This window comes from Betta splendens, chromosome 22, assembly GCF_900634795.4.
Source record: "Betta splendens chromosome 22, fBetSpl5.4, whole genome shotgun sequence".
Classification (NCBI taxonomy): Eukaryota; Metazoa; Chordata; class Actinopteri; order Anabantiformes; family Osphronemidae; genus Betta; species Betta splendens.
The window spans coordinates 7,037,441-7,284,930 of NC_040900.2; the positions used below are offsets into that span (position 1 = coordinate 7,037,441).

General features: G+C 49.9%; 13 protein-coding genes and 1 long non-coding RNA gene across 39 annotated transcripts in view; 8 read left to right on the top strand and 6 right to left on the bottom strand.

Moving 5' to 3' along the window:
• The window catches only part of msl2a (MSL complex subunit 2a), a 5,143-nt gene extending 2,261 nt beyond the window's left edge, over positions 1-2,882 (top strand). For both annotated transcript variants that reach the window (XM_029138800.3, XM_055505391.1), the window contains exons 2-3: positions 1-750; positions 909-2,882. The exon at positions 1-750 is cut by the window's left edge and continues 656 nt beyond it. In XM_029138800.3, the coding sequence (XP_028994633.1) occupies positions 1-750; positions 909-1,211 (1,053 nt within the window). In that variant the 3' untranslated portion in view covers positions 1,212-2,882. The remainder of the gene's footprint in view (positions 751-908) is intronic.
• Positions 2,883-3,060: 178 nt separating this feature from the next.
• On the bottom strand, positions 3,061-6,503 carry LOC114848365 (tumor necrosis factor ligand superfamily member 10-like). Its single transcript, XM_029138803.3, has 6 exons — positions 6,220-6,503; positions 4,729-4,872; positions 4,551-4,596; positions 4,341-4,457; positions 3,989-4,242; positions 3,061-3,903 (listed from the first exon to the last, which is right to left on the bottom strand). The coding sequence occupies exons 1-6, from the start codon at positions 6,331-6,333 to the stop codon at positions 3,694-3,696; spliced, it is 885 nt and encodes a 294-aa protein (XP_028994636.1). The 5' UTR covers positions 6,334-6,503; the 3' UTR covers positions 3,061-3,693.
• Positions 6,504-8,977: 2,474 nt separating this feature from the next.
• LOC114848743 (neutral cholesterol ester hydrolase 1-like) lies at positions 8,978-12,072 on the bottom strand. The gene is made up of 5 exons (XM_029139498.1): positions 11,872-12,072; positions 10,496-10,751; positions 10,343-10,406; positions 10,075-10,246; positions 8,978-10,000 (listed from the first exon to the last, which is right to left on the bottom strand). Exons 1-5 carry the CDS (start codon positions 12,010-12,012, stop codon positions 9,380-9,382), a joined length of 1,254 nt encoding a protein of 417 aa, XP_028995331.1. The 5' UTR covers positions 12,013-12,072; the 3' UTR covers positions 8,978-9,379.
• Positions 12,073-13,768: 1,696 nt separating this feature from the next.
• Positions 13,769-31,940, bottom strand: LOC114848742 (neutral cholesterol ester hydrolase 1-like). Of its 5 annotated transcripts, none has more exons than XM_029139497.3 (5): positions 31,728-31,940; positions 23,264-23,519; positions 20,878-20,947; positions 14,814-14,985; positions 13,769-14,739 (listed from the first exon to the last, which is right to left on the bottom strand). In XM_029139497.3, the coding sequence occupies exons 1-5, from the start codon at positions 31,866-31,868 to the stop codon at positions 14,119-14,121; spliced, it is 1,260 nt and encodes a 419-aa protein (XP_028995330.1). In that variant the 5' UTR covers positions 31,869-31,940; the 3' UTR covers positions 13,769-14,118. The 5 variants fall into 5 exon arrangements, with proteins under 5 accessions (XP_028995330.1, XP_055361367.1, XP_055361369.1 ...); XM_055505392.1 differs by lacking the exon at positions 31,728-31,940 and adding an exon at positions 21,339-21,482 and having other exon boundaries at positions 23,264-23,392; XM_055505394.1 differs by lacking the exon at positions 31,728-31,940 and adding an exon at positions 21,339-21,422 and having other exon boundaries at positions 23,264-23,389.
• Positions 24,686-31,582, bottom strand: LOC129603555 (uncharacterized). The gene is made up of 2 exons (XR_008693526.1): positions 28,363-31,582; positions 24,686-28,224 (listed from the first exon to the last, which is right to left on the bottom strand). It is a non-coding gene; the product is annotated as an uncharacterized LOC129603555 (long non-coding RNA).
• Positions 31,941-37,146: 5,206 nt separating the features above from the next.
• On the top strand, positions 37,147-71,283 carry ppp2r3a (protein phosphatase 2, regulatory subunit B'', alpha). The gene is given in 14 exon segments (XM_041069202.2): positions 37,147-37,408; positions 54,300-57,568; positions 66,552-66,606; positions 66,609-66,838; positions 66,915-67,018; positions 67,105-67,207; positions 67,299-67,373; positions 67,461-67,704; positions 67,795-67,843; positions 67,933-68,022; positions 68,108-68,283; positions 68,368-68,486; positions 68,677-68,783; positions 68,900-71,283. Coding segments are annotated over 13 exon segments (4,038 nt in total). The 5' UTR covers positions 37,147-37,408; positions 54,300-54,979; the 3' UTR covers positions 68,997-71,283.
• A 4,405-nt stretch (positions 71,284-75,688) lies between these two features.
• On the top strand, positions 75,689-129,497 carry fndc3ba (fibronectin type III domain containing 3Ba). Of its 4 annotated transcripts, none has more exons than XM_029140226.3 (27): positions 75,689-75,823; positions 90,846-90,991; positions 92,669-92,744; positions 103,412-103,488; positions 105,373-105,598; positions 105,687-105,852; positions 105,982-106,112; positions 113,250-113,308; positions 114,748-114,896; positions 114,976-115,035; positions 115,116-115,254; positions 115,401-115,454; positions 115,588-115,712; positions 115,877-116,051; positions 116,153-116,239; positions 117,131-117,266; positions 117,355-117,426; positions 117,556-117,674; positions 117,814-117,919; positions 118,337-118,509; positions 118,852-118,965; positions 119,044-119,193; positions 119,363-119,643; positions 120,903-121,121; positions 124,406-124,572; positions 124,666-124,793; positions 125,288-129,497. In XM_029140226.3, exons 2-27 carry the CDS (start codon positions 90,875-90,877, stop codon positions 125,603-125,605), a joined length of 3,624 nt encoding a protein of 1,207 aa, XP_028996059.1. In that variant the 5' UTR covers positions 75,689-75,823; positions 90,846-90,874; the 3' UTR covers positions 125,606-129,497. The 4 variants fall into 4 exon arrangements, with proteins under 4 accessions (XP_028996059.1, XP_055361805.1, XP_028996060.1 ...); XM_055505830.1 differs by having other exon boundaries at positions 90,846-90,990; positions 92,650-92,744; XM_029140227.3 differs by lacking the exons at positions 75,689-75,823; positions 90,846-90,991 and adding an exon at positions 91,028-92,379.
• Positions 129,498-129,985: 488 nt separating this feature from the next.
• Positions 129,986-133,363, bottom strand: ghsra (growth hormone secretagogue receptor a). The gene is made up of 2 exons (XM_029139939.2): positions 131,543-133,363; positions 129,986-131,368 (listed from the first exon to the last, which is right to left on the bottom strand). Exons 1-2 carry the CDS (start codon positions 132,378-132,380, stop codon positions 131,055-131,057), a joined length of 1,152 nt encoding a protein of 383 aa, XP_028995772.1. The 5' UTR covers positions 132,381-133,363; the 3' UTR covers positions 129,986-131,054.
• Positions 133,364-135,087: 1,724 nt separating this feature from the next.
• pld1a (phospholipase D1a) lies at positions 135,088-149,902 on the top strand. Of its 2 annotated transcripts, XM_029139936.3 has the most exons (25): positions 135,088-135,263; positions 140,403-140,639; positions 140,795-140,964; positions 141,069-141,211; positions 141,304-141,415; positions 141,642-141,707; positions 142,019-142,077; positions 142,159-142,251; positions 142,834-142,986; positions 143,101-143,250; positions 143,522-143,605; positions 144,347-144,428; positions 144,587-144,697; positions 144,775-144,960; positions 145,091-145,304; positions 145,384-145,512; positions 145,647-145,765; positions 146,020-146,133; positions 146,235-146,345; positions 146,433-146,521; positions 146,636-146,799; positions 146,876-147,010; positions 147,487-147,640; positions 147,739-147,856; positions 148,012-149,902. In XM_029139936.3, exons 2-25 carry the CDS (start codon positions 140,435-140,437, stop codon positions 148,234-148,236), a joined length of 3,186 nt encoding a protein of 1,061 aa, XP_028995769.1. In that variant the 5' UTR covers positions 135,088-135,263; positions 140,403-140,434; the 3' UTR covers positions 148,237-149,902. The 2 variants fall into 2 exon arrangements, with proteins under 2 accessions (XP_028995769.1, XP_028995770.1); XM_029139937.3 differs by lacking the exon at positions 141,642-141,707.
• Positions 149,903-151,328: 1,426 nt separating this feature from the next.
• tnika (TRAF2 and NCK interacting kinase a) lies at positions 151,329-188,129 on the top strand. 13 transcript variants are annotated; one of them, XM_029139922.3, is made up of 36 exons: positions 151,337-151,700; positions 158,242-158,307; positions 167,609-167,665; positions 168,660-168,785; positions 169,604-169,714; positions 170,620-170,710; positions 171,130-171,260; positions 171,341-171,395; positions 171,911-171,989; positions 172,074-172,249; positions 172,562-172,628; positions 172,720-172,918; positions 173,248-173,364; positions 174,006-174,092; positions 174,863-175,060; positions 175,255-175,791; positions 177,974-178,138; positions 178,515-178,787; positions 179,125-179,228; positions 179,330-179,445; positions 179,768-179,871; positions 180,015-180,038; positions 180,829-180,897; positions 181,005-181,111; positions 181,338-181,440; positions 181,529-181,678; positions 181,755-181,854; positions 181,941-182,111; positions 182,198-182,341; positions 182,415-182,549; positions 182,637-182,737; positions 182,830-182,979; positions 183,502-183,519; positions 184,339-184,498; positions 185,390-185,529; positions 185,805-188,129. In XM_029139922.3, exons 1-36 carry the CDS (start codon positions 151,644-151,646, stop codon positions 185,886-185,888), a joined length of 4,572 nt encoding a protein of 1,523 aa, XP_028995755.1. In that variant the 5' UTR covers positions 151,337-151,643; the 3' UTR covers positions 185,889-188,129. The 13 variants fall into 13 exon arrangements, 12 of the variants coding, with proteins under 12 accessions (XP_028995755.1, XP_055361801.1, XP_055361800.1 ...); XM_055505826.1 differs by lacking the exon at positions 183,502-183,519 and having other exon boundaries at positions 184,345-184,498; XM_055505825.1 differs by lacking the exon at positions 183,502-183,519 and having other exon boundaries at positions 151,338-151,700.
• A 146-nt stretch (positions 188,130-188,275) lies between these two features.
• slc2a2 (solute carrier family 2 member 2) lies at positions 188,276-193,069 on the top strand. Its single transcript, XM_029139938.3, has 12 exons — positions 188,276-188,553; positions 189,456-189,551; positions 189,915-190,120; positions 190,217-190,341; positions 190,455-190,570; positions 190,977-191,139; positions 191,224-191,330; positions 191,422-191,502; positions 191,578-191,682; positions 191,770-191,871; positions 191,948-192,151; positions 192,237-193,069. The coding sequence occupies exons 1-12, from the start codon at positions 188,539-188,541 to the stop codon at positions 192,438-192,440; spliced, it is 1,524 nt and encodes a 507-aa protein (XP_028995771.1). The 5' UTR covers positions 188,276-188,538; the 3' UTR covers positions 192,441-193,069.
• A 223-nt stretch (positions 193,070-193,292) lies between these two features.
• Positions 193,293-198,681, top strand: LOC114848613 (eukaryotic translation initiation factor 5A-1-like). Of its 2 annotated transcripts, none has more exons than XM_029139260.3 (5): positions 193,293-193,442; positions 194,213-194,402; positions 194,491-194,595; positions 194,872-195,003; positions 195,145-198,681. In XM_029139260.3, the coding sequence occupies exons 2-5, from the start codon at positions 194,241-194,243 to the stop codon at positions 195,205-195,207; spliced, it is 462 nt and encodes a 153-aa protein (XP_028995093.1). In that variant the 5' UTR covers positions 193,293-193,442; positions 194,213-194,240; the 3' UTR covers positions 195,208-198,681. The 2 variants fall into 2 exon arrangements, with proteins under 2 accessions (XP_028995093.1, XP_028995094.1); XM_029139261.3 differs by having other exon boundaries at positions 193,372-193,504.
• Positions 198,682-211,260: 12,579 nt separating this feature from the next.
• Positions 211,261-224,761, top strand: slc7a14a (solute carrier family 7 member 14a). Of its 4 annotated transcripts, none has more exons than XM_029138697.3 (10): positions 211,261-211,413; positions 216,880-217,390; positions 217,509-217,745; positions 217,865-218,082; positions 218,166-218,312; positions 219,198-219,406; positions 219,474-219,621; positions 219,690-220,185; positions 220,260-220,496; positions 220,567-224,761. In XM_029138697.3, exons 2-10 carry the CDS (start codon positions 217,084-217,086, stop codon positions 220,863-220,865), a joined length of 2,298 nt encoding a protein of 765 aa, XP_028994530.1. In that variant the 5' UTR covers positions 211,261-211,413; positions 216,880-217,083; the 3' UTR covers positions 220,866-224,761. The 4 variants fall into 4 exon arrangements, with proteins under 4 accessions (XP_028994530.1, XP_028994533.1, XP_028994532.1 ...); XM_029138700.3 differs by lacking the exon at positions 211,261-211,413 and adding an exon at positions 211,551-211,699; XM_029138699.3 differs by lacking the exon at positions 211,261-211,413 and adding an exon at positions 211,560-211,837.
• Positions 224,762-225,714: 953 nt separating this feature from the next.
• Positions 225,715-230,127, bottom strand: cldn11a (claudin 11a). The gene is made up of 3 exons (XM_029138701.3): positions 227,973-230,127; positions 227,727-227,891; positions 225,715-226,971 (listed from the first exon to the last, which is right to left on the bottom strand). The coding sequence occupies exons 1-3, from the start codon at positions 228,196-228,198 to the stop codon at positions 226,712-226,714; spliced, it is 651 nt and encodes a 216-aa protein (XP_028994534.1). The 5' UTR covers positions 228,199-230,127; the 3' UTR covers positions 225,715-226,711.
• Between the last annotated feature and the right edge of the window lie 17,363 nt (positions 230,128-247,490).

The following is a 247,490-nucleotide window of genomic DNA, read 5'->3' on the forward strand; positions in this document are numbered from 1 at the left end:
GTGTTGCTTCTCAGTGTGGAGGAGGTGTTACAGACTTTGGATCCTCTTCGGCCTGTCCGAGATTCTCTTCAAACACAACCAGACAGAATGCACACTCACACACACACAGGCACGAACAGAGCACATGGTCAAATGTTCATTCAGCTAGATGCAGCTCACAACTACACACAACGTCAAACAGACAGGACTAACATGCTGGCAAGTCATGGTGTTCACATACACACATCTTCTTTCGATCCTCCCCCAACTTCCAAGCCCCCACCTGTTCGACTTTATCGCAAACGATCTCGTTCAGAGAGTGACAGAGAAAAGGTGAAACCTCTCCCTATTTCCTCCATCCTGCAGAGCTCATCCACTCCCTCGAACACTCCAAACACCCCTCATGCACTGCACACACAGCCGCCAGCACCTTCTCTAAATGCACCAACACACACATATTCATCTCTCCACAATGGGGTACCTCCCAAACCCAGCCGCCCTTCACCCAACCACAGTAAAGGTGCCCGGAAGCACCTTGAGTCGGGCCCTAAGAAGCCACATACCAAGGCCCGCAGTGGTGGAGGGTCCAAGACTAAGGACAGAAGTCGAGAACAGCGGTTGTTGCCAGGCTGTGTGATTCCTCCACCACCCATCAGGCCTCCCTATAAGAAACCAGTGGAGAAGAAGGGCTGCAAGTGTGGCAGGGCCACTCAGAATCCGTCTGTGCTGACCTGCAGGGGGCAACGTTGTCCTTGTTACTCAAACCGCAAGGTGAGATTGCTTTAGTCTATTTGTTCAGTTATGGTTATGCCAATAAGATATCTTAAGAAAGGTCACAGCAAGAAAAGCAGACCTGTCCTTAAAAACTCAAGAAGATACTTCAAGGGAAGTAAAAGTAAAGTGTCCTCTCTGTTTTCATTCTTTTTCAGGCATGCTTGGATTGTATCTGTCGTGGTTGCCAGAACTCCTATATGGCCAATGGTGAGAAGAAGCTTGAGGCCTTTGCTGTGCCCGAGAAAGCCTTGGAGCAGACACGCCTCACGCTCGGCATCAATCTCACCAGCATCACAGCGGCTGCGGCCCTTCGCAACCCAACAACCACCAGCATCCGCACTAACACACTCCTCAATGTTGCCACAGCAACAGGGACCCCTGTGACCACAGCCTTTCTGTCCCCCAGCCCTCCAAAAGAGCCCAACTATGAGGACAGCCTGGAGCTTTTGATTGGATGAAATGCTGGGACTCTAAGAACAGACAGCTTGGTGCTGATTGAATGTGACGGCTGATCGTTGTGTCTGTCAGATTAACCCGTGCCTCCTCTGAGGGGGGAGGCCGTCCAAAGGCAGCTATAGGTCTGTCCTGTCCTGTAACCTGCTCTTATTCTGTGTTGGAAAATGCTGAGTAGTAAGACTAGCATGGGTGTGCCAAAGCCTTGTGTATTGTGCCTGTGTGCCAGTGTGTATTGTTGCCTGTGTGTAGTTAAACACTTATACTCGGTTCCACAGCTATTCTGTACTCCGGAGGTGCTTTTTGTTTATAGACCACAGACATGTAGGAGGCAATAGGAACTCATAACAGATTTTGTGTTTTGTTAGCGTGTACGCACAATTATAGATTGAAGTATGTGATATTTGTTGCGTAATGACAACAAAGATGGCACCATCATATCTGTCACTCGTCATAGCGTTTTGTGTATTTAAGTATTACTCCATGTATGTTTAAGAACGTCCTAATTCATATCAGGAAGGCCCTTACTAATCTTTAACCCCGTATGTGCTCAAAACTTAATCGTTAATGATTGTCGTGACTAATCAGTGGAGAACTTTTTTTTTCACACAAAACTGTATGCCTCTTCTTTGTTCGTTTTTAAACTCACTCAACCCAAGTACTGTCGGCTGTTAACGAATTTGTCTTAACGAACTTGACTGATGCAGGCATTGTACAGGCAGCAAGATAATGTCAAAGCACTTGGCTGGATCCCCAGTATCTCTGTATGTGAGCGTGTGTGTGTGTGTGTGTGTGAGCGTGTTGTGCGCGCATGTGTGTACGTGTGCCTACTGAGATTGACGGTAATGTCAGTGGGGAGGTGGATGGTGGGTTGTAAGCACTTAGTCCTATTGATTGGCCAAGTCACAACTAAAACCATTTCTTGGTTACCATAGCAATAGGAGCGCCAACAAGGAGCCTCCCAGCTCTCGTGCACACACAGTTGTTTACAGTATTGCATTTACGAACTATAACTGACTGTCTTCTCTTCTGTAATAATGCACCGTTACATTTTGATTATTGAATTGTACATCACTGTGTGTTTAGATAAACTAAAGCCATAGTTTGTCATTATCAAGACAAATTATCCACTTTCTGTGCATTTTGTCCCACAGTTCCATTGTTCTGACTGATTAGAGACCAACTCAGAGACTATTTTTGATACCAAGTGTTCAAGATTTGGTACCATTGTCTTTTGTGTGTGTGTGTGTGTGTGTTTTGGTTGAAGCACCTTGAAGCTCTCCTATAACCCACAAAGTCGTGTTTTGTCTCCGTTTGTGTTTACTGTCTCAGCTGTAACCACGTGTTTCTCAGCCCAGTCATGGCGACCAAAAAGAGACTGAAGGAGAGAGAGGACTCAGGCAGACCAAACAAACCTTGGTTCTCTACTCGTAGACCAGGAAGTAGCAGATGGAGTATAGTATGATCAGCAATCATGACCTATCTTCCTGTGTGTGTATGTTTCAAACTGTTTTTTTGGGCATTACTTGAACCCTGATTAGTTTTTGGTATTGGTTTTTTTTTTATGTAAAAGCTCTTGTTTGAGGATTGACTCTTATTATTGCTGAAACATTCACTGCCATAATATGGAAACATCTAATACAACATGAATTAAATAATAGTTTTTTACTTTTTCAGTTTTGTGTCTTTTTGTGTAAGTGTTTTTTTAAGATTGTAGTTCAACTATTTATTTCTTATTGTTAGCTAAGTGTGTGATCTTAAGTTGTGAGCTAATATTTGCCACCAACCAGCAGATTTTACCTAGTAACACCAAATAACTTAGGGCATGAACTTTTTAAATCAGAGTTAAAGACACATCTTTTAGGATTGTTTATCTGGAAATCTACAAGAAATTGTGATTCAGCTGCAGGAACCTTTATGAACAAAATCATCATAAAAATCACAAAACAAATTTAATACTCGCTCATTTTAAAGCCACACATTGTTCAAGATATTGCACAAAGAAGGTGTTTGTAAACAAAAGTTATTGATTTGCATTTGTAATTTTAAGGCATCTTTTTTACTACACATTTGTAATCAAAGACAGGTGAAGTGTCATGTCTCCAACACGACTGTCTGCTGACAAATACGTCTCTTTGACCTGCAGGCGAAACAAGTCACAGCTCGTGACACAGGACGTCCGCGTGCGGCAGCACACTCAGCAGGGGTCCGGCTGCTCCCTGTCTGTCGGGCTGCGTGTTCTGTTTGCACACCACAGATTCATTGCACTGTAGCCTGTGCTGGAGTCAGCACGCCACACAGCGTGGCTGCTCTCCACCGAGTCCACAGTCTGCTGCTGCAGCTCGGTCGGGTTACAGCCCACACGGCGCCTGCGGAAGTCCCCCGCTCTCCCAGCGGTCGGTCCTTCCCCGGTCCCGTCCAGGTGCTCGTCCCACCAAGCAAACCCGCGACACGTGGGCTAACTCCGGTTGCCAGGTCGTCACCTCCTTATCCCACCAGGAAGGCCCCAAAGTAGCTCGCCCTCCCATCCATCTCCATGGCGCTGGCATTGCTAACGGCGACGAAGAGGCGATCGGCGGGCTGGAGAAACGCGGTACCCGCCTGGTGCAAAGAGAAGAGGCCCGGCTCCTGACCCCGGGGCCAGCACACAGTCCTGGAGGACTTCATCAGGAGGATGGGCACCGGGTAGGAACTCATCTGTGCACCAATCAAGAACAGGATTTCATTTATAAAACGCTGGATCTTTCTGGCAACACCAGCCTCCTTAACTAGCTTACTGTACCTTCTTATAGATATACTGGACAAGCTCTGCTCCGTCCTCCTCCCTCGCATCCCCCATGTGGCCCTTTGCCTCCCCCTCTGTCTCCGCGGCTGAAGGGAGCCTGAAATAGGTCTGAGCGTAGATGTAGTAGAGGCCCGCTCTGGGCACCAGCAGCTCTCCTCCCTTCAGCTCCATGTTCTGCAGGAACGACAGCCCCTTCTGGCCCTCCCACGACCGGACCCGCTCCCCCATGTGGCCCCTGCTGCTGCGTGAACCTGCACATGTGCAAACAGGGATCCACACACGCACGTCACCGCCATGCAGGATCTATTGGCTGAGGATTAGGAGAACTTGACTAGTTCGTTAGTCACACCTTCAGCTGTGGGGGGGTCTGTGGACGAGACCACGCCTGTCACGTGGGCTGCGACTTTGGGGAGCGGGACCACCCGCGCCCCGTCGCTCGCCACAGGCAGCGCTCCTGTAGGTTCGTCTGTCAAAACACGGAACCAGCACATTTTAGTGGGAAAAGTCATACTTCATCCCATTAGCGGTTACTGGCGATGAGTGAAGGCATTGTTCCTACTTTTCATAGCGGAGGAGATCTCGTTCTGGAATTTGTCAGCCATGTTCTGGAAGGGAAACACGCACAGAGACAGAGAAATGATGTCTGAGTAAATGTTTTTTCCCACACACACACACACACACATACACACACACACACACACACACACGTCACTGGCGTGTTTAAACAGCATCAACACCTTCTCTATGAGGTAGTGGAGCTGCTGCGTGACCTGCCAACAGGGATCGCTCCTCCTGTCCTCCGCTGCCGAAGCGTCCGAGTCCAAATGCGGATTTGCATTGATCAGGCAGGACACGCTGCTGCCAGAGAAGCTCTCCTGCATCTGAAAACAGCAACATGCGAGGCCTGCGTGTTTATTACCAGTCGGTTAGAGTCAAGCAAATCACAGGAAATGATCATGACAATTCTGGTCCTTATAATGAAAACAAAACTCATTATATCATAATAACATTCTCTGGTTTACACACACTTGAATGCATTCGACAGGTGTTTATGAGGCGGGCGTTAACCGTGACTCTCAGCCAATCAGAGCGCAGGAAGTTGTTTTTCAGGCCTAACATTTAACATATAAAGTGTGAAACATGCTTTAGGACGTCCCAGCCTCTTTGCTCTAACTATTCTCTCTTCCTCTCATTGTTTTCTGTTATCTACTCGCCCTCCATTCTCCTCACGCATTGTCCACAGTCAGAAGAAATGCTCGCATGATTCTGTTGAACCATAACGCCTCAAAGACATCTGAAATATAGAAGAACTCCTCATTCAGGAACAACAACGGAAAATAATATAGGTAGAGCTTCTTAATACAGTGAGGTAGACATTGTGTTAGGTTCATTCAGGTTGTGTTGTGTATTTTGAGCATCCACCACTGGCCACCACAATGGATGAACTACTGGAGCACATGTGTAAACTGTGAGCCTCCAGGTGGCAGTGCACCAAGAGATTACTAAACTCCAAGGTGGAGGTCAGACATTTGTTCTTTGCTAAGTTTATGTCTAATGAATTGAGGAGGACCGGTCCGTATTTTAAGATTCACTCTTCTTGTCAACAAAAGGAGGCACATCTGGGCTCAAAGCACGAGCGATCCGGGTACGTGTGGTGGCACCATCTCAATATCACAGATGTTGGAGACCAATAAACGGCCATCGGGGCAATGACGACTTCCTGGAACGTCTGTGAATATTCCAGCAGGATTAATTCTAAAGAGGCGCGGACTGCGTGCGCGTCAGAGGCCTCGGCGGAAGCCAGATGTGTCCCAGGCAGCGCGTAGTTCATCACGAAGAGCCCGCTGCTGGACACAGCGAGCAGTAAGCGCTCAACCGAACGGACTCGGGCTCACGCGTCGGACCCGCGCGCACAGCCGCGCGCACAGTTTGCGGAACAGCGAGACGCGCACTTAAAAGGAAACGCGAGGGAGTAGAAAAGCACGCGTCCTTCACCGTTCGGTCCACTTCACACCCCAGGAAAGTCACGAGACCCTTTTTATTATACACTGATAACACTGGGTTTGTCAAGTACTTTCTCCTCAGTTACACCGATTTAAGAATAATCCCCCAACGCCTCACTCCCTTTCAAAATAAACGTCAGGAGCGTTTCCAATTGTATATAAGGCCTTGGTTAGTTTGCGCACTCACCGTTTGTTAAATGAAACCCGGACCAGCGCCGTTCTTACCGTGTTCAGGGCTTTGTTGAAGTACATGAAGCTGACAGCGACCGCGATGGTCTGGACGAGGATCGCTCCGAGTATAATGAGGCCCAGACACTGCAGAGACACAGACATGGCCATTATCGGCGCGTCCCGGAGAGAAGAGGAGGAAGAGGACAAGTCCGATCAGGCTCTGCTGCATTTCTGCTCCGGAGGGAAACGCGGCAGCTTGGAGGTGGAGCACGGAGGAGGCACGGACGATTACGGCAGCCTCAAGATGTCACTGTTATTAAAAAAAAAAGTTCAGGGAGATTTACTGCTGCATAGGCAACTTCGGGACGCGTTCACGTGCACTTCCAAACGTGGGAACTTTTCCGGGACTTGTTGATCTACCGCTAATGCGCAGGAAATAGTTTCCTGAGGAAATGGGATCATTTGAGTGTTTTAAATTAACTTTTAATTTAGTTATCTGCGATACTGCTATGGTTTAGCAGTATTAAAACCACTATACTATAATACTGCACAGTTAGGTCAAAGTCATTTTTATCAGGAGAATCAATTTAGTTACTCATTTACTCTAAATACTAATGAAACTTTTAATAATGAAGTTGTATATCTAACAGACCGAGACCACTTTTATGCTCTGTCTCTGCCACAGCAAGCCTGATCTTTCCAGTTCCCCCCATTTTACATGTAAAATCTTTATGAGGAGCAGACTTCAGTGGTTTTTGTTGTTTACTTCTTTTTTGAGTTCAAAGTAGTTTAAAGGCCAATTTCCCATCATTAGCTATCGTTTGTTTTGGGTTCTGGTTAGTTTTTTTTTTATCCAGTCTCCACATATGGCGCAGCTGAGAATGTTAATTGAATGAATCAGGCAGAGGAAATAGTTTGTGATAAAATAAGTGGGGCAGATTATTAGAGCGTTCGGCCTCTTTAGTCTGAAGAGCCACTGCCTTGTAATGAGTACCTGAAGGCAGCAGCAGCCCAGTATGAGCGTTTGGATACCGGCCTCTGAAAGAAAGATGAAAAGCTGTTTTCCACCTCTTTCCTGCCATTGTGAAGTGGTTTGAGAGAAAGTTAGCCCATAGCTGGCAAGTGACCCACCATTGTTGGAGCAGCAGCATGGTTCTATGCAGCGTTCGGCCCAAGGGAGTCGTTCGGTTTGCCGTCCTCGACCTCGGGTGATTCCTTCAGGTTCCTGTGCTTTCATGGCCTCACCTTTGACCTCTGTTCTATTGTGGTGAAGGCGTTCACGGCCGCTGGGACGTGGCTTACCCTCCCAGGAACCACAAGCTGCTGTAGCGCGTGGAACACCACAGTCACGCACATGCACCGTCGCAGCAGGTGCGCGGTGCCAGGTTCACCTGAAGCCAGGCGAGAACAACATCAGAGGAAGAGACGTATTTATTTCACTTCCTTCTCTGGCCCCGCGCACAATGTGAAGCGATTAGAGGTTCCCAGGCTTGTCAGGCAGGCGCTGAGTGATAACTAAAGGCCGCGTGGCCTCGGGCGGGAAAGATGACACCCTGAGAGACATACCTGTCTACGGTCCCATGGCAAACAGTCACAGAGAGAGAGCAGGAGAGAATGTTTGCTGGAATGCAGTGTCGCGATCAAACCCACCTGCCTAAACCCAGTTTTCATCCTCAGCCTCTTCCCTATGAGGCCGCATCAGCCCGTGACCTTTAACCTTTGTCAGACGTGTCTATGTGCACTATGCTGCAACAGGCTCTGACTTGACTACTTGAGAGATGCTCATTCGCTTTGTCGACAGAGCTGACTGAGAAGACGATGTTTTGAAGCAACCTGGAGCGATTATTGACTTGTGAGCAGAGCATGTAGGGATGAACGTAAACCTGAACACGGAGCAGGAGAGCAGATTCTCTGCAGAAAGGCAGTTTCCCCTTAAGTGAAGACCCAGAAGACATGTAAAAGGCGGATCACAGTCTTTCCACCCTCTTTTGCCCTCCGCTCCTTTTTTCTCCTCCCCCTGAGGCTTCTCCTTCCAACATTCCACTGAGTTAAGTCATGGAACCTCCCTAAATTCCCATCGGCGCGCTTCACCTTGCTTATTGGGCTGAAAAGCGCTACAGCAGCACAATGCCCATGTCAGCGGAAGGGATTTTCCCTGATGGGAAGCAACAGGATGAGAATAGAAGAGGTGATGTTTATCCAAGGTATTATATATAAAAACCAATTGTTTATTACATGTTTATTATGTTTTCATGTAAAAATATCTTTCTGAAGACGCATCAGTGGGACCACTAGAGGGTACCGCTGCCTAGCGTTTGCTGGTGCTGCTGTAGTGAACCAGTGTAACACATTTTTTGTTGTTTGTATTTAGGTTCAATACATTTTTATACAAATAAAACTACACAGAAGGTTGACTTGATGTGTTTTAATGACTTTCTTTATTTGCGGAACATGAAGAAGTGTCCAATGGAATGAATTTCAATTTGAAAAAAGGGATTTGGTGAATCATTTATTCATTCCTGCGGGAGTGCTGGTGGTTCTCTTAGACGTTAGAACGATCTTCTCTCTCAGCGGACTGTAAACTACATGTGGTGGTTTGTGTATACAGTGGGGCAAACAGGTATTTAGTTAGCATGTTCCCCTGCTTAAAATGATGACAGAGGTCTGTAATTTCCATCATAGGTTCATTTCAACCATTAGAGACAGAATGTGGAAAAAAATCTTGAAAATCGTATTTTTAAAGAATTAGTTTATAGATTCCTGCGTAAAATAAGTATTTAGTCACCTACAAACAAGCAAGGCAATACGCTTGATGTGGGGGACATCATGCTTTGGAGCTGTTTTTCTGCAAAGGGGACAGGACGACTGATCTGTGTGTCATTTGACCGCTGTCATTGTGAACACAGATTAAAGTACAAAGTAATGAGTTGAACTTTTGTTATTGACCAAATACGTATTTTATGCAGGAATCTATAAATGAACTCTTTAAGAATCCTACAATGTGATTTCCTGGATTTTTTTCTCACAGTTGAAATGAATCTATGATGAAAATCATTCATCAAATCAATGGCTAAGTAACCCTCCCTCCCCCCACTGTATGTGCAGGTACATGAGGGCCCTGAGCTCAGATCTAGAGGTCTAGAGTTCAAATAGCAACATACAGTGCATTTGTAATTGTATTGAGACACATACACACACACGTTCTAATTCACTCTTACAGGTTGTTGTGCAGCCAGTTGAAGTAGCCTCGGACCGCCCTCCTCCCTACATCAAAGTCATTGGGCCACTTGATGAGGCCGAAACACCCGTGAAAGCCGTCCTCATAGTGGTCGTTGGTGACCGCGACCCCCGCGTCCTGCAGGCGCCGCGCGTACATCAGCCCATCGTCCTTCAACACGTCGTACTCGCACGTGATGACGTACGCACGAGGGCACTTCGCCAGAACCTCCGGTCCCGCCAGCAGCGGCGCCGCCCGCACGTCCAGCAGACCCGGCCTCTCCTTCACCAGCCCCCGCAAACCCTTTCCCACAACCAGAGGCTCATAGTTCTTCCTGTGCTTTGGGGGGAGGAGGGAGGTCCAGTCCACTCTGGACCTCAGCTCTGGGGTGATGAGCGACTGCTCCAAAGAGCTGTGGTTGTTGGCCAGAAACTGGGGCATCAGAGAGAGGTCAATGCCGAGGTACTGGAGCCAAAACTGAACCATGAGAGGCCGGTAGAGGACCGGTACGTCCTTGTTCTGTAAGTACGAAGGCGTGTTGAAGTCCAGAGCCTGGAGCACCGGGTAGATCAAAGCCTGGACGCTGAACTTCACACTCGCGTCGTCGTCTGTGGAAATCTGCCGAATCAGAGTCACACATGAGGCCTCGTCCCTTCACGCTCCCACTGGGGCGGCCTCTCTATGCACCGTACCTCCTGAGCCACAGCAGCCGCCAGGTTTCCGCCGGCACTGTCTCCCGACACGGCCACGCGCTCCGGGTCGATGGCGTACTTGGCCAGAACCTCTCGGGTCAAGAAGTGTTTGGCAGCGGCGAGGCATTCTAGATACGGCACCGGGAAAAGCACCTCTGGATACAGACGGTAACTACAAAGACAAGAAGGTTGTCAGGTTACTTGTATGTCGTCTATGGCCCTGAGGAACTGTCTGAAACCCAGTTAACCCAAGTAGAGAAGCACTTACTCAACGGAGACAACCACAGCATTGAGCTCATCAGAAATCATGCGGGTGATCCGATCATACATCTCTGAGGAAGACAGCGAGAGATTTATATCTGCAGTTTCATTTCTGTCTCAGTGCTCCTTTTATCCATTCTGACCCAAAGTCCGTACTTACTAGCGCTGCCAAAGGCCCAGCCCCCTCCGTGGAAGTACATCACCCCTCTCCTCAGATGGCCCTCCCCTCCAGCCGGGGGCTCGTAAACGCGGACGGGGATGCCGGCAAAAGTGACGTCGCTGACTTTGACTCCTGGCACGGCGCCTCCGCCCGACTCAGAACTGAGCAGCCTGGACACCATGCCCACAAAGCCCTCGGCGTACGGTAGGAGAGGGTTGATGTAGTAGTCCAGGCCCAGACGGTTCTTCAAAGAGGTCTGAAGCCAGAGGAGGAAGAATGTCATGACTGGATACAAACACGAGGTGCGGTGAGATCTTCAGTCTGAACCCTCTCACTCAGTCACCTCTGCTTGTTTGCAGTGCTTCTGCCCCCTCACCCAAAACCCATTCAGACTGTTCCACCAGTCATCTTGCCACATCCAGACACACGTAGGCCTCAAGTTTCCCAAGTCTTTAGTGTCAGCAGATCAGGACATTTGTATGGAGTCAAATAAGTGGAGTCACATTAGATTTGTGGGTGCATAAAACAATCTGTGCGTGCTTAACCAGATTTGTACTTGTACACTTAGTGGGGCTATACCGTGCTTACACTTATAAATTGGGGCATTAATATTGTGCACAAATCGTGGCTAAATTTACAAGTAAAATAACGTGACCTTAATTTGCCTCCACACTGACTTTCTGACTTTTCTTTTAGTAAAGAAAGAGTCTTGTTTGCACAGGCGAGGTGTGTTACTGCGTCAGGGGTCAAAGGTCGCCTTTAATCACTCCCGCCATTATGCAACTGTTTGCATAGTAGCAACAGGAAGAGCATTAACGAGTCTGCAATTCAGATAAATCACAGCATTTGTTTGTTCATTTCCTCACAAGCCACAAAGTTGTCATAAACGCTGCATCACTTTGTGATCTACCTTGTACTCGTGCATGTGGGTCAGCGCTTTACAATCAAAATGAAGCCTGGCAGGTTTGTTGAGGTGTATGTTTGTGTGTGTAGGGTAATAGTTATAAAGGCACATTTGAAAGACACCAAACAGTGAATTACACAGTGTGAGGACTGTGTTGTGCATTTTGGCCTCGATCGCTTCAACAGTTTCACTATCTCTAAGAAATGGTGAGTTACTTGTCGGTAGGATCTTTTAGTAACTCACACACTATTGCAGTTTCTAAAGTGGAACAAAGGGTGATGCGTTCAATTTCCTCATGCTTTTACAGACACTCCCTGGATATTGTGCAAAGTGGCAGCCTGTATTAGAAAGTTAATATTACAGGATTTCTAACCTAAATCTGAATAAACAATCAATGCACTGTTGTGCGACCTGCAGACTGCTGGTGTCCTTTCCTCTGGTCTACATGATCTGCCCATTCTTCACGTCTTACCACTTGCATGATTGTCCTAAATCCTGCGTCCGCCAACATCAACTTCCACGGCTCCTTGATGCCATCAGGCATCGGGACGTACACGTAGTAGGCGACCCCCACCGCCAGAAACACCGCGACCACCGCTGGCAGCAGCCTCATGCTGGACGTCACACCTTCACTGTGTGCACAGGACTGACGACTCACGAAACTTCCGCGAGACAGAGAAGCATGGAGTGAAACGCGTCCTTGCAGCTCTTCAAAATAAAACCACCCTTTACAGCACTTTACTCTGAAAACGCACAAAACGGAAAATAAATCCGTAAATGCTTAACGTCACAACTGTACAGAATAATACAACAATTGCATAGTATTTTAAAGATGATTCTTGTTCAGCACTAAACCCAGTGAAGTACTTTTTTAGAAACTTGACAAGTTATTTTGAAAGAAGAAAGACATGGGTAGATGTGGGTAATGTAGTTTTATTGTTGAAAGCGCCATTAGCTGTTTTATTTAAACATGGCCGCTAGAGGGTAGCACACTAAAGGCAGGACACATTTCATATTTTTTATTTGAATTATTTTGATTTTAATAGATAAATATTTTAACTTAAACTTAACTTAAAAAAAAGAATGTATCAAATTTATTTTTGCCCTATTTGGATACATGTTAAATTAAGTCAAGGGTGTTTTGTTTCATAATAGTAATAACATTGAAAATAATGATACCAGTTAGTGTTGAACTACAGCTACAGCTGCATTTTTGATGTCCACACGTGAACTGAACCCCAAAGGCTGCATTTAGGTTCGTGGTGTGTCTGTTTGTTGGACCACAGTCAGCAGCCTGGTACCCACCAGTGCAGACAGTGTCTCAGCCTCATCGTCTCACTATGTCTTTGTTCTATTTATCGCCCCGTTTCCTCCCATGGTTTGACTCTTAAATGGCCACAGTCTGTCCCTGGTGGGCTTGTGTGAGAGTGTAAACAAACATCCCACCTGAAGAAGATCTGTTCTCTGCACTGGGACCACTGCAACCAGTCCATGTCAGATTAGACTCTTGGATTACCAGAATGATCATATTCTAGGCAGCAGCCCTTGTATGTCACTGGTTGCTACTAGCAGGACCCAAATGCACAGTGCAGAGACGATGTAAAGTTTTATTCAAGTTCTTGGTCTAAAACAGGCAGAGGTCGGTAATCACAGATTGAGGCACATGGCATAAAGTAAAGCTAGAATAAACTATGACAGAACTGAATGCAAGAACAAAGTACAAAATTAATTAATTAAAATTGTTATTAGAAACAAAACAAGACTAAGGTACTGAATCTGTGACAGAATACCTGGGGCAGCCACGACAAGCTGAAGAACAATAGCTGTTGTGGGATGTGGAATCTGAGCTGGACGAGGGAATGACGCAAACTGAAGTCCAGTAGTCAAGGCTATGGGGCCCAAAGGTGGATCTACAGCTGAGGAGTTGGGACAAGGGGCCATTGCAGCGGCGGAATGAAGGGCCGTGGCTGGAGCAGGGTCAATAGAAGAACAACGGGAAGAGTTCAGTTCAGGAAACAATGCAGGGAGTCCCAGTGCCTCACCTCAACCAGCGGTCCTTTGGCAAATCATCAAAATTACCAGGAACCAGAGGAGAGGTGCCAGCAGGGACAGACGAGTGCTTCCTGGTTTCCTTTGTACCTGCCCTGAGACAGGGCGGAGCCAGGCTGGGAGGGGGGCGTGGCTAGCCCGCTGAAGCAAAACTACTCTGTCCGCCATTGTTTTTCCTCGCATACGCTTACAGCACTAATACTCAATAGTGGAGTACTGGTGCTTCAATACTGAACAAATGATTAAGTGGTTGTAGCTGGTGAAACACATGACAGTAAGTAAAACTGGAATGAACTATATATACTATATGCAAACAGCCATCTTCTGTTATCACCTGTTTTTATTGCTGCTCCGCATTTTCCAGTCCACAGAAACATAATGAGATACCGTCAATTTATTTCAAAGCGATATCATGTGAAGATTGTTCATCGCTAGTTCAACTTGTGACGTGGACGTGAATCATTTATTCATCCTTGTGTGAGTGCTTGTGGTTCTGTTAGATGTTGACCCATCTTCTCTGTCAGCGGTCAGAGAAACTAACTACTGTACAAGGTGTATATGTGCAGGTGCATGAGGGCCCTGTGCTCAGATTCCTTCATAAGGTCTAGAGTTCACATAGCAACGTACAGTGCATTTGTTTTGAGACACACACAAACGTTCACAATCACTCTTACAAGTTGTTGTGCAGCCAGTTGAGGTAGCCTCGGACCGCCCTCCTCCCCACATCAAAGTCCATGGGCCACGTGATAAAGCCCAAACACCCGTGAAAGCCGTCCTCATAGTGGTCGTTGGTGACCGCGACCCCCGCGTCCTGCAGGCGCCGCGTGTACATCAGCCCATCGTCCTTCAACACGTCATACTCGCACGTGATGACGTACGCACGAGGGCACTTCGCCAGAACCTCCGGTCCCGCCAGCAGCGGCGCCGCCCGCACGTCCAGCAGACCCGGCCTCTCCTTCACCAGCCCCCGCAAACCCTTTTCCACAACCAGAGGCTCATAGTTCTTCCTGTGCTTTGGGGGGAGGAGGGAGGTCCAGTCCACTCTGGACCTCAGCTCTGGGGTGATGAGCGACTGCTCCAAAGAGCTGTGGTTGTTGGCCAGAAACTGGGGCATCAGAGAGAGGTCAATGCCGAGGTACTGGAGCCAAAGCCGAACCATGAGAGGCCGGTAGAGGACCGGTACGTCCTTGTTCTGTAAGTACGAAGGCGTGTTGAAGTCCAGAGCCTGGAGCACCGGGTAGATCAAAGCCTGGACGCTGAACTTCACACTTGCGTCGTCGTCTGTGGAAATCTGCAGAATCAGAGTCACACATGAGGCCTCGTCCCTTCACGCTCCCACTGGGGCGGCCTCTCTATGCACCGTACCTCCTGAGCCACAGCAGCCGCCAGGTTTCCGCCGGCACTGTCTCCCGACACGGCCACGCGCTCCGGGTCGATGGCGTACTTGGCCAGAACCTCTCGGGTCAAAAAGTGTTTGGCAGCGGCGAGGCATTCTAGATACGGCACTGGGAAAAGCACCTCTGGATACAGACGGTAACTACAAAGACAAGAAGGTTGTCAGGTTACTTGTATGTCATCTATGGCCCTGAGGAACTGTCTGAAACCCAGTTACAGTCAGGACCATAAATATTTGGACAGAGACACAATTCTTCTAATTTTGTTTCTGTACATTACCACAGTGAATTTTAAATGAAACAACTCAGATGCCATTGAAGTGGAGACTCTCAGCTTTAATTCCATGGGTTGAACAAAAAGATTGCATAAAAATGTGAAAAACTAAAGCATTTATTAAACACAATCCCTTCATTTCATGGGCTCGTAAGTAATTGGACAATTGACTTCCATGCTATTGCATGGGCAGGTGTGGACAATTCCCTTGTTATGTCATTATGAGTGAAGCAGATAAAAGGCCTGGAGTTGATTAGAGGACTCGTGTTTACATTTTGAAGATTTTGCTGTGAACAGACAACATGCGGTCAAAGGAGCTCTCCATGCAGGTGAAACGAGCCATCATTAAGCTGAGAAAACAGAAAAAAAACATGCGAGAAATTGCTACAGTATTAGGAGTGGCAAAATCAACAGTGTGGTACATCCTGAGAAAGAAAGAAAGCACTGGTGAACTTAGCAACGCAAAAAGACCTGGACGTCCACGGAAGACAACAGTGGTGGATGATCGCAGAATCATTTCCATGGTGAAGAGGAACCCATTCACAACAGCCAACCAAGTGAACAACACTCTCCAGGAGGTAGGCGTATCAATATCCAAGTCTACCATAAAGAGAAGACTGCATGAAAGTAAATACAGAGGGTACACTGCAAGGTGCAAGCCACTCATAAGCCGCAAGAATAGGAAGGCCAGATTGGACTTTGCTAGAAAGCATCTAAAAAAGCCAGCACAGTTCTGGAAAAACATTCTTTGGACAGATAAAACCAAAATCAACCTCTACCAGAATGATGGCAAGAGAAAAGTATGGAGAAGGCGTGGAGAAGCTCATGATCCAAAGCACACTACATCATCAGTAAAACACTGTGGAGGCAGTGTGATGGCCTGGGCGTGCATGGCTGCTAGTGGCACTGGGACACTAGTGTTTATTGATGACGTGACACAGGACAGAAGCAGCCGAATGAATTCTGAGGTGTTCAGAGACATACTGTCTGCGCAGATCCAGGTGAATGCAGTCAAACTGATTGGGCGGCGTTTCATAATACAGATGGACAACGACCCAAAACATTTTTATGTTTATTAAAGCAAAGAAGTGGAATATGCTTGAATGGCCAAGTCAGTCACCTGATCTTAACCCAATTGAGCATGCATTTTGTCATGTTCACGCCATGTCCTGTTGTCACACTACTTCCTGTTTTGTTTTGTTAACTTCCTGTTAACCCAGTCGTCACTCTCCGGTTCCCAGTATCCACACCTGTTACCAATCAGTAATCAGCACCAGTATATAGCCCCACCGTTCACAGACTCATGTTGCCAGATTGTCGAGTTTCACGAGTTTCATTAGTGTCCCGAGTTTCTTGAGGGTTCCGAGTTTCTCGAGTTTCATGAGTGTCCTTAGTTTCGTGAGTTTCCTCGTTCTAGTGTTTCGTGTTCCGTGACCCTCGCGTTTTGTTCCTGTTTTTCTTTGAACCGTGTACCTATGCCTGATCCTCGGTTGTACCGCCATCTGTTACCGAACCTGGACTAACTACTTACCGTGAGTTTTGCCTTATCCCTGCCTGTACTCTTGCCGAACCTGCCCATGCAACGAACCCTTTTGTGTATGACCTGGACCGTCTGACTCTGCCTTGGAAAATAAACCTCTGTTTGATCATAATCCTGCCTCCGTGCTGTGCATGTGGGTCCGCCGCCTGCTTCGAGTCCTGACAGAACAATCTGGCCAAACTTGGACCCAGCCAGCACTCAGCCTCCGGTCAGGTCAGTGACTGTTTTTTCTTGTTTTTTTTACGGCGAATATTATTCACCCGAGGGAGCATGGAGTTTACCTGCGCCGAGTTACCTAGCGACCTCCAAGTTTATTTTAAAATCCTCGCGGAGGATTACCGACGAGCGCGCAACCCGGAAAACCAGCGCAGCGCCGTGGAGGTGGCGATATTGACTTTGGAGGACGATGACAGCGTGTTAGAGCGCCCCAGTGTTCGTCGCCTCTACGAGCGGCTGTGCGCAAGGTTCGAAGAGCTAAGCGACGCGCTCCGCACCACGCCAGCGCCGGTCGCACCGCCGATGGTTTCGGTTTCCTCCTCCCAGCCCCGTCGGGCCGTCGTGTCTGCACCAACCTGCCCAGCTCCATGTTTGTTCCGCTGGGAGGATTTCCTGCACTCATGCGGTCCCCCGTCTCCAGTCCAGTCGCGAGCTGCTCAGTCTCCGGTCAAGACGCGAGCTGTTCAGTCTCCAGCTCAGTCGTGTTTTGCCCAGTCTCCAGCTCAGTCGTGTTTTGCCCAGTCTCCAGCTCAGTCGTGTTTTGCCCAGTCTCCAGCTCAGTCGTGTTTTGCCCAGTCTCCAGCTCAGTCGTGTTTTGCCCAGTCTCCAGCTCAGTCGTGTTTTGCCCAGTCTCCAGTTCAGCCGTGTTTTGCCCAGTCCCCAGTTCAGCCATGCTCCGCTCAGGCTCCAGTCGCCGTTCAGCCTCGCCACGCTCATGCTCTAGTGCAGCCCTGTCATGCTCAGGTTCCAGCCCCAGTCCAGTCGAGCCCAGTCCAGGTTTCAGCCCAGTCGAGCCCAGTCCAGGTTTCAGCCCAGTCGAGCCCAGTCCAGGTTTCAGCCCAGTCGAGCCCAGTCCAGGTTTCAGCCCAGTCGAGCCCAATCCAGGTTTCAGCCCAGTCGAGCCCAGTCCAGGTTTCAGCCCAGTCGAGCCCAGTCCAGTCGAGCCCAGTCCAGTCGAGCCCAGTCCAGTCGAGCCCAGTCCAGCCGAGCCCAGTCCAGGTCCCAGCCCAGCCGAGCCCAGTCCAGATCCCAGTTCAGTTGAGTCACGTTCAGGCCCCCGTTCAGTCCGGTCACGCTCAGGTCCAGTCGAGTCTAGCCCATGTTCCAGTCCAGTCACGCTCAGTCCTTGTCCCAGTCAGAGGGCACCGTCCGTCTGACGACTGTTAGTTCCACCCAATCAGGCCCGACGTCTCCTCCGTCGAGCTCGGCAGCTGTAAGCAGTCATGCCGGCTCCGGAGGGGACGCCGTCCCAGTTCCTGTCGACCCGTTAGGGGTCGTTCCTGTCCTCGTCGGCTCCAGTACGGACGCCATTTCAGTCCCTGCCAGCTCCTGTGAGGAGCCTGAGGGCAGCGCCACCGGCTCCTGTGGGGAGCCTGAGAGCAGCGCCGCCGGCTCTAGTAAGGACGCCGTTCCTGTTCCTGTTCCAGTCCCTGTCGGCCATGTTGCGGCCGTTCCAGTCCCTGTCGGCCATGTTGCGGCCGTTCCTGTTCCTGTCGGCCAGGTTGAGGCCGTTCCAGTTCCTGTCGGCCAGGTTGAGGCCGTTCCAGTTCCTGTCGGCCAGGTTGAGGCCGTTCCTGTCGGCCAAGTAGAGGTCGTTCCTGTCGGCCAAGTAGAGGTCGTTCCTGTCGGCCAAGTAGAGGTCGTTCCTGTCGGCCAAGTAGAGGTTGTTCCTGTCCCTGTCGGCCAAGTAGTGGTCATTCCTGTCCCTGTCAGCCATGTTGAGGCCGTTCCTGTCCCTGTCGGCCATGTTGCGGCCGTTCCAGTTCCTGTCTCAGTCCCTGTCTCAGTCCCTGTCGGCCATGTAGAGGTCGTTCCAGTTCCTGTCCCAGTCCCTGTCGGCCATGTTGCGGCCGTTCCAGTTCCTGTCCCAGTCCCTGACGGCCCTGTAGCGGCCGTTCCCGTTCCTGTCGGCCATGTGGCGGCCGTTCCTGTACCTGGTCCTGTTCCCGTCGGCCCTGTAGCGGCCGTTCCTGTCCCTGGTCCTGTTCCCGTCGGCCCTGTAGCGGCCGTTCCCGTTCCTGGTCCTGTTCCCGTCGGCCCTATAGCGGCCGTTCCCGTTCCTGTCGGCCCGAGAGAGGTCGTTCCAGTCCCTGTCACCCTCGGAGCCGCAGCGCCCGCCGGCCTTCAGGAGGAGGCGGCGCCTGCTGCAGCTCCTGCGCACCTCCAGGAGGAGGTCGCGCCAGCTGCAGTTCCGGCGCACCTCCAGGAGGAGGTCGCGCCAGCTGCAGTTCCTGCGCACCTCCAGGAGGAGGTCATCCAGGAGGGGGTTGCGCCCGTCGCAGTCCTGGCGGACCTCCAGGAGGGGGTCGCGCTCGTCATAGTTCCTGCCGACCTCCAGGAGGGGGTCGTTCCCGTCGCAGCTCCCGCCGCACCTGCATCGGTTCCTGGCGGCCCGGCTCCGGCCGCACCTGCATCGGTTCCTGGCGGCCCGGCTCCGGCCGCACCTGCATCGGTTCCTGGCGGCCCGGCTCCGGCCGCATCTGCATCGGTTCCTGGTGGTCCGGCGCCGACCACGTCTCAACGTCTGTTCTCGCCTCGGCAGCTGGACTGGTGGCCTCGCCCTCGGCTCTTCCTGCTGCTTGGATGGCGCTGCCTCCTGCGGCGCCGTCCGCCTCGACTCCTTAACCTCCTGGATCAGCGTCCACCAGGAGGACATCGCCGTTCGGGGGGGTTCCCGTGGACGCTGGCCCAGCCCAAGGGCACTGGGTGTGCCCCTCTGCCCCAGCGGTGGCTGGGCAGGATCTCGCAGCGTCTCCACCCGCCTTAAGAGGGAGCGGCGAGACGTCTTTGTTGTTTTTCCTGTTCGTGGACTTCTGTCTTGTCGTGTAAACTCTTGTTTTGACCCTCCTCCGGTCCTCCCTCCACCCACCCTGCTCGTGTGCCTTGTGGGGTAGGGGTTCGGTCCCTCCTCCTGGGACCACCCTCCGCCCGCCCTGGTTTGGGGGGGGGCTTCCGTGGGCGCCGTGGAAGGCGCCATAGGGGGGGGGGTACTGTCATGTTCACGCCATGTCCTGTTGTCACACTACTTCCTGTTTTGTTTTGTTAACTTCCTGTTAACCCAGTCGTCACTCTCCGGTTCCCAGTATCCACACCTGTTACCAATCAGTAATCAGCACCAGTATATAGCCCCACCGTTCACAGACTCATGTTGCCAGATTGTCGAGTTTCACGAGTTTCATTAGTGTCCCGAGTTTCTTGAGGGTTCCGAGTTTCCCGAGTTTCATGAGTGTCCTGAGTTTCGTGAGTTTCCTCGTTCTAGTGTTTCGTGTTCCGTGACCCTCGCATTTTGTTCCTGTTTTTCTTTGAACCGTGTACCTATGCCTGATCCTCGGTTGTACCGCCATCTGTTACCGAACCTGGACTAACTACTTACCGTGAGTTTTGCCTTATCCCTGCCTGTACTCTTGCCGAACCTGCCCATGCAACGAACCCTTTTGTGTATGACCTGGACCGTCTGACTCTGCCTTGGAAAATAAACCTCTGTTTGATCATAATCCTGCCTCCGTGCTGTGCATGTGGGTCCGCCGCCTGCTTCGAGTCCTGACACATTTCACTTGTTGAAGACTAAACTGCAGACAGAAAGGCCCAAAAACAAACAGCAACTGAAAGCCGCTGCAGTAAAGGCCTGGCAGAGCATTCAGAAGGAGAAAACCCAGCATCTCGTGATGTCCATGAGTTCAAGACTTCAGGCTGTCATTGCCAACAAAGGGTTTTCAACCAAATATTAGTAATGACCATTTTATTTTCAGTTATTTCATTTGTCCAATTACTTACGAGCCCATGAAATGAAGGGATTGTGTTTAATAAATGCTTTAGTTTTTCACAGTTTTATGCAATCTTTTTGTTCAACCCATGGAATTAAAGCTGAAAGTCTGTACTTCAATGGTATCTGAGTTGTTTCATTTAAAATTCACTGTGGTAATGTACAGAAAGAAAATTAGAAGAAATTTGTCTCTGTCCAAATATTTATGGTCCTGACTGTAACCCAAGTAGAGAAGCACTTACTCAACGGAGACAACCACAGCATTGAGCTCATCAGAAATCATGCGGGTGATCACATCGTGCATCCCCATCTCTGAGAAAGAGAAGGATTGAGTAAAAGTCAAATCAATGAGACTACAAGTACCTTCATGTTAAATCTTGCCTGCATTTATATCTGCATTTTCTTTTCCGTCTCAGTGCTCCTTTTATTAATTCTGATCAGCAGGTAAATGAACCCACTCATCGTTTTAACCATACCCTCCATCTTGTCCTGACATATGGGGTTGAAATTGATAATTTAATAGTTCCCTTTGTTATCTGACCATTTCTTATTAACTTTTGAATTTACCATAATTGACCTTACAGCAGCTGGAAAGAAATCTTACTATAGCAGATGCTTATCTGACAACGCTGTTGCCAGATTCAAGTAGATGATCCCATCATCTTCCTTATTATCTTGTAGCTACACAAAGCAGAACAGTCACCTTAATCCTTATGAACAGGTTGACTGTCTTGTAGATGATGCTGCAGCTTCTCTACGTACAATGGTAGACACAGTGGCTCCTCCTCTGAAGAAGGCAGTGAATCAGAGGAGGTTAGCTCCATGGTATAATTTAGAGATCCGCAGCCTAAAGCACAAGACCCGAAAAGTAGAAAGGCAGTGGCATTCCAAAAAATAAATGTAAACTGCATAGCATGGAAGGACAGTCTAATAATATCTAAAAAGCACTTTGTGCTGTTAGAAAAACATATTATTCCTTCTTAATTGAGGAAAACCAAAACAACGGGTTTCTTTTCAGCACTGTAGCCAGGCTGACTAAGAGTCATAGCTGTGTTGAGTCTACTATCCCCTTAAATCTCAGCAGCAATGACTTTATGAACTACTTTACTAATAAAATTATTAGTATTATAGAAGACATTCAGCAGCAACTTCCTCAAAATGACAGAACTGTCTTTAACTAACACATGAATTTTCATCGTTATGCAGATGATACTCAGCTATATATGTCTTTGGAACCAAATGAAACAATTCAAGTAGTCAAAATTCAAAGCTGTTTAAAAAACATCAAATCCTGGATGTGCCAAAACTTCCTTCAACTAAATTCAGATAAAACTAAAATTCTTATTATTGGGCCTAATAATCAGAGGGAGACACTATTGAGTCAGATAGCCACCCTGAATGGCATAACATTAGCTTCAGATTCTACTATAAGGAACCTTGGTTTAATCTTTGACCAGGATCTCTCTTTTACATAATACATTAAACAAATCTCCAGAACCGCCTACTTTCACCTACTTTCAGAAATATAGCTAAAATCAGAAGCATCCTCTCTCAGAGCGATGCAGAGAAACTGATCCATGCATTTGTTACCTCTAGGCTGGACTACTATAACTCCTTACTCATAGGATGTCCTAACAGCTCTTTAAAAAGCCTACAGCTAATCCAAAATGCTGCAGCTAGAGTTCTGACAGGACTTAGAAAGAGAGATCACATTTCTCCTACATTAGCTTCTCTGCACTGGCTGCCTGTAAAATGTAGGATAGAATGTAGGACTAAATTACTATTACTAACTACTCACCTACAAAGTACTTAATGATAAAGCTCCTTCTTATCTTAAAGACCTCATAGTTCCTTATGCTCCGAGCAGAACACTTCGTTCTCAGGGCGCTGGGCTACTTGTGGTTCCTAGAGTCTTTAAATGTGGAACGGGAGGCAGAGCTTTTAGCTACCAAGCTCCTCTCCTCTGGAACCAGCTCCCTCTTCAGGTTTGAGAAGCTGACACACTCTCCACCTTTAAGATCAGGCTTAAAACCTGAACCTAAAAAACTATAAAGCTTATAGTTAGAGATGGTTCAGGTCACTGCCAATGATTGTTAGTCACAGGAACCATCTCTTAGTTAAGCTGCAATAGACATAGACTGCTGGGGACTTCATTTATACACTGAGCTCCTCCTCTGTCCAATTACCTCCAATCATTGTTTTATGTTCAACTAACCTTGTCTCTTTCTCTCCAGTGGTTGTGCTTCTCCCCCATTCTCTCTCTCTCTCCTCCACTCTGTCCTCACCTACAGGTATCATCGGACTCAGACTCTGCCTGTGCTGTTGTTGCTTGTTGTTGTTGCTGTGCTTTTCTCTCTCTCTCCCCTCACCCCAACCGGTCGAGGCAGATGCCCGCCCACATCCAGCCTGGTTCTGCTGGAGGTTTCTTCCTCATTACAGAGGGAGTTTTTCCACTCGACTGTTGCTGTCAAAGTAAAGGCTTGCTGTATAAGGGATGTGTTGGGTTTAGTTGTGTAAGGTCTTAAACCTTACCGTGTAAAGTGCCTTGAGATAGCCTTGTTGTGATTTGGTGCTATATAAATAAAATTTAATTGAAACTTGAAAATTGAATCTCAAGTCCGTACTTACTAGCGCTGCCAAAGGCCCAGCCCCCTCCGTGGAAGTACATCACCCCTCTCCTCAGATGGCCCTCCCCTCCAGCCGGGGGCTCGTAAACGCGGACGGGGATGCCGGCAAAAGTGACGTCGCTGACTTTGACTCCTGGCACGGCGCCTCCGCCCGACTCAGAACTGAGCAGCCTGGACACCATGCCCACAAAGCCCTCGGCGTACGGTAGGAGAGGGTTGATGTAGTAGTCCAGGCCCAGACGGTTCTTCAAAGAGGTCTGAAGCCAGAGGAGGCAGAATGTCATGACTGGATACAAACACGAGGTGCGGTGAGATCTTCAGTCTGAACCCTCTCACTCAGTCACCTCTGCTTGTTTGCAGTGCTTCTGCCCCCTCACCCAAAACCCATTCAGACTGTTCCACCAGTCATCTTGCCACATCCAGACACACGTAGGCCTCAAGTTGCCCAAGTACTTACTGTCAGCAGATCAGGACATTTGTATGGAGTCAAATAAGTGGAGTCACATTAGATTTGTGGGTGCATAAAACAATCTGTGTGTGCCTAACCAGATTTGTACTTGTACACTTAGTGTACATCCAGACACACGTAGGCCTCAGGTTGCCCAAGTACTTAGTGTCAGTAGATTTTTACCAGCATTCTAATCACTGATGAAGACAGTTTTTATGCACTTACACCCAGAGACAGTGGCTCTCAGACTTATGTGTGTGACTTTCTTAAACACTGCTTTAATAAGTAAAGAAAGAGCCTTGTTTGCACATGCAAGGCGTGTTACTGCATTAGGGGTCAAAGGTCGTCTTTAATCACTCCCGCCATTATGCAGCTGTTTGCACAGCAGGGAGAGCGTTTAATAGTCTGTAATTCACATCAATCAAAGCATTTATTTGTTTTTAGTGAAGTTCATTTCCAAGTTCATGAGTCACAAAGTTGTCATAAAAGCTGCATCAATTCTAGACTAAACTGCATTCAAGGCAAGTTTCAAATCCCATGATGTAAATGGAGTTTGAAAATTCCTCCCCTTGTGTGTTTACCTACTATTTGTCCATGTGGGTCAGCGCTTTACAATCAAAATGAAGCCTGACAGGTTTGTGGAGGTGTATGTTTGTGTGTGTAGGGTAATAATTTTAAAGGCACATTTGAAAGACGAACAGTCGAACAGTAAATTACACAGTGTGAGGACTGTGTTGTGCATTTTGGCCTTGATCTCTTCCACAGTTTCACTATCTCTAAAAAATGGTTAGTTGCTTGTTGGTCTATTTTTTTGACAGTGTGGCAATAAGTAACTAATACACTGCTGCTCACTCAGTTTCTAAAGTGGAACAAAGGGTGATGCGTTCAATTTCCTCATGCTTTTACAGACACTCCCTGGATATTGTGCAAAGTGGTGTGGTGGAAATTTTCCATAAAGAAGTAGATGAGAGAGAGTTGTCCTTTTGTGCGATTTATTGAAATAATAAAGAAAATAAAAATAATGGGGAAAGCAAATAAAAAGCATGGATGTTGATCGTGCACATCAACAAACCAAAAACCAGCTGGGGAGATCAGTGCACACACCACGAAGGTGTGATGCAAAGAGCCCACGATCCTCAAGTTGCTTCTGCCTTTTAGCTTCTCTGTCCGACTAGGGTGGAATGTCTGTCTAACCCAATCAAATTACATGCACCATCTCCTCCCTGTCGCAGTGTGTGTGAAGATGTTTACATTCTCACACCTGCATTGCTGACGTCCAACTATCTGTGAGAAAGGAGCACCAAGTCTCAACAGACAGAGACACAACTCCCTGACCTTGGGTTTGGGAGCTAGAGTTGAGAGTCTATCAGGCAGAGACAACCATTGAACAATCTAGGTGAAATGTCAAATGCATACAGTAAGACAAAACATAAGATATTAATTGCAGAACATAAGTCATAACTCGTATAATAACTGCATAGAAATAAGGAAGAGACATAGAAATAAGGAAGAGACAATTTTTGCCATAACACTCCCCCCTTTTGATTACACATTAATCAACCACTAAGAAGAAAAATTGTCAACATCACATTCTGTAATAATAAAAGATCCTTGCAAATGAAACAATAAGGGTATTAACTCATCAAGATTCAAAATACACCTTCACATAAAATGCAAGTAACTTAGGGACAAAAGGTTGGGAGCTGTTTTTGGTGGGTAGTTATACAAGAATAACTTCTGTATTGGCATGTGAAGAAAATAAGCTCATAATCATATTTGTATCAGATTATATTTTGTGATCAAATAGCCTAAGACCATTGTCAAAGTCATTACGTGAATTAGAGTTGGGGTTTTTGAACATAGTGCATTGTGTCATTTGATACAAGAGTGTTGCTGTGGTCGCACGCATGATGAGACCTCTAACCAGTGGGATAATGCAAAAACCAAAAAAAGAATCACAGCCATCTCAGTGATAAAGGAAACAGCTGCGGACATGAGATTTCCATTTTCCAGACATTTCGTCTAGCCAATTCCAAGGGAAAGAATCTATACCAGAGTTAGCTGAGATTCTGAAGGCCGTGTAGCGCCTTCGCCACAATACCATTAGAATCAGTGTTATTCAGGATGTAAGTACAATATGCGTTTCCAAACATAACACAACCGCCTTTTTTCTCTGCTAACAACGTGTCTACGGCCATTCAATTGTAATGTAATAAAGATAATTAATGTATGATAGCCATAGGTTTCCGGTGGGGTTCTGTATCATATAATCTTAAGATAGATTTCATGCTTTCGGATCTTTAATTGTACATTTGCGTCTAGAGCGAATAGGAGATTCAGGGATTTAACCAGAATGATGATGCGTTTTGTCTCATAACCTCTGTCATCTGTAGATGAAGGATAAAAACTAATTGTAGCAGTGAATAAGTGATTGTGAGCAAATTAAACACCAAATCAACTTTAGGATATTTAAACTCAGTGTTGTGAATTATGTGAAATTTTCTCATTCAAAAGTAGTGTGTAAAGTTACATAGAAACATCATGTGATAAAGACAACAATCCATGTAACATAAAATGAAGTTTAACAAAACAAGGTTACAATTGATGTCTTGTAACAATCTGCTTCTTCCTGTTGAACAGTAGCGTTAGATTGTTTCCAACCTGTGTGTTGAAGTATTGATTGCTCGTTGGGGTTCTTCAGGTTGTGATCAGCTGATCACAGAGACACTTGGGATTCGTTATCACCGCCAGGTTTCCTCCCAATGTCGTCTGAGGCACTGTCACTCCCGTGATGTGAAGAGTCTACACGTCGTCCAGCGTTGGCAACTCAAGGCTGCTCGTGTGTGTGTTTTCTCAGGAGCGTGTGTGTAGATGTATGGTCTGATAGTGTGATTCACCGGTGCAGCTTCAGGCGGCGCTTGGCTCACACCTTTAGCTGAACGGTCAACGCAGCCTCGCCTCAGTGCGTGTGTGAGCACAGCGAGGGTCGTCCTTCTCAGTTCTTTTCGTCAGTGGTGGATTTCTCGTGTGGTGTAGATGTAGATGGAGGGTCGTCTGTTGGATCCGGGACCTTCCTGGATGGAGTTGATCCAAGTCGCTCTTTCTGCGATATTCACAGCCGTGTGGGTCGTCAGAAGGACCTGGAAGGGGCTTCGCCACCGTTTGGAGTTCCAGTGCTTCCTCCTGAACTCCTTAACGATCACCCGTGCCCTGGTTGGATGGTGTAGTGGTCCTGTCGCCTGTTTTCACCTGTTGGGAAATCTGAATTGTGGGGAAAAAGTGTTTGGGCGGCACGGCGTGTCATCAGGCCCAAACCAGACTCCATGGCTACAGGTGGAACCATTCGTCAGCCAGAGTCTGCGTTCCTGTGAGGTAGAAAATGTTTAAAGCACAGGGAGATAGGAAGGAAAGGATAGAGAGAGTTGGAGAGAGGAAACAAGGATGAGGAGAGGAAACGAGGATCAGGAGAGGGAGGGGTTCTCGTCCTTCGCAGCAGCGTCTGCAGCTGCATGTCGGCAGAAACAAAGTCGTCACTGATGATGTAAAAACAGCATTAGCTGTAGGCAGCAGGACAGCGTCCAGCAAAGCAGAACCTAATCATGATGTGAGATAGGTTTGCAATTAGACTTCAAAAAAGCTTCCTATGCTTCCACAGAGCGTCTGTGGAGTCCGTGTAGATGGTAACAGACTCTCCTTCTGTTAGTTTACTAGCTTCAGTCAATGTGATCAACTCTGCAGCCTGAGCAGAGTAGTGTCTTAGCAAAGAGCCAGACTTCAAGACGGCCTCTTGATAGTAACGTTCAGCATGTTGAGCAAGGTGGTGTTGCATCTAAGCCATCTGGCTGTAGAAAGATGTGATCTATTCCAAAAGAATCAAAGACAGTATGAGGACAAAAGAACAGAAGTCGTACAACCTGATTTCTCATCCACTGTTTGAGTGAAAGGTCGCGTAGGGTCAGATCAGGAAGACCCAAAGTAGGAGCCTGAAGAGCAAGCATGAGGTCAGTGAACGTTGTTCAGCCTCAGACGTCCACGTGAGACAAGAAGTGGACGATGAAGATGTCTGCATCAGAACCCTGAGTGGGGCCTCAAAGACAGTAAAGTTAGGACTGAAGGTCCTACAATAAGAACAAAGACCTAGAAAAAACATCAGCTGTTTTTACGTGCACGGTTTAGGCAGGTTTCAAATTGCTTTAACTCTGTTGGGTGAGATGGATTTGCCATCAGCTGTAATTACAATGACCCAGAAAAATAACCTTTGTCTGAACAAACTGTAATTTAGACAGGCTCTCTTTGTGGCCTGTAGCATCCAATGTTTCAGTAGCTTAGTGGTGTCTGCAGTAACGCCATCTATGGCTCCTTTAAGAGGGTGTTGTTGTTTACATGGTCTGTGGTCAGATTTAGGTGTGATGACCACTGGTTCACATCCTCTGATCAAACCTACATCATGTCTGTGTGTGAGCCACAGGGAAGCAGGGCTTCCTGTAAGGCTGAGTGTTGGGTCAGAGCGTCCTCTGAAAAATGAAAATAAAAACATGTAGTGTGTCATTAGAATGTGGAGGTTCACTGCTTGTTGTGCATGACAGGCAGAATAAAAAAAAGTTTTGTTTTTTTTTTTTTTTTAAAGTATGCAAAGTAGGTGAATACGTCACATGGGGTCAGAAGTCGTTCACCAGTCTCCACCCCGTTGACATCTGTTCACGAAAGGACCCACGTCCTGCATCTGTCTCCATCATGTTTTCACAGAGGGACGTGTGGAGCTGTAGAATAAACATCAAAAATCTTTTTGTTCGTTAGTAAAAGAAATCGCAAGCGCAGACCTGTGTTCATCCCAAAAGAGGGAAGTTGAGGTCAGTTTGTGTGTGTGTGAAATCATAAACAAGCTGTGATGCAGCCTGTGTGAGGGCCTCAGTTACAGCCCCCCCTCAGCAGCCAATGATAAGAGCACAGCTGAGCTGAAGTTAACACCAACAAAAGAGGGATTATTTAGAATGTCTGTAGATGTAACCTGCACTCCGTCTGGAGTGGAAATCAATCAAATATCTAAACTACATGAGATCTCTTCCTAAAAATTTAACTGGGCACAAGTTTGAAAGCAAAAATGAATGTTACGGTGTCTTGCTGTCAGATGTTGCACAAGACAGTGAAAGAATAGGTTTTTCTTTAATAGTCTGGTACGTACAGTAATTATTATTACTTCTCTCTAATAGTCGTCTTCCCTTTAATAGTCATTAATGGTCTGTTTCAGTCGGTTTCAGTCTTCCTATGGTCTGGTTTTGTTTTTTCTACAGTCTGTTTTGTTTTCCTATAGTCTGGCCAGACAAACCTATATTGTGCACAAGTATTTTTAGAAACATGGAGGATTTTATTACTGAATTTGTTGCAAATTGAAATAGTTTAAACCCATCAGACTGTAAAGTCATGCAGCAGTTGTCATTTAGCTGTTTGTCATATTTTTAAAATCACTCTGTGGGATTTTTTTTTTGAGCAAAAAGCGATTCTTCATTGCAAGCAGATAAGCATGAACATGAATTTGAGCGTGTATCAGCTGTAAGCGTGTTTCTTCATTGCGTGTATGAATGTGTGTGTGTGTTTGCGGTACCGTCTTGTACGTCACGTGAAAAGGAACCGTCACCTTCCTCCTTCCCCAACCATCAGTCTGATGTGAGCGCCAGTGGGTGAAGCCTTTCAATGGGACAGTTGTTCCTCGATGACAGACCTTTCCTGGATCCTCGCATGCAGCTCTATTGGGCCGATCACGTCTGAAGCCTCTCCTGTTGTTTCAACCAGTGTCTGTGTCAGAGCACGTCTTCTCTGCTGTTGCTCTGTCCTTGTTTTCCTTTGCTGATTGTCATAAGCAGGTGTCTGTCAGACACACACGCTTGTAAGACAGTTTCCTCTGAAGCTTCAGACACAGTCCTTTCATGCTGGTGCAGGGTCTGTAGTAGCTGGTTCATCTGATGAGCCCAGAACGTGATGGCTGCAGACGTTGTGGGAGTCTGTGAGGCGTCCATGCTGTGGTCTGTGTCCTCCAGCTGCTGTGGTGTCAGAGCTTCCACCCCGTTCTGGTTGTTGGTCGGCGCTTCTTCTCCTTCGGTTCTTCTGCTGATGGTGGGAAAGGAGTCCAGATCCGGATTTACCCTCAACGCGCTCGGTTCTGCATTAGAATAGAGAGCAGAAACAGTGGGAGCATTTGATCTTGACATGATGTGTGTGTGGTGTGCGTGTGGTGTGGCAGAGTGCAAACAATTCTTCCCCAGAGTTGTTATCTCCTTTTTTTTTTTTTTTTTTTTTTCTGTTACTCTCATCACTCTTTTGTTTCTTTTAGGGCTTTAGTTTTGATGTTTTGCTCTTTCAAATCTTTTAAAGGTGCATATGTCTTTTACACTACGTAATTCTCCTTTTGAACCCATAACCAGTTTCCCACTAATGGAAACATGAAACGCACTAATAACCATATTTACTTTTTACTTTTAATTACTTTTACTTTTGTAATGCTGCAGTCTGGTGGTGGAGACTTAGATCGCCCCGAACCCATCTTTCAGAGTCCCGGCGGTTTTCTGCCTTAGATTTTTATGTGTTCCGGCCGGAACCTTTTTTCGAAATTTCTCTTCCACGGACGTCTCCGTAGAAAGGGAACCGCTCAGATCAGCGACAGGGTTCTCGGAAGTGGTCCCTCACCGTCAGGCCCCTCTAAGACCCGGGTCCCTCGTATCTCAAAACCACTTCCCCCTGCAAACGCGCTCCGTCTTACAGAAGCCGTCTTTTATTTCCTTGTCCACACCCTTTGGACTGCGCTCAGATCTGCACACTGGTCTGTATCCTCAGTACAGACAAAACAAGCTCGGTCCCACGAGCCAACCCTTAGCAACCACCGTCTCGACCACCAGGGCAGACTTTGACCTAATTAACTTTTACCCGAATATTAAAATTTTTTAATTAAAAAAAATTGTTTGGTCCTAATTATTATATTTTAGATGTTTTTCAGCCACATAGTCGTTTTAGAAATATTATTATCTCTAGTCCTAGTTATGTTTTCTTTTATGTTTTTTCCCAAATTAAAAGGAATCTCTCTCACCGAGCCGAACCAAATTAGGATTTGAGTTTGAATCTGAGTTCGTGGATCTCGTCAGAGGCGATCCAGACGGGTGAGCAGTCCTCCCAGCTCTGAATGTCTGTAGAGGTTCGGAGGCTGAGCGACCCTAGTCCTCAGGACTATCGTCCCTGGTCACACCGTCCAGACGACCTGCTGCGGGATCCTGTTCGTGACGCCAATTTCTGTGGTGGAAATTTTCCATAAAGAAGTAGATGAGAGAGAGTTGTCCTTTTGTGCGATTTATTGAAATAATAAAGAAAATAAAAATAATGGGGAAAGCAAATAAAAAGCATGGATGTTGATCGTGCACATCAACAAACCAAAAACCAGCTGGGGAGATCAGTGCACACACCACGAAGGTGTGATGCAAAGAGCCCACGATCCTCAAGTTGCTTCTGCCTTTTAGCTTCTCTGTCCGACTAGGGTGGAATGTCTGTCTAACCCAATCAAATTACATGCACCATCTCCTCCCTGTCGCAGTGTGTGTGAAGATGTTTACATTCTCACACCTGCATTGCTGACGTCCAACTATCTGTGAGAAAGGAGCACCAAGTCTCAACAGACAGAGACACAACTCCCCGACCTTGGGTTTGGGAGCTAGAGTTGAGAGTCTATCAGGCAGAGACAACCATTGAACAATCTAGGTGAAATGTCAAATGCATACAGTAAGACAAAACATAAGATATTAATTGCAGAACATAAGTCATAACTCGTATAATAACTGCATAGAAATAAGGAAGAGACATAGAAATAAGGAAGAGACAATTTTTGCCATAACAGTGGCAGCCTGTATTAGAAAGTTAATATTACAGGATTTTTAACCTAAATCTGAATAAACAATCAATGCACTGTTGTGCGACCTGCAGACTGCTGGTGTCCTTTCCTCTGGTCTACATGATCTGCCCATTCTTCACGTCTTACCACTTGCATGATTGTCCTAAATCCTGCGTCCGCCAACATCAACTTCCACGGCTCCTTGATGCCATCAGGCATCGGGACGTACACGTAGTAGGCGACCCCCACCGCCAGAAACACCGCGACCACCGCTGGCAGCAGCCTCATGCTGGACGTCACACCTTCACTGTGTGCACAGGACTGACGACGGGGCCGCGGCTGCAGCTCACGAAACTTCCGCGAGACAGAGAAGCATGGAGTGAAACGAGTCCTTGCAGCTCTTCAAAATAAAACCACCCTTTACAGCACTTTACTCTGAAAACGCGCTAAACGGAAAATAAATCCGTAAATGCTTAACGTCAAAACTGTATAGAATTTTTATTTTAGGATTCAACGCAAAACCCAGTGACATGTTTGTCAAGCTTTTACTTTGAATGCGGGAGACGTCAGCTAATGAAAGTGTGGGAAATGTAGTTTTATTGTTAAAAGCGACGTTAACTGTATTATCTAAATATGGCCGCTAGAGGGCAGCACACTTAAGGCACGACATGATCTCATTTAGCGTCATCACTGAAATTATGCGAGATTTCCATTACTTGATCATTATTTTATTTCAGATCCCACTCTAGCCTTTAATTATAAGTCTGTTTGAAATGGTCTTCTTATTTAAATGATTTTGCTGACTGATTCTAAAAATTGCCCTATTTGGATAAATGTCAAATTAGGTCAAGGATGTTTTGTTTCCTAATAGTAATAATAATTTAAAAAATAATGATGCAGGGTAGTGTTGAACTACAGCTTCAGCTGCACTCTGGATGGAGGCTGCACTCAGGCCCGTGTTGTGTCTGCTTGTTGGACCACAGTCAGCAACCTGGCAACCACCGGTGCAGACATGAGTCTCAGCGTCACCGTCTCACTATCTCCCTGTGCTATTTATCGCCCCGTTTCCTCCCGTGGTTTGACTCTTAAATGGCCACGGTCTGTCCCTCGTGGGCCTGGGTGAGAGTGTAAACAAACATCCCAGCGGATGAAGATCTGTCTTCTGCCCTGGGACATTTTTTCCAAAGCACTGCAACCAGACCATGTCAGATTAGACTCTTGGATTACCAGCATGATCATATCATATGCAGCACCACCTGTATAGGCTGAAACATACATACTTAACCTAGTATAGATGCTCAACATAAGAACCATGTTGCTGAGGATTCTCTCAAGGTTTTTGATATTTTCATTACAAATACTGCACTTTTTGCAGCCATCTTGAAACCCAAGTCAGACTCAGATGACTCCTAAACTCCCTCTGAATGAAGGCGTCAGCAGAAAGTTTAAATTGTAAACGTTAATGTGATATATGTTCCTTCCAGTGTGTGTGTGTGTGTGTGTGTGTGTGTGTGTGTGTTAAGGACTATGCATTAAAATTCCCCTCTTCCTGCCCCCCTCCCTCCTGTGTGTTGGTCTGGTGTCTCCCTCCAGTCTGTGGTATGGAGGGCAGTCAGAGGGCCCCTCTCTTGTGTCGCTGACTGGAATTACATTTAATGGTCATTTAACATGGCTAAATGCATGAGGCAGACGCGGAGGTTGAAGCAGCCCGGCGTCATTACGAAGCCGGTTTCCCCTCAAAACATCTGCATGTCGCATTTTACAGGAATTATCCAGGACTTGCTGCAAATAGAAGTTGGAAATTAGATAATCTGAGGTCATTAGCACGAGTGAAAAGGAGATGTGCAGGTATTTTTATCGACTGCCTCTGTTGCAAGCACAGCTACAGTTACTGAACCAGACCAGGATGCTTAAATTCACACTGAAAACTGGACCTAAACACGTCACTTAGGCAATTTACACAAGTATGATGAGGATGAAGAATATGTAAAAGGTTTGGTTTCGTCTAGAGAGGGAGACACATCAGCCGGGACGCTCATGGACTGGTTGATGGTTCAGGTAAAGCTCCAAACAAGCGCAAAGTGACATTTTCCCCTCAGACCAAGCAAACAGCAGTTCAAGTTGACCACAGCCGCCGTTGTCTGAGAGAAGGAAACTAACCAGCTTCATGTCAAGCCAACAGGAAGTGAGTCTTTGATACTAAAAAAAGATCGTGACGCTTGGAATGTTCCCTCCTCTCACGAAGCGGCGCTGCAATGTAATTAAGTTGAAATTTAAGGGACTTTACCTCCGCTTTCAACGCGAAAGGGAGTTTATTTCTAGTTGCTTGAACCTTTACTTTACAAACTGAAAGAAGAGCTCTATTTTGGATGATGCTTTTTATAAACGTTACAGTCAAACACCTCATGTTTGTGGTATTCATACAGTGACAGTAATGTATTGTTATTGGCCGGCTGCGTTACAGACTATTTCTGAGATCTGACACAACAGCCTGTTGTTATGGAGCCCTCTGAGCGAGGTGTCACTCCAGCGAGGGGGCGTTTTGCTGTGGCTGCCGGGACACGCTGGCCTATTTAACGAGATGCCGTCGATCCATTTCAAAGCGACATTTAGTCGTGTGAAGTTCGTTCACCGCTGGTTCATCTGCAGCGCGGCCACAAACTGACGCAATCGCTCTTTCGCCATAAGCTGATGCTTCGGAAATGAGGGCGGGAGGCGGAACTGAAAAATGACGACGCCCCTTGGTCTAAATTTCCACCTTGTGGTCAGATACTAGCTGCTGAGAATCATCTATTGATAATGAATCAAAAAGTAAAGCGTCGCGGTGTCAAGTGGATTGAGTCACGGGGCAAAGGTCAGCTTTGGTTTCCAAAGAGGTGGAAAAAGGCGTCATACGGTGTGTCGTCCAACCGAGCAACTCTTTACAGCACCGACTCACTGCCGGCTCACAGCTAGTCAGACCCGGGTTCTGCCGGTCCCCTGCAGAACCTGGACCTCAGCAGGGCGGTGCAGCCGACAGCCCACGGTTTGGAGAAGGCTGCAGGGTGGCAGCCGGCCCGGGGCAGGGCGGGGTCAAAGGTCAGCGACGGATAGGGACCCATGTGTACGGCCGCATGCCTCAGCGCTGACCTTTGACCTCTGGCCGCGGCGCCACGACAAGGCCGCACTGTTCTAGCGGGGAGATGCGTTTCGCTGCACATTTAACCCAGTGAGCAGTGAGTCTTTGATGGAAGTCAACCACGAACAACCACGAGAGGCCAATGCACACGAGGCGGCGTCGATCAACACGATTTGAATCCCCCCCCTTCCTCTCCAGCGCCCCATCCCACGGGTCTCTTTCGGATCTAAATGGGATCCTGATGTCCCCCCCCCCCCCCTCGTTTAACAGAACCGAAGCTGTAAAACGCGGTTTCACACTCCTCCTCAGCTGCCGCACAGCGACGATGACAACGGGCAGCTGCTGCGGTGGCGATGCAGCGGAGATAAACGGCCACGCAGCCCGACGCGCCGCGTGGGGGGGGGGGCGCCGCCGACCTTCACGCCTGGCTGTTGGTGCTGCTCATCCGCTGCGAGACAGATCCAGGCCTGACGGCTCGTCTGTGACCTCGCTGTCCTTGGGACGCTGTATTTCTGGCATCTGTTGCTTTCAGCAGAGGCTCAGCTCCAGGTGCCCTGTTTGTAAGTCAGGCCTGCATGCGTGTGTGTGTGTGTGTGTGTGTGTGTGTGTGTGTGTGTGTGTGTGTGTGTGTGTGTGTGTGTGTGTGTGTGTGTGTGTGTGTGTGTGTGTGTGTGTGTGTGTGTGTGCGTGTGTGTGTGTGTGTGTGGGGCCGCTGCGTGATGCTCCCTGTTCCTTTTTGTCAGCCTCTGTCAACACCTTGCTCCCTTCTTATCCCGCAGCCTCGTCTCCTGCATCTCTTTTCCAGCCCAACGCTGCAGCTTCACAGGGACTCGTCTTTTCACACAGTTTACTGGCTTGTAGTGATGTGTTCCCAGGCATGGCAGTAAAATTAGATTCTAATTAAAATTGTGCATGGCTCCCGGCTGCAATCAGGAACTTCTTACGTAAGTAGCCCAAACTGTTAAGGCGACGTCTTGCTCTTCCTCTAACTGACTATAGCTGAGTGTTAGTGTTTATTTGTGGCTGAGACAAGGTGCAGTCTAGCCTGCGTGCAGACACACTCTCTGATGGGATGCACAGACACACACACGCGCAAACAATGTGTCACGCGATGTCGACCTTGTGATACTTGACGTCGTTACAGGAGGCAACATCCTGCTGGATTTTCGCTTTGGTTCCGTGTATGTGTGAAAAGCCAGGTGGGTTTGAATCCACCGCACATCGTTCATCGCCGGGTCTCGCGCTCACCGATCGCCACGGTAACGGTCACACCACTAGCAGCGTATTCCGTTGCAGCGCTTCCTGGGGTGAAACCCACGATTTCCAGTTTATGACAGAGCGGCGCCGGCGTCCTCTCCACCGATCCAGATGTGGATGGAGGGGGACGCAGACCATGTGGAAGGAGCAGAGGCCGAGCATCAACGGGGGAGGGGTCTTGTCGCTGCAGGGCTAATTTCCACGCGACACACTTTAAGCAGCCTTCCACTGAGCTTCAACATCAGCCCCCAATTACCGAACAACTCCTCTTTTCTAAGTTAGCAAGTCAGACCGCATCATAATCTGCAGCGCTTTAGTTACCTGGTCTCCATAGAAACCTTGGAGCCTTATTTCACCAAGTGTGTGTTTAAACTATTCCCACTGTCTGTACATCATAATTAAGTGATTACTGAAGGAGGTGCAGGGCATCAGTCTCACACTTAAGACCATTACAGCCACTGACCAGTGCTCTATTGTTTAGCATAGAGGAAGGCTGAGCAAAGGCCATTTCCTGAACTTTAATTAATAACACAACCAAAATGGCAGAAATACGCTGGAGAATGAATAGAAGAGGCTCTAATAAAGGCATGCTGCCCTCAACCCCCGTCAAATGGGCCCCTAGGGATCCACTACACTGTCAAGGTCTAATAGACTATCAACGGGTCAGTCTGGATAATCGCTGCATGTGCTGACATAACATGAAACAACGCCTCGTGTTTAAACACACACACACACACACACACACACACACACACACACACACACACACACACACACACACACAACAGATGAATGCGTTTGTTCCCACCTCTGGTTCCGACGGAACCGAGCCGGCTCCTCCGCCTGTCACTCCGCCCGAGCGCCCGCCCCGCCGCTCTGTTAACGGGAACTCCCCCTAAGTTCCCCGGTTCTCCTCTCTGCGCTCATTCCCTGCGCGAGCTGCCTCTGCGTCTCCGTCACACACACGCACGCGCACACACACACACGCACTCTCTCACTCTCACACACGCTGTCACACGCACGTCGGAGCAGCCGTCCGCGCCTTCGCCGAGCAGCGGCCGCTCGGCTTCGCAGTCTGCGGCGAGCGTCGTCGTGACAGAGTTTGGAAGCGGCTGAAGGAGGAAGCGGTGGAAGGAGGAGGAGGAGGAGGAGGAGGAAGAGGAGGGAGAAAAAGAGGTAGGAGATGGTCACAAACGAGCGCTCCCCCGTCGCTCCGCTCGGAAACTTTCGCGTCTCCGGCGCCGCTTCGTGCGTCGCGGGGACGTCGCGCGCTCCGCTCGTGTTCGCGAGAAGCAGGGCGCGTTTGTTGAAGTGTTGCCGTTTGCGCGCTCGGATTTGTGCGCGCGTGGACGCGTGCGTGGACGCGTGCTCCTCTCTCCCGCTCTGGAGACTGGACGTGCGGATGGTAGCGGGTCGTTGAGGAGGGAAACCTGTCCACGGCGAAGACACTGATGTGAGTGGAAGCTATCGTGGTTGTTGTCATTTTAAAAGGCAGCTGTTGAATTACGACAAGGGATAATGAATCTAATCTCATTTAACTCGATTTAAATACAGTCACTTCGGGGCTCAGTTTGCATCCTAAGAACAGAAGCTGGATGTAAAGTTGAATAAGCTCTTGTTTATTTGGTCAATGCACCAATGAAATTAGAGAGAGGTTTTTTTCCTAAAATGCACAAAAAAATACAGCAAATGTCAGAAAATCTAAACGGACACCAGCCTTTGTGTGTGTGCATGGGTGCTCTCCTGTCAGATCCTATGAGCTGGGGCTCAGTCACAGGGTCTCCCCTCTGGAATTCTCCTAGAATAGATGTGACACACACACACACACACACATGCATAGACACACACTTTGAGCGAGTCTCGTGTCGGCTCGGCGTCTTTTCTCTCGTTAATGACCTCAGCGCTTGGATTGGCTGCGTGATGGATGCGTCCGTAACATGATGGATGCTCCGATGCGAGTGTGTGTGTGTGTGTGTGTGTGTGTGTGTGTTTGCATGGGACGGAGCGAGAGGATCTCGTCTCCTGTAACTTGAGCTTGGCCGGACACGCTGACTCTTGGAAGGCCACAGAGGCGCTGCGTGAACTGTGGGGAATGTGGAAGTTTGTGCGCGTGTGTGTGTGTGTGTGTGTGTGTGTGTGTGTGTGTGTGTGTGTGTGTGTGAGACAATTAATGAGCGACTTGGAACAACTACCGCGAAATGCTTCAAACTCCTTCTTCTGTTAAAATAAGCCCATTCAAGTGAACAGAGGAAGTATTTGTTCTTTAAATTTCCCAAATCCCACACGTGGCTTTGACCCAGCAGTTGAAAGCAATCAACAAGTGGCTTCTGGTCTTTCACACTTGCACTCGTTAACATGTAAAACAATTAGCTGGGGCATTAATTCAATTAAACCTCAGTCACGGATGCAGAAGAGAGCTTTGAAGTAGCTTTGGGGCCCCGGACGTCAACTCTGTGTCCAAACACGTTCATTAGCTTCAAGCCACAAGGGAAAGCCATTGAATTCACACTGTTCACAGTGCAGTTCGCATCTTTCCGCCGCCACTGCCAGCTGTAGATGAGCTTTTCCTCCCATCATGGGATTTCAACACGTTTGAGCCCGAGCCGTCGCTCCCGACGCCAGGCTTGTGACGGCGGATCAGCAGCTGCCGTCCTCTCCTATCATTATCCATTATGAGCGGATCGCTAATATCGGTCCTCGGTTTAAATGCATCCTTTTTGTTTTCTCCGTCCGCTGCTGCTCGACTGAACGCCCTGTGGGCGTCTGCGTTCGTTCCTGGAAGAGCTTCAGCGAGAGCAGTGGTTTCTCACAGTCCCTCGCAGATGTGCGTCTTTTCACAGGTGCTCGCTGTTCCCAAACCTGGTGTGTGTGTGTGTGTGTGTGTGTGTGTGGTGTGTGTGTGTGTGCGTGTGCGTGTGTGACATTAATCTGGGTTTGATCCATTTCTCACATAAGTGCATGAGGGCAGAGTCTCGTTGGAGGAACCTGGGTGCTGATGTAATGGAGATATGGCTGTGGCTGCGGTTCAGGCCAGACAGATGTAGGTCGGATCTGTGGAGCTGAGTCACAGATCACACTCAAACGTCCTGGTCATTACTTCGCACGTCACCTCTATTCGTATCTGTTTTTGTCTCTCGTTGCCAAAGCAAGCGCAACAAGTAGCGGATTATTTTTAGGTTTTAGCTTCCACGTGAGAACGTCCGATCAGACGTAGGAGGTAGAAGTTGTTGGGGATGTTTTACGTGCCCTGGAGGAGGTTCCGCTCCCTGTTGCTGAGTGTCGGGACTCCTCCCCGAGTCAAGGCACCCAGCGATTTGTGCAACACAAAGAGAAGCCAGACCCAACCCACAATTTGAATTAAGTCCCGTTTTCGCAGCACTTTCACGTGTAATTATGACTTACGTCACGCCCAACACCACTGTGTGTGTGTGTGTGTGTGTGTGTGTGTGTGTGTGTGTGTGTGTGTGTGTGTGTGTGTGTGTGCGTGCGTGTGCGCGTGTCTGGCTGCACGTGAGGGTGCGCCGTGGCTTTAAAGCGTGCACCGTGTGCCGGCCTGTCCTGGTGGAGAGCTGCTGGTTACTCAGCAGCACAAGGCGCCATTGTGCGACGGTCTTCACACACTCGCAGCGACAGTCATTCACATTTCCCAGCAGCATATGCATGAGTGTGTGAGCGAGTGTGAGTGTGTGTGTGTGGGTGGGCGGTCGTCTCGTATTCCATGCGCCTGCTAAAAATGAAGACGTGACGGGGAAAGTGTGAGTGCGCTGGTGAGAAGCGTGCGTGTGTCTGGCTCCTGCAGCCGCGCTCTGTGTTCTCTCCTATTTGAGGGTGATTAAGAGGAAGAGATGCTGCAGCACAAGCACTTCACCTGTTGTTGTCATGCTGTGGTTTGTGGCGAACCATTGGAGCGGGTTAATGTGACAGGAGACAGATTTTATGGTTTTAGCCTGGAGCTCAACAAGCGGGACCAGTTCGAAGGTTTCTGCCTATAGTTAATGGAAAACTGACTCAACAGAAGGAAGATACAGACAGTGCCTATCAATTATTATGCATCTGAGGTGTGAGTTGGAAAACTTACATTGTTGTAGTTCAGGTCAGAATCTGAAAGGCAAATAAACAAAGTGCCAGTGTTGGAGAAGTGACCCAGCCCACGATGTGGTGATTCATCCGCGGGTGTGTTCTAAGCACCTTTAACCGCTGAGAGATGCACCCTGGGAAAAAACAGAGGGAGAGGGCGGCGAGCACGGATACTGTGATTCACAAATCTCCCATCAGCCCCTGCTGCTCATTGACTAACCCCATTGTGGCCGATCGGCCGAACGCCGAGCGCTCCTCGTGCGCGCGCTGAGGAATGTGCGTGTGTTTGTGTGCAGCGAGTTAATCGCCGTCCATTGAGGGCCCGATTGTGTTGCGTTGTCAACACTGGCTGTCTTTGTCCGCGCCGCGCACACACACACACACGCACATGTGAGCGCGTAGCAGGCGTCGCTCCAGCGGCCGAGACAGAAAGGAAGAAGGAGCTGAGTAACAACACCATTCATAGTCATAGCGCTGGGATTCCTCCCGCTTCCAGACGTGAACGGCTCCGAGGCTAAAAATAATTTATTGCTCCTTTTACTCCTGCTCTTTTCATTAATTCTCCCCTCTGTAGTTCTCTTTTTCGGAGCCTGTGTTTAATAGCGTTGCTGTTTATAGAGCAATTGTGTGGTTGCGGCTCCTCGATGTGTAAATGTGCGCGAGCGACGGGGCGATGGCGATGGTGCGATGGAGCCTGAGGAGCGTGGAGGGACCGGCGGCGAAACGCACGGGGGGGGGGGGGGGGGGGAGTGGTGGGGGGGATGTTGGAAAGACAGATCCAGCGAAAGTATTTGATCCAACTTTGGGAATTTGCTTTTCCACGGAAATGCCTCGGGTGCAGCATGGGAAACGGACGGGGGGGGGGCTATTTCAGGCCTCGCTCCCGTTCGTCATGCCAGCCGGCATCCAGCGCAGGGTCGGGGGAGGAGGGGGAGAAACGGAGGGCAGCCGTCTCCCCTGGGGGGGAGGAAATGACCCCGTTGCACCTCTCTGCATCCCCCCCCCCTCAGTTTAATCTAAAGCCATTCAAGAAGCTTTATTGGCCAGATAAGATCGCTGTGACAGTGCCAAGGCTTAAGCACATCCCTCTCCCTCCCTCCCTCCCTCCCTCCGTCAGGCGAAGGAGCAAGTAGGCTGGTGGTGAGAGAGGAATGACAGCCTTTATCTCGGTCAGTAAACACAGGCCCAGGGAGTCCCTGCGTTGTTTATGCTGCGTCCTCCACTCCCCGCCGCCCTGAACGCACCGTAACACAATCCCCGTGTGCACAGACTCACAGCCCACGCGCTGAGACACTGGTAGACACACACACACACACACACACACACACACACACACACACACACACACACACACACACACACACACACACACACACAGAAGCTGCGGTTGGTCAAAGCAGTGACGTGTGCCTGGTTGCTGGACTGGTCAGATCCCGTTCCTTCTGCCTGCCAGTCTGACCACTGTGTGTCTGTGTGTGTCTGTGTGAGTCTATGTGTGTCTGTGTGAGTCTGTGTAAGTCTGTGCCTGCTGCACAGCACCGTGTAGCTCAGCACAGCTCACAAACCCATAAAAGAGAGATACCTCCGGCCAGAGTGGATCTGCCCATCGTTGTAGGGCTGCTGTTGTTCTACTAGGTAAAACATATATATATATATATATATATATATATATATATATATATATATGGCTGCACAGGAGCAGGCCCTGAGCACCAGAGCCATAGAGGCCCAGATCTACCACACCAGACAAGACCCAAGGTGTAGACTGTGCAAAGAGGCCCCAGAGACGGTCCAGCACATAACTGCAGGGTGTAAGATGCTGGCAGGCAAAGCATACATGGAACGCCATAACCAAGTGGCTGGCATAGTATACAGGAACATCTGCGCGGAGTATGGACTGGAAACCCCAAGATCAAAGTGGGAAACACCTCCCAAGGTGGTAGAGAACGAGCCAGCCAAGATCCTGTGGGACTTCCAGATCCAGACTGACAGAATGGTAATGGCGAACCAACCAGACATTGTGGTGGTGGACAAAGAACAGAGGAAAGCCGTAGTGGTGGATGTGGCAATACCAAGCGATGGCAACATCAGGAAAAAGGAACATGAGAAACTAGAGAAATACCAAGGGCTCAGAGAAGAACTGGAGAAGGCTTGGAAGGTGAAGGCCACAGTGGTGCCTGTGGTGATCGGAGCACTAGGGGCAGTGACCCCCAAACTGGAGGAGTGGCTACGACAGATCCCTGGAAAAACATCCGAAATCTCAGTCCAGAAAAGTGCAGTCCTAGGAACAGCAAGGATGCTGCGCAGAACCCTCAAGCTCCCTGGCCTCTGGTAGAGGACCCGAGCTTGGAAAGTGGATGAGACCACCCGCGGAGGGTGAGAATAGAGTGTATATACACTCTATTCTATATGATGATTCTACTCTAATGATGAGATACTACTCATCTCATCATTTTCTACTCAAGTAACCCTAGTCAGAGGGGCTACATATATATATATATATATATATATATATATAAAATAGATGTATTGAAAAAAGTCTTGATGTATGTATAATATTTCAGAGCGGCCTCTGCTAGTTCTCCTTCAGCTCCTCTCGTCATCCCGACCTCATCCACGCCGTCCCTTCGCCTCTGCACAGGCCCGTTACAGGCTCGTACTCTAGATTGACTGTGTTTGCAGCACTGAGAAGTATATAACCTCGCATCAGCCCAGTGTGTCTGCTTTATGAGGCAGCCTGTGGTGATGCGAGGCGAAGGGGAGCGCTTGCGTAACACAAGCGCACGCTACGATTTCTAATTTCAAGAGAGTGGTTTGTTTCTGTGGCCTGAGGTTCCAGGGAAGAGGCCTGACGTCGGTGCAGGGGCTGCCGTTCTCCGAGAGGCTGCGGAGGTAAACCGGTCAGGTTGCCCTTGAGCAACGCGTTAAACTTGAGCGACTCCTGACGCCGCCGGCTGCGGGACGGTTCCTTCGCTTTGATCACGGACAGGAGACAGACAAATTTCCGTCTGAGCGCGTGTGTGTGTGTGGTATCTTTTAATGTCCCCTCGCTTCCTATGATTGTCAGAGCTACATCCTTGCGGTTGCCATGGTTACAGACAGTGCTGCGAGACCGACGTACGCAGACCCCAGACAGATGAGGGCGAGCTCCTGGTAGTTAGAGCCGCGTCGTGCTGGGAGTTGAGACCTTAAGGAATCCTCACGCAAGGACCTCTCTCCCTCTTTGTCTCCCCTCCCGACGTGACGGACACACGACACGCCGTCTGCGAGGCTGCAGTTTGCTGACGTCTCACCAATCGAGCGAAACACTTTCCAACATTTAAGCGGATTTAAGTTCCATCGCACAAGAGCCCAGAAACGTCTGGAAATGTTGCGTGGTGGAGTCTTGGTGCCGTCACGTGCGCGATGTGTCTGGCTGCATGTGCATCAGTACGAGCATTGGAATTTGATACGAGCATCAGTACGAGCATTGGAATGTTGCTAGTAGATTAATGACTATTGACACGAGTGAGATGACGGAGTGAGTTTTCACATTGAAGCTTGTTTGTAAGCTTCAGCCAAGCTGTTGGGAAGAAGGCATTTTAGCTTTTTCCAGGCTTTTTTCTGAGTTTACTCCACATTCCCTTGACAGTTGGCTGGAAAAAATAACTCGTCCCACCGCTCCTCTGCACTACGGAGCCTGAGCCTGTAAAAGGTTTGGCTTCAGCTGACCTTTGACATTTAGCTGACTGTCGTCTTTGCCCCTCGTCTTCCTTCATCTTTCTTCCCGTATCTTCTTCCTCTGACGTCTCATCTGTCCAGGTACAGGCCCCTAGGAGACGTGAGTCACCGCCTTTGATCCAGTGTGTGTGTGTGTGTGTGTGTGTGTGTGTGTGTGTGTGTGTGTGTGTGTGTGTGTGTGTGTGTGTGTGTGTGTGTGCGTGCGTGCGTGCGTGTGTGTGTGCGTGCGTGCGTGTGTGAGAGCCGTGCGTTGGAGAGATGACATCTGATAGTCTGATGCTGGCGCTCTCGTCCTTCGTCGCTGCTGGTGCCGTGTTGTGCGGCTGCACATCACCTGCACGATCGCTCTGTGGAGGCCTCTCTTCTTCTTCCCTTTCACTTTTGGTGCCTTTCTTTTTCCAGGGTACATGATTGGGATCTCTTGTGTGTTACCATTACTTCACAGTTAAGAATCATTCCAACATCAAGTCCGTGGTCCCTGTTTTGCCTCAAAATGCTTCGATAAAATACTATTTTTCTGTTTATTTATTTCTCTTTTCGTTTCCTCTTGCCGTGACTCACAGATGTTAGGTTGGGTGCTTTTCTCAGCTCATAGATGTGACAGTGACACGGACGTTTGATGTCTGAAGGTGATTCATGAGCTTCTGTCATCCTCCCCTATGGACTGCAGCCTCCTGCCTCCTACACTTGACACTACAACATATTTCATTGCGCCACAGAACAAGACTTTGTCCTGTTTAACCTAGCTCCGCTCAGCCCTACATGACAACGCAGTAAAAATAGATCCTCCAGATAAGTTTAGAAGTTACACACGTGTAGAATGACAAGACACAAGGTTAAAATTACAATAGAAATAATAATCCACTGTTTGGCTGTGGAGTTCCCAGCGTGCGCGTTTGATTGCATCCTGATTAGAGGCCGTGTGTTTTAAAGCATTCATCCCGTCAACCTTCAGCTTCATGTTGACTACAGTGATGTGGCCCGTCTGCATAATTACACTGCAATTGTGTCATGGTAACGTGGTGATTATGCAGTGATTTACTGGTGTATTTGTAGCAACATTGTGCAGGGAGCGACGCGAGCGAGCGCCGGGCTGCTGCCTGGGAACCCGAGTGTCCTCCAGCGTGTGTGTGTGTGTGTGTGGGGGGGGGCTGGGACCACATCATCCACAGGTGAAGGGTCGGACTCAAACACAACAGCTGTGTGTGTTTTTTCCACTCTTGTTTATATTCCCATGACCTACGCGCACAATTACATGAAGCGCACCCGAACACGCCGCAGCTCCTCCTCTTCCTCATCTCTGCTTGCGTCGTGGATAGAAGTCCTCGAAGAGGCTAAATAACATCCCAGGTCCAGTGTTCAACGCCGACACTGTGGCTTTGCTCCAATGGAGACAAGGAGGCGAGGTTAATGGAGGACAGAGTTGAGTGATAAGACTCCCCGAGGCGAAGCGGGCCGTTCAGAGCCATAGACACGGTGGCAGTGAGGCTGAATTAAAGCTATGCAGGTTACTTTACCCTCAGGCATCAGGAATTATATATAGTCTGTACATCTCATGATGCCAGCGTCGGCCTCCTCCCAGCGTATTAATCACGCGCTAAAGGGCTGTCAGGATGCGTTCTCGTGTGTCACACCGTCCCTTTTAAAGTTCTCTGTCTTTGTTTTTGCCTGTCCAGTAATCTAAAATATGCCTTTTAGTCCTCGCGAAGGGAGATGGTGATGGATGTGAAGGTGAGGAGGTACGAGCAGAAGCCGTTTAGCTGCTCTTTAAACGGGCAGGAGGTGAAAAGACGGCCGGTTCTCCTTCGTTCTGTCCTCGCGTCACTCTTTCAAGTCAGACTATCGCTTCTGCTAAAACCCAGAGCTCTAATCCCAAACAGTGCAGTGTCAGTAGGAAAGAGAGCGCCGAGATGATTGGACGCGTTTAAAGGCTCGGCTGAACGACTGATGCTTTTGAAATGAGCAAGTATTTCCCGAAAGACGATGCAGTTTGTGGACTTAACTTGGCACAAAGGCCGGTAGCTCTCTTTAAAATAGCTGCTTGCAGCGAGAATGAGGCTGTTTGGGAAGCTGCTCTTTAGCCGCGGATCGAGCGACGGGGGCGGGGCGAGGGTCGAAGCCAGGTTCCCAGAGGTTTCCTGGCTTCAAAGGCCAGAGGAGTCGCACTGCCGCCGCCGCTGCAGCCAGATTCACAGAGAGTAGTGTCTGTGTGAATGTGAGCCGTGGGAGATCACATCTCAACAGTGATATGAAGATGACTTCACAATCGAATAAGCAGTTTTAAATCAGTTCCTTGTTATGTGCGATCTGTTGTGCGTTTTATCTGCTGATGCTGTTTGCTTCACATGAAGTAAAACTGCTGAGACTGAGGCCTATTGTCAGCAACAACTCACATCCTTCACTGCGAAGCATTTAACTGTTCGATTCACTGTTTATCCATCAATAGTATTAAATAGTTTGTAACGTGTCTTTTGGGGGGGTGTTTTTGCAACACCTTGCTTAAGCGTAGTGTGTGTGTGTGTGTGTGTGTGTGTGTGTGTGTGTGTGTGTGTGTGTGTGTGTGTGTGTGTGTGTGTGTGTGTGTGTGTGAGGACTTGGCACTACACCGACTGCATGACTGTGCGTCTGCCGGCATCTCGGTCGATTCATGTTGTGTGGAAACACACACGCACCTTCACTTTTCTAGTATTTACTGGCAAGTAGCGGGAGGAGAAACGACACCCACATGCCTGCTTGATGTGCACAACTTCCCGGCTACACACACACACACACACACACACACACACACGTTTTCAAGTTTTGAGGTATGAGTCGATGACATGTGGGAGAAGCTAGTTTTTCTTAAATGTAATGTCCAGGCGTGAGACGTTTAGGGTCATATGTAGTGTGAGGCATTCAGGGACAAAAAGTGTAGTTTAAAACAACTTCTAGCATATAATCCTATAGTTTGTTACGTGGCTTTGTTCCTCTTCATCGCAGACTTTGGTGCAAACTTGACGCAGGTTTGCTAACTAACAAAAGCAGCTCAGACTTTGCTTAGTTACACTTTTCCCTGTGTTTCCATTGCATATATAGAAAAAACCCTCCAGGCTTTCAGCTCCTGATCGTACAGGTCCTTTTACTCATGATCCAATAATACTATAATCGACGTGGCTTCTGGCGGGCGGGGTGGCGGCGCGTGACCCGCTGGGGTGCCGCTCAGCGTGTTAGCAGCGTTAGCTTCTAAACGCGGCGCCCGCGTGACGTCGAATGTGTATGGTGAGCCACCCGTCGTCTTCATCGTCTTCATCCTCGCAGCCTTCCGGTAACAGAAACGTGTGTGCATGTTTGTGGCCCGAGGGCAGATATGCAGGATGGTGTCGGACCGGCAAGACTGAGCGGGTCGTGGAGACGTTCCCCGTGTGCGCGCGCAATAAAAGCGGAGACAGTGATCCGCTCCTCAGCGCTGTGTTGAGTCCTGGGTTGACGTTATTGGACTCTAATAAGTCAGACTGAAGTCAGCCCATGTGGTAAATCCATCTCATTGTGCTGCCATATTACAAACAGATGTGCTGCACACATGTGGACGCATGTAAATGCAACCTGCAGATGTGTTGAAAAGCCTAAAAAAACCACACCGGGCCTCTGATTTTCATCTAATGTTAAGTTAGAATCCTCATCACTGTATGTGTTGGTGACGCTCACCTGGAACTCGACTGATTCTTGGTAACTTGCGCCAGTTGCGCTGACTCAACTCACGTGTGCAATCTCCTCCGACCGCCATGTGCCGCAACGCGGACCCGCTTCCTGTTAGGAAAGTCTCGGCCTTAAACCCAAGCTTAGCTGCAGCGCCGCAACCGCCGGCTCGGCTAAACCCACCGAAACCAAAGAACCCGAAGAACCCAGACAGCCGGATTTAAAACCCAGATAAAAGGAGTAGGAGAGGGGGAAATGTCGAATGGGGCGATCGATGGACGTGCAGGCGTGAACCTGATCTCATCTCGATGAGGTGACGCTGGGAGCCTTAAACGCGCAGCCGGTCATTTGACCATGAGCGCCTGGGGTCACATGTACAAACATAACTCTAAGAATAGATGCACTTAACACTGGGGAGGAGAATAACCCAGTAACAGAGGCAGCGCAGAGTCGGACAGAGCAGGAGGCGAAGGCAGAATCAGAGGTTGAGCTTCTTCTTTTTCTGCTAATACACGACTCTAATTATTTCTAAAATTAGCCATGAGTCACATTAACTGTTCACTATACATTAAAACTTCACGACTGTCTCGACTTGTGCAACCACAAGTTTAATAAAGGCGCGAGAGCAGAGTTGAGGGAGAGGTGAGCCGAGGCCCGTTTTATGGCCTTGTTTGTGTCGCTGGCTGTAAAATATCCTCCTAACGGGTTTAAAGTGATGGCTCAGAACTAATCCAGCTGAAACTCCACTTGACAATAAATAGTCTTGATTCCACCTAAGGATCGAAGCAGTTCGATGACCTCGGCTCTGGCTCTGATGCTGAAGGAGCTGAAAACCGAAACCCATCACAGGCCACTTTTTGAGTGGTTCTCATGCAGCTGTAATACAAGCAGAACTCCTAGTCCGGGTCCTGGAGGTACAGCAGCTCAAAACCACTAGCCGAACTATAAATTAAAGGACTGTTAGGACAATTTAGATCTAATTTGTCGTACTGAAACGCATCATGGAACTCCTGATTAGAGGCCCGGTCTGGCCTGTGGCGGCCGTTCACGCTTAACTATTGCGGCTCCATCATGTGATCGTCGGCTCACATTATACCACCAGACCCCATCATATTTAATGACGGTAAAAGGTCGATCCACGACTTCGCCAAAGCCGCCGTTCGCAGGCCATTCGGACCGCGTGTCCGGCTGCCGCGGATCCCGCTCGCGTGATTGGCCGCCTCCATGTTGTGCGGCAGAAGAGGTACGAAGCATGCGAGGAAGGCGGCGACACAAAGTCCGCATTTAGATGTGGTTCTGTGTGTGTGTGTGTGTGTGTGTGTGTGTGTGTGTGTGTGTGTGTGTGTGTGTGTGTGTGTGTGTGTGTGTGTGTGTGTGTGTGTGTGTGAGTGAGATAACGACGGGTGAGTCAGTGCTGGGCCGGAACACGACGGCTCCTCTTCCCTCGTCTCTCCCTCCCTCTGACGACTGGGGTTTGCGGTTAGAAACCCTAATCTGCTCCTCATGTGACCCTCTGACGGACAGGCACAGCAGTCGGCTCGCTCTTACGCACCGTCCGCGGCCCTCGCGCTCGTCTGGCTCCGGCTCCCCAGTCTAAACATGCTCTTATATGGATTTCTGTTCGAATGGGGACATATCCAGTCTTTCCCTCCTAATACACACAGGCAGGTTCCGCTCGAAGACGCCCGACGTGATGTGATTCTGCATTTACTGATGGATGATGGGACTTCATTTCCCTGAAGGCCATAGTGACACACACGGCACACTGTTATATTTAATCCTCCGTAGGTGCGTGTGGAGAGTAACAAGTAAATGTGAGTGAAGAAAAGAATGTGAAACTACCCATAATCCCTTGCCTCTGTCCTCCCAGCAGGCCGCTCATTTGGTTCGCAGCTTTGATCTGAGCCCTTGTCTCTCTCCAACGGGTCAATAACAGTGGGAACGTGATTGGAAATAATGATGCGTCAGAGTGGGTTTTGGTGTCGGTCATGATGATGCCTGCTCCATCTCCGTCTGTGTGTGTGTGTGTGTGTGTGTGTGTGTGTGTGTGTGTGTGTGTGTGTGTGTGTGTGTGTGTGTGTGTGTGTGTGTGTGTGTGTGTGTGTGTGTGTGTGTGTGTGGTGCACTTGGCCTTCTCTTTGAATAATGTTTGTTAGTGAAGCAGCACCGTGGAATGTCTGCGAAAAGGGCTTTCTGTAACGAGTTCCTCAGCTCCGACCAGCAGTGGATGTGAGGCTTGGCCTGGTTCTGGGACCGCGTCGCCTCGTTTCCTCTCCCTTCCTGGGTTTTCAGTCTTGTCTGGTGCTTCTGTGTTCGTCCCACCACAGCTGGTGTCAAACAAGGCCTCCGATACGACGAGATAAAAATCACATTAGGTCAGGGAGGCGAAGTCCAGCCCGTACGCGAACGCTGCCGTTGTGCTGCTTTGCCTATATGTCTTTATTAGGGTCGAGCCGGGTTAACAGGAACCATCAGGGCTGAAGTGCATCAAGGAGTTTCTTGGTATAAAAGCGCTGGAAGCTGAACTGTGAACAGCAGCCAGCCGTCAAAACATCAGAAGCAGAGATGTTTTGAGTGTTTCTCGGATGGAGCTTGCAGGAATGAAACACAGGCCGACTTCACAGTGGGTGATATGCAAACGTTCATATAATGTAGGATACTTAGTTTTAGACAAACAAGTCCCATTTATTTATTTAGTTAGAAAAAATTCTGTCCATCACTTTTCTTGTCTTAATCCATTTTTGCAGAAGGCTTGCAGAGGCTGCAGTAATGTATTCATGAAGTAGATGTACCGAACGCTGGATCCGGGCCCAATAGATGCAGAGATTTCTTTTGACCCGTGCATCAGTTTGTTGATTTCTGTCCACACTGCTCCACACAGAACTTTTTCAGCTGTTCTGCTGTCTGGTTTCTTGCTGGCAGTGGCTGGTGTGTGCTGCTCGCCTTCGGGTCTGGGTTGTAGGTGGCTGAATCAAGGTCAGCTGTCTCAGTGCATTACATTAGATGTATTTGTGTTCACGTACGGTGCCAGTGGTGTGTGTGTGTGTGTGTGTGTGTGTCTGTGTGTTAGCAGAGCGCAGCCAAAAGCATGACATCACCTAAAATGTGCTCTTTAAATTAGCAGCAAGCCAAAGCAGAGACTGGCTTCCAGTCAGCGCGAAGGCAAGAGGGCCGAGCAGGTGTGTGTGTGCGTGTGTGTGTGTACTCAGACAGACTTACACTCCATTGTGTTTGCAGTGCAGCGGTGTCAGAAGCTGTGTGCAGAATGTGCTGCTGTGCAAAGTGTGTGTCTGCAGGTTTTTGGCAGTTCTTGAGCTCACGCCAGCTTTTCTTATCACGGCTTTGCTGCAGGGCTGCACATCTACATGGTGCACGTTCTCCTGCCCTTTGCATCAGAACGGCGCGATCTGGGCACGCACGCGTGTCGGCCGGGTGTTTTTCAACCAGGAGACCTTTAAGGACAAGAACATATGTGAGTCACTGATTTCCCTCATCTGCACAGAAACACAACAACATCCTCTTCGCTGCTCTCAGCTCCTTCCCTCCGGGGATGCATTGTGTTAGCATGTGTTTGTGTGTGTTCCTTGGGGTTCTTGTTCCTGATGACCTGCTGAGCTATTCACACAGCCTGGTCTCCCTGGGGTCCAGCTGCACCGCTATAGAGCAGTCTGCTGCCATTTTAGCCCGTACAGTAGGAGCGTGTGGTCGTTTGGGGGGGTCGTCTGCTTTACATTTCACACATTATTCAGCCTCGGCCATAACAGTAATGTGTATAGCTGTTATACAAATAGAAATCAATCCTCTTTGTGTTCACTGCTTCCTCTCTGTGTTTACAGTAGAAATGCTTTCACGGCTGGTTCTTCTGGGTCTGGACCCGGGTGCATGCGCGTTGGTGCTGTTCACCAAATGCTGGGACCGGTGCTATTATTCAGGGTGTGCTGCTTTCATCATAAACAGCTGTGTGTGTGTGTGTGTGTGTGTGTGTGTGTGTGTGTGTGTGTGTGTGTGTGTGTGTGTGTGTGTGTGTGTGTGTGTGTCTCCGGAGCACAGTGATTTGTGCTCTGAGCAGCCTGGCTTTCGTCCAGACGTGAGGACAGAACCCACGGGCCTCTGCCAGACGCACACATGCGCTCGTCCCCGCACACATTCAGTCCTGCAGTTATTACAGCGTCTCACCACCTACTGTGAATAAAGGTGAGTTCAGGCGTTTCTGTTACGCTCGTATCTGTAATCGGGTAGGAGATCGCCTCTAATTCTCCTCCTCTGTGTCTTTTGGCTCGTGGACAAACGTCTGGTTTGCAGAGCTGCTCCTCACTTGACTCTGTGTGAGACCAGCTGTTTTTTTTTTTTGCAGCCCAGACCCCCTAAAACCCCAGCTCTAAGAAGACTAATGGCCTTGTGCATCTGGCACTGTCAGCTCACAGCACGGCTGCATTTTACATGTCACATTTAAATGCCGTGTGCTTTGTGGTATTCTTGCTTCATTAGACGTTGGAGGGGGTTGCGAGGAAAGATGGAGGCTCCGAAATGAAAACGGTGCTGCTGCATGTGCCGGTTTTAGTCCTTTTAGCCTTTCAGAACTGAGTATTTCCTTTTTTCCCCACCTGCATCTTCTTATTCTTAGTCCCCGACTCTCTCTCCAGCTGACGCTGGTAGAATATGAGGATTATTAAAGAGTGGCCCACGCTTTGACACGGACGGAGCTGTTTACCACAGTTACTGTCTGTGTCGGCGCCGCCGGCCTCCTGCCAGCGAGGCGCTTGATTGACGCGCGGCGAGAAGATCAATGCGCGGCGTGCGAACGGCGTGTCTGCGCTGAAACATGCTCTCAGAAGTCACAATAAATGATTCACGCGGGGATTAAAGGGGAGAAGTGGGTCAGGACCGCATGGAGATCATTGGACACAGGGAAAGTGATGGAAGAGATGACGGAAAATTATTCACAAGTCGACAATTAATGACAGTTCTCTTCTGCTGAACTGTGGGTTTTTGACTGTGTGTTCCTCTGAAGTCCACTAATCCCTCCTCAGTAGCAGCTGGGTTCTCATAGGAGACGCTGAGCTGCTTGTCCGTGTCTGAGGCCCGTTCCCCGGCTCTGATCCGGCTCACTCTGTTGTTGTGCGAGCGGGCCTGCTCGGGCCTGTCGTCTCTCCCCGAGGCGATGTTTGGACTTCCAAAACTGACTGAGTGCCCGCCAGCACACGCGCGCCGGGCGAAGCCGCCACAACGGTGCTCGAGCCTCTCCCGTGCACGTCCGCAGACGCACATGCAGGGACACGCTGGTGTTGCAGGAGCCTCCCACCGACAGTGCAAGGGGGAGAATGGGAGCGAAGCGTGAAAGGAGGGACCCAGCGAGGTGGAGAGGAGGACGGTTATCACGCGTAACCTCTGTTCCCTTCCCTTTCCCAGCTCCTGCTTGTCGGCGACAGCTGACGGCTGATCTCTCCACGCGACCTCAGGAAGATCTCAGCACAGAAACTATATCCAGAAAAAGCCAGTCACTGCTTTGGCTCTAGATCCTGGAAAAACACCATAGAACATGTGCATTTTGACTAATGGACCGTCTCTTCTCTTATCTGTCAGGAAGGCAGTGTGTGTGTGTGTGTGTGTGTGTGTGTGTGTGTGTGTGTGTGTGTGTGTGTGTGTGTGTGTGTGCGTTATAAACACCGGTGGAGTTTGTTTGCATGCTCAATATCACTTTGGGAAGCTGGCGTTTACTAAGACATACACACAGATGTTAAGTGTGTGTACAGCAGGGCGGGAGGGTTGTGAGTCAACCGTCGTGTGTGTGTGTGTGTGTGTGTGTGTGTGTGTGTGTGTGTGTGTGTGTGTGTGTGTGTGTGTGTGTGTGTGTGTGTGTGTGTGTGTGCATGCACATAAGTACATGTCTAACTTTCAAGTGGAGCCAGAGAGTGCAGTGTGACGCCCAGGGGGCTGAGCCTGCAGCATCCAGTTGTTGTGTGTGTGTTTTTGTAGAGTGAAAGGAAGGAGAGCGAGGCGGGACGGAGACACGACACGGACGCCTGTTTTTTCCATACGGTGTCTAGTTGTTTTTCCAGGTGCCACAGATCCCCCACACCCGGTGCCACTCACTCTCCCCCACCCACTAATCATCCTCCCCCCTCCTCTGTTGCTCTCTTTCCCATTATTTAGTAAGAAACTCCTATTCATAAAAATATCGTATATATCATATAAATATACCGTACATATCAGAAGAGCATAGCATGATGCATTCTTCACGTTTTACACAGCTTTAAATCATTCCTGTCTCCGCTGGAGGTTCACTGCGTTTTGAGCCTTCTGGCGACGTACTGCTTGACTTTTACAGGACTGACAGGCTTCTTTCAACCTGACAGCTAAAAGCTGCTCAGTTAGTGGTTCGCTATGAAAGTCGCATTTTTGCAGGCCTGTTTGTCTGATCTCTAGCACTCAGACTCAGCACTTCCTAATAACTGACCCAGTGATGCGAGGTGGCACTGTAACGTCTGTCTCCGGCAGCGTGGGTCTGGCTTTTTCCTGCGTGCGGTATGTGTTTGTGCTTGTCTGCTCCAGTCGATCGGTTTGTTTTCTCAAGGGACTTGAGGCTGAATGAAATAAAGCGGAGTGAAGCCGACCAACACACCTTTATTACCTTTCCATGGGAGATGTGAAAGCAGCCGGTGGCCTTTCTCCCTCTGCCACACCTGTCATTTCTTTTTTTTGCCGAACCCTTCAAGCTTTTAATGTCTTCCTTCCTCTTTTTCAGGGTTTATCTGCTGGAGTTTGTCCATATATTCACATTTATGAGTGTTCTTGATAACAACCTTACTGATTTTCTTTGTCTTCCACTGTTTCCCCCCCCCCCCCATCCTCCCCTCTCTGCTGACTCGCAGGCGGCGTCCTCCTGTTACGAACGCACACGACACATGGCCGACACTGGGAGACGGAGGAGGAGAGAGAGACTCCAGGAGTGACACCGATCCAGACACTGACTCACAGAGGGGAAGGAGGCAGCTGGCCATCTGGGCTTGGTCCCCCGCTATTCCGCAGCTGTGTTGGAGCACTTTTCAGCGTCGTCGGGACTTTGCAAACCACAGAGTGAGATAAGGGGTTCCTTCCGACGCCTGATTGCCCAGGGGATGAGCCCAGGCTGGGGCGATGTTAAGGCCTCGCTGGCCTCGGATCAAGCCCTCGGGGCTGCTTCCGTGGAGGGATGGGTGATACCCCAGCTGGATCCTCTGCTGTCACCATTCTCCAGGGCTATCATTAGTGGCTAATGAGCTGCTGCTAGGGAGGAAGTGGAAAAGGTGCCTGTGGAGAAAGGAGGAACCTTCCAGCTGTTATTGAGAGGCCCAGACTTCTCCGACAAGGAATTCTTTACTCTTTAAAGCTCCATTGGGTGCACGCACGGAAAGATACCAATTTTGGAAGTTTATGTTGCTTAATTTTTGCTACTTGTCATTCTGGAGGTAAAAGACATCATATTTCATTAGGATTTGTTTTCAACTCAATGTTTTTTTTTCCCCGTTTGATATTATATTACCTTCCTGGGCCCTGAAGCACGCTGGACGTCATGGCAGCAGCCTATCGCGTGGTGGTGAGCAGCGTGAGCTGCTACAACAGCGTGGTGGTGGACCGGCGCTCCCACTCCCACGCGGTGCACTACTGCTCCGGGCCATGTGGGGCGCTGTCCCAGGGACTGGACTGTACTGTTGCGCACCGCGGCACCTGCTCCGAGCTGCTGGTCGCCCCCGACCCGGCGTACGCCGACGCCAACGGTTCACCCGTGCACTCCCGTAGCACGGCCACTCAGCAGCTTCCCGGCCATGGGAAAATGATCATCTCTGTGGATGCGGCCTATAACGGTGGCCTGGAGAGGGCCGGCAGCAGTGGTAATTTGTCTCTGGGGGAAGACAGTCCCACGTGGCGCAGTAAAAAGACCCCAAGTTGCGGCGGGTCGACTGGGAACCTGAGCTCGTCTGGCTCTCTGAAGGACATTACCGAGGAGGCCATAAATCTGGCCAGTGGGAAGCTGAAAGAGTTCTCCTTCGATAAGCTCCGCATCTCCTCTACCAGCCACGTCACCTTCCGGAAGGGTCGCAAGGTCCGCCCCGACTCCTTCAGCCGTCGCTCCACTGACCTGGAGATCATTTACGGCAACTTCAGCTCCAGCGTCGCCGCTAACGGAGCGACTCATGGCGGGACGAGCGGCGCGGCTAACGGCGCGGCGACGCCTAATGACGAGAACACGCCGCCGTTTCTGCTCGGCAAAGGCATGGGGCTGGAGGAGGCGAAGCACAAGTCCAACTCCAGCAGCTTGTCAACCATCACCAAAGTGAGCACCGGCTCCGCAAGCAGCCTGTCGAGTGTCGGGTCACTAGACCAAAGTCTAAACACAGTGGCCTCCTTGTACCGCAGCACCCTGGGAGAAGAGAACCTGATAGCCCGTCTTCTAGAGAAGACTCGGGCCGAGGGCGCCGGGGGTGCAGGTGGGGAGGACATCCGTGCCTGCCTTGATATCCTGCTTAAATGTTCGGAAGACCTTAAGAAATGCACCGACATTATCAAGCAGTGCATCAGACGCAAAGCTGGCGGCGAACCGGAGGACGGGGGAGCAAGTCCCGACAGCATGTATCGGGCGGTGATGTCCCGGCTCAGCTCGTATCTGAAGAGGCTGCCGCTGGAGCTGGAGGGCATCGGAGGTTTGGGTGGGACCTCAGCTGGGAGTGGGCACAGTGACCTGGCTGAGCTGGTGAACACCCTTCACTCCATCCAGCAAGGACCCTACTCTCCAATATTTGGCAATGAGCAGCCTCCACGCTACGAGGATGTGGTGCAATCGCCTCCCATCCCAAAGACTGTCCCCACCTCCACTTCATCGTCCGCCTCGTTCACTTTGAAAGTGGACTCTACCCACACCAAACCAGTCCACAGCTCCACAACCAGTGCTCTTACCAATGGGTTACAGCATCCGCACCCTTCTTCAGCTCAGCACACGCTCTCGCCCCCGTCTGCCACATGCTCTTTGTCCAGTTCCCCCTCCTCCCCTCTGCGCACCTCACCGGTCTCCCCTCACGCACACACTCCTCCAGCGTCCCCCATGGAGGCCCTCTACATCGAGGAGGAGGAAGCAGATGTAAGCAAGATACCGGATCTGATCTCACAGCAGACGCCGCACACTCACGCAAGAGGAGTGAACTCTATTCATAACAAAAACGGGACTGACTTCAGTCAGCACATGCATCTATCCCAGTCACACACAGTCCATAACTCTTCAAATAGTTGGCCCTCCTCTTCCTCACTGACCGTCACGGCCCCCAAAGCTGCGTCTCACAGGAATGACGATATTGACAAGCTGCTGATGGACTTGGAAAACCTCTCCCACAGTATGAGCCACCCCAGAAACGCCGAACCTCCTCTTCCAGCTAAGACCAGAAAGAGAGACGGGGGCCAGATGATGGCCTCCACTGGTGCCCTTGCTCAACCCAAAATGACTCCGCTGCAAGTCCAGCAGCCGGCCGGACACTTGGCCACAAACGGCCCCAGCTCCAGACCCGCCTCGAGCAGCGCTCCTCCTCATGGAGAGGGCAGAGAAGCTGTGGTAGGAGAGGAGGAGGACGGGGCCTTGCTGCTGAGGATCCTGGAGAGCATTGAAAGCTTTGCCCAGGAGCTGGTGGATTCTGGAGCCGGGAGCACAGGGAGCGCGGAAAGGAACAGTGGGAAAGAGAGGGAGGTGATGAGACTCCTGCAAGATACGCTGGCTACTACCGCCAGGGCTGACGAGTCTACGGAGAGCACACACGCACCTGATCCCGCTGCTCCATCCACGCCCCCACAAGCAGTCCCAGCTATTCCATCAAAGCACCCCCTGGAAAAAGCACCGTCACCTGAAGATGTCTGCAGTTCTGCACCTGAACTTGCACCGAAGCCCACAGTCGAAGCCCCCAAACCGCCGCCTACACTCGTCCCCGAGGCCACGACTGAGGCCGCGGATGACGAAGTCGGAGAAATCCTCGCTGGCGACGTCCCTGCTCCAGCTGGCGTGCATTCCTCCTCGCAGTCAGTGAACGCACCGGCTGCCGTGGCCACGAAGGACGCTGCCGTCGCCGGTGGTGACCTCGGCTCAGGCCTCCTCATCCAGCAGACCCCAGAGGTGATCAGAGTAAGTCAAAGACTAGTTTTTCAACTAATAATATACACGGTTTACAGCTGTGCATCGCTGATTTGATCTGACACGGACAGTTATTACATTTAAAGATCATACAATAATATGATTTATTTACAGATCTGTTGTGTACAGATTCAGGTGAACCCTAACTTAAATCTGTCACACCGCCTCATTCTTAAGGCTTTAGCTCGATAGTTAGTGCAGTAATCACAGGTGTATTATAAGCTGTTATGACAGTAACAGAGTAAATAACTAGCAAGTGTCAAATGATCAACACAAATAGGCGGCAGTAAAAGCTGAGAAGTCTAAGTGAACAGTGCAGCAGTGTGAGACAGACAGGCTAAATGACTAATGGAAAGCCTGAGAGTCAGCCTCTATTGCGCTCAGCCTTTGCATGGATCATTGCTGTGACACATCGGGGCCGATGCCGCTGCAAATTGATGGGCCGCGATGAGTCGTCTCCATTAGCCGTGATGCCGTTTCTCGTTTTGGAGCTTGAATAATGGGAGTCATGGAACAGGACAGCTCACTGTGTCGGGGAGCGGCTCTTTGTTCGGTGTGTGTGTGTGTGTGTGTGTGTGTGTGTGTGTGTGTGTGTGTGTGTGTGTGTGTGTGCGCTGACCCTCCTTTCCTCCTTGGGGGACATTTAAAAGTAATTTAGGGGTGTGTTCCGGAGGGAGGGGGGGGGGGTCACCTCGGCCCGTCTGTGATGTGGGTATTTACCAGCACGCTGTGGCTTGAGGTAATTATGCGTGACAGACAAAAACACATTAGCATCAAACACCCAGTGTCAGATCGTTACCGTTGTCAGTTTCTCCTCTCTGCGTTTCATTAGTTCGTTCCACCAGTTTCCTTATTTTTATTTTTTTTGCTTTTCACTCCGTCTCCTCACTCTCCACTCCTCTTCTGCGGCTTTGAGTGCTGTGTTTATTTACCGAGCTGCGTAACCTTATGCCCTGCTGATATGTAGGGCACCTATTTATGAGGTTACCATGGTAGCTGCCACAGTCAGAACAGAACCGGCAGCGCGCGCGCGCACACACACACACACACACACACACACACACACACACACACACACACACACACACACACACACACACCGTTACTCATGCCTCCTCTGTCCGCCGTCCTTTTGTTTCAGCTTTGTTTGTCGGCCTCTTCGTAATGTGCGGCGCCTGTTCTTCTGTGTGTGTGCCCGCGGTCAGGAAGCCGGCCGGTGTTGACCACCGCCTCGCTGACCTGTGATTGGCTGTCGCGTTATTTCGGGAGCGCGGCCCCAACAGTTGTTGCTGTGTGGCCGGCGAGAGGAACAGCAGGGGGTGGAGGTGGAGGAGGAGGGGGGGTGTGAGTTGGCACACCAAGTGTTAATGGTATCGTTAGCCTCCGCCCCTGGCACAGCTAAGTGTGAGGGAGGCCTAAATCTGTCCACCCCTCTTGTACTATGGCATCCTGCTAACAGACACACTGTCGCCACAGCGTAAATGAGCCTGCACACGCGTGTGCGCGGGTGTGGGAGGGGCCCGTCTGCGTGCATCCAGGCTCCGCCTCCAACGTGCACCGGCGCGTGTTCACGCACCCTCCCGCGTTCACCTGCGCGCGCAGGAGCGTGCGTGGCCGTTTGAAAGCCGACCCGGTGCCACCGTGGGTCACGGCTCAGTGTGGGAATAGCTCCCCGACACTCTACACCAACTCCGGCGCCGGCGTTTATGCTAATGTTCCTCAGCGCCGCCACCTCCTCCTGCGGCGGCTACGCATTAAACTGCCAGTCACGCTGCAAACGAGTCGAGCCCCCGTCGCACAAGTGGCACCGACCCACACATCTCCGCTCAGACGGGAGGTTCTGCCAAGCCCATTAGGACGACACGGAACCCATCCCTATCCGTGTACGTGTTTACTGTTGTTCCTGCAGCTGACGGACTAATGCAGGGCTGTCTGCAGCTGTCGGGGCAGAGCCATTAATCTGCACAGATACGAACGTAAATCATCAGGCAGCAACAGTGAAACTCGGAGCGGACTATGGTTTGGTGAAACATGAGATAATCGCATGTGACGTTGACCAGCATGCTTTAAAGATGCAGAGTGGTGGCGGGAGGGATGGCGTGTCATGGGTTTGGCCTCAGGAAGCTGATGCGGAGGAGGTAGAGCTTTACTTTTGCGTTGGCGGGTTCTGAAAAATGAAAGTTAATTAAATCTGCTTTCTGTTCTACTTCGTATGAGATCGGGCTCTTATTGCAGAATTCTTCCAGAAACACAGGTAATTGAAACTGATTACAAGGGTTTATTCCTGCTGTTGTGTTACATAGTAGCACATTGACAAAGTCACATCTAAAAGCAGTTCAGGGTTCAAGTGCCCTTCAGTTCATCAGTTGAGTTGAGTTGTTGAAAGTTCCCCTTCTTGGACCCAGATTGTGGTTTCCAGCCAGTTGAGAGACCTGAACCGGTGACCTTCCCCCGAAAAGCGCTGTGTTTTTGCACAGGAAGGACACGAGCAGCGATAAAGAAAAACACATGCAGATGGAACGGAACGGAGACAAAAGACAGGAGAGCAGAATTAATGAACGGCGGGGGATGCAGTTACCCGAGGAGTTGGCTGTAGATGAGCGAGGACTTGGCAGGGAGTTAGAGAAGAAGTGAGATGACACTGGTGTGTGTGTGTGGGGGGGGGGGGGGGGGGGGGTGCAGCGTACAGTTGTTGACTCTAGGTTGGACCAGGATGACATCACCTCTGCTGCAGGAAATAAGGTCACAGCGGGAACCTCGGCCAAGCGCGGAAAGACCCCCCGTTTCAACCCAGGTGCACGAGCGCACGGATGAATGCAACCATTCACGCACACGCACGCACACACACACACACACGCACACACACACACACACACGCGGACAATACACTCCCAGACAGTGTTGCTGTGTGTGAGGGGAGTTTTCCGATACACTTCATACCCAAGGTTAGTGCGGACAATGGGATATTCACACCCGCGCACACACAGACAGTGGTCTTTGTGTAGCTGTGAGGATGAGACTGATACATGACCCAGACCTTCACCATCACACAGCACAGCTCCTTAAAGTTAAAATGGAGACGCAACCATAAAAAGAAATGAGCACACACACTCAGATGGACTTCATTAATTTCACTGCTTTACTTAGTGTAGACTTATCTGCACACACATTTATACTCACTCACAGCACTTTTAAGCAAGTGACATCATAATTCAACACTCCCAGTGAATGCTGGGACGCCTTCCAGCTCCTCTCACAGACACACACACACACACACACACACACACACACACACACACACACACACACACACACACACACACACACACACACACACACACACGACTACTTGTGTGCATACTGTTTTTCTGGGAGTTCAGCTTTTTATCTGAGGATCTCACACTCGGGGGGGTGGGGGTGGGGGGGGGGGGGTGAGTAAGTTTCTGGGCCTCCCTCTGTGTCGCCACGGCAACCAGCACAACATGTGTGTGAGTGGGAGGTACGTGGTGGGACTCCCCTTCCCCTGCATATTACAGGGGCTCCCCTGCAGAACCCTGTTTTTGAGTGTTTGTGTAGGTGTGGCTGACTCGGTGTCACCCCTGCTCTCACCCGTCTCTCCACTCCACTGTCCAAGCGTCCTCTTCATTTGAAAAGTCAGCGTACGCCCAACTCCACCCACGCCGCACCAGAGAATAGATTCAGGAGGAAGAAAAAGGACATTTTCACGTACAAATGAAGTCTAATCTGCAAATTTTGACCCTGTTTTTCTCATTTTTCTAGACATATTTGCATTTGGTAACAGTTTTTCATGGTGTTTGGAGCAGGAGTCTCCTCCTTGGTGATCTATAGGCATCTGGTTCTTGTCACACGAGCCACTCAATCTCTCAGACAATGATTCATGAAGCTCGAAAGAAGTAAAACGAGTGAGATCTAAGCCGACGAGGCCCAATGAGCACGTTCTGTTGAGTCCTGTTGTGTGTGAGCCGTGAGGGTGGGTAACCGGCGGAGAGCGAGGACCCTCTAGTGAGTCTCAGACCCCGCTGAGCTGTACCACCCAGTCCTGGCTCAGATGTGAACTGAAGAGGATCTCTAGCTCCATCTACAGGTCAACCTGAACCTGGCATCATGTACGTTTTCACATTTATGATGCTAATTTTAGTCAGTTTCAACATAGAGGAACAACTTGCGTCGGAATAATGACTCAAATGCTTGCGCAACACGATGCAGCATTAATCATTTTTTAGAGTTTTTATAGTCTGCCGTGCCCCAAAATGGGCGATCCTTGTGTCTTTACTCCTCTGTCTAAATAAAGAGCTGGGCTCTGCCACCGGCTGTGGGAGGTCTCTGAGTGACCACCAGTGACAGCTCCAGGCTGAAGCCCATCACTGCAGCCGATTAGCTCACTCACTCTGAATCCCAAGATAGTCCCAAGAAGGTAATGGAGACCTTTCCCCCCATCCCCACATGTATGAGAATAAAAAGCCTGGCTGCTTGTTATTAAACATTAGCTGACTGGCTCCTGTCCGTGCTCAGGGCAATGGCTCCTGCCACTTCTTATGGGCTGAAATAATATAGTTTCAAACTCAACTTTATGTGCATTAAAAAGGTTCTGGAGTGGATGCACACGTGGATCGTTTCCATCCTCGTCGTTCCCCCCGTCTTTGCTGGTGCCCGTATCTCGCTCTGTTGCTTTGGCTTGTTGATAAGTAAGTGATAGCACCAGTGATTGTGTGTCCTTGTCCACTTCGGGGGAAGATAAAAGCCTGCTAGCGACTAAATGTTAACCTAAAACACAGTTGCAGATGTATACAGCCATTATACTAGATGTAAAAGACCCAAGGAACCCAGGATCTGTGGCATTGAAGGAACATCTGCACCTTTCAGTACAGACACACACTTTTCAGCTTGTCTCAAAGTCTTTTCTGGCCAAATAGAACAAACATGTTTTTGCCTTAGGTCTGGGTTGTACTGGCTTTAGTGCTAGTCATGTTTGTATTTGTACTGTACCTGCCCAACATTTGTCAGCATTAACATGCATAACATTGGAATTTGGTTCAAAAACATCGCTAAGAACCACTGGCATGGCTGTGAGAATGCGTCCAGTCCAGTATTTTAAGGAAAACCACAGCAACCGAGAACAGCCTCTGCTTCCAGTCAGACGGCAACAGCAGCTGTGTTTTTAACTGTTCCCATGTTGTCCTCTGATTCCGGTGCGACTTAGACTGTGGCCAGCAGTGATTCATGTCATCTACCACAGAAGCAGCACTTGAGCTCGCTTCGTTGGTGTGTGTGTGTGCGTGTGTGTGTGTGTGTGTGTGTGTGTGTGTGTGTGTGTGTGTGTGTGTGTCTTTCTCAAGAGGAAGTGAGAATGGGAATAACGAATAGACCAGCGATGTGAACTGCGTTTCCTGTTGTTGGCACGGTAACCTTGGAAGCATTCCACCCGCCATTCAATCCAGGGAAAGGGTTATCGCCATGGAGATGGCGTTTGGCAGGCCTGGTCCAAAGCGAGTGTGTATATAATCACAACAACGGGGAGGGGGAGTGGCCTGTTTTGTGTGATGTCATGTTTATAGTTCACTTATGAAAAATAACACCACACAATGTCCAGCAATTTGTAGTTGCTGGAATGATACACAAGCTAAAAATGTTACAAAGGACATTCTAGAAATCTAGATCTATTTTCCAATTAATAGTCACCCCTTTTTCAAACAAAAAACTAGCCAGTTACATGGTCTGTGTGTGTTGTCGTGTGTGCACCCATGTCTTATCTGTGTGTGAAGTCTGCCCAGTGCCTGACGCAGAACAAACATGAACCGGGTTTCTATAAATATGCAGATAATTTTACACACGACAGACAGTCAATTTGACAGAGCAGGTGTGTGTGTGTGTGTGTGTGTGTGTGTGTGTGTGTGTGTGTGTGTGTGTGTGTGTGTGTGTGTGTGTGTGTGTGTGTGTCTTTAGGAAGTTGTTATGTTCACACTATTCAAGTTGAACCACTGGAAGAAGCTGTTCCTTAACCGGACGCTCACCCAGCACCGGCCTCAATGCGCCTCTTTAGCAGCATGCGTGCACGTCCAGCCCGAGATAACAGTTGTTGCTTTAGCAGCTGACTCCTCTGCCTCCGTCCCGCCGGACTTCCTTCCATCACTGCATGTGTTTGATCAAGGATGTGACAACTTCTTACTCAACTGTTCCAGTAGCGACGGGGCTGGATGTGGTCCATGTAGTGAGAGTACAGCACATATAGACACACACACACACACACACACACACACACACACACACACACACACACACACACACACACACACACACACACACACACACACACACACACACACACAAACACACACCTGTTGCACAGAAGTCACAGAAACGGGTTCAGATCATGTCCAGGACCGAGCAGAGGCATGCTGAGGGCAGCGTTACCCCCTGTCAGTCAGTCAGGCAGGAAAAGAGCACACAGCTGCCCAGTGGCGTCTCCCGTTCCCCCACCACGTACGCGTTTACATGCACACACGTGTCCCTGCATAGAGATGTGTGCATTGCTCTGGTGGATGCGGTGGTGGAATAAGCACAAATGAAATAACACAGACACAGATTGCAACTACTGTTGATAGACGCGATGCGCACCACTTTCCGAGGTGAGAAGCGTCCAGGAGGAAAACAGTGTGTGTGTGTGTGTGTGTGTGTGTGTGTGTGTGTGTGTGTGTGTGTGTGTGTGTGTGTGTGTGTGCGTGCGTGCGTGCGTGCGTGCGTGCGTGCGTGTGTGTGTGTGTGTGTGATCGGTATGTGACCTTGGCTTCAGTACAGAGTCCGCTTGTTCCAGAGAATTCAGTGCAGCGTAGAAGGAGCTGACTGGAGTCGCCCTAAAGTCCAAGGTGACTCATTTATTTTGCTGGAAATTTCCCCACACTCCTCCTGCACATCTGGAACCTAAGTGTACAAGACCTACAGTAGTGCGTTATTTATCTCTGACTTATGAGACAGTAGGACTAGGTCTATGACAGAAACTAGTCAGGTTGGGTCCCGGCCTTACTCCTTAACCCTGGTGTGACACTAGAGGGCACTGGACCCCCCCTTGTGCACAATCTGTGCTGACAGAGCCGACGCTAGCAGCACAAGCACTGATACGTACGCTAACGCATGCGTCAGCAGTTCCACGGCAGCGGTTTGGTGCAGCGCCGGTTGGCTGGTTAAAAATAAGTCATGCCTGTGTTCGTCCCGAAGGGTCCAGCCTCGGATTGGTGCTGAGGAGGTTGGTTTGGACCGCATCAAGTCCTGTGTCTACCTGCAGGGCTGGAGAGCTAGCTGCTTAAACCACTTGCCAAATTAAAGGATTTCCAGATTTCACAGTCGATAACGATGATTCTCATGGTGAAGCTGAGTTCCCCTTCATGTGTACGTGCGCTGTTAAAATGTTCAAGTCGCACTAATGTGGAATTAGCGTGTTAGGCCATCGGGATGACTCCATGTCAACACGTAGAACAACAGGTGCTTCACTCTCGCTGATTCGTCACTTGATCCCACATTACCCTCACAGAAATACAGTGAACGGACCGACTTGAAGTCAAGCACTGGGCCAAGCTTCCTTTTTATTTGATGTAATCGCTGGTGCTTTGAGTTTTAGCCTCCCACTTTAGCAAACGCAGCAACTGCGTAGAAAACGCCACGCGCTGACATGCGACATGGCTGGGACCCCTCCCCTCCCTCCCCCCACCCGGTCCCCACTCCTGCCCCCCCAACCTACAGCCCAGGACAGCCGGTTCGCTGCGTGTGCGATGCCAGAACCCGGCGTGGCTCATGTTTCTCAGTGCAGTTTGTCAGAGCCCAGCTCGGAGCGGCAGGCACCAGTGGGACTGCACCAAACACATAGGTCCAGGGCTGACGGGGACGCGCCAGCGGGCTTGGAGCTCGGAGGGGAAGCCGCCGCTTTGGGCCCGCACGGCCCGGTTCTGCCAGCTGGCCTTCACGGGATCTAAGGACTTAAGGATACAGTGCATTCTGAAAAGGGGAGACTTTGTCAGAGTCTGCTCTGTTTTTGGGTGCCGTTGCTCCCGTGGCCATGCCTCTGCACTGCTGAGGTCTTTTGGGTCAGTCCTACCGGTCCACCTGCAGCCGCCGTGTCCGTAGCCACACCGGAGGCCGTGTCTGGTGGGGGGTTGCGATTCTCGGGGGCCCCCCCCATGATGATCAAGGAGACATCCTTACGCCGGGACCCTGACCTGAGGGGGGAGTTGGCCTTTCTGGCCAGGGGGTGTGACTTCGTCCTCCCCTCGCGTTTCAAGAAGAGACTCAAGTCTTTCCAGCAGCAACAGGTCAGTGAGTGCAACGGGCCCGAAACACAGGGTCCAGCTTTAGAGTCGCGACAAAACAGCGATTCCGGTCACATTTTGTGAATGTGAATGCGCTCACACTGAGCGGCGTGCCGGTGGCGACGCGCTATTCTGAGGCGGATACCAGCAGAGTATTAATAGGGCGGGATGTGTAGGAATAGAGTGATAGAATGAGCGATGTGGAGGAGGGCGGGAGGGGAGGAGGTTCACAGCTGTCCTGCTCAATACGCGCATTCTGGAGGCCCCTGGAGACGACGCACGCCGGGCACCAAGGGCAGATCGCACACGCATGACGTCACCGCTGCACCTGACTGACACGCAGCGCTTTAAGTCGGCCGGTGACTCATGGGAACTTTCCATTCTATCCATTTCGAGTACAGTCTTTCGAGTGTTGCTCTACAAGGCAAAGCTGAGCGTGCCTCGCTTCTGGGAACAGCACTCTCCGAGTGATCTAATCCTTACCGTAAATGTCGGGTCCACCAGAGCAGCTCGGCTCTAATTTTAATTCTACAATATGTCAGTTTTTAACCGGAAGCTGTTACAAAGGGGTCAGAACATCAAATGCCCTCCAAGCTCCACCCCCTCTGTCTCGCTAATGCATCACCACACCTGACTTCCTCTCCTCCCTCCTTCAGGTCCAGTCCAAACCAGACAAGAAACCTGGCACACCTCCTCCGGCCCCTGCCCCAGACATAGCCCCCCGCCCACCCCGGCATCGCCCTCCCCCAGCCCTCCCCCAGCGCCGGCGATCGTCACCCCTCCTCCCCCTGCTATCAACATTCCCCGGTTCTACTACCCCCGCGGGCTGCCCGCCCTGGGCCCGGCCGGCGGCCACGATGCGGCCATCGCCGCCGTCGAGGCGGCCTTCGCTGAGTTCGAGGAGGAGAAGGCGGACATCTACGAAATGGGCAAAATCGCAAAGGTACACGCCGAGAGGACGGTAGCCGGGCGCTTGCCGGTTCTTCTCAGGGGGCTGATGTTGGGTTTTTTGTCTTCAGGCGTGCGGTTGTCCGCTTTACTGGAAGTCCCCCATGTTCCACGCAGCAGGCGGCGACAGGACGGGCTTCGTGTCCGTGCACTCCTTCGTCGCAACCTGGAGGAAGTGAGACCGGCTCCATGTTCATCGAGTTCATCCAATTGTTTCAATATTCCTACATCATCATCTTCTCCCTCCTCCGTCTCCTACAGGTTGCTGCATAGTTGCCATGACGACGCCTCCAGGTTCATTTACCTGCTGGCCAAACCAGGCTGTAACTTCCTGGAGCAGGAGGACTTCATTCCTCTGCTGCAGGTTCGTATCTCGTCAGCAGTATCACCGTTTCAGCGTTTTCTGCAGATCGACCTAAAGCCTGTTTTCCTGATCCTATGTCCTGTTTGATCAGGACATAGTGGATACTCACCCCGGGCTCACTTTCCTGAAGGATGCGCCTGAATTCCATTCCCGCTACATAACAACGGTACCACTAGCTATCACTAACTCAGAGGAGATCAGTACAAATAGTGTGTCTCAACCACGTGACCTGACGCATCCCCTTCGACCCCAGGTGATCCAGCGGGTGTTCTACGTGGTGAACCGTTCATGGACCGGTCGCGTCACCATGATGGAGCTGCGGAGGAGCAACTTCCTGCAGACGCTGGCGCTCCTGGAGGAGGAGGACGACATCAACCAGATCACAGACTACTTCTCCTACGAGCATTTCTACGTCATCTACTGCAAGTTCTGGGAGCTGGACACGGACCATGACTTGTACATTGATCCCAAAGACTTGGCGAGATACAACGACCACGGTAAAGACTTGTGCTGCACGACCACTTCCATTTGTTTTTAAGCAATTGACCAAAATTCCATTTGCTTATTTTTAAATTTTTTCTTTTTAGCGTCATCAAACCGAATAATCGATAGACTGTTTTCAGGGGCTGTTACACGGTGAGTGGAACCATATGAACACATACTGTGTGTGTGTGTGTGTGTGTGGGGGGGGTGATAGTAATAGTAGTAATATGGCTTTTTTCCAGGGGTAACGCTGTGCAGAGAGAAGGCAGGATGAGCTACGCTGAGTTTGTCTGGTTCCTCATATCTGAGGAGGATAAGAAGAATCCCACCAGGTAATCTGGGTTGTGACTAAGCAGATGTTTGTGGGCATGATGTCCACGTAGCCATTTGTATAATGTGTGTAACTTGTTTCTCCAGTATTGAGTACTGGTTCCGGTGCATGGACGTGGACGGCGACGGCGTCCTGTCCATGTTTGAGCTGGAGTACTTCTATGAAGAGCAGTGTGAGCGGATGGAGAGGATGGGCATCGAACCCCTGCCCTTCCAGGACCTGCTCTGCCAGATGCTTGACCTGGTAAAACCTGACAGCTCAGGTTGGTTCCACTGCAAGCTCACCTTGGCGCTGCAGCGCTTTCATTCTCTCCCACTGACACGCTCCGCGCTTTTCTATTCTCCAGGTAAAATAACCCTGAGCGATCTGAAGCGCTGCCGGATGGCTCACATATTCTTTGACACCTTCTTCAACCTGGAAAAATACCTGGACCATGAACAGAGAGACCCGTTTGCTGTGCAAAAGGTCTGGATATGTTGTGTTTAGAACATTTTCTTGTTCTGTTTTTAAAACTAGGAGCTGGTTCCCATTTTCACTGTAATCATGAGTAAATATAGAAATCATTTGGAAATGTATTAGAAATTCAATTCAATTCTTAACACCCCTTCTCTTCCAAATGTCCCATGCATTGACATTCTTCCGTGTATTGTTGCAGGACATTGATAGTGAAGGTCCAGAGCCGTCTGACTGGGATAAATACGCCTCAGAGGAGTATGAGATACTGGTGGCAGAGGAGACTGCAAATGAGCAGCTACACGAGGGGTATGACACACACACACACACACACACACACACACACACACACACACACACACACGCACACTCTGTGCCTTGTCTGTGATGCTTTATTATTGCTGTGTGTGTGTGTTTGTCCTCAGGTCGTTTGACGATGACTATGAATCGGAGGAGCTTCAAGTCCCTGGAGAAATTGGGAATAAGATAGACAAACTAGTAATATCAGACCTGTCAGCGTAAAGTCTCAGTCTGGAATTCCTGGACCTCTTTTTTCTGGAAAAAATGTGACAGGAATCATGCAGGAAGAGTTTCGCCTCGGATGGTTTTGCTCTGAGAATGATGGATTTTGGGCTTCTGGCATGTCGTGACCAAGGAGTCTTCCCAGAACGGACTCGTCAGTTTGGTGTCGGTCAAACTCTGGTGCGTAACAGTGGCATCTGCTCCCATGCAGATAACAACGAGGATCCCTCCACGTTTTCACCCCCCATGTGTGAATAAAAGGATGGAGGCTGAGGCGCTCAGCCGGTCTCTGGAGGTGATAACCAAGTTTCATTGTGAATCAGTTAATGACAATCCTGCCTGAAGACAATCAGTTGTGTTTTGTTTCTGGGTTAATGGCAGAATGTGACACTCGAGCACCACAGTCGCTATACTTTACTATACTATTCAGACAGTTGAATCTAATCCTTTAACGTGATAAGTGGTTACAACAGCACCTCCCTGTGGCCGGTTTGTGCTACTGCACGTGGTGCAGTCATGATCGGCCAAGAGAGACAGATCAGTTCTCTGCACCGTTTGAGCTGCTCTATTCTTAGTGATGACATTATCAGGCCTCCACCTCTGGACCCCCCATCGCATCGTCCCCCAACCTGACTACATGGACTGTCAGGCTCCAGCCGTTCGCCTCAGCGAGGTCGGAGCGAGGACGCTGAGAATGGAGCTCGGCGACACACACATCAAACTCTCTGGTAGAGTTGACCGCACATTTCCATCCATAACGTTTATATAAAATTAATTTTATACCAGAAGAACTGTCCTTTTATGTCTAGAGGCCGTCTGCTTTGGAATACTATGACGTCCATGTAACACACAAACCCAACACGCCACTGAGGATGCAGAAAACACGCTTTCACGCTCAAGTGGTGTTTTTGATGAACGTGAACTTTCTATCGAACAACGAATTTTAACTTTAATATTTATGTATAATCCAGAATAACAGCGCATCTACTGCCAAGAAATGATTCTGCTGATATTCTTTCAAGTCGTTTTTCCATGTCTTGAGCCTCACAAATCAAATTCCATTCGCACCCGCATAGTACTGATACAGTATGGAGGCAGCAACTTAACTGAATTACCAGGATTTTGTTTGTTCATTTGTGTGCACTGACCCTTTAAACGAATTACTTTCTATGCTGCGCTCATTTCAACAAGTGTGTGTGTGTGCGTGTGTGTGTACTCTGTCCTTATTATAATAGCCAGAAGCCTCTGTTTGCTTGCGAATTGCTCATAGAGCAGCGTGTTTTAGGAGCATCTGTTCCAGGCTGTTTACCTGTCTTAGGCGTTGCCATGGCGATGGTGTTGCCGGGGCTCAGTGAGCGTACTCACTTGCGTTACTCCTTCACGAGAAAGGGGGAAGCCTTTTGTGCGTTTCTCTTAAATCCATCACGCCCTTCGCTGACACACACACACACACACACACACACACACACACACACACACTGCTCTGCTGATGTTAATGACAGGGAGTAAGCGCGATGGAGGATGCCGTGAGGCCTGATCCACACACTCTGCTCCACAGCCTTTCTAACTGTGCCTGACGGTGTATGAAACTTCATTATTATGACAGTAACAATATTAACAAGCCGCTATACAGTCAATGTAACGGCTCAGGTGTTGATGTATTTGATGCTCTGTATTGCTGTGCCACTGTGTGGCTTGGGATGGGGGGTAAATTATGTTCGCTCTGTGTCTGTTTGTGTGTTCGACGCGCGGTGGCGCCCGTCAGCAGCACAGAGGAAACTCTCTGAAGGACTGATCTGAAGCTCCGTCCACCTGACAATCACAGACTCAATCGAGACGCATCCCAAACAGAAACGTTGTGATTCTACCGAGACAGTATTTCAGAAGATGTGGACGACGGGATGCGTCAGATTCTAAACTTTCTGGCTCTATGCAAAGCGTTGTGGTGCTCGCACATGCAGCAGCGAAGGAGAGAAGCCATTCAGGACCTTTAATTTGAAAACATATCTCTTCTGTGGGAGGTAAAGAACCTTTATTTTGATGTGCTTCCTCTGTGCAGAGTAGGCTGAGATGTAATACAGATGAATTATAATGTTTATGTTATTGGCATCTTCCTTCCTTCCTTCCTTCCTTCCTTCCTTCCTTCCTTCCTTCCTTCCTTCCTTCCTTCCTTCCTTCCTTCCTTCCTTCCTTCCTTCCTCCCTTTGCTTCCTTTTCTGTTTTTCTATGTGTTGCTTTTGTATGAAGTTTAAAAATCTAAATAAAGATGTTTTAAGACCAATTGTTACCCATGATTACCTCTTATCCACTGTCCTCATGTAACCTCTCTCTCTCTCACACACACACACACACACACACACACACACACACACACACACACACACACACACACACACACACACACACACACACACACACACACACACACACACATTCCCTCCTTGTGTACACACACTGTGCACTGTACAGTTTCTGACCTTTTCACCTCTGATTTGTTTTGTTCGACGTTGCGCTGCTTTATTTTTACCTGAACCCGTGTTTTTTGAACACTTCAGCGCATGCAGGCAGCTAAAGATCCCAGAGTGCGCTTCTTTGTAGGTGCAGGAAATGTTTGGATGCTACGTCCGTTTGCGGTGGGTTCTCGGCCTGCGACTGGCAAACATGACGTACTCTGAATCAGTGCGTCTGACGTCACTGTTGTCATGACAAACACGGCCAAAGCAGGAAGTCTCTGGTGACTGTCCCACAGTGACTGTACAGAACACACACACTGATCCCTTGAGTGCTGGACCGGTTCCTGTGCTATTAATCCAGCTGCCAGTCTGGCTGTGTTCTACCCAAGCAGGAGCAGAATGGGACCATCTGGCAGCACCAACATCATCACTGTTATCATCAACTTCCTTTATGTTATCGTTTTCCTCCTAAACCTCTTCATTTTTATGGAATCTGTTCCACTGTAGCACGTTTTCCTCCACTAGATTAGCTGTAAAGCTTGTGATCGTGCGTGGGTCAGATTGGCCGAGGAGCAGGATGCTTCTGCCGGGGGTTTGTTGGTCAATGCAGTGTTTGTGTTGAGCATGATGTAATGGTTGGCACGCTGTGACGTTCTGCAGGAGCAGTTTGCCTCCCATGGAAGGTCAGAGGTCGCCGCTCTTTGTGTGCAACGACACCCGGCTTGTTTTCCCCCCAAATGTCAGGGATGAAGCAATTAGCCGTCCCGACGCCCGACGGTGGCGTGGCCCACGTCAAGTGACCGGTTTCCTGCGACGAGGAACACGTGACACGCGGGGCTTCAGATAAGGCCGGCCGCCGGAAAAAAACAGCGGAAACGACTGGAACCAGTTCATCTTATCGTGCAGAGGAGGAGGAGACAGAACGAGGTCTCGACTCAGGCGCAGTGTCGCTTTCTCCAGACCGAACCTGGTTCCAGACATACCAGCGATACCAGAGACATGAGCTTTGCATAAAAGCGCCTGGAAAAGTCCTAAAAGGAGAGGGGAAGCAACTGGAAACAATTTATCTTATCACAGAGAGACGGAGATACGCTTGGGCACAGAGGGATTTCAAATGCGCTGTTTGTTCCAGACACGGATACTAGATATGGAAAAAAAACGAAATATCCATCGAATCAAACCAAATATTTACAATCACTATGTGGAGGATTTTTAACAATACTGTGTATCCATCACTAGATCGCCTAGATTGAAACATAACATGACACCTGTAAATGTTTCAGTGACAGATATAGGATTTATTATATGTATATGTGGAAGGTGACGTCTCACTATGATGTAATCGTGCATATTGTTGTCCATATTGTATTGGAAAGTGCTCGTGTGTCACTCCTGACACATGTAAGCCTCTGTTTGCATGAGATGCTTGGACACACACACACACACACACACACACACACACACACACACACACACACACACACACACACACACACCAGGTGTGAGGTTTTTGATCATCCGGGACCAGAAAGCGTGATGGAAGTGGATGAGGGGTCAACAGAGAGACAAAGGCAGCGAGGCAGTCGAGGAGAGGGCAGGCCTGCTCTTGTTGGGGCACGGGGAGCCTTGGGTTGACTCCTTTGAACTCGCGACGAGCCAAATTCCATCCTCACCTCCGCGGGAGGACGCGCCTCGCGCTCCAACGCACCTAGAGTCCGCGCGCCAGGCGCCCGTTATCATCCGCCGCCGCGTAGACGCAACACAGACACGCTGCGCATATGAGAGCAGAGCGGGGGCATCATGAACATCTGGGGAGCCGCGCTGCAGGGCTGGCGGCGCGCCGACGAGCCTCGCCCGCTCTCCTCTCTCTTACTTTCCTTCGCCTGTGAGATTGCACGGCGCGGACTGTCATACGGCCGGGCACATTCCTCGCTCTTCAAAGAGGCCCGGCGCTTTATTACAGGGGAGCGGGGGAGCAGCTGGGTCGGCGGCAAACATCTGGAGGCCTGGCCTTGACATATGGGGGGGTGATGGCTGCACGGCTGATCCGGGATCTGCTCCCGCTGCCCCCGAGTCACATCTATATACTGTTAGTGCAACTCTTCCTCCTTTGAGGCTGCAGCCCTCGTTGCACAATCCGCTGCTCACTTGTCAGACTGCTCCGAGGCCCCTCCCTGCTTCATCTGCTTCTATTTATCCTCATCTAATCCCGATACGTCTCGCGCAGAGGAGATCAATAAGCAGCATTAGTGTTAATGCAAGAATATGCCATCACGCTATTAATTAAACCCAAGAAGGAGCGAAAATCTCTACAGGGTTCACATTAACAGAAGATTTGCTTGCAGCTGTTATTTGCTTGTAGAGAACGGGGCTTTTCTTACTGTTGCTGCGTTTTCCTGCGTTCTGGGAGAACCCAGCTGCACGTTCATATGCTGCACGCGTGATTTGTGCTGACGGAACAGAACGGCTCACGCAGCGCCTCTGCTCCCAATTCTCTTTGGGTTTCTTCGCTTGGAGTTTGGTTCGTTTTCTTAATAAGAGGGAGAGCTGGGAGTTGGGCCTCCGCATGCTATAATTAAGCCAGAACTCAGAAACACGGCCATGCGGAAGAACAAACTGTACGTTTTTTTTATCCGTGAGCGTCTCGGAGAAGCGCGTTGTACAGTACACAGCCTGCGTGGCTGGATTATTCCTATTATTATGGATTTATGTAAGAAAATAGAATACATCATTTGTGTGGTTTGCTTCTTGAAGATGATCAGCGTTCATTGAGTTGAATTGGATTCCTCTCATTGTACCGTCCTTTGTTTCACAGTCTCAGAATTTCACCAGTGGTTGTTTTCTTAGCACAGTTGCAGGAATGTGTGTGTGTGCGTGCGCATGCACGCGTGTGTTTGTGTGTGTGTGTGTGTGTGTGTGAGCAAAGAGAAATCCAGAACTCAGGGGCAATGAGTGTATAAGTCCCCTCGCTTGGAAATACAGCGAGGCAAGAGGTCGCTCAACGTTGGAGACAAACACGCGCTGACGGGAAGCGCGTTATTACTGCAGCAGCTTGTTTTCGGTACCTTGAAGCCGTGTTAATGTGTAAAACCATCTGATAAACGCCACGCGTGGCTTTGTCACGTCTACAGAGGGATTCCTCGCATTTTTTAATGCCTGTTACCTGAATGTGAGAGCTTCAGCCCTGGAGCTGACTGACTGACTGACTGACTGACTGACTGACTGACTGACTGACTGACTGACTGACTGACTGACTGACTGACTGACTGACTGACTGACTGACTGACTGACTGACTGACAGGAGCCACCAGGAGCCACCCGTGACGTCACTGACTTGCTGTCGTGGGTAAAGAATCACTTGTGTGTGTTAAACGTGCATAGTTGAAATGACACCGTCCTCGTGTGAAGCCGTCGCAGGTGCAGTGCTCTGATCCACACATGCGTTTGGACGCATTATTATCTTCATGTCAAGCACCAACCTGCCCAAATAATCTCCTCTGCAGATTAAACCATTCTGCAAATACAGAGCCAGCTGTAGATACAAGACTCCCTTTGTCTATTTATACTGCATATTTATTTAAAACATATGTACGCAGATGGCTTTCTTTATTTTAAGCACTGGTGCCAGACCTGTAACCCTTGGACGTCAGCTGATGGACGCCGGGTTTCAGTGTCGCCACCAGAGGGACTTTGGCCTGAGTTGCTTTGGAGGCACTAGGAAAGATTTAAGCCACCTGACTCCGTTCCTCTGCAATGTCATTTATTGTGATTTCATAAAATGATTTTTCTGGCCTTGGCACCATTGTTCTTCATGAGCATCTGCATGAGCAGTGCGAGCTGGGTGACACGGGTTTGAAGACCTGAACATGCTCTGTGTCAAACCAGCCTGAACTCGACTCGTCTCGCTTTTATTTGCAAAAGAGTTCAGTCACCTTTGTGGGCTGAGACAAAAAGAGACAAAACAACAGAAATTTAATAAATAAATAAATTGTATTTCTTTTTTTGTGTGTATGTTAATAATAATTAACAAAAAATAATTAATACTGCTCCAAACCCATCTAGTATAAATAACTGTCCTTAATAATACTACGTTATATAAACATAAATGTTGGCAACCAGTGAAAAGTGAGTCCTACCGCCTAACTCAAATAACGGAGCGACTCGTATGTCAGCTGTGCTTTTTCCTTGCGCAGCAGCGTTCATTACGGTAAAGAGGCGGGCTCTGGCCTCCATGTGCGTTGCGTTTTGATTGACATGGCGGAGTCTTCCCAGTACGCGTCGCGCCGTTCCAGCGGACAGGCAAGACCCGACCCTGGGAATTAAAAAAAAAAACCCGCAGCGCCGTCTGTTTGAAGATTATTTTATTGCAGCGAGGTGAGTTCTTTAACGCTTCTCTCGCGCCGCGAAGCGGCCCGCGCGGGACGGGAGACGGCGGCGCGGAGGGAGTCGACGCTGAAAAAGTTTTAGAAGTGCGTGTCTTGTGCGCGTGAGCTCGAGCCGAGCGCTGACGCCGGCAGTCTGGGCCACTTGGCCCGCGCCAAGGAAAAGCAAAAGCGCCCCGCTGCCGCTGCGCTGCGGCGAAAGCCAACTTTGGGGGCCGTTCTTTGCGTGTAGTTTGAACGCGGCGGCGAGGTGGCGTCGCGTCGCGTCGCGTCGCGTCGCGTCGCTTCCCCGCGGCTGCGGGTAATCGCGTCGGGCTGCGCGCTCCACGGTCCCGGTTTTCGCAGCTTTCCCGTAAAGAATGTGTTTTTGATTCCGAGGGGCTCGGATGGAGCGAGTGCGCAACAGGAGAGGGGGGGAAAAAACCCCGCTGCTCGGCTTTATTTCTGCATCCAGCCGCGTTGCTGCCTTAAAGCGCCTGGAAAATCAGGAAATGGGCACTTTTATAGCTGGAAAATAACTTGGAATGGGAGATGCTGAGGCAGACGAATTTGACAGAGGTGTGCGCGTATGTGTGTGTGTGTGTGGCAGTTAAAATGGCTTATACTACATTAGATAACTGGAGGATAAATGAAGAGGCTGCGTCGTTTCTGAGAGTTTGTTTGCGGTTGCAGAATGCAGGGAAAAGACATAGGAGGAAAAAAATCTCGACTCCAGCATATCCTAGCATTCCTTCCAGCCAGTCTGTCTGCCGCTCTCTCTCTCTCCCCCCACTCTCCCCCTCTCTCAAACGACGACGTGTCTGTTTGTGCAGAGAAGACAAATCTCTCTCTCTCTCGCTCTCTCTCTCTCTCTCGCGCGCGCGCGCTCTCAGCCTGTCCGATGCAGACGTGGAAATCAAACATTGGTCCCTTACGATCGATTATTTGCCTTCCACGTACCCACACGGAGGAGAGACCCCCCCGCAGTTTGACGCGCGTTAGCTAATCAGAGAAGCGAGGACGCAGGGGATGTGGCAGAACGAGGTCAGGGGAATTAGAAGAGTTGCGCCTCTTTTTTTGCCCGTTTGATAACAAGACGCAGCGTTTAATTGTCACGATTAGCGGTGGAGGTTGTGTGTGTGTGTGTGTGTGTGTGTGGGGGGGGGGGGGGGTAATTGGAGCTATAATTTGTGGATCTCATACCCCTGTGCGTCCTGGATCCAGTGGGCACGTTGGTGAATATAGGCTAGGGGAAAAAATAACCAACACACACACACACACACACACACACACACACACACACACACACACACACACACGCACAGAGGCAGCCACACTTTTTCTGGGGGGAGAAGCGAAGGAGACATCCGATCCCAAATACATGACGTCATATGACTTTCCTTTGGTGAAAGGCTGATGTGGCCTTTGCACTTTTTTTTAATTCCCAGTAAAAACCTTTTTAGGGTTGAAGGTGTTGTGAAGGTGTGTTTAGGTTTACAGTGGAAACTCTGTTCAGTCCATTACACTAACTACAGCAGCTAAAAGTAGCATCAGTTCTCCTGAATATACCCAAGGAGGTTTTACCTTTGCTTTTGATGCTAACTGAGCGGCTACTGTCGTTAGCATGTCTCTGTTTTGTGGCCTCAGGGCATTGTTTTTGGAGATGAAGCGCGTCTGTAAGGTGGATGTCATAAACCGTAATAAATGCACCTGATCATCAGGCCAACACCTGTAAACACGGGACAAAAGTGTGTTTTCTAGCGCTACGCCCATCTTTACGCCCTGAACGAGGCTGCTGTCCCCCCGCACAGTTCTCCGAAAGCTAAAACCTTTTGGCTTCAGAATCTATACACAATGAGAATGTAAACAAAGCTCGCAGGCCAGCGTTGGAGGAGTTACGAAAGCCTCCTGGTCCCATGTGTTCGGACCCAATCTGGTGTTTCTGCATCCTGAAAGGCTTTTAATTCACATATTTTATACTTTGTGTGTGTGTATGTGTGTGTGTGAGACTATGGGGGGGGGGCAGGAATGTGGGCTTAGAGGATGTACAGCAGCCCACTTAAAATGACGCAATCGCCAGCAAGTGGGCCACTTCTACTTTTAGCTTTCCGCTCGTAGCGCGTGTGCCTTTAATTTATTACGCGGATACCGAGAATGACACACGCTGAAAAACCGCCGGCTGCGCTTTAGCGGCGGCTTTAAGCTTTGCCTTTTAATATTCTCAGACGGGCTATTCTGGGCCCGGGAGGAAGTCGTCCCCGCGCTCCGGGGCCCCTCGTGGTGCCGAGAAAGGGCTGCCTCCGTCGGGCGTCGCTCGCCTTCACCTGGTGGAGGTGGAGATGAGGTCATCGGGAGGGCAGGCCGCCGTTAGCCGCCGTTAGCCGCCGCTAGCCGCCGCTAGCCAACGTTAGCTGCCCCGCGAGCGTCCGCTAACCTAGAACATGCTGTTCGGAGGGGTCAGGTTACTGGGCAGGTACTTGTGTGTCAGGAACAAAAGCTAGAGAAAACACAGAGGAACAGGAGTCTTGTGAGCTACAGCTCATTCAGGGTTCATCATCATCATCATCATCATCATCATCATCTTCGGTTTTCATGGCCTCAGGCAGAGGCGGCTCCTGCAGATGCAGCAGGTGTGTGTCCCAGGCGACGGCGTTCCCGCTCCCTCGCTCGTGGGGTTCCCGGTGTTGGCGGGTCGGCCGCGAGGGGCCGTCGCTCCCATTATGAGGTCAAGAGGCGACGCTTTGTGCGCTCCCTCCCCCGTTGTCGCGCTGACCCGTCTGTGCCGACGGTGCACGTGAGGCGCACGGGTGTGTTTGCCTTGAGCGTCCGCCGTGGCTGCGATGGAGCCCTGGGTGTGATGCTGTCCTATCGGCTGTGACCGTCTGTGTGCGAACACGTGATTTTGGTGTGAGACAGCACAACAAACGCACATTGTAAATTGCGTGTAGGTGCAAAGTGCAAAAAAACAGGACACTTAAATGTCCAGTAGCTTCATATGCTTTCACTTTCCATTTCCCAGCTTTTTCCTCCCTCCCCCTTCTCTCTCTCTCTCATTCTCTCTCCCTCTCTCTCTCTCTCTCTCTCGTCCTCTCTTCTTCCTCACATATACGGTGGCTTTTTGTTGAAGTATCCCAGCATCTCATGTTTGCTTGGCACCGAGCTGTAATGTTTACCCTCCTCCTTTCTGTCTCCCCCCCTCCCTTTCCCCCCCTCTTTCTATGCCTCCAGCCTCCTCGGGAGCCTCACCCCCCCCCTCCCTTTTTTGTCTCCCTTGATAATTTCCTGTATTGTTGACAGTTGATTTAGAAGATAAAAGAGGCCTTTCAACTTTTGTACTCTCCCGTCCCTCTTTCCCCGCTACTTCTCCCCTCTCCTCCCCGAGCAAGGCATTGACATGACATTTGCAGGATTTACACCTGAAACTCCCAAAGGACCAGCACTGAAGGTCACTGATGTTCTCAGCTACTCTAAAAATGTTGTTGCAGTTCACTCTTAATAGATCACAACCGCTTCAGCACGAGTGACTCCGTGTCTCCGCAGCAGCGTAAACGTGTCCCTGAACGTTACCTGTGGGTCCCTTCCTTAGTACACACATCACCCTGAGACGGCAGAAGGGAGCATGTATAATATATTAAATCATAATTACAGTTTACAGTGAGGTGTTAAACACCAACATTCAATGCAACATGTGACCTCACTCCAACTTTCACTTCTCTTGGTATTTTGAGTCATCGCTCATTGTGTTGTGTCATTTGAAATGTCTTTTGAGGAAGACAGCAGGCTGTGAAAGTGACAGACACCAAATATTAATATTAGAACTCATACTTTTCTCCTTTGTTGAGCTTTGGGGCTTCTATGGGTCTGGCTTGTTTGTCCCGTCCCCCCGTCGTATCATCTATAGAGTGTGTGTGTGTGTGTGTGTGTGTGTGTGTGTGTGTGTGTGTGTGTGTGTGTGTGTGTGTGTGTGTGTGTGTGTGTGTGTGTGTGTGTGTGTGTGTGTGTGTGTGTGTGTGTGTGTGTGTGTGTGTGTGTGTGTCGGCTATAGGGATCACGCGTGCACACCTTTCCGTGCCTGCATCAGCATGCCAGGCGTGTCGGCGCTGCTCGTTGCAGGCCCGTGGAAAGTTCCGCCTGTCCTTAATGGCTGTGTTTTATGCCCGGCTGCCGGTGTTGGGCCGCTGCGGGCTGGGATTTGCATGAGCGCTACTGCGGAGCCGGAAGTGAGTTTACGAGCGGCCGCACTGTACGTTTGATTGCGATTGTGTGAATGAACTGGAGTTGTAGGCGTTTGTCGCACACGCTGTCACATGTCGGCGGCTACGAGGAACCAGAGTTGATGGTTCTGCTCAAGGGGGAAGTAGTTGTTGCTTTAATGCACAGCCACGTTTTGTTTCTCATTTCTGCCCACGTCCACATTTCTGCTTAAATTGGGGAAATCTGAGATTTTTTTTTTTTAACAAAACTGCAAATGCATTTTTCAGATTTATCTATTGTGGTGTGGACATGGCCTCAGTCTCCTGTTTTCCTTCACTCCTTCCCTCCTTGCCCTTAAGCCGGACCCCCCACAAATCACTAAACCATCCGAAACACACACGCACGCTCACACCGGCAGGCAGAGCGCACACAAAACCACACTCGCGCACACACACATCCCTGAACTAGTGTGTGAAATCCTGAGGCTGATTGAGGAGGAGGAATGTGACCTCCTGACCCCCGGCTGTGGGGAGGGGCCTCATAAGTGTGTGTGTGTGTGTGTGTGTGTGTGTGTGTGTGTGTGTGTGTGTGTGTGTGTGTGTGTGTGTGTGTGTGTGTGTGTGTGTGTGTGTGTGTGTGTGTGTGTGTGTGTGTGTGTGTGTGATGTTGGGGAGCGAGTGATTGTATGTACACTTTCCGTTGGCCAGCTACTCCCAGAAGTGTCTTCTTTCATTTTTCAGGCCAATTCAGTTTTCCTCTAATGGATTAAACACAGCTGCCTGCTCTCCAAGCACACACACACACTCTCTCTGTCTCCCTCTCATATACACATGCACATTCATAAACATAACTTATACGTGAGTTGCCAAATACGCATGTAAAGGGCCATTCATTCATGATTTGCTCGCTCTTTTATGCATTCAAAGTGTGTAGTTGCACATCGTCCAGACTCTTGTTGTCTCGCCTGTGAGAGAGGAGCCAGGTCTCTCACGTAGGTGCCACACACACACACACACACACACACACACACACACACACACACACACACACACACACACACACACACACAGCACCTCCCGCTGACCAAGCTTCTTCATGGCCCATAAAACCCATGATCTGAATGTGTCTCGGTGGTTTGTCCGAGTCTACGCGCTCGTCTGTGCAGGAATGTGACTTTGTGCATTCATGTGTCTCTTTGTGTGTGTGTGGGTGTATGAGAGAGAGAGACAGGGGGTGGGGGGGTGAATTCACTTCTTGACTTGGCATAGCGGTCTTAATTAAAACTCATGGCATGCAGCCCTGATGGCAGAGACGTGCTGTGTGTGCAGGCTAGGGCTGCAGCAGGTCCGCTGGCGCTGAATGCAGGCTTATTGTCCGGCGCCGGTGGTTGTCCCCCTTCAACTCCTCATCACTCGCCGCCCGCAACGTGGAGCCGATTACGTTGATTGTAGGTCACAGCAGTGAAATACGTGGTCCTGCAGATGACTGGAGGCTGCAGAGACGACGCAGCAGAGGCAGACCCCTCGCCACTGATACGTATGTCAGGTGGCATTCACAGACCCGCTGAACATGCATATGCATATGCATGTGTTGTTGTTGTGGGGACCCATGCGTTCTGGGCTCATCACTAGCCCTGTCGTGGGTAACATCAGCCTCAGCTCTGAGTTTACTGTCGGTGCTGGACTCTAAGCCTCGTCTGCTGCCTGCCTGGGTGCACAGCGTATTGTGTGTTGTGTGTGTGCATGCTGTAGGAGTTCAAGCATGCCTGTTTGCCCAATGTGTGTGTGTGTGTGTGTGTGTGTGTGTGTGTGTGTGTGTGTGTGTGTGTGTGTGTGTGTGTGTGTGTGTGTGTGTGTGTGTGTGTGTGTGTGTGTGTGTGTGTGTGTGTGTGTGTGTGTGTGTGTGTGTGTGTGTGTGTGTGTGTGTGTGTGTCGATGTGGGCAGTGAGGAGGAAGTGGCTGTGTTTGTTTAAACTAAGCACGCTCAGCCATGTGGGACAATTTAGCGGGAATGAAAACCCTACACCCCCAGCTCCCCCCACCTCCTCTCAGCGTCTGCACCGCTCTCCTCCCCCCATCCCACTCATAGGCCTTCTGAATGGGCGGCTGTCTTTTGAAGGCTGAGTGGGTTGTTTGGGAGGGCCAACCGTGTGTGCGATTGGGGGGGGGGGGGGGGGGGGGGGGGTGAAGGGAGGTTGGGAAGGTTCTGAAACAGGTTAAAGCTGGAAGTGGGATGGAGGAGGTGAGGTAGTAGAGGAAGGCCGAGACATTCAAGTGTGACTGATTTGCGTGGTTTTTCTTGTGAAAAGCATGAAAATATAAAAGTCATACAAAAGTTGTGTGACTGGCCATTTGAAACGGTTGCAGCTCTGTGGTGAAAGCGTCATTTTTATGATGGGACGATTTACAGGGACCCACCTGCATTTCTTGGCAGTAAAGAACATTCAGTTCAGTGGAAATCCACAGTGGAAGTCTTTAAAAATCATTGTACAATTCAAGCGATTTACAAAGCACAAAGCTTATGAATAATATGTGTACTTCTATGGAATAAATCACAACAAAAGTGTAAACAACCTCCAGGGTGAGGCGGCCATCTGCCTCGACCGGGAGATGGAATTCAGAGAGGAGGGAAATGATCAAAGTAGCCATCAAAGAATCCAGCTACAGCAAAGATACAGCTGTGAGGGCGATGGTGGAGGGGTCGTATAATGTCTGGTAGGACGCTGTTGTCCTCTTTGGTATGTTGGATGGATGTCTATGGCAAAAGTGGGTTATTTTCATATATGTGTGTGATGACGAGAGAGGACAAATGTTTGAACCTGGGATGAGTTCACCCTGTCATCTCGTCTCCATGGTGACGGGAGGAGAATGGTTGTCCAGATCGTTTTTTTCTTTTCTTTTGCTTTATTTTCTGTTGTTTGCACTGAAGGTTAAATGAAGCGCTCGTGTTGTCTGACAGAAGGACAACCCCAGATGTGTGCATCTGAACACCGGCCCAAAAGGTTAAAGAGGTTGTTTTCTGGAGCCTATACAGTGAGACACTTCATGGGATGTGAGGCATCTGTGAATGCTGAGTGATGACTAAAGGTTAGTACGGAGTGATTCCTGTTTGCTGGGCTTGTTTCCTGCCTCGTGGAGCCGTCCTGCCGGTGTGAGCACTGAATATTAGGTGTTAGGCAAAGGGTGAGCTCTCCTCTGGGCTCAGACGGTGGGTCCCCGGATCGGAAGCAGAATCGTCTGAACCTCTGTTTTTGGTGCGGGGGGTGAAGCGGCAAAAGGAGAAGGAAAATCTGGAAGAGTGAGTCATGCGCATGTGCTTGTGGGAAAATAGCCACTTCCTCTGTATTAAACGCACAAACACCAACAAATGTTCTGGAAGGAGGCTGGTATGCTATGTTGATGATGATGATGATGGGGTTAGTGATGATGAAGGTGTCAGCCCTGGCAGCTGTGATTGTGTAGATACTGATGCGTTAATGGTGATCCAGGCTGGTTTGTTGAATGTATGTGGGACTTGTCTCTATTTGTGGGATCAGGCCTTGACAGTCGGAGGAGGCGAGCCGGCGTCTGGCCGACCTGGCTGATGTAACTGGTGGAAACATCCGCGTCTCGGTGGGATGAATGATTTCACAGAGCGTCTTTGTCTCGCTCCGCTTGGCCGTTCGCTCCGTCTCCGCTCTTGTGTTGCCGCATTATCTAACATTTCTTGCGGAGACTTCTCCTCTCCCCCCGCCGCTCCCCTGGCGTTACGCCGCTGCTACGTGGCAGGCGTGGGGCCTCTCCCGCGGGTGGACCGCCCGCTGGCCCCCGGCCCGGCCCGGCCCGGCCCGACCGCACGCACGCACGCAGCCAGGCCGCGGCCGCGCAGCTGCAGGAGGGAGGGCTCACATCTGCCGGAGCTGCTGGCGCTAATGTGCGGCTAGCGCGGCGCGGCGCCCGCGCTCTGCTGTGGATCCGTCGTCAGCCATCGATGGTCCTGCTCAGCAAGTGGCCACAAGCAGAGGGGGGGTGGAACTTAAATTAGTCCAGTGGCTTAAGAACATAGCCGGACCCGAACAGCTGACCACTCATCTGCTTCTGGTATCAACCAAGCCGCGGTGGGAGGCACCCTGCTGGGCGGCCCCACCAGCACCAGTTTCTGCCTACTGGTGTCTCTGGTATGGCAGACAGGACTAATGTTTGTTCTGGAGCAATAACACAATTAAGATTCCACACATTTCTGTCTCCACACACACGCACACACACACACACACACACACACGTCCTTTTTCCTGCTGCCTCCATCTCCTCTGACCATTTTGCGTCCCTGCTGCTCTCCTATTATTTATTATTATTATTATTATTGTATTTCAGGTGTAGATTCAGGCTTCTGACCTGGGTGTAATTCTTAATTCGTGCCTCTCCTTCCCTTCTTCTCGTCTCCACCTCTCCCCTTTGACTGTGTTTTGTGTGGAGGGGTGTTGTCTGGGTGCCGCGCGCGTGCACGGTTATGTAACTGTGATCTCTCCCTGGGAATGGGCTGCTGCTGCTTTGAGCCGCACTTCCTCATGGCGCTGCAGCAGCCTATGAGAGGAGCCCGGGAGTTCCCAGCAGCCACTGGGAGAAGCAAGCGGTGTTTTGAGGAGAGCGGAATGTGGGGAGGCGGGTTCTTTACAGGAAGTGACTGGCAGTGGAGTCAGATCCTGGACATGTTGGCTCGGCTACCTTTTTGGCACCGTGACTGGCTATTATAAGTGTTACAATGCTCTTTCGACATAAGTTGGTTTTAATTTTTAGTGTAAATGGACAAACTTCAGCATTTCTCGAATCTTTAGAAGCCTTGGAATGGGGGGGGGCAGTGCTGGTTTATAGTCACTGGGTCATTGGCTTCTGGCCCGATTCCTGGAAACCAGGCCTGGATGTGTCGGTAGATGGTTGGGAGGATGTCGGGGGGGGGGGGACTCAGCCCAGGGTGCTCATTTAGTGCATGTGGAAGTGAGGGATGGCGGGGGAAGAGAACTGCTGAGCGAGTCTTTTACCAGGCTGAGTCTGGACTTGTCTGGGCTCTGGCTGCTCATAACGTTCCGCAGAGTGCCTGTCATTTGGAGGAAACGGGACCGAGGCGACGGGGAGGAAACGGGGGGGGGGGAATGAAAGAGAAAGAACTGTACGACGTACAGCACGTAATGCGGAGCAACCCAGGGAAAAAAAAAAAACAATACAAAAACAACGTTCGTGCAAAGTGGTTTTGAAATCATCCGATTTCGCCGCGCTCCTTGCGATCAGCTCGCGCGTCGCTAATAGCTCCTCATCTGCCTCGAGTTATGTGCGAGATGCGGGCGACGACCGCAGCGCAACCTTGGAGACTCATTTACATTCTGTAAAAGTGAAGAAACGCTTGTTCGTGCAGGGAATGTGGGACGTGGCAGTCGGGTTGGAGGATGGAGGATGTGCAGCAGGAAGGTGCTGCCAGTTGGATGCTATTGGACCCTGTTTGGGTCGAGATCCGGTGCGGTGGGTCCGGTGATGGGGCAGATTATGTCGTGTTTTAAAGGCGGGTTCGTCTTTATTTGACCTTTTTAAGGAAACGTACTGAACTTTCTCACATGTTGAAGCACTGGTTGAAGGTTTGAAAGAGGCCCGTTTAAAGATGGACCTAAATAAGCTGCAGCTGGTCGTTTGAGGGTTCCGTTCACCATCAGTGGTTTCCTTGAGCTGCTCCGTCTCGTCGGCTCGGCGAGAACTGAAGCTCCGAGGCCTTCAGGGCTAAAGAGTCGAACTCGGGACTCGGAGCGCCGCTTGTTCGTACACGGTTTGCGAGCGGAACGTGTGCATGTGCTCGTATGTGTCCGTCGCATTCCACTCCACCCGTTCTGAGCTCGCCGCCGTGGATGACATATCATTACGGCAATTACAGGGCGAGGGGACGTAGACGCGCGCACGCACACACACACACACACACAAACAACATGCAGGCAGGCAAATTGAAGAACAGTGTGACTTTTTTTCTCAGATCCTCTCAATGCTCTCTCTGTGTCTCTCTCTCTCACACACACACACACGCCGTACCTTTGTATGTGCAGAAAGCTGCACGCTGACATGGGAACCCGGAGAGGGTCCATCTTTTATAAATCCCCTCTCTGTCTTCTCCAAGTGCGCGTGTGTTCGCTGTACGAGCACAGCATTCCTCAGTCCTCTCCTCTCCACCGTTCCTGCTCTCCTCCCTCCCCCTCCTTTTCTGCATCTCCCTATTCTCCACATCACCAAACTGTGTGTGTGTGTGTGTGTGTGTGTGTGTGTGTGTGTGTGTGTGTGTGTGTGTGTGTGTGTGTGTGTGTGTGTGTGTGTGTGTGTGTGTGTGTGTGTGTGTGTGTTAGGAAGAGGGCGAGAGAGTGAGAGCAGGTCTCATCTAAGACTGAATACCTTTTGTAAAAGGAGCTGGGCTTGAATGGGAGTGGTGTTGGTGGCGGGTTCCCACCATATTTAGAAGCTGCCCACCCCCACACACTCTTTCCTCAAACACACACTCACTTGTGTGCAGCATGTACGTGTGTGTGTGTGTGTGTATTAAGTGCTAGCATAGATTAGACTAATCAGCTGATAAGATGAGTTTAAAAGAGCTTGAATCAATCCTCTGTGTGTGTGTGTGTGTGTGTGTGTGTGTGTGTGTGTGTGTGTGTGTGTGTGTGTGTGTGTGTGTGTGTGTGTGTGTGTGTGTGTGTGTGTGTGTGTGTGTGTGTGTGTGTTTGATGTTGGGGAGCGAGTGATTGTATGTGTGTGAAGCACAGCCATGACACCTGAGAGCACTCCTCCCTGCCCCTTCCCCCCTTTTATCTCAGCATTTCGAGGCTCAGACCGTGGATCCGTCCTGTGGCTGCCGCGTTCGTTAGGGGTCAGTCTCGTCAATGCTGGGTTCCAGTTTGCAAATGAAGTTCTGAACCTGTGACTGGCGCGGCGCACGATTACAGAGAATATCAAGGCTGAAGTGCAGCCTAGTTTCAATTCTCCATCTCGCTCTCGTTTCTCTTTTTTTGTTATTATTATTGATGTCTAATGTGTGGGTCGAGTTATTTAGTCCAGCATTGGTGGAACCTTTAGCTTCTGACCATCACGGAGGCTCTCCAGTCTGTGGAGGAATTGATGGGCAGCTTTAACATCCTGCTCAGCCTTTTGCAGCACCAGAGCACGCGTTCAGATGTCTCCTCACTTCTGCGTTTTCCAATCACATGACGCGCTGGTATTTGAAGCAGGCGCTTGGGTAAGATTCTTGCAGCTTGTGCACGAGCGGTCGGCAGAGTGCACGAGTCTAACCCGGTCCAGTGAACAGAAGCATGGCAGTGACTTCTTGTGGTGGGAACGACGCAGCCCGAATCAGAAGCAGCTCTAGGTTCTGGAGTTCTTTGGAAAGCGGACGTGGACAAATCGTCTTCCTCTCCGACGCTCCGTGTTTGTTTTCACAGAGGTAACTCGCTGATGTGAGGTTTTTCTAAGGTCATGTGACGGATCCCCGTGCACTCCGGTGATTAATGCTGATATTAACACATTGCTGGACAAACACACACAGACCAGTGAGCTTGAATTACAGCTAATGTGGATGTCATGCTATTACACCAACATCTGATGCATCCGCTGTTACTGACTCTTAAAGCTGAACCCTTTTGTTCGACTTTAGGCTTCTCGTGGCTTTCCATCATGCCTCTGTTAATGGGGCTCTGGGGAGATGCAGCGCTACATCTGAAATCAATGCTGATCTCTTTGTGTGACACACTCACTCGGAAGGACTTGTGCGCCGTGGGGATCGTTCTGCCCTAATAATAAAGACCCACAGCCCCATAACCGGCTCATTGTAGCTGCTCTGCAGGACAAAATGACAAAGTTATTAATAAGTGTATCTGTAGGTTGGGTGAGTTGTGTTGAAGTCAGCAAACTGCAGCCTGTCATGATTCATATCTACTGTAAATGTGCAGCGGGTCAGGAGGAGTCAGAATTACGTTGTCAGGAGTTCTTTACTGCATAGAAAAGTCTAAATGTGTCACAGCTTCTGTGTGTGTGTGTGTGTGTGTGTGTGTGTGTGTGTGTGTGTGTGTGTGTGTGTGTGTGTGTGTGTGTGTGTGTGTGTGTGTGTGTGTGTGTGTGTGTGTGTGTGTGTGTGTGTGTGTGTGTGTGAGAGGTGTGAAGAATTCTGCTGGAAGTAAGTCAGACAGTCTGTTAAGTGGCTGTGAATATCCATTATGCTGCGTCTGGGTGGACACACCGAAGGCAGCGTGTGTGAATGACGAAGGCTGTGTGAGTAATGAGGTCAGAGTCTGATTTATCTGTGGCTTCTGTGAGTGTGTGAGTGAGTGAGCGAGCGACGCGTCAGTGTGTTTTACCCCTCAGCATCTTTTATGCAGCGGAGGCAGCTTCTACACGTACACAGGACTTTCTGTCTGATGGCACATAGGCACGTACATGTACACACAGACACACACAGACGCATACTCCCTCTTTCACACACATACACAAAATCATTCATATACTCGGACAAGTGGGTGATTGTTTTCTGGATCCAACATGGAATTTTTCAATTTAACGTTTTATCCCTTTTGGGAATCGACACCTTCTTCCTCTCACATTCCTCTGGGGAACAGAAACCGCACTGTGTGTGTGTGTGTGTGTGTGTGTGTGTGTGTTCGTTCATGTCTGAAGCTGTCAACAGCAGCATCCATCTGGTAATGATTCCATTTTGGAACAAGGGTCATTATTCATTCATTGATAAATAAATCAGTCAATAAATGGATCCTATAGGAATTCGGTGAACAGCTGCAACACAAAAATGACACACATTTAGGTTCCATTATTCCAAAATGTTCCTGGGAACTGATGACCTGATGGCAGCGTTGCCTCAGACAGTGATATTAGAATGCCATTGCTAGTCCCACTGTCTTCCGTCGCGCTCCTCCTTCCATCTAGCGCTTCTCTCTTTTCCTGGCAGAGCCGGGAGTGGTGTTACCATCTGTCTGCGATGTGTCCTGGATGCAACTCCGTGTGTGTGAGTGTGTGTGTGTGTTGAAGGTAGGATGGCCGGGCTGAGCTGGGAATGGGGCTCGAATGGAGAAAGAGACTCTGGAGTAAATAAAAGAATGAAAAGATGCAGATTTAATAAGGTGAAAACGGACGTGTGTGTGTGTGTGTGTGTGTGTGTGTGTGTGTGTGTGTGTGTGTGTGTGTGTGTGTGTTCGTGTGTTCATAGATATGTTGCTGCAGTATGAGCCACAGCTGTGTGATCTACTAACCTTTTCAAAGACCTTGACAGTGCGAAAAGACGACCAGCTGAAGGAAAAGACACACAATGACCCACAGCTGTTCTCAGTGAACGCACACACATGCAAAATGTGCACGTTTCATTTACTGTGTGTGTGTGTGTGGACATTAGTCAGTAGCTCTTTAGCAGCGGTTTTGCTCAGCAGCATTGAACTGAAACACCCTCATCATTTTGCAGCCAACGCTGGCAACAGACCTGTGTGTGCGTCTGTATCTGTGTGCGTCAGTGCGTGCATGTGTTCGTGCAGAAGACGGCATCCAGCCGACGCGAGCCTTGTGTGTTCATCTACGTGGTTTCTGTGCGCACGCATTTTTTCCCCCCACGTAAAATTTTTGTTAGCAGATTGTTTGAAACCCTGATGAGGACCACGTGTGCACCAGGCCCGCTTTCATTCCCACTAGATGTGCAGCCAATTAGGTGAAACAATGTTATTTTCGCTCTAAGAGCAATGGCTCCGGTTGTTGTCTTTACTTTTTTTTCATAGTTATTCTTTTCAGTTTTTTATTACTATTATTACACAAGAAAAGAAGCCGTGTCCAGATTTAGCTCCGCTACGCCAACAGCGCTGACCCCAGAGGACCTCGGGCCACTTCCCACTTCTGCTTCATTTACAGGCTTATGTGGAATAATACTAATCCACAGCATTCATACAATATTTCTTTTATTATTAATCCTCTAAGCAGGATATTCATATAATATAATCCCTCCTTTACAACACTATTGTTGACGATGGGGAGCTTTGAATTGGTCTCCCGCTCTCATCTGCGTCTCTGTCTACCTCTTTAATCTTTTTTTCTTTCACACTGACGTGATGTGACTTGTTGATGTGACTGTACAAAGCCAGTGTGAGAGGACGCGCCGATACTACACAAGGACCTGTTGTTTTGAGCAGCCTTCATCACCTGGTACCTTTTTGGACCCGCTATCTCTGCCTTTGTGCTTCCCCGTGTTGCGCTTGAATGATTTCCCTCCGGCTCATTGTACGTGTTCCTCCGGTGCGCGTGTGGCGCGTTTCATTACAAATGTTTATCCGCGTGCCGATCCGAGCGCTTGTTGAAATTGCGAGCGAAGCCGCCAGACAACGGTAAACACAATGGAAATAGTTGGTTTAATAAGAGAGCTCCGCGGCAATGCAAAAATGCTTTCACGCTCGCTTGGAGTGGAAAATGATTTTGTTGATGAGGTAATTGCTTGATAAACAGTGAAGGAGAACACAAACTGCAAAGGAATTGAGTTGCATGGAATACTATTAATTTACAAAAAAGTTTATTTCTGTTTAACTTGGACTTTCTTGTCTGGTTGTTCTATGACCAACAGTAGCTGATAAAAAGCAATCAACAAGTTACTGTTCACTTTTTTTCTCTCATGTCTCATGTTTTCTGTGTGAAAATCGGTTTGATTTTAAACTTTCACAGGGAAATTACACCTGTGTCACCTGCTCATTCTCTCTCTCTCTCTCTCTCTCTCTCTCTCCTCTCTCCCTCTCTCTCTCTCTCTCTCTCTCTCTCTCTCTCTCTCTCTCTCTCTCTCTCTCTCTCTCTCTCTCTGTACTTTCCCAGGTAGGGCAGTTCAGTGAATTTCTCCATGAATGTACGTCACAATGATGATGACAGACCAGATTCCACTGGATTTGGCCCCGCCCCCTCTCCTGAACGGGGAAGTCCCCCTCATGCCGCACATGGTTAACGGCGAAGCGGCGCAGCAGGTAAACGCGCACTCACACAGACACTTCCTGCGCGCGGCGGTGGAGACGGGCGACGTGCGCGGCCTCGTCCCCGGCCCGTTCCCTCGGAGCGCGGAGGAAGCGCGGTGTGAGGGATTTTGGCCGCAGCACATAACAGTTAGGGAGGGTTTTGGCTGTAGCACACAGCAGTTAGGGAGCTCTTTTTATTGTAACACCCTGCAGTTTAAAGTCAGTTCCCAGCGTGGAATCAGGGATGGAGACCGATGATTATGTGTCCATATTTGTGTGGATTTGTTTGTTTTCTGTCTTTCTTACTCTGTCTGTCTGTCTGTCTCTATTTACTTGTGTTGCCTTTACCCTTTCTGGTGTGTGGGCACACGGCCGTCTGTGTTGAGTCTGAGAACATACTGTACTTTCTGCTCATCCATGTTGCCAATTCACAAGATAAAAAAAATATATGAAAAAGAAACATTCAAATATGTAACTTGAATCCATGTGAAGTGGATGCCAGTGTTGCAGTTTTCCCTTTATTGGCTTACATGCAAACAAAAGATCGTCGCCGCGCTAGCTGTTAGCATCCGCTCCGGGGAGTGTGTTTGCTCCTTGTCTGACATGTACCAGTCAGGAATGCAAGGCCCACTCTGAGGCACTGATACCAGTCAACAGCGACGCTGGACCAGTCGTTGTGAGGTCGGCGAGCCCCAGGGCGCCTGCTGTTTGCTGCTGCTCACCAGCCGTGCTGCTTAGTAGCATCCTTTGAGCTGCAGGAGCCGGGGCGCTGAAAGATGAGGGGTTTAGTATCGATGAGCCAAGAAGGACGCTTGGAGCAGTTCATGGCCAAAACAGACACATTCCCATCATTCAACAACTCATTAGGTCATTTTATATTGTGTTTTATGAAACGGGAAGCATTATTTTTGCCATAGTGTGTTTTCGGTTTCTCTTAAAATGGAGCTTTTGTGAGTGTTTCCACCTCTTGGCTCAGTCGGCGCCTGCGCTTACTTGTCTCCACGCGCACGCATCCACATGGTCTGATGTGGGGATTTTCCTCGCTCTCCGGCAAGCGCGGGCCGGCCTGTGCTACGCCGGGGTTCCCATGGCAACAGCAGCAGCAGCCGCCGCAGAGAGAGCGCGGAGCGCGTGTCTGAGGGAGTGGAGCGGGTTAGTGCGAGCGAGCGAGCGAGAGAGAGGGAGCCGGAGCGAGCGAGCGAGCATGCGGACGCTGCGGGGGGGAGACGCGGGACGCGAGCCCCGCACCGCGACGCACCTGTAGCGCGTGGACGCAGGGGGCCGCGCCCGCGAGCGCACGCACGCATGAGCGCCCGCCCGCGCGCGCCATGGAGGGGCACCTGTTCCACGTCTGCAGCCACGTGTACACCCTCAACAATTTGTATGCGGAGAACATGACGGTAAGGCGCACGCATGCACGCGGGCTCCGGGCGCTCGTACGCGCGGGCGTCACCTGCGTGGGGCGTCGGGGTCGGACGGTTTCGGGCTCCTCTGATAGACGGCGTGCATGAAACAACAGGATCCTCCACAAATCAGGGCGTGTGAGGCGGCGGACTGCCGCCGTTAGCATATCTAAGCTAGCCTGTTGTTGGTGAATACAGATGTGCATGGATGTGCAGCTGAATGTCCCGCATGCTTTCTGACTGTGCCTCTCTGTGTTTGTGTGTGTGGGCGGGCGTGTTGGTACAGGTGATCCTGGTGCAGGTGAACCCCGGGGAGACGTTCACCATCCGGGCAGAGGACGGCTCGCTGCAGTGCATCCAGGGTCAGTCCCCGCTCTTATTACTGTATTATCGCATTAACATGTGGCCTGGCAGCCTCGCTAACGTGTGCCGCTGTGAGACAGAGGATTATCCATCACTTTAATTATTCGCTGGCTGCACAGGCATAACATTAAGGGTCAGTGTTTCCATGAATGTGCCATTATTTCTACTACCAAGGTTACTAATGGGTGTCATTTATTTATTATGGATGTGTTTATATAATAATTAAAGTATCTGTAATGTATTTTTAATGCAGAAACCTATTTGTCACCATTGCTGTTGGTCTTCTGTTCATTTTCTGACATCATAGCTTTGGGACGCAGTCAATTCTTTCACCTGCTTTAGGCAGAATGTGATATAGCGCGCGTGTGAAACCATGGGATTTTAGGAGTCGTCCTCCGCTGCATTTTTATAGTGCAGCAGCACGGGTGATGAGAGGAAGCGGGGGGGTTGGATGCCTGCGTCCCGGCGCGTTATCGGCGGGCAGCCGCGGCCCTGCACACATGAAACGCCCGGGAATGTGAGCCGCCTCTGATGGGAGGGAGGTGGCAGCAACGCGGGAATTCCCCTCACTTTGATGATGTCATCAGAGCACGCTGCGACGCGGAAACTTTGTAAGGACGCCTTTGTTTTCTCGTTCTCGCCCCGCGCGCCGTCCTCTCTCTCTCCCCCCACCCCCGCTCCTCGGTTGCCCTCCGAGTGCAGCTTCACTTTGAGAGAGAGAGAGAGAGTGGAAAGAGATGCTCCCTCCACTACATCTTGTTACTAATTACAGCTGGCCTCCTCCTCCGCCCGCCGTGTAATTGAATTTTTCCCTTAAATCAGAGCGATCGCCCCAGGCTGACCTGCAGGGACACGTAATGCCGGATAAAACCAGGACACGATAAGAAAGACGGATGCACGAACGCGCCAATACGGCCGACACGGAAATTTATAGATATGGATCAGTGGCTTATAGGAGGAGTGATTAAACGCAGATGACGGGTGATTTCAGTGAGTAGATGAATGGGAGCGCAGTCGCTGATCTGCACAAAGACTCAGCATTGACGTGGCTGGAGTCTAGTGGGTGTCTGTTTATTTGCTGGGACGTGTGCATGCAAAATTTAGCATCGAAGGCACAGTGTGCGTCTGTGCTTTCTTTTACTACAGTCGCTGACAGTTAATTGGACGGGGGGGCAGGGCGGGGCGGGGCGGGGGAGCTGGGGGGGGGGCTTGAGCTCATGTTTGAAAGCGTATATTATTAATGCAGAGGGCCACACACACTCCAGCGCTCTCTCCTTCCCGGTGTCTGTCTCCGGAGGAGGTCACTGGGTTTAATGAGAGGTGGAGTGTGGCAGTGTGCTTTGAGGGCGAAGCCAGTCGCTGCTCAGACGCAGACTCCGCCGTGATTACTGGGAGCTCTGTGTTTGCACACGCTTGTGTACTCGTGTGTGAGTGAGTGCGTGCTCGGGTTTTGGCGCACAAGTGTGTGTGTGTGTGTGTGTGTGTGTGTGTGATTTTTTGTGCAGCGGAGTGAGATTACAGAGACCTCAGGGCACAAGCAGGAACCAGCTTTTATATAAAGTAACCTCTGTTTAGCTGCTGCACTGCGGTGCCTACACACACACACACACACACACACACACACACACACACACACACACACACACACACACACACACACACAGATGCTCCACCGAGGCTGAACCAGCCTGGAGTCGTCGACGCTGCAGCCCGAGGAGATGCTTCCTCCTCCAGCCTCTCCCCGTGACCCCCCCCCCCCCAGCCTCTTTTGCAGCAAAAGAGGCTGGTGTGTCTGTGTGATTGATGTTAAGTGCCGCTCATTATCCACGCCGCCGCGAAACGCTGCTGGCTGAATCGCGCTCTTTTATTCGGGCTGAGGGTTTACATTGAATTTTATTCTGCTCATCAAATTCCATAACCTCGGGGCCCCGAAAACCCTCTTAGACCTGTTGTCCTAATTTCTCTCTCGGTGGCGGAGAGTGCGTTTATCCCAGTGTGACATCCTTCTCCTAGTGTGTGTGTTGTTTCAACAGACTGACCTCTCGATGCTCTGGGTGGGGGGAGGGGGGGTCAGTTTAAACAGCTCCCGCTCCCAATCACACTCCCTCCACTCCCCCAGGTCTGTCCCACCTTCTCATCCGTTGAACCCCCCCTCCCCCCACCAAGACCATTCCCCTGAGTTTTCCCACACTCACATCAAAGGCTAAGACTCTGGAGGGGTGCGCTAGAGCACCCGGCTCTGGAATGCCAGCGTGTTAATGTGCGTGTGCATGTGTGTCTATGTGTGTTTTACAAGGCCGTGTTGGTTTACTACGCTGTTTGCTCTTTGTGGGGCTTTTATGGGGGCTGATGAGGCCAGGGGTGAGGAGCAGGGAGCCGTGCCCCCGCCACGAGGATGTGACGCCGCTGGGCCTGGGTGGCTGAACGCCTGATTGGTGGGTCGAGCTCCTCTTCCATCCGCCCCTGTGTGGGAAACTACTGCAGTCAAAAAGTTGGAGCCTCTGCTTTTCCTGCGCGTCTTGGGCTCTGAGTGCTGATGCGCTCAGGCAGATTGTGTGTGTGTGTGTGTGTGTGTGTGTGTGTGTGTGTGTGTGTGTGTGTGTGTGTGTGTGTGTGTGTGTGTGTGTGTGTGTGTGTGTGTGTGTGTGTGTTTTCTGGAGAGAGTGCGAGTCGGGTGACGGCCTGTTTTGTGGTTTCCCAGCAGATGTTTGCTGTTTGTTTCCTCTCCCCGTGTCTCCCTCCATCCGCGGGCGCATCGGCGCGCTGTTACCCCGCGCTGCCACGCTCCCCCGGCGTCAGTCGGCCCCGCCGGCATTCGGGAGGTTCCGCTCGCTTCATTCCTGCTCACGGGATGCGAGCGCGTCACGCTGTAGGTGCAAGTCCCTGCTCCTCTCTCCCCGTCGGATGGAGGACGCTGAGGTCCCGGACGCTCGACTCACCGCTCTGCTGGGTCGCGGGTCCCGGTTCGCCTCTGCTGCCGCGTGCACCTCCGCGCTTGGGGCTCTTTGAAGCCCATGGAAATAGCTGGTTGAAAGAAATATGGTGGAAAGTCTCGCGGCCTGTGTTTACACCAGGCCAGATGGCTCTAAACAAGCTGCAGCGGTGGGGGCTCCAATACACTGTTCTTAGAAGGGCTTCATTTAGACGGCCCCGCTGCTGCTTGTACACAGAGGTGGCTCTTTTAGGAACTTTTTTTTTTTTTAAAGTTGTTTGGAAATCCAAATCCCACCCATAGGGGACGACGGCGCTGAAGTGAAAATTGCCGTGCAGCAGGAAGACGGTCGGCTGATGTCTGTATTGCGTCTGACCTGTCGGCTAAAAGGATTTACAGCGCGTGCGTTGGAACGAGCTCATCCCTCATTATGTCAGATGAAATGGAGGCAGATTTATGGCCATCATCTATTCATGGCCACCGCTGGAAGTGACGTCTGGGATGGGAGGCGCGGCTTTTCCTCTGCTTTCGTGGGTGTGACTGGACAAGTTATTGAAAGTGACGAATACTTAAATGGAGGAGTGTCCATTTCGGGAATCTCCAACAGGAGCGATGAGCGTGCTGCTGCTGTGTCTCAGGTTGTGACGCTGTGTGCGTTGCATTGTGTTACAGTGGGTGGAGAGTCGCCTGCGTGCACGTCTGTAACGTGCTGTGTGTTTAGGTAGTCCTGCCTGCACGTCCAGGCAAATTAGGGCCTTTAAGAGCATTTGCCCACAAGCTTTCATACCCTCAGGCTAACTGTAAAACTAGCGCCGGCCTCTGAGCGGGTGTGTCGCGTCCCGTTGGATTCGGCCAAGCGGTTGCCATGGGAACGGGCTCTCGCTGCAGGTGGTTTGCAGTGGAATGTGGTCCCTCGAGGCACACTTTAAGTGCGCCTGTGTGCAGCATACCTGGCTCTCTCTCCCCGCGCTGCTTTCCACACCACCGTGCTTTCAGATCGACAAAAGGACTCAGAGGATCAGTTTAGTGTGTGTGTGTGTGTGCGTGCGTGCATGTGTGTGAGCAGGAGAGGGAGTTGATTGTTGTACGCCCTGCCCAGTGCTCGCTTATAAACTCAATGCCCTCACACAGTAGGGCAAAGGGAGGGGGAGAGAGGCCGGCGTGGAGTGGAAATAAAATCATATAATGACATAATGAAGGAAGGCAAATAAAAGGAGAGAGGAGCAAAGCGAACAAGAGCAAAAAAGAGAGCGGGATGGAGCGAAAGTGAGCGCATGAGACGCTGCGTGTCTGGTCGTGTCTGCTGCCATGCATTCCGGGCGAGGCCACTTCCTCCCGGCCCTGACCCCGGCCGCCTCGGCCCGGCCCGGCCCGGCCCGGCCCGGCCCGCCAGCGCCGGGGAAGTCTGCCTGGCCCACTTAGGTCAACACGGCTGCCTCCGGACGGCGGCGGCTGTGTGAGAGCGGAGCGACAGCTGTGCAGCGGAGGGTGCTCGCAGAATTTTCCAGAGAGAGAGGAGCGAGAAAGAAAGAGCTTTTCAAGGGATGAAATTCTTGGCTCCCTTGAAGCTCAGGGTACAGCTGGAGCACTTCTCCCTCCCTCCGCCCTGCTTCCCTCCTCCTCTTCCTCTCTGTCCTACCTCCTTCGCTTCCTCCCGTGCTTCCCCTCCTCTGCCTCTTGTCCTATATTGTAAAATTCCTCCTGGCTGCTGCTGTTGTTGTTGTTGTTGTTGCTAGTTTTCCCTCCTACCACACAGGTTGCTCATGGGGCTAGTTTGATTGGACGGAGCTTCTTTGACCATGTGGTGATGAGACACATCAAAGAGCAGCGTTCTTCTCTGTGCCTGAGTCCTTGTGCACAGCTGCACAGGTTTACACCACCTTTAGCCACGTGTTTAGCTCTAAAGGGAAACCCCCAGTTCTGACCCCCAGGTGGGTCAGTGAATGCACCAGACAGGATGGTTAAGGCAGGGAATTAAAAGTGTTAATGGCTGTAATGACCTAGATTCTTTCTGTGCTCCTCGCCCTCGAGCGCAGACGCGGGAGCTCCGCCGCATCGCAACTTCCTCGCTCCAAGAGCAAAGAATTCAAAGTCGGGCATGGAGGGGAAGTCCCCGCTAATCTAGGAGCTCCAGTCTCCCCGTCCTTTCTTTCCACTGACACTCACGCTTCTTCTCCTCTCTCCCAGCATGTCTTCCGCCCTCGCTCTCCTCCCCCCTATCTGCCCCCCCTCGCTAATGTGGGGCATTCCTGGGGTATGACTCACAGTCTGAACAGCACCGGGTCTGTGTCCACTGTGAGGACGGCGTCAGCAGAGTGGGATGAGAAGCGACTCGGAGCGCCGCCGCTCCCCCGGCGTGCCGGTGGGTCCGCGAATCCGCTCCGCCTGGAGGATTCAAAAGGGCAGAACGAGAAGGGGGCGAAGAAGGGGGAGCAGGAAATGATTAGGAGACTCCGGGTCTGTTTACACATCAACAGCTGTTGCACGTCTTTGCGTTCGTTCTCCTTTCCCCTCCTCACTCGCCCTCTCTCTCTCTCTCTCTCTCTCTCTCTCTCTCTCGCTGCTTCTAGACATTTATCCTTGATTAGGGAATGGTTATAATGAGTCATCACTGTCTGGATTTTGTACGAGTGCGTGCACGTGCATACTTGCTTGCGTATGTCAGGAGGCTCCATGCGCGCCCCGCGAGGGTGCGATAAGTATGTATGTCCATGCATTGTGCGTTGCGTGGCTACTAATCTGCAAACATTTATATCAGCCGGCCCAGGAATAGCCTCATGTGATAGCGGCCCGGGGCGTGCGCGGGTCCTGAGTTGTTATGTCTGGATCTGCAGCTGCATTGTCGCGTACGTGTGTTTGCGCCAAGGCGACTGTGATTCCTGCCAGCGTAAACCGCTCCAATGTCAGCGCGTCCCAGAGGCGAGGAGCGCACAAACAAGCGCGTCGGCGCGACCTCACGCGCTTCGCCCCGTGCCGGCATGTGTGCGCGGCCGCTGAGGTGCTCGCGGCGCCTCCAGACGCTACGTTGCTCCGCTCTGGAGCAGACCCAGCAGCAGAAGCAGGTCGGCCGCCAGCGGCCCTCTGGGCGGGGCAGGACCGGAGAGGGGGGGCCGGACCGGGTGGCACCCGCACAGAGCCGGGCCGGTTTGCCTCACAGTCGGGGGGGATGTGCAGATATTGTAGTAACGTGAACACAATGTGTTGGGAAGGAAACTCTGGAGGACAGTCCACCCAGAACATTTACACGAATCATGTGACCATGAGAGTTTCTTCCTCCCATTACTGTGTATGAGATGTCAGTGAAGTCATCGTGGCATTCGGGGTTTCATCATCAGCTCTCTCCTTGTGTAACTGTGACTCTGAGGCTGGAGGTGGGGGGCTGTTACCTGCAGACACGCGCGCTCATTATGTAAGTGTACAGATGGAGCAACGTTCCAGCTGATGATTTACATTCCACAGCCAACTCAGCAACGGAACAGTTACGGAACGCGGCGTCAGGCTCGGCGGTGCAGGTGTGTTTGGTTCTGGCCAGCTGTGTGTGTGTGTGTGTGTGTGTGTGTGTGTGTGTGTGTGTGTGTGTGTGTGTGTGTGTGTGTGTGTGTGTGTGTCACTGCAGAATGTCAGCGCTGTTACTGAGGGCATGGTGTCACAGGAAGTCCCGATGTCCGCCGGACTTGACTCACCGGAGATGGGTCAGAAGGCTGTGGAGTGTATTTGTGTGTGTGTAGCATCACATGTTTAACACCAAGCTGTGATATGTATTTTCAGCCCACTGGGCTATTTTAAAGTTGTCTCCCACATTTCCTGCCACAACACACACTCTCTTTCTCTCTCTCTCTCTCTCTCGCTCTCTCTCTCTCGCTCTTTCTCTCTCTCTCTCTCTCTCTCTCGCTCTCTCTCTCTCTCTCTCTCGCTCTCTCTCTCTCTCGCTCGCTCTCTCTCTCCCCCACTTATCTCCCCGTGTTGTTCTCGCTCTTTTTCCCGACACTTCCCTTCATGCCTCACATTTACTTTCTCACCCTAAGCTCCCACTAATTAACTTCAGGGTCTGTGTGTGTTGGCCAGGCAGCAGAGGAAGCCTTTGTGAGAGTGTCTTGCTCTTGGAGGACAGATAACATTACCCCGCCGATGCTTACATAACTTCCAGGCAACGCCACGTCACAAGTGACCCAGACACACACATGCACTGATTTTCTCACACACATGCACACGGGGGAATAAAAGTGATTCAGTTCAGTTTGTGTGGTGTGTGTGTGTGTGTGGCGCTTCTAAAAAAAAAAAATAAATAAATAAAGCAAACTTTTTAAACATAAGTGTGTTTTGTAACATTTGTGCGTGTGCTGTTGGGAAATCCATCTGAGTCTCGTTGGTTTGTATGTAGGTCAGCTCACAAACGGGCTCCTTTGGTCTGTTACCAACACCACGCACACACACATGCTTTCTCAAGAAGGTCTGTTTCCTTCAATGTGGTGACCACATGTGCACGACTGAAACCAAGAGGAAAAGGAGAAAGTGTTTTACTAGAATATAATACACAAGACCCACACTGACCCACACAGGGATGAACGCACAGTGATGATCAATAGGTGCACGTACCCATGCGTTATTTGTGTGTGTGTGTGTGTGTGTGTGTGTGTGTGTGTGTGTGTGTGTGTGTGTGTGTGTGTGTGTGTGTGTGTGTGTGTGTGTGTGTGTGTGTGTGTGTGTGTGTGTGTGTGTGTGTGTGTGTGTGACAGGATGCCTAGTGTTTGTGAGTGTGATGGGGGCCCAGCTGCAGCTGTGTTTGACAGCTGTATCATAAGAAACATCTGATGAAACATTGCATCATCTCCTGTGTGTGTGTGTGTGTGTGTGTGTGTGTGTGTGTGTGTGTGTGTGTGTGTGTGTGTGTGTGTGTGTGTGTGTGTGTGTGTGTGTGTGTGTGTGTGTGTGTGTGTGTGTGTGTGTGTGTAAGCAGCTGGACACAGTCACAAGATTGTGTTTTCTTTTCTTTTTCCTTTTTTGTTGGTCTAAGTCATAGAAGAATTAGGCACATTTACGTCTACAGAGTGCATTTGTCTGAGGTTCCGCATGTGTCTCTGAGTGTGTGTTGGGAAAAGTGTCACCCAGTTTGTTTTTTCCACGTGGGTGGTACTGTATATATTGTAAATCTTTGGCAACACAAGTGAAATGTTTAAGGTGAGACTTTGGTCCTTGTGTATTTAGGTGCGTCTTAATGTAAGGGTCGTTGTGTATTCCTTCTGTCCTGCTCCTCGGCCGTGGGAGTTTGTGTTCTGGTTTTCACTGGTTGCCCATTTTGTCATGACAACCGTGGATCTGTGTTCAACACCTGCCTGTTGCTCCTTCGCCTTTTCCGCTGCGTGCCAGCATTGTGTACACACCGTGTAGCGGGTGCTTCAAACAGGGACATTCAAACAAGTGTGTTTGTGTGTGTGTGTGTGTGTGTGTGTGTGTGTGTGTGTGTGTGTGTGTGTGTGTGTGTGTGTGTGTGTCACTGTCCAACATCTGGACGCCGACCTCAGATTTATTTCAGAGATCCTCATTGCAGGAGAAAATCAGCTGGACTGAATGTGTTGTGCTGCAGGGCCTCACTTCTGGTTCTGAACCTTTTCATCCTAACTTTAATTCACATAACAAAAAAACATAATTTAAAAAGGAAAACACTATTCACATTTAGCCATTTGATTTATTATTATTATTATTATCATCATTATTATCATATTGATTATTATCATATAATATATAATATAATCAATGCATCCATTCTCCCCCTTTTGATGTCACTGGGACAGTTAATAGTATGAATAGATATGACCTCATATCTGACCTCTGACCTTTGCTGTGGAGCAGACACATATGAAGGGAGAAGAGCAGGAGGGGCCAGACTTTGCTAGCTGGTGTCCGGGATTCCAGTCGGATTAGGCGAAGGAAGTCGTGGCTCTATTTGTTGTGCTTGGAGGGCAAAGCCGGTGTTACCACAATGTGGAACAAGGACCTGCATGCTCACCCACAGACACACTTAAAACCACAAAATGCACGCGTACAACCTCTTGATTATCCAAGCTTTCTAAATGGTGGGATCGGATACTCTATGACTTGTAGCAGTGTGTTTCAAGGAATGGCAGAATGGCAGGACAAAGACTGTGCTGTGTTTTGGGGATGGGTGTAGTTGAGCTGGGTCCAGTCCTGGGGGATGGGAGTGTGTGTGTGTGTGTGTGTGTGTGTGTGTGTGTGTGTGTGTGTGTGTGTGTGTGTGTGTGTGTGTGTGTGTGTGTGTGTGTGTGTGTGTGTGTGTGTGTGTGTGTGTGTGTGTGTGTGTGTGTGTGTGTGTGTGTGTGTGTGTGCAGAGGAATGCCCCTGTATGCTGAGTGAAGAGCACAGAGGCAGCAGAGACTGACCAAACACACTTCTGTTTGCCAAGTGTGTGTGTTTGTGTGTGTCCGAGGGGGCGGCTGGGACACGGCGTGGGGGGAGTGTGTGCGGGACAGTGTGTGAAGGAGCAGGAACGTGTTGCAGGAGTAGTGATGGAAATGGAAAAGAGGTTTAGAGCAGCTCTGAGCGTGTCTGTGTTCTCATGCTGTGACCTTGGGCTCAATGAGGACTTTCATATTCCTCCTGGTCTCCATGGTAGGTCAGCAGACAGGACTGAAAGAGGCCTGTCTCCTCATACCTGTGACCTACGCACACACACTAGGCTGCACTGTAGACTTTACCCAGGTTATGTTTGTCTATGCGTAGGTGTGTGTGTGTGTTTACTGTACCTTTAGATGTTTGTTTGGCTGATGATAGGTCGGGGAAAGATGAAGGATGGTAGTGAAGCGTGGGTAGTTCACGGAGGCTGAAAGACACAAAGGAAAAACCCAAGGATGAATTCGGGAAAATTGAATGATGTCTTAAATGAAAGCAGAGTATGGAGGGTGCGTTTATTGGTGATGATGGGAATTAATGCAGGAATTCCTGGAAATATGTCTGGAAGGCTGGAGATGGGGGAGCGCAGAGAGAAGCAGGGTGGAAATGAAAACAGGATCGATTAGCAGCAGAGGTGGCTGGAGAAGTGGGACAGGGAACTGAGGAATTCATGGACAGTGAGAAGCTTGAAGGGGGGATGATGGAGGGAGAGAGGAAATGAGAGGGGGAGTGATGGGTCACTGATACGGTGCTTTATAGAAAAAAAACAGCTGGTGTTTGACTGTTAGCGTGGCCTTTACACTTGTGCTTTGCTAAGTACTGAGCCCCTTTTTTGTATGTGTATGCACGTTACCTGGGATAGGGTGTGTGTGTGTGTGTGTGTGTGTGTGTGTGTGTGTGTGTGTGTGTGTGTGTGTGTGTGTGTGTGTGTGTGTGTGTGTGTGTGTGTGTGTGTGTGTGTGTGTGTGTGTGTGTGTGTGATTGCCGAGTCGGCCTCTAGCTGTCCCAGCGGGGTCCCAATGACTTTACCAGCCGCAGACCTCCACCACACAGAGACGTGGGGGGAGGCGGCGACGGGGACGTTAGATGAGGGGAGACATAGACAGTGGAAAAGTCAACATCACTTTCAGTCTGCTAATTCTATTACACGTTCATGCTTGTACTTCAGAGCACAGCTTTTATTTTTTAGTACTTGCTTTTGCAGTAGTGCAGTAGCAAGACTGTGATGGAGCAGCATTTACATTTGTGTGTGTGTGTTTGTGTGTGGGGCGACTGCATGTGTCCTGTTGATTCACCTCATTAACATGTCGTCTTGTTTGTCCCCAGGTCCTGCTGAGGTTCCGATGATGTCTCCAAATGGATCAATCCCCCCCATACACGTACCACCTGGATACATCTCACAGGTTTGTCCTTGTGCGTCTACTTTCATTTGGGCATACTGTCTTTTGTGTGTGTGTGTGTGTGTGTGTGTGTGTGTGTGTGTGTGTGTGTGTGTGTGTGTGTGTGTGTGTGTGTGTGTGTGTGTGTGTGTGTGTGTGTGTGTGTGTGTGTGTGTGTGTGTGTGTGTGTGTGTGTGTGTGTCAGCCTGCCCTCTGCTATGATGTTGCTTGTGTCTGGAAAATTCCTAAAATGCAACCAAGAAAAATCAAATCATGTGTATCTCCAGCCAGACGTTATAAGATAAGATTATTTGTTTTACCCCCACCTGCGCCGATGTTGTGCAACGGGAGAGCTCGGACGCGGATGTCAGCAGGCGCGAGCGGCGGGTTCCACGCGTGTTCACCCACGCGTGCAGAGCGGTGCACGTGGAGCGCAGACAGGAGGTCGCGGCAGCCGCTGTGTCGCTCACGGCCGACGCTCGGAAAGCGGAGCGGCCAAAAACAGCCTCCTCCTCCTCCTCCAGCAGCTGAGCGCTGAGCAGGAATGTTCAGAATCTGTTGCCTTCATGTCCCTGACGTTCTTGTGTGTGTGTGTGTGTGTGTCCTCCAGGACTGAATTGTATTCTGTGGTTAAAGTTGGGTTAATTGGGACTCGGTGACGCACACGAGTCAGTGAACGGTTAACGTGAAGCGGGGGGTCTGCGGGTCGTTGTGGGTCGGGGTGTTTTGGCCGGTGGAAGTCGGGTCGTTGGCTCGCGGCGGTCTCGTAGGTGCCTGTTTGCAGGGACGGGGCCAAGTGCGAGCGGGAAACACTGTCACTGTTAAACAAACAAGCCTGATAGGGGGGACAGGCGGGTAGATGTTTTTTCGGGGGTGAGAAACAGGGGAAGGAGAGGATGGGTGGATTGGGAAAGAGCAGTGCGGTGGAGAGAGGCAGCACCCTGATGGATGGTGTGTGTGTGTGTGTGTGTGCGCGCGCGTCCTCTGTGGCTTGGGCTAATTGCTGCATTGTGATGGTGGGTGTTGCTGTGTGCCTGTGCTGGTGAATGCAGCGTGGGCCGCTCGCTCCTTTGCCCTGGTGTTCCTGTAAACACACCCACCAGCGGAGGAGGCGAGGGGCAGATCGGGGGGCCTCCTCCTGTTCCCCCCCCTCCTCCTCCTCTCCTTCTTCTCCCCCTCTCTTGTTTTTCACCCTGGGATTAGTTCACCCTCTGCCTCCCCCTCCTCACCCTCTTCAATACGTGAACCCCCCCCCCCCGTCATATTTTGGCGCTCTGTCGGTCGCCTCTTGGTGTTTGTGGGGGTTTGTGTGTGCGCTCCTTGTTGTTGTCGAGGCCAGCGGATGACTTCCCATCGCAGCGGGGGGTGCGTGTTTGCTCCCTCGGCTTGGAATGCGGGCCCGTGGACGTTTCTGAATAGCTGGAATGTGTGCGCTCGTCCCCATGCGTGAATGCGAGAGTGAATACGCGCATGGGGACGTATGCTAATTCGAGGCAGCGCTCTGGAAGTTGTTATTGAAACCTGCAGAGCATCTGATGACAAGATTGAGGCATTTGTTTTCACCACACGAGGGGACAAAGCGCTGTTAGCACAATGCCCTGCTTGTGAAATGAATCGAGCTGTTCATTCCCCTACTAGACGGCCGCGGTTTGACAGACAGGACACCTGCTCCTCCACGTTAACGAAGGGCGAAATAGACGCAAGGCAGTGCGCGAGTGTCAAGTCGCGGCTTTAACCGCGGCGGTGAAATACGAGCGCGCACCCTCGTGCGGTATCTCCGCTGTACAATGCGCCACTCACCGCCCGCCCGCGCTCCCATGAGTTGCGGGCACCGGAGGTCAGAGGTCGCCCTTCCTGCCAGACGGAGATGTCCGCGTGCCAAATTTCACATGCGGGTGTGTCGCGCAGGTCCTGGAGGATACCACGGGGGTCCGACGAGTGGTGGTGACCCCCCAGTCTGCGGAGTGCTACCCGCCCTCCTACTCGCCGGCCCTGTCGCCCACACACCACCTCCCCCCCTACCTGGCTCACCCCCACTTCATCCCCAGCTCCTTCTACCCCCCTGTCAGCCCTGGGGAGCTGCCCCCGCACCAGTACTACCAGCACCACCTCCCACCCATGTACAGCGACCCAGGTACTGTCCCGGCGGCTGCACCGCTAGCTCCCACGCGCTGATATGGTGAATGTGCACGACTTTAATTATCTCCTCTCGCCTTCTGCAGAAATAATTCCAGTTTACGGGAGTTTATGGGGCAGAGAGGACACTTATACTAAGCCACAGCCCAAAAAGATAAAGGAGCAGAGACAACTAGAGCGACAGAACAGACTAAACTCGCCTCCATCCACTCTGTATAAGGGCAGCCTGGGACTAGCACACAACGGATACAGGTGATCTCACACTAGATTGTAAAATACACAAATAAAGGTTCCAGTTTGCGAATGTACAATAAAAGTGGTTATATTGTAAAGATCAGCCACGTACTTCTTCATTGTGAATGACTTTTCTTTGCGGCGCAGCAACAAATCGCACACCCCATCACTTGGGTCGGTGGGGTCTGGAGGCGGAGGAGGCAGTCCGGGAGGGAAGAAGCCGGAGAGGCGACTCAGAAGCAGTCCACGAAACAGTGAACCCGAGACGCACACACAAGGTAGGATGACACCCCCCCATCCCCCGATACAGGAAGTGATTGCACATCAGAGGCGATGACGCGGGCATTTGTAATTGCACTCATTGCAAAACATCATCACTGCAGGCCTGTTTTATTTCCCACATAAACACACCTCAGCAGCTCCCCCACGCCATCTTTGTGCCCCCCCCCCCCCCTCATGTCTCTATGTGACTCGCTTTGTCCTCTTCAACCTCAGTGCCCCCTCGGCATTCATGTGGGCAAGATAAAACACACCTTTCATTCCTCTCTCTCTCTGTCTTTTTTTCCCCCTCTCACAAAAAGTCACTGGGGAAAGAAAATGAATGAATGCAGCTTTACTGAGGTGAAGGGGATCCACAGAGGGGCTGTGGGGGTGGGGGCCGGGTTCTGATGGTTGGGGCTGAGGCGGGGAAGGTGGGGAACGGGGGTAAGACGGGTTGTCTGGGCAACCACATAGCTGAACCTGTCCCTGAGCGCTATCGTTTTACCTTTGCTACAATACCGGCCTTGTTGATGAAAGCTGAGCCGTGGGGGGGCGGCCGAGGGGGGAGGCCAAAGGGGAGGGGGGGGGGCTCGCATACCTGTAGAATCCTGCTTTGGATGAAGAAAGCCTTTGAGACACCACGGCTCAGCCTTATCGCAGCAAAGACATTAGGACACACTGATTAACTTATTTCTTAGTAATAAATTCAGCAGAGGAGCTCATTTCCACACACACACGCGCGCGCACACACACGCACACGCACACACACACACACACACACACACACTGAAGAGAGTGCTGACAGAAAAACAAAGCGAGGCATAAAATCATCCACTCCCTCATTGTAACTGTCAAACCTCTTCAAATTTACTCGCCTCATAAAACTCCGGCCATGTCGACCGCACAGCGGGGGGTGGGATCAGAGGAGGGACCCACGGGACCAGGTGTGTGAGCCTCTCTAAGCCGGGTCGCTGGCTTACATAAATAAAATGACCGCGTTATGTAATGCGACTTTGGTGCCCGACTGAACTGTTGTTTGGGCCCATTGTATATTTTGGGATTGCAAAACTGTTGAAAGCCTATAAACATAACTGGTGTAGTTTGGCTGCGCAGGCTGTAAACATTATGCAAGTTTGTTTGGTTGGTTCACACTAATTACTCCGTGAAGATGCACACGCACCGGGGTGAGTAAGTCATCTTCACAGATTGGTGCGACACGTCCTGGGTCTTTATGGCGGACAGAAACATGTCGGCGTGTGGGTCTACCGGGGTCTCAGTACTGGGCTGGAGATCAGGCTGAGTCAGCTACATGTACCACACAACACAAGAACCCGTGACTAGGCTTCCTGTAAAACAATCAGACCACGAGGGTCTGGAGTATTGGTGGTGGGGGGGGGTGGAGGAATGTGGGGTTTGAAGGGCAGATGAGAGAGGAGGGACCAGGACGAGAGCTAGCAGAAAGGAAAAGAGCTGACCCACAACTCCTACGACTCAGGGAACGGAGGGATGGAAAGACGGAGACCCGGAGTTAAAGAGTACGAGCATTCCGACAAAGTAGCTGTTTGGTCTGGCGCATCCGAGTACGGTCCAACCCAGAATACCACACACACACACACACACACACACACACACACACACACACACACACACACACACACACCGCCTACGCTTTGCCCTTGATGCCCTTGGTGTGTGTGTGTGTGTGTGTGTGTGTGTGTGTGTGTGTGTGTGTGTGTGTGTGTGTGTGTGTGTGTGTGTGTGTGTGTGTGTGTGTGTGTGTGTGTGGCTATCACCCCAGTGCCAGTAAGGCAGCAGGCTGACTTGGCCAGCACCGGGTCCATTCCCCAGTAAAGCCAACTCCACAGACCCTTTTTCCTCAGAACTGTGTTCTGAGCAGAAACAGATGTGGGCTTCGTCCCCTTTGTTCCCCGTCCTGGCTCTGCATCATCACCACCACGGATCCTGTCTCTCACTCACAGAAACTGGAATTTCAGGAGAAACAGATGGACCGACTCCCCGAGCTCCTCCGTCTTTGGCTTTTGGGAGAAACCAGATGTGCATAATATCTGCTGTGTCCACCATGTTGGCTCTGAGGGAAATATAAGTGTTGCTATAATTAACCCACAGAACTATAGGTGCCTCTTTTAATACGCTGCTGATAGGTGAGTTGTGGTTTGACCTTTTCCAGGAAGGTCAAAGGTCAAAGTATTTATTGCAGGGTTTTTATTGAACGGAGCGACTAAATGGATGAGTGCAGTTGTGACCTTATTGGTAAACAAACTGCGATAATAAAGTACTTTTACACGTACACACATATATATACACACACACACACACACACACACACACACACACCGCTGCCCTTGTATGTGTGTGGAGCGGCGCCGAGTTTGCGGTGGTTGCTGCATTTTTTACATTTTTTTCCGGAGCTCAAAGGCCTTTTTCTGTCCCGGTGCAGACGGAGTCTGTCTAAGAACTTTTACAAAAATCTGGTACTAAGTAATGGAGAGAGAATTCAAAGAATGTGCTTTTTGTCTCTGTGATGACTTCATGTTTTAGTTGTTTACTCATTAAGTTGCAGTGACCTGACAGTTTTAAACAATGGCGGTGGTAAAAGGTGGCTTCACAGCACAATGTCCCGTAATGTGGAAATGTGTGAGCGCACTCCCACCCTTCCTTTAGCGGGCTGTTTTGATGGGGTTGCCATGGCGATAATCTCCGCGCCCCCTCCCACCTCCCGGCTCACTCCAACCCCTTCCCACCAACCCAAATACGGCCATGTTTGCAGGGCAGGCCAGAGGGTAGTGGGGTGGAAGAGAGTCGCTGGAAGAGGGAATGTAAAAAAAAAAAGAGAGCAGGAGAGGAAGATCGCAAACCTCTGCATGAAAAGGTGGCATGTGAAAAACACAGAGCGGGAACAAGGGATGGACTTAGCAGGAATGTGTCTCCCGCTGATATCGCGTAACAGGACTGCTGGGATTAGAAGGAGGAGGTGGTTCTCGCCAGTCAGAACGAGGACGTGACACATTTCCCCATCTCGCCGAATTACCCCCGTCAAAGCTAAAAGGCTAAAAGCCTCAGCCTTGTGATGGGAAGCGACCCGGCAGACCCGGAGGACCGCGGGCCCAGGAGCTCAGCCGGGTCAGACGGGATCAGGGCCCTGTGGCTCTGAATTCAAGATCGGATTTCGTAATTTTAGACACAACAAGCAGCGGAATGATGATATTTGATATCGCTCTTCTCTCTCGAAATAAAGACGCTCATGCACATGGCCCGAAAATCAGGTTTCAGAAATCAGAGATCTGTAATAACTGGATTGTCTCTTTCTGTTTGGCAGGTGACCTAATTACACGTCTGCCGGCACTTCTTCTCTCTTTCACATTATAGTTTAGTGTTCTACCGTAGTTCTACCTGCGCCCGTGTCCCTGTAATCCCTTTCACAGACAATTAGGACTCCGGCCATGAGAACCAAGCCTTCGCCATGGCAACCGCAATTTCAGGCATGTCCCAATAATTCCCATCCACTGTGTTTGTGTGTGTGCAGCCCAGCTGTTAAACAGATGGAATGCTTACTATGCAGCAGATGACAATAGTGTGGAATCCAAGGTCTGCGCCCCTCTTCACCTCTGGTTCCCCCGCTCCTCTCCTCCTCCCTCTGTCTGAGCGGCTCCCACCCCTTCCTCTCTGTCCTCCGTTGCCTCGTTCCCCTCTCATCGTCTCTCCTCCTTTTAGCCGAGTGCTCGTCACTTTGCTTTGTTCTCCGTGATTAGAGGCTTCTAGAGATGGGTATCATATCTCACTTTGTTCCTTTAGGGCGATGCGCACACACACACACACACACACACACACACACACACACACACACACACACCGGCCCCTGTATGTGTGTGGAGCGGGGCTGAGTTTGCGGCGGTTGCTGCATTTTTGGCATTTTTTTTTCCAGAGCTCAAAGGCCTTTTTCTGTCCCGGTTCAGACGGCGTGTGTGTAAGAAGCTCAGGCCGTCATGCAGGAGGAATTCAACCTCCTCGGCGTCAAAGCCACGCGACTTTGCCGAAGTTAGAAATGTGCACGAAATTCACAATGGAACAAAACATGAACCCGAAGATTTTTGCTGCCGAACACCCAAACATCGCTTCGAATAATGACTGTGTGCACACGGGCCGAGAAGCCTCTGGCTCCATTCACTGGACATGTGCATTACAGCGACTTTAGAGATTTCCTGTTTTTGGTTTTGCTGTCTCACCTGGATTTGGCTGCAGCCTGTAGCGCTCCGGCTACGGCTGCACTGGGATCAGAGGTACACATCTGCTGTGCGCCCCTCTGGTGATGTCACAGAAAGTTGTGTAATCCTCTCCTCACATCTCCCTAAGCTCTCTCCACCCGTTCCCTTTTCATCCCTGCCTTTCTCCTCCTCCCCGCTGATCCCCGGCTCGCTCTCCGTCTTTCAATTTCCTTGTGTTTTCGTGTTCCCGTGCCCAGACTCGCCTCTCCTGCCTCCTCTTCCTCCTCTTCTTCCTCCCGTCTGGCCCGCTGTAATCGAGCGCAGGAGGGCAGACGCAGGCGGGACGTGAGGTCGGCCGGGGGCAGGAAGTGAGGGTCGCGTGGGCGGCGCGTAAACAGTAGCGCACGTCGACTGGGAAGAGGCTCGGCTTCTGTTTCAGCCGTCGTCGCCGGCTCTTCTCGGCGTTGAACGCTTAAACAGCTGGACTCAACGACCACAGCGAGTCACAACGCGTTCGGCCGCGAGGAAAAGCAGAGGAGTTTTTCACATTTTATTATCGGCCTCCTCAAATATTAAATAAATCTCTTTCCGCCGCCGGGCTCTGGGCTGAGGAAAGCAGCCGGCGATTTAACGGATGGGGTCATTTGCGACTTTTAAACATCCATCCGTCTATCGATTTCCCTGGGAGCTCGTCCTCGTAAGGACTGCGGGAGCCGCCGGAGCTGGAGCCGGTCCATCGGCTGGACTCCTCAACGAGCACTCACTCCATTTCTTGGCTTTACTGCAGCTCCTACTCTGCTCAGCTGCACCAGACGAGCAGCGACAGGACGGAGGCTTTAAACGGGTCACGTTCTCCTTTTTTTCCCCCGCTCGGCCGCGATGAACGGTCGAGGTCAGCCCGTTCCCGTTCGGTGCCGCGGGCCCACGTGCGCTTTGATTCAAGCGCAGTGTGGTCCATATAGATGACAAGTGTGTGTGTATAAAGAATCGGCACCAGGGAGCTGGAGTGTGCTTCACCTGTTGAACCCTACGCCCACTATCGTGCACACACGGTAGCTGAACTCTCCTGCTCCTATCACCCATCCCCAGTCTGCTGTAACGTGATACTGACACACACACACACACACACACACACACACACACACACACACACACACACACACACACACACACACACACACACTCTCGCACATAGGGGTCAAGTTGAGGTTGCGCTTCCATGACATCATTGTAACCATGACTCATAAGTGTACCCCGAGGCGAAGTAAAGCCCTCTCCTCCACAGAGGAGACACACACACACACACACACACACACACACACACACACACACACACACACACACACACACACACGTGCGCGTTAATAAACAACCCCTCATTCATCACATTCTCTCAAACTCTTTTGACTTTTTAAATACTGTACGTCCACCAACGTGTGGAAGCTTGCCGGTTAGTGTGTGTATGTGTGTGTGTGTGCGCGCGCGCGTGTGTGCGTGTGCGTCCCACAGACTGGCCCGCAGCACCGTAACACGCTCGTCACCTCGCTTACCACACACGCTCGCACATGCACATCCTGTGTGATTTACAGTGGTCAGGCTCGGATGGAGAAAGCAGGCCTCCTCTGGTCGGAAAAAACCTCGACTGCGGCGGCGATAGCAAGGGGGGGGGCAAGGTTTCCATTAGCCGCACACACACACACACACACACACACACACACACGCTCCCGCTCACCTTCACACTAACCCCAAACGTCCACTAAATCACCTTCAGCTCTGTTGTGTCCCCGACCAGACCGGAGCTTGGGTGTGGGTTTGTGTGCACGTGTTTGTGTTACATATGTGTGTTTGTGTGTGAGCCCAGCAGCAGCTTAGGCCCCCTCACACACACACACACACACACACACACACACACACACACACACACACACACACACACACACACACACACACACACACACACACACACAGGAAGCCCCTACTGTACGAGGGAAGAACCAGCAGCCCAGCTCACTGCATGACGGCATCCTTGGGTTTAATGCCTGTCTGATCTCTCATATTCCTATAATTATGGTTTAATGTTTTCATACTTTGTTCCACATTTCTTTATTAATTGAAATAAAAATGTGACATCATTCAGTTATAATCAGCTGCACTGCAGGGTTACAACAACACTGCTGACGTCGTTCAATGCGGTGCAATTACTCACAGGTGTAGGAAATGACACTTAATAATGATGAGGATAATGATTTTGGGGAACTGATGACTCCATCAATAACCGATAGTTTCTATGTACAGAGCAGCGTAATCGCCGCGCTGAGCGAGTGCTGCTTTTTCTTGGTCATCCCCTGTGTTATTTGCTGGAGGTGAGGAATTTGTGACTAATGCTATTCTGTGGAAAGCCGGATAATTTAATGTCTTTTCCAAAGGCTGTGATCATGCCCGGATGACATGTAATAGGCGCTTTCAGGAGAAAACAAGAGTTGCATCACACACAATTAGATTAGACATTTTTCATAATTTCGGTCTGTTTTTACTATATTTTTGCTCTTTTTTCCCCCACCAATGATTTGGTATTAGTTGGCTTAAATGTTCCAACAGGGCTGATTAGGGAGTCATTTCACTCCTACACGCTCTTTATCTTAGATGCAAACCTTGGCTGACCTTCAGCAATAATGAGGCATAGACTTCTAGACCTGTGAATGACATCGCTCATGTGAACCGGCAGCGGTTTCAGCATCGCTCTGAAAGTGACAAATAAAGTCACACGCCTGTTTTCAAACTTGATAATGAAATGAGAAAAGTTCAAACTAAATCGAGAATCTGAATCAGAAACTGGATGCAGCTGTGGGGGGATTTCTCAGTCTGACTGTGCGTTCATGGCAAAAGCAAAAGGGGCCGATCGCTGATGTTCTCCTGTTATTGTGTCCTCAGATCACGATTCGGAGGGGAAACACGTTCAAGATGCGCTGTCTGCGATCGACAAACCACAGGTGGGTATCTGCACACCGTCGCTGTCCTTTCCCGGGAGCCCTCGCTCCCCTCGGCCACACGGGGGCGCCATCCGCTCGTTCACGTCATTCAACGGCTCCGTGCAGCTAGAGCACAATGCAGCAGACTTAACCCCCCACCCCACCCCCCCCTTAACGGGCCGTGAATGAAGGAGCTGGAGCGGCTCTGACAGCTTCGGTCAGCGGGGCGGTGCAGCTGGACCACCTCGGAGTTCATATCGGGTTTCATGGGGTGGATTTTCCTGCTCCCACAACCTCAGGCGACCTCCACACTGATAGAGCGAATTTGTGGCATATAATGGAAAAGGGAAGGAAGAGACAACAATTACGGCAATTATGAGGTTTCCTTCTGCGTTTTGGTGCGACTCTGCAGTACCGTAATATATTAATACAGGAGGCAGCAGTTCGGTCAGAGCTCACGTTACCAGAAGCACTTTTATTTCCTCGTGACAGTTTGATGGTCAGTACTGACAGTGAGGTATTGGACTAATAAGATGTCTATGCTGGCTGTATGTTGGTCATTAATATTCCCATTTTTTATGCTGGCAGACTGATTAATAGCTGAAGATTCCGCATTCAGATTTCATTAAAGCCAAAAGCCATTTGTGAGACTCATCTGTTGCAGCTGATTTATGCATATTTGGACAGATTAGTGGTTATTATTGCAGTTGGCAGCTCGTTCTGTGTTTTTAAAGCCGCTGTTATTCAACATTAAGGGTGAAACAGTGGGTTTATGGCAATAACGAGGGAGCTGTACCTCATTAATGCCATAAACCTACTGCTGAAACTGATTTTTATGAGGATGATAATGCAAGGTGCTTTCTCCTCTCACACAATAGGCATGTGATGCAATTACCCAGAATGCATCGTGGCGCGTCTAAGAGCGACGATGGCTTTTGTGTTTAATGGTAACACAATACAGCTGCCAGTGAACAGAAGGATCAATGGATTTATATATTCCCACTTCTCTGTTGCTTTCCTTGTGTTCGTGCTGCATTCAGTGGACTTGAAGCAGTGGAAAAGAAAAACAGGCCCGCTTACCTCTGTATAAATCCCATCAAACACAGATGTCTGCAGACATGCGGGCGCGGCGATACTTTCTTATCACCGCGCTCCACATTTCTCAGTGGAAACGCTGCGTCTGCCTCTCTTCCTCGCAGACAGTCTGGGCACGCTTGTGGCTTCCTTTTTCTTTTTTTTCGCTGCCCTCGAGGCGCTTTCGTCGTCCCATTCGGTGGATGTGGCGACTGGAACGGCGGCGGACTGCGCTAAATCACGCTTAATTGGCTCACCCACCGTGTGCCGCGGCTAAAACTCCCATAAACGTGCAGACACTTGCAGACGTGCATACATTTGGCATCTTTTTAGTTTAGTCTTTTTAGGTTTTTAGTCGCTGATTGGACCCCTGGCGTGTGTTGCAGGTGTCCAACGTGCAGGCGCGGACCGCGCGGCTGTCCTGGGCGCCGCCGGTGGGGCTGGCGAGGCATAGCAACGGGATGCCCGTGTCCTGCTCCTACGAGGTGTCTCTGTCAGACAAGGGGCGGGACGGGAAGTATCGGCTGGTGTACAGGTAGGAGACGGGCTGACGCTGATGATGATGATGATGATGATGAAGGTCTGTGGAGTAAAACTGTGTGTGTGTGTTCCAGTGGCGAGGAGCTGGAGTACCATCTGAAAGACCTAAGGCCAGCGACGGACTACCACGTACGGTAAGGACTCGCCCGTGTGCTCCAGGTCTGTCCACTCTCTGGTTCGGGGGTCGTTTCACGTCTGCCTGTCTCTGCTGCAGTGTGTCGGCGCTGTACAACTCTGTTCGGGGCTCGTGTTCGGAGGCCGGCTCGTTCACTACGCACTGCAGCGTCCCCGACGTCCCGTCGCCCCCCAAACTCTCCCATCGCACCAAGAGCACCCTGACCCTGCAGTGGAAGGTACAGTACGGGCAGCATCCAGCAGGGACCTGATGATCCATGACAAATGAGACATAAGCCAGACATTATATGATGCCAGCGCTGTCTCAGTCTTTGATCTTAGACTTATTAGACTTCTTCTCTGTCCTCCTTCCTGTCGTCCGCAGCCCCCGGGCGACAACGGCTCCAAAATCACAAACTACCTGCTGGAGTGGGATGAGGTAAGCCTCCTTTTTTGAGCCGTGCTTATATTAAACCCATCACCGAGTTCACATGAACATTAACCTTCATTTACTCTAGTCTGGCTCTGCTCATGCCCTTTGCATTTTATCAATTAATTTGTCAAACCTGCAGGGAAAGAAGAACAGTGTTTTCAGAGAATGCTACTTTGGGAGCCAGAGACACTGTAAGCTGACTAGACTGTCTCCCGCCTGTGGCTACACTTTCAGAGTGGCTGCACACAACGACATCGGCACAAGGTACCTGTTGCCTGTTACTGGTTAATCGAGTATATATGGGAGCAAAGCGTATGAGTGTCAGCAGTGGTGGACCGGAGGCTGCCATTAAACCAGTCGTTAACCAGCGTTAATACGGTGACTGATCGTTTTAAACGAAACCAACACCGTGCTTGTGTTCCGTGCAGTGGCTTCAGCACAGAGGTGGTGTTCTACACCATGGGCACGCTGCCCGCTTTGCCTCTGGCACCGCGGCTGGTCAGGGCAGGGGTGTCCTGGGTGACCCTGGAGTGGGGGCGTCCAGAGGGGAGTCCCAGCGAGGACCAGCTCAAATACACATTAGAGATCCAGGAGGACAACAGTGTGAGTACCACACGCACAGAAGTAGAAGTCAGTGGGAGCCTTCTTATGAGTGACATAGTAAATATTGTCGTGTGGTAATGTGTGTCCTGCATCTCCCACAGGGAACAGACTTTCATCCAAAGTACACTGGAGAAAACTTGACCTGTACTGTACAAGGCCTGAAGAGGAGCACGCAGTATAAATTCAGGGTGAGTGATGCCTTCAGGTGCTGAGCGTACGTTCAGTGCCTCGGTGTCTGCACGTCTGTGTGTGATCTCTTTTGATCCTCGGGCAAAATCGTCTTCAATAGGATGTCGCTCGTCAGCTGTGGCTTCTAGAGAAGTGGGTGTAACTACATTAGGTTACTGGACTTAATCTTGAAAAAGAAGGCTGTAACGTTGAGGCCAGTCCTGGAACGACTTTTAGAATAAGGTTTATCTCAGGTGGCTTTTCTTCTGTCATTTTCAGTCATGTTCTCTGTCTGTTCAATTAAACTAACATGTTTCCAAGGTTACCAGCCCATCCTGGTGTCTTTTAGCGCTAATACAACATCCATTAATCTAGAAAAGAATACAACCCCCCCCCCCCCCCCCCCAATTTAACCAGTATCAAAATAATCCAGCAGCCATTTAGCGGCGAGAGAACAGCGTCCCGCTCGGCTAAAAGCCGCGGACTCTGGGAAACAGAATGTTCAGACGCTCTGTAATTGTTACAGCTCGTGTGCTCATACAGGCGCTCCGTTGTGCGTCCTGCTATGGAAGTGCATTATTGTGCTGTCGTCGCCCTCGCGGGAGGCTCACGCTGTGTCCTGCACGGCCGTGTGCGGTGCATGTCTGGGGACGAGCCGCGTTCATTCCGGAAAGGACTGAAGGCAGAGGAGCCGCGGCCAAGAGTAATTCTGTCAATTAATCAGGATGGTTGTGCGACCGTGTGGTAGATTGCTCTGTGTTGCTGTTTTCCCGTGCTCCCTGCCTGTCCTCTTAGACCCTCGGTTTCTGTCTAGCCCCTTTCTTCAGGTTCTTGCTCCCTTTCGTTCGCTTTACGCCGACCTGTTAATTACCCCCCCCCCCCACCGCCACTGTCTGTTGATCTCCCTGCAGCTCGTAGCGTCGAACATGGAGGGAAAGAGCAGCCCCAGCGAGGTGCTGGTGTGCACCACCAGCCCAGACAAACCGGGACCTCCATCCACGCCCCGCGTCACCATGGTGACGCCCTACGGGTTCACCGTCACGTGGGGTAAACGCACGCAAAAGCACAGCTGACAGTTCTGTAGTAAGTAATCTAAATACAGAAGCAGATACAAAGCTTTCAAATGTGCCAACAGATCCTCCGAAGGACAACGGGGGCTCAGAGGCGCTTACGTATCTGCTGGAGATCTCAGAGGGATGCTCCGAAGGTATGATGACAGAGTCACGGTCATAATTGGCCATCGTTTGTCCAGTGTCGCCTATTATAGGAAATCACAGTGACTTAAAATGGGAGCTCAGGTGTGTGATTGCGTTTTCCTCCCCATGCGTCCGTGCAGCGAGCCAGTGGGAGGTCGTGTACACCGGCCCGGCGACGGAGTGCGCGTGCGAGCGCCTGACGCCTGGAACCTTCTACCACCTGCGCGTGTGCAGCATCACCACCGGAGGACACAGCCCAGTAAGAACACAGGCGTCATGGTTCAAACGTGGGCGGCCTGAACACACGGCGCATTATAATTAACACGCGATCACAAATCAGGCTGAGCGACAATTATTCTTCATTTGCTCCTGTTCTGGATTCCCGTCTCCTTCTGCAGTGCACCGTCAGTGTTCCCGTTCGTACGCTTAGTGTGCCGCCGGGCCCCTGCCAGCCGCCGAGGATTGTGGGTAAAGCCAAACACAAGGAAGTGCAGTTGGAATGGGGTGAGTGCAGATGTAGTCGAACAAATGTTTTCTAGTAGGCGTCTGACTTTCACATGCGACTCCACCGCTTCAGCCTCTGTTTAATGAGCTCTGATGAAACTTTAGTCAAGTGTGTTCGAGCATAATTGAGCCCTAAAGTGGCCCATTAAATGGCTGAACTCTTAAACTGTGGATTCGTAGTGTTCTGCTGGAAGGCAGAGGTCAGCCTGACCCACTAAGAAAATTCTTGCATTAACCAGTTTGATAGAGCTCACTCTGTGGCGGTGCTGCAATTACTGGTCCGATTTGAAGGTCAAGCGAGTGTCGCCATCATTTAGTAGTTTTTGTTTTTTACACAAGATTGGAACCAAATAAATCTGATTCCGAAGTCCACACGACGGCCAGAGAGCCTCAGCTGAGTGTAGTTTGTCCTCACAGACTCCCCCGCCCCCGAGGGCGTGTGCGAGGAGTGCGTGTTCAGCCTGGAGATGAGCGAAGGCGAGACCACGCCGGCCGAGGTGTTCCAGGGGCCGGAGCTGCAGTGCACCGTGGGCAGCCTGCTGCCCGGGGCCACGTACAGCTTCCGACTGCGGGCGGCCAACGAGGCCGGGGTGAGAGTTACAATGGCACACACACACACACGCGCAGCAGCGATGCAATCAATGGCAATAAAAAGGAAACGGGCCGTTAAGGAGCGAGTCATTCACCCGGCAGAGCCGTGAAGCGCTCTCCCTCAGGATGTAACAGATGAGCAGCGCATAATAGGAACGCTTGTTTTCCGCTTGACAGGCATGAAAATCTGTGTTTAACGCCCCTAATGGGCATGAAATTTCCTTCACACACTGATGACGTGACCGCAGAACAGCACTGAAAACAGGGCACTAATCAATAGAAGTAGCGATGAGGTCCAGACGTCCCAGACATGAATGCCTAAAGTTCTGTGTCTCGTTCAGTTCGGGCCGTTCTCTGAGCCGACGGAGGTGGTGACGGCAGCGGGCCCTCCCGGCCAGTGCGCCGCCCCCGTCATCACTCTGACCAGCAGCACCTCCATAACGCTCAACTGGGAGGTGAGATGAGGTCACAGTGATACGTTCACATACAGTGCATTACAGTGTGAGTGAACCACGTGTCCGTGTGTGCTCCAGAGCCCCGAGGGCTCGGGTACCGACATCTCCGAGTATCGCCTGGAGTGGGCCAAGGAGGAGGACCCCATGGAGCTCATCTACTGCGGCGGCGCCACACAGTGCGACCTGTCGGACCTGATGCCCGCCACGGACTACTGCTGCAGGCTGCAGGTGGGTACGCGTTTGGATTCTGACTGGAGAAGCAAAACGCCGACTTGTGTGACTTAAATTAAGTGAACTGGGACGTTTAAGCACAATAAACAGTGTTCTCCTGGTTCATCGTGCCCTTTGTGTTTCGCTGGGTGTCTCAGACCTCATCTCATTGCTTTCTCCCGTCCAGGCCGTGAATCAGGCGGGAGCCAGCCCTTACAGCGAGCAGGTGAGCTTCCGGACCCCGGCGACACACCCCGACCAGATCTCGTCGCTCGCCCTCCTGGACCTCGGGGCCTCCTCCGAGTCGGGTCTCTCCCCGTCGACCTGCCTGTTTTTGAAGTGGGACGAGCCGAACAGCAACGGGGCGGAGATCGCCGCCTACGTCATCACCCTGGACGAGCAAACCATCACCGTGGAGTCCGGGACGAGTCACGTGGTCACGGGCCTGGAGCCTGACACCGAATACAGGTACCCACACAAAAGACTGGACCAGTTCTGTGATTAATATCAGTGATGCTACCATGTGTCCCTTCAGAGACAGAATAATTAGGGGGTTCTCCGTTAATACACAATGTTGGAACACAGCTCCAGCACGTAGACAGGGCCGTGTGTTTACCTGAACCGTCAACCAGCCACTGTCCTTGTGTTTCTGTGAGCAATTACCCGTCCGTGAGCGCGTGTTTGTGTTCAGTCCGGCCAGTTGTCGGAACTGGGGGCGGACTGCCCCGAAGCAGGGGGACTCGTGGAGAGTCAGCGTGACACACCGTGTTTTCATCGCCGGGTTGTTTTCGTCTCCGTGTCACTCTGCTTTCTTGCATAACGGCCTCCAGTGAGTCAGAACACTGTGTGTGTGGGAGTTATTGACGGTAATTGTGTGCTTGTTATTTACAGCGGTGAATTACTCCGAATTATCCTATTCATGACTTATTGTGTGCGGGCCTCGGTTAGTGCCGCTTGCCCTTTCAGGAGTGGGACTGTTTGTGCAGGTTTAAAATGTCTTTATACTGAGGTTGTTTTAATGAACAACAGGGCACAATTCAGGTCTTTTCCTCTGTGCTGCTCATGCAGGAGAGGAGTGGGCCTAGTAACAACAACTGTACAGTCAAGTGAGAGAAAAGCTGAAATCTGAATAATAAATCGCCCAAATAATAATGTTGATTTGACTAAAAGCTTCCGAACGGTCTCCTTTAACCAGAAAAAGTCTGTGGAAAAAACTTAATAGTAAACATATTATTTAATGTCATATTTTCTCTTTGTGTTTCATCATGAAGTAAAAAACAATGTGAAGCAAAGTTGCGTCTGTTCTGACATGGATACCTAAATACCTTCATATCAAAATGTCATCGTGCACCATCAAATCAAAGCTTCTTCGTCTCTCTTCCTCTTCAGTTTGTGTGTCCATCATTTTATCAATCCTCTTAATTAGCCTCTGCATGGATAAATATCATCTGCGTGAGTAATGATGAAAGGTTACGGTTACAGAGATTTTACAACTAAATGTCAGGCTGCAAATCCTCTCTAGCTTAGGATCAGGGTTGTTAACCGGCTGATCGCATATGTACTGAAAGGGATTCCTGGAGGACGGGTAGCGGCGAAAAAACTTAATGTCACAGAATTTAATAACTACCACGCTCCAAACTCACTGTACTTGGTTTCTGATGCTCAAAAGTTTTCTTACAGCCTCTCTCTCTCTCTCTCTCTCTTTCTCTCTCTCTCTCTCCATCCAGTGTGCAGATCCAGGCCGTGAACGCCATCGGCTGCAGTCCCACGAGTCCGGCCCTGCTGGCGAGGACACGCCCCCTCCCTCCGGCCCCGCCCCCTCTGGAATGCTCGGCCGCCGGCCCTCAGAGCCTGAAGCTCAAGTGGGGCGAGAACGCCAGCCACACGCGCGCCCTGCTCACGGACGACACGGTCTACACACTACAGATGGAGGACAAGAACCACAGGTGCAGTGCGAGCGCCTTCGCTGCCGTCAGACGTTGGTTTGATGCAGAGTGGATGATGAGGAAGTGGCCGCGTCCTGCTCAGAGGATATGTTTAAAACCCCTCGCTGCTTCTGTCAGACTCCTTTACCCGCAGTTAGTCAATACGGCCAATCAGGACCAGGAAGTCAATACTAGACACACCAGCCACACAACAACAGTGTGTCCGTGCATTCACACTTGCACATAGTTGTGTATGTGTGATCCTGTTTTTTTTTTTTTTTAGCGTCTGTGTGTGCGCAGTAACCCGATGTACCAGGGAACAGTCACGTTAAGGGCATCTGAAGCCAGCCAGGACTCATCAGCCGGCCATTTAGCCGAACGGTCGGAAAGGTGGCACCAAAGCAGAAACAGGGAAGGAGAAAATCAACGGGCCGAGGCTCCGAGTGTAACCACTGGCCGAGAGCTGAAGGCACAATTGGAAATGTCGGCGGAGACCGGTTTATATTAAGGGTAGCGTTTAAAGGAAATTCAATACATCAGAGCAGAGGTGGTGAAAGAGAGAGAGGACGGAGGGAATGTGCTGCTGCTGTCAGGTTGCCCTCCTCCTCCTCTTCCTCCTCCTCCTCCTCCTCCTCCTCTTCCTCCTCCTCCTCCTCCTCCCTGCAGCCCGGTACCGCTCGGCCTGGCTGTGTTTGAGTTAGGGCTCTGCAGTGGATGTGGCAGCAGGCAACAGATGGGCGTCTGCGTGCCAGGGTGCTCCGTTGACCTCTGCAACACGCACGCACGCACACACACACACACACACACACACACACACACACACACACACACACACACACACACACTCTCTCTAGTGCAAACAAACCCGGAGCACATGCTCAAGCACAGACCCTGCCAGCAAAGTGTAAATAGCTTCACCAGTTAGAAATTGGCCTTTTAACCTTTTTAATTGGCTCAGTGATTAATATGGAAACTGTGTGTGTGTGTGTGTGTGTGTGTGTGTGTGTGTGTGTGTGTGTGTGTGTGTGTGTGTGTGTGTGTGTCCTGCACATCCACAAATTAGACACTATGGGTGCGGTTATTTAGAGTCAGTGCTATAAATACAACATCAACATGTATTAAAATATAAGATTACATAAAAATCTACAAGGGAAACTTTTTGTGATTAAGTCCAGAGTTTTCACAGTAACTTCTGATAAACCGCATTCTCTTTTGTTTCACCTCTTGTTCTAGTCCAGTCTGCCGACGGTCTGATTTCTACCCATCTCTACACTAGGATTGACATTCACATGACTCATAATTCGTGCTACCTGGTATTCAGAGGTTTCTGTCGTCAGAGCGACACATGTCTATTTCCAGGTGTGGACAAATTTGCCGTAATGGGAACAAATTGCAGCACCTCCACACAGCCCAAATACGCCGCTGTTTTATTTCCGCCGCCTCCTCTCCATCATGTCCTCTTTAAAGAAATAAGGAAGGTGTGATTTGTGAAGGATTGGACCTAATTGCCATTGCTCAGGAGTCACTACTTTGCAGCTCCTGGTGGCTGTGACGGGACGTTTGGGTGCCGCATCGCCGTGTCTGTGCAGGCGGTTCTCAGCCGATGAGTGGAGTCAGCTGGGTCACAAGATGACATGCCCCCACGCCATCCTTTTGCGTTCTCATTTAACTCTATTACAATTAATTACCCAGTTGCCGTAGCAACCAGTTTGGCTCTCCTTCCTTATCTTATTAACATAAAGAAAGAGGCATTTTGAAAAATGAGAAAAAAGCAGTTCCTGAAAATTGCTTTGTAAAATAGATTGAAAACCCATCTGCAACTTTTGCAAATATGATTTCCGATATTGACAATAAATCATTCCAGCCTAATAGCATTAAGGCATTTTGGCTGCTCCACTCATCTAATTGTGTAATGGGTGGTTTTACCAATTAAGGGCCTCTGGACCTCTCCTGTCCACCATCTCATTCTAACAGCTTATTTATTTATTTTCATACTCCCAATGTTACTCGTCGCCAATGCTGTATTTTTGTCACTTTGTTGGTGCCTTTTGAAATAATACTGAGGTTGTTTGAGTTTACTTTCTTTTACCCAAAATGCCTTCTGGCAGGGATTTGGGAAGAGAAAAGGCGCCATGGCAACACATGCAATCTCGCTCGAAAAGCCTCCAGCCTTTCAGAGCTGGATTTTAAAGGTGACTGGAAGTGAGGGAGGAGTCACTGGTGGCAAAACTCCAGAAACTCGTCGGACCTGTGCTTTCATCACAGTCGATCGTGTGTGTGGCAAATGTTATATAGTAATGAATAAAAAGAGAGACTTGCATTTTGTCAGGCGGATTCAGTTTGCTTCTCTCTCTCTCTCGCTGGGTCGTCGCTCGCCCCGTGTTGTGGTCGGCTTGTTTGGCTCTGCACCAGGGATGCGCTTCATCTCATTAACCGTGACCCGGCAGCGTCTGTGTCCATTTATTGTCTCCGCTGTGCTGGGTGTTAATTGCTTTGAAATTCTGCCACTCAGCTCTGTCCAAATGAGGAGCGCTCGCGACTAATTGAAAGCCGATTCCCTTATTATATTAACATAGAACTTGTTCCTTTGGTCTTTTTTCGATCACGACGCTCGCGCCGAGTGGACGAGGGCCGGTTCAGACGCGGTTCGGGGCTGCGAGGTGCAGGAGCCGGCAGTAAAACGCAGGGTTAACAGCGCCGCATCACTTCTCTGAGCTGCAGCTGCAGAACGAGCTCATCCCGAGTTCTAGCTCCCGTCTCCTCGCTTCCTGCCCCCTCTCCTCTCCATCATCGTCCCCCTCTGTCGCCCCCTCCTTTTCCCACTTTGTCTCTCCTGGCGTAAATCACACCCGTGCTCCTCCGACCCCCTTTTTCTCCCTGACTCGCTCATTTTGCTCTTCTCTCGGTCGCTCCATCATTCTGTCCCATCCTGCCACACACCTGCACATTCTCATCAGATTTGTGACTGTGGCTTGTCACTAATCTTTCTGGGTTCATGAATCAGCAATTGTCACTCTTATTTTTAAGGTCTCCGCTACTTATTCGTCAAGGCAGGTCTCAGTCTCAATCGTTAAATAAGACACAAACCCTGTTGTTGGATCTGTGATCATGCAGATCTGTGCATGTTAATGTTACACACTGCTGCCTAAGTTGAGTTTCCCAGTCCCTTTCCCCCTGATCTAATCATGGCACATCAGCACCTCTTTCCCTCCTCTCACCTCCACCTCCTGTTGAGGCCTTGTTATCCCTTTGTGCTCGTGCCTCATTGCCTCTGCCTGACCGCCTTCCTCGCCTCGTCTGTCCAGGTTTGTGACGATCTACCGCGGCCCCAGCCACACCTACAAGGTGCAGCGATTGACGGAGTCCAGCAGCTACAGCTTTAGAATACAGGCCATCAGCGACGCTGGTGACGGCCCCTTCTCCGGCACGCACACCTTCTGCACGACCAAGTCCGTGCCCCCGGCCCTCAAAGGTAAGACGGTCCCGGCGAAGGGCCTATTTGTTCGGAGGTGAAGCCTCAGCTTGTGGGATGCGGGTGTTTTATATGCCTTCATGTGCCCAACAGCTCCCAGAGTGCACCAGCTGGAGGGCAACGCGTGTGAGGTCACATGGGAGACCATCCCACCGATGAGGGGGGACCCTGTGAGCTACGTGCTCCAGGTGCTGGTGGGACGCGAGTCCGAGTACAAACAGGTTGGTCTCACACGCTTGGCTTTGATTGAAGCTCAGAGTAGAAACGGGTATTATCCTTAGGAACAAAGAAACTGAAATAAGAAAGTGTGGTGCGAGAAGACAACAAGCAGAAGATCTTCTTCAGTGTAACGCTCGCCGTGCTTGTTGTGTTTTTGTTTGCATCGCCTTGATGTCACAATGGGAACAACCACATAATTATAGCAATCTTTCTCGCCACGGGTTTAATGGCAAATTTAGTTCTCGCGAAGATGAGTACGCCTTTGATTAAAGCTGGAATAAAGCGTCTGCTGCCCCTAAAAATAGACGGTAAATCAAGGGAGCTGCTGTCCCTAAACCTCAACAAACCAGAGGCCGTGGGGACGGAGCAGTGGAAGCATCAGACCAACTTATTTCACTCATCAGCACATTTTCATTAAAACCTGCTGCCTGTTGAAACGAATGAGGACCTGACGCCGGTCAGACGCCTGGACGCTCACCGATTGTTTCCCCGGCAGGTTTTCAAGGGCGAGGAGGGCGCCTTCCAGATCTCCGGCCTCCAGGGCCACACAGACTATCGCTTCCGCGTGGGCGCCTGCCGCCGCTGCCAGGACTCGTGCCAGGAGCTGTGCGGGCCGCTGAGCCCCTCCTCGCTGTTCACGCTGCGCCGGCCGGAGACGGCGTCGCCGGGGGAGACCGGCGCCTCGGAGGGCGGCGCCGCCGCCGCCGCCGGCCTGGTCTCCAGCGACGAGCGCTTCGCGGCGCTCATCGTGTGCGTGTTCGCGGGCTTCTCCATCCTCATCGCCTGCTTGCTACAGTACTTCTTCATGAAGTGAGGGAATTTTAACTCTAGGATAGAAAGAGAAAGCAAATCACAGAAACTATAAAAAATGTCTATGAAAGAACCTAATGAAATCACAACAAACACTTGAGATGTACTTCTAAGGCTATATAAGTTTTTATTTTTAGTGGATATCTTGATTCAGGCGTTCCTCACCTTGTACCTGTCATCTTCTGCCTTGACTCCATTCAGTCTCACTTTTCTCTGTCTCTGTTGTCTTCGTATCACTGTCCGTCTCACGTGATTTGTGTGGAGGGAAGCCTCGTCTTAGCTGTACCTCAGTTGGGAAAGAAAACTGATAATCAAGCCTTAAACTAGCTGTGAGCAAAGCAGTTGCTCCTCAGACTGACCTGCATGTTTTTATTTTGTATCTTTTTAAAACATACTCAAACGTGTATATTTCTTGACGGTCATTGCCTTACTTTTTTTTTTTTCCTAATGATTTCGTTTTTAGCCGCAGACTTTATTCTTTCCAGCCATAATCCAACGTAGGCCTTAAAAAGAAGCTTTAGCCGTACGTACCTTGTTATTCGGTTTTGGTCATGGGGCTGACGTGGACACGGCGGAGCACACACATGTGTGGACTTAGATACGCGCACGCTCAGTCACACACACACACACACACACATGCAACGACAATGAGAAACACACATGTGAAGGAGGAGTCAATCACGTATCCGCTCGGCTTTTCAACTTTGAGTCTGCTGCCAAAGTGATGCAATTCATGTGTGGGTGAGATGCTGCTATCCTGTGGTTTTTATTTCTCTAAGACAGAATGGAAAATCAGTTATCTAATACACACACACACAGTCACAGTATATATATACTTTATAACGAATATCTATGATGCTATAGAGGTGATGTAATATAAGTGATGGCAATGCAAGTTCTGAAAAAGGGAGAGGAGTCGATTCAAGGTGCTCACACGGCCGCTCTGAGCTTCAGCGCTGGTCTGGGATCAGCTGGTGAACCTGTTGGGATGCTGTGGCCAGGAGACGGGCTGGACTGAGCACAGGTGCAGCTTCTCGAGCCCCGCGGCTCCAGCCTGTTGCTCTGCTTCACCCACCCAGAGGTGCTAACACCCTAGCCGTCGTCCTAGCTAGCTCTGTGTGTGTGTGTGTGTGTGTGTGTGTGTGTGTGTGTGTTTGTGTTCGCGTGCGTGTGAGCTTTACCCCTAGAAGCTGCCAGCCCGGGCGGTGCTGAAGCTGTAGTTTCTCCTTCCAGCCAGTCTGTGAATCAATACGTTTGAATACTCCCTCTGTTCTCCTCTCCTGCCTATAATTATCTGTAAGCACCAGTTGTTGATTTAATTTTTTTATTTTTTTATGCGCTCTGGCTGCTCTTCTCTTGCCTTCGATCCATCCCATCTTTTCTGCCCGTGCACTGCTCGCTCTCCCTCGATTAAAAGGTGCTTTATCGACATGCGATTCGGGCAGCGGACGCGCTCTCCGGGGATCCGAACTAACGTTCACTAACCAAACGAGCCCGGGACGGAGCACACGCGAACAGAGCAGGGCATTCTGACACACACATAACACCCACTGACCCCCTCCCCCCCAAAAAAAAACAAAGCCACGGTACCGAACATTACACCTTATCAATCCAAAGAAGCCAGACCGACCCAACGTGTGACATGTCATCATCATTTGCCGCGTGGGGGTGAGGGGGGAGGAGGGGGGAGGTGGGTGCTCTCTGATCGGCAGCCTGTATCGTACCTCAGGGATAAGGCTTTACAGACTGGGGAGCTGATCTTGTTTTCCCCCACTGCTGTCGTCATCATCATCTTCGTCGCCGGCCTCTCTCCCTCCGCTTCTTCCCGTCTTCCTTCCGTTTCCTCGCTGCTGTGTCTCGTCCTCCTGTCTGTGCTGAGCCTCGCTCCTGCACGTGTCAGTAAGCAAAGTGGTTTACTCGCTCAAAATACCTTTGCCAAAGTTGATGGGAAAGTTAAGGTGGAGTTCTTTTCTAGGTTTTATTTATACTATATATTTGCATACCGTACTTTACATGCCAATTACAGTGCAATCTTCATTTATTTATTGTTTAAAGATTAAGAGACAGTGTAGTTATATACTAATTTTTTTTCCTTGTAGCATGTTTTTTTTTTTTAATTTTCATTTTGTAATGGATGTATGTTAGATTGTATGATTAAGGCCAGCATTCCTTATCTCAGTAACCCTTTAAGTATTTCTCTTACAGCTGTTCTGTAGCCCATCTGTCCATGCAGTTATCATTGCCGTTTCAGACATGTAACCAAATGCCTGCGTATTTTTGTGTTTTATTTTCTTTCATCTCCCGCTCCGTGCACAGCCGAACAGTAACGCTTAGAGAGACGTGTAGCAAAGCCAGACCGTAGGCTCAGTTCAATTCATCTCTCCTGGGATACCATTGCTGCCTCTGGCTTTTTTTAATCTTCTGATTAGTGTTATAATGAAGCTTCTGATATATTTTTTACTGTTTTATTGCCAAAGTGCAGGTTTCTGGTGTCCGCTAGATGTCGCGTGTTCAGTCAGTAAAGGGTTTATGTGACGTTCTTCTGTAGCCACACAGCATTACAATTATTATTATTATTGTTATTATTCTCTCAAAAGGACAAAAAAACATTAACTTGATCTGTGATTATGCTTCTTTTCATATTATCTTTCATTATTTTGTTTTGTAAAGCAAAATGTGCCATTTGATGAAATGCGTAGCCCCTTGTGGAGGAGAGTTCGGAACTCGGCCGGGATTCACACTGAAAGGTTTAAGAAGTTAAAAAAAAAAGGCAAAAACAATCACGATGATTTCAGGCAGATGACAATAATAATAATGACGACTCCTTGTTCAGGCTAGTGCTGGTGTAGTGGTAGTGAGTATTTTGTATCCAGTATTTTGCTAAGAGATGATATACAGAGATATCTATAGAGCTATAGAATGAGATGGTAAATACATACATTATGACTAACAGAGTTGATGCACTTTTTTTTAGTCTTGATGAGGTTTCTGAGTGAGGAGACACGCAGCCCCCTCAACCCCCAACCCCCACCCCCACTACTCCCGCCCCTGCTTGTTCCCAAAACACTACTGCCAACTAACTCAGACTGTTACGTTCTCTCGGTTGGCGCCACTGTGACGTCAGCATCACCGGACCCCCCCCCTCCCCAAACGGCGCCACACGGTACCCTCCCCTGAACAAACGCGCACTCGGTGTGTCTAGGCGGCCCGTGGCGTCACACCCGACAGGTGAGGCGCCCTGTCCGTGAACGCGTCTCAAGCCCCGTGGAGCTCGGCGGGAGGTCAGAAGTGCGGCCCAGCGTGGCGGTCCCCGGGCGGCTGCGCGTGCCTTCACGTGCGCCCCGCCCGCCTCTGTTCTCGCGCGGTTGTGTAGCCCCGCCCACCACGGGCGCCCCTCCCCCACACGCCAACAGGTGCGCAGAGAGCGCGAGGCGGTGTTCGGCCTCGCAGCCCCCCCACCTCCCCATCCCCCCCACGCCTGTGCCTTCTGAACGGTTTCAGTTCGTTCTCAGATTTTTTTTCTTTTACTGTACGTTTTACAGCGAGTAGAGATTCTGACTGAGAGATTGCCGATTTGACACAAACGTACAGAGACTCACAGGTATTTAACTATTTTTTAAGCAAGACAAAAAAAAAACAATGATATTTTTACCTCACGATTTAAATGAACATTCCAACGTTGTCATGGTCTACGAATTGAGAAAAAAGAAAATCATGCATTTCTTCTTGTATTGTAAATGTTAGACAATTTCATATGCATTATATAAAAGAAACTGCCATATCAATTTTAATGTATAGATTTTTGCAAATACCACCCTATGTATGTAAGACGTAACTGTATCGGTAGCGTATATATAATATATTTATGCCCAATAAATGTTTTAATTTTTTTCTGACTTTGATTGCAGTTGCTTGCTTTAGTTTTCATCATCAGTAACAATCTGAACTTACTTGGACATAAGATGAGTGTCTCCACGTTTCCTTCCTGTGGCCTTTCGATTACAGGTGAAAGTTCTGCTCCGCACACTCGAGACTGATCTCTTGACCTTTCGCGTTGCTCTTGCTCATTTCATGGCGGCTGTGGGAAAGCGCTGAGCTCTAATCGAACGCCGCCGTCTATCTCGCGCTTTATCTTTTTTCAATTAAGCGTCCGTGCAGCTGCAGTCCATCAACGCCCGTAATGTGGCGTGGAGTTGCTCCGTAAGCACTGGTTTGGATAATAAAGCAGCCGGTGGTTCTGGCCGGTGCGTTCCAACGCATTGCAGAGCTGGACTTCATCCCACTGTTTAGCGTTGTGTTCACAGGCTAATGAGCAGCAGAGTAAAAACAAAGCACCAAAGTCAGCTGTTTTTTTTCTCCTTTTTACTTTAACAACACTTTACCATCACATCAATAGGTTTTATTCACATGTATCTTCAAAAACAGGAGCCATTTTTACTCTTAAGTAAATATCCTAACACCCAGTACGCCATTGGGTCAGGGTGCACAGTCAGATACATTCTTCAGAACCAGCAGGGGGTGTGATCCTGCGGTGGTGTCGATTGGCAGCATGTACAGCATTAAAAAGCTTTTTTTTCATTTAACGCAAGCATAACGTCATCACACACAAGTCACGGTACACTTCACAAAATGAGCTCTTTTCCCATCTGTGGCATCATCACCTTCAACCTCTGGGCTCTCTTTTTTTGAAGTCTTTCTTCTGGACATTTTGTCAGATTTGGGACCTTTGGCACAGTTAGAACGCTTCTATTACAGTCGACGCTCAAACGGGCTCCTCCGGCACCGACAGCGGCTTCACGGCGTTCTTCATTTGCTTATCGCCCACGGGGAACATTACAAGTTACACTGTGCGTGATTGAATTTGACTACGGGACAATCGTGTCGTGAACGGGTTCGTCAGTGGGAAGTATTTCCTGATAGAAAGCGTGATCTACAAACCATGGCTACGACGAATTGTCCAAACCATCCAAGACACAGAACGCTGAGCACGTGGCCTATGAATAACGGTAACAAAGTCATTACATCTTCACACTCTCTCCAGCTCCACACAATAATAACACACAATACACACATGCATACAGGCCCCGCCGTCCTCTCTATGGGAGTACAGAGCAGTGCCACAGGTTCTACAGTGCTTCCCTTGTCATCCAGAGTATGATATATTATAAGGCATTTGTTGATTCCTGTGATATTTACAGCATCAGCTGCCTGGTGATTGCAGTGGTGGACGCGGCGTGTGCGCTCTCACCCGTCAATAATGGTCAAAATGAGATTTCTCCCATCTGTCCAGCGCAGAATTGAAACCGCCCCGTGGAGCTGTACAAAATGTGCGCGTAAAAAAAAGCATGCTCTAATCCTCCTGTTTGTCCCCAGTATGACACAAACAGTGGCTTTTATTGTTTTCAGCTCGTTCGAATCGTGTTTTCTAAATGACACCCAGATGCTTTAAACGTTTAGAAGCTGACTGTGGACTCCGTCCAGCCGTTGGTTCCGTCGCCCTTCACGGTGCTGGCCGTGCGCCCCCGTGGCGTCTGGCTGTCTTGCAGCCCGAAGAGGCGCGCCGCTGCGCACCGGTACTTCCAGGACATGGTGTTGTACAGGATGGGGTTGATAGCGGCGCTCAGGTAGAAGAGCACCACCGACACCAGGCTGCAGTACTCGGACAACGCTGACAGCAGCGGGGATGGAGCGTCCAGGGAGCGGAACTGCAAGTAGCGGCCGACGTGGAAAGGCAACCAGCAGAGGACGAAAGCCAGCACCACGACCACTGGAGGAGGGGCAGAACGAAGGTGTGAAGGGGGTACAAACCACATAAACATTCTCCTATACCTTTTTTCAAACGTTAAAACCCTTTTGGTTCTACTCGTTATCTTATAACTGTCGTTTTTTTAACAATGAAGTCTCGCCAAACCGTGCGTAATTACGCGCGTTCCAAACTCACCCAGCATCTTGATGGTCTGCCTGTTGCTCTTGTCCCTGTGAGACACACGAGAGCTGCTGTTTGTTTCCCGGTGCCTCTGCCACAGCCGGCGACCTATGAGGCTGTAGAGCACCGTGAGACAGAACACCGGCATGAAGAAGAACACGGAGCTCAGCCACACCATGGCTCCCATCAGCCCCGACTCCACGGCATAGTGCGTCATCTTGCACTCCCTGGTGTCCCCGACCTCCGGAACCAGTTCGGTCTCATTCGTTCCCGAACTAAAATTCGTTGCTCCCACGCTGTCCCGCTCCACCCCGACCATGACAAACACCGGCCCGGCGCTCAGTAGCGACACCGTCCACAGCAGGAGAATGAGGGCGCGCACACGCCTTTTGGTCACCAGGGCTTTGGCACGAAGCGGGAAGCAGATCGCCAGATAGCGCTCCACCGACAGCGCGGTGATGCTCAGGATGGTGGAGTAGGTGCACGACTCCGACACGAACTGAAAGAGCTTGCAGAGCGCGTCCCCGAGGCGCCAGGGCCTGTACCTCCACATGCGGTATAGGTCCAGCGGCATACACAGGAAGATGAGGAGGTCGGATACAGCCATGCTGCACAGGTACAGGTTGGTCGTGGTGCGCATGTCACGGTACTTGCTTACCACCAAAATGGTCATCACGTTGCCGGCCACGCCGACCAGAAACAGCAGAGTGCAGGCGATGGTGATGCCCGTGAGCAGAGGGATGGAGTAGTAATTCAGCGGAGGCACGACGGGGTCGGCGTCTCTCGTGGCGTTGTGCTTCTCCTCCCAGCAGCTATGGGAGACGCACTCCGAGCGATTGGGCAAAGAGGGCATAATGACGTTACTCGCGGGGCCACGACTGGCCCTGTTTGTCAAAGGCACCCCGGGTCTGGGACGCTTGGAGCCCCTCGGCGCTGCAGTGTCCTCCCATCATCAATCCCAGCATCATCATCGGCGCCGCGAGGGCAATTTGAAATCCAAGATCTCTGCGCGAGCTGCAGGTTCGTCCTCTGCGATTGTGTTAATTGTCCACAGTGAAGGTGAATTAAGTCTCACAACGCATGTCTGTGAGTCCTCCCCACAAACGCACACAAACGACAGAGTGCGCTCGCTCCACTTCATGCGGTTTATCTGACATACACATTCTGAAGTGGTGCTTTACTGCCCGGGGTTCCGAGTTCTCTAAAGGGAAGTAGGCGTGATGGCTGTAAAAGCAAATTATATGTTGGATGAGCCACACGTCGTCTGCAGAAAATCCGTGCGCAGCTGCGTTCCAACTAAAACGGACGATGCAGAGAAGCGCAGCACAAACATCAATTATCTACTGACTAAGTGAAAAAAAACAACAACTTAAAGTCTTGAAGTCAAGTTACCTCCCGCATCCTCTCTGTTTGCGATAGTGACCGACGGCACATGACGCTCCAACCAGGCGACAGCGTCTCTGCACCGCCGGCGGCAGCAGCGGCGCGTCCGCTGCGTGTGCGCGTCAGAGCGCAACAACGCGGCGGGGCAGGAGGCGAGGTGCGCCGGTCCGCGCGTGCCAGCGTGAGTCACGCGGGGTCGCGCCGACGCGATGCGGCAGCCCTGGACACGGACACCGGAGCCGAGGCTCAGCCAAACACGAACGGATAAACGACCACCACAGTCCAAACTAACGCCGTCTGACGGAAAGGCGCCAGATTCATAAAAGTCACCCAAATCAGGAGGGAGCGACGCGATGTCATCATGATGAAAATATCACGATTCACGAAGTGCAGTAAAGTAAAGAAAGACGTTCAGCCACGGCTTGTCTGCTTTTCCACTAACTGGACCTCGACTAGTGCGTAAAACAGGGATGCTGCGTAACTCTGCTGCGACGCCACCTACATGTGCATTTAGAACAGACTGGAAGATCATAATCACAAACAACGAACTATGTCACACTAATTATTATTACATTATTGTATTATTTACATGTTCCCATCTAAGAGGCTGTCAGACCACATGGTGTGTTTCACGGCTTCGCATGTGGCACAAAGAGTTAGTGCTGTAGTAAGTTGTAAGTTTTTGCCACTGTGTCAAATCTTACCTGCTGCGCGGTTTTATTAGCAAAGGTTTTCCTAAAGCGCACGCGCGCTGTGGAAACGGGTCTGGAGCAGACGGGCGTCAGTAACGTGCTGAAATGAAACACCGACTGGCTCCATAATTAGTCGCTGAAGCTGAAATGCTCTCAGCCAAAACTGTATAACACGAATCCATTAAAGGCCTGAACCCACGTGCTTCTGGTCGAGCTGTAATTAACTGACGCACAGCGGCTGATAAATAATAAGCGTGTTCACAATTAGAGGTGTAATAGTTCCTGTTTTTACTGTAGCGACATGATTGTCATGCTTGTCATGATGTTATCGCTCTGCCCTTTGTGCCGTGTTTAACAGCATATGCCATTAAACTCAGGACCAGCGATATGAGAAGGCGAGGCCGAGGCCGATCCTTCTACTTGTGCGAACACAAACAGGACACTTGTTTGTCGCCGGCATCTCTGAATCACTTCCCTCCTCTCTGGTAAGTAGCCGTATTATGTGTTTGGGCGTATGATGTGTACAGTGTGTTTCTGTTTATTTTCATGCGATGGAACCTTAACCTATGACATTCTCCATTGTGCTGCAACTACGCGTAATGAGAACGCGCCGCTGTCACAGATGGGTTCTGGGAGAACGGGAGCTAAAAGCAGCAGCACTGAGTTCTTCATTAAAATGTCACGGCTGTGTTTTGGTGTTAGTTGTAGTGGGAGTTTTGTCTTTGTTGTGTTTTGCCTCCGTTTTGGTACTTTTTATAGCGTCGAGAAACGGAGCAACAAGCTATAAACAGTAGCTGTGTTTTCGAATATTTATTACTTCCCTGCATTTGTCTGTTTCATTTGCATGAGTGACTTTGCCAAGCCTGGTGAATTACAGATGCGCTGATTAAGGCCTTTGGATGTCATCTAGGTGTGGTAACAGACTATACTGAAGGTTAAAGTCCCAATCGTCAAGATGCGCTCTCATTCGGCAGCTGTTGTACACGTGGGCGGCTGTTTTCATGGCGATGGATGCAGTACCCCCATTAGCCACAAGATGGCGGCGGAGCACGCTTTTATTTAATTTAATGCTTGAACGAGGACTAATTTGCTCATACAGTATCATGCGTTTTATGGGAGCGATTTTACTAGATAGGAGCTCTTCAGGTGGGAACACATCACATCTTATGTGTTTATGGCACAACCAGTATCCATAAATATTCATAAACATACATAATATGCAAACACGTTTACATAAACCAACACAACAACATGTGCAATATGCCCAAAGACAGAGCAAAAGCAAATTACGGAGGAAAGTGTCCGTGTGAAATGAGATAATGCCGAGGACCACAGCTATTTTCGCCCAGGAGAACTCCTCCTCCTCTCCAAAAGTCCAGCAGGGCTTTTCATCCAATCGGAACAGCCCGTGGCGGGAGCTCACCCTGTGATTGGTCCAGAGTTTCAGAGAGCCCGCCCTGTGCGAGGACTTGGACAGAGTTCACTGTTAGTTTTCCTCAGCCATTCTCACTGAGTTGCAGAAGAGAAGGAGCTGCTGTGCGCCGCTGCTGGGGGGGGGGAGTGGGACCTCTCCTCTGCTCACTCATGTCTTAGCAGCCGAGCGGTGCCGAGCGGACGGGTCAGACATCAGCATGTGGGCCGTGGGTCCACGGGAGGAGCAGGTTGGTTGGCCGGTCGCTTGTCTTTCTGCTGCTCTGTGTGCTCTGCTCTATTTGTGTCCATGGGCTGCTGGCGGGTGAGGAGGGGGGAGGAGGAGGCGGTGGGGGGGGGGGGGGGGGGGGGTCTCTGTGGCAGGTCTGGGTCTTGGGTTGCCAGGGGCGATCGTGCGCGAGAATGTCTCACCTCGCCGTTGTTTTTTTTCACGGGGAGAGATTTCAAAGTGTGTGTTACCTGTTTTAAGAATGCACAGGTGGGTGTTGGCCTGCTGCCTCCCCCCCCTCCCCCCTCCTCCCTCCTCACGCCCTGTTGTGAAAGCTGGTTGCTTCAGCAGGAATGTCAGCGTTGCTTCGCTCTCTTCGCCGCTTTCTGCGTGGCCTCACGGGGGGGGCCGACACAACAGGAAGCAGCTCTGGCCCCAGCGTGTCCTCTGAAGTTTTCCCACGAGCCACGTCGTCCCCAGCTCCATCGCACACATGTTCATTACAATGAGTAAATATGTGTTTGCATCCATTTCCATCTGAGTTAAATGACTGTTTCCTTGTAGACATTTCCTACTCATCACTGCCTCTGCCCTATGTTTACTGGCCGCCCATGCGAGGGGTGCGTTTGATTGAAGCACTGTGTAGAGCAAGCGGGTGGCGTCAGCGGGATGCCCTCACGTCGGGATGTAAAGGCCCTAAATCCAGCGATCTAAAAGCCGAGCGCATCGTCAGTGACCTCTCTCCCAGAGGCTCGACCTCAGCGCTGCTCTGCTCCGAGTGCTGGAGCGCATCGAGCTGCTCCCGCTCAGTCTGCATCAATCATCAACCCGGACGGTGGGAGAACCTCAGAGGTGGAGAACCCAGTCCACAAGCGCCCGCGCTCCTCTTACATAACTGCCGTTTTACCGTATGCTAGGGATCTTGCTGGGGATGATCTCAGAACCCCTCCTCTCTGGGAGGTGGGGGCAGGTTTCTCAACCTGGCGTGGTCCGACTGGCACCGACTCCTTTCCCTGTACTTTGTGGCGAGTCTGAGTCACTGTGGCCGGGACATGAGTGAGCGCTCGGTCCCCTGCGCGTTGTACAGTGTTAGGGCCGAGTCAAGCTTGAGCGAGCGAGCGAGAGAGAGAGAGAGAGAGAGAGAGGCTCCCTCTCTGTAGCACAATGCTGCCTTGTGTTGCTGCCAGCAGAATGTCGCCGCGGCGACGATGGCGAGCGCATCCACTGGCCGTCTTGCTTTCGCTGCCTCTCAGACCGTCCCCGTCCCCCTCTCCGTGGTGCGAAGGATTAGATAATAGGCAGCTTTAGTGTGGGCAGAGACCGCGAGGTGTCACAGACCTCTCTTTCTCTCGCTCCCTTTCGCTTTGTACCATCTGCGCCACGAGGAGCTTGGCACCAATTGATCTATTCTACAGTCTATTAATGCCAAGCTGTGTTTACGTTGTCTTTGCTGTGCCGTCCATCCGTTGGCGAGTGTGTGGCACAGGCGCTGTTGACACGCCCGCGGCGCCCCGTGAATGTCAGGCTCGTTATCGCGCAGCCAGGAATAGGCCAGATGCACATTTGACCCGACACTCGACACTGCAGGTAATCAGTGGCTGACGGCCGTGTTCCTCTGCGCTCGTCTCACACCCCGCCGGCGAGGCCGAAGTGAGAGTTTCAGCCGCAGCTCGACAACATACAGTAGGCGGGCAGAGGTCGCTGATGAAGACGATTGGGCCTGAGATGACGAAGAGCTGTCGCCGGGGCTCGTAGTTTAAAAGGAGATGTGATGTGATGCAGCTCGAATCTGTTTTATTCAAGAATCTCTGCCTGCTTTTGTGTGGGATTCATTAGCACGAGGGAAGCGTTTAGTGAATCCAAGCCCATGAGGATGGGTCTTAGAACTGGAAGGGTCCAGCACCAGTGCCTGCCCACACGCATCAAAAACACTTGGCAGTAAATGCAGTATTTTCCTGCAAGACACTCGATTTCCTGTGTCTTTTTTTGGACATCAGCTGATATGGACGACAGATTCTTTAGCAGACAAGAAGCTCTGGTACAGAACAGAAACAAATCTCGTGTAGTTTTATGTACTTTTACCACCAGGAGTCTTTTTGTGTGAGAGATGAATCAACTGTACGCACAGTATTGATCGTAATGACTGATCCCGGAGCAGCCTTTCTGAAAGATAGCTAAACTTTAAGCTTCATTCACAGGATAATCTCCTGTTAATAAATCATCTGTAGCCACAAATGTTTCTAATCTCTCTTTTGGTTAATGTTAAAATAATAATCTATATCTCATAAATGTAAAAAAGAGCCTGGTTAAAAAAACTCATTCTGGTGAACGACAACAGGGAAACACCAAATTCTCGCCTGAGCACGAACCTGAAGTATGAATGCATCACGAATTGACGTTGGCCGAGAAAACCTCCGCAGGTTGCCTGGCAACAGATTCAAACCAAGAAACAGTACGACATGCAGAGCAGCACATTGTCACGTGTGTGCACTTTATTCAATGATGTGGGATGATTAAAATGAACAAGAACCCAAAAAGAACAAATCCTCTGCATGCGTGAACCAGTTCATACATTTCAAGGCTTTTACCACATTCTGGCCTGTGCATTAGCACAGAAATGAGCATATTATACCAAGATGTCAAATGATGTTCTTAATTTCCTTTGGCTCAGCTGTTCTGCAGCGCTTTTCCAGATGTGGAGGCTTAATTAAATAGCTGACTGAAGACGACTCGTAGGCGAAGCAAGGATTGGCTCCATGTAAAATTAGTTTCACTTTTAATGGCTTGTGACGCAGCTGCAAAACTTTATTAAACCGTGGATGATTCGAATCTTCACGGGAGCCCATCAGGACGCGTTAATGAGTCACATTAAAGTTACACGTCGCACTCCGAGCACCGGGTTTATTAGAATTAATGGCGATCGGCGTCTCCGTGACAAGTGCACAGCAGCAATATGTTTTAATGGCTCGTGTGGAGCGAAGTGAGAGACCGGCGATTGATTGACAAGTTTCCACTTCTTACTTTTCAGCCTTATTTTTTTTTATTTTTTGTCTCTGCCAAACCGCGCGAGCCTCCGCGTTTCATCTCCCACTCAACGTTCTTTCACTCGTCCGCGCGTTGATTCCAACTAATTGACATTCGAGAGGCACGCCGGTGCGGCGCGTGACGGGGGAGGCGGACGCTCTCAGCCGCTGCCGTCGTTATTTATACGCGAGCAGCTCGCGCGCTGTTAGAGCGGTCGCCGTGGCAACGGGACCGGAAGCAGGAAGTCGGCGGCGAACGGAGAGTGGAGTGGAGAGATAACCGGCGTCCACAGTGCTCTGCGCCACCAGCTTCATTGTTCACCGCTCGTGTCCATGTTTCAACAGTTGGCTCATAAAGTTTCTTGGAAAAGGGAGATAATATATATATATATATATATATATATATATATATACCTCTTAAAGGTCAACCGCATCTGATTAGTCCTGTTGAGTCATACAGAAAGATATTTTATTATTCATTAACATGAAAGCCTCCAAGCAACGTAATAATGGAGGCCGAGAGCTCACGTGTTTGAGGACACTTCCTGTTGAAACTGTTATATTTCATATTTTATGCAGATTCTGTGGTTTAGTGGTTGAAGAACTGCTCAAGGCTCAAGTTACCACCAGTGCAACATCGAAGAGCTACTCGATTACAGTCAGACTGAATATACAGAGTTACACATATTGCAGTGCTGCAGCTGTATGACAAGGTTGATCCCCTGCTGTGAGCTCCAGTAAGACAGCGCTGACTCAGCAGTGGCCTAATATACTGTGACTGGTGATAACTATGATTTATGGACACCGGCCGCCTCAGTTCTGTTTACACAACAGGGGCTGATGATGGGTGGGTCTTTATTCCTCACAGTGATAAAAGCACATCATTATCAGTGGAGGACGGATGTTGAAAGTGTGTGAATGTAGAATGCGCATTACAGGCTCGTTCATTCTGACTCGGGGATCAACACGAGTGGAAAAGTTTGCGGCAGCTCAAAGCAGTCAGACGGGTCCTCGCGGCGGGAAGCCGGCGACTGCTGGTCCGACGGCGCGAGCGTGCCGGCGCTTGTTCCGAGAGGGAGTGTTGGTGCGCGGCTGCCGTGTGTGAGCCGGTTCAGCCGCGTGATGGAGCGCGGCGCTCGGCGGCGGCGGGGATTCACACCTGGATCTCGCTGACCCCCCCCCCCCCCCCCCCCCCCCCCCCCCACCACCACCTCTCCCCACTCCTCCCTGTTCGCACTGAACTACTTCGTGGCGACGCTGCGTTCACTGTTGTGTGACTGTACAACTCATCACAGGAGCTTTGCTTGTTGTGTAAACCCCAGGTCACATTTCCTGTTTTTATTCAGCCGACGGCCTTTTATCACAAGCCTGCCAGATCTTTGCAAGCGCTCCACTCCTTTTTTATACTAATAGGTTTATTTGGAGCAGAGTGAGCTGTGATAATGGAGCAGGGGACGCTGACACACACTAAACACACACAATCTGAACTCACCGGCGATGGAGCTGGATCAGAGTTGAGTTAGAGCCCGGTGAAGGTCGGCTGATCTCAGACAAAGCCCTGAGGGGTTCTGGTTGTTCCAACAGCTGAAAAGAGCCAGTGAGCGGTTCCGAGGCGTAACTTGTGCTGCGTGACTGTGTAGCAGCTGTGAGTGGTGACGCGTGCTTAGTCAACGAAAGCGTCTGCGTTAAGATTTAGCAATAGTGCAATTTAGAGCAATAAAATACAGGGATCTGATTAAAATATGGGTTTGTCTGTTTGAAAGAAAGTTGCAGCAGCAGAAGCCCAGTTTTTACCTTTATATTAAGGTGAGCTGATAGTTTAAACTTCCTCCATTGTATGAATCATAAAGTGAAGTGTAGTCACGTGGATTCCCAAAAAGAAAAGTCATCTGTTCATCATTTTCTTTATCTTAATGTTAAATATGATTCATGACTAAAAATAGGAAACGGGTCATTTTTTGCCGTCTCCTCCCCATCACCGTTATTCATAATGCACTGTGAATGCTTTAATAGTAGCTGCTTGCTTGAGCTGCTCTTAGATGAGAGCCGGGCTCATGTGTGGCCCTCGGGTGAACAGCGTGACCCCTGCGAGGTCAAAGGTCGAGCTACGGCGACCCTGACCCTGTCTCCCGCTGTAGACGCGCCCTGCTCCGGGGCCCGAGTGCTGAACATGCGGGGCGGGACTCATCCGACCAGCAGCAGCATCACCTTGGTGAGCCCCGACGCTTCGGACGGCCCGGCGGGCCTGGACTTGCACGACGGCCGCAAGATGTCGGACCTGGACGACGCCGGAGAGCTGGACAACCTGGATGCCGGGGAGCTGGTGGTGGAGGATCGATGCGGAGGGCTGAGCGACGGCGAGCGGAACTGCGTAGGTGCGTCTCCTTTCCCGGGATCCGCCTCCTCGCTCCGGTGCTGACCTCACGCCCACGGGCCCGAACACCAGAACCACGCTCACCGCCCGCATCCCTCTCTCTCTCTCTCTCTCTCTCTCTCTCTCTCTCTCTCTCTCTCTCTCTCTCTCTCCTAGGGGACGTTCGCATCCCCTTTGCTGAGGTGTACGCCACGGTGGGCTTCAAGGAGGAAGGCGCCAAGGTCTACCTCCCCAAGGTGGCCATCGTGGCCCGGATCCTGGAGGTGGAGCGCTTCACCTCCGCTCAGGACCGCTTCAACCTGTCGCACCACAGGAGCGTCAACAAGGTACGGCGCCGCCTGCAAGGACGGGTAGAAGAGGAAGGATTGTAACACTCACCCTCACTGCTGCCGCTCTGTGTGTGTGTGTGTGTGTGTGTGTGTGTGTGTAGTCTCTGCCGGCCGTGTTTAAAATAGAGCTGAAGCACGGTGAGTTCACCTGGATGATCAAGCGGAAGGAGAAGCACTTCCTGGAGCTGCACCGGGAGCTGAGGACGTACAAGGCCTTCATGATGATCCCGCTGCCGTCGCGCAGGTCCGGCCGCCGGGCGGAGGCAGAGCCACACTCTCAGGCGGCCGCGGGCTTTTATTTTGTAATCGAACCGCCTCTTCCTTCCTCTGTCTCAGCCACACGGTGAGGAGGAGGACGGTGAGGAAGAGCGAGGTGAGGCAGATCCCCTCGCTGCCGAGGGGAGGGGGGGACGAGCTGGTGCGAGACGAGCAGGTGTCCAGCAGACGGGTACGTAGCGTAGAACCGAGCCTCCGCCTGGTTTGACTTGGGTTTTCAAGGTTTTTCACACCTGTAACATCTTAACTAGAGCTCTGCCTGCTCGTTTCCACGGCACCTACTGACCGGTCGCTGCATCACTACCGCTTCAAAACAACGCTCAGGATTCTGTGCATGTTGGTGTTTTTGCCATAAAAATACTCACAGTGGCCAAAACCTAGTGTGTGTGTTCCTACAGAAACAGTTAGAGGACTATTTGAACAAGCTGCTGAGGATGGACTTTTACCTCCAGTACCACCACACTGTGAGTAGCTGGGACGCATTCGCACACTGTCTGCACAAGTTCAGGTGTCCACACCAGCATAGCTCTGCCTTTGTGGGAGTACAGACTCTAGTGGACGGTATTCTGCACAAAGGGGGGGTGTTCGATTCGAGATTCCACATCGGCTTCCACCACTACTTCACTTTTATGACGAAGGCATCCTTCATGTTGTTGGTTGTTGTGTGCTGACGTGCTGGTTGCCTTTAATACCACTAACGTCTCGGCGCTAGTTCAGTCCGTCTCTCTGCTGACGGGTCGGAGTGTGGAACGTGTCTCTCCCTGTCTCCCCTCAGATGGAGTTCATCGACGTCAGCCAGATGTCCTTCATTCACGACCTGGGACCCAAAGGACTGTGAGTGCCCCGCGTCGGGCCACTGCACCGGATCCACCGGGTCGGGTTCTAAAGCCCTGTCCCCCTTTTTGTCTCTGACAGGGAGGGGATGATCTACAAGCGCTCGGGGGGACACCGGATCCCCGGCATGAACTGCTGCGGACACACCCAGGCTTGTTACCGCTGGTCCAAACGGTGTGTGTTTCCCCCCCGCCCTTTGTCTTCTCAACACTAGGCTGTTGTCATTTACAGGGAGCAGGATTTTCATCTTTTTGAACTAAAACCCGGCTTATCTTTCCTGGGAATCGTTCCAGGAATGTAGGTGTGATAGATATTGTGTACAAAGGAGAAGATACATGCCAGACTGTTCCTGGCAGGAGGCTGTGGAGGTGTGGGTGCAGGGAGAAGACACGAGGCTACAGACGCGCACGCAGTGGACGTCAAATAATATCATTAGTGATTAATTTGTCCTTAATTTGCTGGTAACAAAGTGTTTGTCGCCTCTTTAAACAGCAGCTGAACCCCCCGCCCTTCGTCCGTTAGTCTCCTATCACGCACAGATTTTTACGGCTTGTTATTTTTTAAAATATTTTTTCACAATAAATCCCACACGTTTGCAACATTCAGCCACTCCGTCCACCTACGACCCCCTTCTTCCTCCAGCCTGTCGCTCGCTAGCTTAAGAAATAGGAGGAACGATCTGCTGCAAAGCGTCGATCAGCAGCGACAGTCACGCAGTGGATCGTTCTGATGTGTGTGTGTGTGTGTGTTTTGCAGCTGGCTAGTGGTGAAGGACTCGTGCTTGCTGTACATGAAGCCGGACTCGGGGGCCATCTCCTTTGTGCTGCTGGTGGATAAAGAGTTCAGCATCAAGATGGACTCGAAAGACACAGAGACCAAACACGGAGTCCGGATTGATACTCTGTCCAGGTGTGTGTGTGTGTGTGTGTGTGTGTGTGTGTGTGTGTGTGTGTGTGTGTGTGTGTGTGCGTGTGCCTCCCCCTGTATAACTGGTAGACCCTCCATGTGTCTGTACCCGTTCAGGACTCTGGTGTTTAAGTGCAGCAGCTACAGACACGCTCGCTGGTGGGGTCAGAGCATTGAGAGCTTCGTGAGGAGTCACGGCAAGGCCTTTCTGCGAGATCACCGCTTCGGATCCTTCGCACAGGAGCAGGAAAACATCCCTGCCAAGTGGTAACTATGCTGGGTTGAAGGGCGGCTGGTGGATTAATAACAGAGAGACGCAGCTGCTTTGCCCGGTTTCAGGTCAGGCCACTGTGCTGTCACTCATTCACTGCATGCTGCAATGCAACGATGTGAGCTGCAGTAGTGGAAAAAAGCAAGAGTCGCGATCACGCAGCTTTGGCCGCAGACTAAACTCCTGGATCTTAACAGTTTATGACGCACGTGTGACGGATGTGTTTGCTTTGGCTCCAGCCGCTCTAGTAATAATATTTTTCCGCAGGTATGTAAATGGAAAGACTTACATGGAGGATGTGGCCGATGCTTTGGAGGAGGCTAAAGAGGAGATCTTCATCACCGACTGGTGGTGAGTGTCAGCCTGTCGCCGACGTGTGAAAGCAGCCAAGTGAGCTGTTTCTGTCCTGCTTTGACGTCAGCATGGAACAATAATTAGACAAAATCGGGGTTAATGTCAAACACCAAGGGGCGAAAAGGAGGAAGTGAGAGCTGAAATGAGAGACGTTGGAACTATCGCTCTGTTTATTAATTTCTAGCACGTTCTTCCTCTTCCTCCACGTGGCACTGATGCATTTATGCAGTTTTTGACAAAGTGGAGGTGTTTTATTTGTCATCTTATTTACATAAGGATGCGTGGGTCCCATCTTTTCCGCGACACGCGCCTCAGAATGAGCCTGTTGTCACGGCGACCGCATTGTTGCAGCGCGTGACGTTTCGTGGCGCGTCTCCCGCCGTTTCTCTCCGTCACCCGGGGTTCCTCCAATCGGATCTCCCCGTTTGTTTCTGCAGCGTGAGGTTTAAATTGTAGTGGTCCGCGCTCCCTCTGAGCTCCACGCTGCTGAAATCCCTCCGTTCCAAGGCTGTAATCACTGGGCTTATGGTCCCAACCAATAAGGTCTGTGTGAAGTGAGCCAATGGCATTAGTCGTGTGAGCTCGGGATGCCAATGTGAGTGACTCATGAGGCCGTATCATTATGTCATGTCTGTTATATTTACAGTTCACTTTGTCGCCTGACAGTGAATGACACGTTTGTCTCCTTTGTCCCTCTGCGTCGCTGCATGTGCGTGTTTGTTTTCGGCTTCGGCGCAGGCTGAGTCCAGAGATCTTCCTGAAGAGACCCGTGGTGGAGGGCAACAGGTGGAGACTCGACTGCATCCTCAAACGCAAAGCAGTAAGTAATAAAAATGACAAATCGGCCCTGTCTGTGCGTCGCATGAGCTCCTCCCTGCTCAACAAGCTTCATGAAAGAGATCGGACACAGCGGTAGGGATGTCTAGGTGTGGAAAACACGTGCACCCTGTTTTCATACTGACCTCTGTGTGTCCACAGCAACAGGGAGTGAGGATCTTTGTGATGCTGTATAAGGAGGTGGAGCTGGCGCTGGGCATAAACTCTGGCTACAGCAAGAGGACGCTCATGCACCTTCACCCCAACATCAAGGTAAGTGACGCCCATCGCTGCGCGGGTCCCTGTGGGGTCTGGTCCTAACGCCATTGTGTCTGTGTCCCGTGGTGCAGGTGATGCGTCATCCAGACCACGTGTCCTCCTCCGTTTACCTGTGGGCGCATCACGAGAAGATCGTGGTCGTGGACCAATCGGTGGCCTTCGTGGGCGGCATCGACCTGGCGTACGGCCGCTGGGACGACAGGGAGCACCGGCTGACGGACGTCGGCAGCGTGACGCGCTCCGTGGCGCCGGAGCAGGTGGGTCGAAGCGCTGGTCCGAGCGGTTCAACGAAGAAGCGCCGTGGGAGGTCTTAACGAACCAAGCTAATATGGAAAAATGCCGTAATAAAGCGCCGGATGGTTCTCTGTGTGATCCTCCCGCCCCCAGGCCGGCTCCACCAACCCCCCGCCCGCTAAGGCCGCGTCCTCCGCCGACGGCGTCTCCCGGGGCAACGGGCGTGGGACGCCGCCCGGCGAGCCGGCCGACCTGCCCAGGCTCAAGGGCATCGGCCGCAACAGGAGGGCCCGCTTCAGCCTGCACATCCACCTGCACAAGCACAACCTGCAGCACGCCGACAGCGTCAGCAGCGTGGACAGCGCCGGTAGGGGGGGGGGTTGGGGTCGACGACGCGGGCGCCGCTAGCGGCCCATTCACCGGTGACTCTGTGTGTGCGCTTGCAGGCAGCGGCTCGGTGCGGAGCCTGAAGACGGGCGTCGGCGAGCTGCAGGGCAACACGCGCTTCTGGCACGGGAAGGACTACTGCAACTTCGTCTACAAGGACTGGATCCAGCTGGAGAAGCCGTTCGACGGTCCGTTCCACACACCGACCCCCCCCCCCCCCCCCCCCCCCACACACACACACACACACACAGCTTCTGTGCTTGAACCCCCGCGACCCCGCTCACTGCTGCCTCTCTCTGGGACTCCCCCCTCTCCCCCGCAGACTTCATCGACAGGTACACCACTCCCAGAATGCCCTGGCACGACATCGCCTCGGCGGTGCACGGCAGAGCGGCCCGCGACGTCGCCAGACACTTCATTCAGCGCTGGAACTTCACTAAGGCACTTGAAGGCAACACACACACACACACACACACACACAGACACTGAACAGTCCATCGTCACATTTTCACATTTTTTCACATTTCTGAACCTATTTGATGAAGCCAAAAAACCTCCTGTTCACCTAAAAGTAGTGCATGGCAAAATTTGTCTTGGCTCAATCTGAGGAAACATGGCTGAACAGTGGAACAATCACACTCATGTTTTCCACGGCGCCGGCTTTTCCTCAGGCTTTTACTTTTCCCTTCCTGCAGATCATGAAGCCAAAGTATCGCTCCCTGTCTTATCCGTTCCTGCTGCCCAAGTCTCACTCCACCGCCGATGAGCTCCAGTACCAGGTCCCCAACTCTGTGAAGACCAAAGTGCAGGTATATATCACCATATATATGATGACATATATATATATATATATATATACTGGATATGGCCGCGTATTGCTGCTGCAACGCTGTGCGTCCGCGCGCGATAGGTGCTGCGTTCTGCAGCCGACTGGTCGGCGGGGATCAAGTACCACGAGGAGTCCATCCATACTGCCTACGTCCAGGTCATCGCCAAGAGCAAACACTACATCTACATAGAGGTACGCCTTGATGATTGTTGGCAGGAAAAGGGAAATATCTGAGGTTTTATCGTGGTCGGATTGAGCAGCATCACGGTCTCCTTTCAGAACCAGTTCTTCATCAGCTGCGCCGACACCAGGACGGTCCACAACAAGATCGGCGACGCCATCATCGAACGGATCGTCCGGGCTCACAAGTACTTCCTTTGATTTGAATCAGCGGTTTACACCAATTACTTGTAGAAACAGGAAGGGTGTATTGGGAGCTGTGACGCTCGGTGAAGTGTCGGCGCCTCTCCGTGTCTTCGTAGGGAAGGCAGGAAGTACCGCGTGTACGTGGTCACCCCTTTGCTCCCCGGCTTCGAGGGCGACATCACCACAGGAGGCGGGAACGCCATCCAGGCGGTGATGCACTTCAACTACAGGACTATGATTCGAGGAGAGTACTCCATCATCTCTCAACTCAAAAGAGAGAGTAAGTACATGAAATGGCTTTTTCTGGTCTCTTAATAGCATTTATTGATTTGTTTATTGACTTCTCTTGTGTCCAGTGGACGACCAGTGGATGAACTACATCTCCTTCACTGGTCTGCGGACTCACGCCGAGCTGGAGGGACGCCTGGTCACCGAGCTCATCTACGTCCACAGCAAGATGCTAATCGCTGACGACAACACAGTCATCATCGGTCCGTCCGTCTCTCATCGCCATCATCTGCTCTCTCTCACCTTCTGTCTCCTTCCCTTTTCTAAACCGAGCGCTCTGCCGATTGTGAGGAGTGTGCGAAGTCTGTCTCTATTTCCGTCTTTCACCATGTGTGCTGCAAAAGAAATGTGCAAATACGGTTTAAATACAGCGTGCTGAATGCCGCGTAGCACCACAGTGCCGCCTGCTGGCTCAACAGGTGCAGTTCACCCTAATGAAACCAATGAAATCACAGGTTGTCTTACATTAGTGTCTTTATTCTCCTTCAATAACCGAATAAAGCCTTAAAATAATATTTAAGAGATAAGAATAAAATAATATTATTATTGATAATGATGATATAATAATAATAATAATAATAATAATAATAATAATAATAATAATAATAATAATAATAATAATAATAATAATAATAATAATAATAATAATAATAATAATAATTGTGTGTTTGTGTTTCAGGTTCCGCCAACATCAACGACAGAAGCATGCTGGGTAAACGCGACAGCGAGGTGGCTGTGATTGTTGAGGACTGTGAAAAGGTGGCTTCTGTGATGGATGGACAGGAGTATGAAGCGGGACCCTACGCACTCCAACTCCGACTGGAATGCTTCCGGTGCGCAAAGAGACGATATAAGCTGATTTATTTACTTGATACTTGATGCTTGATGCGTGAATCGGATCTTATATAGTGTATATCCCCTGTTATTGTAGAACCATCCTCGGAGGTCACTCGGACTCCAGCATTGACGTGTCGGACCCCATTAGTGATCGGTTCTATAAGGAGGTGTGGATGACCACCGCTGGACGGAACGCCACCATTTATGAGAAGGTGGGTTGTAAAGCTTGAGTTGGACCCAGGAAACGAAGCACATCCATAATTTGAGTTAGAAAAGACATTCGCATAGAAAGAATGGTGGAGCTCAAAGCATTTTGCTGTCACTGTTCGCTTTACTGAAGCCTTTCTGCACGCGTGTTTTGCTGCAGGTGTTTCGCTGCCTTCCTTCATCCTTGGTGAGGAACATGTCTGAGCTGGAGCACTTCCAGTCCAAGCCGGGCCTGGCGCAGACTGACCCGGCCCATGCTCACGAGGAGCTGCACAAGATCCGTGGCTTCCTGGTGCAGTTTCCTCTGGACTTCCTGTCCGAGCACAATCTCATGCCCTCGGTCGGGACCAAGGAGGCCATGGTCCCGACGGAGATCTGGACCTAAAACCTCTCAACTACACGCCCGGTGGAGCTGTTTGGAGGATCTTGAGCGGAGTCTCTGGGTTGTGAGGGTCGTTGGACAGGATGAGCACTAGTAAGGAATCCAAGACAGAGATTTATCGCTGGTACTTTTAGATTGACAAGACTCAAGGGCGCTGACAAATCGCTCCGATCTAACTCTACTGAAAACACTAACCAGCAGTTCCCTTGACGAGGAACCCATTAAGTTACAGGATATATGAAGAACACGTGATGTCACCAGTGATCAGGAAAAACATACGATCCTGGGATTGGAAAGAAAATTCCAATGTGAACAATGTGAACTCGTTGGACAGGATGGGACCAGGGTGATGTGGTTAAATATACAGTAAACTAATACAGCACTAATCAATATTCAGCTCTAGGTGAGGCTAAGACGACGATAGCGCATGCGAATCACTGACGTGGTGCTGTCCGGTGTGCGCGTTTGTGTGCTGAAGGCTCCTCCTTGTACAACCGGTCCACAGCCGACAGTTTTACTGGTTCCAGAGTGGTAGAGCATGATTTACTAACTTGTGCACCAGTTGTGTGCCAATCACAGAACATCACCACTGCTTTATATATATATATATATATATATATATATATATATATATATATATATATATATATATATATATATATATATATATATATATATATATATATATATATATATATATATATATATATATATATATATATATATATATATGGCAACATGGCAAAAGCATGATGAGTAACTTCAGAATGAACGTGTTTGTGCCAGTGGATGAGACAATCGTCCAGCGTATTCAAATACGCAGTTTCCACTTTCCTCAGCAGATGGCGCCAGCTTCCAGAAAATATTGTCCTCATACTGTATGAATATGGATCTCTCAGCTTCTCAGATCTCATTGCTTTAGTGTCCAATGCACCAAACACCAGAAACTATGTCCAGAAGTTTTAACATTTTTGTCATTTTCCATACACCGTATTTTGGCATACAACTATTTTTGAAGATGATCAGGAAGGTGATTGTTTTATTTTGTGTGTAAATATAATATTTCCTGCCAGAACTTCTTAATGAATCACCCCCCCTTCCTGGATATGAAGTTTAAGAACCACTCATGCTTTTCTTCATGTGCTCATTTCAATTCAACAATTGGTTTAAACACATTGGCTTGAAGGTGATGAACACTGACTGTGAAGCTGCAGTGAGTCCTGGGTATTCGGCAACGTGAATAGCTCCACTTGGCTCGAATCGTGTGTTTTTACAGTGAAGTGACAGCTTGTAACTATGCAGTTATTTGAGGAAACAATATATTCTTTTTTTCTGAATCGGATAAAGACATGTTGTTAAAATGGGACCATGAAATTGACAGATGTTAAATGAAGCATAAATGTTTAGCTACATTATTGTTATTGATTTTGGCAGCATTGCGTAGTTTACCCTTGCTGTGTTTCTCAGTGCGTTATTTATTAAATATGAATCATCCAGCGTTCTTTGAACTCTCAGTAAATTACCGACATGTACCAACGACTCTGTACCCGCTGACCTCTGTTTCTCACTTTCAGTGTTTATGTACAGTTGAATTTCTAACTTCTAACTTTTCATTTAACACGATGTAACTCATAGTTTAAATGGCAAACAAATAAAATGCTCTTTGGGGCTTTTTGTTTCGTTTCTTGTAAATATAAAAACAAGCAGCAAATATGAATCAGCTCATCAATGTCAGACTGATTTATGACTGTAAATAGAAGTGGTTTTAGAGTTTTTGCTTATGGTTACTCAGAAAGTTGACTGACAAAACACTCTTGGGTCCAACCTTTACCAACACACACCCGTTCCCCAGGTCTCTGCTCCGGTTTAGCAGCCACCTACCAACGCCTCCTAATTATAAAGTTTCACCTGAGACTGGGACGCTGTGCACACCACTGTGCAACGTCTGGCACGATGTGGTGATTGCGTCAAAGTTGGTGAAAATCTGCAACTTTGTGTGTGTAGGATAAAAAAAATTTGTGAAAAGGCAACGGAAGATGCAGATGCCTAAAGGTTCATCTAAGTCTCCAAACAGCAGCAATGATACTCTAGCTACAAGCTACAACCTGAGACTGCCTTATTATGCAACAAGACTGTCCCAGATGTTATATAACAGGCAAACCATAGTATTATTAGATGTAGTAAATTATGGCCTGGTGTATAATTATGAAGAACAGTCATGCTTCTAATGTGCTGCAGGGACCGTGGGTGTGAGTCACAACAAAAGAGCAGTTCTGAGGAAACACTTCAGCAAGCAAGCGTCAACAAGAAGGGAGCCTGCGACGAAATTCTGTGGAAAACTGCTCCCACCTGAGAAGCTGCATAGCAACGTGAGAGATTAGTTTAAACTGTCTGTTGCTTATGTGGCTCTATTGTGAATTTTAAATTTGCATTTTCAGACAGACAGACAGACAGACAGACGCCCTTCATAGGCCTCCTGTGAGATGTCTGTGCGCTTTTATACTGACTTTTTACAGCGGCTTCGATAGGAGGCAATTGACCGTTGGGTTGTCTTTGGCACTGAGTTTTACAGTGTGGCAGTAAACACATCACTGTCAACACACGTAGACACAAACCCAAATAAAACACGTGTTGCAATAGCTATCACAAGCTGACACAAACTGCCATATCTAAGACACTAACAAATAAAAACGTTTACTGAGTTCCTAAATAAACTTGCAAATCTAACAACTGCTTAATTTAGTAAAATAAATAAGATACTAAAGCTGTTAAATTCCGAGCTGACAGCTGGTTAATTCATAGTAGCAATGGTCTGTATTACATTTTGTGTGAAGTATATAAGTAAGATAATCTTTTCATTTTTACTTTCTCTAACAAATGACTTATACTAGTACGTATATTAAAATATATGCTGCTGTAGTTCCTAACGCAGCATCTGTGGCACCACGGTTACTGGGAAGAAAAAAAAAGTTCGGGACTCCCTCGTGCCTCCCCAAACCCCGCCCACCACCAGGCGTGGTCTTCCGGCCCAGTAGCGGCGCGCTCCCCCCGCCTACCGCGCTCTGTATATTCACTGGCTGTCACAGCGGCGGCTGCAGGACCAGTAGCGGCAGCGGCAGCGGCAGCAGCTTCACCCTCCTCTGTAGCGTCTTCATCCCGCAGACATGGACCCGGAGGCGGCGACGTGCGCGGCGCCCTCGCTCCCCGTCTCCGCCTTTGCGCTCTAGCTCCGCGCTCCCCTCCAACGGTGGGAACCGTTAGAACCGCGCCGTCGCACGCTGCGCGCGCGCACGCGCGCGCGAGAGAGAGAGGCAGAGAGCGTGCGGCGCAGAGGAGCCACGCAGCCGTGACGGCACCAGGCCCCGGTCGGGACAGCGGGCGAGCGAGAGCGGCTCTTCGCGCCCTCCGCCATGGCGAGCGACTCCCCGGCGCGGAGTCTGGACGAAATCGACCTGACCGCTCTGAGGGTGAGAGAAACGTTGCGCTTCACGCCTTATTCTCAATGTGGAACAAACTGTGTGCGCGCGGGCGAGTGTGTGTGTGTGTGTGTGTGTGTGTGTGCGCGTGCGCGCGCGCGTGCACGCTTGTCTCCTTCGTGCACCTGACAGCGCTGCTCCCCCGAATAGAGCAGTGGAGGCTGCGGGAGACGAGCCGCCACAATGTGTCGGGTTATACGTCAGATTCTATATAGGCTGTCAGTGAGGTGACAGCTGGCTTCAGGCCCGTGCTGTGGTTCTGCTGACCCGGTTTGTCGGGCTCGCGCGTCCGGATCAGCCAGCCTTGGAGAACTTGCAGGGAACCAGGAGAGTGGCAACACGTAGCGACTGTAGCCCCGTCTCTCATCAAAGCTGCATCCAGTCAGTAGTCAGTTCCTTTGTTCATTCAGAGAGTGTGTGGATCAAACCACAGCACAGACACAGTCAGTGTCATGTGCTGTGTGTGTGTGCGTGTGTGTTTGTGCGTGTGCTGATACCCGTGTTGTCGCCTTGGATGGCTGTGGTTTGCTTGTGGGTGTCTGTCTGACTTCTAGTCAGCGGAACGACAAATGGTTTCAGTTGAGGCAGATCTGATGCTCGGATAAGTCAAACCACATCACGCGCACACACACACGCACACACACACACACACACACGCACAGAGCAGATGTTGTCTGCTTCGTGTGTCTCTTTCCGCTTGACTGTGTCTGCGTTTATTGTTAAAATCTCCTCATTCGCGCTCCGTCTCCTCCGTCTTCTCGTTCACCTGCTTCATTCACCCTCTCCTCCGCCCGGCCTCTGTTTATCGCCTGGCTTTGCAGCACCTCGTCTGTCCGTCTGACTGCCTGCCTCCTAGCGTTGCCCCCCCCCCCCACCTTCCCTGCCCTGTCTGCGCCGAGCCTGATGTGTCACGATGGAGCGTGAACCACAGTGCCTGCAACAAACGCTGCACTCAGAGCCGAGTGAGGCCGAAACCGGAGGATGGGGGGGGGTCCATAGCACAGTGTGAGCACCGCTCTGCCATAGCAGCGGGACACCGGGGTGCTTTAAAGCACGGCTTATCTGGAATTTTTAGGAACTTCCTGAATTGCACGTAGAGAACGCATCCACGGGCTCGTCTCTCCCCACATGTGCATCATCGCAGCTTCCTGGAAAATGTCTCGTGCGCCATGGCGTGTAATCTCTAGGTGAAGTAAAGAGTGACGAAGAAGTCTTTAAGAGGAAATACAGGATAATCCCTCAACATGTCTGGACTTGCCCACACACACACACACACACACACACACACACACACACACACACACACACTAGTCAACCACTGGACTGGCTAGACAGGAAGTAGGTCAGCTGGCTCTGACGGGGGAGGGGGGGTTAAATACTAGCAGCGGTGGTGATAGGGGGGATTGAGTGTTTTTGTATACAGTATGTGGTGATGGGAGGGGGTTCGCTGGCACTCAGCTGTTCGTAAGCACAGTGATCAACACACACACACACACACACACACACACACACACACACACACACACACACACAGACAAACAATGCTGATGGGAAGTAGAGAAGTGGCTTTTTGGGTTTGCTGCTTCTGCAGATTTCTCCCTTGTTTTCCTCCTCTCCTCTCCCCCGTCTGTTTTCTTATGCCTTGTCAGGACTTTGTGACATTTGCCCGTGTCACGCATCATCAGCAGCACCTGTGCACATGCAGCGTGTCCCACTCGAGTGGGAAAGGCCAGGGGAGCGAGCAGAGGTGCCGCTGTGCTGTTGTTTTTTTTTTTTTTTTTTGAGAGAAGTGATATTCAGATGTGAGCGCGTGCGCACAAACAAACACACACACACACACACACACACACACACTGGAGGTGTGAGAAGCGGGTTCATCCAGTCCGCCGGCGAGAGCAACAGATGGTGAACCGGCAGGAAGCGCAGCCACGCTGGCAGCCGACGAGCGCGACTCAGGTGCGAGGTCTGCGACGAAATGAAAGGGTACGCGGCCGAGGATGAAAGGGTACGCGGCCGCGGTTGGAGAAAGGCGGGACGCGCGGGGATCGATGGCGGCAGAGAGGAGCCGGGGATGTGACCGGGGACCAAAGTAGCCCAGGGAAAAAGGCCCGTCTTCAGATGGCCTCGCGTTCGCCGCTCGTCCCCGTTCCCGCAGTAGGGCCACATTCCTCAGCCCCTCAGCGCCGACGCCATAGTAACAGGGCCACAGCAGCGCCCAGGGCTTACACAGAGCTTATTCATGAATAGTCTATGTACTGTATGGCAGTCTGTCGCTGAGAAATGCCCCTCTCCCTCCCACCCTCCTTTCCACTCTAGTTGCTTCTAGTTGACCTATTTCCCCCTCGAGTCACCGATGAAGCCACATCAAGTCTTTGATGGTCTGCTTGTGACGATTAGCGACGATTAGGAAAAATAATTAACAGCTAACTTACATTACAACATCATGATTTGACATATAGGACATTTAGGCAGTTTGTATGCACAGGCTGCTCGCTAACTCTCTGATTTACTCTCCAGATATACACACACACTTGTGAAGCGCTAGAAGGAATCGCATGCATGTAAACAAGTCATAGTAGGAGCCCAATCTCTTCCTCGCATCTGAATCGCAACGGAAGCAAAAGAGGCCCGAACTGAAGCCACGGGGCGACCAAGCGAGCGAGAAGAAAGAGAGAAAGAAAGGAGGGGGATGGCGGGAACCATGAGGTGACAGGAAAGGTGTTGCACGGCGAGCTGGCCGAGGCGAGGGTCCGGCGGGCTCGTTAGCGTCGTGGGGCTAATGCCGCGGGCTCGTTAGCCTCGCAGGGCTAACGCTGCGCGCTAACGCCATGCTCTACGCTTGTTATCAGTCTGCGATTAGGATAATCTGCGACTCCTAACGTTAATGAACTGCACACATGTGGAGGAGGTGGACCAGGAATTGGGCTAAAGCAACTAGTGGGTTTAGCCCCAGCGCGACCCCCGCGGCGTCGGCTTTAGGGTCTGATTCGATCGTTCTCACCTCTCCGTTAGTTGTAAACGAGGCCTGCTTCTCATCCACGAGCAGCATCTCGGGTGTGGGTCTGTTTATGTGGGTACAACAGTGCTTATGGTTTATGGGGCGACAGCGGGCGGCATCTGCCTCGACCGGTCGGGCCGCTAACAGCCCCGTCTGTTGGAAGGCGGTTAGTGATTAATTCGTGACTCTGAAGCGTCATCGCGATGCTGATTCCTCAAAGAAAGAGGTCTGAATTGCTTTGTCCTTTGGGTCGTAGCGTTTTGTTTGGAGAGCGGATCTTATCGCCATCGTACACAGATTAGCAAACCGTCGCCTGCACTGATTCACGTCCGCCTCGGTGGAATCCTTGCTTTATGTTCCGTGGTATTGGCTCACGCCTTTCCTCTGTTTGTCCTGCATTCCATTTCCTTCTAATCAACATGTCACACGCGGTTGATGTAGAGGTGCGTGCTGGGTCGTGTTAAAGCGTCCTGGTCCTGATCCAACAAGGAAACTGGAGCAGATGTTGTCCAGCTTTCCGTGTAACTTCAGACGCTTTTGTGTTGTTTTTGAGTGACAGTGAGATGACAGGTCGACAAAGGCAGGCGGATTAGACCCGCACAGGCGTTTTGGTGAGAATCCAGCCGTTGCTCCAAAGATTTGGCTTTGTTTGCTCTGAATTCAAGCGTTAGTCCTTCAGTGGAAGCACTTAGGTCTGAAGAGTTATCTGGGAAAAAGTGAGAGGGACACACACACACACACACACACAGAAAATGCAGATAAGGACTTGCAGTGAATCAGAGTGTCTGAGACAAGAAGCACAGCGAACTACACTGGGTTCTAGAAAATACCACATAATCTCAAGTGTTTGCTGAGAGATTAATAATTCACAGTAACTGCTCATCTCCCCCATTGCTTTAGTCTTTGATATAGAAACTCACGAATGAGGACATGTTCTTTATTGAAATATGGTGATGCGATATGGACGGTGGCACCGCTGAATGTCCTCGTTTAGGATCGGGGCTGAGTTTCGGGATGAACGCTGTCAGTGAGAGTCCGCGCACGTGCCGCCGTGGCTTTCGGCAGCCGTGCACTCTAAAAGCCATTATTTCTAATGGCCTGGCGTGAGTGCCGAGCCCTAAGGATCAAACGCCCCGTTAAAAACCATATCGCCACAGAAGCCGGAGAAAAGGCGTGATTCTGTGCCGGTTCGGAAAACGCTCCGATGTCTGGTCTCCCGTGAAAACAAGCTGCAGAGCGAAAATGTGCAGCGTCATCAGGTTTTGAATAAACCCCCTTTCAGACGTTGGGATTCTTTGGTTTCTTCAACATCACATCTTTTATTGGTTTAATTTCTTTCTCCTCTCTCAGCGTTTTCGGTGTTGTTTTACAAGCCGCATTCGACCGTTGTTCAGCACTTTCATGCAGACGCGCGCGGTGATTCACCGGCCACCAGCGAGTTCACGTGGCCGTCATGTGACTCCACCGACGCAGCAAAAGCGCTAAACGCTAAAAAGGGGAAGGGAGCGACGCAGCTGGAGTCACAGGGAATTCTGACCTGCACGAACACGCACGTGCGCGCAACGGGGAGCGCTCGTCCCGCAAGCGGCCTATAAAATATGAATAGCATTCAGCGTTCCGCGTGTGGTGGCCCGCTCCCCACGTGCACCTGCAGCGCGTCGTACGTGCTAGTTCTACACGGCTGCGCTTCTCCATCACCCGCCTGCACGAGTGGTTGTTTTTTTTATTGGCAGGTCTCAGTTGTGTGAAAGCGAAAACACGAACGCACTCCAACGTCAGATGCGTCTCGGGAGCTTCTGTCAGAACTTTGCACGCGGCTCTGAGAGTCAACTCACACGGCTGCGAGACGCACGCGCACACACCGAGAGAGAAGAAGGAAATGTGAGTGTGAGAGAGAGAGAGAGAATATCTACCTGCACGAGGCCTGGTAGCAAATAAAAAAGCCGCACACATGCGTTCAGTAGGAAACGCACTCTTCATTTGACGCCCACTCATACTCGTTAGAACATTTGAACACTAACCCTCGTGTAGGAGTGCGCTTTTGGCAGAGCACGCGAGTGTGCGCGCGTGGTTACGAAAGTGCGAGAGAGCGAGACAGCGGGTGGATGTACTTGAGACGTCTGCGTTTGCGCGTTGGGGGAAAGTGCGTGTGTGTGTCTGCAGAGATAAAGGGGTGAAAAAAACACAAAACAAAACGACAGGAAAGGGAAGAGGAGAAAAAAGCACAAGGCTCCCGTCCTGAAAAACAGCTGACAGGATGACAGGCCTGCTGAGACGAGCAGAAACAAACCTATGCAGAGAGGAGAGGAGCAGCAAACATCTCCAGCATATAGAATATATCATTCTCCAGCTCCCTAAACCTCTATTCATTAGTCCGAAGTCCTGCTTCAGGGCTGCAGCGTTATAAAAGCCCACTGTTCAGATAAAAGAGAGGACGAGAACGACGTGGAAGGCAGAAAAAGAGCGTGCGTGTGATGGAAGCGTGTGCACGTGTGGCTTTTCAAACCCCAAGAATCATATCAGGCCCAGAGCAGATCTACACGAGTGTGCAGGTTATTTCTGTGAACGGGGCGGTTCGAAGGGGCATTATCATGCAAGTGAAACCTGAATAATGACTTTGAGCATTTTTTTTAACACGGGCGACAGAGCTGCCACCTCAAGGTCCCCCAAAGCGGTTTAATAAGATAAGGAGTGTGGATGCTGCAATCAGGAGAGGTGTGTGTGTATTAAAAAAAGGTTTAATGGGCAGCGGTTTGCAAAAGGGCCTCGGCGTTCCTGGGAAAACACTGCCGGGAAAGATGGGAAAATGAGAGAGTGTAAAGGATGGACTTTGCCTGCGCTTGATGAACAGCAGAGAGAGAGAGAGAGAGAGAGCAGAAGAGTGTGAATACCAGCTATTGTTGGAATGCTGTAGAAACACGCGGCAGAGAGGAGGGGGGAGGTTTGTGTGTGTGTGTGTGTGTGTGTGTGTGTGTGTGTGTGTGTGTGTGTGTGTGTGTGTGTGTGTGTGTGTGTGTGTGTGTGTGTGCATGCGCGTGCGTGTATGCATGCATGCTCAGAGGTCAGTGGGTTTTATCCTCTGTTTGAGCTGCTCCCTGTCAGAGATGCATTGAGTTCCGTGTTGGCAACCTAGCAACTATGTGCTTGAATTATTAGCTCGCCTGGACACAAGCCTAAAACAATCCAGCACGGCTTGGTTTCATACCAATGTATCAACGCGAGCAGAGTGAGTCCAGCAAGACCTCCGCTCTGGCAGCTCCCTCTGCTTTTAGTCCGCTGTTGGAACAGAGACACCGAGAGTGTGGGCACGGCTGCTTCATGGACCCCACGGCCCATGAAGTGAGCGTGTGGCTGCACCCGAAGCTGCCCATCAATTTGCGTTAAAAGACACTTGAAACCAATGACTCATTTCACCTGATGTGTGGACGATGTGAGGCGTCTGATGTGTGTGAGGTGTTATTATCTGAATCTGACCTGTAATGCATCTTTTCCCCTTCTGTCCTAATCACCCGCCTGTTTGCTTTGCCTCTGTAGGACCCTGCTGGCATCTTTGAACTGGTGGAGCTGGTGGGAAATGGCACCTACGGGCAGGTGTACAAGGTGAGGTTCCTCCACACTACCGCTCTCCGAGTAGCCTGCACGGAATAATGTGCCCTGTGACCGAGGGATCAAAGCCGTGCGAGAGAAATGGAGCAGATGTAAAATTGAATCCAGAGGAGGAGAAGTGTGGAACATGCTGCAGCGCTGCTCTGTCACACTCTGCTTCTTTTATTGCTGTTTGTTTCTGTATCATTTAACACTTTCCTATTTGAAGTGAGTAGTTTCCGGGGGAAGCGTTTCTCTGGGACACAGGAAGTGCTTGTTTTTGGTCTGATCCTGGGACATCGCTGTGGTTTCTGCTGTCAGCTGGGCTCAGGTGTTTCCTGGTGCCGTTTAGAACACTGTCCCCCTTGCTCGCTCGCTCGCCCGCCCGCTCGCTCTCTCTCTCCACGTCACACTCTGAACTTCCTCCTTCCACCAGGATGCGGCTGCAGCCGGTGGCGCGCTGGCTGGGGTAAACATGTGTTTGTGGAGGGCGTGAGGGTCACGGTCAGGTGGCGATGGCGAGGAGCCGGCAGAAGGTCAGGCAGAGGTCGGACGCGGCTCTCCACACGTCTAGAAATAACCTGACGGCCTTTAGCACGCGTGCACACACATAGGTGCTGTACTGTATGTGTGTGCGGCTGCAGCAGAGAACAGCAGAGTTATGTGGATCCATTTATTGCTGACTGCGCTGCCTTGGTGAAAGTCATGGCTCATTTACTGGCTGACATTCGGCCGGCGTGTCCCTATTCATTACTAAGCCACAGAATGCCCACGGCAGCAGCGGCGGCGGCCTGTTGGTATGGAGGCCTTTAACGTTGGGTACTGGTCAGCGGAGTTCAAAGTGTGTTAATTATAACGTGGCGAATAAACCAAACGTGCCCTGGTTCAGGCATTTGGCTTTGGCGCCTTGTCCCAAAGCTTCAAGGTTCAGTCTCGTTTGTCGCGGAATATTCAGGATGCCGAGAACGGGCCGGTACCAAAGCTCCGTGGTGTTTACTCTTGGAAGATGTCTCCTCCGTTGCGGGGAAACAGATACCGATGTAAAGTGGACAAGATTGGACTCATACATACAGATAAGGAGCGGAGTCGCTTGAGCAAAAAGGGCCCATTTTAAATTCCCCACGCGGTGGAGGCTGCTTATAGACAAGCTGCCTGGAGAGCATCAGCTTCATGTGAGCAGGTAAATCAGAGTCAGCCAGATGATAAATTGACCTTCAGCCTTGTGAGAATTGGCAAACTGGACTGGAAAGAAGGCACATTACACCACTGTGTGTGTGTGTGTGTGTGTGTGTGTGTGTGTGTGTATCTGCCTCAGCCTGGATCAATGAAGTCTTGTCACTGCTCTTTACTGAATAAAGGTGGAGTGAGGACTTTCTGCTCAGATGTAAAGATTACAGTCAAGCTGGCTGCAAACATGACTTTACTCTTCGCTAGGATGCTAAAAATAAACTCCATTTGCTCGGTGGCCGGGGGCCACTCTTGCTCCGACGTGCTCCGCGAGTCACCAAGTCGTGTCTTGATGCGTTTCACCAAGCAATAGGCCAGATTTTGTCGACAGTTACTGTGAAATTAAAAAAAAAAGTTACCAAATCTCTTTTCATCTTCAGATCAGACACTGCAGGTCATTTCCCTGCAACTAGTCCGGCCTTTTGCTGCAGTGTGTTTTCCTTTAAAGTGTGTACTTAGGTGAGTGTGTAGGTTTACGGGATGTGTGCGTCCGGTTGCACGCGCCGTGGTAACGGTCAGTGCGGTGTTTTATGTTTCTGGTGATAGAGCAGCTGTGCGGTGCCGCTGCAGCTCTGTGTGTCTGGGACCAGGAGATAACAGGTTTATCATCAATTCCATTACAGCATCTAGTTAAATGATACCGATCTGCTCTTTCCTCACTCTGTGCATCTCTTTTTTTTTCTCCTCTCATCAGATTTCATCATAATTAAAAAAAAAAAAAACCTTTTGAAAAGTTGTTGTCAGCTAAAACAGTGATGCTGTGGACAAAAAGAATTTTAGCTTGGCCTCTCATGGTTCTGTTTCTCATCAAGCCTCTGCTTCCTCGTCTCCATATGTGATCATGTCATCCTTTCTGTTCTTCAGGGAGCAGCCTGTGCCTACAGTATGTGTATATATAGCTGCTCCTGGCTGCTCTAAAAGGCCCATAAATAAAGAACATGGGTAATGCTGAATAATTAAACACATTCTCTCCCCTCACTAACCTCCATCTTCCTCCCGCTTGCTGTTTTCTTCAGCTGCCTCCGCCTGTTGTCATCATCTGCTCCTCCATCGCTTCCTGGTCCGCCTTTCCACGCCTCTCCCCTCCACTCCTGCCTCGACAGCCTAACTCTCCTTATTTTACCACACCTCTGCGTTTCTGCCGCCTCCTCCTCGCTTTCCGCCCGATGCTCGTGAATTTTTGATGCTCATGGGACTTGGAGTCCTCCACAACGGTGGAAGCGCTCCCTCGCCTCACAGGGAGCCGCGGCAGCGGTGGGTGATGAGGGGGAGGTGGCCTGATTGATTGGTTAATTGATTAATCGCAGCTCCTCGTCATGGCCGCGTGAAAACTCATTTTTCTTACTGATGGATGTGAGGATAACTTGAGAGGGCAACAAATCAACAAATCATATGTGGGTCACAAGAACACAACCACGACTGTGTGTGTGTGTGTGTGTGTGTGTGTGTGTGTGTGTGTGTGTGTGTGTCTCTCTGCTGTCTTCGTGCAGCGGGCGACCGGTCTCTCTCTCTCTGGTGACAGAACGCATCCACTCGGCTCCCCCTCAGGCGAAAGTGCTCCACGCACGCGTTAAATATTCACCAGCCACTCTGTCGCACGCAGATGCGCGCCTGCGTGCGAGCGGAGAGGGACGGTGACGCTGCACAAAAGCAGCTCTGCGGTTCAATCGCTAACACGTTTAACGCAGCCTTGATGTGATGGCATGTCGTCTGACGCTTAAAGCTTTTAAGACCGTGCACCACAACACAGAGGCTCCTCTATTAGCACCTTACAGCTCAAAGGCCTGATCTTATTAAGGATTGTTGGCTCGTCCGCTTGGTTGTTTGTTTGACTTAAAGGAAAAGGTTGATGGTGCTCAGCATAACTAATAAAATACCAGATTATGTCAACTTGTGTATCTGCACACTGAGCACCAGCTGAAGGTCTCAGCCTCCTGTAGTAAACACACGGCACAGCAGTCACGCTGCATCAGTGGATGTGTAAATGAGTGAAGAATGTACTGTTTGTGAGCATTAGTGCTAATGGGGAGCTGTCAGAAGGTCTCAGATGGGCTTGTCTGCAGGCTATAGGTGTGTGTGTGTGTGTGTGTGTGTGTGTGTGTGTGTGTGTGTGTGTGTGTGTGTGTGTGTGTGTGTGTGTGTGAGAGAGAGAGAGACGCTGCTTCGTGGGTATTTGTCGTCTCTGGAGTATTTATGAATGAACAGTAAACCATGGACGGATATTGTTCACACACACACACACACACACACACACACACACACACACACACACACACACACACACACACACACACACACACACCTGGCAGCATGTTCATTAGCCTACATCCCCTCTGTGTCTCCCCCAAGGCCAAACGCCCCACTTAGCATCCACCCAGAGCAGGGTCATCTAGTTTCCTTTCCGTCAATAACAATTTGTCAATTACTTTTCATCTCCATCCGCCCTTTAATACACACACACTGTAAATAACCACTAAGCAGAGACTTTTCCTCACACAGTGTTTCTGCACAGAGTTTCTGCTGATCAGTGGTTAAATCACTAACCCACACCAGCTGTTGTTTTTCACAGCCTTCACCTCCTCCCTCCTTCATGTGAGCATCTTCCATTCATCTCCTCCGTCCTTCTCTGCGCCCCCTCTCTCTCTCTCTCTCTCTCTCTCTCTCTCTCTCTCTCTCACCTCCGCTTTGTACAGTAAATCAGCTCGACTGTTTGCTTGACCTCCAGAGCTGCCGGAGCGTGATGCCGATGTGCTGAACCTGCCGCTTTGCTTCCTCGCCACCGTCCTCCTCCTCCTCCTCTGTAGAATTCCCTTCGCCTGCACGCAGTCTCCGGCTCTTTTGCTGCTGTTGTGTTTGTGCTTGTTGTGCACATATTGGGGAAAAAAAGATGTTTTTGTTGAACCCAGTCATGACTCTCTAGACATTTAGAGAAGTTTGAGGTAAAGTGGCTGAGTGGGTGGTTAAGTGGGTACCTGAGTGAAAATATACATGAAGCTATTTAGAAGCAGTTGAACTACATTAAATAAAACACACTACACAACTCACAACTGAGGGGCTGCTGTGGACCCCCTGCTGTGCCACAGAACCTTATTTACAGAACAATTGGTGCCATAAACTCACATTGAACTGGCAGCATCAAAGGGGCTTTGGCACTTCCACACCTCTGCTGGCCGTCAGTGGCCAGGTTTGTGTATTTCCCCTCCACTTGTGTGGCTGCGTTGACTATTTAGCGCTGCGTCAAATCCCGCCTTGACCCCGGATTACGCCGCTCATCGTTCGTTTGCGGGTCCGGCGGCTTGTTAATTAGCCTGTTACGGCGCGAGCGGGGGGGGTTAATGAGCGGCTATATTTCACACTGCTGATAGATTATTGTTTCAATAGGCTTTTTAGCCGATAACACCAGCCTCGTTCAGAGCCGAATCAACATTAGATGAGTGTCTGCTGCAAAAGAGCTTTTCCTTCCTGCAGCCGCCCCCACCTCGCGTCAATAAAACCCCCTGGACCAGTCTACAGATCATTGCTCTCATCTTTCTTCCTTTCATCTGGCTCCTTTCTCTCTTGCTTTCCTCCCCTCCACCCTTCTTTCTTTACAACCTTATTCTCCCGCAAACTCTCTGCTTGTGTGTGTTCCCATCCCGGCTGCTCTTGTTATATCGTCTCTCTGCTCTTTTCCTTACTTGTGTGTGAGTGCCTCAGGGCGCTTCTATATTTCCTGGCCAGTGCGGTAGTAGATTGGAATGGAGGCCTTTGTCGCTTTTATTTACTGCCTCACTGACTCGGTTGTGGTGGTGTGTGTGTGTTTGTGTGTGTGTGTGTGTGTGTGTGTGTGTGTGTGTGTGTGTGTGTGTGTGAGAGAGAGCTTGTGAAAGTGCAGAATGATTGCAGGTGTTTGAACTGCAGCGAGGTGTGTCTGGGAGTATTGCCCCCTCGTTTCGACGGGGCCTCTGGAGCAGATCTGCGTTTGTAATGTCTGTTAGACCAAAGTAGCTTTAATTCTGCCGCCGAGCATGCTGGGATTGAAGGGGGCAGATGTGAACCGGCGGGTATTGATACCGTGGCACCGAGTAAAAATGGCGGTGGACTGAAAGAGCTTCGAGCCTAGAATGTCAGCGGCGAGAGAGTGGCGGCCGGGGGCCACATCACATAACCCCCCCCCCCTCATGTGATGCCATTAGCATGCTGGCAGGCCCCATGCCAGGACGGCATGCTTTGATGACAGGCAGTCAATTGTTGCCTGATGTCTGTCTGTGTGTGTGTGTGTGTGTGAGGATTACCATGACTGCACAGATCAGGATTATGGTGTGACCCATTTCCCTTTTACTTAGAGCTGGCAACACAATCTGGCGATATGTTCACGGCGAGCCATTGTGCGTTTGTGCATATGCTTTGGTGTGTTTTCTATGTTTGGCTCTGTCTTGCCGTGAGCTAGTGCACTACGGGACTCCGGCGGCCCAGCGTTGCCGGTGGAGTCAGTTGACATCAACGTGAGTTGCGATCTGGAAAATCTCTGCCACGCTGAGCATCTTAATCAAGGCTCTGCCCGTGAAGTGGGTTTGAATCTCAGTGAAATCTCAGACAATCGCTGCTTGGAAAGGAACAAATCAATCTTAATTATGGCCGGTTCTTGAACGCCGTAATGAGATTTTTGGTTAATGGTCCAAAACGTGTAGAACCGTGGACATAGGTGTTAAATTTTGGTTCATGTAAAGGCTCCAATAATAAAAACAGCAAACTGAGGAGCTCTTTAAAGTAGCTTGACCACACGGTAAACACGTGCTAAAGACAGATGCACTGACATTAAACTCCTTCAGTGAACTCATCCTGTGCTCACCCCCCCCCCCCTTCTCCTCCCCACCTCCTTAATAGCAACATCGGAGCAATAGTTCCTTGTTCCCCGTCATCTCCTTGTGGTTGTGTTTAAGTGTTGAGCCCGCTGTACTTTCCGCAGCCAAGCCTGTTGCTAGGCTACGACAGGAAGTGTCCTGCATAGTAAATGTGTCCGCGTGGGGTTGGGGAGGGGGGGGTGTAATTGACTTGGCAAGGGCATGGGCGCGCACACACAATAAACAAAGTGCACACGCACCGCGGACGCTGCAGGTTCTGTGAGACGGAGTGGCAGCAGGTTGTAGCGAGGCTGAGGGAGGGGGCGATGGAGGGGACGATGGAGGGGCAATGGGGGCTCCGCAGCCCGCAGCGCCGGCCGATCCATTTGTTTGCACGGATCGGATTCGGGGAATCGTAAAAGAGAATCATCGCGCGCCCTCTTCCACCTCCCGAGACGCCGACGCTCACACCCTCAAGCGCATCTTCCCCTCGGCTGCTGTCGCCGCGCACCCGCAATTAATCACCGTGATGTGTTGCTGCTGATGATGATGATAATAGGTGCACTTCGTGTCGGTTTGACAGCAGACAGACGAGAGATGAGGAAGCACCCGGCGACACGCACATGTCCAGCCCCCTTAATGACAGCCCATTTATTCTTAAGCACACGCTGTAGGACCTGCTACGCGTGAAGCCGTCTGTTTTGCTAGCTTGATAGAGGACATTTTGGATTCCAAACCCATGCGCCGTACGAAACGCTGACCTGCAGAGAGGATGTCGGGTGATGAATCCTCCACCTGAAGGCTGATTGGAGATCAGCTTCACATCAGTTTGCTGTCTCCATCAGAGACCATCCAAGTGGAACAAACATTTGGCAATTTGGTCACTCGAACGCACCTTGTTTGGTGGCATCATAGGTCACTGTGAGTGTGGTGGCTGACACATGTTTTTGCTATTTGGCTCCAAACTGTTTATTTAATGGATAATTGTTTTCTGATTCGCTCAGGGCCCTATCAGCAGATGGAGGCTTGGACACACTTGACGCACGCATGATGCATTAGCAGAGGCAAAGTGAACGAGTTGCAGGGAACCCAGACCTACAATAGGGAGACGCAATGAAAAGCATAAGGAGCAGACTGTGAGAAGTTAAGAGGTTTAGATAATGAGAGGAAGAGTCGGGGGGCTGTGATGGGGGGGGGCTGCAGATCTAGGTCAGAGCAGCAGCAAAGCAATGACGAGTGGAGGAAGGGATGAACAGGACTCAGCCTATTAGAAAGACATGAGAGCGGATCACAATAATGTTGTTACTAGGGCTTGATTTCGAGTATGCTCCTCCTCTACAATAAGCACAAATTTGTTTGGGTGCTAAACAAACACAACGTAGGTGGGACAGAAGTCGTCGGGGCTCAGAGTAACATTCTCCTGATGCTTGTTTTGCTCGAGCAGCGGTCGAAAGTCCAAATGAGTCCTGGCATTCAAGAAGCTGGGCTCCGTCACTTGTCACTGCATGGTAACGGTTCCATTTGTCATCCTGAGCCGTCGCTACGGAATAAAACGCATTACGCTGAGGCCGTTGGAAATTCCTCTTTGACATTGATGTAACTAAGAGGACGAAGACGGAGGACGTGATGAAGATGATGCTCGGTCGTTTAATAAGGCTGGCGGGCGTGAGCGTGTCAGGAGGGGGGGGGGGGGGCGCTGTCAGGTGCCTCAGCATAATGAGTCTCAGCCATGTCTAATGTCTGTTTGACACGTTCCCTTAGTCACTGTGGAACCCCTGCAATCATCACCTCGTAGCTCGTCCTTCCACTGCGCGAGCGCTGGAATGAGAGCGTCTTATGTTTGGAACGTGTATGTGTGAGAGAGTTTCATAAGTGGCTGTAATTCCTTTGTTGGCTTCCAACAAAGCCGGGCCTTGTGCTCGTGGAATTGGGGCAGTCTGATCCTAATGAGAAATCCCTGTTCAATCTTTCCAGCTCTTGTACTCTTACTGTGTGTGTGTGTGTGTGTGTGTGTGTGTGTGTGTGTGTGTGTGTGTGTGTGTGTGTGTGTTTGTGTGTGTGTGTGTATAAAAGAGACCGATCGTGTGCAACAGTGCTTAGTTTGCATAGTGCAGCGTTGGAGTGTGACACAATTTATAATCATGTTAAAACCCAGACTTTCTTTAGCAATAAATCAGCGGGTTTTAAAGTTTTTAATTCTAATGGAGATGTTTAATGTTTGCTTCATTCAGGGGCCTCGGCTTATGTTAGTGATGATGTCAGAGGTCGTCTTGTGACGGGAGTTTTGCTGCTCGTTCTATATTTGTGACGGTACAAAAACAAGTCTGCTGCCTGGATTGTTTTACAGTTAGAAGCCTTCTACTCACAAGCCGTTGATCAAGTGGAGTGAGTTTGAGTCTGCGGGTACGATTGGTCCGTTACAACAGCACCAAAGCAGGAAGTGACTAACGACCAGCGCTCGGGTGCAACAGATGCACATCAACCCCAGCGAGAACCCACCGTAACGGCTTCAGGGGCGCTTTGGGTCCAGACCCTTGACACAGCCCTGCTCCTGTTTGGTGTTTGCTCGTGCCACCGCTGCTACAGTAAGCGGCTCAGACCGTAATGGCTAATCATGGGCGTCCAGACGGGCGCAGGGACAGTAACAGCCGTCTGTTACAGAGGCTCGATTAGCCGCCTGCAGGCCCGGACGCTCTGTCGCTAGCGAAGCCGCGTCGTCTCCTCGCCTCCTTGGCTCCTTGGTTCCTTGGTTCCTCGCCTCCTGGCGCCTCGGCTCCCGTTACATAACGGGGGTCGGGCTCGTCGGTCGCTGTCTGTCGCCTTTTGTTTTTCTTGCCTTTTGTTTTGTCATTTGTACGCGGATGACTGTAAATCACATCACAGTGACATTGTGGAATGTCGGCCGTCATGCTGTCGCTTTGAGTCCTGTCAGCAGCAAGACGACTTGCGTCACCTTTCACTTTTCTTCTTGAACATTTCACGTCCTTTTGATTCTTAAACGCCTGAGACTGTAATAAGCACCTGAGGAGGTGATGAGACTGACACAGATCAGAAGGAAATATTTACTGTATGTTTTATACTATGCATACATGGAATCATTTGTTCCCTCCACAACTTGATGATGATGATGATGATGATATATAATAATTAACAATATAGTAATAATATTAGTAAAGGAACGTACACATGGATACTGACGTGTTTCTTCTGTTTCCCATCTCTCTCTTCTTTGTCCCTTCATCTCTGTGTCTGACTCCTTTCTCCAGGGTCGCCATGTTAAGACTGGGCAGCTGGCAGCCATCAAGGTCATGGATGTCACCGGGGTAAGATACACACACACACACACACACACACACACACACACACACACACACACACACACACACACACACACACACACACACACACACACACATAGAAACCCATCTAAAGTGATTATACCACCTTCTAGCATGTCATCTAATTATAAGTAATGAGTCAGCGCTGGTGTGTGCAATCACGTTTGTGCCGGTGCTGTGGAGGAGAGGAAACGAGGATGGGCCGATTGCCATGGTAATATTAGCTGGAGGTATTAGGGCAGCAGTGTGGTCTCAGGCGTGTCTGCAAAGCAGGAGAGGATCTCTGCTATATTTAGAGATGCTCTCGCCCACGCCTCCCTGTCAGCGCTCAGCTGCCAGCAAGACAACTAAGGCCCGCAGGAGCGACGCAACAAAGGAGCCATGAATGGATGGATGAAGGCGCCGCAGCATGAATGGATGAATGAATGGATGAGGAAATGAATATATGCTTGAAGATGAATGAATGTAGTAATCAGGAACGGATAACAAGTATGAATGACATGAATGTCTGAATAGATCTGCTTAAATACAATAAGTGCTTTATTAATTAAAGATTGGAAATTAAATAAGGGGCAACTAAATGAGCTGCTACTGTACAAAACCAGCTTAGCGAACCTAGAATGTCTTTGTTTTCTTCTCCATTGAGCACTAAATTGAAGTAATCAAAGTATTATGTTCCCAAACTGCAGCTTATAAATAAGAAGGAACACTTTTAAGCAGCCAATAACTGCCACCATAACAATTGCTCTCAAACAAGTCCTTTTGGCTTCGCGGCGGCAGTAACCCTTTTAAAAGCAAAGTGATTAAAAAGCAAAGCTGTCGTCGTGGATGATTTAAAGGCCAGCTGCGAGCTCTCGGAGCTCCAATGGATTCAGAACGCGAACCCATCCGCAGCTCCGTCGCCGTCCTGCCGAGTTATTTGAGGCGCGTTTCAAGTCTGACGATTCATTCTGCTTTTACCTCCTTTCACCTGCGACAGGATGAGGAGGAGGAGATTAAAGCCGAAATCAACATGCTGAAGAAGTACAGTCACCACCGCAACATCGCCACCTACTACGGCGCCTTCATCAAGAAGAACCCGCCCGGCATGGACGACCAGCTCTGGGTACGGCCGTGCTGTGTGTCTGCGCGCGAGGAGGAAGCTGGGACTTTCAGGACGACGCAAAGTCGTACCCATTAATCACTGTTGTGTGACGTGAAGGGCGTGCGTGCATTCAGATATGTATATGTGCAGAATATACAGCACTCACCGCGTGTGCATGTGAGAAGAGAGTGAGTGTTTGTCTGGCGGCTGCAATAAATCACCTATTAATGTGATCTAAGGGAGCTCTCACTTCTCTGATGCCGCCGCATTCATCACACAACAATGAGAGGACGCGCAAACGCGTGCACGCGCACGCGCACGTTTCCTCCTCCTTTGAGTCAACAGCTGCGTGTGCGTCCCCGCGTGGACGCGTGTTAGCGTCCCGCTCCACCTCCCTGCGCTTTCACCCGCGTCCCGCTCCGCTTGTTGCGCTTGTCTCGGCGTGTTCTGATGCTCATCGCCAGCCTCGGGTCGACAAGCGGTGCCAGCCTCCTCCTCCTCTTCCTCCTCTTCCTCCTCGCCTCTGAGCTTGAAGCGAAGCCAGGACCGAGCGGCTGAACTTTTGGCCCGCGCGGTCTCCCTGGATGCAGCGTTGGGAGAGGATGAAAGAGGAGAGGAGAGGAGGCGAAGGCAGCTGCAGCCAGAGGACGGGCCGGGACAGAAAGGACATCCCCTGACCCCGCTGAGTCAGCGCATGTCACTGGTTCCTCCCGTTTCTGTGGCGAAAGCCATTGTGACGGGTGACAGAGAAGAAGACTCAAAAAAACAAACAAATCCAAATATTATGGTATATGCATATTTAAAGTTGTGTGTGTGTGTGTGTGTGTGTGTGTGTGTAGCTGGTCATGGAGTTCTGTGGCGCCGGCTCAGTGACAGACTTGATCAAGAACACCAAGGGCAACTCTCTGAAGGAGGAGTGGACCGCCTACATCTGCAGAGAGATTCTCAGGGTGAGTGGCTGCAATGCTGCAACTGTCATCAGTAAACACAGACACGCAGTGTGTGTCAGGAGTTCTCGATATCAAATCAACATCCCAGCACGCCCACATCAGTGAAGATAACCTGAAATATTTGACTGATTTTACTGTCGTGCTTCTTTACGCGCGAGTCTGAACCGAAGCGCCACGCCGCGCTGCTGTTTTGTTCCGCCGCCACCGTCGCTCTGGCTTGTTTTCGCTCCTTCCGAACGCTTCCTCGTCGTGACAAAGGTGCAGCAGGTTCCAACCTGCCTGCAGAGCACCCGCATCACCCCCCACCGCTGGCGTCCGGCGATGCCCCATCGGTTCAGCATCGATGCCAGGCGTGACTGGACGCGGGGCTCCCTCTCTCCCACTGCTGTATCTCCTCCATCGCCTCTCACACAGAGCGACTGTATCGCTGCATCTTGTCACTTATACGCAGCGCTGCTCTGAGCTCAGGCGACAGTGACTTCCCTTCACACTCTCTTGTTTCTTCCTTCATCCTCGCTCGTCCCTGGCATCGCTTCGTGCTCTCTCTCTTTCTCCGTTTATTTATTTAGTCATTGCTCTTTTCTCCCTGTCGGCCTCCGTCCTTTCAGATCATCTCTCCCTCTGTCCCTTTTGTCATCGCGTCACTGTTCCTTCTTGTAGCTTCTGTTCACATTCTTCTTTGTTGTTTTTTTTAAATTTTACTTATTGCTTTGTTTTGTTTAAACTGAATCTATTTCACATTCATGCTGCTGGCAGCTTGGTCGGAGGTCAAGGTCAGCTCCACAGCAGCGCCGCTGCTCGAGGACGCCTCCTTTTGGAAATGAGTTCTTCGTCTAGTGGCAACAATCTGGCCTTGGGTCATTAGTTCCTTCCTTCACGCTGTGCCTCTGCCTCCCCGTCTGCAGGGTCTGACTCATCTCCATCAGCACAAGGTCATCCACAGAGACATCAAGGGCCAGAACGTCCTGCTGACGGAGAACGCAGAGGTCAAGCTAGGTCAGTGAGTCGTCCAACATCGCTTGACAAAATGCTTTTTTGATTTTGGAATCAGTGTGTGTGTGTGTGTGTGCGTGCGTGACGGTGCTCTGTCTTCTTTTATGCTGCACCAGCTACTGTGGTGCTCGTGGTGCAGTCTGCAGAACTGAAGAAAAAACACTCTCTGTTCCTCTCCCCCAGAAACCAGTGGGGAGGGGATTATTAGGTGTGTGTGTGTTGTTAAAGCGGGCAGGCTAATTCGTTCCTGTTAAGAGTCCATTATGGAACTCGCTAAAGCCCACTGGTGTGCTTAGAGTCCAGCACACACACACACACACACACACACACACACACACACACACACACACACACACACACACACACACACACACACACACACACACATTAGACTGTAACCCCAGACTTTGTTCGCCCTGCAGTGGACTTCGGTGTCTCCGCCCAGTTGGACCGGACCGTGGGTCGGAGGAACACGTTCATTGGGACGCCGTACTGGATGGCGCCCGAGGTCATCGCCTGTGACGAGAACCCTGAGGCCACGTACGACTTCAAGGTGCCTCCGCAGCGCCGCTTCTCTACGTCAGTGCACCTCGTGTGCTCCTGTGTGTTCACACTCTGTCTCTTTCAACACAGAGCGATTTATGGTCCCTTGGAATCACAGCAATAGAGATGGCTGAAGGAGCGCCACGTACGTAACTGCATTTAACTTGCAATATGGAAATCACACTAGTGAACTCAAACCAGTGAAGACATGATTCTAATGCATGCCAAGGAGCAGATATAAATCAGTGGCTGCTGTTCAAGATCCTGAGAACACATCAGTGTTGGCTGTAGCTTACATGCATTATCCCAGTGCTAGAGGTGCTTGCACACAGGCTGCAGAACTTGTTTTCTCACTACAGTTTATTTTTTGTTCATCGTAAAAAACATTTCCTGGTTAAAGTTCACCTGCACCACAGTTGGTTGTGATTAAGCGAGTCGGACTCGTTTTCGCCCCATATTTATTCTTAGATTTGTGAAGAAGTGAACTTCCTGGAAAACCTTTTCCCAAGCTAAAGTGAGTGAAGTAGTAAACATAGAGATGATGATTTAATTTAGTCAAGGATGTTGAGGTTATGCAAGAGGTTGTTTCAGTGCCTGCCCCGCAGGTTTTTAAAAACTAAGTGGGAGCGGATTCATTGTAAAGCTGCTGTTTGTCCCCAGCGCTGTGCGACATGCACCCGATGAGAGCCCTCTTCCTCATCCCACGGAACCCCGCCCCCAGGCTCAAGTCAAAGAAATGGTGGGTGCCCCGCGTTCGCTGGCGGCCACGGGAGATAGCTGCTTTGGGGGCGCTGGGTTTTCTCACGGCTTCGTGCCGTTTCAGGTCAAAAAAGTTCCAGTCGTTCATCGAGAGCTGCCTGGTGAAGAGCCATGGCCAGAGACCCAGCACGGAGCAGCTGCTCAAGCACCCCTTCATCAGGGACCTGCCCAACGAGCGGCAGATCCGCATCCAGCTGAAGGACCACATCGACCGCACCAAGAAGAAGCGGGGCGAGCGAGGTGAGGCCCGAGGGAGATAGAAGTCACACTCTCAGTTTCTGACGCAGTCACACATAGTCTGATGATGTGAGCGAAGGCTGACGCATTCACCGCGTCGAGAGGCTTTAGGCCCCGAGCTGATGTTCTCCACGTCGCTACACGCGGTAAAATTACAATTTGGAAGAATTCTAAAAGTGCCTTCGAGGAGTGAGTGGCGCGGAATGTCAAGATCGTGAGCGGTTTCGTAATGAGCAAAGGTGGTTCAAGGGCAAAATGAGGAATGGCTTTGCTCGCTCTTGGTTAATGCGTTAATACTTTCTCTCCTCCCACCAGATGAGACGGAGTACGAGTACAGTGGCAGTGAAGAGGAGGACGAGGAAAGAGATGTTGGTGAACCCAGGTCAGTGAATGCATCAATGTCTGTGAACTCCAAAACACCCCCCCCCAAAAAATAAAAGAATCACCGTCCTACCTGTGCCTCCTCAATACAGCTCCATCATCAACATCCCCGGCGAGTCCACGCTGAGGCGGGACTTCCTGCGCCTCCAGCTGGCCAATAAGGAGCGATCGGAGGCGCAGCGGCGGCAGCAGCTGGAGCAGCAGCAGAACGAGGAGCACAAGCGCTTACTGTTGGCCGAGAGGCAGAAGCGCATCGAGGAGCAGAGGGAGCAGAGGAGGCGGCTGGAGGAGGTGAGCGGGAGGAGTGTTAGAGACACACACACACACACACACACACACACACACACACACACACACACACACACACACACACACACGCGCGACCATGACCTGACTCCACTTTGACCCATCCCATCAAGTCCAAGTGTGTCTTTGACGTTGGGCAAATGCACTTGTATGAATGTTTGATTTAATGCTTTTAATCCTACACGTTCTATCAAATGCAATATTATTAGAAGAATCCACATGGCGACACGTTAGTAAAGTTACTGTACAAGGAGACGCGCTAAAATAAGGTCAGGCATCAAAGACTCAGCGTTTTGTCTTCCCCGCTCTGACAGCAACAGCTCCGGGAGCACGAGCTGAGGAAGCAGCACGAGAGGGAGCAGAGGAGGCGCTACGAGGAGATGGAGCAGCACCGCAGGGAGGAGGAGCGTAGGCACGCCGAGAGGGAGCAGGTCCGTACCCCCCAGGGAGGCGCGGAGGAGGCTTCCTGTGTCTGCGGACAGATAGACCTGCCACCGTTTACCCAGTCACTCATCACTTCCTCTCAGCGCAGATACAGATGCTGCATAATTTATTTCAGCCTTCCTTCCTTCCTGTCGTTCAAAACCTTCTGCAGGTTTTATCCTCTTTCAAACACAGTGACTGGGTCCCAGTATAATCTCTGTGACCATCAAGCTGGATCCTGTTCCATCTCTGTCTGTCCTGTTTTCCTTCTGCATGTACATTCTATTTCTATGTTTCTCCGACGTTTCTACCACTTCTCTCTCTCCTCCAACTCCACTTTGCTGCTCCTCCCCTGTGTTCACTTTCATCTGTCCTGCTTCCCTTTCACCAAGCGTCCAAGTGTTTCGCGTATAAATCCTCAAACCTATTGCCTCTCCGTCTCATTGTGATTGTGTCTTTGTAAAACACCAATTATTCAACAATGCGAATCTCCTTCGCTTCATCTGGCTTCTGACTATTATCTCCGTTCACAGCCACCGCGGGAGATTATCTGCTCCTGTTTCTTCTCTCTCTCTCTCTCGTGGATGCTCAGATTTCCTGACTTCTCTCTCGATCTATTTCTATCTCCCTGTGCCGACACGCTGCTCAGGAATATATCCGTAGACAGCTGGAGGAGGAGCAGAGGCAGTTAGAGATCCTCCAGCAGCAGCTACTCCAGGAGCAGGCGCTACTGCTGGTAACCATAGGCCTCCCACGTGCTACCACCTCCCCCATCTGTGCTGTGTGGCCCCCTTTATCCCCACTGCATCAGTGACGACCGTGCAGACGAACCGACTCACCAAAACCACACGAAGCCAAAACAAGGCTTTTGTTACCTTTTTAATTCTTATTTTGAAAATATCCCGATCGATGCTGGCACGTAGGGAGCTGCTGGGTTGGCTGGATCTCAAAGGACTCCCCCGAGGGGCCGGGAAGAACTGTTTTGTCGGTCCTAATCATGTTGGCCCGCACAAAGTGAACACATCCAAGAGAAAAATAGGACATAGTTGTTTTTCATGAAAGGCTTTTATCTCGTGCCCCTTGTGTTGTGTGCAGGGCAGCTGTGCTTTATTGGTGCAGGGAATACTAAAGTAGTCTTGCCCAGTGCTCGAGCCTTTTGAGATCCAACCCACATAAAAACCCAGGATGCGTTTGGGTTTTGGCTTCCCTTAACATTGCCGACCTTCCATTCATCCTCATGGTTTTGGTCATTGTTTGCACTGTGCATGCTCCATTTACTGTATGTGATTGTACTTGTCAGCGATTATGTATTTGTGATTTGCATGATCCGTGGAAGTCGTTTATCTATTTGTTTTCTAATTTCACCATCACTACATGTGAATGACTTGAATTGAGTTGTTGTGTCTCCCTACTATGAACCCGCTCCTCCTTCCTTCCACGCTAACTCCCATTCCCTCTCTTCCCTGTACATGTTTTGCCTCCCCCCCTCCCCCCTTTTCCATGTAGGAGTACAAGCGTAAGCAGATAGAGGAGCAGAGGCAGGCGGAACGGCTGCAGAGGCAGCTCCAGCAGGAGAGAGCCTACCTGGTGTCTCTGCAGCAGCAGCAGCAGCAGCAGCAGGAGGGCAGACAGGCTGAGAAGAAACCGCTTTATCACTACAAAGATGTCGTCAATCCCAATGACAAGCCCGCCTGGGCTAAAGAGGTAAATCACAACATGCATGACGTACAGAAACCTGCACGAGGGGACGACGGACATCCAGAGGCCTTGTTGTGTTAATGTAATATGTTTTGACAGGTCATGAGGCAGCGATTCGGTCAATGTAATTGTCCTGAGTGTTATGTGTGCGTTGTGCGTCTGTGTTTTGTCGCTCACCCTGCTCTGACTCTGACTCCTAGGTCCAGAAGCAGCAGCATGCTCCTGGTAACCCACCTCGCACCCGCCTCCAACATCACCACTCATTCAACCAGTCACCTTCGTCTGGTAACCAGTCCAGAGCCCAGGTCGCCAAGCGAACCCAGTCGCACGGCGGCCAGATCATCACCCCCCACCTCCCCCACATCCGCATCTCCCTAGACCCCGGGGAAACCCTGGACCCGGGCCTCAAGCGGGAGATTAGTCAGCAGGTCCGAGAGTTTAGAGCCCAGGAACTCAATCAGAGGGGCCGTAGCCCAGGGCCCGTACCGGAACGCAACCAGGCTGCTGGGCCGAGTAAGGACGCCCCTAGGCACCATAGGAAGCATTCCAGTCCAGGGCCAGTCAGCCCGTCCAGTGTGGGGGCCAAACCTAGTAATCACAAAGACAAGGCCCGCGACAGGCCTCTCTCTGTCCCCAATCAGGCCACCATCCAGGATCTGTTGTCTCCAGAACCACAGCTCATGGAGCCCAAACCTCTTCCTCAGGTCCAGTGCGGACCCATCCACGCAGACAAACTGGTAATCGCTCGTCCTCGTGGCAGGTCCCACTCACCCTGCCGTAGAATAGATGTAGACGTAGAACCTGAATATAAGTGGACGAGGGGCATGAGACTATCTGTCAGCAACGAGTCCTTCATGGTGCCCTCGGACTGGAAGGCCCCTGACGTGGGCTCGAGTTACCCTTTCTCCGACTCGTTCCCTGAACACACCCTCCGGGCAGCGCTGCACCGGCGCAGGAGCTCCTTCACGCCCGTTTCCAGTGGCAACTTCCTTCAAGTCCCCGATGAAAACCAGTTGTTTTCCCCTCCTTTTAGTAAGAACCTAAGTGGGAGGTACATTCAAAATGCAATGAGAGCGAGCTCCTCGGACTGCGACCTCAGTGCTTCTGCCCCGGCGGGCGCTCTCAGGCAGGGATTGGCCGATTGCAGGCTCGCGTTTTGCCGCTCATTCGACCGCCTGCCATCCAGACCTCCCAGCACGTCCTCGTCTTGGATGGGCCTCTCCCCTCGCACCTCCACGCACACCTCCCCCTCCTACTCCCCCTTATCCTCCAGCCCGGTATCCGGCGGCCCGTTTTCCCCCACCTCCTCGTTCTTCCCCGAGCACCTCGGGTCTAGTGAATTTCCCCCACCTCCTCAGAGTCACCTGCTCCCGCCCGACCAGCCGCCCGTCCTCCCCCTTCTGCTGCCCCCCGGCTCGTCTCCTCACTGCTCCCCGTATGGCTCTCCCTTTGGATCCCAGACCCAGATTTGTGTCAGATCTGTTGGAGCGGAGTGTTAGACTGTCTTATTATATAATAAATAAATACACACACACACAACTACACCATCACCACTACAATCTGACACCCAACATTAACTGTTTGGCACGGCTTAAAACCACATTAATTTGAATTGATTCTTTAATGATTGAACTAAACATTTACTATAATTAAATTAAATTCTAAAAGTCACATTAAAGTTAAAGTTACCTCCTAAGCACATTTTCATACACATTACAAGACTGTACACTAAGGAATGTAAATACATCTATACAGAGATCACATCTATAAGTACTGTGTTTTTTATTTCTTTACTTCTTCATATAAGCACTATTATTTTTACATTCTTTTATATTTCTCCTGGGTTTGAGATCCAGAGGAGAGATGCTCATGTTGAGGGAGAGCCTAACCACCTTAGGTAGAGTAGCTAACACAAACCCTTGCCCCACTCCGTCATCATCCCACAATGCACCACTGCAAGCCCCCTCCCACACACGCCGGCTCCTGTCATCGGACCTCGGCCTCCTATCAGAACTTCCTGTCTAGGTCAGTCTAGCAGTCAGTCCGGTCCTGGCTTGGTGATGGGCGCTGGCCAAGTGGTGGAGGGGTCCTTCTAGCAAACCTGGATCCTCGTTGGATGACCTCTGTCTCCATTGGCTTCCTTTCCTCGTCTCCCTTCGTCCTTGGGTTGCTTCATGCTAATTTTAAACCTCTTTTTGCTTCCATAGATGTCATAGGTGCCTCCGTATAACTGCCTTCGTAGCAAGCGACTAACCAGTTTTGGGGAATGACACAGCACGGCATAGCTGTTCCCACCCAGGTCATAATCTTAAATAATCCTCCTAGATTACGAGCTCATGTGGAATTACAGAAAACCTCCATTGCACACGCATACCTGGGGACCATTAACACTATGCCCTGCTGAGCCACGACTCAACGCTCCACCAACCGCCGAGTGGATCATTCGCTGTGCAAAAGTGTGATCTGGGCAGCAGAGGCGGTTCCTCGGAACCGCCTCTCACTGCACAGCTCGTAATCTGATAATCTGATTACGCTGGCAGGAGGACGGTTCTGCCCTTCTTGCACACATTCAGTCCTGAGCGCCGGTGAAAGCGGCACAGGAGAGTCACACGGCTCACGCTCAGACGCTCAGATTGCTGATTGTGCTTTTAAATGTGGTGCCTGCTGGTGGAGACAGAGATATATACAGTAGATCCTGCTCCATAAGTGCGTGTGGGACGTGCACAGTACACACAAAGACAAACCTGCTCAGACAGGTTCCAGCACTTGCACTGAATCCCTCCAAGGGGTTTTAGTGCAAGTCATGATGGTTGTTGTGTGTGTGTGCGTTAAGACTGTCTGGCGGCTTGTATCGGTTTGCGTAACGAACGGAGCGTGCCGTTCGACAGTGACTGACGGTGGTGATGTGACCTGTCGCAGGTGGAGGAGCGCTCCAAGCTCAACCGGCAGAGCTCCCCGGCGCTGCCGCACAAAGTGTCCAACCGCATCTCTGACCCCTCCCTCCCTCCCCGCTCCGAGTCCTTCAGCAGCGGAGGCATGCAGCCCGCCCGCACCCCACCTGTCCACCGCTCCATCGAACCTCAGGTGTGTGTGTGTGTGTGTGTGTGTGTGTGTGTGTGTGTGTGTGTGTGTGTGTGTGTGTGTGTGTGTGTGTGTGTGTGTGTGTGTGTGTGTGTGTGTCCTTGTGACCGTTTTTACCTCACAATCACAAACCTCCTGCTTCTTGTGCCCTTTCTTTAAAGGTTAATTCCCCCATATCAGTCATGTCATCCTCTGTTTTCTCTCTCAGATTAAACTCGCCTCTTTATGTATCTTTCTTCATCTTTATCTTTTTCATGCCTTTGACCTTTAGACCTCAGTTTTTATGTCTTTCTAATCTCCCAATATAGCTTCTTTTCACCCCTCAACATGTTTCTTTGCCTTCCTTAACGCGGCGCCGTTGCCCTCACCTCACCCACAGATGGCCCACTTGGTTCCGGTGAAAACCCACTCCAGCTCCATGTCGGGCTCCCAGTCCCTGCAGGATCAGACGGGCTCGGCTCTGAGCGAGAGCGCCAGCGCTGGGTCCCCGAGGCCCGAGATGCCGCGCCAGAACTCGGACCCCACGTCTGACACCCCCGGAGCCCCGCTGTGGGTCGGCGGCAGGGAGGAGCGGGACCGGGACCGAGACAGAGACAGAGACAGAGACAGAGACAGGACTGCCTGGCTGAGAGAGGAGGATATGCCACCCAAGGTTAGAGAGGAAAATGATGATTACTGATAAATATTACTCTAATAATATGTGGGTAAACCTTCTCATGTTTTCTTCTGGGTAGCTTGAAATATGTCTTGGAATTGACCCACCATGGTGTGAAATGCGTCACTAGCAATCAAACTTGTGCCACATATTGCTAGTGTAATATTAAAATATGATGGGCGTCATTGACTAGGAAAATATTTAGGGCGTCACCATCTACAATTAAATCCGTATTATTACTGCAAAATACAGTTAAGTAACAGTGTGGTTGCTCTCTATGGGGATTAAAATGCAAGCTGCACCCTCCATAGTGACCTCCTGTCCTTGTGTGCAGATCCCCCAGAGGACCACCTCGATCTCCCCAGCCTTGGTTAGGAAGAATTCCCCCAATGGAGGAGGCCTGGGCCCTCGCACCGGTTCCCAGCTCATACGGGCCAGGTAAAACCCAAGTAGAGCTCCTGAGCCCAAAGTCCGTGACAGCACGGGCTCTTATTGTCAAGAACTGTGAAATGACTTCAAATGCGTTCTCCTCGTTGCAGTAACCCGGACCTGCGACGCTCGGAGCTCTCTCTTGATGCCATGCTGCAGAAGACCTCCTCAAACTCCTCGTCTTCCTCCTCCCCTTCATCCCAGGCAGGCTCGGCTGAGAGGAGAGGTACGAAGCAAACACAAACCCGTGGAAGCAATTGAAGCGGGCCTGACCGGGCTTCAGCGTTCTCAGAGGCTATCAGCTGTCGCAGTTCCGCTCCGATCAACCTGTCTGATGTGCCCTGTTGCTCTCAGCCTCCGGGAGAGATAGAGGAAAGGAAATGAGAGCGAGAAGGAGAGAGAGAGAGAGAGAGGTGTAGGGGAATGTGTCACAATGGCTGAAGGAATATCTAAGATATGCATGGACAACCACATTAAATATAGAAAGGCTGGCTTTTTGGAAAAATCAGTTTTTGCCGCTGTTGATTCCGTTGCTCTTGTTCTGGTAGGTCAAGTGAAGCAGGAGGGATCTCCACCAGGAGAGAGTCAGGAGGCCAAGCCCAGGCAGCAGCAGGACGAGGGCCGTGAATCCGCCAGACCCAGCAGACCTGCAGTGAGTCGCACCCCACGGACTCACAGCGCTTCCCTTCCTGGGAGTCCCCCCCCCCACACACACACACACTCTCTTTTTCTGCTGTTCATCTGGTTCTGTCTTATTTCGCTGTCCCCTTCTCTCTTTCTCCTTTCGACCTTCAGAGCTATAAGAAAGCCATAGATGAGGTCAGTGCTACACAAGTCTCCGTTCTTTGATCCCGGCTCTCCATTTATCCCGGAGCTCCTTTGTTTTTCCCCAGCACGAGAACATTACATCTGTTTCTTTTACCTCTGAAACATCGGGGGGTCAGTGTTGATGATGCATGTGTGCTTCTCAACACGTAACAGTAGCCGAGAGTGTGTGTGTGTGTGTGTGTGTGTGTGTGTGTGTGTGTGTGTGTGTGTGTGTGTGTGTGTGTGTGTGTGTGTGTGTGTGTGTGTGTGTGTGTGTGTGTGTTTACAGGTATATGCACCCATAAAAGCCAAGCACCTGAACAATCTCTTAATCTTCTTTTTTCATTTCTCTGTTTTCAACGGTTACTGGCCAGGAGGAGCTGGTAAGCCCCTCGGGTGTAACACCCCCCCCCCCCTCCCCATCTGCATGACTTGATCTGACCCGGGTTGAATGAGCAGGGAAGGGGGCACAGGCCCATTGGCATGGGGATGATTGTTAGAGGAGACACAGATAATGCTGCAGTCTGCCACTATTTCCATTTTCTGGAAAGTGCTCATCTGTGATGGAAGTTCCACTCTTCAGATAAGCACTGGGTAAAAAACATACTGTTTTCAGGGCTGGTTGTTTATGTGACAGCAAACAAGGCGTCCTCTTGTCACGATGCTCATGGCGTGTCCGACTCATTGCCCCTCTGCTCCCCTGCTCCCTGAATGTGAATTGGTCTGTGAGACGGGTGATTCAGGAGAGCTGAACTACAGTACAAGGCTTAATCCTACTTTTCACTTCTGTCCCTCTTTATAGGACTTAAGTGCTTTGGCCAAGGAGCTCAGAGAACTGAGGGTAGAGGAGGGCAGCAGGCCTCCAGTCAAGGTAGGATGGCTGCTGTGACCGAGTGTGGTCAAGGTTCATATTACAACACTGTAATGCTTAAAAAGGGTATTTTAGCTTTGGTTTCTACCTCTTTTATTTGTATTAAGGTGACGGACTACTCGTCCTCCAGCGAGGAATCTGAGAGCAGCGATGAGGACGGCGAGACAGTGGGGCACGACGGGACGGTTGCCGTTAGCGACATCCCCCGCATCATGTAAGTCGTTCCATTCGATTTATTCGCCCCGTTCCTGCTGCGCGTTTGGATTTTGTTCCTCCTCCAATTGAATCTGTCAGTGTTCGTTTGTGTGGAGACGCGCGTGTGTTCCGAATGTGCATCGTGCCAGTAGCTTGTCGGTACCGCTTTGGCAGAGATGCTTTGTAAACAGACAGTGTGTGTGTGTGTGTGTGTGTGTGTGTGTGTGTGTGTGTGTGTGTCTCAGGCCAGCGGTGCAGGGCAGCGGTGAGTCATACGGAGGGCTGACGGAGGACTCTCTGGGAGATGCCTATAATAGTTCCAAGGACGGCACTCTGGTGATGAGAGAGGTGATGAGCGTGCGCACACAGACTGCTGCTGTTTGTCTTTACGCATCAGTACATTTTTCAACTTCTCTCTCTCTCTCTGTCTTCCCAGGCAGAGGAGAGGAGGAGAGGCAGCCACTCGGAGAGCAACGGGTTCGGAAACCACGGCAACCACGGCAACCTCCCGGACCTGGTGCAGCAAAGCAACTCTCCGTCGGCCACACCCACCACGGGCCTGCAGGAGCTGAGCGACCTGGCGGAGGTCAGACGCTCACACGCTGATCTGAGCGCTGTAGCTGTGTCTGCTGGGCAGGGACTCACTCCTTCCTGTCTTACAGTTTGGCATCAGCGGGTCCAAGGCGTCCTTCACCCCGTTCGTCGATCCACGTGTCTATCAAACCTCCCCGAGTGAGAATGACAACGACAGCTCGGCGGCAGGTAACCACAACAGGAAGTGGAGTTACTGCCGGGGGGAAAACGGCTCCATCTTTATCTCCCGTTCCTTCCTGTCGTCCCCTTTTTAGCCATGTTTGCTAACGAGCTGCTGCGGCAGGAGCAGGCCAGGCTCAACGAAGCCCGGAAGATCTCCGTGGTCAACGTCAACCCCACCAACATCAGGCCCCACAGCGACACGCCGGAGATCCGCAAATACAAGAAGCGCTTCAACTCGGAGATTCTGTGCGCTGCGCTCTGGGGTGCGTCCACATTCACACCCCTGGATGAGGTCCTGCCCTGAATGCACGGGTTTGACTCAGTCGCTGCCGCTGTGTGTGCGTCGTAGGCGTGAACCTGCTGGTGGGGACGGAGAACGGGCTGATGCTGCTGGACCGCAGCGGGCAGGGCAAGGTCTACAACCTGATCACCCGGCGCCGCTTCTTACAGATGGACGTGCTGGAGGGGCTCAACGTGCTGGTCACCATCTCCGGTACCGTAGCGCTAACGCGAACGCTAGTAAACGTGGCTCAACTTGGTCCTGACTGTTTTCCTGCTCCTCTCAGGGAAGAAGAATAAATTGCGCGTCTACTACCTGTCTTGGCTGCGAAACCGAATATTACACAATGATCCGGAAGTGGAGAAGAAGCAGGGCTGGATTACAGTGGGAGAGTTGGAGGGCTGTGTTCATTATAAAGTTGGTAAGCATCAGTTTTTGTCAAATATACAAATACAAATCAAATATACTGTAATGTTTACTATGATAAATGCTGTGTGTGTGTCTCCAGTAAAATACGAGAGGATTAAGTTCCTGGTCATCGCTCTTAAGAACTCCGTGGAAATCTACGCGTGGGCTCCCAAACCCTACCACAAGTTCATGGCCTTTAAGGTAGGACAGCACCAAGCAGCTGGATGCGAGGCCCGATCCCGCACGACTAACAGGCCCGGCCCACGTTTGTGTCCCCGTCTCCCGCCTCGCAGTCTTTCACCGAGCTGCAGCACCGTCCCCAGCTGGTCGACCTGACGGTGGAGGAAGGCCAGAGGTTAAAGGTCATCTACGGCTCCAGCGTGGGCTTCCACGTGATCGACGTGGACTCCGGCAACCCCTACGACATCTACATCCCCTCACATGTGAGTGCAGGTCTTCTCCTTCTGTGCAGCAGATCAAGTTGCTCAATTAAAATTTGAAACAAGCAGCTATTTCCAAATTTCCTGTTGCCGCACAGTCCTAAGAAGTTAACGCACGCTTTGGGGCGCCCGCGTCCTCTTTGCGGCGCGTGCACTCGGCCGCGGCGCCCGGCGACGCTTGTGCGTGTTGTGTGGGGCTGAAATGAGGCGGTTCGGTCGCGGCGCCATTAATCACAGGCTCTTGCACCAACTCGGATGCAATTCCGCCAATGTCTTTGTGTGTGTAATTAGAAACCGCGAAATGCAAATGTCAGGACATGCCGTCTTCAGACTCCGTTCGTTCCGATTACACGGTTCACTAGAGCTAATGCTGTGCAGTGGGAGCCCCAGAATCAGTGTTAGTAAAGAATTCTCCTTACCTGTAATGTAATGGAATGTTCTCTCACTTTTGTCTTTCTCACCGTTCATCCATGCTTCCTCTCTCTCTCTCTCTCTCCTTTCTTGTCGACTGCTTTTCTTTTCCAGTGTGCCAAACAGACAAAGGTGACATCCTGGAATCCATCCTTAGACTAGATCAATAGATCTGTAGTAGAACCTCATAGTGGCTACACGTGTGTCCCTGTGCAGTACACTTCATTAGCGTAGACATTAATGGATGACCTAGCTAGAGACTAGTCCGTGTGAATTAATTCATCTTAGCCGCAGCAATATGAATGTGGCACAAATGAGATATTCAGTCACAATGGAGCCACATCACAAAGCAGCAGAATGTCATTATTTTTATTATCACACATATGTGTGATGCAGTAAATGAACCTTAATGTGTACACGACCCCATGGGCTAAGATAAGTTATTTCACTCCCTTGTCACTTATATGTACTGATGTGATCCCATGTTGTGCTCCTGAAGTGTACTTTGAGCCTCACCCCATAATGGAGCAGTGGGGTGGGTTTCTAAACTACGTCTACAGTAAGATCCTGCTCTTCTGCTGGTGTCTGAGTCAGAAAAGCAATGACATTTTGTGACTTGCTCATTAGAGGAGCAGGGTTTTTCAGACAACTGTGCAAAGTCTCTCATGAGCTGACGCTCCTAATATTTGGCAGCTTTGTCGCCGTGCACAAACTTGCTTTTTAGAGGATTAAAGGAGGCAGCGTGGTCCAAAAAAAAGCTGGCCAAAATGTGATAAAATTGCTGTAATATTTTAATCTAATGTAGATTAACGACGTATAAATGTAGATTTAATCAAAGCCTCTGAAACATTTGCTTGTGTGTGTGTGTGTGTGTGTGTGTGTGTGTGTGTGTGTGTGTGTGTGTGTGTGTGTGTGTGTGTGTGTGTGTGTGTGTGTGTGTGTGTGTGTTAGATACAGAGCCAGGTCACACCTCATGCCATCGTGGTGCTCCCAAAGACCGATGGGATGGAGATGCTGCTGTGCTACGAGGACGAGGGCGTCTACGTCAACACCTATGGCCGAATCACCAAGGATGTGGTGCTGCAGTGGGGAGAGATGCCTACCTCTGTCGGTATGTGCCCCCCACATGCATGTGGGCTTAGTTCATAAGAGTTTCATAGACTTCTGTATTAGAATAGTAAATAAGAAATTGAAAGGTTTTCACTTCGCTTCACTACAAATTCCAAAGTTAAAAGTTTAAGGCTTAAGAGATTTAAAGAGTGATAGGCCAGTACAGTCATTTAGTGTGTGTGTGTGTGTGTGTGTACTTATTGCATTATTGCAGCTCATAAAAGGAGCTTATCAGGGTTGATTTAAAGTTTAATTGCATTCTGAAATTGGTTTATTGCACCAGCCTCCAAAGAAGGTCTCCAGAGCTGCTTGCTGGCAAATAGAAACAAAAGGAGGAGTTTAATGTGATAAAAGTTCGGGAAAGAAAAGGGGAATGGATGTAGATGGACAATAAGAGGAGTGAGCTCCTAAAAACTGTGTCATAAACTGCTTCTCCGAAAATCAACACTAGTTTCTGGTGCTTTACTGCCCCCTGTTGGTAGACATGGGTATTGCACCGTTCAAACTGCAGCCCTTATCTCTACCGGTGATGTTTCCAAATTCTGCTCTGCATATGTGGACGCCGCTCTAATGAGATGTTAAGGTGCGGAACGGACCTGTGAAATGACTCTGCAGGGTTCAGGTGTAATGTCAGCACGCGTCCACGTGCTGCTGCTGCTGCCACACCACCGCTTTGTTGCTGATGTTGACCTTTTGACTGGAGGATTACCCAATAGGAAAATACAGTGTTGCATAATTGAATGACGAGATATTGCCAAAGCCTAAGTACTAATTAATCTACAAAATTTTGCCTGATGTGTACGTACACAAGTGAGGAAATAATCTAAATGTCATGTATCGCCTGATTCATTGTTTATTCATTGCCATTTATGCATATGTCTTTTTCCCCCAGCCTATATCCATTCTAATCAGATTATGGGATGGGGTGAAAAAGCAATAGAGATCCGCTCTGTGGAGACTGGTCACCTGGATGGAGTCTTCATGCACAAGAGAGCCCAGAGGCTCAAGTTTCTCTGTGAGCGGAATGACAAGGTACAACACTGCATGTGCTCTTTGATTTATGGTAATTAGTATTTATTGCACCGCAAGGTTTAGAGTACAATCGTAAATATTAAGACAGACCTGGCAAAACCTGGTATCTCTAATGGAGGGGTGATAATCGCAGCACTGCATCTGTGGCCAAAAATCCCCACAGAAGATGGTTAAAGACAATCAAAAAACATATTTGGGCTGCAAATTCACTTTATTAACAGTGAGGAATCTGAGATTAGTTTTATTTTTAACAGCCGCATTTTCTCTCTCTCTAGGTTTTCTTTGCATCAGTGCGTTCAGGAGGCAGCAGCCAGGTTTTCTTCATGACCCTCAACAGGAACTCTATGATGAACTGGTGATGGCTCCGCCCACAACCCGCTCTGCCTCACTGTCCCACTGGCCTGACCCCCACCCCCACCCTCCCCCACACCCACCTCGGCCCACGTCACAGATGAGCCGCATCGATCGCGGGGCCACAAGTGAACTCTTAAACCACCGGAGAGGCTCAGAGGGTGTAGAAATCAAGATAATCGTAGTGCAAATCAACACGGACGCGTCACCGCAGATGTCGGGTCGCGCAGAAGCCATTGTTACTCAGCTGACTGGCAAACCAGTGCCACTGACTTTCCAAATATTCTCCTTTTCCGTCTTTGTCTGTCTGTCGGTCTGTAGCTCTTCTTTTTTCTCCGTCTCTTCCGTGCAAACAGACCAGTGCATTCATCTGCAGAGACCCCCCCCCCCCTTTTCATCTTCTGTTTGCCCATTAGACTCCTCACCTTCCTGGTAAATGGAGTCATCACTTCTCAGTCCTGACAGTGTCCTCAATATTCCTCGTCTCCTTTTAACAATGTGTGGGCTGATGCCCTGGGACTGACGAGAGGAACGTCTAAATTCTAGATCACAATATGAATTTAAATGGGTGCTTAGGTATAAGGGAGTGCGCGGATGGCAGCAGAGGGATGACAAATCTACAGGCGGCGCCATTGATTTTCTTTCTCCTCTGTCCCTCCGCTTCCTCCTCTCGCCGCCACTTTCAGGTTCTGAGCAAACCGAATAGTGCATTTCACTGGCAGAGACTCTGCTGTCACACGAGTATGCAAAGATGATGTCTGTGTTCCCTTTAAAATGCAATCACAGGCCCTCCTCCCATCATCATCATCATCACTCTCCCCGGTCTCACTCTATAAACTCTGACGGTGCTGCATCAGATATACTGTAATATTAGATGAACAATGAGAGCATCATTCGGTTCATTCTATTTCCTTTTCTGTGTAACCGCCTGGAGTCAGTCAGTCTTCGAAGCCTGATGAAATGTACAGCACATTTGTTTCTCTGAAAACAGGAGTGTGTTTTAATGTGTGTGTGTGTGCGCGCGTGTGTGTTTGACTTGATGTTGAAGTCCCATTCAAAATAGTTTAAATCAAAGTGGGACGTTTGAATCAGTGTCCCGGAAAATGGTTCCGTAATTCTGTCTCTGTGTGTGACCTTTGACCTCAATGCGATCAAAGCAACATTGAGTGTGTTTCCATGCAGATCGATGCTTTTATCTTCTTAGTATGGAGCTTAAGTTGGTGTATGCGGACACCAGGCATTTAAAATAGGCAATATTATATTTTTGAGTCATTCCTTTCTTTTTTTCTTAACACAATAATGTCCTGGCTACTCGTGAACGCAGCCATGTTGCTGGAGGAGACCCGACGTCTGCATCAGAAGCGCTGAACCGCAACCTGAGCACGACCTCAGCATCAGCAGGACGCGGCTGCTCTCTCTCTCAATACTGTGCGCATGTGAAAGCACTCACCGCTGAAAGCCGTGGTGTTTTGTTTTGTCTTTTTAATTGTGCTCCTCTAGTCGGGTCTCCTGTGTTCGGCTCCTAACTGTTTGTACAGTGCCTAGCATGATGTAAGCAAAACTAAAAACGGAGGCCAAAAGACCATCACTCACGTTACGATTAATCATTTTTATCGCCTCTTTACACCAAGTTTTTTTGTGTTATTATCTAACCTTAACACATCGCTGATGTTACTTGTCTCTTCTAACAGAGATGAATATTAACAGTTTGATTTATTCTTTGAAAGGAGTTTTGAGGAATGGAGTGATAAAAAGTCCAACTATTGAAAACAGCTCAATCAATTGAATTCATAACACTACGAGGCCGTGCAGCTGAATCCGCTCCTGGGGGAAGTTGGGTACTTTTTGCTTATGGCTTATGGGTAACAGGCTTGAGGAAGCACAAACAACTCCCCAGTAATGTAATAATCATTATTTTCTGTTAAATTATTCAAAGTTTTATATTTTCAAGGACTTTTTACAAAGATAGCAATAAAGCTGAGCTGCAGAAACCACTGTCTTCCCTGTGTGTGAATGGGGCATTATAACTGTAACTGTTTGTCCGTGGGGGAAATCGCGTCCTGTTGGAAAAAGTGCGACGGTTGAGACCCTCCTTTCAAAGATCAAACCACTGTATTCTTTTTTTTTTTGCTGTTTATCTCCTGTTTTCTTTATTTTAAAAAGAGCATTACTAATGTCCTGCTTTGGGATTTATTTTTGTTTTGTAAAAGAGATGCTGTAAGAGAGAAATAAAAGAAACTAGAGCATTATCTTTCCTCGCCGGCTGCGTTTTTATCTTGTGTGTTTGGTCATTTGTACGGTGGCCCTCAGACTTTGCTCACCCAGTATATCATTAACACGTGTGTGCGTGTGCGTGTAAGACAGTGGAGGAGAAAAGTGACAGACCACAGTGTCCAGAAGTTTAAATCTGAACACCAACATCTACTTATTGGTGTAGAGTTTTTATTATTATTATTAGAAATTATATATTATGTTTAATTTCTATTATTTGCATCCTGTCTGTAAGATAATGTGCTTTTGATCTTTGTACAATAATGTGCACGTGTGTGTGCCTATCTTTGTGCATGCTGTTTGCCAATTAGTGAGTGTTCACTGCATGATCGACCAACCAGCTTCATTGATCATTACCAGGCTCCTGGCTGTCGCACTGGACACAGCATGGACTCGGGAAAGGTGAGTTACTTTTCCCAGGGAAATGGATCTAAATAAAATGCTGATGGAATGATGGAAGAACAAACGTCCATGTGCTATACTTTTGCACGGACAGGACTCTTCTGTTGTCGCTAAACTAAGACTTGGGAGATTCGCACTGACGCTGATAGAAGCGCTCGGTATTCAGGTTGACAGCTGTTCATTAGTGGCTCAGAGTTTAATAATTTTACTGAGGAGATGGTCACAAATTAACATGGTTTCACTACAAGAGTGTAAACGCTGGAACCACTGAGCATTGCAATAATACAAGAACCACCAGATGCAATGAAATGATGAATGCATGTATTTTCTTTTATACACTACTGTTCAAAGGTTTGTCCTTATTTTTGACAGAAATGCACTTTCCTTTGCAATGAACGATTCAGAAATACACTGTTTACATCACTAATGTGGTAAATGACTATTCTAGCTGCAAATGTCTGATTTTTGCTGCAATATTTACTGTCACTGCAGTGTAGTAATGGTACAATGCGTCTGCTCATTGCGTCAGAAGGCCCAGATTACCTCGACAAATTTACATCCAGAATGCCAAAGCCCTGCAATGCTGTAATTGCTGCAAATGGAGGGTTCCTTGACGAGAACAAAGTTTGAGGATTAAAAAAATTATTATTTTTAATACAAGTCATTATTTTTAACCTTTTCAATGAGACTATATTTTCTATTCATTTTACAACTCATGCTGGTAAATAAAAGTGTGACTTTTAACGGAAAACACAAAATTGTCTGGGTGACCCCATTTTAAACAATAGTGTATATGTGAGGATCTCTGGGTGGTTGCTTGCACCGACTTGTGCATAAACTCCATATTTGAGAGCTTGCAGTGCATGCACACAAATAAAGCTGAGCACCTTTTGCTTCTGCAGCAGCTGACGGGGACTCTGGCCCTTGCTGTGTTCACAGCCGCCCTGGGGTCCCTGCAGTACGGCTACAGCCTCGGCGTCATCAACGCACCCCAAAAGGTACTGTAGGTGCCGCTGCACCCCCCGTCCCCTCCACAGGCTGCGTCTATGAAACTGTATGTGGGGATAAAGTACATGCCGCAGTCGGACTTCTCGCCTCAGAGCCCCTGCGCTTTCCGCTGTGTCAGCAGTTTACACCTGCTTGAACAACGAACGTCGACGCAGCAGTTGCTTCAGCTCCTGCTGGAGGTGTTGCATGAATGTGCATCTGAGTTTTTGAGGTGCTGTTGTCTTGTTCGGTTGCAACATTGGACTTTATATCACTGGCCCAAAGCCTGACTCAATGTGCAAATATAACATCTCTGCACTCTCATAAATACCTTATGCATTTTCCCTGTTGAGGATGAGTAAACGTGTCTGCAGGTCATTGAAACGCATTATGGCCACTCTCTGGGCGTGTGGACAGAAAGGGCCGCGGTGGCGTTGCACAACAGCACCGACCGAGAGGCTCCGGAGGCGGGGAAGCACCCGGCCGTGGTCATGTACTGGTCACTGTCGGTGGCCATCTTCTCCATCGGGGGCATGCTCTCGTCCTTCCTGGTGGGATTCATAGGAGACCTGAGGGGCAGGTGAGCAGGGGAGAACGGGAAGATGCAGACAGCACACGTACTGTATGAATGTACTGTATGTATGTGTCTGCATCTCCCTCTCTTTCTGTCTTTCAGGGTGAAGGGCATGCTGATGATCAATTTTCTGGCTGTAGTTGCCGGGCTGCTCATGGGTCTTTGCAAGTTGTGGAAGCCTCACATCATGGTCATCTCGGGCCGCGCTGTTATGGGCTTTTACTGCGGTAAAGCCAAATGCTACCATGCTGCAGGAGTCATGTGGATGCTGATCATGCTGAAATCTCATTGGTTCATATTTAAAACACAAGAACTTTGAGCGTCTACGTGTGTGTTCCAGGGCTGACCTCCGGCCTGGTGCCCATGTACATCGGGGAGATCGCGCCCAAGGCGTACCGCGGCGCTCTGGGCACCTTACATCAGCTGGCCATCGTCGTAGGCATTCTCATCAGCCAGGTGCGGTGCGGTGCACACCAACCGCGGCCTCTCTGCCCATTGACCTGCCTGTGCTCAGCTGTTCCTCTCTGCCCGTTGACCTGCCTGTGCTCAGCTGTTCCTCTCTGCCCATTGACCTGCCTGTGCTCAGCTGTTCCTCTCTGCCCATTGACCTGCCTGTGCTCAGCTCTTCCTCTCTGCCCGTTGACCTGCCTGTGCTCAGCTCTTCCTCTCTGCCCGTTGACCTGCCTGTGCTCAGCTCTTCCTCTCTGCCCGTTGACCTGCCTGTGCTCAGCTGTTCCTCTCTGCCCGTTGACCTGCCTGTGCTCAGCTGTTCCTCTCTGCCCATTGACCTGCCTGTGCTCAGCTGTTCCTCTCTGCCCGTTGACCTGCCTGTGCTCAGCTCTTCCTCTCTGCCTGGACACAGGTTCTAGGCTTGGACTTCGTGCTCGGCAACGACGCCATGTGGCCCCTGCTGCTGGGCCTGTCCGGGGCCCCCGCCATACTGCAGACGCTGCTGCTGCCCCTGTGCCCCGAGAGCCCGCGCTACCTGTACATTGTGCTGCGCAAGGAGCAGGAGGCCAGAAACAGTAAGGAGGAGCCGACGGGTTTGTTAAATGAGGATCAGATGAGTGATTCATAAAGACGCTCCTCTCCTCTGGGTTCTGTCACAGGCCTGTACCGCCTGAAGGGGGCGTACGACGCCACTGCTGATATAGAGGAGATGAGGAGAGAGAAAGAGGAGGCAGACAAGAAGGCAAAGATCTCCATCCTTTCGCTGGTAGGTCTCTGTTACACACTAACCATGAGCGAGGAGGCGGCGCCCTGTTGCCTAGCGACAGTCATCACCTGATGATGCCCCCCTCCCACAGATCTGCTCCCCTGTGTACAGACGGCAGCTGACGGTCGCCCTCATGCTGCACTTGGCCCAGCAGTTTTCAGGCATCAACGGGGTGAGTGGCAACTTAAGTCATCTCCGCCCCCTCTCACAATAAGACGCAGCTCATCTCAGAATATCCGTCTCCTAGATTTTTTACTACTCCACGTCCATCTTCGCTCTGGCTGGCGTGGCCCAGCCGGTTTACGCCACCATCGGAGTCGGAGTCATTAACACCGTCTTCACTTTGGTGTCGGTGAGTCCTCACACACAGGCAGACACGTGACCTCTGGCGTATATACAGTAGCAGCGGGCCCTGACGTGAGCCGGCTGCTGGTTTCAGGTTGCGCTGGTGGACAGGGCCGGCAGACGCACGCTGATTCTGGCCGGTCTGACGGGGATGTGCTGCTGTGCGGTCACCATGACAGTGGGCCTCAAGTTCCAGGTTGGTTCGCTATTCAATCAGTCGCGTGCCGACTGACCGCCCCCGTTTCCACCCGCTTCGTGTGCTTTGCCCTCAGAACGTCTACGCGTGGATGAGCTACGTGAGCATGTCGTCCATCTTCCTCTTCGTGAGCTTCTTTGAGATCGGACCGGGTCCCATCCCGTGGTTCCTAGTGGCCGAACTGTTCAGCCAGGGGCCTCGGCCCGCAGCCATCGCACTCGCTGGCTGCTGCAACTGGACCAGCAACTTCATCATAGGCATGACCTTCCCATATATACAGGTACATGGAGCAGTGCAACCTGAGCTTGTGATGCGTGTCAGACTCCGTCCCTCCTGACTCGTCCGCCTGCGTTTTGTTTTTGCAGGCATTGCTGGACGTGTACGTGTTTGTCCTGTTCGCCGTGCTGCTTCTCTGCTTCATTGTGTTTACGTACTTTCGGGTCCCTGAGACTAAAGGTAAATCAATTGAGGAGATCGCTGCCGTCTTTCAAAAGGGAAAGAACAATTTGGAAGAGGCTCCTGAAGACGATACGGAGCTGGAGCAGCTCAAAATGTCCACTGATGCCTGAAACTGCAATTACTGGATCGTGCTTGTGTAGTAATTTTTTATGTAAAGTTGTGTCTGTCTGTATTTTAAATGTGTTTGTGTACAGTTAACCTTGTCAGTGTTGTAATGATTACCTGATGGCTTTTGGACCAGTGTGGTTCTTGCGCAAGAAAAGATAACATTTTTTCTTGTCAACACTAGTGTTACTCAAAAACAAATACTGCAGTGTGATATCATGTTATTATATAAGGTGGTATAATACATCACAGTAGAAAATGTATGGCAGTATTGCTGTATTATGGATAGAGCAAGTTTATTGTATATGAAAACAGGTGCTTCTGCTCTTTAACTTAGTTAAGGAGTCAAATTAAGAGATGATGAAGACCAAAAACAGAGCTAATAAGAACTTGAATGTTAAACTCACCTCAGCAGGAGCCAAAATCACAACACAAAAGCAAATTTATGTCAGTAACACCACGAGTTACAGTGTGTTCACGCTGTACTGTGTTCACAGCCTCTTCAGTGCTGCCCCCTAGAGGCCAAAGGGTTACCTCGGTCGCTAGTAAATAATGCATTTAGAAAAGTATAAGTAATAAAATAAAACAGTATTTATATTTACACTATAAACAATAAAAATTCCTCTGCTATTAATTTGTGTTTCTGTTTCTTATATTTTGCATATATTATTCCGCCCAAACACTGATCAGCCATGATATGTTTAATGGTTTAACGTCATGTTGGACAGCTGTCATGAGCATCACGAACACCACCTCAGCAGACAGGGAACATTGTTTGTGCACTATTCGAATTTGAGAAAAATAATTGTTAGTGTTGTCATGTGTTGTCGCTCGTCTCTTTGCTTTACCTCCATCCTCGTCCTACCTCCATCCTGCTGCCACTGACACAGTACCTGCCACCTCCCGCCCATCCTGCGCTATCAAACTTCTACGCATGCGCACTGACGCTTTCTCTCGAGTGGCAGACGCGAGGGAAGCGACTGTAAGTTCGTCCAGCTGAACCGAAGGTAAATTGGCGGTTTGGCTTGTGCATGCTTTGGCGAGAGACTCTGTCTCTAACGTCAATAAGGTGACTGATTAAAAGAAGTTAGCACGCTGCTCCAGCTAGCATTAGCATCGGTGTTCTAAGTCGGCTAGCACTGACAGAAACACGTCTTCAATCTGAAGCTAGCCTAACGTTAGCGCGTGTAGCTGCCTAATTCTTAAACAGCTAGCTAGTCAACATCTCTCTAACTTCTAACTGCGTCGTTTAGATTTGTTTGTAAGGTCAACAGAGAGATAAGGCAGCTAACGCTTTAAGCTAGTTAAAATTGCCCCAGTCACTGTGTCGCGTGAGTTGCTCATTCAACGCATTAGCAGCTAATGCTAACGTCAGCTGTTAGCTTAAGCTAGTGTTAGTTGTGGTAGCGTCGTCGTGGCTATTTGCACGCCTGTGATAAGATGCCGAAGAAAGGGCAGCAATCTGCCGGCTAGAAACGTAAAGTTTAAGCGTGCGGATGCTTTTGTTAGAACAGACAAACGTTTAAGTTGACCCGTATGGAACAGAGAATTAAGTGCACCTGGAAGTTGAGTCATGGCATCTGGACTGGTTTCCAGATACCATGACTCAACTTCACCCAGTTCCCTGGGTTTCTTTACAGTGTTGGACTTTTCTTTTTTGTGAGTTTAACAAAAAAATCTTTATCAAAATTCCTCTTATTCCTCTTTTTATGCATTGATGCCACATTCATCCTTATAAGCAAATCTAGGGTAAGCACCAGTTTATTTTCTTTTTTAGTGGAACATAGAAGAGCCATTTCTCCGTCATGGCAGATGAGGATTTTACCACTGCTGATTCTGGGGCGTCTGCAACGTACCCCATGCAATGCTCTGCTCTGAGGAAGAACGGCTTTGTCATGCTGAAGGGACGTCCCTGTAAGATCGTTGACATGTCTACCTCCAAGACTGGCAAGCATGGGCATGCCAAGGTAAAACCACCACCTTGTCCATTTTGCGTGTTTCTAAGCTTGGTCTTTCCCCGTTTCGGGAGTGAGTCTAAATGTTTTATTTTTGTAGGTTCACCTCGTTGGACTTGACATCTTTACACAGAAGAAGTTTGAAGATATCTGTCCATCCACCCACAACATGGATGTTCCAAATGTAACAAGGAAGGACTACCAGGTCAGGCATCCCTGTTAAAACTTCACCTTTGTTGTAGATTCTAACAAATATTTAATTGTTTTGATTTTAATGTTTTAGAATATTTGACAAAGTAATAAGATGTGGATTCCCAGCTACTCAATGGGTGTGGCACATGTCAAATCTTAGCTGTCCTATTTCGTTTTGAGCAAATACATAGAATAACTGGCTGAACAGGCCAGACCTGAAAGACCTGTTTTATCACTGTAATTCCTAATAAAACATTTAAATGATGATATTGCCCAATGATACTTTTAGGTCATTGATGTCTCCGATGGCTTCTTGTCCCTGATGGATGACAATGGAGACACCAGGGAGGACCTCAGAGTGCCAGAAGGAGACCTGGGTAAAGAAATCGAAAAGAAGTTCAATAATGGAGAGCAATTTATGGTGAGTTTCTGTGACCTGGAGACTGTAGGAAGTGGGTAAAATTATCATTTTTTAATCTTAAATGTGTGAAATTCGGCCAAATAAAAGGATCATATGTTTGTGCATAACCCAATTGATTTGTGTTAATTGGTCCCATTTCAGGTGTCTGTGCTGAAAGCTTTAGATGAAGAGCATGTCATTGGCACCAAGGCCATGACTTCTTAAAAAGTGCATGACCTTGCTGGAGACCTCACACTCCTATCCTTGGTTATGGTTTGAAGCTTCACCAAAGCTCCCGACCTTCTCGCCACACCTCCACCAGTTTCTCTACTGGTCAGCTGAAGTCCGGAAACGGGAACAGGTCATCTCCTTCAACCCTGTACCCCAGGCTCAGGGCAGATTGACGCTCTCTTATTCATGTAACCTTTCTACATACTGATGCTATTCCAGGAATTCTTGACTATATTCTGGGCTTTTGTTTGTTGTAATACATTCCTAGTCTCCCATTCCTTAATGACATTAAGTTTTTGAGTAAAATTGGTTTTTAATTATGAGGCTGAAGATTTTTGTTATTGTGAGCAAAAGAAACTAAAACCTGCTTTATCCTTTTTAAGTTTTGACCAGATGTTGAATTTGTATCTGAACTGGCTCACTTTCCATCAACCTTCAGTTCTCATTAGTTACAACAAATGCATTCTATAACTATGTACTCAGAACTTTAACTGTGGATGTTGCAGCATTGTTTTGCATCTAACCAGGTGGTAAAGGTAGCGTTGCAACCAGGGACCTTGGCTGTCTAACCCTGCTGCGCAGCCTGGATCGGGTGGGTTGCTTGGCATATTTCTTTCACGTATTCTTTTGAAGCTTTGCTTTCTCTTGAGGCCTTTTTATGAACTGAAAAATATCTAGAAATGCTTTTCAAAGAACAAAACACTGATAATTTGTACTTGTAAAAGTGGATTTCTGTACAGCGATATATTGGATATGTAACAGAATTGACTAAACTGGTAGAATACTGATTCTCATTTCCTATGGTTATCTCAACATGTGGTGGTTTGCATAATGAAGAGTAAGTAATGCACAGTAATTCTGACTGGGAGATACACAGTGACAAAATTCAGTTAATATGGAAACATTTAGTTTCAGTGTTTGGTTTTATATTTCCACTTGTGATGTCTATTCAAACAGTGTTAAATATATGATTCAAGTATGTTTCTGTTCTATTTTGTTTAAGGCAAAAGTATTTTTTTTTTTGTTTTTTATTTTGAGGTATTTCCATTTGGAAAATGCTCCAAACAGACGGAAGAAAAATCGTATATAGGCTTTTATTATCTTAAAATAGGTTAGACATTTAGTTAAAAAGCGTTATTTACTTATTTTTTGCAGTAGTAGCGATGCTGTAGAGGTCACTTCTAGGAATATATTGAACAAGTTTTGTTGAGGGGAAACATCGATGCCCAAAAATAACACAGGAGTATTTAAGCAATAATTTGGGTTAAGGGTCAAAGGACCGTTGTTAGTTTGTAGATACTTAAAACGTTCAACTAAGATGGTTGTTCAGCATTATTTTGCAAAGCCCCAGGTAAGCAGTGTTTATGGTTGATTGCTATGAACACAGCATGTGTTTTTGTGAGCCCTTTAGTAATGGCAGGAAACTAGCATGTGTTGACTTGCACTGCATTAACGTAGTGGCTGTACAACCTGCTTTACGTGCAGGTAGTTGGCTTTGTCCCCTACCTCCTAAACATAAATAAATAATAGCCCTATTTTAGTAATGGATGTGAAGCACAGCAGCCTTTTTCCCCTGTTTGGACTGATGGTACAAAGAAGAAGCCAGTCTTTCAAGCGTGCACGTTAAGGAATACCAATGACAAGTATCTGTTCCAATGAGGACCTTTTTGTAGATTTTAGTCAACAAGACTGCATTAATAGTTTTTTCCCCCCAACTCATGAACTTTTCTTTTGTTAAAAGCTTGAGGTTTGTTGCCACATTCTGATGAAATCGGGTTTCAGCAGCAGAGATGCCTCAGTGTCTTACACAGTTTAAGAAGTGTTTACGTGTTGTTCATGGCATCAGGGTACTAAACAATAATGATTAGATTAATTCCTGTAAACGAACAGATTGTTACTTTGACATTCGATACCATTACAGTAAATTTGCTTTGTTTTCAAGTGTCCTTTGTACATTGGAAGCTGGTCTGTTATGTTGTTTCAGTACAGCTGAAGTATTTGTGCTTCCAAACACCAAAGTCATCTGCTGGATGTTAAGTTATGTTTTACATTAATTTGTACTTCATTAGCTTTTGGTTAGTTTGTGTTTATTAACTGCAGTGATACTAGTAGCTCTTCATTTCACCATTTACTTGTGGTGTGAAACAGCAGCACTCCGGATTGTTTGCAAGGACCAAACTTTGAAAATCTCATTGTATTTGCTTTATTAGCAAACAGCATGTAAGCGGATCAAAAAAACACTACCTACCTTCCTTCCTTCCTTTTTTGTGTGTGGGGACAGTTGAGCTGTCAGACTTTCTGTTGCTAATAGGGACACATTTAAGACGTGCTTTTGACCTTTACATGTATATTTCCATGCATCTTACAACTTTAGCCTCACTTTTATTATTCGTGGAGTTAATTGGCTGTAACAAATATGGCAAAGCGACCTCTTGTATGCAAATTAATGGATAAACATTGCAGAGTTATGTTATTTAAGATTGATATATGCCACTGTGCCTATCAACATGTGCCTGAGTTAATTTCTAAGATACTTCATCCTTTTATACTTTTGCATTTCCTCAATCTTTTCGTGTCTCTTCTCTAGCTGGATATGTAGCAGTAGTAATACGTCCTGTCAACAGTTGTGCATAAAGGTTTGTCTCGCATGCAGATGGGGAACAGGACTGACCTGTGATTTTGTTTGAGGAGTCACCCTCCATTGCCTCTGACTAACGCCGGGATCAGAGTCTGCCGGGGATAAATCTGTGACTGATGTCTGTTGTGAGGGCAGATCTTGTCAGGGCTCCAAACAGAACATTGTGTCAGTGATGATGGTGAGATTATCATGCGCTTTTGCTTTGATTCATTTTCCTCAAAAACTTGGTCTGTTGTGTTGGTCCATGTTAAATGTTTTTTTTTTCCATGTTTGGCACTTCTTCACAATCTTCAAATCAAATATTGTCATAGAACTGTGTAGTACTTGTAGTGTATGTCTATACTCTATATGCATGTGTATGTTAGGCGAAGAGCTTCAGGGTGTTTTTCTATCTTGGTCTCTTCTCTGAAATGAGCCATCATAGGCAAAAATGTCAGCTTTATCCTCATCTGGAACATAAAGATGCACACGCTCCTGTCTTTGCTTTTCCAATTCATGTGTTGCGACTGTCTTTAACAATCACAAGTGTCTATTTTGTCTACAGAATAAAAACAAAGTTTTTTTGGGCTGCAGAAAATGTGTCACAACTCGTTTTCTACATAGTGGAGGATGCTTCACTCCAGGTCATTGCGTTGTTTTTACCTTTTAAAGACGATATAACTTAAGCACCTCAGAGTTAGTTCTGACAGTTTGTTCAAAACGTGTACAGTTATTCCTGCAGTTTTATTAAAAACCTATGTAAACGTCATGCACTGGCTTACCTCATTCATTTGCCTGGTGCATTCAGATGTTCTGGACTTGAAATAAAGAATAACATGAATTTGGTTGGACTGAACTTGTGGAGTGTATTTACTGACGCAGTAGGTGGCAGCAAAGCACCAATTTAAAATCAGTTGACTAGTTTATTTCACAGATCAGTGATGAACCAGTTGTCTCATTACTCTGAACTGTGGCAAGACAGTGTGTTGTTTCGAGTCTATAGATCATTAATAACTTTTTATCACTGACTTTATATGCTGATTTAAAAAAAATAAAGCTTTGCCTGAAACTCTGATCACTATACATGAGACAATCCTTGGAAATGCCAAGTCATTAAGGCCTCTCCATGCAGTCAGATCCCCCCGGTGCTGCTTTTCGAGGCTTGGTGTGTGGATCAAACGTAGGGAGACTGGCAGAGGCTTTATAAGCCGCTCCACACTGCTCCAAACCCGTTTATCCAGACGTGGAAACAGCTGGATTCCTGCCTGGCGGTTGGCGGAGATGAGCTTGTTTGGAACGACTAGAGACGTGGTTGGTTTCAGGGTAGAGGGTCTGTGGCGAGGGTTCATACATGGGGGCAGGTAGCGGTGGAGGTGGGCTGTGTCAAGACACAGTGTGAGAGAGCGAATAGATCAAAGCTTCCGTGAGCTACTAGGTGTGTGACGCATGTGTGCGCATCTGTAGGAAGCCACTTTTCCAGCCTCCTGTCGTGTCGAAGAGCAGAGGTCGAAGCCATCAGTTTCCCGCTGAACTGCATAGATTCACTAATTAGCGGCTGTGTAAACAGGATGATGTCATGTCTGTGTACGCGTCGGCAGCCGCGAGGTTGCGTGTCTGTCCGTGAAGATCGGGGCCGTTATTGGATCCAGATTCAGAGGTGAGGAGAATGGAGAGAAGGAGCACTTCATCCTCAGCCTTGGCCGAGGATTTGCAGCCGTGGAGGACGGGAGCAGGCGCTTTCTTCTCCTTTCATGTGCTCAATCCCTCAGAGAGGAGCAGCGAGGTCTCAGTGTGTACAGAGTGGAGGTAGATCAGATCCAAGCGCTACTGAATTCATGGTGTGTGTGTGAGTGTGTGTTGGGGGGTCTGTTTCATCTATTTGTTCAATGTTGACTATTCATATTGAAACAGATTTATAGGCTGCGCATTGACATCAGTAGCAGCTTGCTCATGGATAATTAACCAGTGTACATCACAAATGAGGAGGAGGATGTTCTGTTTGTGCACAGCTCTGTGACTAAGTGCAGGGGAGTGTTCTGTTCTGCACGTGTGTTTCTTTAAGGCGGCGGCTCTCAGCATGCGCTTTTTATCTTGACTGTACAGTCACTCGGCCTGGAATCTCATAGGTAAAGAAATATACATTCAGGCACATTACAGTTTTTCTTGTCTTTTTGAAATTCATAGGTAGTTCATAACTCGTTTCTCTTTGTAAAACGTATGTAACCTGCATTAAATGAGACCCTTTTTTTCTTTTCCTGTTGTTCATTACCTTCCTAATTAAATTCTCCTCCACTGCACCTTTTCTCTTTCAGGACCTCTGCAGCTTTAAGGGCTTCTCATACTGTATCAAAATGGGCACACATCACATTACAGCTTCCTTCCATCAGAGGACATCAGAGAAAATCTCCAATTACAGCGGCATCCTGTAACTTACTATAAGCGACGGTACTTAATGAATGGACTGTGAGCGCTTCGAGCTGTAGCTTCTTCAGGACCTGGTCAAATGCAGCGTGTTATTTCTGGCCACCTGCTCCCCTCTGGGCCAGCTTTGAACTTCCTTGTGTGTCTATGTTTGTCAGGGCACGTCGTAGACCAGTAGTTGGAATGTTCAAAGGCCGCGTCCAACATCTGGAGGCCGACTTCAGCAGGAGGTGGGGCGATCGTAAAGAGGAGCCGTCGGGAGGTGGGCCGGGGTCGGCCTTGATTCGATCCAGATGATGGAGGAATAAGACACACTACTGTTTGTGCTCGGCTTCACGTGGATTGTGAGAAAGTCGCTGTTCAGGATCTTCAGAGCATCCCGAGGTTTTCGCTGATGGCTTTAGGAACCTGTGTTCATGATGCTGACTCAGCTCCCCTTAGATTTCTTTATTTAAAGACCTGCTTTATGATGCATAATAACAATATTGACAGGCTGTTTTACAGAAGCTGAATCGATCAGTAGTTTTCTGGTCCTTACTCTCTTGATGTGATGCTTTGGGTGCTGTTTGGGTTCTATTATAAACAGCTGGCTGTCAGCCTTCCTCCCACTATCACTGATATCTGACCAGATGTCGTCTTACATAAGTGAAAACCATGGAAACGGTTTGTGTTTGGCTGGAAAGCAGATTGTGTATTTGTGTGGACCCGTGCCTCCGGCGCCGACTTTTTAGGTGTGTTTAATCATCGCGTGATCCAAAAACAAATCCCCGTTTGTCTTGAAATGAGCCTCGTTCCGGTTCCTGTGCTCACAGTGGCCTGAAAACAAATCTCAAGGACGCCGTGTCACGTTGGTGCGTTGCTGATGAAGTCACAATCATCTGCCGGCTGTTTGTGAGACAGCTCAACCGTGTTTTGTCTGCTCCTTTAAGAAAATGCCGAGATAGCGAGGAGGCAGCGGTGACTAACGCTGGCGACGCTTCCGATGACCCTGTTGAGTGCGAACGCCCCATCATTCATCTCGCATTGGCCTCCTCCAGTCCGAGGCGCTCGGGGGTTGTTTGTCTTCTAGCCTGGCTCAGACCGCCCGGCAGTGGTATTGATATTTATAGGTACGAAGCGGTGCGCGTGCACCACGGCCTAATGCGGCGCACATGCTCTGCGGTTCACTGTGTTTGTGGACCGAGCGCTGGGAGCGGTTGGGAAAACAAAGGGTTCGGATCTCCTGGATGACGGCTTGTGGGCCGGGCCTGAAGGGAGCGGATGAGGCTGACGGCGACTTCCGAATAATAATAATAAGAATGAAATATCGACTCTAAAGACGGGAAAGACAGTGTTAGTGGCATCGTGTGTGTGTGTGTGTGTGTGTGTGTGTGTGTGTGTGTGTGTGTGTGTGGTAACCCAGACAGCCGTACTGTGTATGCAGTCTGGATTTCATGCACCAGGTGGTGCCACAAAGTCCTAAGTAAACATTGGTCCCATGCTGCACATCCAACACAGACCTTCTACCAAAACCCCAATGTTGGACTACAGCAGCAGCACCAATGTTCTCTACATGTTGAGGTCCCATTCATCTCTATGCTCTTATTTATCACCAATTACACACGCTGCGCATCTTAAAGTGCCTTTAAAGGGTTTCTTCCTCACTATCAATGTGATGCCACGCCGTGACCTTTGACCTGACCTGCTCGTCTCATCTTTCCTGTTCTGCCTCCAGCCGGCCTTCTCTCTTTCATCGCGCACACGATGCTCATAATCCCTTCCTCCTTTATGTCGTTATCTGCCCAAATCCCTCGTCCGCCGGCTCATTGTCTTCCTAATGCGCTCGGTGCCTTTCATGTCCCCGTATTCGCTTCGAGCAGCATCACGGCTCATCACATCTGGGATGCACCTGTCATGTAGGTGAGGTCGTGTTACCCAAGAGTCCTGGTGGAATTAAAACCCCCGCCAGCGACGGAGCACGTCTAAATATTGACCTGCACGTGTTAAAATATGCAGCTCCTTTTGCTGCTGCCTTTGAGCTACGCTGTCAGTTCAGTCTAGGACTTTTCTTAACCCAAATGGAAAAAAGCTGCTGCCGCTGAGCGACTGAGCTAATGTGTATGTGCCAGCCACGGTCCACCTGCTGTACGCTTTGTTTGTGTGTTTGTGTAAACCTGCCTGTGTGTTTGTGGCATCTTTGCGATCCATGTGATATCCTGGATCATCCTTGTGGCTGCTCTGAATCGGTGTTTCCATAGCAATGGGACTAAAGCCTCTGACCAAAATACAAGCACATAAATCTCCACTTAAAAGGGAGCTGCCCCGTGTGTGTGTGTGTGTGTGTGTGTGTGTGTGTGCGCGCGCTCTACACATCACTGTTAAAATGAGGTCTAGCCGAATGAACGTGACTGTGGATTGAGTGAGCATTATTAGGTTAGTTATCAGTGTTAACACTCAGTTCAAATATCCCCTTTGTCTCTGTGTTTCTATGTCTGTGACAGACATACACCTGATAACAGAGGGAGAGACGGACGGAGGACTTGGCACTGCACATACATTCAAGCAGATCTGAGGCCATTGTTCTCCAAAAGCAGGAAGCTGCTTTAGTGAAAATGTTAATTATTAGGTTCTTTCCCTGAAACTCTGAGGTTCTTATTGTCCTAATAGGTCCAGTCTGTGTGTCTTTACATGTGTGCTCAGAAACACATTGTGCCAGTTCATCATCATGAAGTCCCTGCCCCCAAATGACCACTGACATCAACAGGCTGTACAGACAAAGCAGCTGAGTTTCTGGGGATGACGGGTTTCTTTTTAAAGATCCGTGGACGTGTTCTTGGTGCTTTTCATGATTCTCCTTTGGACTGAGAGCTATATTCATACCTGGCCTTTGGACAGACCTTGGTGCTGAGCTCTTATTTGTGCGACCTGCGCGGTGGCCTTCTTTGCTCCGCGGTTAATGTGTGCGTCGCACTTTGATTTTGAGTCAGGGGGTGAACTCACTGGAGGCTCTGACTCCACGGACTGATCAGCGCTCCTGGAAAGGTGGAAGTCGCACATTGATTGGAATGCTGCTCTCTGCCCCCTCTATTGTTGAGCTGCCACTCTGGCTGCACACAGCAATAAACATCACTCAGAGTGCTTCTCTGAGCAGCCTGCAGGTCACTGAGCAGCCTCTTGTCCTCCCTATTCAATAATAAACATTAGCGGCACAGTCTGCCTTTTTGACTTTTTCCCACAGCAGGAAAAGTACAGATGTGGGAACACGGCTGCCGATTAAATGCGATGCAAACTGTGGGCTCTGATAATGTATCTGGGTCCTTTAGTGTCAGAGACGTTGCTGGGATCGTGCTGTACGGAAGATTGGGACGGATTAAAGGTGGTGGCTCACTAATCTGAAGGGTGTGAGACGAGACGTCAGCCGCGTCGCCACTGGAGGAGGAGGAAGTCAACACACCGACGCTCCACGAGAATAGGATTGTTCTTTGTCCTTTTGGATGATCGCTGTGTTGAGGCGAGGATTGTGTTGGTGGAAAACGGGCTGTGTGTGTGTGTGTGTGTGTGTGCTTAATTCAACAGGTTCACTCCAAAACATGTTTTTCACTGCTACACACACACACACACACACACACACACACACTGATCCAGCCCACCAGTGGTCCTGGTTACTTTGGCCCCCGTCTCTCTCCATCCCTCCACTTTGTTTTCCATCTCTCTTCGCATCCTCTCGCTCTCTCTACACATCGTCTGACCGTCTGTTTTTACACGCCGCGTTCAAAGGCTGAACTCCTCCCGGTGAGAACACATTTTTATCATACCACACAACACAGTCAGCGCCTACCGAACACGGAGCCTCCTTCCTTGGAAGTCTGTGGTCCAGCACCAGACGGTTCAACGACTCCCTGGAGGCTGTCAACGTGTCCCCATCATCAGTTGTAGCTCCTCTCTTTTACTTTCTGTTCTCAGTGAAAGAAGCTGTTGCTCAAGCCAGCTATGACTCACGCCGTATAAACATAACCCCCAGCATAATCAAATCCTCTCCATCTGCCCCACAATCCCTCCGAGCCCTCAGAGTTTGGCATCTCTTTCCCTCCTTTGCCTTTTCACCCGCTCACAAAAGCAGGTTCATGAACCAAAAGCGGCTTGTTTATGGACCATCGCTAACATGAAAAACAGCTCTGTTCTGAAGAACATAACGTCGTGCTGAGTCAGGACTTGGAGCTGGGCGATCATTCCAGGGGGAGGGCGTCTGCTGCAGGGATTCTTTTGGTTTCAGTTTTACGCTAACACCTTTTAGTCACTAGTCGGTTTTGAGCCTCAACCACTGGACTTCCTTCTCCAGCTGAAATAAACCAGCTGCTGAGAGAACACACGTGCATGGATCACATGCCCTGTAGCTACAATTCAGGAAGCTCTTTGTCTCAACCGTAAGTCCTCGAAGCTGAACCCACTCTGGAACACGGTCGACCCCATGACTCCACCTTTTCCCTCGTGAGGTCTCGCAGCAGAAGGAGCAATGAGGAGACGTTTCACATTCATATAATAAATTCTACCACGATCCCGATAAGTAAGGGATTTGGTTCGGCGTAATAATGCTCTTTTATCCAAGGTGTGTGTGTGTGTGTGTGTGTGTGTGTGTGTGTGTTAACCTTACACCTATCCCTGTGCATGTGTCTAGTGTGTCACAGACGTGTGTGTGTACTGTATATGTGCATGTGTGTTGTCACTGGCCGTGTAGAGGGTTGTTAGGTGGTTATGTTGGCAGGGTGCGTGTTTTGCTGTATATCGGGCAGCTGCTTGGTCCAGAACATCAGAAATAGAGCGGCTGCTGGGCTTCGGTGCAGTGCATGTACAGTACAAACGCTCATGGACGCGTCCTGTACTGAACCTACTGGCGTTTGCTCCTCGATCTCCGTATCGGTTTGAATTCATCTTCATGTGAAAGGGGTTTTTTTATTGCAGAAAAGTCTCTCCTTGATATTTTAGCTTTCTTTCCTGCCTCGGGCAGTGTGAGGGAGATATGTAAAGGCATGCATGAGTGCACACATAAATATTTTATAAGTTATAACTGAGTTGAAGGTTTTTTTTTTTCAAGGTCAATGTCAATCATTACAAAAAACTTGAATGTTTTTCTTCAAGCCTGAGAAAAGACATCAAAGGATATTGTATTATTTTAATCCAAAAACAGCAACAATTATGTGTGAGCGTGGAGAGATACACACTCACTGAGGTGCGTCTTGTCATCTGGTTTTGGTTTAGGCAGAGTTCGCTTCAAGACCCTTCGGTGTTTTGATTCCTCCAAGGCCCATATCGCTCAGTGGCTGCGCACACACACACACACACACACACACACACACACACACACACACACACACACATGCTGGCAGTGGGAGGAAAAGAGACATTTCCTGCACAATCTGGTTACTTGACCTGAAATCCCACTATGTTAATCATTTCCTGCTGTATAATCCAATGAAATGGCTGAATTCACGGCATTATTAGATTAAGCGCTAAACACTGGTGTCCGAGCAAGCTGGACCGGATCTGGACTCAATTCTGTGAAAGCCTGCCGTCGTTACAAAGTTTCACCCCATTTGTGGATTTTGTTGTTTCACATGGGTCTAGATTTGTTTGGACGAGACGTGTTGGCAAAAAGGAGAACAGCTGGCGAAAGAAACTCAATGCAACCGTTTTCAGACAGTTGGTCTAAATAGTGACGATCTTGACCCAGTAACCCACTGGGATGAACCCAGTGGCAGGTATCTGACAACCACTGACATGCACGTTGACTCAATACAGGTATAGTTTTTGCCCCAGCAGCAATAAATGTCTCTTCCTCACTAATTGGACTAAAAGCTTCTGGGGTCGTGGCTCAGATGAGGCCGGTGAAGACAAACTGCAGTCACGCTTCAGCGACTCCTCACTACGTATCAGGAGCAGCTGGGCTCAACCCGAGTCCTCGTCTTTCCCTTCCCTGATTGAGCCATCTGACTCATTAAATCCCACCTCTAGCTCATACAGAAAGGCAAGACGCCCTGTTTAGAGAACATCTATGTAGCTCGTTCCCAACGACGGGAGGAGGAGCTCCCTAAAAAGGGATAAAGAACCAGTCAGAGGTGATTTGTGAGCAACCAGAGACAAATTCATGAGCACAGAAGTTATGTGGGGAAAAAATAAAGCTGGGTCCTGCGTTGCATTAGTGGAAGTGTGATGTCATTGTTTTGACTCGGAGCCTCTTCGGAGCGCTTTTTAGATCGGTATCAGGGTTGCGCGCTGACAGACATTAATTCCTCCCTAACTGCCAGTAAAACGCAGCACGACGTAGGATGGAGGATTAACAGGGCGACGCCTCCCGATTGCACAAATCCACTGGATTTATCTTTTAGACTGGCAACGTCTGTTGCGCTTTACGCACGCACGCACGCACGCACGCACACACACACACACACACACACACACACACACACACACACACACACACACACACAAACAGTTTTGTTAAGAAGTCAAGGGTCAAGAAATCAGGTTTAATCTTTATCATCCACCTTGTTTTTTATGAATAATCTTTTATGCACTATGAAACTTAATAAAATAAGGCTCGTATTGTTGAGAATCTCTCCTTAATCTACACGCTTCTGAATAAGATAAATGCTAACAGAATATGGGATTGATTTGTGGGGCTATCAGGTAGTTTAGAGAACGGACTGTCCTCATTTTTCAGATCACGATAAGAAAATGATGGCTTTGCAGCCGTTTGACGACTCCAGAGTCTGAGCTCCGTCGAATGCCACTCGGACGCGCTTTGTTTTCTGTTCTTTTTTTTTGTTGAGGTCGACCTCACGGGACTAAAAGTGCACATGCATGCACAAGCAGCACTTACAGTGTGTTCCCTGCAGGATATGAGACGGGAACACACAACACGCAGTGTGGATGCAGGATATGAAAGCAGCTGATATAAACTGACAAAGCAGATAAGGTGGTTCCAACCCGCTGGCTGAGACAGAACTAGAAGGTGGCTGCTGTTTTATGATGCATCCATGCTGAATCAATACAGTATATTCCTTCTTTCCCTGTTTTGGTGTTTAATAAGCTAATAATAAGTTGAAGCTGGCCTTTTGACAGTAGTAGACCTTTTTAGTCTGTTGCAATTGGTTCTATCTACATTGGTTCCCATTGGTTCTGTTTCCTCCGAGCCACATGTTGAATTGTCCTTGGACAAGACTCTGAAATGCCACAGGAGCTGTGGCCAGCGGCACACACAAAGCTAGAGACGCCCAGCAGCAAAGATGACGTGACGTGGCCCCGTGTGACATATGAGGACGAGGCCGCTGTCTGACGCTAAGAGGAGATTCACCCACTCACTGACACCAGGGCTCCCTCTGCACGCGGGCGAAGAAGGTGTCGGTTTGTAAATTGCTCAAATGCTTCACCAGAGAGACTCATATCTAGTGTGCTGTCTGAAGGTAGAGCATCTTTAGTTTTTACAGACATTAGTCTTTATGTGATGATGAAGCCACAGATCTAGCGGTTTTAGGTCTGTTTGTGTGTGTGTGTGTGTGTGTGTGTGCGTGCGTGCGTGCGTGCATGCGATCCAAAGGACGCTATATGCTATATGCCACCCAGGTTGAACACTAAATGAGTCACAGCTGGCCTTGGCTGAATTCTGTTTCTGTGCTTTATCTCAATGGTCTGTAAACGAGATCAAGAGACGGACGCACGAGGGAGGGGGGCAGGGTAATGCTGGATGCAAGGGGGGGGGGGGGGTGATGCTGGATACGACAACGTGGCAGGTGAGACAGGACAAGCAAAGCAACTGAGAGGTTAGAACGAGAGGGGTGGACAGAAGGCTGTTTACGTTCCCTGCCTCCAGTCGTGTGTGTGTGTGTGTGTGTGTGTGTGTGTGTGTGTGTGTGTGTGTGTGTGTGTGTGTGTGTGTGTGTGTGTGTGTGTGTGTGTGTGTGTGTGTGTGTGTGTGTGTGAGTGTGAGAGAGAAATGGACGCAAGCAGAAAAAATGAGGGGAAACGCTGAGGAGGAAATAAGTAGTGCGTGAAATCCAAATGGGCGATTCCTCCGAAGGTGGAGGTGGGAGATGTTTTCCTACGCTGTGGATTCTAACAAAGGCTGCTGGGAACGCCGCTGGTCCCCCGTGGTTGGGTTTAATTACACTTCAACACAACGCTTCGCTGCCGTGTTCGAACGTGTTTTCCTCTCGTTTCCCAGCTCGCTCGCTCTTTCGCGCTCTCTCTCTCTTTGTCACATGAGAAAAGCGTCTCCTCCTGATCAATAGCAGACTAATTAATTTCCCTGTTCTGGAGACGCTGTGATCCGGCCTCCGTGGGATTAAATGCCCCACGTCCAAACCGGTTCTATACAAATAGCATGTACCTTCTGATACAGTACATTACATCCCACGGGCTTTACTGTGCAGGTCTTCATATTTTAGTACATATGTTGGATTCAACTTTGTCCTGGACTTGATTCTCCTTTACAACATGCTTGATGGTTCTGAAACGCTGGAACAGTGCTCCACTGATCTCCCCGTTCTGTATGTGGGCCATCGGGTGGGGCTGTGGAGCTCCAGCCGGTTAAATATAGATATGTTTCTGTTTCCTGTGACATGTGACATATTGATATGACAACGGAGGCCTAGTGCACCGTTAATATGTGTGATTATCTTTACACAAATCACATATTGCGCATAAGTACGATATGCATTTTATATTATTTGAAAAGTGCTGCACCGTTGCCACGGTTACTCACTCGCCCTGTAGATGTGCGTGGTAACGCAGATGATCTGCATTTCAGAAAATTGAAGGCAATTAGAGTGAACCGGAGCCCAGTAGAAGCAAAGGGTCCAACAGTGAGGTCAGTCCTCTCACCCCCAACATCCTGCATCTGGGGACCACTTTTTAAAACGCACAGGATGCGTAGGTGAGTTTATACACAGCCAGTCAGCAGACAGACTGGTCCATGCACTCTATGGGCTGTAAATCTGAAATACGCACACACGCCATTAGGGTGGTTTGGGTTCGGCTGTGCAGAGCTGTGCGTCTGGTCCTGCTGTGCTGCAGAAGCTGTCTATGGGCGTGTGTGTGTGTGCGACTGAGCCAAAGCTGCAGCGGAGGCCGATGCTAATTATGGCGTCCGCGGAGCGAACACCTGCGGGGGAGTAGACAGCCCCCACCGATCCGCAGAGGATCATGGGACAGGACCCGCCGTGCCTCAAAGAGACTCCAGGAAGCGCGGCGCGGCCTGTTAGTGGTGGGAGCCTTTCCTCCACTGTGGCCAAACTGGACTTGCAGTTTGTCTCTCAGCACAATGTGACAGGACTGGTCAGCGTATCGCATCACTTTGATCGAATGAGACACCGCTTCGTTGCACTCTGGTCAAGATAAGGCGCCTGTGTTTCCACAACAAACCTCCTCATAATAAAACATCATCATGGGATTCTCGCCTTTCCTCTCGTCTCCACGTCCGGAGACCGTGTTGAATAATGCATGGCTGTTGGAGCAGAGCAGCAGAGGATGACGTGGATGGAGGAGAGACTATTAAGCTCCATACAGAGCTTTGATAACATGAATGTGGAGAATTTATTATGATGACATATTACCCAGCTGGTTAGTTTGAAGCGGAAATATGAAAGTCAATAAATCTATTCCAGCCTCAGACGAACCCACGGACGCGTCATGCGGCCCGGCATCGTCTTAACGCTCGGGCCTAATTTTGATGCATGGGCTCCAGGTATTGAACCGGCTCTCGTCTCCGGTGAAGAAGCCGCTGTGGACGTGTTGTCAGGTTTAAATGCGACGCGTGCGAGGGGTCGATCCTGCCCTGTGGCCTATTGACCTCAGCGGGAGTTATGGGCAGTGTCGCTCCCGTCTCAGCTGCCTCTCCCTGCTGGATAGTGAGTCATCTCTCCCAGAAACTCCCACGCTCACACTGCAGCTGGACCTCGGGGCAGCTGACATTTAACAGCAGAGAGGAAAAAAACAAGCGAATCGACAACAGAGCTGAGGAGTGAGGAGCAGGCTGTACTCGCTCTCAAAATCAGATCACGGCAGATTACGGTCTCCTGCATGAATTATAACTGTCTTGCACCAATCAATGAAACTATGATCTAATATTAATCACAGGTCTTTTCTGAAGCGTGTGTGTTATTCTGCCTTGGCTTTGCAAAGCACCACCCGTGTTGCATTGGACTTCGCTCAGGGGGAGAATGTCTGACTCAGGTTGAGCACATAAAAATAAAATACAGGAACAGACCGAGCGCTGTGCGGGTAAAAACCTGATTTAAACACTGGGAGTAGCTGAGGTGAACATAGACACATCTCTCTCTATGGGCCACACAAAGCAGCTGATATAAATATGCTATCTATGACAAATAACATGGCCATGTGCTGAATATTTGATCAGAGACTAGTGCCGGCTTAATAATTCAACAACAGGGCCGTCACAGGAGTCTCGCTGCTCCTGTCTTTGGAGATGGATGCTGGACGGTAGGAATCAATTCCAGCGTGTTGGACATGGACGGATGATGGATGCGGTTACGCCCAAAGAGTCAAGCGTCTGTTTAAATCCAGCATTCTTTCGTTTAACGGACGCGTCGGTGACCTTTGCTGCCGCGGATGCTGAAGCTGTGTGGCACTTTAACAACTTATTGATCTCTCCGGCGTCACTATTAAAGCAATTAGCAGGTGATGACATTTTCCGCAGGAGACGAGGAGCAAAGCTGCTCGTCATAACAACAACAAATCATCATAAAGTTATAGATTCACAGTTGGTGCTTTTATTAAGTTAAGTGCAAAATGTTTTCTAATATCTGAAAAAGAAAAAAATTCAAAACAGTAATAAAGTCAACAAGCTCAGGTCTGCGGGGAGCCTGCTGATCCAGCATTGGCTCGGTGGAAACCAAGGGTTGGGCCGGAACACCGCTCGTCTGTTGGCCGGTGTCGGGCTCGATGAGGACAGGACCCGGATGAATGCAGCGCCGTGTCGGCGGTCACATGTCGAGCAGCGGGCTCCTGAATGATTTAAAGCGTTTTACATCATCGGCCTCACCCTCCCTCCCTCCCGCGCCCCCTCCCCCCCTCCGCCGATGCACCGAGCAGCCCTGAGATGCGGCTGCTGATGCTGGCGAGCGACGGCAGCTTCCGACATGGGCATCCTGTAATCCGCTCGTGGCACAGTGAGTGTTTTTCCACCACTTTTCCTTTTTTTGTCCTCTCATCCTGTCGTTATCTCCGCCGATACCCCCCCCCCCCCCTTCACTTCTCTCCCACCGTAACTCACTCCCATATCCCTCCCCCTCCTCGTTTTTGTTCTCTTCCTTTGTGCATTTTTTCCCCCGTGAGCGATGGCGCATAACCGCGCGAGGCGAGGTTTGCGAGTTGCGGACGGAGATGTCGCGCGTCGGTCCCTTCCCGTGCGTCCGCCTCACCTCAACGGCGCGTGTCTTTGCGTGAGAGAAGGAGGTGAGAGACTTTAGGGCGGGTGTCGCTTCTCCCACCGGACCAGGGCTGCAGCAGACTACTGTTCATTTGTCGGGTCGGGAAGAGTAGGAGAAGAGACGGAGCGGCTGGGACCCGACTCAGTGAGGGTGGGACGTGTAAGTAAGTGCTGTTGCGGGTGAGAGCGTTCGGTTAATGGTGACACGGATTTGTTCGGGAGGAACGGAGACATTTGATGTCTTTAAATGCAGCACAGGATAGAAAAAAGAGAGTTGCTTTACTCTATCTATCTATCTATCTATCTATCTATCTATCTATCTATCTATCTATCTATCTATCTATCTATCTATTTATCTATCTATCTATCTATCTATCTATCTATCTATCTATCTATCTATCTATCTATCTATCTATCTATCTATCTATCTATCTATCTATCTATCTATCTATCTGAGGCAACGTTCTATGTTGCTGGATGCATGAATATGTGTTTATGTGAGGACAAGAGCACTCAGACACTGAAAGCCTCAAGCTGTGGAACTGGGCTAATCCCTAATGACATGTCCAGATCTCCCTCTCGCTCCCTCGTTCTCCCTTGGTTTCTGCTCTTGTCTCTCTTTCATCCCCTGCTTAATTCTTTTGTCCCACCGCTCTTGCTCAGTTGGAATGAGGCGCTGTCCGTGGTGCTGAAACCGGTCATCAGCCGATGCCTTCGCTAATGTGGTGAAGCTTGACAGCCTTGTCAGCGCTCAACAGATGCCGTTTGCTCATTATAAAACGCAGCTGTGGGGAAATGGGGCTCATTTAAACTTTCGATCTGCTTACTTTTAGATGAAGGCTTGGTTTTGCAATAGGACTTGCTGTCGTTGGAAAACGGATGCAGACGAAAACCTGAAGACAGAACCAAATTAAAAGGTTAAACTTAAGTTTCCAATGGAGGGACAGGAGGTTCAGCTTTAACAATAGATGCCAAATTGCGGGAGAGACGCACAATGACCGTGATAATGAGAGTGAAAACAATGAGAACTAAAACCAGACGATTACATAACCGACCAATTTAGCAACTGCAGTTTGTCTCCCTGCGTCTCCCTCACACAGACACCGCTCCAGGAGATCCAAGTGGCACATCACAGGATTCAGATTCACACGGGCCCCTCCCTCCGGCAGCTCGAGGTGCAGTGACTTGCTGGCGACAGCAGCATTAATAAGAGTTGACCTGTTACTATTTAAAAAAACAGAGTTGAAAGCTATTTTCTGTATTAATAGTGGGCAGGTGACAGGAAGTGGACAAATATTGGCAATACAGTAAAAACGTGATTTATGTTTCTATGTATAATTTTCCTCTTGGCAGACAGATGGTTTCATATTGGTTAAACCTGTAACACACAGGTGTGCGTCATACAGCAGACACACACACACACTGCATGGAACCTTTATATTTATGAGCATCTGACTGGCCCCCACCCTTTCTCCATCAGATGCTGCTCAGCACTGACGTCAGTGAACCTGCCTGCGCATAAAGGCTAATATAATCAGAAAGTCACACACGCTGCCTCCTTTTTGTTACTGTCAGCAGCGCAAACACACACACACCTTTGGTTATTGGTTCAACAGGCTCTATAGAGAGGGAGGGACACACAAACAGGAGAGAGGAGACTGGAGGGCCAGTGCGTGGGAAGTGGTGGCCTTGATGTTTATCATTACAGCATAATCTCCTCCTGTCTGCATTTGCCTACTTATAGGTGCATAATGTTGCATATATATATATATATATATATATATATATATATATATATATATATATATATATATATATATATATATATATATATATATATATATATATATATATCCTTTGATCACTAGTTCTTTAGATAAGCGTACTGAAGATAAACAGTATCTCAGTGTTAGTGTCTCCCCCTCGGTGCAGAAAATCCAATTATTGTTACACCAAAGAAGTCGTTGATGGACAAACACCACAGTTCGGGGAGTTTATCCGTTTGGTTGCCATGGAAAAATGGTGAGTGAGGTCGACCTCTGGGAAGAGACGGAGAGAAACCAAGCCCGTCATTAAACCCAGAAGAAAGACACTGGGGATTCTGAGGCAGATTAACAGGTGAAGGTGGAACCGATAGAATAAAAAGAGGCGCTGGATCGTTTACACATGGTGAGCAGTGAAGCCAGCAGACGGGCAGAAGTAGAAGCTGACAAATGAGAGCTGAGACCGTGGCAGTAACAGGCAGCGTTTCCTGCCTCCAAGGCCCTCGTTGAGGACTCAATGAGCAGGGTGTGTGTGTCTGTCATGAGCCGGGACCAATGAGCCCGTCAGCTTTAGGAGGTTTGCACTAGTTAGTCTGTGAGCAGGGTTCATCTCCATGTGAAATGATCCCGCTGTGTCTCAGAGACAGAGACGCCATCCACACGGCTGCTTTGTCAGGGAGCCAGAGCCTGACGACGTTTTTATTTATCTTGCAGTCTGGAACCAGACCTAGTTTGCTGGAGGCTTCAGGCTCCCACTGTGCTGCATTAGGGAGAGATGGATGGATTGTGGGGGTAAGGAGGGGGGCGTATGGCAGGACAGATTGCGGGCGACAGGTCAGTCATTCAGTCATGCTCTGAAATGAATGCGCACCCCGGCACCACAGCCAGCGGTTTTCATCAACTTTTTGACACGTCGATGGTGCACAGACACAAACTCACAGGCTTCACTCAGGCCTTTTTTTTGGCTTATTAGTCAAACCTGGAAGTAATTCAGCCCCGTGAGCGAGCCAAGCACCGAGCAGTCCCTCAGTAAACGAGTAAACTGATCAGCCAGCCAGCTAATTGAACCAGAGGGACGCCCCTGTTTGCGGTTAAATTCATCAGCTACGGGTTCCAGCAGTGTCGGCCAGCGAGGACACTAAATGGGTTGTACTTGTTTACTCTGAGTCAGCTTGCTTAGTTTGTCCAGCACCAATGAAACTTTAATAGTAACATAAGATAAAACAAGACAACACCAGTATAAAAAACTACAGGCCAGTTGTACAGGCACCTGATGGACAGACACAGAACCTCTTAGTATCGTATTAAAGCATCCGTCTGTGAGCGTTTCAGGCGGGCGGCGAGTCCTGAAGTGTGATTGCCGAGGCGACTGGGCCGGTGACCCATCAGGCCTGTCACGCAGAAACAGAGACGACTCAGACAGACGGTCGGCAGAGCGGAACGAATTGAACGTGGGTTATTACAGCTGTGCTTTATTAGCAGCCGATTACTGCAGGAATCTATGAACCAACTCAACCGGAGGTACCGTTAGAAAGGCCAGGGGGGGGGGGTCGCTTCCAGCTGAAAGACTCCAGGAGAAATGGCACTGGAAGGTGATGCTTCATGTTGGTTTTGATCTGGAGGAAAAGCTCAGCCGTGATTAAGAGAGTCTATTAGTTATAATGCATTAGAGCTTGGGCGATAAATTGCAGGTCGCTTGAATGTACTACTGTATAATAGTCCCGACTGAATTCATAAATTACTAAGAGACACTGAGTTATGCATGTGCACATGAATTATGTACAGATTTTGCTTTTCCAATCAATCCAGGGCTTTTTGGGATATTTAATCCAAGTCTGACGGAGGGACTCGGGGAACAAGAACAGAAAAGCAGCAAATATTCCTGACTCAGGTGTTTTGGTGAAACGATGATGAGTCGGCTCCTTCCTGTTACGTCTGTCCTCTATCAGAATGGGGCCAAGGCCTCTTGGCAGGACTGGGAGCTTGCAGTGCAGGCATGTTTTGGTGCCAGATGGGTTCTGATGGGTCCAGTCGGCGCTCTGAGTCTTATTGAGGTTCTCACTGTAAAGGCAGGAGCGGCTCAATTAGCTTAATGCACCCAGCGATTCGACGGGTGAGTCCGGGCGTGGAGACGGGCTTAGTCACGGCTGACATTCTGACAGCTCTCTCTTGTGGGGAGGAAACGCGCTAATGCTAAGATGCTAGAGGCGGTTTTGATGACGATAATGACAGGGATTTATCTATTGATCTTTAAACAGCAGCACTTTGCTTCAGTGGCTGTTTGCAAAGTGCTGTAATTTTGAAAATGTCTTCAGAATTCTATGAGAGTTCTTCTCTGCGTGAAACGGGCCACGTGCAGTAACGCTCCCACACTGGGAGACCATCAGTAATTATTATACTCACAGCTACTGTATGTAAACAGGAGTCAGTCCAAAGCTGGGTTTGAACCTATTCCACTGCTGTGACGCTGAACCTCAGATGAAAAGCTTTGCCGGCCTCTGTTTGGACCTGGGAGTTGGATCAGCTCAGACACCTGCTGCAGTGCTTTGTGCAGCCTCTCTTGGTCCTCACCTGTTTAAACAGCGCTCACTCGTCACCGGGCAGGTCGTGAAGCCGGGCCAGCTTCGGTTTCATATCACCTGCGTTTTTCTTTCTTCATTCAACTTGTTGAATGTGATTTCATTAGTGCATGCGGCTCGGACCTGGCAGGGGCCGTCGCCCCACCCAACGCTCACAATCAGCTGGTAATTGAATCACCTTTCGTGGCGCTGCATCCCCGCTAAGTGCAGCCACAATAGCAGCCCCGGCGCACTCTGCTTAAACAGCCGGGTAATTGCAGTCATTATTGGAGAGGCTCGTGTTGTAGCTGAGAGGCAATGTGGGAGTCCTGGACGTGAGTGTGTGTTTTTCAATAACTTGTGAATGGCGAGTGTTAGTAGCTGTTGAGAGACGGTGCTACAAATGGTTCTAATGGCGCTTAGGCACTCGTGACATCAGAGACGCCGTTTGAAAATGGCACAATGTGCGATTTTTCTCAATTATTCGCGTCTCAGATAGTCATTGTTTAGGTAATTGCTTACGTGTGTGACATTAACCTGAGCTACAGTTTGTTTTAGAATGTGTTCAGTAGCAAATAAATGTGTCTCCTGTTCTGTTTGGCTGATACTTGGTAGAATTATATAATACGTACATCATAAAATTGATTTAGAGTCTACCATCATCACTAATGAGCTTCGCTACCATGGCAACGGGGCTACAGGGAGATGACGGCTAATTAGCCGCTAACTCACTCAGGTGTGCTTTGTTTACGGAGGGCCGTGTGATACATCGCAGCTGCGTCTCGACGGCCAAACGCAGAAATAAGCGTGGCGTCAGCCGAAATGTGAAAAGGCTGCGTGCTGCGAAACGCTGCGAGAATGAATCATCCCACGTTTGTGTTTCAGATCGCTCCCTCGCACCATGTGGGGAAAACCTGAGACGGCATTCTGCTAAACCAGGACACCAGGAAGAATTAACAGAAAGCTGAAGAATTCAGCTCTGGGTTCAGAACAACTCCTTTTCCTCAGTGTACTACACCAAACCTAAGTAACTGGATTACCAGTATCCTTCTGCTGCTCCGTCTGAGTTCCCTCCATTTGCATCTCAGCATGAGTGGCCTGGTAGCGAAGCTGGACCCTCGTAGGATACAATGGGGCTCCACATGGAACACCTTCACCTCCCGTGTCCTGAGGACCAAGCCCGTGGAGTCCATGTTGGATTCAGCCATGTCGGGCACGGGCTCGCACGGGACCAGGCTGGCCCGGGTCTTATCCACCGTGGACCTCGTGTCGCTGGGCGTGGGCAGCTGCGTCGGGACGGGGATGTACGTCGTGTCAGGGCTGGTTGCCAAGGAGATGGCGGGTCCGGGGGTCATCGTGTCCTTCATCATCGCCGCTGTGGCCTCCATACTGTCAGGTGAGACGGGCTCCTGGCTGACTGTGCAGTTCTCAAGGGCGAACACTTCATATAGGCAAAAGTATAATTATTATATATTAATAATAATATATATATTATATTATATCCTGCGCCACAGGAGTGTGCTATGCAGAGTTCGGCGTGCGCGTGCCTAAGACCACAGGCTCGGCCTACACCTACAGCTACGTGACCGTGGGCGAGTGCGTGGCCTTCTTCATCGGCTGGAACCTGATCCTGGAATATCTGATCGGCACAGCGGCGGGGGCGTCGGCTCTGAGCAGCATGGCCGACTCGCTGGCCAATCACAGCATCAGCAGCTTCATGACGTCACACATCGGGACGCTCAACGGCCTGGGTGAGCGCACGTGTGCCGGCTCCGTTCCCGTAATGGAACCCCTGAATCATCCACACCTCACTGGTTCCCAGATGGGCCTTTCTGCTTGTGCTTGCATGTAACATGTGACTCGGCTCCAGGTAAAGGCGAGCAGTCGTACCCGGACCTGCTGGCGCTGCTGATCGCGCTGCTGGTGACCGTGATCGTGGCTCTGGGGGTGAAGAACTCGGTGGGCTTCAACAACGCGCTGAACGTCATCAACCTCGTCGTCTGGGTGTTCATGATGATCGCCGGGCTGTTCTTCGTCAACGGGGAGAACTGGGACGAGGGCCGGTTCCTGCCCTTTGGCTGGTCCGGGGTAATGCTAGCGGTGGTGTGATGCTTTATTTGCAGCCTGTGTCCCCGTCCGTAAACATGACCTTCACATCCTGTTCCTCCCAGGTGATGCAGGGTGCGGCCACCTGTTTCTACGCCTTCATTGGATTTGACATCATCGCTACAACGGGAGAGGAGGCCAAGAGTCCCAACACCTCCATCCCTTACGCCATCACGGCCTCCCTCATCACCTGCCTCACGGCCTACGTGTCTGTGAGTTCACATTACATGCCTCACTGGTTTCACTTGGAGTTGCCCCGAAAGCTACACCATAAATATCAGTTTCCATTTCACTTTTTTCAATAATCTGACCATCGCTGTAAGATCATCAGCATCATTTTAATGAGCTGCCGCTGTCTTAGCATGTAGCCCACCTTTAGCGCTAGCCTTTCAGGCCCTATTCATTTTTCAGACTGCAGTCTGAAAGTTCTGAGAAGCGCTGGACACAAAGATCAAACATCAAGACGCAGTCTTTGTGGGTGTGTAGTTATTCAGCTCGCGTTCCTCCTTCGACACGTTTGCGGCTGTTGCTATGGGTACTGTACCGCAGCAGCCTATCAGGAAGGAGAGTTTTGGGGATCGCCTAGGGCGTAGATTACATCAGCATCCAACATGAGTACTTCTCTTTAAATATTTCTTCTTTCGGTCTCCCAGCCCCATCAGCTGTCAGAGTCAGTTTATCCACAATGAGCTGGAATAAGATATAGACATTCTATGGAAATACAAGCGCAGAATCCAGAATGCTAATTAAAGGGCTCAGGCTTTTTGTTTTCCTTCTCCCTTCCCATCATCGGCTTGGACCGGCCCCTCTCGTCACCAGAACAGTATCTGGGACAGATGGGCCCGCAAGATTTCACACGTCTGAGCTGATGATCAGAAATGCAAAAGCGTCCTCATGGACAGCGCGAGAGGAGCCTGACTAATGAAGGCTTTCCATTGGCGTGTGTGCTGAATGTGCCAGCTGCGAGAAGCTGAGAGTGGGCTTGAACTCATTTAAAGGCAGTCAGAGCATTTATTTGCTGCTACTCAATATTAAATGACACATTTGTGTGGTGCATTTACCACAGGCTGAACTCTATTTAATTCTCTTCCCTCCAGGTTTCCGTCATTCTGACCCTGATGGTCCCGTACAACACCATCGATGCCGACGCGCCGCTGATGGAGATGTTCGCCATGCATGGCTGCATGTATGCCAAGTACATCGTGGCCGTGGGCTCCATCGCTGGACTCACCGTCTCCCTCCTGGGCTCTCTGTTCCCGATGCCCCGGGTCATCTATGCCATGGCAGGGGACGGCCTGCTCTTTAAGTCGGTATCAGTCTGGTCTGTCGGTCTCCGTGTCCTGTGCCGCGTCTCACTCCTTATTTGTGCTCAGGTTCCTGGCCCACGTGTCATCCTACACAGAGACGCCCGCTGTGGCCTGCGTCGTGTCGGGCTTTCTCGCCGCTCTGCTCTCCCTCCTGGTCAGCCTCCGAGACCTAATAGAGATGATGTCCATCGGGACCCTGCTGGCCTATACTCTAGTGAGTGCTGAGTGGAGATGGTGGACGCGTCCAGTAAATGCCTCTAAATGTGTTGTTTTACTCCCCAGGTGAGTCTGTGCGTGCTGCTGCTGCGCTACCAACCCGAGGGCGACATCCACGGCTTTGTGAACTTCCTGTCCGAGGAGCAGAGCAAGAAGAGGAAGGAGGGCGTGCTGGCCGAGTGCGAGAAGGACGCCTGCTCGCCCACCAGCGAGGCCGACGAGTACGGCGGCGCGCCCACCAACACCTGCGGAGCCAAAAACCTGCCGTCGCTCGGCGACAACGAGATGCTGATCGGCAAGCCGGACAAGAACGCCTACACGGCCAGCCACCCCAACTACGGCACGGTGGACATGACCACCGGCATCGAGGCGGACGAGTCGGAGGGCGGCGTGTCCCGGCGGCTGAAGAAGCTAATCGGACCGCGCTACTACACCTTGAGGATTCGACTGGGCCTCCCGGGAAAGATGGACCGACCAACACCGGCCACGGGGAAAACCGTCACCGTGTGTGTGCTGCTCCTCTTCATCTTCTTCTTCGCCTTTTGCTCCTTCATCATTTTTGGTGAGAACCCTTTACCACAGTTTAAAACAGTGTGGTACATTCGCTACCTTTTGGTCTAACCCTCGTCTCTCCAGGTGCGAGCAGCATCGGGGACGGTCAGTGGTGGGCGCTGCTGCTGTTAATCTTCTTCATCATCGCCATTGCCCTGCTCGTCATCATCATCCTCCAGCAGCCGGAGAACCCCAAGCGGCTGCCCTACATGGCCCCCTGCGTTCCCTTCGTACCGGCTTCAGCCATGCTGGTCAACATCTACCTCATGCTCAAACTGTCCGCCATCACCTGGATCCGATTTTCCATCTGGTGCCTCGTGGGTGAGTGGCCATCGACGCCGGGCGGCTCTTTTACGGGACCTCGTGCTGAAGCGTGTCCGTGTGCTTGCAGGTGTGCTCATCTACTTCGGCTACGGCATGTGGAACAGCACCCTGGAGATCACGGCCAGGGAGAACGAGGTGCACGCCTCCACCTACCAGCGCTACGACCAAGGCGTGGACGAAGGCTTCTGCGGCTTCGACGATGACTTCTACCCCCCGGCCACCGATCCGTGGGGGGCGCCGGAGGGGGGGTCGGGGCTCACGCCTCCCCCTGAGGCAAAGCCCAAAAGTGATGGGACACCAGTGAAAGGTGGAGGCAGGACCATTTCTAATCACGGCCTTGCTGAAGAGGATCCGATGGATTTCTGAAGGGGTCCACTCGATGTTTCCCTGAATGTACTGCCTTATTTGCTGCCTGGGGGGAAGGGAGGGGGACCAGTGGTGTGATTGCATGAATGAGTGTGTGTGGGTGTGCATGTATGCATGTGTGTTTGTGTGTCCAACCCTTGGGCTAGATCGTTCCTTTTGGCAGCGTCACGGCTCTTCTTTCACCGTACCCTGCCACGCTTGGCTTCCCGGCTCGTACAGCGTTACAGTCGTGGACGTCAAGGTCACGGGTGTCACAGCGCAGTCGCTCGTTATTCACTCACCAGAGTCCGCACTTGGAGAAAAAGGCCCGACAGAGAAGTGCCGACGCAGCGGGGGCGCGCCGGGGGATAATTTAACTGGTAATGTGTACAGTAGGAACTGGTGGGAGGTGATGAGCTGGGGGGGCAGTTGAATCAGCACCACCCCTTCCTGTTCCAACGCAGACAGGCAGGAAAGTTAGATGACAGCATGCCAGGCCCCAGCTATTTCCTGTGTCCAGGTCGGTCTCTCAGCTTGTTTTATATCCAGCAGACAGGAAGTGGCCTCACATGTGAAACACAAAGCTTCTCCAAACTCCAAAACCACCAACCTGGGTGTCTTTAAGTACTTTCCCTCACCCCCGACATCTAGCCCAAGGGATTCGGGTGAAGGGTCGTCGGTGTTTTCTGTCACAAATAGTACTTGGACTTTGCTTGCGATAGTGCCTTCATCTACTGTGTGTGAGTTTTCTACTTTAGTTCTACCTGTGTACTGTATGTGCGAGGGTATACGTGCCGTGGAACTGCCCCTTTTACGATGGTTCGCCTGTGTGTGTCAGAGTGTGTCCTTCGGGCCGTGTCGCTGTGTGTGCGTCTGTGTGTAGGTGTTTGTTTTGTTTGGTTCTTCCCACTTGTCCAGCATGAAGCTCAGAATCAACAGCAAACCACACTCGACAGTGCAGTTTAACACACGCTTGCCAGCTCACAGACTAGATGGACGTGGTGGAGTCAGAGCAGGAACAGATTCACCCCTTAATGACAACCAGGGCGCTTTATTGGGATGGATGTCGTCATTTTCCTGGGTTTGCTATCTGTTTGTTTCTTGGTTGATGCGGGTTTAATTCCATTTTCAGGGTGGTAAGGAATCTTCTTTCACTTCATTCAATCTGGAATAGCTATTTGAAAAAAAACTAATTAGGAAAAGAAGACTAATATCGGTAGTTTTGTTTCCACACTGAGTGAACTGAAATGACCCCCCTCCCTTTCTGCTCCCCCGCTGTTTTTCATTCTTTTGCCACTTTTTGCTCTACATTTTATTCCTCGGTTTCGAACCCAGCTCTTCTTACATCTATTTGCCGCCTCGCCCTTCGCTTGATATCCGTCCGGCTGTGTTAGCAGGGAGGTGCCCCTCTTCAGTGATAAGGCTGTCCTGGGATTTTCCGGCAGAATTTCAAACAGAAATCCGTTGCAGCCTGGCCTGTCGTCCATTAGCTCCTGTTCCACCTCAGGGTGTCCACTGTCGCTCCTCTGATCAGACATCGGTCCTTTTAATCCTTTCCAAAACGATCAGACTAAAGGGCCCTGTTATGCTACTGTTTCCATTTATGTTCATCAGCGAGTGCTGAAGTCTGATGCTACGTGTTAACAGGCTCCGTTGCTCTACCCCAAAGAAGTATCATAAAAATCAATAGAATTTTAGGTTTGATTCCATGTTAAGAATGTAAGGGACCGCAAGGGATTCTGGGAATACAGTAGCATACCGTGGCGTGATCCAGTGGGGCACTGCTGCTGTCTGGCCCCATTGTCCTCCATGTTTTCTTATTTTCGCGTACCCCCGTTGCTGCATCGATCCCTTTCAGGGAAGCCTTATTCGTCTAATGCACTAATTCTAAGGATGCCACGCTGAACCCCCCCGTCCTACAGTACAATACCTCGGTTGCCCTCCCCTGTGGGAAGAATTCCAGTACATTTGAAACCTGAACGCCAACACGTTTCGGCAGATAAACAATAAATCTGTTTTTTATCCACCAGAGCTGCACCCCTGAAGGTGTAGAGACTACTTTAAAAACATTTAGAGCTTTGGGAAATTAAAGTGGTGACTTTCCATTTCATATCTGATCCGATTATTCAAAGATGAGGAGGTTTGCACTGTGAGGACTTGAACTCAAGACCTCAACATTTCTTAAATCCCAACTTCCTTTAGAGCAGCGACTCAAGTTGCCTTTTTGTCTTAACTATGGTCTATGGAGCAGCTCTGCCAGTGCCAAACCTTTGCCCCACGCTGAACCAGCTGATGTTGGAAAGCCCGGGTGTTGCATATAGTGAATATGTGATGTAACCGCTGATTGAAATCTGACATTTAGCAGAATCTTCCAGTATCAATGTTCTATCTGGCAGCGAGGCTGGAAAATACAGCACATTCTCTCAGTGTTTGCACACAATATCTCATACATATATTCCGCTGTTGCGCCGATGCCCCCCCCCGGTCCAGATCGCCTCCCGCCTCAGCCAAAAGAACCCCGCCGCTTGCTTTCGTAGCTCAGCCAGCGCGAGAGGGCGCATTCAGGTGGTGCCCGAGTGTTTTCTATGTCGTCAGCTCCGTGTGCACGTGTCGGGCATGTGTGCGTGTGGCTGCTTCCCTCGTGAACGTCTGGTGAACGTGTCGCATGCTTTCATGCACGAGTAAATGCTGTACCTGCATGCGGTGATTATTTTCAGTGAGACGTCGTAGGAACACCAAACCAAACGCCCGCTAAGTTCTCATACCTGGTTCTGTTTGGACTGGACTTATTGGCTTTAATGCAACTCGACCCGCTTCAATAGACACAAATGTTCAGAATCCAACAGAAGATATTTTCCTCGCACACTGCTTCTCTTTCTTGTCAAATTCAAGCTCAAGTCTCCTCCTTTGCAGCTCAATATTGAATGAATTAAACGTGAAACTAATTCAGTGCACGAAGGCGATAACGAGCTGGATTCAGTTCAAATCTCACTCTGCCGTTCCCCAGGTATGGGAACCCAGGCCTCTGCTTGAACAAGGAGTAGAACATGTAGCGACCCCCCCCCCCCAACACTTACAGTGTGCTCCCCTCCTCTCCACCTCCACCTCCAGAAGCCAAAGTCCACAGTGCTTGACTGTTTCTTCAGCGGCTGAGCCAACAAGCTACTGATGTGCGTTTATCAGTTGCATCTGCCCGTAGCCGAGCAGTTCAACAGAGCAGAAGTCCCACGTTCCTCCAGCACCGGCACGACGCGGTGAAAGAGTCCAACGCTGAAGGAGACGAGAACCAAAAGTATTTTTCTACAGCTGCTTCCTGTCGGTGGCCGTCCTTGGGTACAGGTCTGCACAAAAGAGCTGCACGAGGACTCTCTTTATTTTTATCTAATCACGCGGAGGCCTCGGGTAAATAGCTCGAAAATATATTTTTAACAATTGTTGTCTCTATGGAAAGATGAAGCTCATTTATAAATCTCAGACCGTGATTTTGAAGGGGTTACTAATGGCTGCTCTAAACATCATTAGGACTGTAGACGGTTTAGGAGGACGGCTACAGAAACTATTTTAATACCAATCATCAAATATTGTCACTATTGCTTTTGAAGTCAGCTACTATTTGTTTGTTTCGGAGAAGACGTGCCATGTTTTCCTGTGCTTTGTGGTCACTGTGGCCAAGTGTCCAGTCAGTGTGTGTTGGACTGTGGAGATTGGCTGTTCTCGTTACAACTATGTAGATATTCCTTTTCCTCTTCTGTATATTTTGGCACAACGCTGTACGATGTAGTTGCTCTTTATGTTCCTTTCTAACGGTTCCTCCATATGTGTGGCTCTTCTGTTCCTGGGTGCACTGTTTTTGCTTGAGTTGTTAATATTGCTTCCATGCAACAATGAAAGTTACCGTGTTTGTTGCAAATGCCGAACGGAGACTCGCTCGTTTTATTGTCGCGCACGCATCACACACAGCTTCGCCTTCTCTCCCTCCTCACGGGTTAAATCGCGGCCGTGATTTCAGTTCTCTCTTCCTAAACGCAGATGTGCAGAGGAAGTGGAAAGGTTCACGGCCGTTTTCCTTCGGAGCAGGAAACAAAATCAGGTTAAAGCACAATGAAGCTGGTCTGAGATAGGTCTGTAGATTTATACAGTCAACATTTTCAATATAGGAATCGTTTAGCACATCACGCGTGTCCATCACCCCCCCCCATATAGTGGATGGCTGAACGCCTGGAAACATCACTTTCAGGAAGCACACACACACACACACACACACACACACACACACACACACACACACACACACACACACACACACACACACACACGGGTAATATCACACACCAGCTGTGCCAGGAAACCTACAGGCACACACACACACACGGAGTGACACACCGCTATGTTGAAACACTGTAACTGAATAGAGAATGTGTAGGAGCCAGAGGAGGAGGATTGTGTGCGTGTCTTTGAAGATAAACGCGGGGTAGTGTGAGCGCTCGTATTGTTTTCAATGTATCATGTGTCTGTGGTACAGTATGAGTCAGCGACCTTGATGTGTGCACATCACAGGCTGGACATCGTTATCTCTCCCGGCTCGATGCTGCGTGTGTGGTCGCCAGGGGAACAGGCTCCTGCGCCCGGCAACTCAAGGTCACCCGGTCACAAACAGTAACAGTGTCTGTTTTCTCACTTTCTTCAGCTTGTTATGGGACGAACACGGACGCTAATAAAGTGCCATCAAGGTTGGGGTTCTGTATTAAAAATAAAAACATCGTTCCATAGCAGTGAATCACACACGCACTTCACTCGCCTTTTGTCTGCTGCTGTTTGTGTTATTGTGTGACGGTGGACACAGACGGCGACAGACACCAGTCGAAGACAATTGACTTTTTTTTTGTCTTTATTATAGAAAATCAACAACAGCACAACAGCGAAACAATAAATAACAAGGTAATACTGCTTCCATATAGATCTGAGATGGAAATATCCGGTTCCATTAGCTTGAGAAGATCAGGTTCCGTGCTTAAAACAATAAACATTTCAGTCCCCGCTCTCCCACAGAAGCTAATTTACTTACGACTGATTATTTGGCGCACATGATAACAAAATATTATTGTATTTTACACATCTTAGAGCCTAAAATAGGAGCATGTTACTCAAAGAAATTTGCATGATAGCATTTGATTAGGAAATAGAAAAATCTTATTGCAGATTCAAACAGTTAATTCTAAAAAAAATTACACAATTTCAGACTATGGATGAAGTAACATCCATAATTGTAATTAAGTCTATCAGTCAAGAGGCAAATTAAATCACCACACACTACATACAATATATATATATATATATATATATATATATATATATATATATATATATATATATATATATATATATATATATATATATATAAACTCAATCAGCATTATGAACGCACCATATTTAACTTCAAGAATAATACTGTCAAACCCTGCTTTAATTAAAAACAATAGATCACATTATCAAAAGATTGTAAAACATTTATCAACAAACAAAAGATTTCAGTAATAGTAATAATCTTAATAGGAAAACAAAGGTAACATACAAATCAGTACTTCAGTCCAAATGAGCTCCCTCCAATGATTAAGATGTCAGGCAGGTGTGCAGCCGTTACCAGCTGTGCACAGCTGTGGAACAAACTGGGAGCGTCCACACCACGCCCACTCAGTCCACTGGTGGAAAAAGAGCTTCAACAAAACAGTCCTTGTGTCTCCTGCTTGTATGTTTGAGTGGGTGAGGGTGGTTGTGTGTCCCCTCCTCCTCCTGGCGTGTGTAGCTGCGTCTCTATGTACAAACCCTATATACACATACACGTCCGCGTGAGGGTCAACGCCGCCGCTTCACACGTGGGCGCTCTTGGCGTGCGTGACGGCGGAGGCGGCGGACGGCTGGGCGCCGCCGCCCTGCTTGGAGTAGTAGAAGCGGCCGCTGTCCTGGTAGGAGGACGGCTCGGCAGAGCAGCAGGCGAGGATGGAGCCGCCCAGCAGGCAAAAGATGGTGCCCACCCAGCCCGTGTACAGGGAGAAGCCGAAGGACATGAGGCCGTGCTCCTGGTGCGCCCCGATGGGAAACCACACTGTGGAAACCATCCCACACAGCGCTGAGGAGAAAGAGGTGAAACGTTGGGCATTCAAATCCGCAAACTACTAACACACACACAAGGTTTGTGCAAAGGTCACAAAGCTGTTTTATCACACGGAGGAATGAATACAATAATATTATTTATGCCTTGCCTTGATCTACAAAAGTGAAAGCCTGTGCAAATACTGAATTCCCTTTATAGCCCGTGGGGTCACAGTAGTAGCGTGTTGGATCGTACTGTATGTGTTGGCTTCTTTCCAACATGCACTAAAGCTGGAACACAACAACCGAATGAAACACTTCTAGCATCAGTGGGTTTTCAACATACTGCACCAGTGGAGGTTATGATGCCCTGTACAACTAAAGGTCTGGATATAAGAATGGTTGGACTGGATTTGCTAAAAATAACACGGAACGTGCAAAAGTCTAAAATGGTCACAGGTGTTAGAAAATGCTGCCACGCTATTTAGAAGAGCAATAAATTGGATCGTTTCAGGGAGTGAGTTTCCGTGTGGTTTCGGGACAAAGGCTGGGTGTGGAGGGGAGTAGGTGGAGGAATGCGGTGGGTGCTGGGGGGGGGGGGGGTCAATGGCCACATATGTGTGCACCCTAGAGGGGAATACGGACACGCTCCACATCCTCTGCTCTCGGCGTTTGAGCCGGGGTCGACCCTCACGGAGGTGAAAGGTCAAATCCTGAGCCTACGGATGAGTCCATAACAAGGGGAGGTCTGACCCCCTCTGAAAGTAAATGAAATCAAACAGAGACTCTTACCAACTATGACTATGATCACCCCTCCCAGGATGGTGCGTTTGTTCCGGGAGCTCTGAGGTTCGCTGCCGAGGCTGATGCACGGCATGGACATGAGGAGCATTCCCGCCGCTGGGAGACCCAGGATGGACGCCGTGATCATCAGGGCACGAGTGGTCTGGATATAGGCTGCGGAGAGACGGAGGAATGAAGTGGGACCACATCGCGTCCTGTAACTAATGGCTTAATGAGCCGCAGGACAGCACCCACCTGGCAGGTCCAGGATCTGCGTGAGCGACACGCAGTGGTAGAGCCCCGTGGAGATGACGCAGTCGGCCCACGGCCCCTTGGCCCCCAGCTCGTCCATCTTCTTGCACGTGTTCAAGCCGTACTTGCACATGTTCACCCAGTCGTTGGTGGCCGTCGCGATGACGATGCCCAGCCAGCCGAGGCAGCTGAGGAGGAAGCCGCTCAGCTGGAGACACGAGTTGGCCATGGCGCGCGCGGAGGATGCGTTGGAAAGCCGTTAAAAAAACAAATCCGAGGGCTCCGCCGTAAAAAATAAGTCCAGTGTTGAACTCAGGCTCCCGTCCAACTCGGTTCTATCAGTCCATCTCGGGTGCGCACTTCATAATAAGTTTACTTTCCCATCAACAGAGACTTTATAGAGCAAGGCTCAGTGATGGGCTCTGGGTGGGGACTACTGGAAAACTTTGAACCAATCAAGGCCTGGAAAGAAACACACCCCGTGCTTGGACGGTCCTCCACAACGAGTGAACTGTCCGTTACTTTCATCAGATGAGTCTGAGGCCGAAACAAGGAATCTGCTGCCATCTGCTGGTCAACCAGTGGTTGGCCAGTGTACCAGATTTAATCTTCAATAAACTTTTTGAATTTAAGCCTTTATTAATAGCCAGGCAGGGATTTATTAGTTTAGCACAGTTGCCCTAATGTGACGGCTCAGTGTCAGACGTCCTGTCACGCTGGAGATGCCTGCGTTGAGGAAGCAGACGTCAATACTCCAAACAGCCAACAGGGGGCGACACAGCACATCTTTGGCCCCCCCTTTAATATTCAGGCCTTGTAGGAACCGGTGTTTCCTTCCTCGTGTCCTTGCTGGCTCTGGGCTTCCATCACTCATCCGCCCCGTGACAAGCTCGCGGCATAGCAATCAGTACAGAGGACGACAAAGACGGAGCGGGAGGCGTCGGGTGGCAGCACGAGGGCACTGACCGTAGCGGTGCCGTCGGAACCGCCGGTTGTCGGGTCACGTGCTCCGGCGTCGGGCTCCGCTTTCGCTCCCTGACAGATGTCTCGCAGTGGTATTGACACAGTCTCCAACCTGGAGGGGCAGTTTTCATCTCACTCTACTGTATCACGGAGCTTGCGTCTCCCACAAGTGCTAACTCCGTGTCAGAATCTGAAGTCCGCTGCTGGGTTTTTGTCCTGATTTCTAATAAAAGCGAGGTCCTCCGTCTGCAGGCGGAAAAGGGAAAAGCTGCGGGAAAACGAAAAATTTGCCAAAAGCAGTGTTGCTGCAACGGCGCCGTGTCTTATTACCCCTCAATGTTTCCTGCGGCGGCCTCTAAGTGACAATGTTCCGCTGAAGATGCCGGTTATGGCTCCTCGCTGTGGCTCCGCTCACGCTCGCGCCGTGGATTTGCTCATTCGGTGCAGCTTCGTTGCGTTTTAAAAAACACACTGCAACTCGTTCCGAGTCAATGTTTATGCTTTGTACTTTTTTTTCCCCAGCTTTGGTGTTTTTCTTGGCAACAGAAGGGTTGCGTTGCTCAGATGTACTGTAGAGCTACAGGCACTCGCTGGAATTTGGGCAATTACAAATCTCCAACAGCCAATTTACAAGGCGCCGACGCCGCTGTGGCCGGGCCTCCAGCAGCTCCACTGAGCCCAGCTGACACTCAGCCCCAATGATTATTATCTGTCCTTTTGCTGCCACTGTGGGCGTCTGTTAGGGTGAAGGTCTGGTTGAGCTCCGAAATCTACTCATGTTTGCTGCTGCTGCTGTGTGGTGCAAACCATGCACGTATGAATAATGCATTTATGATAAATACATGTTAGCTAGTTGACAGTGCAGAGGTGTGTGTTACCTCTAGAAAAAAGAGACAAAAGATACAAACACACAATAGATCACGGGGGTAAATGTTTTGGCCCAGTCAGCCGTGTAAAGCGATCGTGTTACACTTCATCTCGCTCTCCGTTAGTCTGTAGCAGATTCATAGATCGCCGTGTTTCCTTGTGACCTTGGCCTTTTAATAAAGACATCTGGTTAGACACACACAACACAACTGCACAGACGGATAGACACATCACCACAGAGTCGCTGTGAGCGTGAGCGGGGCACGATGCCCCCACTGATTCCCAAAGTAGTTTGTCTGGTACATCAGGAGCGAGGCGGCGAGGGAATGGGAATATTATGCAAATGGCGAAGGATTGCAACAGCGATGCCGACACAGAGGCATGATGGGATTTTGGGTCTCCTGGGGAGGCGACGAGGGGGCAGCGGTGCATGCGGAGCGTCGGGTTGCGTGCACGGAGTGATGAGGAGGGGGTGGGGGTGGGGGGTGGGGGGGGGGGGGGGGTGGAAGCATGACGGAGCGAATTCTCTCCTTCCCCTCGCGCTGTCAGAGCTGTCAGTCGGCCTTCTGGAAAGGATGACGAGCAACGGAGCGATGAGGTGGGGGGGGGGGGGGGTGGGGGGTGCAGAGGGTGAGGTGGGGGTCAGGAGGCGAGGGGGAGCGATGATGTCGGGGGCAGCGGGCGCCTTTTGGGGCTCTGGCAGCCATAGTGGATGAGTCATCCCAGCCCGAGGGAAGGATGGTATTCCTTCAAATACTTGTCAAGTCACATTCAGTGATTAACAGGAGGCAGGCGCCGAGGATCCATTTGTGCCGCGGCTACGTGACAGATTAGGTTTCTGTCAAAAAGCTATAAAGCCAGATCTGTAGGGGAATAGTCATCATTTAATTCTGAAGCACAACTGACACACTTTGGCAAAACTGATGCTTGATATTCCTTCCAACAGAAGCCCGTGCATCCATTACCTAACCTGTCCTCTGCATTAGTGCTTCGCCTAAAGTGACGTCTCTCCTGGCTGTTTATGGCTCTGGTGTTTATTCAACTACATATTCACCAATAAATACGATTTTGAAAGTTACATAATTAAAGTTATGTTGAATAAAGCGGAGTTAGCGGAGCGTGGCGTTTGCTGACACCTCTGGACGTGAAGGTAGGACCTCATCACGTCGCCCCGTCCACCACGCTGCGCCTCGGTTTTACTGGTGGAAATAATTCCGCGTGACGGGACGGATTAAACTCGACACGCGCCCACTCATTGCTCGTGTCGCGTCGCGTGCTGTCACGGCGTCGACTCCTGGTTTGCCGACTTGGCGAGGCGACACACTTCCGGCACGATTTTCGCACACGCGCGTTTCAGAAACCGACCGTGTTTACTTTCCTCTCACCTAAAAACAGCCTCGAAGCGCACGCGGCCATTAAAGTGGCATCTCGGATGTCGCCGGTTGGAACGAGGCTCCAGTAAAGTACATCTCGCCGGTGGCCAAAGTGCTGCTTTACGGTCCCGTACACTTCTCTTTTGTTTCAGGCTGCATTAAAGATGACAGAGCAGACGGAGCGTGTTGCTGCAGCGGGAGCCGAGTCGCAACTTGATTTGTGTCTAATCCTCCAGTGTGTCTACGGCGTAGCAGCCATCGCTCACAGCTAACTGCGTTAGCCATTAGTATCAATTCATCTCAACAGACCCTGTTGGCCATTACGCACAATACATCACCCCTCGGGCTCGTGCTAACTACTATGCGCGCGCGCGCGGACGTACAGTACGGTACTGTAACCGCGCGACGCAGCCCCGTTGCTTTGTGGGAGCGGATGAGGGATGCGCGTGTCACCCCGCATATGGCTAAGTGGGAGAGAAGAAGAGTTACACCTAGAGACGACGAAGAAGACGCAGGCGGAGGGAGACGGTGATGTACGGCTCAGTGCGGCCCGCGGGGACGGAGGAGCGCAGCCTCTGTCAACGCCGTAAATATACTCCCGGTATTTGTCATAATAGTTCATTAGTGCTGGGAGGAGATTTACGTGGGTAGCAGAGGTGGAGCGAGTGGATTAGCTCAGGAGAGTTTTGTGTCTGCAGAAGACACGTTCTCAAACCTTCTTAAAGCTCCTCGACAGATGGCTCCTTACCACTTAGACTTCTTTTCATTAGGCCATAACTCGCCCCTCCCCTCTCTCTCTCTCTCTCTCCAGCCGAAATTAGCCACCTCATCATTCTGCTCTTTATAATCCCCCCCCCCCCCCTCACTCTCCTCTGTTGTCACCAGGAATAGAATAATCTATTGCTCTTTACATGGTGGGCTGTGCATTATCTAATATAGGAGATGGGAATGTGTTGGGCAGCGAGACGGAGAGAAAGAGAGAGTGATGGAGGGGGAGACCTGTCATGGCTCGTATATTATTTTGATGGGAGGCTCTGCAGTCCTGGGCTGAGGTGAAGTCAGGCCATACAGTACTGTATGTGGCATCGCGCCCCTGTCGGGGAATGCATTTGTTCCGTGCTTCTACAGGTGCTGCCTTTCCCTCCAGATCTGAGGAGACGATGAACATTTAGGCTAAATCTGGAGCAGGCAGTCGGTCGTATTGGAGGAATCCTTGGTCAGGATCGTAGAACAGCTGCCGTTTGTCCGTGGGAATTAGTCTCATGCCTTTTAAGGCGGAAGCAACTGACACCTTTAAGTGAGAGACGTCGGATTGAGCTGATCCACTGCAGGCGGACTTTATTATTATTTTCAGATTAGATAAAGGACCACAGATGGGGGTCGGCGACCCAAAACGATCATTAGTTCCCCACCGTCTCGGGCCCCGGCCTGCGCCGCACAATTCCCCAATTACCAGCTGACAGACAAGCGTGTGGAAACAGGGTCGGGCAAAAAAAAGAGCCTCAGCCTCCTTTAGTCTATTGGTTCAGATACCCCCCCACCCCCACCCCCACCACCACCAACCCCCACCCACCCAGCCAGCCCTCTGTGGGACTCTCCAGGGAACTCGGAGGAGATTGAGTGCTCCATTGTTTCTGCTAATGTGGTTAAGCTGCCAGTCAAAGAGGCAGCTGTGTTTGGACGCATGTGCATGAGTGTCTGCTCCGTGGGATGCCTTTCTGTTCCATAACAGCCTTTATTTGTTTGACTTGAACCCCTCCCGTTCTAAACGTATGTCTAACTAATGCATTTCAACCCCCCCCCCCCCCTTCCTTTACTCCCTGGCTGCCAACCCTGCGTTCCCCTTCTTAAATAAACCAATTTAATCACGGAGGTTTCTTTGCCCTTGTGCATTTCTGAGCGTGTGTTGCGTGTTTGCGTCATGCACTGACTGTGTGTGCGCTCCTGCAGCCAGCTTGCACATGCATCCCCCTCCTCCCATGTCACTGCTGGGTTCAGTGACGCCCGGCGTACTCATCCAAAATCAGTGTGACCTTGCCAGTCAGCTGGTCAGTCAGCCATGACGAGGCATCTACAGAAGTACACCTGCATGTTTGCTGTGTGTGTGTGTGTTTGTGTAGTGTGTGGTGTATGTGTGTATTGGGCATGTGTGGAAGACTTTTCCTCCTACTTCCTGTCTAATTTGTGTCGCTTCCACTGAATCAAGCAAAGGAGACCCCATTTTGTCCCACGAGATCAGATGATTAGCATCTGATTGGGGCTTTAATCCTAATGACTTTCTCCACCACAAGCTTTAAGATCAGACTGGCTTTGTCACCCAGCTCCAGCCAATAAGACAAGCTCCCTTCAGGCCTGTTTTGTAGTGACTGACTGCATAATGTCACATTTGAATCTGGAACGTTGCCGCTGCCAGACAGACTGGGAATTCTCAGACAGCAGAGCCGAGAAGGGAAAGTTCTCCTTTCCCATAGCAGCTAGTATCAAAATGTCCCGAAGCATTTATCAGGTACTTATTCTATATTTGTTTCATTAAAACTGTTCAGCAGCTGACACTTTATAACTGTAATTGTTCTTGAAACTGCCCGGAGGTGAATGTTTTTAACTAGCTATATAAATGTGAATCAGAGTGTTGCCGTGAAAAGAGCTGAGCAAACCTTCCCTGGATAAATGGAGATTAGAGGAGCGTGCACACACACACACACACACACACACACACACACACACACACACACACACACACACTGGCAGACACAGTCACCAGCCAGGTCTTCTGTGAGATAGACCGGGCTCAAGGCGCATACCAAACAGTGCAGCCAGGAACCGTGATACGGTAATTTCAAGACAGGCCTGAGTAATTCCGCCGAAGGAAACCCTGATCATGCATCTCATCAATCATTTCTGTAGCGACGGCAGCACCTGCGCGCGTTTTGTTCTCATTCTGCTCAGTTCGGTAAACTTCCTGTCTCCTGTGGGGGGGACACTGGGCTTAATTCATTTCTCCAAAGAAGCAATCTGGCTGTGGGCCTTTCAGTGGAAAACCCACAGCAGCATCTCCATCATCCTAATATTAAAATGGCCCGCGTCCCTCCCTCTGCCCTCGTCTGCTGTGGCTGGCACGCCTTCGGGTCGTTTGTCACACAAACAGCGTCGCACACGAGAGTGGGCTTGACATCAGTCCACCAGGAAAGATGGACGACGCATTTGACTACACCTTTGTACAACCGCAGAGGCTTTCGCCTCAAACCGCTGCAGACAAGAGGAATGAGTGAGAGCCCAGCTGGGTCAGGACAGAAATGAAATGACTGTTGGTTCTGATTCTTCATTTCTTTTGTTCTTTACTCAGCTGCCACCTTCCTTCCCCTATTCATTTCTGTCTCGGTAATGGCTCATGCAGACCCGGCGCAACCACTTCACTGCTGGCTCCAAAGCCATTACATACAGAGGCCGGATGTGTTGTTGGATAAGACATGGGTGGGGGGGGGGTTAGTGTTTAATCATTTTCTGTCTTGGAAAATGCTATTTTGAAACTATATTCAAACACGGTGAAAGCTAGCCGCCGGGCTAACTGGCCACCAGTGACTCCCACATCGTTCAGGACACGATTCAGTGCTGGTCCTTTCAGAATTCAGGTTTATAAAATGATGTACGTATTGATGTGATTGACAATTGAGGGTCATTTTGTGAACAGCATTAGTGTCTAAAGCTGCAATTGGTAAATTGATTGATTGATTGATTGATTGATTGATTGGCTGATTGATTGATTGATTCATTCATTCATTCATTGGCCTATTTTTTTGTTCTTTTACATTTTTTACCTGTGTCCCTTGTTGAGACAGCTGCCGCCGGTTATTTAGTATTAGAAGGTCTGACAAGGAGGAAGAGAAGGGACAGAAGGTGGGACTCCTCTACAGGGAAGTAATAGATGGACGGGCAGGGAGCACAGGAGAACGTTGGAGGCTGTTGGGAGACCTGACACACAATTGTCTTAATCAAGGTTTCTCAAGGACTTTGTTAATTTGCAGTTTGATCTTGGCCCGGGGATCACGGGTAGACGAATGGAGGGACGACGCAGGAATAAAGGGAAAGGAGGCGCTTTGGCTGAATACATTTGGGGAAACAAGCAGGTATTGTGTGAGGGGGAGATGGATAGGTCTCTCATCGGATGCAATACAATGATAAATGCCCTGCTGCTCAGGTGAAACTCGATGCTTTGCTATTACAAAAGTATTCAGAGCAAGTGGCGAGTGCTGACACCTTCTAAAACGGTGAGGGGGTGTGAAAGGAGATTTATGCTGGACATTCAGGCTGACAAGCTGCTTGAAACGGGCCGATCCCTGACTGACAGCGCCGCTCCACGGCTGCTGGGCCTCCATGAGCGGCGCTGTGACGAGTGACCGCTCGCCGCCGCGCTCATTCGACAGTGGTCCCCGTTTTAAACTGTGCTGCAGCCAATTTGATTGTGGAGCAACAAAGCGCTAATTGCGTCTTCGGCTCGCGGTGCGTTTAAAGTCTGGAGAGGATCGCGTCCTTATCAGCGCCGTGCCAGGCGACAGGAAGTGGCACAGAAGCGCCCGCGTTCGCACCAGTGCGAAGGAAGACATCCCAGTGAACGCGTGCTACACAGGTCCACCGGCTCCTGGAGCGGACCGACTGGTGGTTCCTTTGGACCGGTCCTGTATGTGGCCCGCACAAAGGCTGGAGCCGCGGCCCAGCACGGCACCGCTCACTCTGCAGCCTTAAGCCGGCGGAGCAGAAAAAAAGGGATTTGTAAATTCACCGCTGACTGCTGAAATGACTGCGATGCTTTGGCGAGTTCTGCTCGTGTGGGATTTAAGTGGCAGGGAAATTTGAACACAGTCCTTTAGTCCTTTTGATTCAATCCACTGACTGATCTGTCTCTGGCAAATTTAATACACGGATGCACGATTTAAGCCCTCGGGGGGGAGGAAGGAAGCTCTTGACTTCTGTGTCTGCAGCTGCTTGTGGCTGTGAAGCCGAGTACCCTACGTGGACCCGCGGCTGCAATTTACAATGTACTCAGCGTCTTAAAGCAGCCAGGCCACAAACGCATTCACCGCCATGTGAAAAGCAGAGTCAGTCATTCACGGCTGCGAAAATTCTACAATACAGGCTATTTTTAAATCTATCCCAAGTGTCAGTTCCAGTGGTTTCCTTATGCTTCTCCTTAAGCCCAGACCGGCTCAGAGCGATAAGAGGAGCTGGCCCAGGGTCAGCTGCTGCCGGGCCCCTATAGGCCCCTACTGCGTGTGTGTGTGTGTGTGTGTGTGTGTGTGTGTGTGTGTGTGTGTGTGTGTGTGTGTGTGCGCGTGTGTGTGTGTGTGTATGTGTGTGTGTGTCCACGTACAGACGTGCACATCCGTGCATTTCAATTATCCCAGCGTTTGATTGCGTATGTGCACGTGCATGTATGAGCGCTGACATTCATTATCTGCCAGATGCACGCGAGCGCCGCGCGCTTCGTCAGCAGCGCCGACGCCGGCGCTGGCGGCGCGGACGCACACGCGGAGGCGCCGGGAGGCTCGGCTTTATCTGGGCTCCGTGTCGGCGGGCGCTGCGAGGAATAATTCCCCGGGTACATTTAGCAGCCGCTGCTGTACCTGCACCTGCTCGCAGATGTGGTCAAACAGATAAATAATTGCACAGCAGTTTCCGTACGTGGAAAATGTACTTGTGTGTGCATTTCCTTATGCGAGTGCGTTTGCAGCTCAGCGCTCTGTTTTACTCAGCATGATGTCAGTTCTTCAGTTTTCTAATGCTCTGCTCTTGGTTTTACTTCGATGACACAAGGCCGGGATTCACACATTGCACCAATTAGAGTCAAACATGTAACTTGGTGTTGCTTTGTATTGTTTTGGGGGGTTTTGGAGAAAGTTATGCCCAAAGGTGTGGTTAGAAAAGGGCAGAGACGCAGCTGGTGGGATTAAATCATCACCACTAACATTATGTGAGGTGGAACTTTGAAGACGTTGAAGCACAAACACTCATTAGTGCTGTTCTCCGCTATGAAGTTTGCTAATTCATAAATCAAAGCGCTACAGTACAGCTCCGATGAGTCAGCTTCCCTTTTGTTTTCATAACAGCTGTATTTGTCATTTAATATGCAGTTAAATATGATAATCATTAAGCATATGTTTGCCTACATTTATATTCCACGCCTTGTGCCTTTTGAGATAATTAACAGAGAAAAACAAAGGGGGGGTCGCTGAGATGTTGACCAGTGTGCTCACAGCCTGTGTTGCCTTCAGGACCGTTATTGTTTCTTCAAAGGGTCAGGACACAAAGCTGCGCTCTGTCCTGAGCCGCTGTGATCTGCTGAATTGCGCTCGCGTCGGCTTCGCTCTGCTTTGGCGCGTTGGCTTATTTAAATAATGTGCTTATTTACGATATTATGTATAATGATACGACTTTGTGATGGAGCAAGACATCAGAGTCTTGTTCTTATTTGTTGTGAACAAGAAGAACAGAAAGTTGCAATAAATATTATCTTTAAATCTTATTTTTATTTTAAGGCACCAGTGGAAACCTGGACTTCTTTTTATTTTGTTCCCTAGAGTCCTTCCAGATTCTTGGTTGAACTGTTTCAGGCGTCAGTATGTATTTTTATGCTGGTCTTGCCTCAGTTGCTTTATGGCCACTGCATTAGCTTACAGTAGAGAATTCAGCAGAGCTTTAACAGTTTAATCTCACTCCGAAAATGGAAAGAAGCAAATCTTCCCATAATAGGGAAACGTTGTCGCAGCTGGTGTATGAAGCTCAGATGAGGCGGTTCACATGACGTGAACCAAGTTTAATAGAACTCACTACCAGGTACAGTACATGTACTGCAGCAGAAGGCCGGTGATTCTAACCAGCACAGACACACCAGATACTCTCATACTCTAACGCTGTAGGAGGCGCGAACAACAACTGCACCGATGGGGAAACTGGGAGCAGGTGGGGTCAGGACTGCAGGAAAAGTATGAGAAGACCTGGTGACCGGATCAAAGATGGGATTTCAGGAAAATTGCACAAGAATTCAGAGCACAGGGAAGGTGAGATGGAGGCTGCTGTCGGGGGCAGACGGAGCACAATCAATAGGACTGGGGGGCAAATACCAGAACACTGCAGGATGCTTCCCTCTGCGCAGGGGAGAGCTCTTCATAATCTAATGGAGAGCAGAGGCAGCCGCGGCTGTAAGAAAATTATATGGCTTTTAGAAGATTTGGACTTTGCCTTTAATGGTAATTCAGGACAATCGGATCTCGTGTAAAAGTTGCTTGTAAATGCCGCTCCTTGAATTCTCCGAGGACCCGCGTGTCATTATTCAGGCCGGACTATCCAAGGTTTTTAGAAGGTCTGAGTCGTTCGAAATGCAGCGCGCGCCACACTGGACCTAAATAATATCGACAGCAGCTTATCTGAGCACATCACGCGGCAAGATCAGGCAACACACCGCTGTATGGGGATGTGAGCATTGTCAGAGATCTAGGTTTGTGCTTTCTAATCCAGTCCAGAGTGACTATGACTACATCAGAAACGCAGAAATTAATTGGACTTCTGCAAACGAGTTAAAGTCCATGTGAGCCGTCTATTCTATATTCGTTAAGTCGGAGAAATGTCTCTTTGATGTCCGAATTTTCATGATAGGATTATTGATTCCCTTTAACTCCAGCTGTGAATTGGGTCCAGCATGAAGAAAGTCTCACGAAAGAAATGCTAAGAACTTCGGAATCCGTCCAACTCCATCCCCCCTGTTCAGCCGTGTTAAATTCATCTCCCCGTGTTTATTTCTCAATCCTATTTAGGTGGCAATCAATGTTTTCCAGCGCCAGCTAAGAATCCCAGATTAAATTTACCTCGGCGGGACCACGTTTCTCATTAGATGCTACTTTTATCCAGTGGGATGAGTATTTTTTCCTGTCAGTCTGACAGAGTGAGTTCACATCAGTGGATCAATAAACGCCTCCGTTTACTATGTGAAACAAACACACCCAGCGAGCCATTATTGTGTCTCCGAGTCTGATGGGGAAAATAAATCATAACCATCTTCCAGCTGCTCGATCCCTGGAAATCAATTATAGCTTTATGGATACCAGGCATAGCATGTTAATGGCATGGGCGCGGGTTAGATCCCAGGTAAAGTGAGTCACGCTGATCTCAAGGAGGTGCGCTGTTATTTGTTGCTCATGCGCCGCAGTGGAGCGTTTCTCTCCTGTAAGATCAATATTCATTAAGTGTCAGTTTAGAGGTTAATTATAAATGGTTATAATTAACGCTCTGCTGGGATGATGAATGGTTATCATTGTCCTGGGTGGTGCCGCGCGCTGGCAGCGACAGCGCTTTACAATATCATTCTCCCCTTGAGCCCTCGGCGAGTTCATACCCTGTGACCCCGCGCTGCCCGGGCATTTTTCTGCCTCCGCAGACGGACTGCTAATCAATAAGCTAAATTGTCTCGTACATAAGGAATGATGCAGCGCTGCCTGTAGGTGATGCATCACCAGTGGAAGCTCTGCCGGTGGAAGCTGATGCCATTTGTTTTCTACTTTTTTCTCCCTTCCAACTTTATTTTGGGGAGTCGTTTGTGGGTTTGTGTAGCTGCTTCCAGGCCAGGGGTCGCTTGTGTCGTGTTTGTCTCCATGGCGACGGAGGCCGCTCTCGCAGCATGGGATGCTTACGGTGCTGCTGCCGCTTGAGGACTCGTCTCGTGTTAGGACGCGGGAGCTTACGGATGCAGCTCATCTTGAAGACTGCGCGGGGTTTACAGTGCGTATAATCACTGGTCTCATAAGGATGAAACAGGAAGCAGCTTCTGTTTGGGGCCGTGTTTCAGGATGTTTTTGGAGCTGTAAATCTGTGAGCATTAAACAAATGAATGAGGTGACATGGGACTGGTTTAATAAAACTCATTTCTACTATTGTCTAGGTATTTAAATACACATGTACTTCTCTGAGCATCAGACTCTTGATGTGCGTGTTCCAATAGGGAGCTTTATTTAGGATTGAATGTAAACACTGGTCTTCATATGAACGCCGACAGTTTGGTTGATTTTTCTGCCTCGGTGAGTTATCGGCCACCACGAGCTGCCCCTGGAGCACAAGGAGAGTCGAAAGGTCTTATCGGATCCGTGTGTGTGTGTGTGTGTGTGTGTGTGTGTGTGTGTGTGTGTGTGTGTGTGTGTGTGTGTTGTATTAACACCAGCAAAAGGACAGGAATACCCTGAGGTTAAAAGATGATGAAGCATTCTTTGGTTTATTTTCATCTCTACTCCACAGAAGTGTACTGTACAGACCTCCACAGCAGCATCACGCACAACGCTCACTGAGACGCGGGGATTAAAAGCGTCTGTTTGGTGACAAATGAAATGTGTGTACAGTCTAGTGTGTGTGTGTGTGTGTGTGTGTGTGTGTGTGAGCTTGCGTCATTAGTGTGTGTTGTGAAAGAGGGGGAGATATTTTGGCAGTGTGCTGAGCAGAGAGAGGTTCAAAGCACTAGCTTTTTTTCTTCCCTGCTTCAGCATGTGCACCACCAATGACCTCAATTAGCTCAGCATCTGACACACACACACACACACACACACACACACACACAGCTCCTCAGATCACACACACATAAATACTGGCATATAACATAAAACGAGAGGCGACAGTAAAGATGGAGATCAGTGGAAGGCGATATGTTGCTGTGCATGTCTCTGTTTTGTCACTGGAGACGGCCTAAACCTAACTTCCTCTGATCTGTGGAAAATAACACAGAGAATCACAGACTGTATCAACAACCAGAGTGATAAGACAGTGAACAGAAGTTTAGTTTCAAGACTATGAAAGAAAGAAGAGAGGCCAGAGTTTGGCCAAAAAACAGTGAGAACAAGCAAAGAGACTTCCAGTTTAAAGAAAGGAAGACGCACAGATAGAGAGATGATGGAGGAAGACAGAGACGGAGGAGGAAGAGGGAGGAGTGGGCTGAGCACAGATGTAGATGGTGGAAGCAGGGATCTGTCACACGGTGGGCATACTGAGAAACTGTGCTCTGACCTTCATGGGACAAGCTGCTACCACTGACAAGAATTTATGCATGCTCTCACTTTGTATCACTGCCTCAGTACAGTGTGTGTGTGTGTGTGTGTGTGTGTGTGTGTGTGTGTGTGTGTGTGTGTGTGTGTGTGTGTGTGTGTGTGTGTGTGTGTGTGTGTGTGTGTGTGTGTGTATTGTACTTGTACGTGCATTAGACTTAGTGTCAATGGGAGTCTTGCATCCATAAAGACTGAGGGGGTTCCCTTCATCTCACACATTCAGCCTCCTCTCTCTCTCTCTCTCTCTCTCTCTCTCTCTCTCGCTCTCTCTCTCTGCAGCCTCATCTCTCTAGGCGCTCTGCAGGAACTCCATTAGACCCTGCACCATGTTATCTTATCCTGGAAAAATGGCCAAAGCACCTGCGGTTCAAAGCAATTATTGTACACGGAGTCTCAGGAGGTGTTACAAATTAAACCTGATTTGAGTCATGCATGTTTGGCTTTAAGCAACATCATAAGCGAACGCTCGCTCTGTATCTTCCTCCACCGACGCACGCCGACGAGCGTCTAACCCCAGCGGCTGCACGCCCAACTTGATTTTTCTCAATCAGATCAGTCGTTCTCGAGGACGTTGGCAGCACCTCGGGCGCCGACTCTGAGAAAAGGTCACTTTTTAATGTTAGTTACACAAACCTGACATTCATCAATCACGAACAAAGGATACTGTTAAATACGAGCGAGCGGTTACAGCGCGAGGCGTCGGCGCCTTTGGGAAAACGCTGGCCGGTGGAAAAATGATTTTCGTCGACAACGTCCCTGTGATAGATAAGTAGCTGAATTAATTATGATGTAGTAGCTGCCTTAGTTGCTTTCTCAGCTGTAACCAGCGAGGCAGCCGCTCACAGAGACTGTGACGTTTTTAGCCCCTGAGGGCTGAAATCGATAGAAAGACATCGTCGGAGCCGACTGCACCCCTTGAATTCTCCGCTTCCTGGCGAAATTCAGATTCAAAAGTTTGCTTGTTGTGAGCGCTCACGGGTTCCAAGCGGAGCGGAAACCTCGCCGTGGAACCGCACCGTCTTTTATTTCCCGCTGTTAATTTGTGGGGCGAAGTGATGCGCCCGTTCCAGCTTATTCAGCTGTTTACAGCTCAACATTACATAAGTGAATTAAACGCGGCCCAGAGGGGAGGAACGCGGGCGGAACGGGGGGAAGACGCGTCCTTAGGAGCTCTCCGTGCTCACCGGGAAAAGTGGGACCAAAACAAATTGCTTCCTTGTAGCTCTCCTGCAGTACTAATGCGGGGCAGCTGCACGCAAGGCAGAATTTCTACAATAGCCACCACTGCAGGTTGGTTTTCTGCAAATTGAATAAATATCTGCTGCACAGCTCAAAATGTCAGGGGGGCTTTAAGGAGTGCACCCAGGGAGTAATAAGCCCGTTTGCAGACTCTGCTTTTTTATTGTTTATTCCTGCTCTCGTATCTCCTGATCTGCATGTGAGCGCCAATCTGGGCCACGTATCTGTGTGTGTGTGTGTGTGTGTGTGTGTGTGTGTGTGTGTGTGTGTGTGTGTGTGTGTGTGTGTGCGCGCTCGCTCGCCTGCTTGTGATTTAGGGTGTGTAGCCCTGATTGCAGGAAGCTTGCGCTCACAATCTGGCTACTTGAGAAGCATCTGCATCCATGACGACAGCCGTCCACCTGTTATTCGGGCCAGCGCTACAGAAGGCTTTCCAAGCGCTCTGCGAGAGGAGGGAAATTATCACAAACACAGACTGATGGCTTCTGATGTCCGGCCATGGAGCCAGTTGGAGATTTGTGGCCACACCCCGACATGATATTAGAAAGGCTCGAGCAAAATCCGAGTTAGAGCTTTTAACTTTCCTGATGCGCTCCCGCACCCGCTGGCTTCAGGGCTTCAAACCCGCACATTTGCATAGAAACGCTCAGGTCAGAGGCGCTTCGCCGACATGTGATTGGCCACGACTCCTAAAAGTTTAACTGGCCCCTGCTGCTGCGCACATGAACACACACACACACTGTACACACTCGAGTAAGTTAAAAAGGTTTTCTGCCCTGTGGTTGTCCTTGGGCAATATCATCACAGAGAGAATCAATAGAGCCATCGCTCACAGAGAATGGAAAGGAGGAGAGAGACAGAGAGAAATATATAGGAGCGTACACGAAAGAGTAATAGACGTGAGGGAGGGACGGAGGGCTGGAGGAGCCGCAGCGACTGTAGCGTTAACAGAGAGAATCCTAATAAAGAGTGTATCATTAGGATCGCAGGAATGAGTGGGGGAACGGAGCGGGGAGCTGGCAGGAGCGTTCGAGGCGAGGAAGCGGCAGACGGGGTGACAGGGATGGATGAAGGGAGCCAGGGAGAGATGGGGAGATAAAGGCTGAGTGAGTGACCAGGTGTAGGTGAGCGAGAAGGGAGAGAAAAGGCAGGAAGGACAAAAGTGCCATAAAATTTATATGGCTCAGTAAAGCAGAGGAGGGAGGAAGGAAGGAAGGAAGGAAGGAAGGAAGGAAGGAAGGAAGGAAGGAAGGAAGGAAGGAAGGAAGGAAGGAAGGAAGGAAGGAAGGAAGGAAGGGAAGTAGGGTGCATAGATAGAACCAGGCGATTAGATGCTTGAGTGAGCTGGTGATTAAGTGAGACAAAGAGTGACCCTGCAATCAAGATCTGTCAGCTTCGCGGTGTAACACGCTCCAATGGCTGTTTTGATGTAATCACTCATCAACATAGAGGCGTGAGCAGCAATGCGGCTCAACAGCTGTTCCATTAGCCACGTATACAAGGAGTCGCGGGATGTAAATGCCATGTACTGTGGCAGGCGACGTCCCCTAACGGCACGCGGAGGGTTTCAGTGCACTTTTCCCGCTTCTCGTGCTCGCTCTCCAATTTTTATGCGTGTCCGGCATTAACCAACAGATGGACAGAGTTTACGGCTCGTTTCTTTATGAGTCGACTGGTTGGGACCTCACCCGTCCATGCACTGACTACCTGAAAAGCTGGACGCTGCATTCGGGGACGCGCACCGCCCTGTGACCGGGCTCCGCTCAGACCTGTGCATGCGGCTCACACGCTCTGGACGTGAGTGCTTCTCAGGAGACGGGGATAATTGAAAGGCTTGAGCGGAGGTGCGACGGCACGGGACGCGTCCCGGGGGCGGGACGGCAGCCTGTCACCGACTTCATTAGCCGCTCCCCCGCTAATACAGTGACAAATGGCCTGTGCGGGAATGCGGCTGATTAGATTGGGATGGATCATAGAAGACGCAGATTAGCCGGTGTTAGCCTCGCGCCGGACCCGGTGCTGCTCTCGGCCCGGGTTCCTCTGCCCCCCCTCCTCCACCTCCTCTCGACCACTCCACGCGGAGCAAAGTGCTCCGAACGCTCGGGGAGAGGCCCGGTGGCTTATTAATGTAATCTCTGCACCGAGCACTGCCAGCTCAGCACAGCGCAGCCCCTCTGACGACAAAGGGAAGTAATGGCCGTGGCTCCTGCCTATTATCAGCGCTGACTGTTAGCCAGGAGAGCATTAACCTGTGGAACTCAACATTTACATCTTCCTCGCCGCGATCGTCTGCTGCAGTCTCATTTTTCCCCCTCCCGCCGGCGCAGCGCGGAGAAAGCGATCCAGGAATGTTTAGCGCCACGGTAGCTGCTCCTCGTGTAATTAACGCACACATCCCTCAGGCGCGAGTGAACTAAACACACATTTACAGTAGCTCACCCGCGTCAGGCCCATCCAGAACACTTTGTATTTGTTTAAATCGCAAGTGACTAAATTCTCTACTAAAAATGGCCTAAAGCGAATTTAGTTCAAAAGGCTGAGTGCGATGATGAAATGAAAAGCGTAATGATGAAATGAAATTAAGGTTCTTAAAACATAAAGACTCAGCCAAACTGACTTCTTCCCGAGCTGGAATTTATGAGCAAGTGAGCGAAATGACTTTGGAAACTGCAGCACGTTATGCTGTAGGTGGGAGTTTGATAAAGGACTACAGCTTGTGTATTTTACATTTTGCGCGCGGAACTAAGCAACAAATGTTAAAGGTCGTAAATCACTGTCAAATTAATCCTTGGATCCCCCCTCCCCCGCCTGTAATTACCTCACCCGAATGAGGCGGTGGGTGAGGACGAAATCGCCTCCGCCTCACGCTGGTCGTCGCCTCGCTGTAAACCTCATTACGTGGCGTCACGTTTCACTTAAGAGGAGACGAGCGCAGGAAGTGATTCGTGGGCTTTTCATTCACTCTCATTGGTCATCTGCCTCAGTCTCTTTCGCAGCTGGATCCATTTTCTATCATGTGGTTCCTATTTTCATGATTAATTAAATTGCTAGAATCGCTGACTAATATAATTGCTCAGCTTCTTTGCTCTTTCTCGCACCTCGGAGGTGTGTGTTGAAGGTTTCCGGTGTCCTTGACTTTCGGCGCCGGCTTGTTGCCGTGCAGCGGACGCGTCAGAGCGCCGGGCCCTTAACGAGAGCAGCGAGGCTGAATCAAAGGTTGCAGCATTAAGGAATAACAGAGCTCCGGCGGCTGGCGATCAACTGTGCCGCGTTGGCAGGCCGCTCTCGTTAGCGCCGCGCTAACGTACGAGGCTCAGCTCCTGCGGGACTTTGAGCCTCCTCTTTCTGCTCAGAGCCACCTTTTAGCTTAATAATCGCTCCTTCCGCCTTGGCTCCACTTTCACTGTGACTCTGAAGACTGTGGTCGGTGAATGGTGCAATTCACCACCGCAGCCAAGTGAGCGAGATTGAATCCGCCTCCGACGTTACGCGTCAGTAACAGGAGTCTATGGGGATTCAGGAAATACGTCAAGCGTTTGTGTGAGTGCTGTCAAAGGGCCGCTCACATTCACAAATCGTTGCCACCTATTGATTTTCCCTCTCGGTTTACCGGCTCTGTGACTTCTGTGCAAGGTGACGGAGGCACGAGCTGAGGCTACAGGTCCGTGACGCTGTCAATTCGGTGTTTTCCAAAGACTCCAGGGGTCATGAACGCCGGCGTTACGAGAGGCCGAGACGCCGCGCGGCCGCTGCTTGTTGACGCATTAGCGTTAGCGCTCATTTCCGCCGTTCTCGACCCGATCTCTCCGGATCAAACGCACAAAACGCGTCAAATCACCCCTGTCACGGCCGTGTTTGTCTTTGTAATTGTTCCATTTGCATGCGGGTGAATAATTTACCGGCTGTCATGCGATCCCCGCCAGCAATGTCATGATTAAATAAACCGCTTCATTTTAAGTCAAGCGCTCCCTGCATAATGCAGCCGCATTGTCTGGATCCATCTTGAGGTTTTTTTTTTTTCCTCGTAGCCAATAAAATCGAGTTTGTGACAAAGCAGGAAGGAACACAATAAACGTCAACAGCCTTGATGTCGGCTTTGTGCTCGATCTGTTTGACAAGACGCAAAACGCGCTCGCTTTCTCCGGCAGTTATATAATAATTTAGTCAGAATCCTTTATCTCTGGTTTATAATACTTCAGCGTTTTTTTGTTATTCATGAGTTTTCTTCTCCCCCCTGTGAAAATGACAAAACAGACCACAACGAGCCGCTCGGCTGTTGATCCAGCGTCAGTCAGTGTGTGCAAACAGCAACAGGTCGGGCTCCGTGCGCTCCCGGAGATGATGGAGAGGCTGCAGGTGTCCCCCGAACGACGCCGAGTCAGAGGTGAAGGAGCGAAACGCCGCAAATGAGCTCCGGGAAAGTTTGAATGATTAAAAAGCCCACTGTATAACCCGTCCGCCGCCCCGCTGCCCGCTGTGCAACATGTCCTACTATTGTACCTCATCATTTGCTATAATTGCTCCCATTGGCTGCGCTCCTATCTGGCCTATTTCGTTCCATTCTGCTGAGAAATGAAGGCATTTCTCCCGCGACCCTGACCCGTCCCAGGCCTCGGCGTTTGACTGGCAGCCCATTAGCCGACCATTGATTGGTCGAGTCGTGGAATGTGCGAGCCAACCTAATTAGGGCCGAGTCCCTCCTCTCGGAATGTCAATTGGGACCCTTGGTAGAAACAAAAGTGCACGTAAATTAGGCCTTTCATATCCTCCGCAGGTTTTATTTTGAGATCAGAGTCATTTATAGAACAAAACTGCAAAATCCACAAGTGGTTCTAAAATCAGACACACACAGTTTTGTGCAGCGCCATAACGTATGCACATACTAATCGATATTATCCAAGCAAAAAAATACTTATTAACACCTCATGAGGGTCTCCTGGGGAGGTGATGGAGCAGACGCACACGTTCTCCAGCCTCCTTCAGTCTTGTCCTGGAGCTGCCTACAG

Coding starts and splice junctions, on each gene's coding strand:
- pld1a (XM_029139936.3), top strand. CDS start 140,435: ATGCGGGGCGGGACTCATCCGACCAGCAGCAGCATCACCTTGGTGAGC. Junction 144,961..145,090: donor GCTCCGTGGCGCCGGAGCAG/GTGGGTCGAAGC, acceptor TCCCGCCCCCAG/GCCGGCTCCACCAACCCCCC. Junction 145,513..145,646: donor GCTGGAGAAGCCGTTCGACG/GTCCGTTCCACA, acceptor TCTCCCCCGCAG/ACTTCATCGACAGGTACACC.
- LOC114848743 (XM_029139498.1), bottom strand. CDS start 12,012: ATGAGGCTGCTGCCAGCGGTGGTCGCGGTGTTTCTGGCGGTGGGGGTC. Junction 10,752..11,871: donor TTAGGACAATCATGCAAGTG/GTAAGACGTGAA, acceptor CTCTGGCTTCAG/ACCTCTTTGAAGAACCGTCT. Junction 10,407..10,495: donor CTGGGCCTTTGGCAGCGCTA/GTAAGTACGGAC, acceptor TGTCTTCCTCAG/AGATGTATGATCGGATCACC.
- cldn11a (XM_029138701.3), bottom strand. CDS start 228,198: ATGGCCAACTCGTGTCTCCAGCTGAGCGGCTTCCTCCTCAGCTGCCTC. Junction 227,892..227,972: donor GCAGATCCTGGACCTGCCAG/GTGGGTGCTGTC, acceptor GTCTCTCCGCAG/CCTATATCCAGACCACTCGT. Junction 226,972..227,726: donor GGTGATCATAGTCATAGTTG/GTAAGAGTCTCT, acceptor CTTTCTCCTCAG/CGCTGTGTGGGATGGTTTCC.
- ghsra (XM_029139939.2), bottom strand. CDS start 132,380: ATGCCCTCTTTGCCCAATCGCTCGGAGTGCGTCTCCCATAGCTGCTGG. Junction 131,369..131,542: donor GCAGACCATCAAGATGCTGG/GTGAGTTTGGAA, acceptor CCCCTCCTCCAG/TGGTCGTGGTGCTGGCTTTC.
- LOC114848742 (XM_029139497.3), bottom strand. CDS start 31,868: ATGAGGCTGCTGCCAGCGGTGGTCGCGGTGTTTCTGGCGGTGGGGGTC. Junction 14,986..20,877: donor GCTGTGGTTGTCTCCGTTGA/GTAAGTGCTTCT, acceptor TTGTCTTTGTAG/TTACCGTCTGTATCCAGAGG. Junction 14,740..14,813: donor CGGCTGCTGTGGCTCAGGAG/GTACGGTGCATA, acceptor CTGATTCTGCAG/ATTTCCACAGACGACGACGC.
- slc2a2 (XM_029139938.3), top strand. Junction 191,683..191,769: donor CCGTCTTCACTTTGGTGTCG/GTGAGTCCTCAC, acceptor TGCTGGTTTCAG/GTTGCGCTGGTGGACAGGGC. Junction 192,152..192,236: donor TGACCTTCCCATATATACAG/GTACATGGAGCA, acceptor TTGTTTTTGCAG/GCATTGCTGGACGTGTACGT.
- LOC114848613 (XM_029139260.3), top strand. CDS start 194,241: ATGGCAGATGAGGATTTTACCACTGCTGATTCTGGGGCGTCTGCAACG. Junction 194,596..194,871: donor TAACAAGGAAGGACTACCAG/GTCAGGCATCCC, acceptor TGATACTTTTAG/GTCATTGATGTCTCCGATGG. Junction 195,004..195,144: donor ATAATGGAGAGCAATTTATG/GTGAGTTTCTGT, acceptor GTCCCATTTCAG/GTGTCTGTGCTGAAAGCTTT.
- LOC114848365 (XM_029138803.3), bottom strand. CDS start 6,333: ATGGCCATGTCTGTGTCTCTGCAGTGTCTGGGCCTCATTATACTCGGA. Junction 4,458..4,550: donor GATCTCCTCCGCTATGAAAA/GTAGGAACAATG, acceptor GTGTTTTGACAG/ACGAACCTACAGGAGCGCTG. Junction 4,243..4,340: donor AGACCCCCCCACAGCTGAAG/GTGTGACTAACG, acceptor GCACATGTGCAG/GTTCACGCAGCAGCAGGGGC.
- fndc3ba (XM_055505830.1), top strand. CDS start 90,875: ATGTACGTCACAATGATGATGACAGACCAGATTCCACTGGATTTGGCC. Junction 105,853..105,981: donor CTAGCACACAACGGATACAG/GTGATCTCACAC, acceptor TTTGCGGCGCAG/CAACAAATCGCACACCCCAT. Junction 117,427..117,555: donor CTCAGAGGGATGCTCCGAAG/GTATGATGACAG, acceptor GCGTCCGTGCAG/CGAGCCAGTGGGAGGTCGTG.
- tnika (XM_029139922.3), top strand. CDS start 151,644: ATGGCGAGCGACTCCCCGGCGCGGAGTCTGGACGAAATCGACCTGACC. Junction 169,715..170,619: donor TCTGCAGAGAGATTCTCAGG/GTGAGTGGCTGC, acceptor CCCCGTCTGCAG/GGTCTGACTCATCTCCATCA. Junction 175,792..177,973: donor CCATCCACGCAGACAAACTG/GTAATCGCTCGT, acceptor GACCTGTCGCAG/GTGGAGGAGCGCTCCAAGCT.
- slc7a14a (XM_029138697.3), top strand. CDS start 217,084: ATGAGTGGCCTGGTAGCGAAGCTGGACCCTCGTAGGATACAATGGGGC. Junction 218,083..218,165: donor TGCCCTTTGGCTGGTCCGGG/GTAATGCTAGCG, acceptor TGTTCCTCCCAG/GTGATGCAGGGTGCGGCCAC. Junction 218,313..219,197: donor GCCTCACGGCCTACGTGTCT/GTGAGTTCACAT, acceptor TCTTCCCTCCAG/GTTTCCGTCATTCTGACCCT.